At 47.6% G+C, this 273,934-nt stretch overlaps 5 protein-coding genes and 2 pseudogenes across 33 annotated transcripts; 3 read left to right on the top strand and 4 right to left on the bottom strand.

The window, feature by feature from the left end:
* Positions 1-5,482: 5,482 nt before the first annotated feature.
* SFTPB (surfactant protein B) lies at positions 5,483-15,551 on the bottom strand. Of its 5 annotated transcripts, none has more exons than XM_035272042.3 (11): positions 15,405-15,487; positions 14,968-15,095; positions 14,430-14,501; positions 13,940-14,065; positions 12,985-13,149; positions 12,669-12,758; positions 10,431-10,614; positions 10,114-10,259; positions 8,368-8,550; positions 7,898-7,979; positions 5,483-6,303 (listed from the first exon to the last, which is right to left on the bottom strand). In XM_035272042.3, the coding sequence occupies exons 1-10, from the start codon at positions 15,469-15,471 to the stop codon at positions 7,917-7,919; spliced, it is 1,224 nt and encodes a 407-aa protein (XP_035127933.3). In that variant the 5' UTR covers positions 15,472-15,487; the 3' UTR covers positions 5,483-6,303; positions 7,898-7,916. The 5 variants fall into 5 exon arrangements, with proteins under 5 accessions (XP_035127933.3, XP_008978644.3, XP_035127934.3 ...); XM_008980396.5 differs by having other exon boundaries at positions 8,470-8,550; XM_035272043.3 differs by lacking the exon at positions 14,968-15,095 and having other exon boundaries at positions 15,405-15,551.
* A 16,580-nt stretch (positions 15,552-32,131) lies between these two features.
* On the bottom strand, positions 32,132-32,640 carry LOC100401681 (mitochondrial import inner membrane translocase subunit TIM14 pseudogene; annotated as a pseudogene).
* A 3,660-nt stretch (positions 32,641-36,300) lies between these two features.
* LOC100401307 (putative G-protein coupled receptor 160) lies at positions 36,301-37,240 on the bottom strand (annotated as a pseudogene).
* A 9,882-nt stretch (positions 37,241-47,122) lies between these two features.
* On the top strand, positions 47,123-52,054 carry LOC100400940 (granulysin). The gene is made up of 5 exons (XM_008980394.4): positions 47,123-47,230; positions 48,076-48,179; positions 48,680-48,778; positions 50,188-50,362; positions 51,243-52,054. Exons 1-5 carry the CDS (start codon positions 47,179-47,181, stop codon positions 51,251-51,253), a joined length of 441 nt encoding a protein of 146 aa, XP_008978642.4. The 5' UTR covers positions 47,123-47,178; the 3' UTR covers positions 51,254-52,054.
* A 12,231-nt stretch (positions 52,055-64,285) lies between these two features.
* Positions 64,286-68,743, top strand: LOC118147254 (granulysin). 2 transcript variants are annotated; one of them, XM_054244754.2, is made up of 6 exons: positions 64,286-64,393; positions 64,839-64,919; positions 65,238-65,341; positions 65,842-65,940; positions 67,387-67,558; positions 68,456-68,598. In XM_054244754.2, the coding sequence occupies exons 1-6, from the start codon at positions 64,342-64,344 to the stop codon at positions 68,464-68,466; spliced, it is 519 nt and encodes a 172-aa protein (XP_054100729.1). In that variant the 5' UTR covers positions 64,286-64,341; the 3' UTR covers positions 68,467-68,598. The 2 variants fall into 2 exon arrangements, with proteins under 2 accessions (XP_054100729.1, XP_035127932.2); XM_035272041.3 differs by lacking the exon at positions 64,839-64,919 and having other exon boundaries at positions 68,456-68,743.
* A 57,226-nt stretch (positions 68,744-125,969) lies between these two features.
* ATOH8 (atonal bHLH transcription factor 8) lies at positions 125,970-228,838 on the top strand. 22 transcript variants are annotated; one of them, XR_013526407.1, is made up of 7 exons: positions 125,970-127,099; positions 136,411-136,602; positions 158,622-158,691; positions 172,575-172,698; positions 190,213-190,300; positions 227,977-228,157; positions 228,460-228,838. XR_013526407.1 is itself a non-coding variant. In XM_008980392.4 (4 exons), the coding sequence occupies exons 1-3, from the start codon at positions 126,323-126,325 to the stop codon at positions 152,606-152,608; spliced, it is 1,059 nt and encodes a 352-aa protein (XP_008978640.1). In that variant the 5' UTR covers positions 125,970-126,322; the 3' UTR covers positions 152,609-152,633; positions 158,622-159,772. The 22 variants fall into 22 exon arrangements, 4 of the variants coding, with proteins under 4 accessions (XP_008978640.1, XP_054100727.1, XP_017819681.1 ...); XR_013526408.1 differs by lacking the exons at positions 227,977-228,157; positions 228,460-228,838 and adding an exon at positions 165,463-165,585 and having other exon boundaries at positions 190,213-192,673; XR_008476241.2 differs by lacking the exons at positions 158,622-158,691; positions 172,575-172,698.
* On the bottom strand, positions 221,163-271,142 carry ST3GAL5 (ST3 beta-galactoside alpha-2,3-sialyltransferase 5). Of its 3 annotated transcripts, XM_078348965.1 has the most exons (8): positions 270,956-271,142; positions 243,738-243,861; positions 241,553-241,664; positions 231,552-231,633; positions 228,848-229,191; positions 227,347-227,533; positions 225,688-225,846; positions 221,163-222,428 (listed from the first exon to the last, which is right to left on the bottom strand). In XM_078348965.1, the coding sequence occupies exons 5-8, from the start codon at positions 229,123-229,125 to the stop codon at positions 222,180-222,182; spliced, it is 873 nt and encodes a 290-aa protein (XP_078205091.1). In that variant the 5' UTR covers positions 229,126-229,191; positions 231,552-231,633; positions 241,553-241,664; positions 243,738-243,861; positions 270,956-271,142; the 3' UTR covers positions 221,163-222,179. The 3 variants fall into 3 exon arrangements, with proteins under 3 accessions (XP_078205091.1, XP_002757573.1, XP_035127927.1); XM_002757527.7 differs by lacking the exon at positions 231,552-231,633; XM_035272036.3 differs by lacking the exons at positions 231,552-231,633; positions 241,553-241,664.
* Positions 271,143-273,934: the final 2,792 nt, after the last annotated feature.

Genomic DNA, 273,934 nt, shown 5'->3' with positions numbered 1-273,934 from the left:
GTAATCCCAGCTCTTTGGGAGGCTGAGACAGGAGAATCGCTTGAACCTACGAGGCAAAGGTTGCAGTGGGCTGAGATCATGCCATTGCACTCCAGCCTGGAGACAGAGCTAGAGTCTGTCTCAAAGAAAAAGAGAAATAAATGCAAATTAGAACAACCATCATGAGACATCATTGAAAAATATTTTTGGATTAGCAGAAAGAAAAAAAGGAACAAAACCAAAACAAAACAAATATTTTGGATAGGCTGGGCGAGGTGGCTCACACCTGTGATCCCAGCAATTTAGTGGGCCAACGCCGGTGGATCATCTGAGGTCAGGAGTTCGAGACCAGCTTGGCCAACATGGTGAAACCACATCTCTACTAAAAAACCAAAAATTAGCCAAGTGTGGTAGCGCATGCCTGTAGTCCCAGGTACTCTGGAGGCTGAGGTGGGAGAATTGTTTGAACCTGGGGGGCAGAGGTTGCAGTGAGCCGAGATATTGCCACTGCACTCCAGCCTAGGTGACAGAGTGAGACTCCCTCTCAAAAAACAAAAACAGATATATATATATATATCTTGGATTAGCAAAGATTGAAAGATTGTTAATACTCCAGTTTGGTGAGAATGGAGAGAGGCACTTATTTTCTGTTGGGATAGAAATTGGTACAGCTGGCACAGAGGACCAGATTGGTAATCCAGCCTCTGTTAAAAGTAAAGGTGTCCCCCAGATTTCATGTCTCGGAATTGATTCTAAGAAGATAGACAAACAAAGATGAAAGTGCAAAGATTTTTATTCTTCACAAATCATTGATAACAGTTGTTTAAAGAAAGTAAGGGCCAGCCATAGTATCTGATGCCTGCAGTCCTAGCAATTAAGGAGGCAGAGGCAGGAGGATTGCTTGAACCCCGGAGTTCCAGGCTACCGTAAGCCATGATCGCACTAACGCACTCTAGCCTGGGAGACAGCTGTCATGTGATGATTAGCAATGCTAGTACTTACCTTTGTTGACCCAAAAAGGTTATTGTTAAATGAACACTGCAGGTTACAAAGCAGGATGTATAGGATGTTTCTGTTTTTGGAGATCTGCTATGTCTGTTTTTGTATATGTGCACAGAAAGCTTTGGAATTATAGATAATATGTTAATATTGATTATGTCATAGATTTTAAAATTTCAGTTATTTATTAGGGAGACATAATGTAACTGTCTTTATTTCCCTATAACTGAACTCATTTTGGCTCAAAACATATTATTTCTCTTTCAGAGTAACTCATTCCCTTCTTAATACTCAGCCTCTTTTGGCTGACTAACCACTGACTCCTACTTCCCCTTTCCCTGGGAATATTTACAGATTGCCCTGTGGTGAGCAGAAGCATGGGGTACCAAGTGTTCCCTGGCCCTCCCGATCTCCCTGCGTGTCTTTCATCTTGCCTGATTGTCATCTTCTTGTGCCATCATTGCTACGTGTCTGATTTCTGCTCATCTCAAGATCCACTAAATCTGCCACAGATTCACCCCCAACCATGGGCTCCTATGGGTGCACCATCTTGTTCAGAGCCAATTCTGACTGCTTCTAAGTCCATGGGTTGCAGTTGCTCTTCTGCAGCCACATCACGCTGGGGACAAGCCGGCTGCCTAGCTCCATCCCTCAGGCTGGCATCCTCGCCCTTTCTGATGTCCTGTGAGAGGCAGGCTTCTCTTAGAAGCCCACACCCTGGAAAGTGAAGAATAAGTTCCCTCCTCTTGGGCTATAATCCCTCCTGGGACTTCTTTTCCCCTGCCTTCCTACGGGCAGGGGTGCAGAATGTTGGACACTTCTCAGGGACGCTTGGAGTCTCAAGTGTAGCCACTTCCTGCCAATTTTTATCCCCCTACCAGCCAGTCAACTCTTTTTAAAAATTAATTAATTAATTGAGATAAGATCTCTCTGTGTCACCCAGGGACAGTGGCATCATCATGGCTCACTGCAGACTTGACCTCCCGGATTCAAGTGATCCTCCCACCTCTGCCTCCTGAATAGCTAGGACCACAGACACACACCACCACGCCCAGCTAATTTTTGTATCCTTTTTTTTTCTTTGAGATAGAGTGTTGCTCTTGTTGCCCAGGCTGGAGTGCAGTGGTGCGATTTTGGCTCCCTGCAACCTCTGTCTTCTGTGTTCAAGTGATTCTCCTGCCTCAGCTGCCTGAGTGGCTGGGAATACAGGCGTGTGCCACCACATGTGGCTGATTTTGTATTTTTTTTTTTTTTTTTTTGAGATGAAATCTTGCTCTTGTCACCCAGGCTGGATTGCAGTGGCACACTCTTGGCTCACTGCAGCCTCCGCCTCCTGGGTTGAAGTGATTCTCCTGCCTCAGCATCCTGAGTAGCTGGGATTACAGGCACCTGCCACCACTCCTGGCTAATGCTTGTATTTTTAGTAGAGACAGGGTTTTATCATGTTGGCTACGCTGGTCTCAAATTCTTGACTTTGCGATCTGCCTGCCTCGGCCTCCCAAAATGCTGGGATTACAGGCATAAACCATCATGCCCAGCCCTAATTTTGTATATATATATGTTTTTTAGTAGATACAGGGTTTCACCATGTTGGTCAGGCTGATCTCAGCTCTCTGCAACCTCCACCTCCCGGGTTCAAGTGATTCTCCTGGCTCGGCCTCCCAAGTAGCTGGGATTACAGGTGCCCACCACCATGCCCAGGTAATTTTTGTATTTTTAGTAGAGATGGGGTGTCACCATGTTAGTCAGGATGGTCTTGATTTGCTGACCTTGTGATCTGCCCACCTCGGCCTCCCAAAGTGCTGGGATTACAGGTGTGAGCTATTGTGCCCAGCCAAGTTTTTTTTATTTTTTATAGAGATAGGGTTTTGCCATGTTACCCAGGCTGGTCTTGAACTCCTGGGCTCAAGTGATCCACCCACCTCAGCCTCCCAAAGTCTGTCAACTCTTGACCTCCTTTTGAGTAAAGCCTCCTTTTTCATTCTCAGGCACTCATTACTACTCTTATTTTGAGGATAAACTATTAATGCCTCCCCTTCTTCAAATATTGGCTTTCCATTGTCCCAATCAAGCTTTTTAATTTATTATTTATTTATTATTATTTTTTTAGACAGGGTCTCTCACTCTCTCCCCAGCTGGGGTGCAGTGGTGCGATCTCGGCTCACTGCAACCTCCACCTCCTGGGTTCAAGCGAGAATCCTGCCTCAGCCTCCTGAATAGCTGGGATTACAGGTGCCTGCCACCATGCCCAGTTAATTTTTTGAATTTTTAGTAGAGACGGGGTTTTGTCATTTTTTGCCTGCCTCGGCTTCCCAAAGTGCTGGGATTACAGGCTTGAGCCACCACACCGGCCTTTTATTTTTATTTTTTAAAATTTAAAACACCCTTTTCCTCAGAGAGTTGCATTTTGTAATTGAAACAATGGCTTTAAAGACAGTAGTTAGCAGGCTGGGTGCGGTGGTTCAAGCCTGTAATCCCAGCACTTTGGGAGGCCGAGGTGGGCAGATCATGAGGTCAGGAGTTTGAGATCAGCCTGACTAACATGGTGAAACCCTATCTCTACTAAAAACACAAAAATTAGCCAGGTGTGGTGGCACACCCTTGAATTCCCAGCTACTCGGGAAGCTGAGGCAGGAGAATTGTTTGAACCAGGGACACGGAGGTTGCAGTGAGCTGAGATCGTGCCACTGCACTGCATGCACTCCAGCCTAGGAGACAAAGCAAGACTCCATCTCAAAAGCAAAGAAACAAAAAAGACAGGTGTATGATAGAATATTTTAGGAATAATAATTATAATAATAAAAAAAGACAGTAGTTAGTTAGCTATAGTTTACAAACATCTACTTAAAAGTTAAAATCCAGGAGCCAATGACTTGTGTATCTCATCTGTAGCCCAAGAGCAGAATGCATAGACAGCTCTTCTTGGCGCTTGAATGGTGGAGGTGTGGAGCCAGAGGGTGCGGGGAGAGGACTGAAAAAGCCCCAATCTCAGTGTCAAAATACACATCCAGCAATAGCTCTCTCCTGGGCTTGAGGGGGGGAAGAGAGAGAGAGAGAGAGAGAGAGAGAGAGAAAGAAGGAAGGAAGGAAAAGAAAGAGAAAGAAAAGAAAAAGGAAGAAAGGAAAGGAAAGAAAGAAGCTACAGAAAAAAAGAGAGTGGAAATCTTTCTTTCCTCTCTTTCTTTCTCTTCTTTCTTTTCTTTCCTCCTCCCCTCCCTTCTTCTCCCTTCGATACAGTTTTACTCTTGTTGCTGAGGCTAAACTGCAATGGCGCAATCTCAGCTCAATGCCACCCCTACCTCTCCAGTTCAAGCCTCTTGCCTCAGCCTCCCGAGTAGCTGGGATTACAGGCATGTACCACCACACCCTGCTAATTTTGTATTTGTAATAGATACAGGGTTGCTCCATGTTGGTCAGGCTGATCTGGAACTCCTGGCCTCAGATGATTCAGCTCCCAAAGTGCTGGGATTACAAGCGTGAGCCACTGCGCCCCGATGTACTTCTTTTATAATAAGAAATATGACAAAAGTTCTTCTACAAATAAAGGGACACTTGCAGGCATTGCAGTCCTTAAGGCCAAGGCTTATTTGGCTTTTTGTTTATTTTTAGGTTTTTGGTGTCCTTGCGACCTCACCTCATCCCAGTGAGTAGAGACTGAGAGGGGAGAGCAGTAGCCGGAGGGCAGGTGGGGAGCACTTGTGAGGGAGAGGAGCTGTGGACACCCACTTCTCTGCCAAGGGAGACAGTGAGGTGGGCTGTGGCCCGCTGACTTCAGGGTGAGGCCACAGCTACTGCAGCACTTCTTTTTTTTTTTTTTAAGGAAGAGTCTTGCTGTGTCACCCAGGCTGGAGTGCAGTAGCACGATCTTGGCTCACTGCAACCTCCACCCCTCCCAGGTTCAAGTGATTCTCTTGCCTAAGCCTCCCAAGTAGCTGGGACTACAGTCACCTACCACTATTCCTGGCTAATTTTTGTATTTTTAGTAGAGATGGGCCAGGCTGGTCTTGAACTGCTGACCTTGTGATCCCCCTGCCTTGGCCTCCCAAAGTGCTAGGATTACAGGCATGAGCCACTGTGCCTGGCCGGCACTTCATTCATTCATTCACTGAGATAGAGTTTTGCTCTATTGCCCAGGCTGGAGTGCAGTGGTGTGATTTCAGAACTTCTTATTTATTTATTTATTTAATTATTTACTGAGATAAAGTCTTGCTCTGTTGCCCAGGCTGGAGTGCAGTGGTGTGATCTCGGTTCACTGCAACCTCCCTCCTGGGCTCAAGCAATTCTCCGACCTCAGCCTTCTGAGTAGCTGGGATTACAGGCATGCACAACCATGGTTGGCTAATTTTTTGTGTTTTTAGCAGAGACAGGGTTTCACCATGTTGTCCAGGCTGGTCTCAAATTCCTGACCTCAAGTGATCCTCTTGCCTTGGCCTCCCAAAGTACTGGGATTCCAGGCGTGAGCCCCGGTGCCTGGCCATACTGCAGCACTTTAAAGGACGGTGTCTTTTTCTTTTTCGTACAAGAGAATAGGACTTTATTAGCATTGGTGCAGGTTTGCATTACACAGGAATGGGTTCTTAGCATGCACAAGCCCAGCTGGGCTTCAAGCAGATAAATCATAGCAGAAACAGAATTGCCCTTGGACTTTCAATCAAAAGCTGGAAGTCCACCTTACAGAAAGACAAAAAGAACCCCCCTTTTTATATCTTAACAAAGGGACAGCTCTCAAGCAACAGAGCATCTTGAGGGAAGAAGCTTGCCCGGTCGCCATCCATCATGCTAGAGTGTGCCGTGTCCACCCTGGACCACGCCAGGGAGTTCCTGATTTTTTGAAAAAGCTCAACCGAAGGATTTCTGATGTCTATCTTGTAGAGTTCTGTATGTTCCCATTTTTTATTCTTCTGAATTTAGAATGGCAAATAACTGTAAAAACCAGCCTTTGCGTGCATGGGGGTGGGTGTGAGGCGGGTGGCGGGGCAGTGTTTCCTGTGGAGCGGTGGCTGGCTTCTCCTGAGCCCAGCCCTGGGAGGCCATGGTAGGCGTGGAGACTGCAGAGCTCCTCCAGATGCTGCCCTCACCGCGCCTCGCACCAGAGACGACAGAAGTGGCTCTGGCGTCTGGCTGTGGTTGAGCTGAAACAGACAAGGCTGACACAGGGCTGGGGGCCCGTGGTTCACCAGTGGAAGTGACTCCAGAGGAAGAGCAATGGGGAGGATGATGTGGGAGCTGAGGCTTTTTTTCAGTGTGGCAGCTGGCCAGGAAGCAGCGGGAAGAGCCTTGTCACCATGGTCCCAGAGCCCCTCTCACTAGGCTCCTCCTTTGCAGCTGAGGAGGATAAGGGTGTGAGAGGGGTTGTGTGTGTCCTGCCTGGGGACCCACAGCCAGGTGATAGCAGAGTTCAGTTTGAAGCCCAGGCCTCCCTTGCCAACCCACTGGTCTTGCTGTTTCAGCAGGGAAGGCTGGGACCCCTGGGAGCTGGGGAAAGGTGACTGCCCTGGTTCTGGGTGACTCCCTACCCCCGGGACCCCAGCTGTCATCAGTGGGGCAAGGAGACATTAAACGTCCCTGTGGGACAGACAGGTCTGAGTTGGAGAGGACCTCCCCTCCCCACTGCCTCCCACAGGGGCTCGTGATTCAAGGTTTCAGGAGCAGGGCTGGCTCTCCCGCCTCAGATGGAAGAAGTGGACTTGGCTGTGAGCTCCAGGAGGGCAGAGCTCCCAGCCTTCCATCTGCAGCCATAGCCCTGGCCCCTAGGTTGTGGTCTGGCTACAGACACTAATTTTTTTTTTTCTTTGCCTCAGCTTCCCTAGTAGCTGGGATTATAGGCATGTGCCACCATGCCCCGCTAATTTTGTATTTTTAATAAAGACAGTGTTTCTCCATGTTGGTCAGGCTGGTCTCAAACTCCGACCTCATGATTCACCCACCTTGGCCTCCTAAAGGGCTGGGATTACAGGCATGAGCCACTAGGGAGGCCTAGGCTTCAAAAAAAGATGGAGTTTTGCTCTTGTTGCCCAGGCTGGAGTACAGTGGCGAGATCTTGGCTCACTGCAACCTCTGCCTCCTGGGTTCAAGCTATTCTCCAGCCTCCCAAGCAGCTGAGATTACAGGCGTGCGCCATCATGCACCGCTAATTTTGCATTTTTAGTAGAGATGGGGTTTCTCCATGTTGATTAGGCTGGTCTCGAACTCCGGACTTTAGGTGATCTGCTTGCCTTGGTTTCCCAAAGTGCTGGGATTATAGGCGTGAGCTACCGCGCCCAGCCCTGGCCTTATGTTTTTCAAAGTGAGGGAACAAATGAATAAGTGACCACCATGTTAGGAGCTGGCTTTAAGCAGAATTGTAAAGTGGACCAAGCTTGCTCTCAAGTTCATCTTGAGCCCTGGTTGCTGTGTCCTGCCCTCTCAGGGTCATTTCCCAGCTCCCAGGCACCTGCTCACAGAGGCTACATCTGGGCCCCCTCCATCCTAAGATTCTCCTCCGACTTAGAACCCAGCAGTAGGGAGAGAATGTGTCTCAAGAGGGTGGAGTTAGGTGATCTGGGCCTTCCTGGCATCTGAGGGGAGACAGCTTTGCGTAGCAAAGTCTGATTTCCTCTGAGCCCCAGAAAAGCTTGGCCTTGGCCAGAATATATTGAACCATGGGGGTCAGTGAGTCCTGGGGGCAAGCTCTGATGGGGAGGCCTGGGACAGGGGCTGGGGAGCTGGGGTTGGGTGCTCAGCGACTGGGGTCCTGGAGAGGGCATTTTCCTGATGTTGGGCCAGAAGCCCTCAGGAGCCTCCAGCTGTGTGGTGAGAGGGAGGACGGAGCAGCCGGCAGGAGTGGCCGCCTCTTCCTGCTTGTCGAGCAGACAGGCCCACCCCCATGCCCTGATGGTCAGGCCCCCTTCCCTCCCCACAGCTGGGAGCCTGGACTCACCTGGACAGCTGAGTTCTCATCAGAGGTCGGGGCTGTGGATACACTGGAGAGGACTGGACAGGGTCCCACACACCCCTAGGGCCTGTCACAGGGACAGTGTCAGGGCTGAGACCTTGGCCCCCTCAGCTTCCCACGCCCAGCTCCTCTGGGAAAGAACAGCACTCACTCCACCTGCCACCTAGCGGGTGCTCCCTGTGTGACTCCGCAGACCCCTTGGGCCACTCCCTGAGCCACAGGCATTAGGGCTTAGAGCCTGAGGAGGTGAGGTGTTCACTCCAGAACACCCACTTTGTACCCTACCCCACCAGCACACACTGGCCAGGGAACACAGCCCATCCCATAATGGACATCCAGCCACACTCCTCGGGCCGTCCCTCCCTTTCCAACCCCCTTTTTATGCTATAGTAACTTTTCTACATGGAAACAGTGAGGGGTGCCTCCCATACCCTGGCCCGTGCACGTGGGGCTACCTTGGACCCAGGAGAGTGGGGCCTCTGAGGATCACAGACCCAGCAGTCGGGGTCTCTGGAAGCTGAGGGAAGTCCTAGGACCAACCAGGAGGGTGGGTGTACCTGGCAGGTGGTGTGGGCATCCCAGCCCCTGGATGCCAGGGTCAGCAGCTGGGGTGTGTGCTGCTCCACAAATTGGTTGCACTGAAGAAGGAGAGACACAGCAGTGGAGGCGATCCGGGCCCTTTGCAGGACATCCCTATTATGTGGTCCTGGCCTCTCCACTTCTCTGGGTCACTCTAGGGCTCCCTCCTGACTCTTCCATCAGCCCTCACTGAACAGCTCTGGCTGCAGTTAAAACCCTTAACAAACCGGAGCCAGCTGAAATGGAGGGCTTCCATCAGAAAAGCAAGCGACACTGGAGACAGAGGGTCTTCAAACTAAGGCAGAGGCTGGGCCAGGTGGCCCACGCCTGTAACCCCAGCACTTTGGGAGGCTGAGGTGGGCAGATCACGAGGTCAAAAGTTCGAGACCAGCCTGACCAACATGGTGAAACCCCGTCTCTACTAAAAATACAAAAATTAGCCGGGCGTGATGGTGCATGCCTGTAATCCTGGCTAGTCTGGAGGCTGAGGCAGGAGAATCACTTGAACCTGGGAGGTGGGGGTTGCAGTGAGCCAAGATTGTGCCATTGCACTCCAGCCTGGTGACAGAACAAGACTCTGCCTCAAAAACAAAAACAAAAACAAAAACAGAACTCAGGCAGAGAGATGGAATCTCAGCCACTACCCTTCCCTCTACCTCCATTTCAGTTCTAGGAGGAACCTTAATATTCATCTGGTCCTTGAGACTAGATGTGATGGGCAGTGGGGAGGCTTGGGAGTTGCTGAGCAGGGAGTACTGTGCGGACAGCCACCTCCTTGGGAAGAGCATCAGCTGGCTTGCCTCAGGACAGCATCTCCATTTAAGAAGGGAAGTTCCTGGCTGGGTGTGGTGGCTCACACTTCTAATTCCAGCTCTTTGGGAGGCTGAGGCGAGCTGATCACCTGAGGTTAGGAGTTCGAGACCAGTCTGACCAACATGGTCAAACCTTCTCGCTACTAAAAATACAAAAATTAGCCAGGCGGGGTGGCGCATGCCTGTAATCCCAGCTACTCAAGAGGCTGAGGCAAGAGAATCGCTGAGAGGCTGAGGCAAGAGAACCCAGGAGGCAGAGGCTGCAGTGAACCAAGATCATGCCATTATACTCCAGCCTGGGGGACAAGAGCGAAATGCCTTCTCAAAAAAAAAAGAAGGGAATTTCCTGTCATTGGGTATTGGCAGGGGCCCTAGGACCTTCAAGCCCAGCCCTCTCCTTTTGCGGATGGGTTTGTCCTGAGTGAGTCATATCTTGAGGAGGGCAGGGGCATAATGAGATCAGGACTCTGGAGAGAAGGCCAGTCGCTTTCCTGGCTCCAGCTGACCCTGGCATTATTCATCTCCTGGTAGATAACTGGGCCTCTGAAGGCTGCCTGTCGCTTACTCAGCCTGTGAAGGGGGCCTGCTAGTCTTCTGGAGCCCATAGCCCTTTGTCCAGAAGCGACTCCTGACACTTAGCAGACTCTGCCCTAAGTTACAGTCCTACCGTTGTCTGCCCCACATCCTGTCTGCCTGTCTGTGCTCCAGTCCGGCCCATCCTATGTGTCTCTGGCTGCAAAGTCCTTCTTGGGCTCAGCCTTCCACCTTGAACAGGCCCTGACCACAAGTCCCCGTGTGCCTGCCCCGTACCTTTTCCCTGTCCAGCCAGGAGCCGAGGCAGGTCTGGAGCATTGCCTGTGGCATGGCCTGCTCGCTGCTGTTCCCAGCCTGGGTGGTCATGGACATGCAGAGCCGGCACTCGAAGTCTTGTGGCAGCCATTCTCCTGTCGGCAACCCTAGAGAGGCAAGAGTTAGGGGGAAGCAGGCAAGACCACCCTACAGAGGTGTTCAGTTTCTGTCCTCCTTGGTGCATTGCAGTGGGACCACATAGGGAGAGGGTCATGCAGGGGCAGGGGAGGAGGAGGAGGAGAGTGGGCATTGGGCTAAGGATCAGGCGGTGGGCTCACCTGGGGCAGCGCTGTCATTCAGGGAGCACCGGAGGACGAGGCCGCACACCAGCTGGGGCAGCATGCGGCCCAGCAGCGTGTCAAGCAGGATGACGGTGTAGCGCTCTGCCAGGCACTGGCAGATGCCTCCCGCCACCAGGGGTACCACGCGGCACACCTGGGCCACTGCCACAGCTAGCACACCCTGGGGGCGGGGGCGGAGAGAGGCCAGCATGGCGCCTTCACTTGGCAGCTTCCACTCTGCCCAGCACTCAGCTAGGCACTTCCTACGCATTCCCTCATTCTCTTCTAGAAGGGAGGGCAAGGCTGTAAACAAATGACACTGGGGGTTGAAGAGTCCAGGGGATGCAGGGGACTGGCCCAGAGTGACTGAATGTAGGAGCCATCTTCGGACCTATGCCTGGCTCCAAAGGCTCTGGCTCACAGCTAGTGACTCTCAAACTGATCCGCTGGACCTGACCTTCCCCCAAGGCTTGCGATTCAGCTGCCTGCCTGACTCTCCTCTCCTGCGCTTCCCACAGGCATCTCAAACTCAGCATGGCCAGGAGGGAGCTCTCTGTTTTTCTGCTCAAACCTGTTTCTTCTTGAGTCTCTCCATCTCAGCTGCTGGCATTACAGAAGGCTGATTGCTCTGGCTGGTCTGTAAAAGTCACTGTGGAGTTCCCCCTGGTCCTCATGCTCCAGGCCCATCCATGCCCAAGTGTAGTAAGCCCACCTCCCAAACTCGTCCCCAGGCCAGCCTTCAGCTCTGTTCCTGTCACATCGCCTCTTACTGTGATCTCTGCAGTGATCTTCCTTCCTTTCCTCCCTCCCTCCCTTCCTGCTTTCCTTCTTTCCTTCCTTTGTCCTGCTCTATCACCCAGGCTGGAGTGCAGTGGCTCAATCTCGGCTCACTGCAACCTCCCAGGTTCAAGTGATTCTCCTGCCTCAGCCCCCTGAGTAGCTGGGACAGGCATGTGTTACCACACCCAGCTAATTTTTGTATTTTTTATTAATTTTTTTTTTGAGACGGAATTTCGCTGTTGTTGCCCAGGCTGGAGTGCAATGGTGCGATCTCGGCTCACTGCAACCTCCACCTCCCAGGTTCAAGCGATTCTCCTGCCTTGACCTCCAGAGTAGCTGGGATTATAAGCATGAGTCATCACGTTGAGCTAATTTTGTATTTTTAGTAGAGATGGGGTTTCTCCATGTCAGGTTGGTCTCGAACTCCTGACCTCAGGTGGTCCGCCTGCCTCCGCCTCCCAAAGTGTTGGGATTATAGACGTGAGCCACCTTGCCTGGCTGATTTTTGTATTTTTAGTAAAGACAGGGTTTCACCATGTTGTCCAGGCTGGTCTTGAACTCCTGGGTTCAAGTGATCCACCTGCCTCAACCTTCTAAAGTGCTGGGATTACAGATGTGAACCACTGTGCTTGGCCTTGATGTTGCTTAACGTGGCTTGGAAAGGTCTCCCTGGCCTGGCCGTGCCTGCCTCCTGCGCCACTGCACCAGTCTCCGTTCCTTAGCCTTGCCCAGCTTGCTCCTTCGGGAGGCCCTCTGCCTAATAGGGCCTCTAGGTCATCCTCTAGGTTTCAGCTTGATTGTCACCCCTCAGAGACTCTTCCTGACATGCCAGCATCATCCCCACACTGGCCATCCCTCATCCTGCTTGAATCCTCCGCATTCTGAAAACTCCCCCACCACAGCACAAGCTCTGGGAAATCAGGAACCTCACCTGCTGCTGTGAGCCACCCGTGGCTCATGCCACCCTATCTGGGGAAGGCTGAGGGGGCAGGGCCTTTCCTCATTTGGGCCCCATTGTGGGGCAAGGTAGCCCGGCTGGTGGGGCCACTGGGCAACAGCCACTACAGGTCTGGAAGACTCCAAGTAGGACTGAGGCAGGGATGGGGAATCTATCTGTGGAAATTCTTCTTGAAAAATCAAAGCAACTTTTCTACAGAGACCTCTGGGGATGCTTCTCCATCAGTTGGTGAGCTGCTGGAAGACAAGGCTGCATCTTGTCCGTTTTCGCACTTTGGCACCTGGAGTGGCACCTCCATGCAGTGGGGGCTTAATGTTTGTTGCATGAACTGTAGGCCTGACACCTACCAGGCCTGGGTCCCCTGGGTGGGGGAAATGCACAAGCGGCTCTCTCCCCTCTTAACTTCTGGCAGCCAGCTGGGCCCTGAAGGGGGTGTGAATTGGGAGGGGGCGCTGCAGGGAACCCTCCTGGGCTCTGGGCTGCCCTGGATGCCTCACCTTGGGAATCATGCCTTGGACCCGCTTGATCAGAATCCTGCAGAGCCAGCAGTAAGGGAGAGGGATGGGGAATTGCTGCTCAGAGAGATCCTGGGGAGAGAATTGGGTGGAGGCCAGGCTGGGTGCTGGGAGAAGAGTCCTCCAGGCTCTCCTCCCCTCCCTTTTCCTCCCTTTCTCTCCCTCCTCCCTTAGGCCCTGCCTGGAACTTCCCATCCCCTTCCCAGCCCTGCCTCTCCCAGGGCCCAGTGCCATGGGCTTCAGAGGTGGCCCTAGACCTCTGGATCCCCACTCAACTGGCTGTGGGGGCCTCCCTCACCTGTGTGTAAGGCCCAGGCCTCGGCTGGAGGGCCCCCGGCAGCACAGGGAGGACCAGCTTGTCCAGTAGAGGGTTGGGCAAAGGGTCTGACATCCCTGGCTCCTGCTCTGGCTCTGGCTGCCAGGATTTGCACAGGCCCAGGTGCATACAGATGCCCTTTGAGTTCTGGGGCACAGCACAGAGGGAGAGTGTTAGGGTCTGGGAGGGAAGCCCACCCCTGTTCAGGCTGGCCCAAAGGCTCAGGGACCAGGACCACTGGAATGGGAGGAAGCAGGCCTAGTGGGGGTGCTGTGGTTTAGAGCTCTATGTGGGGACAAAAGGCAGAGACGGGGCTGTGTGGGGACTTTAGGGCAGGTGGCTGGGACTGTGTGTGAATGAGCATGAGCATATGTGTGAGAATGAATACGTGTGTAAGCATGTGTGTGAGTGAGGGTGTGAGGATGTGCAAGCACGCAGGCTCACCATATGTACCTTAACCTGGGGCTATGGTTGGGTGCATGGCTGAAGGGCACTTAGTTTCCTGGGCCCTTTGTGGCAGGGTGTGTGTGTGTCTGTGTGTGTGGCCAGCTGGGGTGCTCTGTGTGTGTCCGGTGGGGGTGCTGTATGTGTGTCTGGCTGTCTGGTGGGGGTGCTCTGTGTGTGTGTGTGTGTGTGTGTCTGGCTGGGGTGCTATGTGTGTGTTGTGTGTGTGTCCGTGTGTGTGTGTGCCCGCTGGAGTTGCTGTGTGTGTGTGTGTGTGTGTGTGTGTGTCTGGTGGGGGTGTTGTGTGTGTGTGTGTCTGGCTGGGGTGCTGTGTGTGTGTGTGCTGTATGTGTGTCTGTGTGTGTGTCCGGTGGGGGTGCTGTGTATGTGTGTGTGCGTTCGGAGACGGTTGGGGTGACGTGTGTGTAATTCCCATGGTGGGCACAGGGGCCTGCGTGGGGAGGCAGGAGAAAGGCGAGCTTGCAGCCCTCACAATCTGCTTCTGGAAGTAGTCGATGACCAGGGGGAAGTAGTCGTCGAGCACTTGGTTGCACTGGGGCATGAGCAGCTTCAAGGGGAGGGTGCTGCACTCCTGCTCCAGGAACTTCCGCATCCTGTCCTGAAAGGTTGGAGGGGCCGTCAGCTGGGCATCTTTGAGGTCTGCCCTGCCCAAGTCCCTGGACATAGGGCCCCATCAGGGGAGACCAACCCCTAGTCCCTCAGGGCACTGGAGTTCTAGAGTGTCAAGGAGGTATGTAGTTGGGCACAGGTAGGGCCCCTTCCCCTCAGGAAAGACCATCTCTGGCTGTGCTGTTGAGCTCATGGCCAAGACTTGCTCCCAGCTAGGAGGAGCTGGGAGTTCCCAGGTACACCCAGGCCTCCCACTCAGCCTGGAAATGGCCCCTTTAGGGGGCTCACCCCTTCCCTGCTTTGTCCCTCATCTCTTGGGTCCCAGCCTTCATCCAGGATCTGTGCCTCATTACCTGGAAAATGGCCTCCTTGGCCATCTTGGTAAGGATGTGGATGATGTCCTCACACTCTTGGCATAGGTCATCCTGGGGAGGGAGGGGGCCCCACGGCGGAGGACACATGAGTGGAGGGCATGCTCCCAGCTCCAGTCGGGAGGTTCGCTCCGGCAGAGGCCAACAGAGCACTCTAAGGCATAAACAGCTGCCCACCAGCCCATCTTGTCCCATCTTATCCACTCCATTCTGTCCACCCCATCCCATCCCATCCCATCCCATCCCATCCCATCCCATCCCATCCCATCCCATCCCATCCCATTCCATCCCATTCCATCCCATTCCATCCCATCCCATCTCATTCATCCGACTCCATCTATTCTGTCATCCTATCCCATTGAATCCATCCCATTCCATTTCATCCTATCTCATTTCATCTCACTCCATTCCATCTCTTCCATCCCCAGTGGGGGCTTCACTCCCCTCCTGCCCATCCAGAGCCCACCCGGCACCCTTCATCTCAGACCCACAGTTGCTGTGCATCCTTGGTGGTACTCACGGCTCCCACATGTCCCCAGACTTTCTGTAGGCAATGCCCTAGGGCTCTACATTGCAATGCTTGCTCTAGGCTTTGGCACCAGAACTCAGGGCCCTGGGCACAGGCCACGGATGAGGTGGTCCCGGCATCTGTGGTTCAGGGCCAGAGCAACCTTAGTCAGGATCTAGGTTACACACCTGGCCTCCTGATTTCACCCAACCTCTAAACCCAGTTTAGCTGGGAGTGAGAGGCCATTAAACATGTGGGAGGCAGACAGCTCTGGGTTCCACCTGCTCCAGGACCCACAAGCTGTGTGACCTTGGATAAGCTCTGAACTCTCTCCGAGCCCCAGCTGGTTTGTCTTTAAAATGAAGACACACTTGGGATGATGCCTGGCACAGAGCAGTGCTCAGTGAGTGGTGGAGCTGACTAGGAGAGGGAGGCTGAGGGAGACTCACCAGTGCCCGAGCCACAGAGTGTAGGCAGCAGCAGCAGCAGCCACTGCAGCAGGTGTAACTCACCCATGGCACCTCTGCAGCCTGGTACCCTGCTTGGGGCATGGCCTCTTATAGCTGGGCGGGGCGTGGGGGTGCTATGGGAATGGCAGTCACCTCAATGGCAGTGTTTGCCTTTGTCCTGGAGAGCCCTCCAGGTGCTTGATCCCACCTCTTCCCAGCAGGGACACTCCTGCCTGCCTTACCACCTGTCCTGGCTGATGTCCCCTTCCTGCTTTCTTTGCCCCCTGCCCAGATTCCCATGTGCCTGGACTTGCGGCTTCCTCCAACCAGGGATCTTTCAAGCATCCACACCTGGTCCCACCTCTCCAGGCCATGGGAGGGAAGCTGAGGAGGGTGGGGGGCATCTGGCTGGGGGCAGACAGGGTGATCCCATCCCACCCCTTCCTGGGCCTCCCAGCCCGCGCCCCCCCCCCCCACCGCCACTCTTGAGCAATGTTCTCAAGAGCTTCCTGCCTGGCTCTTAACCCAGGGCAAGCCCTGGAAGGGCAGACCCAGGACGCTCCCACATCTTCCTTACCTTTTCCCCTGAAAAAAACTGATTCTATGGACACATGGTTGGCATTAGTCAGGAGAGTATTTACATGGAACAGAAAAACACCCCGAGAGTCTGAGACAAGATTTCTGTGGCCCTGGAGCAGCTCGCAGACAGCCCTATTGGGTAGCTGCTGCCCATGGCCTCTGGGGAGCCCCTTCAGCGTAGGGGCTGGGGCATAGCTGCGATGGTTCAGCAGAAAGAAACTGTCGTCTGCAGCTGCAGGGGCTCTCAGGCAGGACCCCCACTGCAGAGTGCACTGGAGAAAAAGCTCACAGGCTGAGGGGGCAGAGGATATCTCATGTGGAAGAAGGAGAGCATTAGCTCATTGCCACCACCTTGACCATTGTGATCAATTTATCTATCTCTGCGGGAGCCCTCTCCCTAGTGAAAGCTCACAGGCCTCTAAACTCAGGAAGCACTACAGTGCTCTTGGGGTGGACAGGGCAGGAATTACTGCCGTGATAAAAAGAGTTGGGGCTGGGTGTGGTGGCTCACTCCTGTAATCCTAGCACTTTGGGAGACTGAGGGAGGAGGACTCCTTGAGCCCAGGAATTTGAGACCATCCTGGCCAATATAGTGAGACTCCATCATTACAACAAAATTTAAACATTATACAGGTGTGGTGGTGCATGCCTCTGGTCCCAGCTACTCAGGAGGCTGAAGCAGGAGGATTGCTGGAACCCAGCAGATCGCAGCTGTAGTGAGCTGTGATTGTGCCGCTGCACTCTGGACTGGGTAACAGAGATCCTGTACCAAAATTTTAAAAAAACGTTGAAAAAAAGGAAAAAAAGAAATGGACACAAGATGGCTAATGACACCCTCATGGTGACCCAAGGATTTATGTAGCTTCTGTTGGTTTCAAGCCCTTATCAGTACAACAAATACAGCTGCCATCATGGGAGTTCACCAAGACTGTGAAAATATGTAACCGAAGAGTAGGAACCCAGCGACCTTCATAGAACCTCAGGAAGGTGGAACTGGTGCATGTTTGTTATTTAGCATGTGTTAAACAAATGAGCCAGCGGGACCTGGTTTGAATACAATTAGGACAGGCTGCCAAGAGAGTAGGTATATGTGGCTGCCTGCCTTTAGGGGCATACTGGTCAAGGTGGTCTCGCTACCATAATGAAGAGCCCTCCAGTCTAAGGGCTTCATGCATCTTTTTTTGGTTTTGTTTTTTTTTGTTTCTTGAGATGGGGTCTTACTCTGGCACCCAGGCTGGAGTGCAGTGGCATTATCTTGGCTCACTGCAACCTCCACCTCCCAGGCTCAAGCGATCCTCCCATCTCAGTCTCCAGAGTAGCTGAGCTCACAAGTGCATGCTACCACACCTAGCTAATCTTTTTTCTATGATATTTTTGGTAGAGACATATTGCCCAGGCTGGTCTCGAACTCCTGAGCTAAGGCAATACACCCGCCTCAGCTTCCCAAAGTGCTGGGATTACAAACATAAGCCACTGTGCCTGGCCACATGTTTCCTTCTTTTTTTTTTTTTTTTTTTAGTTGGAGTCTCACTCTGTCGCCCAGGCTGGAGTGCAGTGGTGCCATCTTGGTTCTCTACAACTTCTGCCTTCCAGGTTCAAGCGATTCTCCTGCCTCAGCCTCTTGAGTAGCTGGGATTACAGGTGCCACTATCCTGCCTGGCTAATTTTTGTATTTTTTTTTTTAGTAGAGACAGGGTTTCACCATATTGGCCAGGTTGGTCTTGAACTCCTGACCTCAGGTGATCTGCCTGTCTCAGCCTCCCAAAGTGCTGAGATAATGGATGTGAACCACCGTGCCTGGTCCACAACTTTCCTTCTTACTCGGTCACAGTGCAGCACAGGTTGGCTCTGGGTGGGAGCCTAGGGTCCATACTGTAATTCAGGTGCTTGGACTCATCCCTCTGCTTGCTGGGAGGGCTTAGAGTCCTCCCCTGGGTCCTCTGCATCTGGCTGACAGGGAGAAGAGAGAAAGAGTGGAAGACAGTGGGGAAGGTTTTAGTGATCAGGTCTGGGAGTGGTGTCCATCATTTCTCCCCTCTCAGTTCAATCTCATGCCCTCACTAACCCCAGGGAAGGTTGGGAAATGCGATGTGCCTGCATGCCCAGGAGGAAAGGGAAATGTTGGTGGACACATAGCATTGTCTAAAAGCCATAACACTGAATGCAAAACCAGGTGCTTATGTGGGGTTTTAGTGAGTCCATGGATTTTATCAGAATCTCAAAGAGGGGTTGGTATCTGACTGTCGAGAGCTGCCATCCAAGAGCACCAATAAAGGAGACACAAAAAGCCAGCTGTTGACTGAGCTGAGGGTGTCCTGGCTCCTGGTCCCTAGGATGGGCAGTCCCCTGGCACTCCTTGCTCTGATGCCACCCTCACCACAGTCTCTGATTAAAATTGAGCTTCCTGTGAGGCAGGACTGTGGGGGAACCTGCACAGATCTGCCTCTACTGACGACTCTCCTCCTGGCCCACCTGCTTCTCACTGGAAACGAATAAACATTCTGGGCAGGCCACGGTTGCTCACACCTGTAATCCCAGCACTTTGGGAGACCAAGGTAGGTGGATCACCTGAGGTCAGGAGCTCAAGACCAGCCTGATCAACATAGAGAAACCCTGTCTCTACTGATAAAAAAAAAAAAAAAAATTAGCCAGGTATGGTGGCATATACCTGTAATCTCAGCTACTCCGGAGGCTGAGGCAGGAGAATCGCTTGAACCTGGGAGGCGGAGGTTGCAGTGAGCCAAGATGGTGCCATTGCACTCCAGCCTGGGCAATAAGAGCAAAATTCCATCAAGAAAGAGAGAAAGAAAGAAAGAAAAGAAAGAAAAAAAAAGAAAGAAAGAAATAAAGAAGAAAGAAAGAGAGAGAAAGAAAAGAAAGAAAGAAGAACACTCTGATAGCTATTCTAGGGATGGAGAACTTGATTAACTCAAGTTTATGGGAGATGCCTTCCCTCTTGGTGTATGGACAAACTCATTTCTGATGGCCAGTTCCTGGTCATCAAACTACAGAAAACATGTGTCCCACCCAGCATTGTGTCCATGGGTCTACACTACACAAGTCTGCCCTTGCCTGCCCCAGTAATCCTGTCTAGAAAGCCACTCACCACATCCCTGGAAAGGGAAGCCTCAGGGACTACCTCCCTTCATCCCCTTGGCCAGAGCCAATTGGACCAGAGGTAGACACCAGACCCCAAACGAGTTCACCTGCATGCTTGGCTAAGCCAACTGGATTTTCACATCGTGAGATGAGAGCCAAGTCAGCTGGTTGTGGGGTGAAGAGTCAAAGTCAAGTTAATGGTGCATTGCCAAGAAGGTCCTTGACCACTTAATGCAAAATAGCCTGGAGCAAATCAAAACCATAACTCACACTGCCTGGGACAGCTATTATGAAAAAGCACACAATAATATGTGTTGAGAGGATGTGGAGAAATTGGAACCCTAGGTGCTTTGCTGCTGAGAATGTAAAATGGTGCAGTCACTGTGGAAAGCCCTGTGGAAAATAATTTCTACAAAACAGTTTCTGAGAAGTTTGAATATTGAATTACCTTCAGACCCAACAATTCTACTCCTACATATGTATCCAAGAGAATGGAAAACAGGGACTGGAACAGATATTTGTATGTCAGTTTTCTTTCTTTCTTTTTTTTGAGATGGAATTTCACTCTTGATGCCCAGGCTGGAGTGCAGTGGCGCTATCTTGGCTCACAGCAACCTTTGCCTCCTGGGTTCAAGCGATTCTCCTGCCTCAGCCTCCCAAGTGGGATTACAGGCATGCGCCACCACACCTGGCTAAGTTTTTGTATTTTTAGTAGAGATGGGGTTTCTCCATGTTGGTCAGGCTAGTCTCTAACTCCCAACCTCAACTGATCTGCCCCCCTCCACCTCCCAAAGTGCTGGGATTACAGGCGTAAGCCACCACGCCTGGCCTGTGTGTCAATTTTTATAGCAGCATTATTCATAATAGCCAAAAGGTAGAAACAACTCAACCTCTGCCTCCTGGGTTCAAGTGAGTCTCCTGCCTCAGCCTCCCGAGCAGCTGGGATTATAGGCATGTGCCACCATCCCTGCTAATTTTTGTATTTTTAGTAGAGACAGTATTTCACCATGTGGGCCAGACTGGTCTCAAACTCCTGACCTTGTGACCCACCAGCCTCGGGCCTCCCAAAGTGCTAGGATTATAGGCATGAGCCACCATGCCTGGATGAATTTCCTTCCCTTAAGTCTCAGTAATATTTCTTTGTGTGTGTACACCACATTTGTTTGCCCATTCATCTGTCTGCTCCCTCTGTCTCCCCAGGGTCAGCTGGATTCTATCAAGGACAGCCATGTTGGCATTGACCTTCCTCGAATCTCCGTTTCTTTTTTTTTTTTTTGAGACGGAGTTTCGCTCTTGTTGCCCAGGCTGGAGTGCAATGGTGCTATCTCGGCTCACTGCAACCTCCGCCTCCTGGGTTCAGGCAATTCTCCTGCCTCAGCCTCCTGAGCAGCTGGGATTACAGGCATGCGCCACCATGCCCAGCTAATTTTTTGTATTTTTAGTAGAGACGGGGTTTCACCTTGTTGACCAGGATGGTCTCGATCTCTTGACCTCGTGATCCACCCGCCTCGGCCTCCCAAAGTGCTGGGATTACAGGCTTGAGCCACCGTGCCCGGCCAAATCTTCGTTTCTTTACGTTGCTGTTGTGGGCTGAATTGTGTCCCCTAAAAGATATGTTGATGTCCTAACCCCTGGTGTTTGTGACTGTGAACTTATTTGAAATAGAGCCTTTGCAGATTGCTTTGAGTTGAGATTGCGCCATTGCATTCCAGCCTGGGAGACTGAGCAAGATTCCGTCTCGGGCACGGGGGCGGGGGGGAAGAAAAAAAAGGAAAGAAATTCGGACACATGCTACAACATGGATGAATCTTGAAAACATGAAGTTCAGTGAAACAATCCAGTCACAAAAGGACAAATATTGTGTGATTCCACTTATAGGAAGTACCCAGAATAGTCAGAGCCCTGACATGGCCGAGATACTGATTTAACCAATCCTGAGCCTTTATTGTCCTGTTTATACAATTTCTACTTGGATATTCTATGACCAGAAAGTGTGATCACAGCGGAGGCCTTGGGGAAGATCTGGGTGTTGAATCTCAGAGCAGAATATTCCCTGAGTAAGTGTCCAAGGTGGGTGACATTTGGCTTCTGCGTCAGGACTGTCCTCTTTCACCATCTGTCAGATGTCCCTTCCCTCAGGGCCCTGATGAAAGCTCATCTGCTCATCCTCCCTGCCAGGAATGTCCTTTCCCTCCGTCCTTAACTGGACACTACCTGCAGGAAGGAAATGTACTTGTCTGCCCATGGCTGATTCAGGACCCAGCGTGGTGCTGGGAATACAATGTGCCTAACCAACCAACTGCCATTCCCTCTTTCTTCCTTGTTAATGGAACCCAAGTTTTGTTCTGGTTCAGAGAGCTGATTCGGTGCCCTTGCCCTGGGGACACACCATGATCAGGGTGAGCCATCTCTCTTTGGCAGTAATTACTTCGGGTAATCATGTGTTTGGGTTCTGGTCAACCAGAACTGACGCAAGTTGGTTGGGGGCCATGTGGTTGGGGGATACTTCCGGGGAATGTTTTCATCTTGGTTAAAGCAGACAGATGAGAAGAAATGCCTCTTTCTCCTTTTGGACATTCCTATGCAAGGCTGAGATGTCGAAACCATGGCAGCCATCCTGCCCCAAGAAGTGGGAGACAGCAGAAGACTGAGAAGGAGCTCAGAGCCCTGACACAGCAAGATGCTGATTTAACCAGAGCCCTTGTTGTCCTGTTTATACAATTTCTACTTGGATATTATGTTATGTGCAGCCCAAATCACCTCAATCAAAGGCAGGAGGAAGGAAAGGCAGGCAGAAAGAAAGAAGGAAAAAAGAAAAGCGGGAGGGAGGGAAGGAAGGAAAGTAGTTTGTACTTTGCATCCTTTTTGCGCAGGTTAAATTTCACATCCTCCAAGGAGGTCTCCCAGTTTCCCCCAACATAGAACCCAATCCCTGTCCTCTTGCCATTGTCCTATCTGTCCTTTGTGACAGCTCTTAACATTGCCAGACTTTGGCTTGGGTGTCCATTTGGCCTGGAGACGACAACTTGAGCCTTTCCTGTGCCCCCTCCTGGGTGCACACACATTTGGTTCCGGCCAGTTTCCTCCTGCCACATAGTAGCCTGCTGGGCAGGAGCATGGGGGTCTGGGAGCCTCTTGGGAGAACCTGCTTCCTGAGGGACGAGGGAGTCAGACTGACCAATTCCACTCTCTGACAAAAACCCAGTTATCAGAAGAGAGGAAGGGTTTTGAGATGGAGTTTCACTCTTGTTGGCCAGGCTGAGTACAATGGTGCGATCTCAGCTCACTGCAACCCCTGCCTTCCAGGTTCAAGTGATTCTCCTGCCTCAGCCTCCCAAGTAGCTGGGATTAAAGTGAGCACCACAGCGCCTGGCTAATTTTTGTGTTTTTTAGTAGAGATGGGGCTTTGCCATGTTTTTTTTTTTTTTTTGTACTTTAGGTTCTGGGGTACATGTGCAGATCATGCAGAGTTTTTGCATAAGTGCATACATAATCAGGTGGTTTGCTGCCTCCATTCCCCCTTCATCTATATCCAGCATTTCTCCCCACGTTATCCCTCCCCACCCTCCCCACCCCCTGCTGTCTCAACTGACCCCAGTGTGTGATGCTCCTCTCCTCATTGTTCAACACCTGCCTATGAGTGAGAACATGCAGTGTTTGGTTTTCTGTTCTTGTGTCAGTTTGCTGAGAATGATGGCTTCCAGATTCATCCAAGTCCCTACCAAGGACATGATCTCATCATTTTTTGTGGCTGCGTAGTATTCCATGGTGTATATGTGCCACATTTTCTTTGTCCAGGGGCTTTGCCATGTTGACCAGGCTGGTCTCAAACTCCTGACCTCAGGTGATCTGCCACTTCGGCTTCCCAAAGTGCTGGGATTACAAGTGTGAGCCAGCATGCCCAGCCCAGGAGCTGAGCTTCTTATGGCATTTGTCATCTACCAGCCCAGCCCAGCCCAGCCCAGCCCAGCCCTGCTCCTTCAAGTAGAGCTTGGGTTCCAGGAAAAGAGAGAACAAAGAGCTGTTCCACTAACAACTTCAAGGGCACCCTTTTGAAGTTCAAGTTGTTTGACTCTGGCACATTGACTCCATTTTTTAAGTCCATACTGGTATAACCGGAAGAAGTAATGGTTCCATTCATTTATTCATTTCTATTATTTTTATTCAATTATAAAAATATATACTTGGCAACATGCCAGGTACTAATCTAGGCACCGGAGATACAGCAGTAAACCGGATAACGTGTTTGGTGTCAGGGAGCTTTCCTCCTACTGGATGCTGTTCATGAAGGCAGGTTGTTTCTCATTGAACCCTGGGGCAGAACTTGCATCTAATGATATCTTGGGCTCTCACCCAACGCCCTTGATAGGGCTTTGTCCACAGTGGCGGCTCAAAAATATTTTCCGAATTCAAGTAGTCCTGATCTGTTAACCCCATTCAGGACAGTAAAAGCTTCATCAATGCAGCACTTTCATATTTTATTCAAAAGCCAGAAATATCTGAGGACAAAGGAAGAACTAAAAATAACTTGCAGGCTTTCTTAAAGCTGGTAAGAGAAGGTATGACCTTTGGGGAATGTATTTATTGTTTTTGTGTTAATTAGTTAAATTCTGATTGCAAAAATAAGTGTATCAGGCATTTTTATGTTACAAAGAAGAGAGAACTGGATGCAAACTGACCTGTAAGAAAGGGAGTTTTCGCGTGAGCCCAGGAGATCGAGGTCAGCCTGGGCAATATAGTGAGACTCTGTCTGGAGGAGAAAAGCGGGGGCGGGATTTTTGGTTCATGTAATAGAAAAACCTGGAAGTCGATGAAGTAGTTGCTGGCAAATTTTATCCATGGGTGCAAATCATGTCACCAATATGTGGCTTCTCCCTGTGCTCTGCCTCGGCTGTCTGGAGCCTCCAGGTCTTCCCCTATTGCAGTGAAAAGGCTATAGCTGTTCCAGATGTCACAGTTTCATCTACATTGTCCAAGTAGACAGTGGGGCTTCTCTGGTAGCCCTAGTGCTAGTCTTGCTCCATTGCCCAGGCTGGAGTGCAATGGCGTAGAAATCTTGGCTCACCGCAAACTCTGCCTCCCGGGTTCAAGCGATTCTCCTGCCTCAGCCTGCTGAGTAGCTGAGATTACAGGCACGTGCCATCATGCCTGGCTTATTTTTTGCATTTTTATTAGAGACGGAGTTTCACCATGTTGGCCAGGCTGATCTCAAGCCCCTGACCTCAGGTGATCCACCTACCTTGGCTTCCCAAAGTACTGGGATTACAAGTGTGAGCCACCGCGCCTGGCAGGAAGCCTCTCTTTTCTGAAGCAACAGTAAATGTCTTCTTTGGCTCAGATGAAGTTATTTACCCATTCCCAAACCAATCACTGTGCCAGGGCAAAAGGACACACCGATTAACACCAGACATCTCTGCCGCCTACAGAGTTAGTCCTGTAGAGGACAGAGATGGCATCTCTGTAGATGGCAGAGATGTCTGGTGTTAGTTAATCAGGAGGGAGGGACACTGCCCTCAACACAAAGTCCTGGCACTGACATAGAAGGAAGGGTGTAGATACTGAAGGAAACACTAATAACCATCTACTGCAGTCATTGTAAGAAATTCACATATGAAAGTGGGTGGCTGAGAAAGGCAAGTCCCCTGCAATTCTAAATTCAAGGAGAGCCTCTGGTGACTTTTTCTGTATTATCTTCCTGGCTTTTTCCTGTGCATATTTTATCCTATAGATTACATATGTGTACACCATTTATATGTGCATCAGGCACCATGCCCCCCCAGAGATGATGCCCTCCAATCCCCAGGATTTCTGACTATGGTGAACTATCACTGCTGTGATTCGGTTAGATTATATGTCTGCGTTGATGTTACAGAGATGATCCAGTTGGGTCTAATATAATTACATGTGTCCCCAAACCACAGAATTTCTCCCAACAGGTAGCAGAAGAGAAAATCAGAGACTGAAATGTGCTGCGCCATTGCTGAATTTGAAGATGGAGTGGGCCAGGAACCAAGAAATGCAGGCAGCCATCAGACCCCAAGATGCCAGCTGACAGCCAGCAAGGAAATTGTGACCCCAGTCCTATGGCGGCATGGGACTGATTCTGCCAGCAACCTGAATGACATTGGAAGTGGCTGCTTCCCCGGCTTTCAGAGAAGAGACCAGGTCGGCCCACACCTTGATTTTGGCGTTGTGGTCCACCCCAACTTCTGACCTACAGAACTGCAGATAATAAATGGGTGCTGTTTTAAGTCACTAAGTTTTGGTGACCTCTTATGTAGCAATAGAAAGCTAATAAAATACGTAACCATTATTTTACTAAGAAGGGATTACACTATGCCTAACGCAACTTACTTTTTCTCCACTTAATTAATCTTGAATACTTTTTTTTTTTTTTGAGACAGCATCTTACTCTGTCATCCAGGCTAAAGTGCAGTAGCACAATCTTGGCTTATTGCAACCTCTGCCTCCTGGGCCCAGGGGATCCTTCTGCCTCAGCCTCCTGAGTGGCTGGGACTACAGGTGCACATTACTGCTTCTGGTTAATGTTTGTATTTTTAATTTTTTTGTAGAGATGGGGTTTCACCATGTGGCCCAGGCTGGTCTTGAACTCCTGAACTCAGGTGATTTGCCCACCTCGGCCTTCCAAAGTGCTGGGATTACAGGTGTGAGCCACTGTGCCTGGCCTTATCATGAATACTTTCTAAGTTAGAACATATAGCTTTAACTCCTTTTTATGCCTGCATAATATTTCATTTTCTGAGCTGTACCCTAATCTACTTAATTATTCCTCTATTGATGGATTATTTTTAAGTGTTCAGTAGGAGGCACAATGCCTCAAAGAAAACCATTCATAGGTATGTTTGTGAACTTCTGTGAGTATTTTTAGGTAGGCTCAATCCAAGAATTACTGAAAGGGTCAGCATACCCAAATTTTAACGCACACTGCCAATAGGTCTTCCAAGATATCATGCTGACTTCATCTCCTCTGAGCTGTGTAGAAGAGTGTGCCTTTCTCCTGACTGGAATTGTGAGTTTTTTTTTCTTTTTTTCAATTGTGGTAAAATACAGATAATATAAAATTCGCATCCTAGGCCAGGCACGGGGGTTCTTGCCTGTAATCCCTGCACTTTGGGAGGCCAAGGTGGGTGGATCACCTGTGGTCAGGAGTTCAAGATCAGCCTGGTCAACAAGGTGAAACAATGTCTCTACTAAAAATACAAAAATTAGCTGGGTGTGCTGGTAGGCGCCTATAATCCCAGCTACTCAGAAGGCTGAGGCAGGAGAATCGCTTGAACCTGGGAGACAGAGGTTGCAGTGAGCCGAGATCTTAACATTGTACTCCAGCCTGGGCAACAGAGAGCGAGACTCCATCTCAAAAAAAAAAAAAAAAAAGTTGCATCCTAACCATTCCATTTCCGAGTGTAATTCCGTGGCTTTTGGTACCTTCATAGTGATATGCAACCATCACCACCGTTCATCTCCAGGATGCTTTTCCCCTTCTGGGGAAAGCAGAAACTCTGTCCATGAAACACTAACTCTCCTTCCCCCCATCCCCTGACAGTTGTTCTACTTCCCGTCTCTATGATTTTCACTATTCTATGTCCCTCTTAGAAGTGGACTCATATAGTATTTGTCTTTTTGTGACTGTTTTATTTCACTTAGTAGAGTGTCTTCTGGGTTCATCCATGTTATGTATCTCTTATAATTTCCTTCCTTATAAGGCTGTGTGCGCACACCACATTTTGTTTATGGAATTGTGACCCTTTTAAATGACCCTAAAATTGCACCTGTTGGCTGTAGCTGTGTGTATAGGTTGTAGCTGGAGGACTTTCCTGCCCATTGTTGGTTTCTGCTTCTTTCTGCCTTTCTGGCCCAGCCTCCAACTCCTCCGGTCTAAGGAGATAAGAGGCCCTGCCTCTGGCAGGGGCGGGGTCTCCTTTATGCAGGAAGTGCTTCAGGCCCCTCTTCTTGGTCTCTCCCTGCAGTAAGAGGCTTCAAGTGGAGTCCCGAGGGAGATGATGAGGGCTGTGCCCTGAACAGGTGCAAAGTGTGGAGGGAAAATGTGGAGCCCGAGGAAGGCGTGGACACCTCCTTAGTTGAGCTGCTTCAGGACGCAGGAGGAGTGATGGTGGCTTCAACAGGAAAAGAGAAGCTGATTCTAACTGGAAGGGTGCCCGCTGCCATTCCTACAGGAACACGTTGTTTTCCCAGGAAGATGGGGTCAGGTCGCTGAATCTGATAGGCCCTGGCTCTATGCCCAAGTGCTGTTCCAGGCATGGGGTGGGGGTGACAGAAGGGGCAGCAGCCCTGCTCTCACCACGTCAGCTGTCTGAGAAAACACAACAAAGGCGTTCCTTTAGCCACCAGGAGCCTCTGTCTCCAGGAAATTAAAACGAAAACCCTAAGTTTAGTGGCTCAGGGCCACAGAGCTTCGTCGCCTGCCCAGGCTCTGGCCCATCATGTGTGCCCAGGACTCTGCTCATCACAGTCACCCCCCGGCACACTGCAGCCGAAGTCTGGAACACCATGCGAGGAGAAAAGAGAATTCTGGGGTTTCTCCCTGGCTATTAAATGTTCCAGCTGGGAAGGAACACGCTTAACTTCTGCTCAGGAAGCTACCTGGCAGGGCCCACCCCCGCCTTCCCAACCCTCACCCCCAAACACAGGGCGGCCGGGGTGCAATTCCGACCAATTCCGGCAGGTGGCGCCCGGGAGCCAGGTGGAGATGCACCGCCCTGGGCAGCGGGATCCCCACACCTTGCCCTTCACGGATTTTGCTGCAGCCCAACTTTCTTGGGGCAGCTTTTTCTGCTGAACTAAAGGAGCATCAGAAGGTCCAGTCTCTCCACACCCCAGGGCCCACGCACCTGTTGAAAAAGGTGCTCCTTCATTGCAGGCAGATAAAATAAAGCCTCCTGCTGTTTCTAGAAGCACCAAGTACCTGAGCTTTACAACATTTTAAGCTGTTTTGTTTCCTTTCTTTTTTTTTTTTGAGACGGAGTCTCACACTGTAGCTCAGGCTGGAGTGCAATGACATGATCTCAGCTTACTACAACCTCTGCCTCCTGGGTTCAAGCGATTCTTCTGTCTCAGCCTCCCGAGTAGCTGGGATTACAGGCATGAGCTACCACGCTCAGCTAATTTTTGTATTTTTAGTAGAGACAGGGTTTCGCCTTGTTGGCCAGGCTGGTCTTGAACTCCTGACCTTAGGTGATCTGCCTGATTCAGCCTACTGAAGTGCTAGGATTACAGGTGTGAGCCACCGTGCCCGGCCAAGCTGTTCTATCTTACTCTTTACATTTATTTGTAATTTTTTTTTTTTTTTTTTGAGCCAGAGTCTCACTTTGTCACCCAGGCTGGAGTACAGTAGCGCTATCTTAGCTCACTGCAACCTCTGCCTCCGAAGTTCAAGTGATTCTCCTGCCTCTGCCTCCCAAGTAGCTGGGATTACAGGTACACATCACCATGCCTAACTAATTTTTATATTTTTAGTAGACATGGGGTTTCACCATGTTGGTCAGGTAGTCTCAAACTCCTGACCGCAAGTGATCAGCTGTCCTGAGCCTCCCAAAGTGCTGGGATTACAGGCGTTGTCAAGGCGCTGGGCCCACTTATTTGTAATTTGATCATTGCCTTCTCTCCTACTAGAAAGTAAGTTCCATGAGGGCAGGCCCCATGTTTGTGTTTACTCATCTTTGTGTTCTCAGTGCTTGGCGCAGCACCTGGCACAGAGTAGGATTCAATTAGTATTTGCTGAATCAATGAATGTGACCGAGGGCTGTGCTCTGAGGTCTGGATTGGCTTTGCAGACTGGCTGGGGGCACTATCCTGAAGGCTATCAGAGCAACTGCTGAGAGAGACTCCAACCAGGCTGGAGCTGCACTTGTAACAGAGCCCCAGTGTTCTGGCTGGGCAGGGGGTATGGCAGCTCTGAAAACTCACAGGGAGGTCTGCACCCAGCCCGGCCCCCAAGGGCTTTTGTCCAAGTCCCAGTGACAGGATGTCTGCAAGTAAATGCTGAAGGAGATGCTTCAGCTAAAAGCTCCAGGACATGTAGATTCAAATGGGTTAACAGACAGGAAAGCCAGGGTGGAGAGAGGGCTTTTCATTTCAAGGTGGGACCCTGGCTGCCTTGAGGCCTTCAGGGTGCCAGGGGACACAGCCCAGCTCTGCCTCCCTGGCAGAGATGGCCACATCCAGCAGGTCCTGGTGGCAGTGCAGAGAGAACAGCACCCTGGGGACCAATTATCCTGGGAAAGAGGCTGATGCCTATCTAGATGGTGGGGTTGGGCACTGCCACAGTATCACCGGCCTGATTTGGCTGATCAGTTGCCGACATAACTGAAGGGAGGTTTGTTGGGGATGTACAGTACTGCAACGGCCCACAAAGTAAGAGACGGTAAAATAAGGGTAAATGTCACTACTTGGAATTGATGCACAGGTCGGTATGCCTCAGGAAACTTAGGTTAATAATGAAAAAGAGAAAAAAAACCATAAAAGTGAAACACTGGAGAAAGACTGGTAGAATGTATATCACCTTGTTGATAATGGTATTTCTTGGTAGAATTACATGTGGTCATTACTCATTGTCTCTGAAAAAAATTAAGCCAAAGGAAAAAAAAATCTTCCTTTCCCAGTCAAATATACTAGCAAACAAGAAGTTGTTAGAAAACAATTCATGTTAGTGTAGATTTTCTCCTGTTTTGGTTGTGAGGAGGAGGGGCTGGTGTGGATCAGCAGGAACCCCAGAAGATGGAGGGTCAGGCTGGAGAATGGAATTCTGGATCTGAGAGCAGGGTGCCCCCTCCTTTCACATCAGATATGAGTCAAACACCAGGACAGGGGTGTGGTAAAGGTCAGACACTAGGATAGCCAGTGACAGAAGCCAGCAGCCAAGCGAGGCTGCAGGGGAGGCCAGAGCATGTGAGTCATTATGGGATGGAAGCTGATAGGTGGGAGGGTGGGGAAAGTAGGTGGGTAGGGCTCGAAGCCAGGTGAGGGTTCAGAGTGGGCTTATATGAACCCTGGTTCCAAGGCCTCTGGTTCCAAGCTGTCATCAACTGTGAAAATCAGATGTGGAAGTTGCCAGTGACTTTGGAGCTTCCCCAAAAAAGGGACCCATGTAGGGGAGGTGCTGGGGTGGGAGAGTTTTGAGAAGTTACGTGGTAGAGAGCTGTACATGAGGGAGAAAGGGTGATGTAAAGGGTTAACTTCTGAGAACAGAGGCCTGGTGAAGACTGAGCCTCTCTTGCAGCCTAGGAACTTGAGAAATGAGTTCTGGACAGTTCAGATGAGCTCTGCTGACCTCCCTGGGAAACTACTAACATTTCCTTTGTGTCATAGTCTGTCCATGTGGTCAGAAGTGTTTTTTTTTGTTTTTTTGTTTTTTGAGACAGAGTCTGGTTATGTCGGCCAGGGAGTGCAGTGGCGCCATCTTGGCTCACTGCAATCTCTGCTTCCCTGGTTCAGGTGATTCTTCTGCCTCAGCCTCCTGAATAGCTGGGATTACATGTGTGTGCCACCACGCCAGGCTAATTTTTGTATTTTTAGTAGAGACAGTGTTTCACTATGTTGGTCAGGCTGTACTCGAACTCCTGACCTTGTGATCCAACTGCCTCAGCTTCTCAAAGTCCTGGGGTTACAGGCATGAGCCACTACGCCTGGCGTAGGAGAGTTTTTTTTTTTTGTTTGTTTTTTTGGTAGAGATGGGGGTCTTGCTATGTTGTCCAGGCTGGTCTTGAACTCCTGGCCTCAAGTGATCCTCCTGCTCTGGTCTCCCAAAATGCTGGGATTACAGATGTGAGCTGCTGTGCTCAGCCTCAATTCTTTTGAATACTTAGAAGAGGGATTGCTGGATCCTATGGTAATTATACTTTTAATTTGTTGAGGATCCTTTATACTGTTGTCTGTAATGGCTGTATATATTTCCACTAATACTTCACTATGTATATGTTTGTCAAAATGTCACATTGTATGCCTGAAATATATTCAATTTTTACTTTAACAAGTCAATCCTCACACTTTGATCTATTTTTAGTTTGCCATAGTGCTGCGTTCAGAAGCTTCTCTCCAAGACACAAAGCCTGGCTGACCTGTCATTTCTTAATAATCCAGCAAGCTTCCATGGTGAATAGGGTGCCTGTGCCCAGAATGGGCCCTTAGAGTCAGCTGATACATGAACTGTCTCTGTAACATCCATTTTAAAGGGCATCCAGGTCAGACACGGTGGCTTATGCCTTTTTTTTTTTTTAAACATCATTTAAGTTTATTAGTGTATAAATTCTTGAGTATTTTGATATTGAGAACATTTCAGTTTTGCTAACAGTGTTTAAGCTTAATCATAACAATTATAGAAGTTTGATTGTCAAGAAATAGCCAACTGAAGGAATAATTTATAAATGGTCAGTACCTTTAAGGGGCTAGCTGAATACAAAGTAGATACTTCTCATGCCTGTAATCCAAGCACTTTGGAAGGCTGAGGTGGTAGGATTGCTTGAGCCCAGGAGGTTGAGGCTGCAACGAGCTGTGCCTATGCCAGAACTGCACTCTGATCTTTATCGTACTTTTTTTAATGTATGAAATAAATATTCTGTTTGTAAATATATGTATGTAAATAGAATACATACACACCCACCCACACCCCTAGGTCAGTTTCTTAGGTCTAAGTTGTGGCTAAATTCACTTTTAAATACAAGGTTCTAAGTGTCCAAGTTGCTGGGCCCGTTACCTGTACCTGGAACAGCCATTTTTACCTCTTAAGACTCCATACTTGAACAGCTTGAGCGAATTTCTATCATGCTGTTTATCACACAGACCAATGACCAGTTTATCAGTCTCCATTAAAGTGGGAGCTCCCTGAGAGCAAGGACTGTCATCTTCACTTTGCCTTGAAGAGTAGACATAGGTCCCAAATCATCTGCTAAATGAGGAATGAACAATATTCCTCTTCAAATGGTATGTGTTTGTCCATAATTAATATGCAAATATTCTAAACTACAGTCTAATTTAAAAGTCCCATGTTTAAACAACACAATCAGACCAAGGCCTTGAGATTTAGCTTGTGCTAAATCATTTTTTAAAACTGTAACTCTGAGGCATTTTATTATAAAAAGTTAATACTCATATACATAAAGTAATATGTACTTAAAATTCATGATACATTTACTTTATTTTTTAGCTTGACCTTCTAGTAGATCTTTAGCTTCACTGATTTTGGCTGCAATATAAGGAGATCCTCCTTTGTCAGGATGATTTAAAAACATAATTCATTGATGAGCATCTCTTATTTTCCCTTTATTGTCAGTAGGGCTTACACCTAGTATTAATGCTGCTTCCCGTTTTGTCATTTTGAATTCAAACCCACATCTGTAATAGTCACCACTGAAGGCAGATTTTGGTAGACTTTGAAAAACTTGCTTTACTTGAGGTTCCATGTGCTTCATGGCTTGCAAAACATAACGGCCTGCAAATCCTGCAGCTGCAATGGTCAGTCCAGCTGCTACCATTGTACTGGCCATGGCTGCTGCGCCTGGGTTCCCTTGCTTCCACTGGGGGCCCGGCTCATCCCAGCGCAGAGGTCGCCGCCGACACCTGCATGTCTGGAGCAGAGCGGCTCATGCCTTTAATCCCAGCACTTTAGGAGGCTGAGGCGGGCAGATCACTTGAAGTCAGGAGTTCAAGACCAGCCTGGCCAACATGGTGAAATCCCGTCTCTACTAAAAATACAAAAATTAGCTGGGTGTGGTGGCACATGCCTGTAATCCCATTACTTAGGAAGCTGAGGCAGAAGATTTGCTTGAACTAGGGAGGTGGAGGTTGCAGTGCGCTGAGATCATGTCACTGCACTCCACCCTGGGTGACAGAGCGAGAATCTGTCTCAAAAAAAAAAAAAAGATTAAATAAATAAAATAAAGGGCATCCAGGAGGGTGTATTCAAAATTATGAACAATAGCTATGGCATGTGGGGGCTGTTTCCAGTCATCCATCCCTTCACTCATCATCTAGATTTTCTTTCCTGGTTCTTCCTTGCAGACTGACTTTGTCTATCTGTCCATTCAATTATCCATCCATCCACTTATTAATCCATCTATTCAAACAGGCACAAGGACACTTTTAGGGCCGTTGGATGTGTTCATTGTCTTGACTGCTATGATGGCTTTATGGGTGTGTACTTGTGTCAGAACTGGTAAAGTGGTACACTTTAAATATGTGCATGTGAGTGTAGCTTAATTATATCTCAATAAAGTTGGAAACAAGGAAGGTGAATAACAGATTGTCAAAACTGATAACCTACATATCCATGGCAAGACAATGGAATAGCCATACAATGGAATACTGCTTAGCAGTATAAAGGAAAAACATTGCTCAAAGATATGACAACATGAATCATCTCACATATGCATGCTGATCAAAAGACCTCAGATGTGACAATCATTCTGTATGGTTCCATTTATATGCACTGCAAAAACAGAGAAAACAGGCCAGGCATGGTGGCTCACGCCTGTAATCTCAGCACTTTGAGGCGGGTGGATCACCTGAGGTCAGGAGTTCAAGACCAGCCAGACCAACATGGTGAAACTCTTAACTCTACTAAAAATACAAAAATTAGGTGGGCATGATGGTGGGCACCTGTAATCCCAGTTACTCAGGAGTCTGAGGCAAGAGAATTGCTTGAACCTGGGAGGTGGAGGTTGCAATGAGCTGAGATCGAGCCATTGTACTCCAGCCTGGGCAACAAGAGAAAAACTCCAGCTTAAACAAACAGAGCTATAGTGTTTAAGAGTATGTGCTCAGATGGTAAAACTATAAAGAAAAACAAGAACACAACTATCATGAAGTCCTCCCTATGGGAGGAGGAAGGGGTGGTCTCTGGGAGGGAGGACGATGGGACTTCCGGGCAGCTGGCAGAGTTCTTGACCTGGGTGGTTAACATGGAAGTGTGCTGGATAATAAACTGTTGAGCTGTGAATTTTGTTTTTGTTTTGTGCATATTTCTTTTTTTTTCTTTTTGAGATAAAGTCTTGCTCTGTCGCCCAGGCTGGAGTGCAGAGGTTGCTCACTGCAACCTCCACCTCCTGGGTTCAAGAGATTCTCCTACCTCAGCCTCCTGAGTAGCTGGGACTACATGTGTGCACCACCACACCTGGCTAATTTTTGTCTTTTGAGTAGAGACAGGGTTTCACCATGTTAACCAGGCTGGTTTCGAACTCCTGACTTCGTGATCTGTCCATCTCAGCCTCCCAAAGTGCTGGGATTATAGGCGTGAGCCACCGAGCCTGGCCTTGTGCCCATTTCTGAATATGTTTTACACTGTGCAGTTTAAAATGGAGCAACATACATACACATGCTTGTGTGGAAAGATACAAAAAAAGAAAATTTTAACAGTTTTTCTTTCCTCTGAGGAGAGAGGCTATGAACTAGTGGGGGCTTATATTCTTTTTCTTTACGTTTTTCACAAGTACATAAAAATGTCAAAAGTTCATGAAATATTTCCTTACACTGTTGATAAATAAAATCCACAAATTTTCATCGTAAATGCATGGATGAGAAAGCAAAGAAGGGGCTCTCTGGCTGCAGGTGCTGAAGGACTGGGAATCCAAGCAGAAGACAGGAGGTGATGGCTTGTGTGTCTATATGAATGAGAGCGTGTGTGTGTCTACGTGAGAGAGTGTGTATATGAATGTCTATGTGAGTGTGTGTGTTTAAATGTGTGTGTGCCCATGTGAGTATGTGTGTGTCTGTGTGCCTGTGTGTGTGTTAGTGTGTGTGTGTGTGTGTGTGTGTGTAGTGGAATGGGGGACAGGAAGATGAGGCAGAGGGGGTTTCAGAGAGACTGGAAACCTGAGAAGGATTTACCTCACCATCACTGACTTCGAAGGGATGGACAGGGTCATGAACCAGGAGACAGCAGCAGCCTTTAGAGCTGAGAATGATCCTCCAATGACAGCCAGCATGGAAGGGGGGATCTCAGTCCTGCATCCACATGGCACTGAGCTCTGCCAACAATGTGGCATGAGCCTAGACACAGATTCTTCCCAGATACTCCAGGTTAGGGCCCGGCCAGCCCGTGCCTTGACTTTGGCCTTATGAGCACCAGTTGAGCACACCCAGTCTTCTGACTGACAGAGCTGTCAGATATGCACGGATGTTATTTTAACCATTAGGTTTGTGGTAATTGCTATGACAATAGTAGAAAATTAATACAGTTAAGGGCAGTGGAAGTGATTTCTCAGCCTAAGGGAGTCCGGCTGGAAGGCAGGTAAAATGGAGGGTCAGAGAGCCGCCCAAGGTGTTTTTCTTTGTGTTGCTTTTCTCACTCATGTTTATATTTTGGGTGGCAAGCTGCTTCTGAGGAGTTGTTTTTGTTTTTCAATTTGATTAAAATGTTCATTTAGGTTTATATCTTAAAGCTGGCAGTAAATCTTATATTTACATAGCAAATGAATATTTATGATATACAATGTTCTTAAACAGGCATAACAAATGTTCTTAAGTTATTTTATTTTATTTTTTGAAATGGAGTTTTGCTCTTGTTGCCCAGGCTGGAGTGCAATGGCATGATCTCGGATCACTGAAACCTCTGCCTCCTGGGTTCAGGCAATTCTCCTGCCTCAGCTTCCTGTGGAGCTGGGATTACAGGCATGTGCCACCACACCTGGCTAATTTTGTATTTTTAGTAAAGACAGGGTTTCACCATGTTGGTCAGGCTGGTCTCGAACTCCTGACCTCAAGTGATGGAGGTGCTGGGCTTACAGGTGTGAGCCACTGCACCCAGCCCAAGTTATTCTTTAGATTTAAAATTTTTTTGATATGGGGTCTCACTATATTGTGCAGACTGATCTCAAACTTCAGGGTTTGAGTGATCCTCCCACTTCAGGCTCCCTAAGTGCTGGAATTAAAGGGATGAGTCACAATGACTGGCTGGAGTTATTTTGTTTTCAAAATAAAATACTATTTAATAAATGATAACATAGTCTCAAAAGATACATTCTGAAGAGGTGTGAAAGTTAGAGGGGAAAGGCTTTAGACCATTTCATTCTTTTTTTTGGAGATTGGGTCTCATTACGTTGCCCAGGCTGCTCTTAAACTCAGGGCTTCCCAAGAAGCTGGGACTACGGGTGCGTGCCACTGCCTCAGGCTTCAGCTTGTTTTTTTATATATCCCAAGTCATTCTTTTCCTATCATAAAATTATGATTCTTATTGTAGTTGTAAATTTTAATTAACTTTAATATGGCAACATATTAACAGAGTCTTATTGAGAAAATTTCCAAGATTATAAATTGTATGTGGAAGGAAACAGCATTTCCAGTTGACAAATTGATCCACAGATAATTCGATGTCTCCTAAATTAAGCTTGTGGTGATGAAGCCAATAAACTGTACTGATGAGAAAACTATTGACAAAGTACAGCCAGGGAATTCATCTCAATGCTGAAATCTGTACCTTAAGAAAACAGTGAATTTGGGCAAGGGTCATTTTTTAGAGCTCATGGTATATCTAGAATGGGATGAAAAAGGAAGGCGATATAGGATAGTGTCATTCATATAGAAAGTTACCCTAAAATCATGTAACAAAGAGGTTAGAAATCCATAAATAAAATCATCATGAAAAATGACAGCCACTAACTCTGAATGCTGATGTAGAAAGGACATTAATGAGAATAAACATTCTGTGCCTTCAGGCTTTGGCAAATAGCTGGGTCTCCCAAAATGTAAGCCAGGACTGAAATCTAAATTGAAATTACTGCAAAGAAATAAAAATAATTTTGGCGCTTAAGGGAAGCTTGGTGGTTTTTGAGAAAATCAGGCAATCATCTATACAAACTATCAGGAAAACTGGATAATACAAAAAGCTGTTAAGTAAAGGAAATAATCCGAGTAAATAGGCAGATGTGTAGTTAGTAAACCTCGTGCCTGAAAGTACAGAATTCCTGAAATCAGAGATAATGGAAATATTTATCAAAAGTGAAAGATGAATGGATGCTGGTGAAATATAAAAATATTCCATGAAATTTGATAGGTGTATTTTCTTCTCATTTTTAGGGCAAAGCTATTCAATAATATTTTCCCAAGTGCAATCAGACAGTTAACATCTAGGGACTGCTTGTTTGCTGTGACCGGTGCTGAGAAGACCAGTTCTCTAAAGAAAGGGCCATGATGTTTTTTAATTTCAGAAAGTCTGGTGGAAAACATACCATAAAGTGCTGCTTCGCTTTATATTCCATCATCTGCTTTCTCCCATGTCTTTCTTGGCTGATTGTCTCCGTATTTTATTTCTCTTTTGCTGCCTTTAATTGTCTCATTTTGAGTCCCCGGCATTTTGTTTTGTTATATCAAAATGTCACTTGAATAAGCTCTGAGTCATTTGCACAAGTTGGGGAGAAAGCAGGAGAGGAATCTGCTCCTGGCTGAGCATCCCTCTGCAGTCTTGTTCCCCAGCAACCCTGCCACCTCCAGTGAGGAGATAGGCCCCCTGCATCTCCTTCCTGGCCACCCAAGAGCACCACAGTCGGGGTCCCAGGTTGGCTGATGCTCAGCTCCCCTGCACTGGAGAATTCTTCCTAAAACTCTATCGAGAGAGAAAAAAGATGACTTGGAAAAAAAAAATAGAAAGTCATACTATGATCTGCTGGACGCAGTGGCTCACTCCTGGAATCCCAGCATTTTGGGAGGCAGAGGCAGGTGGATCACTTGAGGTCAGGAGTTAAAGATCAGCCTAGCCAACATGGTGAAAACTCATCTCTACTAAAGACACAAAAATTAGCCAGGTGTGGTGGTGGGTGCTTGTAATCCTAGTCACTCAGGAAGCTGAGGCAGGTGAATCACTTGAACCCAGGAGGTGGAAGTTGCAGTGAGCCGAGATCGAACTACTCACACCACTGCACTCTGGCCTGGGCAGCACAGCCAGACCTGCCAATAAAACAAAAAACAAAAAACCCCAAAAAGTATATTATGATCATGGCTGAAAGAGTGACTATAAAGAAGTGAATTTTTTCCATAGTAATTTCTAGTTATAACAAAATTTAAAGTGATAATTACAATCTGATATATTATTGGTCAAAATAATTTCTAAAATATATTTAGCATGTAGTATATATTTAATATTTAGTATGTAAGTATTATACCTTATATATGCTTTTAGAATATAAAGTATTATAGTATATACAATATTACCCAAAGTACAATTTAAAAGTAAAGTAATTTCAAAGGAAAATATGAAAAAGAAAACTGCAGGATTAAATAATGTGGTGTTAATAGAACACTAGATATTCAGGTCAGTTAGATAGAATTGTACCTGGTGTGGTGGCACATGCCTGTAATTCCAGTTACTCAGGAGGCTGAGGCAGGAGAACCACTTGAACCCAGGAGGCAGAGGTTGCAGTGAGCTGAGATCAGGCCATTGCACTCCAGCCTGGGCAACAAGAGTGCAACTCCATCTAAAAAAATATAAAGAATTTTTTGGATCATTTAAAAATCGAGATATAATTTACATATAGTGAAATGCTTATATCTTAAGTGTCCAGTTTGAGGAGTTTTGATAGATGTATACACTCATGCAATTCACAAGCTAATTAAGATATAGAACATTTTCACTACCTAAGAAAATCCCCCTTGTGCAATTCCAATAATCCTCACATCCTCCTCCTACCTCCTACCATTTCTCTGATTTCTTTTACCATACATGAATTTTGCTTGTTCAAAAACTTCATACACATGGAATCATACAGAATGTCATCTTTCATGTCTGGCTTATTTTTCCTCCATTTTTTTAAAAGATTTATTCATTTTGTTGCATGTATTAGTAGTTCATTCCTTTTTATTGCCAAGTAGTATTATACTGTATGGCTCTACCTTAATTTCTTCACCCTGTTGATGAACATTTGGGTTATGTCTAATTTTTGGCACTTATGAAGAAGCTTCTGTGAACAATCTTTTATTTATTTATTTGTTCTTACTTTTTTCATCTTCTTTTAACAATCTTTTATTTTTATATATATATTTATTTTGCTTTAGGTGCATACACCTAACAATACATGAACAATCTTTTAAAACAATTTTTTTCTATTGTGGTAAAATACATATAATATAAAATGTGTACCACAAAAAATGATAAGGGAGGTGATAGATATGTTAATTACCTTATTTAATAATTCCAAATGGTATATGTATATCAAAACATCACATTGTACTCCATAAATAAAATTATGATTTGTCAATTAAAAATGATATTAATTTAGAAATAACAAAATGAGCCATTATAACCATGTTGTGTACAATCTAGTGGCACTAATTACACTCACACAGTTGTGTAGCCATCTATTTGGAACCATCTATTTCCAAAACCAATCTCATCATGCCCAATGGAACGTTGGTAACTGTTAGGCACTAAGTCCCTCATTTCCCACTCCTTCCAGCCCCTGGCAACCTCTAATCTACTTTCTGTCCCTGTGGATTTGCTGATCCTGGAAATTTTATGTGGACTCACACAATGTTTATACTTTTGTGTTTGACTTTCATTTGGCATAATTATTTGCAGGTCATTCATGTTGTAGAATGTACCAGAACTGTGTCCCTTTTTTGGCTGAATCATATTCCATTGCATATGTACAGTACATTTTGTTTAGTCATTTTTAAAGTTTTTAATTTTTATTTTTCTGAGAGACAGGCTCTCACTCTGTCACCCAGGCTGGAGTGCAGTGGCATGATCTTGGTTCACTGCAGCCTTGACCTCCTGGGCTCAAGCAATCCTCTCATTTCAGCCTCCCGAGTAGCTGAGACTACAGGCACATGCCACCACGCCCAGTTAATTCTAAATTTTTCTGTAGAGCTGTGGTCTACTATGTTACTCAGGCTGGCCTCAAACTCCTAGCCTCAAGCCATCTTCCCTCCTTGGCCTCCCAAAGTGCTAGGATTATAGATGTGAGCCACTGTGCCCGGCTTGTTTATCTATTTATTTGTCAATGGACACCTGGGTGCTTTCCGTCTTTTGGCTATTGTGAATAATGCTTATATGAACATTGATGTACAAGTATCTATTTCAATCTGCTTTTATATCTTTTGGGTGTATACCTAGGAGTAGGATTGCTGGGTGACATGTCTGCGAACATTCTTGTATAAGTCTGTGCATGTAGAGGTGTTTGCATTTAGTTTTGGGTAAATACGTAGAAGGGCAGTTGTATGCTCAACTTTCTGAAAAACTGTCAATCTAGTTTTCTGTTATTGTAGTTTTTTTTTTGAGTTAGAGTCTCCCTCTGTCCCCCAGGCTAGAGTGCAATGGCGTGATCTCAGCTCACTGCAACCTCTGCCTCCCGGGTTCAAGGGATTCTCCTGTTTCAGCTTCCTGAGTAGCTGGGACTACAGGTGCCCACCACCATACCTGGCTAATTTTTGTATTTTTAGTAGAGATGAGGTTTTGCCATGTTGGCCAGGCTGGTCCGAACTCCTGACCTTGTGATCCACCTGCCTCGACCACCCTAAGTTCTGGGATTACAAGCATGAGCCACCGTGCCTGGCTTATTATAGTGCTTTATATTCCCATCAACAATGGTTAAGAGTACCAATTGTTCCACATACACATCAGCATTTGGGTTTTCTGTCTTTTTAATTTTAGTCATGTTGATGCCACCATCTCAGTATAGTTTTAATATAGAATTTCTTGGCTGGGTGAAGTGGCTCATGCCTGTAATCAGGCGTGATGATGAGCAGGTTTTCAAATGTTTTGGTCATTCTTATCTTCTTTTGTGAATTACCCATTCAAATATTTTGCCCATTTAAAAAATTGGATTGCTTTATTATTATTATTATATTCTTGCAGTAGTCAACAAACAGACTCACAGTCAATTGATATTCAATCAAGTTGCCAAACCAATTCAATGGGAAAGGAAAAATATTTTCAAGAAATTGATATGAAAAAATAGAACTTCAACCCAGCTCACACTATCATTAACTTGAGATGAGTCATAGACCTAAATGTAAACATTAAAATTATAGTTTGGGTCTATTAGTTATAGACCTAAATGTAAAAGTGAAAATACCCTCCTGTGTTTTAAGTAAAGATTTTCTAAAGAAGATACAGAAGGTGGCCAGGCACGATGACTCATGCCTGTAATCCCAGCACTTCGGGAGGCTGAGGCAGGAAGATCATTTGAGGTCAGGAGTTCAAGACCAGCTTGGGCAACGTGGTGAAACCCATCTCTACTAAAAATACGAAAAAAAATTAGCTGGGCGTGGTGACCCATGCCTGTAGTCCCAGCTACTCGGGAGGCTGAGGCAGGAGAATTGCTTGGATCCAAGAGGCGGAGGTTGCAGTGAACCAAGATTGTGCCACTGCACTCCAGGCTGGGCGACAGAGCCAGACTCTGCCTCAAAACAAACAAACAAAAAGAAGATGATATAGAAGGCAATATTTTACTCAGGAATTCTTTGGAGGCTTGGGCTTGACTTGCAATGGGCTAGTTCCTGGGGTATGGTGGGTGGGAACTGGGTAAGATCTACCCCAGCTGCTTTTCACATGGGACCCCAGAGGCCTGGTGGAGGCTTGGGACTAACTACATGAGCTTTGTCACGTACCCCTCAACACCCAGACAAACACTCACTGTAATATTTGGTCTCACCAAGTTTCCCACAATAAAGACGGACATGAGTCATCTTTCAAGATCTTTTCCATCAGTGTGGTCTTCACCCATGAGACCAAGGTCTACAGTGGTTAGGAGGGAGGGGGCCTGCTGAGACGGGGGAGTAGTGCCTGACCTGGCCCCGAGACAGGTAGGTGGCCCTGCACTGAGAACCTGGAGACTGAGTTAGGGTAGGACTGGGAGGAAACCTGGGTTTTGGAGTCATGGGGTCTGGGTTCAAATCCTCACACTGTTCCCTTCCTAGCTGTGTTGGCAAGTAATTCACTGGACCTCTCTGAGTCCTGGTTTCTTCATCTGAGGTGAAATGAGTTTGCCGGTTGTTCTGAGAGTTGTTCTAGGCATGATGGGAGACCCGGACAGGCAGAGGCAGCCCTGCCCTCAAGCAGTTGGGGAAACAAGCTAGCCACAAATACAGTACCTCAAACTCAGCTTTTCACCAACAAGCTCCTTGTCCTAACTTTCACAACTTGTCCCTCAACCTCCCGGGCCCCAAATACTAGTAAACCCTTTGCCTCCTCTCTCTTCTTTCTTTCTTGTAATCAAATAGCTACAAAGTCCTATCAGTTCTTCCTGAAATCTGCCTCCTTTATCACAAAGTCCTGCCTGCAAAGCCAGGAGTGGTTGCTCATGCCTATAATCCCAGCACTTTGGAGGCCAAGGCGGGAGAATCGTTTGAGTCCAGGAGTTCAAGACCATCCTGGGCAACATATAGAGACCCATCTCTACCAAAAATTTTAAAATCAGCAGCGGTGGTAGTGGCAAGCACCTGTGGTCTCATCTACTTGAGAGGCTGAGGTGGGGGGATTTCTGGAGACCGAGCTGCAGTGATCTGTGATTGCACCACTGCACTCTAGCCTGAGGGACAGAGCAAGACTGTGTGTGTGTGTGTGTGTTCTACAGTAGCTAACGCTGCCATTGCCTATGCGATTCCCATTCCCTCTCATCCTCCCTAGCAGAATACCAATTTTGTTCAAAGTGTCAATGAAGTCCAGGCAGAAGGGCTGACGCCTGTAATTCCAGCACTTTGGGAAGCTGAGGCGGTTGACTCTCCTGAGGTGAGGAATTGGAGTCTAGACTGGCCAACATGGTGAAACCCTGTCTCTACTGAAAATACAAAATTTAGCGTGGTATGGTCGGCACCTAGAATCCCAGCTACTTAGGGGGCTGAGACAGAAGAATTACTTGAACCCGAGAGGAGGAGATTGCAGTGAGCTGAGAACACGCCATTGCAATCTAGCCTGTGTGACAAGAGTGAAACTCTGTCTCAAAAAGCAAAAACACCGAGGCGGTGGATCACGAGGTCAAGAGATCGAGACCATCCTGGTCAACATGGTGAAACCCCATCTCTACTAAAAATACAAAAAATTAGCTGGGCACGGTGGTGTGTGCCTGTAATCCCAGCTACTCAGGAGGCTGAGGCAGGAGAATTGCCTGGACCCAGGAGGCGGAGGTTGCAGTGAGCCGAAATCGCGCCATTGCATTCCAGCCTGGGTGACAAGAGCAAAACTCCGTCTCAAAAAGAAAAAAAAAAAAAAGAAAAAACGAAAACAAAAACCAGAAAACAACAAAAAACAAACTGTCAGTGAAGGTCCAGCAGAAGACTCCCTTCCTATTGCCCTTTGCAGCCCGGGTCATCATTGACACAGTTCAGATCACTGAGGTGGAGGCTGAGAGTCCCTGGAAAGATCTGCTTTTCCTATACAGGTACCACGTCTTTCTGCTTCACTCTTTCCATTTTCCCCGTGATCAAAGCCATGTAGCCTGGGATGACTCACACCTGCAATCTCGGCACTTTGGGAGTCTGAGGCAGGAGGATCACTCGTTACCCAAGAGTTTGAGACCAGCCTGGGCAACAATAGTAAGGCCCCAACTCTACAAAAAAATAAAGAAAAATTAGCAGGGTGTGGTGGTGTTTGCCTGTATTCCCAGCTACTTGGGAAGCTGATGCGGGAAGATTCCTTGAGCCCAGGAGTTCAACGCTGAAGTGAGCTATGATCATGTCATTGCACTCCAGCCTGGGTGACACACTGAGACCCTGTTTCAAAAATAAATAAATAAAAGTGAATTTAAAAAATAAAATAAAACAAAAATATCTGTATCTGTTAGTCTTAAAATAAAAATTTTATTTTATTTTTTTCTAAAAGGAAAAACAAAAAGCAAAAATAGTTTGGCTGGGCATGGTGGCTCATGCCTGTAATCCCAGTACTTTGGGAGGTCAAGGCAGGAGGATCATCTGAGGCCCAGATTAGAGACAAGCCTGGACAATATAGCCAGGCTCCAACTATACAAAAATAAAAATAAAATAAAATAAAGATTTAAAAATAGTTGTTATCATATATAATCACCTATTGTATGTGTATATATACATATAGTATATGTCTACATAACTTATATTATTTACAAACCTATGCATTTAAAAGTATAAATGTGTATGTAAATCTTAATAGGCTTGTATTTGTTTGGTGAGCTTATAAGTGGTTTTTTTTTTTCTTATCCTGATTACATTTTTTTCCAGTAAAAATAAAAGGAGACAAAAAGTGCTTAAAATGCTTCATGTCCATGTTTCTTAATCCAACACTCAGTGGCTTTCACATGGGCAGGAATAACGGTGTGGAGTGTGTGTGTGGTGTGTGTGTGAGAGTGTGTGACTTTAAGTTAGTTTGTCATTGTATGTAAGTGTATGGGTGTTTGGGAGTGTGTCTGAGTCTGTGAGTGTGTGTGAATGTGTGTATTTTGGAGAGAGGGTCAGTGTGTGTGTGTGTGTGTGTATTAGTGTGTGATGTGGATGTGTTTGGGAGTATACGTGCATGTGAGTGAGTGTGTCTGTCTTCCTGGGGGAGGGGTGAACAGCCAGAAAGGATTCAAGGATCTCCTTCTTCTCAGATTGGTCTGATCGCTCAGGGGGTGCCTTTTGCAAACCTACTTTTCTCATTCTCGATTCTGCCCCCCGCCCCGTTTTCTGAGCTGGAGAGGAAGTGACCATGAGAAGGAGCTCAGGCTGCATCTCTGGGGTGGGGCCCGACTGTCTGTTTCCTGCTCCCACGACAGCTGCTACCAAGGCTCCAGAGGTTGTTAGGCGAGTAGCACCCCTGGTCACTCCAGCCTGAGAGGGTGACCAGGTCAGCTACTTGTCATTAATCCATCAAGAATCACACCACAAAGGGCAGGTGCGGTGGCTCACGCCTGTAATCCCAGCAGTTTGAGAGGTGGAGGGAGGATTGCTGGAGCCCAAGAGCAGGAGACCCTGTCACTACAAAAAAAAAAAAGTTTTAAAATTATCTTGGCATGGTGGTATGCACCTGTAGTCCCAGTTGCTCAGGAGGCTGAGGTGGAAGGATCCCTTGAACCCGGGAGGCAGAGGTCGCAGTGAGCTGAGATCCCACCACTGCACTCCAGCCTGGGCAATAGAGCAAGACTCTCTCTCTGTCTCTCTCTCTCTCTCTCACACACACACACACACACACACACACACACACACACACAAAGAATCACATCCCAAAACCAAAGGATGTGGGGAAAGGCTGTGGATTCCAACACGGGCATGCTAAATGGACCCAGAAGCCCCGAGAAACAGGCCTGCGAACCATGTGAGCCCAGCATTTCCACTTGAGGGCAGGCCCCCCTGCTCTCCTCAACAGCACTTTCAGCCTCCCACAGAGCCAGTTTTTCCAGAGCCCACTTTGGGAATGCTGACCTGTGACAATAGCCTATTTTGCACAGCACATCACAAGCTACGTAGCTTCCTCACACCCAGGAACACACCATCCTGGAGCCCTGCGAGCAGGCAAGGTGGGGCCCATTTTACAGATGGGCAAGTGGAGTCCTTGCTCAAGGTGCACCCAGCTTGTGAGAGGCCTTCCTGTGCTGGAACTCTGCCATCTTTTTTCTTCTCAGCAGAAGCAGAGTGGAGGCCGGGCACGGTGGCCCACGCCTGTAATCTTAGCACTTTGGGAGGCTGACATGGGCAGACTACTTGAGGTCAGGAGCTCGAGACCAGCCTGGCCAATATGGTGAAACCCCATCTCTACTAAAAAAGATGCAGAAATTAGCTCATCCTGGTGGTGCGCACCTGTATTCCCAGCTGCTTGGGAGGCTGAAGCAGGAGAATTGCTTGAACTTGGAGGCAGAGGTTGCAGTGAACTGAGATTGCACCACTGCACTGCAGCCTCCCCCCACCACAAAAAAAAAAAAGAGCAGAGTGGAGAGCAGGACCCTGAATGAGACCAGGAGAGATACAATTTGTAGAAGAAAAGACTGGGCTAACGTTTGGGACTCAGTGGGTGAAGGGATTCCTTGGGAGGTAAAATAATGAGATAATATTTAAGAGGGATCTGAGGGCAGGAGGTGCTGAAGAGTGGGTGTCAACTGGTGCTGGCTGGGTCCCTAAGTCATCTGATCAGCCTGAGATAAAGGACCCTCTAAAGGAGAGTGAGGCCAGTTTCTGGTCCCAGCTATGTCCCCAGCAGGCCATATGGCTTAAGTCAGTACTTCCTGTTCTCCAGGCCTCAGTTTTCTTATCTGAGCCAGGAAAGGCCTGGGCTAGGTATGCCAGAGAAAATATAAGATGTTCAATTTAATTTGAAATTTCAGGAAAACAATTTTTTTTTTTTCTTTGAGACGCGGTCTCACTGTGTCACCCAGTCTGGAGAGCAGTGGTGCAATCACAGCTCACTGCAGCCTTGACCTTCTGGGCTCAAGCAATCCTCCTGCCTCAGCCTCCTGAGTTGCTGAGACCATAGGCATGTGCCACCATGCGTAGCTTTTTTCCACCACTCCAAACCCCCACTGGCTGATTTTAAAAGATATTTTGTAGCGATGGCGGTCTCTATGTCGCCAGCCTGGTTGGTCTCAAACTCCTGAGCTCAAGCGATCCACTCAGCTTGGTTTCTCAAAGTGCTGGAGTTACAGGCTTGAGCCGCCACACCAGGCAATAATTTTTAGTATATGTATGTCCCATGCAATATTTGGAACATACTTGTACTAAATTATTTATTCTTCATCATATCATTGTATTCAAATTTAACTGGGAATCAGGAATTTTTGTGTGCTAAATCTGGTAGCTGGGAGAATGGGTGAATGAGGATGCAGCCAAGAACAGCATCAGCCTGGACACCCAGGGACGGGAGGAGGGAGAAGTGGAGAGAAGAGGCAGAGGGATGGGGATGCTTACAAGCAAGGGCCCTGCCTGACCCCCCACGGCTGGGGATTCTCCCTCCATTAGCACACCCCAGGTATCCCACATTCTAGTTGTGTGGGGATGGGGTGTAGACCACAGGACATGGATCCTCTGGGCTCCCACCACCCTGCCCTGCTTCTTCACAAACTGGTATTGGTATTTGTGGTAAACCTAGCGACATGAGAAGATGACATACAAAAAGAGCAAGACCTGAGAAAGGTTAGGCTGCAGTCTCCCTGCCCATAACACAGGGTGTGGAAGACATCTCAGCAGCCTCTCCACCATGGCTACCTGGGCTCTCCTGCTTCTTGCTGCCATGCTCCTGGGCAACCCAGGTAAGGCCTTCCCCTTGGGATTGATCCTAATGGCCCACCTAGCAATGCACTCTCTGGCTGGCTGAACCCGGAGCACGGGCTCTGTGGGCACCCAGGTACCCCTGACTCTCCCCAGTTTTCTCCCCCTTCTTGGAGGCCCAGCAATCCCTTCAGAGCAAGGCTTAGCCCAGTGTGCTGCCTAGCCTGTCAGTGGCCTGGCTGAGGAGGAGAGACACAGGCTGGGGATTCTGGTCCTAAATCTACTGGCCACACTTGTGGCCTGGGACCCCCTTTTGCCTCCCAAGTCCCGGTCCGCACATCTGTGTGGTAAAGGCCATTGGCCCTCAACAGTGGGTCTGCTTTTCCTTGGGCCCACATTGGCTAAAATGTGAGGGCTGGTGAGAGAAGAGGGTCTCTTCCCTGTTCAAGGCAGACTTCCTGCCCCCTGCAGCCTGCTCTCTCCCAGGCCTTGGGGTCAGCGTGAGCCCCAAGGGCAAGGACACTCCTGGAAGGGAGAGTGGATTTGGCTGGGCCATCTGGATGGAAGGTAAAAAAAGAAAATCTCTTGAAAGGAGCTGGGGGAAGTTTCTAGACAAACTGACCCCCATACCTTTGTTGCTGGGGAAACAGAGGAGAAGGGAGAGTCTTCCCCTCCTGGCTTTCTAGGAGCATGAGAATATGTGTTTGTGCTGAGAGTGGGTCAGAGCGGCTCGAGGGCAGAGCGTGTGGACAGGTCTCCTGGCCGCCTACAAGGCCCAGCTCCTGTCCTGGGCCCTGGCCACCTCCTGGGCTCCCACCAGACAGGAGAATGGGCTTTTCCTCTCCTTCCACCTGTGGAGGGGAAGCTGAAGTGCCGTCTTCCTCAGGTCTGGTCGTCTCTCGTCAGAGCCCTGAGTACTATGACCTGGCGACAGCCCACCTGGGTGACAAGGAGCGATCCTGTCCATGCCTGGCCCAGGAGGGCCCCCAGGTACACGTTGGCTCTCTGCTCACCTCCCACAGTCCCTCTACTTTCCTTCCTCCCTGGGTGGCTCCTGGGGTGAGGGCTGGAACTCTCTAACGGGGAGGAGATGGGGGTGGAAGCTGGGCTGTTTCTGAAGATGCTGGTTTTGTTGAATTCACTTCTGGCCAGGAGAGTACAGACACCTGGTAGACTCCCCCAAGGGGATCCTCTGGGGTCTCACCCTTCAAGGAGCCTAGGGCTGCAGAATCCAAATAGGCAGACTCCCTTGGGAGTTCCTCAACAGGAGAGGGGCAGGGGCAGGGCTGGGAAAGTCCTAGGGGTGTGGGAGGCAGGTTCTGTGTGCCTCTAAGACAAGCAGAAAGGTGGGCAGGGGCCAGGCTGCCAGTTCAGGCCTTCGGTGTATCCATGCTCCGGGCCTCAGAAACACCAAGGGCCCTTCCTTGGGCACTTTCCCAGGCTCCTAGAGAGTCTGAGAGACCACCATAAGGGGCGTTTTTTCCTGTCAGGATGATCTGTTCACCAAAACACAGAAGCTGGGCTTCCGCTGCAAGACTTGTCTGAGGATGATCCAGACACTGAAGGACATGGTGAAGGAGCCCACCAAGGTGAGGCCAGGGGGCCACGGAGCCTCCTGTCTGCTACTCAATGGAGGGACCAGCCTGTGACTAGGATGGGGGTATGGGAGCCCAGGGCACCCTGCACAGTGGCCCCGGAGGAGGGCTTCCTAGAAGGGAAGCTGTGAGCCCCCATGTGTCTGTGCATGAATTTCAGAGAACTTGTGAAATTGTTCGTGACTCTCTGGAATTGTGTGAGTCAGAGGGCAGAGTATACATGGTCTTCATCATGTATCCTCAAAGAGGGCTTGTCCCAGAGAAGTTAGGAATCTTCCCCTAAAGCCCTAACATTTGTGTGCAAGGCAGAGCTTTGGGAAGCTGGTTCCCCAAGAGGCCTGGGTCAGGATTGATAAATCCCAGATCTGCTACTTCTAAGCCACATGGCCGTGGGCAAGTCACTTCCACTTTCTGAGCCTCATCTTATCTTTGAAATGGAAGGATAATAGTCCCTATCTTGCAAGTTGCCAAAGCTTTGTTTTTTGAGATAGGATGTTGTCTGTGAACGTGGCTGGAGGGCAGTGGTGCGATCTCGGCTCACTGCAGCCTCTGCCTCCCTGGCCCAGGCCATTCTCCTCCTTGAGCCCCTTGAGTAGCTGGGACTCCAGGTGTGCGCCACCATGCCCAGCTAATTTTCGTACTTTTGTAGAGATGAGGTCTCACTGTGTTGCTCAGGCTGGTCTCCAACTTCTGAGCTGAAGCCATCCACCTGCCTCAGCCTCCCAAAGTGCTGGGATTATAGGCTGAGCCAATGGGCCTGCTGCCAAAGTTTTTTAGAAGAGCTGAAGGCGGAATGTACTTCACTCCACGTCCAGCACTGAGTAATGCTTAACAAATGACTGAGCTACTACCAAGAATGATTGTTTCACTGTCCCTCCTTCCCTGTCCGCTGCTCCCCCAAACTACTCAGCATCCTGGCACTTGCAGGCTCACAGTCAGCCCTGGATACCCAGATTCATCCTCCTCCCCCGGGATGGCGTAGAAGAGACTTCAAAACCAAATGAGCCAAGACCCCCCCCACCACCAGTCTTCCCTATGCACCCCCTCTAGCTGGAGTCTCCAGCCAGGTCCTGGACCCAGTTGGCTACATGGCAGAGCATTTAATGTGTGCCTGGTAGCCACAGGCACCATTCTCCACACAGAAGGCAGGGGACAGGTGGACAGGGGGCTGCGGCCCCAGCAGGGTAACTGTCCTTGTGTCAGGAGCCCTATGTGGCCAGGCTTGGGCCAGGCCTTGGGATCTGGGAGTGTGGGCTGAGCCCTGTCTCTACAGTTTCTGGCCCCGTGGGTACCAAGCGCCTGCTCCTTGTACCCAGTACTCCCATTGCCAGCACTGCTGGAACCTGCAGGGTGCTAGACCTGGGCAGAACTCACCCTATAATCTTGTGGCACTACTGCTGCAGGAAGCCATTTCCGATGCTGCTGAGACCCAACTGTGCAGGAGGATGAAGCCACGATGGCGTGACTTCTGCCAAAAGGCCATAAGTAGGTACCTGCCTTGTATTACCAAGGGCATCATGGCCAGAGAAAACACCAAGGAGATCTGTGTGGACATCAGGATGTGCAAATCTTCTATGGGTGAGTGCAGAGGTGAGAGCAGAGGTGCCTCCCGAGGGTTGGAGACAGCTTCCCCCAGGATACATCAGAGCTGCCTTCTTAGGACACATTACTCCCCCATCTCCCAGGACAGGAAAATGTGGAGAATTAAGCAGATGGATTTTAGCTAGAAATGTTTGAGAAATACTGATTAGAGCTTTGACTTCAGACACAAGCTAGTCTCTCTCTCCCCCTGGCTGTGTGTCCTTAAGCAAATAACTTGACCTCTCTGAGCTTCAGTGTCTTCATCTGTGAAGGGCAGACAGTAATCCTGACTTCTGAGATTGGAATGAGAATCGAAGGAGGTCACCGTGTGTATGGATCTGACCCTGAGGAAATGTCCTCAGACTGGAGCTATGCAAGGTCATCAGACCCCCCACTCAAACACCAATCCCCAGCCCAGCACAGGCCCTTGGGGTCAGGCGCTGGGGCCACATCCTCCCCCACAACCCTGGGCCCCGAGAGCTGGGCTAGGGAATGCCTTCAGGCCAGGGAGCTCCAGGACTCTCCCTCCATGGCTGCCCAGGCTTGCCCCGAGACGACAGGCCTCGGCTGAAGGAAAGGGGCCAGAAAGGGGCCTCGGTGATTGGCTCTGGCAGCTCAGCTGGCACTTGCTGATGCTCTGGAACTTTATGCTAGCAGATCGGGGGTCCCCACCATTTCCTGTCATTGGCGCTTGTGGCTTTTCTCTTCAAGGCCTTACAACCTGCTCAGGCTCCCGACCGGCTTCCTGGATGTGCCGCTGGGTGTCCTCAGCAGCGGCAGGTGGCTGTGGGACCTTAAGCAAATAACATTCTGAGTGCCTGCTTTTCCTTGGGGATCCACCACACCTGCCCACAGCTGGCTCTTCTCTCTGCTCCAGGTCCTCTCTGAGCCCTCTCACCGTGTCCTGTGGAAGAAGCACAGGCTCCTGTCCTCAGATCCCAGGAACCTCAGCAGACTCTGCTGGCTCCTCCCTTCCTCGGTTCAGAATCCCCTCTCCAGTCTCCCTCTCCCGACTCCCTCTGCTGCCCTCCCCTCTCAGGAGAATAAAATGTTAAGCAAGATTTTAGCTGAAGCTTGCTTTTCTTTGGTGGATTCGAGGTGGGTGTCAGCGGCATGCTGGGGTGAGCTGTGCAGTTCTTCAATAAATGTCTGTTGTGTGTCTCATACACTGTTGTAGATGCTATGGATTTTGTGGTGAACCAGGCAACCTTAACAGCCCTCATACAGTTAGTCATGAAATGCCTAGTGACCACTCACCACAGCGATGCGTTACTCCTAGAGGCCGGGACACACAGTGGCTGTGTCTCCAGAAGCTCTCAGACTGGAGAGGGAGACCAGCAGGGTTAGAGGTGTTTTATTTTGTTTTGGTGGAAAGGAATATAACCCATCCTCTTGCTTCTTGCCTGCCACAGGCAGCCTTCCTTTGCTGTTTCGGGGGAGTGTATCACTTAGGGTCCTTTGGTGGCAAGCAACAGAAGTCTCCGCCCATTCTGAAAAGGCAATTTACTGGTTCAAATAATTAACCAGTCCACAGATACGTTCAGGCACAGAATGATCCAGAAATGTGTGGCATCACCAGAGCCCCAGTCCTGTTTTATTGCAATTTTTCGTTCTCCCGACCTCTGTATATTGAAATTGTCTTCAGATTCACTTCTCTCTTGGCAGCAGAAATGGCTTCAACAGGCCCACACCTCACATCTTTACAGTGCATCCACCAGAGGGAGAGAGCTCCCTTGGAAAGAGATAGGAAGCTTCTTTCCCAGAAGTCCTATCAGATATCTCCTCAGTTCTCACTGGTCAGTTCTCGCAGGTTATTTACCCACTCTCGGACCAATCACTGTGTTCTGGAGAATAATGGCATACACTGATTGGCTTAAGCTAAGCAGGGCATGCCCCTGGGGCTGAGGTGGGGTCCATCCCAACCGAATCACGTGGTTGACAATAAACATGAAAATCTGGGCTGTTGCTGGTGGGAAAAGGAAAAAATGGACGCTGGTCCCTCTAAGAGAATGGTGTGTTATTCTGGGTTCAATCAAAGAAGTTGTTCAAGGGGACTACCGAGGCCAAATCTGGGGCTATTTGAGTCCCAGAATAGATGACAAGAACAGATTGTAATCCATTGAATAAAGTAGAATCCATGAGTTCATATAAATACAAATAATACAGGAATAAATAAACAAGGGAAATGAAAAAATGCTACCTTACAATACAATGACAGTTAATAAATGTAGACCTAGATGCAAAGCATACCCTACTAACATATTTGTTATAGTGAGTATATCAAATACTTACTAACTTGATTTTTAAAAACTATTTTTCTTTTTTTTCCTGATCAAAAACCCTATTATTAATTTTTAAAATAGGGAAGAAAAACTTTTACTGGTAACCGTATTTATTTATTTTTGAGACAGAGTCTCACTCTGTTGCCCGGGCTGGAGTGCAGTGGCATGATCTCGGCTCACTGCAACCTCTGCCTCGTGGGTTCAAGGGATTCTCCTTCCTCAGCCTCTTGAGTAGCTGGGATTATAGGCGTGTACCACCACACCTGGCTAATTTTGATTTTTTAGTAGAGATGGGGTTTCTTCATGTTGGTCAGGCTGATCTTGAACTCCTGACCTCAGGTGATCTGCCCACCTCTGCCTCCCAAAGTGCTGGTATTACAGATGTGAGCCGCTGCGCTTCGACATGTTTATGCTTTTAGAGACAGAGTCTCACTTTATCTCCCAGGCTGGAGTGCTGTGGCTCTTCTCATGTGCTAAGGTATGATCTTAGCACTCTGCATCCTCAAACTCCTGGCCTTAAGGGATCCTCTCACCTCAGCCTCCAGAGTAGCTGGGAGTATAGGTGTACAGGTGTGTAGCACTGCGCCTGGCTCAATAATATGATATCATTTAATACATTTCATTAGTAGTTAACCTGTCAGTGGAGAAAGCTGTCAGCTGATGAAAGTGAATGCCACCTCTCATGGGGCAAGTCAATATCATGGGCCTCATAATATATAATGCTCTGAGAGAAATATAATACGACTTTTCTATTGTTCTTGCTGGAAACGCAAAAATCATGAGGAAACATCAGAGCAAACCCAAACTGACATTTTACGAAGTACTTAGCCTGTCCTCTTTTCCTTTTCCTCCTTTTCTTTCTTTCCTTCTTTTTTTTTTTTTTCTGAGCCGGAGTCTCACTACCTCACCCAGGCTCCCAGAGTGGAGGTTCATTTGCGTGATCTGGGCTCACTGCAACCTCTGCCTCCTGGGTTCAAGTGATTCTCCTGCCTCAGTCTCCTGAGTAGCTTGGGCTTACAGGAATGTACCACCATACCTGACTAGTTTTGTATTTTTTGTAGAGAGGGGGTTTCACTGTGTTGGCCAGGTTGGTCTCAAACTTCTGACTTCAATTCATCTGCCTGCCTTGGCCTCTCAAAGTGCTGGGATTACAGGTGTGAGCCACTGCACTCTAGCCTGTCCTCTTCAAAAATGCCAAGGTAACAAAAGACAAATAAAGATGGAAGAACTGTTCCAGATAGAAGGAAGCATGACAACTGATTGCAACACATGATTCTAGTTTGGATCCAGACCTATAAAGAACATAATGGGGGAACTGATAAAATGGGACTGGAATCTGTGAGGGGAACATTCTGTCAATGTTAATTTCTGATTTTGGTGGTTGTCCTATGGTTACGTACGGCAGTGTCCTTGTTAGAAAATATAAAGTATTTACAGAGTAATAGGTCATCACATCTGCAATTACAGTGAAATGATTTAGAAAAAAAGGCAATACGTACGCAAAGAATGAGTGTGATAAGGCATACACCATATCCCTGTGGTAAAGTATTAACAGTGGGGAATGCTATTTAAGGGTAAATAGGTGCTCCTGTTTACACTGGGAAGTTTGGAAGGTGAAATCTCCGAACTCTATAGCAAGCTGCAGGAATGCAACTTCCAAACTTCATGCTGAAATGTGACCCCCAATATTGGAGGTGGGACCTAGTGGGAGGTGTTGGAGTCATGGAGGTGGATCCCTTAATTCTTGTGGTAATGAGTGAGTTCTTGCTCTGTTAGTTTCTGTGAGAGCTGCTTGTTAAATTAGTTTCTGTGAGAGTTGTTTGTTAAATCTCCCCTCTCTTCTTTTCTCACTATGTGACCTCTGCACACACTTTCTTCTCCCTTTCCCTTCTGCCATTAGTGGAAACACCCTTTTTCGTTTTGAGACGGAGTCTTGCTCTGTCACCTAGGCTGGAGTGCATTGGTTGGTGTAACCTATGGCTCCCAGGTTCCTGGGTCCAAGGGATGCCCTGCCTCAACCTCTGCAGTAGCTGGGACTATAGGCCCCTACTACCATGCTTGGTGAATTTTTATACTTTTAGTAGAGTTGGTGTTTCTCTATGTTGGCCAGGCTGGTCTTGAACTCCTGACTTCAAGTGATCCATCTGGCTTGTTCTCCCAAAGTGCTGGGATTCCAGGCGTGAGCCCCTGCGCATGGCCCAACGTGGAGGCAGCCTGAGCCAGTCACCAGATGCACATGCTGGAGCTATGCCTCTGGTATAGCTTAAGGAACTGTGAGCCAAGCAAACCTCTTTCCTTATAAATTACCCAGCCTCAGGTGTTCCTTTATAGCAACACAAATAGACGAAGACACAACTTTTCTCTAGATGTGAAATTGTTTCAAAATCAAAGTAAGTGACTTGTAGCGTTTTGACTTAGCAAATTGGTGGATGGTGGTGCCCTTTACTGAGATGGAGGAGACATGTGGATGGGTAGATTTGGAGGGAATAATGGAGAGCTCTGCTTCGGCCATGTGAAGGTTAGGTGTTAAATTTCCAAGGTGAGATATCAAATAGGGGAGTTGGGCCCTAAATACACAATTGAAGCCTGGACGAGGCCATCTAGGAGTGAGTGAGAGGCCACTCCAGCCACTGATTAGTTTTGATCAGTGAACTCTAGTGGTGGGCAGTCTGAGTCATCATTGAGAAGAAAAGTCTATGGCATTGAGACACATCTCGGTTTTTATTCTTTTTTTTCTTTTTCTTTTTGATTCATTATTTGCTGATTATATAAATAAATCCCTTACGTGTATGGGATTATGTTATCCGCAAATAGAGATCATAGTACTTCTCTCTTTCCAATGTGAATTTCACTTCATCTTCTTGCCTAATTTTCCTGGCTAGAATCTTCAGTACAATGTTGAATAGAAGTTATCAGAGCGGCAGTCCTTGTCTTGCTCTTATCTCAGGGAAAGCATTTGGTCTTTCAGCATTAAGTAAGAAGTCAGTTCTGGGTTTTTCACAGATGCACTTTATCGCGTTGAGGAAGATCCCGTCTATTCCTAGTTTGTTGAGAGTATTATCATGAAGAGACGTTAAATTTTGTCAAGTGACGTCATGTATTTGTCACTTTTTATTATGATGAATTTCCTGAATTGATTTTTGGTTACTGATTTGCCTTGCATGTCTGGATAAATCTTACTTAGTCGTGGTATAGAATTGTTTTTTATACCATGACCAAGTAAGATGCAACGATTATATACCATGGTATATAATGGTATATAACCAGGATTCAGCTGGCTAGGATTTTTTATGCATACATTTTTTTGAAGCAGAGTCTAGCTCTGTTGCCAGGCTGGAGTGCAGTGGCATGATCTCGGCTCACACAACCTTTACCTTCTGGGTTTAAGTGATTCTCCTGCCTCAGCCTCCCGAGTAGCTGAGACTACTGGGTGCACCACCAGGCCCAGCTAATTTCTGTATTTTTGGTAGAGATAGGGTTTTACCATGTTGGACAGGATGGTCTCGATCTCCTGACCTCGTGATTTGCCAGCCTCAGCCTCCCAAAGTGCTGGGATTACAGGCATGAGCCAGCACACCCGGTGCTAGAATTGTTTTTGAAAATTTTTGCATCAGTATTCAAAAGAGATATTGGTCTGCAGCTTTTTTCTTTTGGTGTCTTCATCTGGTTTCAGCTGGCTTTGGCATCAGGGCATCCTCTTCCATTTTTTGGGAGAGTTTTTGAAGACTTGGTATTAATTGTTTAAATATTTGGTAGAATTCACCAGTGAAGACGTCTGGCTTGGTATTTTCTTTGTGGGTCATTGTTTTGTCAACTAATTCATCTATTTATTATAGATCTACTCAGATTTTCTGTTATTCTTGCATCCACTTCAGTCAGTTGTGTCTTTGTAGGATTGTGCCTATTTCACGCTAAGTTGTCTAAGGTATTAGCATAATTAATTAGCATAGTAGTATATCCTTTTTCTCTCCGTCAGGTCAGCTGTAATTTATCCTCCTTCATTTCTGATTCTAGTAATTTGCAGCTTCTCTCTTTTTATTGTGGTCAATCTGGCTAAAGACTTGCGTTTTCAAAGAGCCCACTTTTGGTTTCATTTCTTATTCTCAAATATTGCTTCTAGTCTCCATTTCAATAATTTCCACACTTCCACTATGATTTTTTGATTTCCCTTTTCTCCTGCTTGCTTCAGGTTTAATTTGTTCTGTTTCATGTCTTTTTTTTTTTTCCATTGTAACCTTGAACTCCTGGGCTCAAGAAATCTTCCTGCCTCAGACTCCCAAGTAGCTAGGATTACAGGCACAGGCCACCATGCTGCCCAATTTACTTTTTTTTTTTTTTAAAGAGCTAGGTCTTGCTATGTTGCCCAGCTTGGATCGGAACTCCTGGCCTCAAATCATCTTCCTGCATTGGCCTTCCAAAGTGCCGAGACTACGGACGTGAGCCTACTGTACCCAGTCTTTTTCCAGTGTCTTAAAGTGGGATTTGTAAGAGGAAGATTTGAAATCTTCTTTTTCAATAAAGGCCTTTACAGCTACAGATTTCCCTTTTGACACTGCTTAAGCTACATCCTGTAAGTTTTGGTGTGTTGTGTTGTGTCTTCATTTTTCTTGCCTCATGGTATTTTCTAATTTTCCTCTTGATCTTTCCTGTAATCCATTGGTTATTTAGGAGTGTGTCGTTTAATTTCCACATATTTGTGAGTTTCTCAAATTTGTCTCTGTTACTAATTACTAGTTTTATTCCATTGTGGTCAGAGAACATATTTTGTATTATTTCTATCCTTTTTAACTTATTGAGGTTTGTTTTATGGGCCAGCACACAGTCTATCCTGGAGGTGTGTTTTCCCACTGCTATCAGGACTCATCTGGACTTTACTGTCAGTGATGAGAAGGCACCTGTTAATAATTGGGCCTTCCCTTGTAACTGATGAGTTGTTTTGCTGCTGTCAAGATTTTCTCCCTGTATTTGGCTTTCTTTCCCTTCCTCCCTTCCTCCCTCCCTCCCTCCCTTCCTCTCTCTCTTTTCCTTCCTTCCTTCCCTCCTTCCTTCCCTCCCTCCCTCCCTCCCTCTTTCTTTCTTTCTTTATTTATTTCTTCTTCTCTCTCTCTCCTTTTCTTTCTTTCACAGAGTGTTGCTCTGTCATCCAGGCTGGAGTGCAGTGGCATGACTTCGGCTCTCTGCAGTCTCCACTTCCTGGGTTCAAGCGACTCTCCTGCCTGCCTTAGTCTCCCGAGTAGATGGGATTCCAGGCACCCACGACCATGCCCCACTAATTACTTTTTGTACTTTTAGTAGAGATGGGGCTTCAACATGTTAGTCAGGCTGGTCTCGAACACCTGACCTTAGTTGATCCACCTGCCTCGGCCTCCCAAATTGCTGAGATTGCAGGTGTGAGCCACTGGGCCTGGTGACTTTCAGCATTTCTAATGAGATGTATTTATTTGTGGATCTCTCTGCATGTATCCTATTTGGAGTTTATTGAGCTTCCTGGGTATGTAAATTGTCTTTCAATAAATTTGTGACATGTTCAGCTATTATTTCTTCAAATACTTTTTTCTGTTGTGTTCTCTGTCTCCTCTTCTGTATGCTGCTATACATATGTTGGCATTCTCATGTTGTACCAGTCCTCTGAGGCTCTGTTTATTTTTCTTCATTCTATTTTCTCTATTTTCTTTGGATTGTATAATCTCTATTGATTTATTAATATCTTCAAGTTGGCTAATTCTTTCTTCTGATTGTTCAAATTTACTGTTGAGCTCCACTAGGGAATTTTCCATTTTAGTTGTCCTCCTCCTCCTGCTCCTCCTCCTCCTGCTCCTCCTCCTCCTTGTCCTCCTCCTCCTCCTCCTCCTCTTTCTCCTCCTCCTCCTTCTCCTCCTCCTCTTTCTCCTCTTCCTCCTCCTCCTCCTCCTCCTCTTCCTCTTCCTCCTCCTCCTCCTCCTCCTTTTTCTTCCTTTGAGATGGAGTTTTGTTCTTGTCTCCCAGGCTGGAGTGTAGTGGTGCGATTTTAGCTCACTGCAGCCTTTGCCTCCTTGGTTCAGGCAATTTTCCTGCCTCAGCCTCCCGAGTAGCTGGGATTACAGGTGTGCACCATCACTCCTAATTTTTGTATTTTTAGTGGAGATGGGGTTTCAGCCTCTTGGCCAGGCTGGTCTCCAACTCTTGACCTCATGTGATCCGCCCAGCTTGACCTACCAAAGTGCTGGGATTACAGACATGAGCCACCACGCCCAGCTAGTTATTGTACTTTTCAACTCCAGACTTTTCATTTGATTCTTTTATAAAATAGAATTGTATGTCTGTATTAGTATTTCTAATTGATGAGACATTATCAGCATGTCTTTCTTTACTTCTTTAATCACAGTTTTCTTTAGCTTTTTCTGAGCGTATTTATAATGGCAGCTAGGAAATCTTTGTTAAATCTGCTACCTGGTTGCTTTCACAGGCAGTTTCTCTTTCTGGTTTTCTTTCTTTCTTTCTTTCTTTTTCTGTGTATGGATCACTCTTTCTTATTTCTTTTTATATATCGTAAGTTTCTTTTGGAAACTGGGCATTTTAGATAATCTATTGTCACACATCCGGCTGCTGGGCATCCCCTGCCGCTACTCCGAGCTTGATACTGTTATTTACTTGTTTAGTTGTTTAGTGACTGGTTGGATTATTCTAGTGAATTCCTCCCAGCCGCAGAGTGTGAAGCCTCTGATGTTGCACCTTTAGGAGTGTTGCTTTGAGTGTACCGCAGCCATCCTGTGATGACAGTGGTTTTGGCAGGGCTCTCTTACCTGGTTTTTTCTCTGACCACATCTAACTGTTAAACTACGCTAATTCCTGGCTGATTGCTCTGTTGTTTTTGAGAATGTCTTTTATGGAAGAACACATCACGTTTTTCCTCTGCTTTTACACCAACACAACAACAATCAAGTCAGAAGACTTCGGTGACTTCCAAATATGTGGGGATTTTTCCCTGCCAGCAAGGAAGCAGTCAGTTCCGCTGTGGAACTGACTAGCTAGGTGTCCTCCACCTCAATTCTGGCACTATTTATCTGGAGACAGTGTCACATCCCACAGGTTGGGGGCTCGGTCCCCAAATTTGCTGGTCCCTTCAGACACCAGTCACAAGTTCAGGCATGGTTGCTCATGCTTATAATCCCAGCTTTGAAGGCCAAGGCAGGAGGATCGCTTGAGTCTGGGAGTTCAAGACCATCCTGGGCAACATATGGAGACCCATCTCTACCAAAAATTTTAAAATCAGCAGCGGTGGTAGTGGCAAGCACCTGTGGTCTCATCTACTTGAGAGGCTGAGGTGGGGGGATTTCTGGAGACCGAGCTGCAGTGATCTGTGATTGCACCACTGCACTCTAGCCTGAGGGACAGAGCAAGATCTTGTGTGTGTGTGTGTGTGTGTGTGTGTGTGTGTGTGTGTGTGTATGTCCTGCAGTAGCTGACGCTGCCATTGCCTATGCGATTCCCATTCCCTCTCATCCTCTCTAGCAAAATACCAATTTTGTTTAAAGTGTCAATGAAGGCTGGGCAGGAGGGCCGACGCCTGTAATTCCAGCACTTTGGGAAGCTGAGGCGGTTGAATCACCTGAGGTCAGGAGTTGAAGACTAGCCTGGCCAACATGGTGAAACCCTGTCTCTACTGAAAATACAAAATTTAGCTGGGCATGGTGGGCACCTATAATTCCAGCTACTCAGGGGGCTGAGACAGAAGAATCACTTGAACCCGAGAGGAGGAGGTTGCAGTGAGCTGAGATCACATCATTGCAATCTAGCCTGGGTGAAAAGAGTGAAACTCTGTCTTAAAAAGCAAAAACGAAAACGAAAACCAGAAAACAACAAAAAACAAACTGTCAGTGAAGGTCCAGCAGAAGACTCCCTTCCTATTGCCCTTTGCAGCCCAGGTCATCATTGACACAGTTCAGATCACTGAGGTGGAGGCTGAGAGTTCCTGGAAAGATCTGCTTTTCCTATACAGGTACCACGTCTTTCTGCTTCACTCTTTCCATTTTCCCCGTGATCAAAGCCATGTAGCCTGGGATGACTCACACCTGCAATCTCGGCAGTTTGGCAGTCTGAGGCAGGAGGATCACTCATTACCCAAGAGTTTGAGACCAGCCTGGGCAACAATAGTAAGGCCCCAACTCTACAAAAAAAAAAAAAAAAAAAAAAAATTAGATGAGTGTGGTCACATGTGCCTGTATTCCCAACTACATTCCCAGTGGGAAGCTGATGTGGGAGGATTCCTTGAGCCCAGGAGTTCAACGCTGCAGTGAGCTATGATCATGTCATTGCACTCCAGCCTGGGTGACACACTGAGACCCTGTTTCAAAAATAAATAAATAAAAATGAATTTAAAAAATAAAATAAAACAAAAATAGTTTTTGGCTGAGCATGGTGGCTTACGCCTGTAATCCCAGCACTTTGGGAGGTCAAGGCAGGAGGATCAAATGAGGCCTGGAGTTAGAGTCCAGCCTGGGCAATATAGCCAGGCCCCATCTATACAAAAAATAAAAATAAATTAAAATAAATAAGATTAAAAAATAGTTGTTATCGTAATCACCTGTTTATGTGTATATGTATGTAAATATAGTGTATGTCTACATAACGTATAATTATTTACAAACCTATGCATTTAAAAGTATAAATGCGTATGTAAATCTTAATAGGCTTGTATCTGTTTGGTGAGCTTATAAGTGGTTTTATTCTTTCTCTTACTTACCCTGACTACATTGTTTTCAATAAAAATAAAAATAAGAGACCAAAAGTGCTTAAAATGCTTAATGTCCATGTTTCTTAGTCCAACACTCAGTGGCTTTCACATGGGCAGGAATAACGGTGTGGAGTGTGTGAGAAAGTGTGACCTTAAGTTAGTTTGTCATTGTATGTAAGTGTATGGGTGTTTGGGAGTGTGTCTGAGTCTGTGAGTGTGTGTGAATGTGTGTATTTTTGAGAGAGGGTCAGTGTGTGTGTGTGTGTGTGTGTGTGTATTAGTGTGTGATGTGGATGTGTTTGGGAGTATACGTGCATGTGAGTGAGTGTGTCTGTCTTCCTGGGGGAGGGGTGAACAGCCAGAAAGGATTCAAGGATCTCCTTCTTCTCAGATTGGTCTGATCGCTCAGGGGGTGCCTTTTGCAAACCTGCTTTTCTCATTCTCAATTCTGCCCCCGCCCCGTTTTCTGAGCTGGAGAGGAAGTGACCATGAGAAGGAGCTCAGGCTGCATCTCTGGGGTGGGGCCCGACTGTCTGTTTCCTGCTCCCACGACAGCTGCTACCAAGGCTCCAGAGGTTGTTAGGCGAGTAGCACCCCTGGTCACTCCAGCCTGAGAGGGTGACCAGGTCAGCTACTTGTCATGAATCCATCAAGAATCATACCACAAAGGGCAGGTGCGGTGGCTCACGCCTGTAATCCCAGCAGTTTGAGAGGTGGAGGGAGGATTGCTGGAGCCCAAGAGCAGGAGACCCTGTCACTACAAAAAAAAAAAAAGTTTTAAAATTATCTGGGCATGGTGGTATGCACCTGTAGTCCCAGTTGCTCAGGAGGCTGAGGTGGAAGGATCCCTTGAACCCGGGAGGCAGAGGTCGCAGTGAGCTGAGATCCCACCACTGCACTCCAGCCTGGGCAATAGAGCAAGACTCTCTCTCTGTCTCTCTCTCTCTCTCTCACACATACACACACACATACACACAAAGAATCACATCCCAAAATCAAAGGATGTGGGGAAAGGCTGTGGATTCCAACACGGGCATGCTAAATGGACCCAGGATCCCCGAGAAACAGGCCTGCGAACCATGTGAGCCCAGCATTTCCACTTGAGGTCAGGCCCCCCTGCTCTCCTCAACAGCACTTTCAGCCTCCCACAGAGCCAGTTTTTCCAGAGCCCACTTTGGGAATGCTGACCTGTGACAATAGCCTATTTTGCACAGCACATCACAGGCTTCGTAGCTTCCTCACACCCAGGAACACACCATCCTGGAGCCCTGCGAGCAGGCAAGGTGGGGCCCATTTTACAGATGGGCAAGTGGAGTCCTTGCTCAAGGTGCACCCAGCTTGTGAGAGGCCTTCCTGTGCTGGAACTCTGCCATCTTTTTCCTTCTCAGCAGAAGCAGAGTGGAGGCCGGGCACAGTGGCCCACGCCTGTAATCTTAGCACTTTGGGAGGCTGACATGGGCAGACTACTTGAGGTCAGGAGCTCGAGACCAGCCTGGCCAATATGGTGAAACCCCATCTCTACTAAAAAAGATGCAGAAATTAGCTCATCCTGGTGATGCGCACCTGTATTCCCAGCTGCTTGGGAGGCTGAAGCAGGAGAATTGCATGAACTCGGGAGGCAGAGGTTGCAGTGAACTGAGATTGCGCCACTGCACTGCACTCCAGCCTCAAAAAAAAAAAAAAGGAGCAGAGTGGAGAGCAGGGTCCTGAATGAGCCCAAGAGGGATACAATTTGTAGAAGAAAAGACTGGGCTAACGTTTGGGACTCAGTGGGTGAAGGGATTCCTTGGGAGGTAAAATAATGAGATAATATTTAAGAGGGATCTGAGGGCAGGAGGTGCTGAAGAGTGGGTGTCAACTGGTGCTGGCTGGGTCCCTAAGTCATCTGATCAGCCTGAGATAAAGGACCCTCTAAAGGAGAGTGAGGCCAGTTTCTGGTCCCAGCTATGTCCCCAGCAGGCCATATGGCTTAAGTCAGTACTTCCTGTTCTCCAGGCCTCAGTTTCCTTATCTGAGCGAGGAAAGGCCTGGGCTAGGGTTGCCAGAGAAAATATGAGATGTTCAATTTAATTTGAATTTCAGGAAAACAACAATTTTTTGTTTTTCTTTGAGAAACGGTCTCACTGTGTCACCCAGTCCGGAGAGCAGTGATGCAATCATGGCTCACTGCAGCCTTGACTTTCTGGGCTCAAGCAATCCTCCTGCCTCAGCCTCCTGAGTAGATGGGACTATAGGCATGTGCCACCATGCCTGGCTTTTTTCCACTAATCCAAACCCCCACTGGCTGATTTTAAAAGGTATTTTGTAGAGATGGCGGTCTCTATGTCGCCAGCCTGGTTGGTCTCAAACTCCTGAGCTCAAGCGATCCACTCAGCTTGGTTTCTCAAAGTGCTGGAGTTACAGGCTTGAGCCGCCACACCAGGCAATAATTTTTAGTATATGTATGTCCCATGCAATATTTGGAACATACTTGTACTAAATTATTTATTCTTCATCGTATCATTGTATTCAAATTTAACTGGGAATCAGGAATTTTTGTGTGCTAAATCTGGTAGCTGGGAGAATGGGTGAATGAGGATGCAGCCAAGAACAGCATCAGCCTGGACACCCAGGGAGGGGAGGAGGGAGAAGTGGAGAGAAGAGGCAGAGGGATGGGGATGCTTACAAGCAAGGGCCCTGCCTGACCCCCCACGGCTGGGGATTCTCCCTCCATTAGCACACCCCGGGCACCCCTGCAGCTGCCTGGCCTCCAGCAACCTCACATTCTAGTTGTGTGGGGATGGGGTGTAGACCACAGGACATGGATCCTCTGGGCTCCCACCACCCTGCCCTGCTTCTTCACAAACTGGTATTGGTATTTGTGGTAAACCTAGTGACATGAGAAGATGACATACAAAAAGAGCAAGACCTGAGAAAGGTTAGGCTGCAGTCTCCCTGCCCATAACACAGGGTGTGGAAGACATCTCAGCAGCCTCTCCACCATGGCTACCTGGGCTCTCCTGCTTCTTGCTGCCATGCTCCTGGGCAACCCAGGTAAGGCCTTCCCCTTTGGATTGATCCTAATGGCCCTCCTAGCCCCGCACTCCCTGGCTGGCTGAACCCGGAGCACCGGCTCTGTGGGCACCCAGGTACCCCTGACTCTTCCCAGTTTTCTCCCCCTTCTTGGAGGCCCAGCCATCCCTTCAGAGCCAGGCTTAGCCCAGTGTGCTCCTTAGCCTGTCAGTGGCCTGGCTGAGGAGGAGAGACACAGGCTGGGGATTCTGGTCCTAAATCTACTGGCCACGCTTGTGGCCTGGGACCCCCTTTTGCCTCCCAAGTCCTGGCCCCCACATCTGTGTGGTGAAAGCCATTGGCCCTCATCGGTGGGTCTGCTTTTCCTTGGGCCCACACTGGCTAAAATGTGAGGGCTGGTGAGAGAAGAGGGTCTCTTCCCTGTTCAAGGCAGACTTCCTGCCCCCTGCAGCCTGCTCTCTCCCAGGCCTTGGGGTCAGCGTGAGTCCCAAGGGCAAGGACACTCCTGGAAGGGAGAGTGGATTTGGCTGGGCCATCTGGATGGAAGGTAAAAAAAGAAAATCTCTTGAAAGGAGATGGGGGAAGTTTCTAGACAAACTGACCCCCATACCTTTGTTGCTGGGGAAACAGAGGAGAAGGGAGAGTCTTCCCCTCCTGGCTTTCTAGGAGCATGAGAATATGTGTTTGTGCTGAGAGTGGGTCAGAGCGGCTCCAGGGCAGAGCATGTGGACAGGTCTCCTGGCCCCTACAAGGCCCAGTTCCTGTCCTGGGCCCTGGCCACCTCCTGGGCTCCCACCAGACAGGAGAATGGGCTTTTCCTCTCCTTCCACCTGTGGAGGGGAAGCTGAAGTGCCGTCTTCCTCAGGTCTGGTCGTCTCTCGTCAGAGCCCTGAGTACTATGACCTGGCGACAGCCCACCTGGGTGACAAGGAGCGATCCTGTCCATGCCTGGCCCAGGAAGGCCCCCAGGTACACGTTGGCTCTCTGCTCACCTCCCACAGTCCCTCTACTTTCCTTCCTCCCTGGGTGGCTCCTGGGGTGAGGGCTGGAACTCTCTAATGGGGAGGAGATGGGGGTGGAAGCTGGGCTGTTTCTGAAGATGCTGGTTTTGTTGAATTCACTTCTGGCCAGGAGAGTACAGACACCTGGTAGACTCCCCCAAGGGGATCCTCTGGGGTCTCACCCTTCAAGGAGCCTAGGGCTGCAGAATCCAAATAGGCAGACTCCCTTGGGAGTTCCTCAACAGGAGAGGGGCAGGGGCAGGGCTGGGAAAGTCCTAGGGGTGTGGGAGGCAGGTTCTGTGTGCCTCTAAGACAAGCAGAAAGGTGGGCAGGGGCCAGGCTGCCAGTTCAGGCCTTCGGTGTATCCATGCTCCGGGCCTCAGAAACACCAAGGGCCCTTCCTTGGGCACTTTCACATGCTCCTAGAGATTCTGAGAGACCACCATAAAGGGCGTTTTTTCCTGTCAGGATGATCTGTTCACCAAAACAGAGAAGCTGGGCTTCCGCTGCAAGACTTGTCTGAGGATGATCCAGGCACTGAAGGACATGGTGAAGGAGCCCACCAAGGTGAGGCCGGGGGGCCACGGAGCCTCCTGTCTGCTACTCAATGGAGGGACCAGCCTGTGACTAGGATGGGGGTATGGGAGCCCAGGGCACCCTGCACAGTGGCCCCGGAGGAGGGCTTCCTAGAAGGGAAGCTGTGAGCCCCCATGTGTCTGTGCATGAATTTCAGAGAACTTGTGAAATTGTTCGTGACTCTCTGGAATTGTCTGTCAGAGGGCAGAGTATACATGGTCTTCATCATGTATCCTCAAAGAGGGCTTGTCCCAGAGAAGTTAGGAATCTTCCCCTAAAGCCCTAACATTTGTGTGCAAGGCAGAGCTTTGAGAAGCTGGTTCCCCAAGAGGCCTGGGTCAGGATTGATAAATCCCAGATCTGCTACTTCTAAGCCACATGGCCGTGGGCAAGTCACTTCCACTTTCTGAGCCTCGGTCATCTTATCTTTGAAATGGAAGGATAATAGTCCCTATCTTGCAAGTTGCCAAAGCTTTGTTTTTTGAGATAGGATGTTGTCTGTGAACGTGGCTGGAGGGCAGTGGTGCGATCTCGGCTCACTGCAGCCTCTGCCTCCCTGGCCCAGGCCATTCTCCTCCTTGAGCTCCTGGAGTAGCTGGGACTCCAGGTGTGCACCACCATGCCCAGCTAATTTTCGTACTTTTGTAGAGATGAGGTCTCACTGTGTTGCTCAGGCTGGTCTCCAACTTCTGAGCTGAAGCCATCCACCTGCCTCAGCCTCCCAAAGTGCTGGGATTATAGGCTGAGACAATGGGCCTGCTGCCAAAATTTTTTACAAGAGCTGAAGGCGGAATGTACTTCACTCCACGTCCAGCACTGAGTAATGCTTAACAAATGACTGAGCTACTACCAAGAATGATTGTTTCACTGTCCCTCCTTCCCTGTCCTCTGCTCCCCCAAACTACTCAGCATCCTGGCACTTGCAGGCTCACAGTCAGCCCTGGATACCCAGATTCATCCTCCTCCCCTGGGATGGCATAGAAGAGACTTCAAAACCAAATGAGCCAAGACTCCACGCTCTGACCATCCCCCCACTCCCCACCAGTCTTCCCTATGCACCCCCTCTAGCTGGAGTCCCCAGCCAGGTCCTGGACCCAGCTGGCTACATGGCAGAGCATTTAATGTGTGCCTGGTAGCCACAGGCACCATTCTCCACACAGAAGGCAGGGGACAGGTGGACAGGGGGCTGCGGCCCCAGCAGGGTAACTGTCCTTGTCTCAGGAGCCCTATGTGGCCAGGCTTGGGCCAGGCCTTGGGATCTGGGAGTGTGGGCTGAGCCCTGTCTCTACAGTTTCTGGCCCCATGGGCACCAGGCACTGTCTCCCTGTGTCCAGGGAATTGTGTGAGTCAGACTCCCATTGCCAGGGCTGCTGGAACCTGCAGGGTGCCAGATCTGGGCAGGACTCACCCTATAACCATGTGGCATTACTGCTGCAGGAAAACATTTCCGATGCTTCGACCAGGCTGTGCAGGAAGGTGAAGTCACTATGGCGTGACTTCTGCCTAAAGACCATAAGGAGGTACATGCCTAGACTTATCCAGGACATCATGGGCAGAAAAACTGCCCAGGAGATCTGTGTGGACATCAGGATGTGCAAACCTTCTATGGGTGAGTGCAGAGGTGAGAGCAGGGGTGCCTCCCGAGGGTTGGAGACAGCTTCCTCCAGGATACATCAGAGCTGCCTTCTTAGAACACATTACTCCCCCACCTCCCAGGACGGGAAAATGTGGAGAATTAAGCAGATGGATTTTAGCTAGAAATGTTTGAGAAACATTGATTAGAGCTTGGGCTTCAGACACAGGTGGTCGTGGAGTAAAATCTGGTCTCTCTCTTCCCTTGGCTGTGTGTCCTTAAGCAAATAACTTGACCTCTCTGAGCTTCAGTGTCTTCATCTGTGAAGGGCAGACAGTAATCCTGACTTCTGAGATTGGAATGAGAATCGAAGGAGGTCACCCTGTGTATGGATCTGACCCTGAGGAAATGTCCTCAGACTGGAGCTATGCAAGGTCATCAGACCCCCCACTCAAACACCAATCCCCAGCCCAGCACAGGCCCTTGGGGTCAGGCGCTGGGGCCACATCCTCCCCCACAACCCTGGGCCCCGAGAGCTGGGCTAGGGAATGCCTTCAGGCCAGGGAGCTCCAGGACTCTCCCTCCATGGCTGCCCAGGCTTGCCCCGAGACGACAGGCCTCGGCTGAAGGAAAGGGGCCAGAAAGGGGCCTCGGTGATTGGCTCTGGCAGCTCAGCTGGCACTTGCTGATGCTCTGGAACTTTATGCTAGCAGATCGGGGGTCCCCACCATTTCCTGTCATTGGCGCTTGTGGCTTTTCTCTTCAAGGCCTTACAACCTGCTCAGGCTCCCGACCGGCTTCCTGGATGTGCCGCTGGGTGTCCTCAGCAGCGGCAGGTGGCTGTGGGACCTTAAGCAAATAACATTCTGAGTGCCTGCTTTTCCTTGGGGATCCACCACACCTGCCCACAGCTGGCTCTTCTCTCTGCTCCAGGTCCTCTCTGAGCCCTCTCACCGTGTCCTGTGGAAGAAGCACAGGCTCCTGTCCTCAGATCCCAGGAACCTCAGCAGACTCTGCTGGCTCCTCCCTTCCTCGGTTCAGAATCCCCTCTCCAGTCTCCCTCTCCCGACTCCCTCTGCTGCCCTCCCCTCTCAGGAGAATAAAATGTCAAGCAAGATTTTAGCTGAAGCTTGCTTTTCTTTGGTGGATTCGAGGTGGGTGTCAGCGGCATGCTGGGGTGAGCTGTGCAGTTCTTCAATAAATGTCTGTTGTGTGTCTCATACACTGTTGTAGATGCTATGGATTTTGTGGTGAACCAGACAACCTTAACAGCCCTCATACAGTTAGTCATGAAATGCCTAGTGACCACTCACCACAGCGATGCGTTACTCCTAGAGGCCGGGACACACAGTGGCTGTGTCTCCAGAAGCTCTCAGACTGGAGAGGGAGACCAGCAGGGTTAGAGGTGTTTTATTTTGTTTTGGTGGAAAGGAATATAACCCATCCTCTTGCTTCTTGCCTGCCACAGGCAGCCTTCCTTTGCTGTTTCGGGGGAGTGTATCACTTAGGGTCCTTTGGTGGCAAGCAACAGAAGTCTCCGCCCATTCTGAAAAGGTAATTTACTGGTTCAAATAATTAACCAGTCCACAGATACGTTCAGGCACAGAATGATCCAGAAATGTGTGGCATCACCAGAGCCCCAGTCCTGTTTTATTGCAATTTTTCGTTCTCCCGACCTCTGTATATTGAAATTGTCTTCAGATTCACTTCTCTCTTGGCAGCAGAAATGGCTTCAACAGGTCCACACCTCACATCTTTACAGTGCATCCACCAGAGGGAGAGAGCTCCCTTGGAAAGAGATAGGAAGCTTCTTTCCCAGAAGTCCTATCAGATATCTCCTCAGTTCTCACTGGTCAGTTCTCGCAAGTTATTTACCCACTCTCGGACCAATCACTGTGTTCTGGAGAATAATGGCATACACTGATTGGCTTAAGCTAAGCAGGGCATGCCCCTGGGGCTGAGGTGGGGTCCATCCCAACCGAATCACTTGGTTGACAATAAACATGAAAATCTGGGCTGCTGCTGGTGGGAAAAGGAAAAAATGGACGCTGGTCCCTCTAAGAGAATGGTGTGTTATTCTGGGTTCAATCAAAGAAGTTGTTCAAGGGGACTACCGAGGCCAAATCTGGGGCTATTTGAGTCTCAGAATAGATGACAAGAACAGATTGTAATCCATTGAATAAAGTAGAATCCATGAGTTTATATAAATACAAATAATACAGGAATAAATAAACAAGGGAAATGAAAAAATGCTACCTTACAATACAATGACAGTTAATAAATGTAGACCTAGATGCAAAGCATACCCTACTAACATATTTGTTATAGTGAGTATATCAAATACTTACTAACTTGATTTTTAAAAACTGTTTATTTATTTATTTTTCTTTTTTTCCTGATCAAAACCCTGATTATTAATTTTTAAAATAGGGAAGAAAAACTTTTACTGGTAACCATATTTATTTATTTTTGAGACAGAGTCTCACTCTGTTGCCCGGGCTGGAGTGCAGTGGCATGATCTTGGCTCACTGCAACCTCTGCCTCCTGGGTTCAAGGGATTCTCCTGCCTCAGCTTCTTGAGTAGCTGGGATTATAGGCGTGTACCACCACACCTGGCTAATTTTGATTTTTTAGTAGAGATGGGATATCTTCATGTTGGTCAGGCTGATCTTGAACTCCTGACCTCAGGTGATCTGCCCACCTCTGCCTCCCAAAGTGCTGGTATTACAGATGTGAGCCGCTGCGCTTCGACATGTTTATGCTTTTAGAGACAGAGTCTCACTTTATCTCCCAGGCTGGAGTGCTGTGGCTCTTCTCATGTGCTAAGGTATGATCTTAGCACTCTGCATCCTCAAACTCCTGGCCTTAAGGGATCCTCTCACCTCAGCCTCCAGAGTAGCTGGGAGTACAGGTGTACAGGTGTGTAGCACTGCGCCTGGCTCAATAATATGATATCAATTAATACATTTCATTAGTAGTTAACCTGTCAGTGGAGAAAGCTGTCAGCTGATGAAAGTGAATGCCACCTCTCATGGGGCAAGTCAATATCATGGGCCTCATAATATATAATGCTCTGAGAGAAATATAATACGACTTTTCTATTGTTCTTGCTGAAAACGCAAAAATCATGAGGAAACATCAGAGCAAACCCAAACTGACATTTTACGAAGTACTTAGCCTGTCCTCTTTTCCTTTTCCTCTTTTTCTTTCTTTCTTTCTTTTTTTTTTTTTTCTGAGCCAGAGTCTCACTATCTCACCCAGGCTCCCAGAGTGGAGGTTCATTTGCGTGATCTGGGCTCACTGCAACCTCTGCCTCCTGGGTTCAAGTGATTCTCCTGCCTCAGTCTCCTGAGTAGCTTGGGCTTACAGGAATGTACCACCATACCTGACTAGTTTTGTATTTTTTGTAGAGAGGGGGTTTCACTGTGTTGGCCAGGTTGGTCTCAAACTTCTGACTTCAATTCATCTGCCTGCCTTGGCCTCTCAAAGTGCTGGGATTACAGGTGTGAGCCACTGCACTCTAGCCTGTCCTCTTCAAAAATGCCAAGGTAACAAAAGACAAATAAAGATGGAAGAACTGTTCCAGATAGAAGGAAGCATGACAACTGATTGCAACACATGATTCTAGTTTGGATCCAGACCTATAAAGAACATAATGGGGGAACTGATAAAATGGGACTGGAATCTGTGAGGGGAACATTCTGTCAATGTTAATTTCTGATTTTGGTGGTTGTCCTATGGTTACGTACGGCAGTGTCCTTGTTAGAAAATATAAAGTATTTACAGAGTAATAGGTCATCACATCTGCAATTACAGTGAAATGATTTAGAAAAAAAGGCAATACGTACGCAAAGAATGAGTGTGATAAGGCATACACCATATCCCTGTGGTAAAGTATTAACAGTGGGGAATGCTATTTAAGGGTAAATAGGTGCTCCTGTTTACACTGGGAAGTTTGGAAGGTGAAATCTCCGAACTCTATAGCAAGCTGCAGGAATGCAACTTCCAAACTTCATGCTGAAATGTGACCCCCAATATTGGAGGTGGGACCTAGTGGGAGGTGTTGGAGTCATGGAGGTGGATCCCTTAATTCTTGTGGTAATGAGTGAGTTCTTGCTCTGTTAGTTTCTGTGAGAGCTGCTTGTTAAATTAGTTTCTGTGAGAGTTGTTTGTTAAATCTCCCCTCTCTTCTTTTCTCACTATGTGACCTCTGCACACACTTTCTTCTCCCTTTCCCTTCTGCCATTAGTGGAAACACCCTTTTTCGTTTTGAGACGGAGTCTTGCTCTGTCACCTAGGCTGGAGTGCATTGGTTGGTGTAACCTATGGCTCCCAGGTTCCTGGGTCCAAGGGATGCCCTGCCTCAACCTCTGCAGTAGCTGGGACTATAGGCCCCTACTACCATGCTTGGTGAATTTTTATACTTTTAGTAGAGTTGGTGTTTCTCTATGTTGGCCAGGCTGGTCTTGAACTCCTGACTTCAAGTGATCCATCTGGCTTGTTCTCCCAAAGTGCTGGGATTCCAGGCGTGAGCCCCTGCGCATGGCCCAACGTGGAGGCAGCCTGAGCCAGTCACCAGATGCACATGCTGGAGCTATGCCTCTGGTATAGCTTAAGGAACTGTGAGCCAAGCAAACCTCTTTCCTTATAAATTACCCAGCCTCAGGTGTTCCTTTATAGCAACACAAATAGACGAAGACACAACTTTTCTCTAGATGTGAAATTGTTTCAAAATCAAAGTAAGTGACTTGTAGCGTTTTGACTTAGCAAATTGGTGGATGGTGGTGCCCTTTACTGAGATGGAGGAGACATGTGGATGGGTAGATTTGGAGGGAATAATGGAGAGCTCTGCTTCGGCCATGTGAAGGTTAGGTGTTAAATTTCCAAGGTGAGATATCAAATAGGGGAGTTGGGCCCTAAATACACAATTGAAGCCTGGACGAGGCCATCTAGGAGTGAGTGAGAGGCCACTCCAGCCACTGATTAGTTTTGATCAGTGAACTCTAGTGGTGGGCAGTCTGAGTCATCATTGAGAAGAAAAGTCTATGGCATTGAGACACATCTCGGTTTTTATTCTTTTTTTTCTTTTTCTTTTTGATTCATTATTTGCTGATTATATAAATAAATCCCTTACGTGTATGGGATTATGTTATCCGCAAATAGAGATCATAGTACTTCTCTCTTTCCAATGTGAATTTCACTTCATCTTCTTGCCTAATTTTCCTGGCTAGAATCTTCAGTACAATGTTGAATAGAAGTTATCAGAGCGGCAGTCCTTGTCTTGCTCTTATCTCAGGGAAAGCATTTGGTCTTTCAGCATTAAGTAAGAAGTCAGTTCTGGGTTTTTCACAGATGCACTTTATCGCGTTGAGGAAGATCCCGTCTATTCCTAGTTTGTTGAGAGTATTATCATGAAGAGACGTTAAATTTTGTCAAGTGACGTCATGTATTTGTCACTTTTTATTATGATGAATTTCCTGAATTGATTTTTGGTTACTGATTTGCCTTGCATGTCTGGATAAATCTTACTTAGTCGTGGTATAGAATTGTTTTTTATACCATGACCAAGTAAGATGCAACGATTATATACCATGGTATATAATGGTATATAACCAGGATTCAGCTGGCTAGGATTTTTTATGCATACATTTTTTTGAAGCAGAGTCTAGCTCTGTTGCCAGGCTGGAGTGCAGTGGCATGATCTCGGCTCACACAACCTTTACCTTCTGGGTTTAAGTGATTCTCCTGCCTCAGCCTCCCGAGTAGCTGAGACTACTGGGTGCACCACCAGGCCCAGCTAATTTCTGTATTTTTGGTAGAGATAGGGTTTTACCATGTTGGACAGGATGGTCTCGATCTCCTGACCTCGTGATTTGCCAGCCTCAGCCTCCCAAAGTGCTGGGATTACAGGCATGAGCCAGCACACCCGGTGCTAGAATTGTTTTTGAAAATTTTTGCATCAGTATTCAAAAGAGATATTGGTCTGCAGCTTTTTTCTTTTGGTGTCTTCATCTGGTTTCAGCTGGCTTTGGCATCAGGGCATCCTCTTCCATTTTTTGGGAGAGTTTTTGAAGACTTGGTATTAATTGTTTAAATATTTGGTAGAATTCACCAGTGAAGACGTCTGGCTTGGTATTTTCTTTGTGGGTCATTGTTTTGTCAACTAATTCATCTATTTATTATAGATCTACTCAGATTTTCTGTTATTCTTGCATCCACTTCAGTCAGTTGTGTCTTTGTAGGATTGTGCCTATTTCACGCTAAGTTGTCTAAGGTATTAGCATAATTAATTAGCATAGTAGTATATCCTTTTTCTCTCCGTCAGGTCAGCTGTAATTTATCCTCCTTCATTTCTGATTCTAGTAATTTGCAGCTTCTCTCTTTTTATTGTGGTCAATCTGGCTAAAGACTTGCGTTTTCAAAGAGCCCACTTTTGGTTTCATTTCTTATTCTCAAATATTGCTTCTAGTCTCCATTTCAATAATTTCCACACTTCCACTATGATTTTTTGATTTCCCTTTTCTCCTGCTTGCTTCAGGTTTAATTTGTTCTGTTTCATGTCTTTTTTTTTTTCCATTGTAACCCTGAACTCCTGGGCTCAAGAAATCTTCCTGCCTCAGACTCCCAAGTAGCTAGGATTACAGGCACAGGCCACCATGCTGCCCAATTTACTTTTTTTTTTTTAAAGAGCTAGGTCTTGCTATGTTGCCCAGCTTGGATCGGAACTCCTGGCCTCAAATCATCTTCCTGCATTGGCCTTCCAAAGTGCCGAGACTACGGACGTGAGCCTACTGTACCCAGTCTTTTTCCAGTGTCTTAAAGTGGGATTTGTAAGAGGAAGATTTGAAATCTTCTTTTTCAATAAAGGCCTTTACAGCTACAGATTTCCCTTTTGACACTGCTTAAGCTACATCCTGTAGGTTTTGGTGTGTTGTGTTGTGTCTTCATTTTTCTTGCCTCATGGTATTTTCTAATTTTCCTCTTGATCTTTCCTGTAATCCATTGGTTATTTAGGAGTGTGTCGTTTAATTTCCACATATTTGTGAGTTTCTCAAATTTGTCTCTGTTACTAATTACTAGTTTTATTCCATTGTGGTCAGAGAACATATTTTGTATTATTTCTATCCTTTTTAACTTATTGAGGTTTGTTTTATGGGCCAGCACACAGTCTATCCTGGAGGTGTGTTTTCCCACTGCTATCAGGACTCATCTGGACTTTACTGTCAGTGATGAGAAGGCACCTGTTAATAATTGGGCCTTCCCTTGTAACTGATGAGTTGTTTTGCTGCTGTCAAGATTTTCTCCCTGTATTTGGCTTTCTTTCCCTCCCTCCCTTCCTCCCTCCCTCCCTCCCTCTCTCTCTGTTTTTCTTCCTTCCTTCCCTCCTTCCTTCCTTCCCTCCCTCCCTCCCTCCCTCCCTCCCTCCCTCCCTCCCTCCCTCCCTCCTTCCTTCCTTCCTTCCTTCCTTCCTTCCTTCCTTCCTTCCTTCCTTCCTTCCTTCCTTCTCTCTCTCTCCTCTTCTTTCTTTCATGGATTGTTGCTCTGTCATCCAGGCTGGAGTGCAGTGGCATGACTTCGGCTCTCTGCAGTCTCCACTTCCTGGGTTCAAGCGATTCTCCTGCCTGCCTTAGTCTCCCGAGTAGATGGGATTCCAGGCACCCATGACCATGCTCCGCTAATTACTTTTTGTACTTTTAGTAGAGATGGGGCTTCAACATGTTAGTCAGGCTGGTCTCGAACTCCTGACCTCAGTTGATCCATCTGCCTCGGCCTCACAAATTGCTGAGATTGCAGGTGTGAGCCACTGGGCCTGGTGACTTTCAGCATTTCTAATGAGATGTATTTATTTGTGGATCTCTCTGCATGTATCCTATTTGGAGTTTATTGAGCTTCCTGGGTATGTAAATTGTCTTTCAATAAATTTGTGACATGTTCAGCTATTATTTCTTCAAATACTTTTTTCTGTTGTGTTCTCTGTCTCCTCTTCTGTATGCTGCTATACATATGTTGGCATTCTCATGTTGTACCAGTCCTCTGAGGCTCTGTTTATTTTTCTTCATTCTATTTTCTCTATTTTCTTTGGATTGTATAATCTCTATTGATTTATTAATATCTTCAAGTTGGCTAATTCTTTCTTCTGATTGTTCAAATTTACTGTTGAGCTCCACTAGGGAATTTTCCATTTTAGTTGTCCTCCTCCTCCTGCTCCTCCTCCTCCTTCTCCTCCTCCTCCTCTTTCTCCTCCTCCTCCTTCTCCTCCTCCTCCTCCTCCTCTTTCTCCTCCTCCTCCTTCTCCTCCTCCTCCTCCTCCTCCTCCTCCTCCTCTTCCTCTTCCTCTTCCTCCTCCTCCTCCTCCTCCTCCTTTTTCTTCATTTGAGATGGAGTTTTGTTCTTGTCTCCCAGGCTGGAGTGTAGTGGTGCGATTTTAGCTCACTGCAGCCTTTGCCTCCTTGGTTCAGGCAATTTTCCTGCCTCAGCCTCCCGAGTAGCTGGGATTACAGGTGTGCACCATCACTCCTAATTTTTGTATTTTTAGTGGAGATGGGGTTTCAGCCTCTTGGCCAGGCTGGTCTCCAACTCTTGACCTCATGTGATCCGCCCAGCTTGACCTACCAAAGTGCTGGGATTACAGACATGAGCCACCACGCCCTGCTAGTTATTGTACTTTTCAACTCCAGACTTTTCATTTGATTATTTTATAAAATAGAATTGTATCTCTGTATTAGTATTTCTAATTGATGAGACATTATCAGCATGTCTTTCTTTACTTCTTTAATCACAGTTTTCTTTAGCTTTTTCTGAGCGTATTTATAATGGCAGCTAGGAAATCTTTGTTAAATCTGCTACCTGGTTGCTTTCACAGGCAGTTTCTCTTTCTGGTTTTCTTTCTTTCTTTCTTTCTTTTTCTGTGTATGGATCACTCTTTCTTATTTCTTTTTATATATCGTAAGTTTCTTTTGGAAACTGGGCATTTTAGATAATCTATTGTCACACATCCGGCTGCTGGGCATCCCCTGCCGCTACTCCGAGCTTGATACTGTTATTTACTTGTTTAGTTGTTTAGTGACTGGTTGGATTATTCTAGTGAATTCCTCCCAGCCGCAGAGTGTGAAGCCTCTGATGTTGCACCTTTAGGAGTGTTGCTTTGAGTGTACCGCAGCCATCCTGTGATGACAGTGGTTTTGGCAGGGCTCTCTTACCTGGTTTTTTCTCTGACCACATCTAACTGTTAAACTACGCTAATTCCTGGCTGATTGCTCTGTTGTTTTTGAGAATGTCTTTTATGGAAGAACACATCACGTTTTTCCTCTGCTTTTACACCAACACAACAACAATCAAGTCAGAAGACTTCGGTGACTTCCAAATATGTGGGGATTTTTCCCTGCCAGCAAGGAAGCAGTCAGTTCCGCTGTAGAACTGACTAGCTAGGTGTCCTCCACCTCAATTCTGGCACTATTTATCTGGAGACAGTGTCAGATCCCACAGGTGGAGGCTCAGTCCCCAAATTTGCTGCTCCCTTCAGACACCAGTCACAAGTCCAGGCCTCTGGAAATTCTGACCAACCAGCTTCAAGTTGAAGTTCCCACAGCCCCCAATTTGCTGGAGCAGCTCCCGGAACTCAGGGAAAGATGTTTAGTGATTTATTAGAAGAGATAATACCAAGGATACAGACAAAGAAATGCATAGGGCAAGGTATAGGAGAAGGGGCACAGAGCTTCCTTGTTCTCCCTGGGCATGCCAGTTTCTGGAAACCTTCACACGTTTACCTCTCTGGAAGCTCTCTGAATTCTATTGTTTTCAGTTATTATGGCGGCTTTAATACATAGGCATGAAGGATTAAACCACTGGCCATTGGTGAGCAACTTGACCCTCAGTTACTCTTCCCTCCCAGGAGGTTGGGGATATGGCTGTAAGTCCTAACCCTCTCATTATGTCTGTGTCTTTCCAGTGACCTGTCCCATCCTGAAGCTATCAGTCATATGAGCATACAAAAAACCCCAAGCATTTTGGAGATTCCAGTGATTTTCAGGAGTTGTATGCCAGGAAACAAGATGAAGACCAAAAACATATTTCATAATATCACCAAGCCCCAGGGCATAAGTTGCTTCACAGTGGAATTCAATGAAATTTAGGCTCCTTTATGGGGATAGTACCCGAGGTCAGTGTTTGAGATGTGTTCTGACTGAGGAGGCCTCTTTACAGCTGTCTTTCTGTTTCTCTCCAGCAAAGCAGCCAGGCTGCAGTTTAGCCTGTGTTTCCAATGATTCTACCAATCTCCTCCCAAATGTCTTTCACCGCAACTTTCACTGTGTTTCAGATCACACTTGAGCTTGAACCTGTCTACGTTCTCTTTTGCAAATGAAGCCAGTTCTTTTGAGGGGGATCTGGAGTTCCCCGTTTATAGTCTACTTCTCTCTTCTGGGGGATATCTCAGAGCCAAGGCTCTGGTGCTGGCAATGGGGACAATGGTGCACTTCTGTTTGAGAGATAACCCATTTCCAGGAGCACAAGGCTCTTTGGATGAGGAGGCAGCAGTTCCTGGTCTCCTCTCTTACCTCTCCTGTTGGGAATTCCCCACCTCACTGGTACAGTCTCACCAAAGTTCTTTGTCTCATGAACAAGAGAATTAAGGAGCATGGACACAAAGGGTGAGGTTGGAGTGAAAGTTTACTAAGTGAAAGAAAAAAGTTCTCCTCCACAAACAGGGGGCCTGGAAGAGTTGCCATTTTGGCAGTTGGATGTGAGAGCTTTTATAAGGAACCAATGTGGGCTTGATGTCTTAGCTGCATAAAGTATGAATTTCTGTTAGGTCCACCCCATCCTCTGAAAGCACACATGGGCCCTTAGCTTGAGTTACTTCATATTGTTTTGTTCCCCTTACTGCGCATATGTCAGGGGACAGAATTTTCCATTGTAGGCATGTCTGGGCAAGTCATTTGTGTAGCCTTCTGTATTTGTGCGGCTGTGGGCATGTCATAGGCAAGTCCCCCTGTGCAAGTTCCCTAATCTGTACCCGCAGGCTATTCTGTCATTTGAAAGAATTCAACTGAGGACCCACCCTAACTGCCCGCCTAATGAATTTCTTCCTTTCTCCTCTCTCATCATGAACTGGGACAAGGGGCAATCATGGGACCAGCATTCTCAAAGGTGTGGGGAGGGGGTGGAGGAAAAAGGCAGCCGCCATTTCTTGGCCTTACTCACCCAGAACTTCACCTCAGCAACAGAGAGCTGGGGGCAAGATGAAGAATGCTTTCGCTCCTGGGAAGACAGCCCTCTGGGAGCTGGGAAGAGACAGAGCCCTGTGTTCTTGGCTGTGCCCGTCTGGGCTGCAGTTTCCACCTGGCTGAGCTGGGAGAGGGAGAAGGCACATCTTTATTTAAATATCACAGACTCTTGCAGTTCTTACTGAGTTTTAACAGATTTTCTTGAATAAATATTTGTTTGATTGCTCTATGTACTTAAATAAAAATAAAGAATTTATATAGTTGTTTTAAAAATAATTTTCAGTAGTTTCTCAGGTTCACAGAGCTCCGCATGCTGTGTGCTGAAAGTAGAGCTCCCTCGGATGTTTTCTTTCAACAACTGTAACTACAGGTGAAGGAGAGAAGGCAGATCACACAACACCAGCTGGCTGCTTAGTGTCTAGTCGCTTGTTCAGTGGTCTGGTGTCATGGCAGAGTTGGGAAGACAGCCATGTGGGGTAACTGTGTTTACAATTTGAAATCCTTCACATGCACTGACTCTGATGTCCGCTTTTACAAACGTGGAGGCTGAGGCATAGAGAGATTAATAGATAAGTCAAAGGTCCCATGCCTTGGCAGATTTGGGATTTGAATCCAGGCAGTCTTAGCTGTGAACCACCACACAAAGCCACCATTCTCCCAAGAATGGAGGCTTGGGTTCCCTTGTAACTTGGGGTAAATAATCTGGGCACATATCTTTGAGGAACAGCAGGACCAGAACGCTCTGCACAGGACTGGAGATGGTTCGGGGTAGGAAAACCAAGTCCCTGACCATGTTGACCATGTCCTTCATCCTGTGAGGCAATGGGCTTGACCCTGCAATGTTCCCAGCACAAGTCTGAGGAGCGATGCAATAGAGAGTAGGTGACTTGAGTAACCACTTGAAATTCCACTCATCCCTTCCCTTTTCATAACAGGTGCCCTGAAAGCCAAGCACACTCAGGTTTCCATGTTCTGCTCAGAAGTTACCAACTGGCTACTAGTTAGGGCTAGCAAATTTCATAGATTTCTTTTTGGCTTAGAATCTTAGCAAGTTTATTCCCTCAGGGTAGGAAGGTTGTGTTTGTTATTTGGGCTCCACGTTGCACTTCCCTTGGTAGGGGAACTAGGAATTCTGTCTTCGTCAGGATGAGCTGGTGTAAAGCCAGGTTCATTGATGATAAGAAGCAGAAATGGACTCAGACTAAATTAAGACAAGGGAAGTGACAGGGCAGCCTTGGCTGCCACAGGATGGAAGGGAAGGACTAGAACAGAGCTTAAACAGATGGGGGCCAGGGAGCATCTGTGAATGGTCTTGCCCAGGTGCCATCACTGGGATGAATGAGCTTCCACCACTCCTTCTGTCCTTGTGTTTCTTACTCTGTAGCCAAATTCCCAGGAAAGCAAATCTGAGCTTAGTTCTCGTGCCTGCCTTTGGTTGCTGTGCAATGGCGAGAGAAAAGTCAGGCAGCAGCAGGGCACCTGGAAGACCCTTTTGTCTTAGGGATGGGATGGCGGACGCTGGGTTTACTCTCCACCCAGACCGTACACAGCAGGTGCCAGATTTACCTGTAGAAAAACGGTGACCTAAATGAGATATGTTTTCCCCTTACTCAGGCCTCAAATTTTGGAGTTCTTGCAACAGACTTCCCGCATGCCCTCTGTGGGTGCCTCTTGCCCACTCCTGTCATGCGCGGGAGCAGGACTGGTAGCACTCGGACACTGACAGGAGAGGTGGCTGCCACCACCTTGATTTCCTGTGTGTGAGCCTCATTCTGTCTGAGCCTCATTCTGAGGTTAGATGGACACAAGGTCCCACGGTGGGGCCCTATCACTCCCCTCTAATCCCCCTTTTTAGCCATGTCGAGTGGGCTTCTGTCTCTTGTTTCAAATGGAGCCTCTTGTTTCTCTAGCCCCAGACAACAAGCCTGCACACATGGGTTCCTGTGTCTTTGTAAGCCCCACCCAGGCCCTGGGCCAGGGAGAGTCCCAGAGGGTGAAGAAGCAGAGCCCGAAAACCTGCCCAGCTCCTTGCCTGGCTTGGGACCTCCAATAAGGTCTGTCCACCCCCACCCCAGGGATGACATTCCAATGCCTGGGGGACGTGAGACCCACCCACCAGGAGCAGGTGTCCTGTGGCCTGGGCCAGCTTTGGGCAGATTTGCTTGAATTCACTGTGGGTACTTCTTAAGTGTGCTTAGGGGTGGGGCATTTCTTTTTTTTTTAAAGTTGTGGATTATTTCTCACATTTTGTATGAGGATCCCAATTCCGAAGTTTTCCTTCCCCAACATGCTTGGGTCCTCTCACAAGGAACCAGCCTCAAAGCAATTGCACATGTGCTGCCACCTAGTGGAGGAAAATGATCTGTTTCTACAACGGCATAAAGTCATGAGTCATAACCACAGAAACACAGTTAACGTTCTGAGAAATGCATCTTTAGGTAATTTTATCATTGTGCGAACATCATAGAGTGTACTCACACAAACCTAGATGGCATAGTCTACTATACACCTAGGCTATATGGTATAGCCTATTGCATTGAGGCTACAACCCCATACAGGGTGTAACTGTACTGATACTGTAGGCAATTGTAACATGCTAAATATTTGTGTCTAAACAGCTCTAAACATAGATAAGGTACAGTAAAAACATGGTATCATAATCTTATGAAACCATTGTCCTATATGAAGTCCATCGTTGACTGAAACGTCATTGTGTGGCACATAACTACGTGAAAAGAGAAACTGTATGAAAAGCTTCAGAGCTTCCAACCACTTTCTTGTTTCCCTCACATCAACTGATATATGGGTCAACATTTTATTAAAACAATTGTGTACTCATAGAAAATTTCGCTTTATTTCCTAATTAATAGCTCATAAAAATGTGTACCGTTTATCTAGGGTTTCCTACGTGCTAAACACTTTACATGCATTCCCTCAATTCTCACTCACTCCTATGAGCTAGACATTGTTATTATTCCTATTTTGCAGATAAAGAAGGTGAGATCAGAAAGATTAAATAATTTTTCACTTGCAGAGCTCACACACTTAACCACTAGTCTGTCTTGCTTCACCTTTAACCTTAACAACATTTATTGACTAAAATCACACAAATACAAAAAAGACATTCAAGATCCTGAAACTATCTCAAGCGCATTCCACAATTAATCAAATAAGTAAATATATGGCAGATAGTGAGAACCAGGTTTTTCACTGTTGAAAAAGCATAACAGATATAGAAAGGGGGAAGGTTAGAATATACCCTTTGGGGCTGCATTAGAATCAGAGGAATTGGTGTGAATGGATGGTTTATATAGATCGACATAGAAACTGTTATAGGTACATGTAACTATATATAAAATACATATACATATGTAATTATAACAGTTTATTTATCATATGTAGATGTTACAGGTATATATATCAGCCATTAATTTCAGTATTAATAGATGGTTCTTGTCAGCCATAGTTATTACTGTGATGCTAGCCAAATGGTGATTTTCCACTTCCATCCTCCCCTCTACATTTATTAATTGAAATAAATGTGTTCCATACACACACACACACACACACACACACGCACACACAGCTATATATACCTATAACTTCTATATCTATGTTTATGTATGTATACATATGTATGTGTATATATATTACATGTACGTGTGTGTGTGTATTTATATTTCCTGGTTTTGTCCTCTAAGAAAGACTAGAAGTAATGACACCCTCGTAGCTTTGAGCCCCATGGATCTTGATCTGTAAGTACTATTCTTTAATAAAAGGAATCAGCGCTCCTTGGAGAAATGTCTGATTTTAGGGCTTTCACAGAGAAAGAATAAATGCACTTGGAAGATTTTGTGGTGCTAGAATAACTGCTTGAAAGGACACAGGAGCAACACGGAAGGAGCTCCCTGATGGTCAAATTTGAGACAATTTGAGTAACCAAGTAAATAATGATAGTAATAGATTATAACCCATAGAATAAACAATAGATTATAAGCAATAGATTATAACCCATAGAGTGACTCCACATTGATATAAATAAATAATTGAATAAATGACAAAGAAAGGAAAAGTAATAACTGTGGCCAGAAAGAACCATCAATGAACACTAAAGTTAATGGCTGGAAATGTGATGAGATACAAAACATTTACATAGTCTCAAAGCGTCTTCACAAGAGACTTATTAATTGAAAAGGAAACAATAGCATTATAACTGTGCAGTGGACCAATCTGGTAGGTATCACCTTCTCCAAGTGATCAAAGTTAAGATCACCAGGAACAAGATGTATCAGCATCCTGTGCCGCCTGCTGTGATGTACTGAGAAGGACTCGCTGTCCCTTCTGTGGTGTTCTTGCCAAAAATGCATAACTACAATCTAATCACAAGTAAACACCATACACACCCAAAGTGAGGAAGATTCTACAAAATAATTGGCCACCACTCTTCAAAAGTCCCATAATCATGAAAGGCAAAGACGGAGGGAGCTGTCCCAGATTGAATGAGACAATTCAGTACAATGTGGGATCCTGAACGGAAAAAGAACATTTGTGAGACAGTTGACAAGGTTTGAATAAAGTCTGGAGATCAGTTCACAGTATTGTATCAGTGCTCCTATCCTGGTTTGGAGAATTATGATAATTATGCTATGGTCATATAGATGTTAACATTTGGGAAAGCTGGGTGAAGGGTATATAGTATTCTTTTGTGCCACTTTTGCAATGTTTTTGAAGTCTAATATTATTTCAAAGCTAAAAACTAAAACAAGTTTACAATAAAAAATATATAAGTAAAAATGCTTTAAAAAGACATGACAAAATAGGTCAGATATTTGATTATCAAAAGCTAGGAACTCCCTGGGGCCAGAGCTCAGATTCTCTGGTTTTCAGTCTCTTTATCAAATGAAAACTTCTGTCTGCCTTCTACATTTATCGTGACACAGAAGTAGAAAGATGGGAAGTACTTGGGCAAATGTTGAGCAATGCACACCCAGCAAATGCTCATTTGATGTTTTAGCTAAATCACAGAACACAGTAGACTGTCTAAACCCCCCATTCCTGTTCTGGAATGTTCTGATCACAGCTGCTGGCTTATGTCTACCTTACAGAGATCCCCAAAGCTGCACCCGGCGGGTCCTGAGGATCACAGGACTTAGCATTTCCTGCTTCCACACTGCTGGCCCTTGAGGGATGTACTTAAGGGGCCCAGAGGAAGCAGATTGTATCTGCTGAGTGCTTGAAAGAACAATATGATGATGATGATGATGATGATGATGATGATGATGACATCTAAGCTATCACATGCCAGGCACTGTTCCAAATGCTTTAATGCTTAAACTATCCCTGGGAGGAAGGGTCTGTTATTGCACACATTTACAAGGTGGGTGCATTGCTCAGGCTGTCTCGCTTCTCTACATGGCCCGTGAGTGGCGGAGCTGGGCTCTGACCCTACGCAGACTGCCTCTGGAGTCCACCCTCTGAAGAGTGAGAATGCACATGGGCAGTGGGCTGGGTTGTGGGGCACAAATGCAAGGCTAGTTGGGGATTAGCCTCAACCCATTTTGTCTTTGGTAGAAATCCTTCTCAGAGACTCTCAGAACAGATGGTAAATTAATAAAAGACTCTTAATTTGGAACTCAGAGCATGGTGCATTCCTTCTAACTCTCTCAGTTACAACTGTAAAGCACCATTAGGGCCTGTGGGAGGTCATTTTAAACCCGGTCCTCAGTTTCCAGGGCTGTAGATGTCCCTGGACGGGGCCAGCGCCTGGGCTCCCCCCACCCACTGCCCCACACCATGCCAACTCTTGTTATTAGCCATTTGTCTAGCCACTTAGTGCTTTCTCGAGGAAGTGCCATGCTTTGGGACACTAGGAGTTCTGGGGGGTTCCTGATAGTCTCCCTTCCAGGGAAAGTCAATCTGATGCCCGGGGTGCCTGAAACCCCTCCTGCTACTGAGCTGGGCCCCAGTGCTGAGCCCTGAGGTAGGACAAACACCCCTCTGGGCAAGTATAGAACGGAAACTTAAATAGAAATTAACTCCAACAAAAGTAAACTTCCAGGGGTTTTCCTCTGGCCTCCTCATGTCCTCTGAAAGGTGTGTGTCTCAGAAGCACTGGCCTGGACCAAGAGTCCTGACCTTGTTGTGTGACTTCGGACAAGGCTGGGCCCTCTCTAGACTTTGGTGAACTCAGCTGTGAGTGAAGGGTAGGATTTGATGATCTCCAGGGTCTCTGCTTCCAATGCCTTCAGGTTCTGGCACCCAGGGCTTGTGACAAGAGCAGAAGGAAGCCAGGCCCATTCCTGGTGGACTTGAAGGTGTTAGCTCTTTGTTCCCTGGAAGAGTGTGGCCGCAGCATTAGGGAGGGCTCGCCGCTCCTCTGTTCACACACAATTAGGTCTGGGGTGACTCAGAAGCGAACACGCCATGTGTTAAAATAAGAGGTGGTGTTTCTGAGAAGGGAAGTCCAGGAGCTGACCAGGATGGGATTAGCTGTTGATAAGGGGCCTGGCATTGTTCTAGCTCTCCCTTGAGGCCCACACACATCCTAGAAGAGAAGCCAGGTCCCTCGGCCCTACCAGGGCTGGGACAGTCGGGGCACAGCTGTGGGAGACGCCCTGAGAGGCCGCCTGCGCTGCGGCAGGCGGAGGCAGGGCGGTGCAGTGGTTGGGAGGTGGCTGCTCTGCCTCTGTTGGGTTTTCTGGCTTTGTCACTTGACTTTGATTCTCCCCTCAGGGCCAGAGTGGGGTCAACTGGGGACCATGGAGGAGGACATGAGAGCCTGACAGGCGACCTCAAACTGCTGTACAAGCCCAGCAATCCTGAATGCTCCCCTGCCCGTAGCCCGCAGAGGTCAAGGCCAGAGCCTAGGAGTGTGGGGAGGGCGGTGTGGGGGACGCCCCAGTTTAGACTCTTCAGTCTTGAAAAACAAAGGCTGACAGGAATGTGAGGAAACCTCTGTTTACTCTGTTTTCAAGGGTGTTCCACTGAAGTGTGTCTCGAGATGTTTCCAGGAGGAGGATGACGGGGGCGGTGCTGAAGAGGCTCAGCCATGGGAACCGGAGCCGGAGGTGCCGGAGATGCCGGCCAGAACTCTGGGTTCTCTGGAAGTGGTGGGAGGAAGCATGCGGGAGGGAAGAGGCCATCTCTCCTTTAACCCCTGGGGGAACAGACCGCAGGGGCCATGGGTGCCAGCCCTCTGAAGCTGAGAGGGAGCAGGAAAGGAAGGGACTCAGGGGATCTCACGGAACCCAGGGCAGGATTCAGAGTCCAGCCTCCAGGAGAGCAAGAAGGGGACATTCCCTGGGCACAAAGTTGGGCTCTCAGTCAGACTCAGGCCTCCTCACCAACCTGTCTTGTTGCCTGTCTCTGCCGCGTGTCTGCAGACCCTGTCTGATCATTGCTGCTCTTGGTTTCAAAATGTATTTCCCCAGATGGTGGCCCCAGGCCCTGAGCCCTGTGATATTCTGAATATACAACTCATGCAGCCAGCTAACCAGAGACCCTGTATCTCAGCCCCAGACCCTAGAAAAAGAACGCAATTGTTCCAGACTGGCTGGGGTTTCAACCCTTAGTTCAGGGGGCTTGGCTGGGCAGCAGGCTGACAGGAACAACGCAGGAGCCCTCCACTTCCTCTCCAGCTGTTCTTGCATCCTAAAGATGGAACCTAAAGAAACAAGGGAAATATGGGAGGCAGGAGATTGAAACCAGAAGTGGAGGATGGGTCCTTGGAGACCTCCTGAAGCTGGGTTTGCAAGGAATCCAGGGGAGAGCTGGAGGGAGGGGGATCGGATTAGGACCCACTCATGGACCCACACTCACGAGCTGCACAGTTCATTCCTAGATTATGATGAGTGTTTTGGGCTTTTATACATTAAAATTTCCCATGAAGATAATCTATAACCCTACTGCCACTGACAGAGTGAAAAAGTCTGGCTTCTCTCGGAAGCCATTTAATTCAAGATAACTTCAAGGAGAGAAATAGAGAACTTTAGGAGTGACAAAGTTTTCATGGCCAGGATGGAAATTTCCTGCCTGGAAAATCTCTAGATTTTCCTTATAAAAGGTTACAAGGAAAATCTCTAGAAGTGCATATGTGTGTGAACCTGGACCCCACTGCACTCCAGTAAAATCAAAATCTCTGGGGGTGGGACTGGCCAGGTGTTTCCCACGTGCACCCAGAATTTCAAATCACTGGCCTAGAAACAGATGACAGGCCATTCCCCTTTTCTCCATGACAGGAGCTCAGGTATTTGGAGATTGCCAGTACAAGTAAATGTGGCAAAGCTTGCTCCAATTCCTGGGCTGTGGGCTCTGGGAACTGGTATCTCAGAGCCCATAGCCCAGAGGAGCTGTGTAGCTACCCCTGTTCCTATTGGTATAGCTACTCAGCACCCTTAGTAGGGCAGCTCTGTCCTATCCCCACTAGGTGTTCAGGCAGTAAAGATGTGGGTGATGCTCACAGAGCCAAAACCGCCCTGGTTTTCTGGAACTTTCCGTTTCAGCACTGAATGTCCTGTGTCCCAGGAAACCCTATCATCTGGGTAAACTGGGGCATTGGTCACACAGTGGCTTACTGATGTGGTACACGTGTGGGGAAAGGCACTCAGCTGAGGGTCAGGAGAACCCAGCTGACGTCTTTCAGCCCTGACACAGGCCCCACACCCACGCCCATGCTCGGCAGCGGCTCCTGGCCTGGGAGCTCCAAGCCCAGCATCATTCCCGGCACTCAGTTCTCCCCTGTCCTGGAGAATGTTAACTTTTCTCACACCCACACATACACATGCACAAGCAAGAATGGAAAAAATGCAGGCATTGTTCAGACTTATAGCAGGTTATATTCTAGGAAAAGGTGGTGTAAGTAAAAAAGATAAAAATTGAATTGATTTTCCCACGGACACAATACCTTGATGAGAAATCCTCAGCCAGGGAGAGAAGTCTATAAAAAGCCCTGTCCTGGTCACAAAAAATTTCCCCAACCCCCTCTAAATATCGCTCTTAGGTCAATACTACACAAAATGGTCTCCTAGAGAAATCAGCCCCCAAACATAATTAACTGTAAATTAAAACCTCTACCCTCTGCAGTGTGAGTTCTCTCAAAGTGCATATACATCAAAGGGTAAGAGCAAATCAGTACTGAGCCACAGGCAGTGCGAGTTTATCTGTTGAAAAGATTCCGCATGCGAAGGGCCACTCAAGCAAGAGTGGTGGCTCTCGGCCTTGGCTGGGCACTGGAGTCACGGGAGCTGTCGCACCTGCTGCTGCTTGGTCCCAACCCTGGAGAAGCTGATGAACTGCAGTGTGGCTTGAACGCAGGGAGTTTTCAGAGCTCCACAAGTGATCCCAAGATGCTGCCAGGGCAGAGCACCACTGGGTGAGAAGAGGCTACAAAGCCTGAAAGAAGCATCTGGAGGAGCTGATGGGTGGTGGCTACACCTGTGGCTGAGAGCCAGCGAGATCTGCCGGGAAGGAGTGGGAGTGGAGGAAAAGCTGCCTGAGGTCTGGGATCTAGGCCTAGGGTCTTGAGTTCTGGAACACTGACACACATACTAATTGAAAACAAACCCTGGCTGGGCGCGGTGGCTCACGCCTGTAATCCCAGCACTTCGGGAGGCTGAGGCAGGGCGGATCACTGGAGGTCAGGAGTTCGATACCAGCCTGACCAACATGGTGAAACCCCGTATCTACTAAAAACACAAAAATTAGCTGGGCATGGTGGCGTGCACCTGTAACCCCAGCTTCTTGGGAGGTTTAGACAGGAAAATTGCTTGAACCTGGGAGGCAGAGGTTGCAGTGAGCAGAAATTGCACCATTGCATTCCAGCCTGGGTGACGAAAACAAAACTCCCTCTAAATAAATAAATAAATAAATAAATAAAAGAAAATGAACCCTTAGCAGTCATCCAAGTCAATCCTGCTGTTTTGCAGATGGGGAAACAGATCTAGAGAGGTGAAGGGATATGCCATGTTCCCGAGTGTTTAGAAGGAAAATTAAAACATAGGTAGGCTGAGTGTGGTGGCTCACACCTGTAATCCCAGCACTTTGGGAAGCTGAGGCAGGTGGATCCCTTGAGCCCCAGAGTTCAAGACCAGCCTGGCCAAGATGGTGAAACTGTCTCTACAAAAACAATACAAAATTAGCTGGGCGTGGTGGCGTATACCTGTAGTTCCAGCTACTCAGGAGGCTGAGGTGGGAGGTCGTGATTGCAGTGAACCTTGATCGCGCCACTGCACCCCGGCCTGGTGACAAAGGGAGACCCTGTCTTGATAAACAAAACCAAAAGAAAAAAAAATTGGCATTTGGATTTGTCCTGTACGGTGAGTCCTTATTTAATGTTGTCCAGAGGCTCTTGGAAATGGCAGCTTCAAGTGAAGCAACATATAGCAGGTCCTCAGATAGTGTCATTTCATTCACTGCCGTTTTGTCACAACGTTGATAAGAGAACAAATTAGTTTCACTGCACCTTCTTTTGCTTCAAGTTGCAGATTCCGAGAACCTGTGGACAACATTAAGAACTTCCTGTACTGTTCCGCATTGTGGTGGTTTTAAACTATGCCTAAAAATTCTTTGATACTCCTCCTTCCAAAGATGAAGCTTAATTCTTCTCCCTTTGAGTTTGTTCTGGAATTAGTGACTCACTTATTTTTAAATTTTTATTTATTTATTTGTTTTAGAGTCAGGGTCTTGGTCTGTCACCTGGGCTGGAGTGCAGTGGTGCAATCATAGCTCACTACCGTTTTGACCTCCTAGGTTTAAGTGATCCTCTTGCCTCAGCCTCCTGAGCAGCTGGGACTACAGGTACGCACCACCATGCCTGGCTAATTTTATAAGTTTTTATAGAGATGAAATCTTGCTATGCTGCCCAAACTGATCTTGAACTCCTGACGTCAAGCAGTTCTCTTGCCTCAGCCTCCCAGGTTGCTTGGGTTACAGGGGTGAGCCACTGTGCCTGTCCAGTGACTCACTTCTAATGATGAGAATACAAGGAAAGTGACGGTATGTGACTTCAGAGATTAGATCATAAATGCCATTGTAGCTTCTGCCTTGTTTTCTCTCTTGTGCCATTCACTCTGGGGAAAGTCAGCTGACACTCATGAGGATGCTCAAGTGGCCTTGTGGAGACACCCATGTGGTGATGGGCTAAGGCCTGTCACCAACAGCCTCAAGTGGGCACCATCTTGGAAGCAGACCCTTTCAACCCAGGCAAGCATCTGGTGGACTGTAGTTCTGGCTGACATCTTGACTACCACCTTATAAAAATCCCTGAGCCAGAATCATTCAACTAAAGTCACTCTTAATTATAATTCTTGACCCACAGAAACAGAAAAATATAAAATTTATTGTTGTAGGCAGCTAAGTTAGAGGACAGTTTATTACACAGCAATTGATAATGAATATACATACCACCCTAAAACATAATCTTTCAGAGTCAGTGATATCCACAGACTTGAGAATGGTGGGAAAATATGAATGAAAAGGACAGAAGGTTTAGCAACATTTTCCTTCCAAGAAAATTACTCCCTATGAATCCTTTCTGTTATGGAGACTAGTGGGGAATGGAGAACGGAAAGATACAAACTTCAAGGCGCCTGGCAGTTCTTCACTCTGCTGATGCTTCCAACCTAGAGTAGATGCCTTTTGTTTTAGCAGAGCTCATGAAGCAGGCCTGATACTGAGTAATGGTGGAAAAACAAGACTGAGCAACTTTTAAGAATCATTGTCTAATGTGTAATCAATCATATCATTTGTGTCGGTGTGTGACAAAACTCTTCTGGTAACTTCTAAGACTCCTGTGAAGTCCACTGCAAACACAAAGGCCCTGAGGATCTTTAAAAAACAGGTCAGGTTTCCAGCACGGGTCTGTGCTGAGCAAGGGGTGGGAATTGAGTAAAGAGAGGCCCATGTGAGGCTGGGGGCTGAGTGGAAGGCAGAGCTCGGAGCCAGAGAGAGCAGAGAGAGCAGAGAGAGCAGAGAGATCCTCTGCAGTGGCATGGGTCAGGGTAGGTCAGGGCACAGAATCCATTCTGCATCTTGATGGCCGCAGCCTGAAGCCTGGCGTTCGAGGGAAGAAATGACAGGCATGGGAGTTCTTAGAAGTCGGTGATGCACCTGCATCTGATGAAGCACCACATCCATTCTCATGAACCGCTGAGAACAATGGTTTCTGCTTCCCTTCTGCCTTCCAAGTCCCATACAAGATCCTCTCATTGGCAGACTCTAACCTGGGAGCATGAGGAAGAGGACTGGGGGTATCAGTTTCCAGCCCTAGGTAGACATGGTAGTGGTTATGTGTTGACATATGGGGGCTCCGCTATGAACTTCCCAATGAATAATGCCAGGAACTGCAGCTGACGGCTGGGTCATCCAAGACATGGTCAGTTCTTACTTCCTGTAAAGACAGAGCAAACCACCTTATTTGCTATTTGCTTTCCAGATGGTATCTTCTGGAAACCTCTGGAAATAGGTCTTTGTGTCAACCAGAAACTGCTGGTCAGAGGATAAGTTCTGGAGTTTTCTTGTACAGCACGGAGACTGCTGTTAATAAAAACATATCATATACTTGAAAATTACTGAGAGTAGATTCTAAACATTATTTTTTATTTATTTTCTTAGGTTTTTTTTTTTTACCCCACTTCAATAAGCTAGTCAAAGACAGTAGATTTTTATTTATTTTGCTTATTTTTTTGGGACAGAGTTTTGCTCTTGTTGCCCAGGCTGGAGTGCCGTCAATCTTGGCTCACCACAACCTCCACCTCCCGGGTTCAAGCGATTCTCTTGCACCTCCCGAGTAGCTGGGATTGCAGGCATGTACCACCATACCTGGCTAATTTTGTATTTTTAGTAGAGATGGGGTTTCTCCACGTTGGTCAGGCTGGTTTCGCCTGACCAGCCTGATTCCCAACATCAGGTAATCTGCCCGCCTTGGCCTCCCAAAGTGCTGGTATTACAGGCATGAGCCACGGCGCCCAGCCAAAGACAGTAGATTTTTAAAATTCTCACCACAAAAAACGGTAAGTATGTGAATGATAGATATGTTTTATTTACTTATTCTACAGCATATACATATATCAAAGTATCATGTTGTAAACCATAAATATATGTCATTTCTTATTTGTCAATTAAAAATATAACACACACTGTATATATAAATATATACTTTAAAACTGCTGGTCAGTAATCAGACAGTCCCCATGGGTGATATTATCGGGGTCCCCCAGGCAGCCTGCCACATGTTTCTGAGCCCTCCTCAGTCCCTCCTTTGTTTAATGCTCTAATCTCTGGTCTATGTAGAAATCGTCCCTTCAGCTCATGGGAGGCCTTTATCTTACCAGTGGTCACATAGATATGGGAAACATGGCATGCTCGGCTTTTGGTGATTCTCGGCACACATGAGTATATTAAAGACTCCAAAAGCACATTTTTCCGGGCATGTCTGTTACAGCCTGCAGGGCTGGATGTGAATGGCTTCTTCAGTGCCCATGTGCAGTTAAATGCGAGGAGCAGAGATGCTGTCTTGGGAGTATAGAGGCAGGGAGAAAAGAGTCATGAGGCTGGCTTGTGAAGAAAACAACTCAGGAAGACTATGTGTACACTTTCCATGTTACATCATGCAAGAGAAGGGTTGTCAGTAATTTCCAAATTAATACATTGCACAAAATAAGGCCTTGGAGGTAGCATTGCTGTTGACAGCACAGTTTACAGTGTTGGTGAGTGCCCCTCCCCAGCATGTGAGATAACATCTGTCTTGGCCTCTGTAATTAAGAACAGATTCGAATCCATTTCAACCTTTCCATGCTCTAGGAAGAAAGGGCTGCCATGCAAATGAGTCAAGCAGGCAAGTGCACACTAGAGATCTCTTCACTTCGGAAGAGTGAAAGTTGATTTCAAACTTCCTAGAAGTACCTGTTTGAAGCTCTGTCACTAGCCCAACAGATTCGGAAAAGATACCCTTCCCCCTTTTAGACACCTAACCACCAGTTACCAGAGAGCAGTCACAGATGTTCATATTCCCATCACTACCACGTGAAGGGGCCGCTAGAGCTTGCAGTGCACTTGCGACGCCTATGGGCATGGAATCTCTGTATTTTCAAGTTGTACTCTGGGTGGTTTGTGTTCTGAGGGTTTTCTGATGGAGGACATACTATCAGCTTTTACTTGGATCTATTGAATGTCCTTTAACGACAAACACTCTTCTCCAAGAACATTCCACTTTTTATTCTCTCTGAATTCCTACGTCTCCTCTGTCTGCCGTCATCCAATTGGTAGAAACGCTACTAGCTGCCTGCCCTGTCCTGTCCTATTTACAGGGAAAGCCACCTATCTTCTCCCTCTCCCAGCTGCCTGCCCTGCCCTGTCCTATTTACAGGGAAAGCCACCTGTCTTCTCCCTCTCCCAGCTGCCTGCCCTGTCCAGGTCCCTCGAGGTGGCTTTCCTCCCCGAATCTGCTCCTGGACAGTCCTTGTAGTTCCCTGATCTGCATCTCTGCTCCTTCCTCCCCAGGCTGTGGGAACCCTCAAGAGAAGGGAGATGGAGAGTCCTGCTCAGAGCAAGTGGCCCATGAAGCTTATGGCTGTGTCCCAAGGGTCCTCGGCCTTCCTTGTTCGTGGAGGGAGTGTTCTGTGGGTGCGGGGACAGTGGACTCAGGTGGCCGGGCCAGCAGTGAGGCCTGGCAAGTGAGCTGGTCAAGCAACAGAGTAACCAGAGGTGAAGTTGAAAGCCATGGATTTGGGCACACGAGAGCTGGCTCCTGGGGAAATTAGCCAGGCTTGGTAGCTTAAGAGACTAAAAGAGTCTCCTAAGTCCAGGGAAGGGGGTCAAAGTCCACAAAGTGAGAGAATGCTCCCATCCTCCCATCAAGTGACATAGATTAGGTCACTTCTATGTGACTGTGTCTATGAGACTTAGGCACATGCTACGTGTGGCATTCTGACGGGGTAAGACACTGAACCTGGATGGGGCTCTCCATTTGAATTCCAGTTCAGCAGTGAACTCACCACATGACTTTGGAAGAGACCCTGCAGCCCCGTGACCCACGGAGCCCTTTATTGCAAGCTGAGGATAACACCCATCCTCTGCAACCCAGAAGCGTGTTAGGAGGGGAAAGGTGAGAGGCCCGGGGGGTTCCTTGTGAGCAGTGATGAATGGAGGGCTCTGTGGAGGGGTGGCTGGAAATTGGGGTGCTCCAGGCCAGGGGCAGGGATCCTTGCAGTGGAGTGGGAGAGAGATTTGAGAAGAGTGTCCCCAGATTTTACCATCTGTAGGGGTCAGAAGCACCCCACCTTGACCTTGGGCTATTTCTAGAGAGTTGGCCAGATGTCTCTCATGATGGCAGCAGCTGGAAGCCTCTCCTCTGGGGCCAACTGTCTGCTCCTTGGCTCAGCTGGACCTGCTCCAGGCTGAGCTGTCACCAGGTAAGCTGTCAGAGCCGAGGCAGGACAGAACCCAGGCTGAGCCCTCTGGAGAACCTGTAGTATCTCAGAGACACTTTAGCTTCTGAAAGGAGAAAGCCTTGCAAGGAGTTTAGTCCACAGTAACCTGGAAGAAGTCGTCCCACAGGGGAGTCTGAACTAGTTGGTGTTTCCCAGCCCTATCACCACCACAACTTGAAAATTCCTTCAGGCATTAATCATCCTTTCAACTGCCTTCTCATCAAGTCACTTCTCCATTCAACAAATACTTATTAAGTAAGGGCCACTGTGGTCCCCATAGCACTTACAGCTTAGTGGATCAACAAGTAAATAAACATGAAAAAAATATAGTTCTGACTTGTGGTAAGAGCTCATAAGGAAATGAACTGGGTGCAGTGTGGTCAGGTGGTCAGAGAAGGGGCTCTCTGGAGAGATGTCATTTAAGCAGAAGCTTGAAGAATGAGAAAGGGCCAGCTAAGTGAGCAATGCGGGGATGGGAAGGTGCTCCAGGCAGAGGGAACAACACATGCTTAAAGGCAGGAGAGGGCTCAGGGCCCTGGAGATACCAAGGAGTTGAGGGGGACTGGACATAATGAGTGAGGAAGACAGAGTGGGAGGCCAGTCAGAGAGAGAGGCAGAAGCCAGATTGGGCAGGGCCTGTTAGGCCAGGGGAAGGAGTTGGGATTGTCTTCCAAGTACAATGGGAAATGCTAAAGGGTTTTAAGGAGAGAGTGATGGCATCTAATTTGCATTGTGAAAGGTTCTTTGCTCTGTGGAGAGACAGGTTAGAAGTAGGAAGGCCCTGTGGTAGTTTGGGTGACTTAGGCTAGGATAGTGTAGCAGACAGGATAGACCAGGTGTGGGCAGTAACAGACAGCCCCCACTTAATGGCTTCACATAACAAAGGTTTATTTCTCTGGGCTGTTTATCTTAATCATGCAGGGATCCAGGTTTGGGTCTCATCTGGACATGAAGTCCATTTCCCCATGACAGGAGGCAGGAAGTATATTAGTTCTTTAAATTCCCACCAGAAAGGACAGATGTCTCTTCACATGTCATTGGCCAAACAAGTCACAGAGGCAAGCATAACTTCGGATGAAGTGGGAGAGTGTCATCATGCCACAAACCCAGAAAAACTGTATCACACTAATGACCACCACAGGGCAGGAGAGTGAAGACAGAGAGAAGCAAATGAATCCAAGGTACATTTTGGAAGTGTCAGCTGAAGAATTACAAGGTTCATATATTTAGACAGAAGAACTTTAGCTCTCCTAAAGAATTGCAGCTTGCAGGGTGGCCATTCTGATAAGCTGGGAAGCGTAGCTTCAGGTCAGAAGCCAAGAACTGGCACTTTGAGGGTGGGAATACTAAGACAGGGATTTATGCTGAAAGGGGTGGCCAAATAGAAGCAGGCACAGGTGCAATTGAGCATCACGCCTCTCTGTGGGTCCCATGTTAAAAAAAATGGAAGCATTAGCATGATCCCAGGGTAGAGTTTTTGGCCCTCTGGTGTCAAAATGTGAAGCAGAGGACATGAAAACCCTCACTGTGCATCCTCACAGGTTGGTTTCAACCTGGCTGGTTGAATTCAGGGGCATGGCAAGTCTTTTGAAAGGGCTGGTTACTGTTTAGCCCCTAGGGAGAAAGCCTCATGGTGATTAATGAAGAAGGGCCTATAAGGAAGGATGTCTCACCTCTGGCTGCACTGTGGCTGGGAACTCAGTTTCCAAGGTTTCTCTGAGGTCCTTTAGACCAAGAGGGGATCTATTCAGTTAGTTTGGGGACTGGATTTCATTTTCGTTTCTCAGAAGGAAAAGTGACAGGCCTTTCTGGTGAATTGTATGTAGAGCAAGGGGAGGAGACAGGAGAGTCTGATGATTCCCAGGTTCCCGAGCACCTGGTGCTTGGTGGTCCCATTTCTTCGAGCAGGGGCTGGAATGAAAGGCCTGGAGCTGGGCATGCTCCACTGTAGCAACTGGATTATGCAGATCTGGAGTTTGGGAAAGGGAGTTTGGGCTGGAGGTACAAATTTGGGTGTCATCAAATATAGATAGTGAGTGCTTCAAGAATGGATGGGTCTTGGGCCTTAGGATCCAGACTGAAACTTACACCACTGGCTTCCCTGGCTGTCCATCCTTTGAACCCGAACTGACCGCTGACTTTCCTGGTTCTCCAGCTTATGGACTGCAGATAGTGGGACTCTTTGGTCTCCATAATCACATGAGCCTCTTCCTATAATAAATTCCTTATATATATGTAATACATGTGTGTGTCTGTTGATTCTCTTTCTCTGGGGAACCCTGACTACTGAGAAATATTTCCTCCCAAAACTTTTTTCTTTTAAACCAGTTTATATTTCCACCAACGATATATGAGTCCTCTTGGTCAGGCGCAGTGGCTTATACCTGTAATCCCAGCACTTTGGGGGGCCGAGGCAGGCGGATCACAAGGCCAAGAGATAGAAACCATCCTGGCCAACACAGTGAAACCCCGTCTCTACTAAAAATACAAAAAAATTAACTGGGCATGGTGGCACACGCCTGTAGACCCAGCTACTCGGGAGGCTGAGGTAGGAGAATCACTTGAGCCCAGGAGAAAAGGGGAGGCTTGCACTGAGCCGAGATTGCGCCATTGCACTCCAGCCTGGGCCACAGACCAAGACTCCGTCTCGGGAAAAAAAAAAAAAAAAAAAAAAAGTCCTCTAAGTCCTCTTTTCCCATCCTTCACTAATATTGAAAAATCTTTTTAGCTGGGCACAGTGGCTCATGCCTATAATCCCAGCACTGTGGGAGGCCGAGACAAGTGGATCATCTGAAGTCAGGCATTCAAGACTAGACTGGTTAACATAGTAAAACCACTCCTCTACTAGAAATACAAAAATTAATGGGGCATGGTGGCTCATGCCTGTAATCTCAGCTACTTGGGAGGCGGAGGCAGGAGAATTGCTTGAACCCAGAAGGCGGAGGTTGTGGTGAGCCGGGATTGTGCCACTGCACTCCAGCCTGGGTGACAGAACAAGACTCTGTCTAAACAAACAAAATAAAATAAAAATATTTCTTAATCCTTGTGGTTGTTGCTTTAAGTGCAGCACAGTGAAAGGGCAGAGACTCGGAAGGAGGCTGACTTTGGCTGCAATCCTGGTTTCTGCTTGTTTCTAGTTTTGGGCCTTTTAGTGGGCAAGTTACTTAACCTCAGTGAGCCTTATTTTTCATAGCTGCAGAGTGGCATAATGATTGTATTAATTAAAATCCTTTTAGTGGCAATTACTAGAATGACCTCTGGCTAGCTTACTGGGCCTTTATTGGAAGGGCCTGGGGGTGGCTTATGGTTTCTGAGGCAGGGCGGGACCACCTAACTTCAGTAGGGCCGGAAAGGCCAGATCCAGGCAGTCAGCAGCAGATTCATGGACCTCCCCTGCAGAGCCGGGCTGCTCAAATTCTGTGGTTGAAGGACCAAGTCTTTAAAAACTCCAAATGTTATATTCTAGTGCTTTTGGAGATGCAGTAAAATTCAATTACCAGAAACATGGAATCAAAAAACATACACAAAACAATCTCTATTTTTTTTTTTTTTTTGAGATGGAGTCTTGCTCTGTCACCCAGGCTAGAGTGCAGTGGCGTGATCTTGGCTCAATGCAACCTCTGCCTCCTGGGTTCAAATGATTCTCCTGCCTCAGCCTCCCGAGTAGCTGGAATTACAGGTGCCTGCCACCGCACCTGGCTAATTTTTTGTATTTTTAGTAGAGACGGGGTTTCACCATCTTGGCCAGGCTGGTCTCGAACTCCTGACCTTGTGATCCACCCGCCTTGGCCTCCCAAGGTGCTGGGATTACAGGCATGAGCCACCATGGCCAGCCAACAAACCCCATTTTAAATTATTGGGTCTAATAGTCGTAAAGTTACTTTTGTCAAATTGCTGTGAGAGTTTCTAAGAGCTTACTCAATTTCTGTGCTTACCTGGTTGAGGACCGATGACAAGCATTTCAGCATCTTCCTTAGTGGAGACATCACTTGGAGCAGCACTGTCTGCCCTAGACCGTTGCTAAAAGCAAGCTCACTTCCAAGTCTTCCCTCTCAGGTCAATATTCCACATTCTTGGAGGGAGAATCTGATTGTCGCAGACTGTGTCAGATCTCAAAGGAGACAGAGCTGTAGGATATGTATGCACCGATTTGGGAAGGCAGTTTCGTCTGTGGCCAGCCAAACCTGTTGAATACCATGTGTAATTTCCCACATTGTGACTGTTGCCTTCTCTATATAGAATCTAGAAATCTACATTTCCCAGGTTCTTTGGCTACTCACAGGGTTTAGGTTTATGTTTATTCATGTTTGAGATTTTGACTTAAGAGTGAGCATGAAACAGATGGGGCTTGGGGTAGTGATTTTGCTAACATGGGAAAGACAAGGTAACTGGGATTTGAGGGGCAGCAGGACCAGCTCCATATCAGGCCAGTTCAGTGGGGTCATAAGAGGCTTCTGGAAGCCCACCTAAAGCCTGTTTCTCCAGCTGTCTAATGATTTTTGAGTTTTCTTTCTTTGTTTGCTGTGATGAGAGACAATCTGCTCTGCTGCCCAGGCTGGAGTGCAGTGCTGTGATCATACTTCACTGCAGCCTCAAATACCTGAGCTCAAGCAATTCTCCCACCTCCCTCCTGACTGGCTGAGATAACAGGTATGCACAACCACACCTGGCTACTTTTCAAAGTTTTTGTGGAGATGGGGTGGGGGGGTCTCACTGTGTTGCCCAGGCTGGTCTCCAACTCTTGGCCTCAAGTGATCTTCCTGCTTCAGCCTCCTGGATTCCTGAGTTTTCTATAATTTTAACTATATCCCTTTCTCTTTTGGATTCTGTTATCTTCAGCCATAACCTAGAACCATACTGGGCCACACCCTTGCTCCCCATTCCTCTCAATGGCATTTCACAATGATGTGCCTTGCTGTGGGTCCATTTTCATCCATTTTTCTGCACATGTGCAGTCCCTTTCAGTCTGGAAATGCATATCTTTCAGTTCTGAGTAATTTTCTTAGATTGTTTCTTTATTAGTTCCTTTCTTTTTCTTTTTCTGATGTCTTTGGAATCGCTCTTCAGAAAGAGGAATTTGGATGTTGGACTTCCTGTTCTGGCTTCTCTGATTTTCCACTTTTTGTCTTTTTGTTGTTTACTTTCAGGGAAATATTTCCTCAATTTTACCTTTCACACTTCCTATTGAGTTTTTCATTGCTGCTGTCATTTTTTTTTTTCAATTTTAGAAGCTTTAAGACATTCTCTCAGGGAGCCTGTAAGAAGAGCATCTTGCTCCTCTTTGATGGAGGCAATAGCTTTTCTCCTAACTCTGAAGATAGTAAATAAATGTTATGAACATAGATAACTGTCCTCTCGTCTCTCATACACATTGTCTGTTCCTGGTTTGTTTCTTATTTTGTTGGTCGCTGTCTCTGGCCCCAGTGAGAGAGGTGTTCCAGTGGTGCTAGAAGGCCCTCAGCCATCTGCTTGCAATTAGAGTGGGGACCAGCCTCTGAGCCTGAAGAGGGGGCTTGTTAGTTTCAAGTCCAAGGCAGGGCAATGCTAGGCCACTGAGCCTCTTACTGCAAGAATGCCAGATGTCAAGGGCTTCTTGACATCTTTCCTCTTGGGCTTCTCAGGTTCCCCAGAGCATCCTCATCTCCTGCCTAAAGGCAAGGACCTGGCTGCTGTTATCCTGGGTGGCTCAGCAGGCAGCAAAACCCCTTGCTTCTCTTCTGCAGCTCACACCTGTGCTAGCTGACCTCCAGCCACGGAGACCCTCAGTTTCCCCATTTCAGAAAAAGACAGGTTGGGTCTCAGCTGGGTGGGGAGGACAGCTGCCAGGTGTTGCAGAGGAAGGGAGAGTATCTGGGGAGCTGGCGGCCTCCCACATGGCTTTCCCCTCACCCTCCTCCATTCAGGACTCCTTTGTCTCTATCTTAGAAGTTCCAGGGGCTGCCAGTTCCTGAGCTCCTGATGATTCTGCAATGCAGATCCGGATGCTTCTCAGCTTTCCCCACCGCAGCATCTGCTTTTCCCCCCGGCCTCTGTTAAATGAGTCCCCACGCATCCATCTGCCTTCCAGCTTCCAAAGTTTGGTTGCAATGGCCTCTTTCATGTTTTCCCATTCCTTTGGTTTATAGATGCATTTTCTTAATCTCTTTACTATAATGTTGGTGGGGTTTCAGGAGGGAGAAAAGTTGAATGTGTGGGCTCAACCTGACATCTTGACCTGGAAGCTTCCAATCAGCTTATTAGTATCGTCCTCTTAAATAGAAGATAACAGCCAAAGTTCAGCAAATGATTGAGGAAAGCCTGTATGTGAATATCAAGAGAAAAAGCCAAGCCAAACAAAAGCAGAACAAGCTCCAGGGAAATAAAGACAAAGCAGGGAACTAGAGGAACGCTTCAAAAATCTATAATACCAACAACTTATTTATGGGATGGGCAATATATATGGTTTTAGTCTGGAAATGGATAACCAGAGAACTCAAGGGACAAATAATTTTTTAAAAAAGAAAGGCACATAAAGATGCACATACAAGAATGTTTATTACAACATGGTTTCTAATAGCAGAAGATGTATATAACTTAAATGTCTAAGAATAAAAGAATACTTTAATACATGATAGTATATAGTTACAGTGGAATATCCATACAGCCATTCAAAACGAGGGGGTAGAAGCTGGGTGTGGTGGTGTTCTCCTGTAGCTGGCCTGTAGTGCCAGCTACTCCGGAGGCTAAGGCAGGAGGATTGGTTGAGCCCAGAGTTTGAGACCATCCTGGGCAACATAGCTGGACTCTATTGCTTAAAAAATATGTGATAGAAAGGAATTTATACAAATGGGGCTGAGTGTGGTGGATCACGCCTATAGTTACAGCACTTTGGGAGGCTGGGGTGGGAGGATTGCTTGAGCCCAGGAGTTTGGGACCAGCCTGGGCAACACAGTGAGACCTTGTCTCTATTAAAAAAAAAAAAATTAGCCAGGCATGGTGGCATACACCTGTAGTTCCATCTACTCAGGAAGCTGAGGCTGGAGAATCACTTGAGCCTGGGAGATTGAGGTTACAGTGAGCCACGATTGCACCACTGCACTCCAACCTGGGTGACAGAGTGACACCTTGTCTCAAAATAATAATAATAAGGGGAAATTATTCACAGTATATCATCAAGAATTAGAATACAGAATCAAAATATTTACAGTAAAATCTCATTTTGGAAAAAATATGCACAGAGAAATGTACAACTCCAATTAAAATACAAAGACTGTTAGATTGGATTTTATTTTATTGTATTTTTTGAGACAGAATTTTGCTCTTGTCACCCAGGCTGGAATGCAGTGGCGTGATCTTGGTTCACTGCAACCTCTGCCTCCGAGGTTCAAACTATTCTCCTGCCTTAGCCTCCCTAATAGCTGGGATTACAGGCCCCCTGGCTAATTTTTTTGGTGGTGTGCACTTGTAGTCCCAGCTGCTCGGGAGGCTGAGGCAGAAGAATCACTTGAACTGAAAGTGGAGGTTGCAGTGAGATTTCACCACTGCACTCTAGCCTGGTTACAGAGTAAGACTTCATCTCATAAAAATAAATAAATGAAAGAATCTGCACTGAAGGAAATAATTGTGAGGCCTATGGTGGCCTTGACACCCCCAAGATCAAAGCCTGTGACAAGTGCAATGCCCTAAGCCTGTCCCAGGGAACCAGAATGGAACGGCCACAGGCCCCCACCAACCCAGATCCACCAGCTCCAGGAAACTGCCTAGGTGCCAGGGCTTTGCGCAGGGGGTGGTCTAACATTTACGCCCGAACTTGGGCCAATTTAAGAAGGTGGAGGGTGAGGTGTTTGGGGAAGGAGCATGTTCCTGGTGCTCGTCGCCACCACCACCTGGAGGAGGAGAATGAAGTCGATCCAATGGAGGACAAACTTGTCTTTCTTTTTTTTTTTTCATTTGGGGAAAACAGGTGCTGCGCCTCTGGAGTGCAATGGTGAGCTTCACCCTGGGAGAACCACATTCATGATCATGGCGTCTCCCCTGCCAGGCAAGTATGAGGATAAACTTTCTGTACCCCTCCCATTTCCCCTTTTCTTTACACATTTCCTCAACGTTTTAAAATTTATTGTGATTATAAAAATAAACATGTTTATTGTAGAAATTTTAGAATATACAGGAAAGAAGAAAGTCAAAAGCACCGGTAATACAGTCACTCATTCAGCAGATACTTAGGAGCAGCCCCCAGGTCCTGGGAAGAGAAAGGTGGAAGACAGGGTCACCGAGATTCTTCTCGTTATAATAATAGCGATAGCTACCCCTTTGTGTCCTTGTGTGCCAGGTCTTTACTATGTGTTAAGCAGTTTTCATTTCTTCTTTCCCTTAATCTGTACAAAACTCAGAAGAGGGAGGATTCATATTAAAATGTCTATTTTGCAGATGAGCAAACTGAGGCTTAGAACGGTGAAGGAGGTCACTGAAAGTCACACTGTGAGTTCAACTGCAAAGCTGTGAATGGAAAACCCCCGAAGGCCCTGATCTTACCTCTTCCTGTTGCAAGAGGTGGAAATCTCTGTCTTCAGTCTTGCAGTTGAGAAGTTTCTGAGAGAACAGAAGCTGGAGCCCTTGGAGACCCCACTCGGCTGAGTCCCCGGGACCACGAGGGGGCAGCAGAGACCTGTGCTGGCGGGAGGCTCTGTCCCCGGCTGACTGTGAGCTCCAGGCAGCTGTCCTGAGTTAAAACCTGAACCTCTGGTGGCCGAGAATAGCAAGGGGCTGTCATTCACTTGGGCACCTTCCTTCCCAGGGTTTCGAAAACCCCTCACGTCATCCCTGTCATTTCATAATCCTGCTCACTGAGCACTTTTTCCGTCTTCCTCAAACAGGTCCGATGTTGGCCAGGGAGAAGGGTTCAGGGACATGGTCTTCCTGCATATAGTGTGTTAGACGCTGGGCCACGGAGATTAAAAACAAAAACAGCTGCTAGAAAATCCAGGACTTGCCCCCAAAGGAGACTGGAACCTAAATAAATAACCAAGTTACACGGTGCGAAGTGCAACAATAGACGAACATCTAAGATTTGAAGGCCAAGAAGTGGGTGAAAGGGGCAGAATTAGAAGCCAGGGATTTGGCTTAGAGGTGGCCCGAGCTGTGCAGCTGTCTGCAAATGCCATCCTTCATGTGAGGCACAGGAAGAGGCTGAGGAGTCCGGTCTAGAGGGTTGTTGGGTAAATGGTCCCAGGTTTAAAAATATTACACGCTGAAGCAATGTCAAATGTTCTCGAAATTGTGAGGTTTGCCTCTCCGAGTCCCGGGCAGGGCATGGGCTGGGATAGCTGAGGCAGGCCCAACCTGGGTCCAGGAAGACTGTGAAAGATGGTAAAGGAGGGGGTGGGGTTAGGAGGACGTTATGAGGTCCAAGGTCAGGGTCAGTGGGCTTTAGGACCTGGCAAAGCCAGAGGGCATGAGAGCCAGCCTTGCTTACCCACTCTGGGCTGGGCGCACAGCTGCCACGACCCTTTGTCCCCAAGTGTGATAGAAGAGCTTTCACCAGCCCAGATACTTCCTTCTCTAAAGACATGGACTGAGGCTCTCGGGCTTAACCCAGCTAGAATTATTCCAGTGGGATTCCAGCTCTCTTCCTAGCCATGTCCTTCCTGCAAAAGTTTGTAGTGGGTCTGGCTGGGCAAGGTAACTCCTTGACAAACCAGACTCATTCTTGGCTGACGACTTGCATGATTCCTGAAGCTCTGTCCTCACCCAAGATTGGCTCAGAGGGGAGTGGAGTTAGAAGGGGAAGGTGAGGCACGGCTGCCGCACTCCATTTGCCCCCTGCAGCGTGCCGGGCGGTCTTCACTTGTGCTTGCCCCACAGGCATTATGGACATGGGTGTGTCACCAAAGGGCCATGAGGCTCCTGTGTCATGCGGGACACCCCTTCCTTGCCAATCTTTATTTATTTATTTGAGATGGAGTTTCACTCTTGTCACCCAGGCTGGAGTGCAATGGCGCAATCTTGACTCACTGCAACCTCTGCCTCCTGGGTTCAAGCGATTCTCCTGCCTCGGCTTCTTGAGTAGCTGGGATTACAGGTGCATGCCACTGCACCTAGCTAATTTTTGTATTTTTAGTAGAGATGGGGTTTCACCATGTTGGCCAGGGGTTTCACCTGGTCTCAAACTCTTGACCTCAGGTGATCCACCTGTCTTGGCCTCCCAAAGTGCTGGGATTACAGGCATAAGCCACTGCGCCCGGCTATTAATTTTTTCCCAGGCAATCTCTCTCCGGGCAGGTGAGTCCCAGGTGGCAGAGTCAGGCAGCCATCCTTGGACTTCTTCCCCGCAGCACGGCCAAGGGCAAGGGAGAGGGAAGGGAAGTGACCTGCAGTGGCCCATCACAGGAAAACATTTTTTTTTTGGACCACTCATTCATTTTCTTAAAAGTTCACCTGCCTTTCACCTTCTACTTTTGAGTGCCCCCTGGCAAGTTTTATCATTAAAAATAATCTTTTTAATGACTTGCATTTTCATTGAAAGTGGTTTCTGTGGCTGGTTTATTTGCTTAGTCCTAAGGTGCTATCACTGCAAGAGGCACCGCCGATTTAATTTTTTCCTTTTTTGAGATGCGAAAGACATGGGCACATATGTTAGAAATGTTCAAATATAGAGAAAATGCAGACCTTAGAATGAGGGAAATTCTTGTTGGTAATTTTCATCCTCCCAAAAAACTTTGGAATAAAATTGTTCTCCCTGAAGACGTGTGACATTTGTCCTTGGCTTCATGTCCCTGACCTGCAATGTTGGGAGCACAGGGTGAAGTCATGCTTGTTGTGAGCTGGCCCTGGGTTTTCCCAGAGAGAATTTTTCTGGTCACCCAGAATGTTCAGGGGCTGGAGTTCCAGTTTCACTGAAGCATTCTGGGTCAACAGCCGCTCTTGACAGATTTGGATTTTCAACATTTGAAATTAGAACTCTTTCTTAAAAATGTAATCTCATCAACAAGCATTTAGTGAGTACTGGATATGGATCTGTTTCTCTACCTTTATGTTGTCTCCAGAACATTCATTCAATTGTCAACAATTGACAATTTCGTGGAGTTCCTCAAGGCCTTTGTAACTGACGCCAGTTTTCTAGAACTGGAAATGAGAGAAGTGAGGGATGGGGTTGCATGAGACGATTCTGTGGGTGTGCTGTACTTTTTTGCCAAGCACTTTGTCACCTGTCATCTCATTCATTTCTTACAACAACGCTGTGAATATTATTACCAGGCTCTGATGGGTGAAGCAGCTTGCACCTTTCCTGACACCATGTGTCTGGGTGGGTGCAGAAGGGAATTTCCTCCAGTCTCCCAGGCCTCCCTCTTCCTCATTTGGCTTCTTGGGTGGGGGAAGCATCTGGGCAACTTTGGTTTCATTAATTTGTTCCAACAAAACTTGATTGCTTTTTTTTTTTTTTGCAACTTTTCCCCCACACTGAAGACCAACCCCTGAATAACTCCAAGACACAGAAGAGAGAGCAGGAAAGACATCTCTGTGGCTGGGGGTTGCATACGAGCCTATGATAAAGGCCTATGTAAGTACATTCAATCAATAACAATCAAACAGTTATTATTTGGTCCTAGCCAAATAGTTATAACTAATATTTGTTTGAGCCCTAGCTGTGTGCTCAGCACTGAGCAAAGAAGTGACCATGTGTCTAGAGTGGACAAAGTCAGGCCTGCTCAGCCTGACTCTGCCAGGCCTCCTCCTCGGCCTGTCCTGAGGCCCTCCTGGTCAGGCCGCTGGATGCATGGGCTGTGAGGCCATCTGCTAGCACAGTAGTGTGAGCTGGGTGAGGCAGCAGGACTGCTGGAACCCCAGGAGGGCACCGATGAATCTGCTTGGGGAGAGGGGAAGAAGGTGGGGCCTCTGGGGAGGACGTTTCACAGAGGAGGTGACATTTGAGTGGCCGTGTGAAGAGTGAAAGGAATTCCCCAGGTGGACCGAGGGTGGTCCTGGCAGAGCAAAACTCACAGCCTTGGAAGTGCATGGGACATAGAGGATGGCATGGGGTATGAAAGTACACGTGTGTGCGTGTGCGCCTGAGAGAAAGAGAGACAGAGACTCCTGTCTGCATTCATCTCTCTCCATGGTCTCTGACCTCCCCCTCGACACCATTCTCTGGCACTCCTGGCCTAGCCCTGGGCTTGGCAGGCCTCTCCCTGCTCCCTATGGGCTCAGAGTTTCTGCCCTTCCACCCCACAAACGCTTCTCTGCTTCCTCAGCCGCTACGGGCTTTCAGTTTGTCCTTTGGAAAAAGGCCGCCTTTTAATTTGTTCTTCCGAAGCCTGCCCTAAGCTCAGCCTCCAGAAGGACGGACACTCGATCCCATCGTGGCTGGCCACAGGGCGCGGCCTTCGGAGCAGCTGCAAGGATAGTGTTGACTCCAGATGGAAAGCGTCTGGAGAATTCTGACCTGACATCACACCACTGCGAACTGCACAGGCAGTCAGTGATCTGGATGTGCCCAGATGAAGCTGATCCCAGCCTGGCTTCCTGTCAAAAGCTGGCTTTGAGTTGGAGTCCAGAGCAAAAGGGTGGCCCAGGGAGAGACCACCTTCTCTGAGAGCAGCCTGAGGGCAAACAGGCATCCTTGATGCATTCCCTGTGACCTGAGCCCAGCAGAGGCCCTGCATTCATGGTACTGGCTGCAAGTGGGCCCAGTATTGGCCTCTATGAATTCTCCTTCTCACGCTGGGGCCTTGGCCATCTCTCCTCTCTCCGCTGGGCCTCCACACCCAAAGGGCCTAAATCCCTGCATGTGGCCTCCTGCAGCTCAGCCCTTCTGCCTTGCTGAGCCCTACTTAGCCAGGTGGAGAGCTTGGGTTACCTCAGCCACATGCTGGAGGATGAAAGGGGAGTGTCTAGCCACAGCTGACACTGGCACCCTGGGCCCCATCCCAGGACTCGTCTTCAAGGCACCATCTGTCGCCTGTGTGGGCTAAGCAGGGACAGAAGGCTGGCATGGGGGCCCAGAGGGCAGGGCTGGGAGGGGAAGGCACGGGGCCTGCACATTGGTTTTCACGAAGTCTCTGTGGCGAGTGAATCCTCTTTGGCTTCTCTTCTCCTGCCACCATCACCCACCCAGGCAAAGTCTGGACCTGAGGCTGAAGAATAAAGAGGTAGACATGGCCAGCTCCTAGCAGGCTGGTGTCAGCTTCCTGACATCTAAGAGCATCCCCTTCTGGGGAAGCCAGAGGGCACAGCCAGATGGTCTATAGCCCAGGCGAGGGTCCAGTTCCAGGCATCACAGCGGTCACTGCAGAATCATGAGACAGGAGCTGGACACTGGGCATTGGGCCACAGGACAGGCTGCCTGGGGTTGGTGCCCCGCTGGCTCTCTGCCTCCTCCCTGGGTGCAGGCTATCCTCAGAGCACAGAGCTGGACACAGCAGGAGGCTGTGTGCTCCCTGGGTGGGAGCAAATCCCCAGCATGTCAGGGACTTTGAGACAGGGATACATTCACAGGGACCAAGGAGCAGGAAGGCTCTCTGCACCCTCGGTGTCTATGCCTATCACCTGCCACTTTGGAAGAGGCTAGTGGTTTGGAGAGAGGAGAGAAAGAAGGTGAGGGGCTTTGGGGACTGGAAGGAAAAAGAGTGGGAGGGAGAAGGAGACAAGAGAACAATATGGAGAAGAAAGAAAAGGAGGAAGGGGAGAGAAAGGGCTGAGCTACAGGTAACAGACCCCAAAATAACAGTGGCTCAAACAAACATGATGGAAGTTTCACTTACATAACAGTCATAAGCAGGAGGTCCAGGGCTGCTGTGGGAGCCCAGGAGCCTTCTCTTTCATTATTTTCAGGCTGTCATTCTCATCCTCATGACCAAAGATGCCCACCCCCAAACACAACAGTCTATTTCAAGCAGCAGGGTAGAGGAGGGGCAGTGTACCCCACTTCATGGCCCAGCCCAGAAGCTGACACACACCTTCCTCTACCCCTCAATGGCCGGAATACACTCCCCATAGCTGCCACCAACGACAGGGGGGGCTGGGAAATGCAGCCTTGGTTTTGAGCATCTTTGTGTCCAGAATAAAAATCTCAGTGAGAAAGGAGACGATACTGGCGCTGAGGAAAGTAAAGAGGAAGAGAAGCTCTGGGAACGAGAAGAGGGTACAGGAAGGGAAGGGGCTAGGCTCCCTGGAGCAGTTTGTGCCCTTGCCAGACCTGATCCCCAGCATCCTTGACCCCCACTCCTGGGTGACTGGGCCTGAGGGGTCTATCATAGACAAGTTCCTTGGGAGGCAGGAGACCTTCCTTTTCCCCAGAGATCAGTGAACCTGCCACTGGGTCCCAGACCTGAAGTGGGCTCTGGGTTCCTTGGTGGAGGTCTCTGGAAGATGATCTGCATCTAACAGAAGGAAAGAAAACAAAGTGCAGAGTTCTACTTTCCCACTCAGCCAAGAAGAGGCTCCAGACAGCCTTGTTGTCATGAAGAAGGACATATAAGTCATATCGAGTCATATTCTCCCAGGATGCCAGGAAGGAACTCGTCTGGTTTTCTTCAAGGTATATGAAGGAACATAAAACTATCTTGAGATGTGGGATGATCTCACATATCAATTAGTTTGTACTGGGCCGCCCATAACAGAAAACCCAATTAGAACATTCGATAAGAGCATTTGTTGTCACTCAAAACAAGAAGTCCAGAGAAAGGCAGTTCCAGGACCTGTTAATCCAACAGCTCCATGATGTCTGGACTCTGGCTCCATCTCCCAGAAATTTTCATGGTTTTTCTTTTGGGTTTTCGTGTGGCCGCCTGACCTCCAAGCATCATATCCTTCTAAAATTGTTTTCAAAGGAAGTATTCTCCCCTTCTCCCTCCCACCCACTGTCATTTAATCTGCAAGCAAAACCTTTTCCAGAACCTCTTCACCAGAATTCCCCTTATCATGGCCAAACTGTGTCACAATTGCTGGCAAGAGCAAATGAGATTGCCCCTTCCCATGGGAGGGATAATTTAGGACAATCCTGATTCATCATTGGGAAGCCACCTCCTCACTGCAGCTGGATCCTGAACAAAGACAGATTCTGTTATCAAAATCACAGGCAGCAATGAGTGCTGGTTTGGCCAAGGCCCTATATTAACAATCAATCTTAACTCTCTCAGTCATTACCAATCAAACAAAGTTGGCACATGAGATTAAGCATATGTATTATCTCAGTCTTAGAAATGGGAAGTAAGGAAGCCATAATGCAGGGTCCTATGAAAAGACCACATAGGGAGGAACTGACACCCTAGTTCCAGGCAACAGCCACGTGAAGGAGCCATTTGGAAGTGGACTGCCAGCCCAGGCAAGCCTTCTGATGACTGCAGCACTGGCTGACATCTTGACTGCAACCTCATGAGACATCCCACGCCAGAACCCCCAGCTAAACCACTTGCACATTTCCTTCCCGCAGAACTGTAAGATGATTAATGTTTGCTGCTTGGAGCCACCAAGTTTTAGGGTAATTTGTTGTGCAGCCAGGGATCACACTGTCACTAGGGTGAGGCAAATGGCATGTCCAAATGAGCACAACATTTAAGGAGATGCTCCCTCTCAGGGCTATGACAGTTCAGGGTCCACACATGACCCCGAGAGGGAATATCCTCTTGAATTCTGTGCCCTAGGCTCCTCAGTTGCCTCACCCCACCCCAACCCTGTGTCTAGCAGCAGATATACCTCCATGCCCCTTTTCCCTCTTCCCAACATTCTCCAGCTTGTACTGGGAATCCATGCAGTTCTTTTTTTTCCCTCTCTCTCCTCTTGAGACAGAGTCTTGCTCTGTTGCCCAGCCTGGAGGGCAGTGCTACAATTATGGCTTAGTGCATCCTTGACCTCCTGGGCTCAAGCGATCCTCCCACCTCAGTCTCCTGAGTAGCTGGGACTACAGGTGTGTGCCACCATGCCCAGCTAATTTATTTTACTTTATTTTTTGTAGAGACAGCATCTTTTGCTATGTTGCCCAGGCTGGTTTTGAACCCCTGGGCTGGAGCAATCCTCCTGCCTCCCAAAGTGCTGGAATTACAGGCATGAGCCACCGCACCTGGCTTTCATGGAGTTCTGAAGAAATTGGCTTCGGAACTGCGTGGTTCTGGTTCCAAGGTGGAGCCTGTGACTAGGCCAGTCAACACATTCCATTACCCTTTGGTCACAGTGATTGGATCAGTGTGGCATGTGGCCCAGTCCTGTCCAATCAGAGCAGGTAGTGTCAGGCTTTATTGCTGGCAACATGGGGACAAATATGAACCCACTTTTCTGATGTTAGCAAGATAAGTGTAACTGTGCAGACTTCTGGCAGCCTTTTGAGGACCTCCAAGGGGAGACAGTTTGAAGATAAAACTGATATCAGGAAACAGAGAAACTGGGTCCTTGCTAACAATGCCCAGCTGTTAGATTAACGCCTACTTGAAGCCAGCCTCATCTCTGGACTTTTCAGCCCAGCAAGCTAAAAATTCCCTTTTAAAATTTAAACCAGTATGAGTCTGGTTTTCTGTTACAGGCAAAGGAAAGCACAAATGTGATTTTAAACATGCGGAGGAGACCCCACATCAGTCACTCCTGCAGATGCTGCCAAGGATCCAGCTGCTCCACTGTGCAGAGCGCATATCCAGATGTTCCGTCAAAGTGCTCTTGTTTCAGCCAGATGTTTAGTATCTTGTAGATGGAAGGTTAACTTGATTTAGTGCCTAAATGCAAACATCCATTCCTCTCTCTCACCCACTCTCTAGGCCTGCTACCTGCCCCTGCCATGTGGCTGTGCCCTATCCACCTCCTGGGGCAGGTGCTCTGTTTTGTATCTTGTAATAGCACGGCCTCGCTTGTCCTCATCCTTCATAGCCATTTGGGCCAGGGATTGGGATGGAGCCCAGAGAGCCAGTCTAGAAGCTGGGCAACAACTGGTATGTAGCTTGGCGTGAAGAGATGAGCTGGGGCAGTCAGAATCTTTCTTTGTCTCTCTGAATTAAAAGATCCTGAAGAATGGGGCAGTTACAGGTAAAGCCACAAAGCAAAGATAGGCCCTAGAAAAACATCAGGCAAGTGGAAGTGATGGGGAAATGGACATGAGGAGCCAGTGATGGCTACAAGGAAAGAAGAGCTTTCCTAGAGTCAGGGGAAAGAATGAGAGGAGGATGGAGCAGATTCACAAAAGTGAGCAGACTCCCTGAGAGAGGGAATGAACCACTGAGAAAGAGATGGAGAGCAGTCAGACAGGGCAGGCTAGGTTCTGCTGTGGAAACAATCCTGAATCTCAGGGGCTAAGCCCAACAAGAGTTTCTTCTTGACCACACATGACCTGTCCATCGGAGGTCACCAGGGAAGGCTCTGTGCACCATAGAAACATGGGAACATAGGCTGATAGAGGCTGATGTGTGCTTCCACAGTTGCAGAGAAAGGGAAAGGACGTTTGGCCAATTGTACATTGGCCCTTACAGCTTCTATCTAGAGTGACACATGGCCCCTTCTGCATACAATTCATTGACTAAAGCAAATCTCATAGCTGTGCCTAATTTTAAAGATGGAAGAGTCGTGCAGTGCTACTGTCTGTGTGGAAAGAGGAGAAACAGGAGTATCTTTGACCAGCTTTATTGATTGCCACAGAGCGGGGAACTGGTCCCTACAGCTGCCTCAGACCCCGCAAACTAAAATTTCACAAGGCCCTGCCATCCTGTGATCCTGGATGATCCTCACACAAAGTCCATCTTACCCCATATGTGCTTTGCAATGCCCACCATCCTCCACACACATTTCTGTATTTCTTGCAGCTTAAGACATCCCTCCACAGACTTCTGACTTCTTTTGAATGCTCCTTTCCCAACCTGGGGCTCCCTCCTTCAAAATGTCTAATGCAGCACAATTCCTTTGTGTCTCTGTTTTACAGCAAGGTGGGAGGATCTACAGACCCTCTTACTGGGGAATATTGGAGAAGACTGCCAGAAATTCTATTTGTACACATAAGGACCTTATAGGTTCCCCTGGCAGACACTATGAATAATACAAATCTATGTGGTATTCTAGTGCTCACTATTTGCTAAGCACTGTGCTAAGAACTTTGAATTATTTAAAATATTTCTGGCTGGGTGCAGTGGCTTATACCTGTAATCCTAGCACTTTGGGATGCAGAGGTAGGAGGATCACTTAAGACCAGGAGTTTGAGACCAGCTTGGGCAACATAGCAAGACCCCTATCTCTAAAAAAAATTAAAATCAGCCAGGCATGGTGGTGTGCACCTGTAGTCCCAGCTACTTGGGAGGCTGTGGTGTGAGGATCACTTGAGCTCAAGAGTTGGAGGTTGCAGTGAGCTATGATTGTGCCACTGCACTACAGCCTGAGTGACAGAATGAGACCCTAACTTTAAAAGAAGAAAAATATAATAACATCCTTAAAACCTCACCTTGGAGATGAAGAACCTATGGCATAGAGAGGCGAGCAACTGTCTTGGTGCACCTCACATGCCAGTATACTCCCAAGGGAGATGGTGGGGCGGGTTTGGGGCTGATAGGCCAGCTCTGGAGACGGAGGTTAATCTCTGGGGAGGGAAGGAAAAGGAATAAGGCTGCTCCAGGTGGGCAGAGCTTACCTCCAAGGAAGAGACAGCCTGGGATCCAGGGGAAACACACTTAATGGGGCAGAGCATGGTGTCCTTCAGATGCGCTTGGGCCCAGAATCGAGTTATTCGAGAAGATCGAGAAACAAAAAGAAAATAAGCTGTCTCTGGTTGAGCACGTATAGTGCCCAAACTGTGATCTCTAAGTATCTTTTCTCACTGAAGGGAACCAAGGCTTCTTGGAGAACTGCCTGTTTCTAGGTATGGAGCAACAAATATACAAGATGAGCCCAGAACATCCTGAACCAGAAAGCAAGAAAGCGACGAAACACAAGAGGCATGTCAGAAGGACTCAGGTGCCGAGGGGAAGGAGCTCCCACTGGATACAGTGGGATAATTTGTGCATCCAAAACAAAATAGAAGTAAACAAACATAAGAATCCTGCATTCTGATCTTATGATCCACCCACCTTGCTCTCCCTAAGTGCTGAGATTACCGGCGTGAGCCGCTGCGCCCAGCCAGAGACTCATTTCTTTGGGTTTACAAAGGTTCTGAATCAGTCAAAATACCCTTGGGAAAGGTGTTTTGGCTATTCTCCTTGAGGTTTGTGATGAAGGAAAAGTGGAAAATTCTGTGGTTCCCAGGATCTAGATGGATAGTGGTACAGCCAGAGAAGAGGAGCAAGGAAAGTCAAAGGATTTGGCAACATCAGCTAGCGCAGGGATTCTTCAACTTGAATGTGCAGGAGAGTCCCATGGCTGGCCATCTAAAGTTCATCTCCTCAGTAGCCCAATCACATGGGTTCTGATCCAGCAGGTAGGATGATGGCAGAAAGGTACATATGATTACATCTCCCAGGTGATTAGGACACAGCGGTCCTGCCATCACCCTCTGGGGGACACTGGATCTCTCTCTTGGGCTGTGTACCTTCCAGCTCCGGAGCCCTTGACCATCCAGATGAGCACCTATAGCCACTGCGATGCCATCAGGCCCCCACTCTGGGATCTCTTCAGTACTGCCAGGTCACTTAAAGGTGCCAGGCTCTTCCCTGTATGGAGAAGCTGGCACCATGGAGAAGCAATCCAGCCACACGGGTCCTGGTGCCAGCTCTGAGCTGCTTGCTCTCACCCTGTCTCACAGCTTCCCACACTGCTGGACCTGCCCAGCTTCTTGTGTGACTGTCCACTCACTCCTGGCCTGATGCTTGACAACACCTGTGGGACTCTGCTGGGCCGAGGACCCTACATGTCAGCCCAGGTCCCACATGCTCTCAGTCCTGGGATCCCTCTCTGCTTCCCCGTGCCACCTCCCAGCACTTTTGGTCCTGGCCAGGAGGTTCTTTGCAGCCCTACTCCTCAACTCTGCGACCTAGCCAGATGGGTGTCTATCAATCCTCACTCTGGGGTCAGCTAGCCACCTCCCTGTCCTCCTCCCCACCCTGCCACCTCACCTAGTCCCTTCTATCTCCATGGACCTCCCCTGGGGCCTCCCTCGCCACATCTTGACCCTCCCCTTCTGAGATGAGCCCCACATCCCATGAGCTCATCCTTTCTTAGCAATGCTTCTCAGACCTTCTCTTCCCCATAGACTGAGCCCCAGCTGGGGGCTGACCTTCAGAGTCACATGCCTGGCCCTTGACTCAAAGCTCCCCTGTTCTGACACCCGGCCTTTGCCTGACCCCATGAGCAGGCCTGGGCGCCAGCCTCGGCCCTCCCTGGCTGGCCCGTCCCCCCGCCGCCTGAGCCTGGGTTATGACATCTTTCCACTGAGCAGCTCTTATTTTGAGAAGGCAAACACGGCGGCGCCCACAGGCATGTGCACACGCCAGCACACGCACACACATACTCTGTCCATCCCCGGATGCCTCGCGCACTGGGGTTAAAATCTGGCTGGCCATGTTTATTTTTCTTCTTCTAATTTCCCCTTTGGAACAAACAACAGTCCTGTAACCCCGACCACCCTCCCCTTTCAGATCTGTGGTCTCCCGCCACCCTTCTCCTGGGTCCTCCCCTCACAGCTGTGAATGAGAACAGAGTAAGTCTTTTAGCGGGAGGCGTCGGCCTGAATGAATTGATCACAGCCTCAAAGCCAGCAGGACCAGCAGGACGGCGGCGGGGGGGTGGGGGGGGGGTGGGGTGGTGGTGGGGGGTGGTGAGCATGTGTGTTTGCTTCTTAAAGCTCTTTGCACACCCTGGAGCTTATATTTTTCCATGTGACTTGGAGCAAATGCCTTCCCCCAGACCCCCATCCTTTTAAACTTTGTTTTAGTTCATTTTTGGTCCCATGCATTTTGTTTTCTGTTTTCTATGAGGGAGCCCGAATCAGGGCCTCAGACAAACAAGGCCTAGCTGCCAACTGGAAATGTTTGCTCTGGGGGTGAGTTCGGAGGCTGGCGTCAGGCGGGGCAAGATCCGTGCCAGTGGAATGTGATTTGGGGAGGAAGCTGCAGGTCACTCAGTCGCTGGCAGCCGGCCCAGGAGCAACTGGATGCTTTCTGGGCTGCGTGTGTGTGTGTGTGTGTGTGTGTGTGTGTGTGCGTGCGCACGCACGCGTGTGTGTAGACATTTTTCCCTCATGCAAACAGAGCTCTGGAGATGTGGAGACAGAAGCATTAGGAACAAATGAGACAGGGGGTTGGAAAATCAGGGGAACTGGGAGAATAAGGTGGGCCAGGTCGGGGGGTGTGCAGCCATGTTACTCAGCACGTGCAGTGTCTTCAGCGCTGAGCTGGGAGTTTGCAGGAGTGAGGAAGGCTGAAACCACATCAGCCCTCGTGATCTGTGGGTTCTTTGGAGAAACAAGGCATTCAGTATAGAATACAGGCAGGTCAGCCTGGAAGTTCCCCAGGGCTGAGTGTGTTCCCTGGGCTGAGTGTATTTAGGGAAGGCCTCCTGAAGGAGGTGTGGTAGGGTCAGATCCCCGAAGCATGGACAGTACTGCACTGAGAGGAGAGGAGAGATGTTCAGGGTGCAGTTATTAGCTCCCATATGCCAAGCCCTGTGCTCAGCCGTTTGCACTGATGATCTCCTTTAATCCTCACAGCAACCCTATGCGGCCAGTAATCTTTCTATCCTGGCTTTGCAGACAAGGAAACTGAGCCCCGGTGAGATTGCGGAACTGAGCCAAGCCCCTAGCTTGTAAGTGGTGAGCCAGGGGTCAACTCAGGGCTAACCCTGTTCAAAGCCTGGGCTCCGTCCACCACGATGAGGGCCACTTTTCACTTAGCTGAGTTCCTTGAGGAAGGGCTTGTTTTCCCTGCCCCACCCAAAAGAGAATTGTTGAATTCAAGGTGGGGGATGTTGAGGACCTAAGATGGCGGGGTAGACTTCAAGGGGGCAGTGTGACAAGTGCTCAGATACCAGAGAGATAAACTGCCTTGTTTCCTTGTTCCCAGGAAGTAGTATCTGGGCCCCTTGGCAGTCCCACCAGGGTTCATACCCAGTCAGTCTTCTCCTGCAGCCTACCCCCCTTTGCCAATGACCCACGTTCCCCCTCACACTCCCCAGCATACCCCATCACATGCCAAGATCTTTGCCACCCCAGAGCGAAGGTCTGCCCATTTCTGGGGGTTGTCATAAGTTATCTGTGTTGCTCTGAGTCATGCATGAAACCCAGTGAACCAGACAGAATGGATTTTCCTCGTGCAACCACCACAACCCTGGAGTTGGAATCAGGGGACCTGAGCCCATTGAGTTGGGGGGTATTGGGTTAAAGTCAACAGTCTACCTCCTGTGTGATGTCAAGTGAGCCATTTCCATTCTCGAGCCTCAGTTTCCTCAGTTTTAAAATGAGGAGTGGCCTGGATGGTCTTTGAGCTGTCACAGAGGGAAGGAGAAGCAGTGGAACTATCTACAGTGTTGGGAGCCAATCAGGAAGGCTTTCTCGAGGTGTTCAGCCCACCGAAGAAGGATTCTCTGCCAGAGGAAGCAGGGTCTGTCATGAGTTCAAGAGGGGAAAGGAAAGAAGCCAGGCTGGAAGGGCAGGAGGAGATGAGGGTGAGGGAGGTGGAGTCCTGGCCAGGATGGCTAGAACAGCTTGGCTCAAGCTTGGCTGGTAGTAATCAGACGGACAGTGGTCCATCTGATCAGAATAACTTTGCTGACCACTTGGGAGTTCTATTGTCCTGAGCCCAGACAGTTTGTGAGCCTCCCCCATGAACTCTTTTGGCCAAGCTGATCACTAATGTTAGGTAGACACTGGCTTGGGGCTTACCTGGGTCTGATACATCACCTACATTGGTTGAACTGACTAGTCGATTCCACGAGACAACAAATTTTACAATTATTTCTAGGAAACAGGCAGTTTACGGCATTAAGTAAAACCAGTTGTTTGGGCTTTTTGGAGACAGTCTTTAGATCTGACATCTTCAGTCCTCAGAGACTGACCAACAGTAGTCAGATTCCTGAGAAGACTGGGAAAAACCCTACCAACAACGGGCGTCGGGACTCAGTCTCTCCCATCAAAAAAAAAAAAAAAAAAAAAAGACAGGATTGAACTAGACCAGGAGTGGCAAACACCTGGTGTGAATCCTGCCACTCCTCTTCTTTCATCCACGGCAGACATTGCTCATCAGTTACAGCACTCATTCCCAAAGGGACCCAGATGGAGCCTCAGGATCCTTTTCAACACAGAGCTTCGGGCAGTCTCTACCAATCAATTAGATTTGGCATGCGTGATAAAAAGCATTTGGCTTCTGAACTAGATGATCTCCAAGCCTCCCTCCAGCTGTGCTGATCTAGAATTGCAGCTGATTAGGCATCTTGAGGACTCAGCCTGGGGACCACCAGGTCTACAGCTGTCCCTGGGGCATCCAGGTCTGTGGGGCTGCCCTCGAGCTGGTGCCTTATTAATTTTCCTCACTGCTAATAAATGTTCATTGCGTCAGCTCTGTTCTGCCCCCTCATGTTCTCTCGCTGCTGCTATCAGTGGGGACTTTTTCAGAGAGCTGCAAAAATAGTTTTTTGTTGTTGTTTGAGGAGCCTACACAGAAGCAGCAGCCAAGGCTCTTTTTGCTTCCTTTCTTTTCTGAGGGAATGGGGAAACGCAGAGGGAAGACTTCACAGTGAAGGAATGTGCTCCTTGGGGAATTGAAAGTTGTTTTCCTTAAAGAAGAAGAAGATGAAGAAGTCAGCACACTCTAACTTCATATCTAGCCGCAAAGCGCATCTGCGGGGATTGCTAACAGCTACCAGGAGATCGCTGGCTCAAGCCAAGCCTCATTAGGCTGTTGACAACTAGGTCTTGATGAGCAGAGTCCTAGCGAGCAGCTCGCTCACCGCCTGCCCTCCTGGCCGGTCCCTTGTTGGTGTTTGTTGGACTCATCGAGGCCCTAGGAGACAGCTTTTCTTGCCTGCCATGGATGTTAGGCATGCAGGGGAGCTTGCTTTCTCACAGGTGAATGTTTCACTTTTCCCCACAGCTGTGATCTGGGGTTTTGAGGAGGCTTAAGACAAATCCTAAGACACTAGGGATGGGAAGAACTTGAGATCTGCGGGTTCTACTTCCCTGTCACTTCTCCATTTATGGCTGAAGCTGAGGCTTGCAGGGTGGGGGTGGGTGGGTAGGGAACAGGGGAGGCAGATGCCGAAGGGTACCGAGCTGGTTCTGGGAAGAGAATGCATCTCTCTACTTCCAGACCAGCAAGTCAGAGCTACAGAAAACTCAGATAGTATCCAGCTCAGAGCTTCTTGAGCTTGAGAACATATGCCTTTGTCCTAAAAGGAAACACATTGCCCCAGAACCCTAAGATCTGAATTATGCTCTTATGCTTTATGCTTTTAATTCTTATATAACTATAAACCTAAAACAAATTAATAAATGAATACAAGCAAAACTACAAAGGCAATCAAAATTCACATTAACAAACAGGTTGATATGATGACTATATTGTTTTGCAGAAACAGAATCTCATAGGGCACAGGAGAGGAGCAGAGCACCAGCAGGGGACCCTAGCCGTCTTCCTGCATCCATCAGAACTTTAGCCTGAGGAATCTTGGGGGCAGGAGGATGTCAGGGGGAGGGAAGAAGAACAAGAGAGGGCAGGCCGAGTCAGATGCCAGGCAGAGGAAGCCAAGAGCCTGGAAACGTATCTGCTCCAGGGCAGCATGCTTATCCTCTTGGGGCCGACCATGCTTCTTCTTTAGGCAGGGCTCCTTGAGGCTGAAATCTTCCCTAGCAGACCCTTGATGGTCAGGACAGCATGATGTGACCTGCCAGTGGGAACCTCACTGGTCTCTGCCCACACCCAAGTATTGATCCTACCTGCCCCTTCCTGTGTCCTTCAAGTGGAGACATAAAACAAACATGAGGCACAAATAAAGCAGAAAGCGTGTCATAAGGTGAAATGACTGGTGGCTCCAGCTGGAAACGGGGGTGAGGGGAGGCCTCAGTGACCAAGTGACATAATGGCAAAGGTTTGGAGGAGGAGGAGAAGAAAGCCATAGGCATTTCTCAGGGAGATGGTCTGCTTAGCCAAATCCCACCATCTGTTTCCAGCCTAGTTCAAATGCCTCTTCTTTCAGGAAGTCCCCCAGAGCTGTTTGGTTACACTTCAGATTCCCACAGCATTTTCCTTAGTGTCTACCACTTTGTCCTGGTTCAGACTTGGATTATCTTTCCTCCTGCACTTGGAGCTCGTTAAGGTGGGCACTGTGTCTCCTCTTACTAGAATGTCAGCTCCACAGGGGTAAGGGTTTTCCTCTATTCCCTGCCACCTAATCCCAGCCTTAGCAGGTACTTTACGGAGGATAGTGAAGGATTTTATGTGGATAAAGGAAGGGATGGGGATGGTCTTTTTGCATGATGTGAGCTCTTGATGGCAGAAAACTCACAAAACTTCTTTTCCTTTTCTTTTTTCTTTTTCTTTCTTTTCTTTTTTTTTGAGACGGACTGTTTCTGTTGCCCAGGCTGGAGTGCAATGATGCAATCTCGGCTCACTGCAACCACTGCCTCCCAGGTTCAAGTGATTCTCCTGCTTCAGACTTCCAAGGAGTTGGGATTATAGGCATGTGCCACCACACCTGGCTAATTTTTTTGTATTTTTGGTAGAGATGGGGTTTTGCCATGTTGGCCAGGCTAGTCTCGAACTCCTGGCCTCAAGTGATCCACCCACCTCAGCCTGGGATTACAGGAGTGAGCCACCGCACCTGGCCACCAAACTTAACTTTCTTTTCTTCTTTTTGTTACATTCAGATTCAGGAAATATCAAACTTATCTTTCAATCAGCCCCATCACAGTGCCTGGCTCAGCTCAAGATTTGTCCAATGTAAGAATGACTGTTGACTTGAATCCATTGCTCCCCAAATCAATTGATCAGGTGGGGGAACCCAGTGCCTGAGAAAAGAGAGTGGATTCAAGACAACCACTAGTTCTTGGTGGTCAGGGCAGCTGTGCCTTTGACATGACCAACTCTATCTCTGGATCCACTGTTGTTTTTTCTGGTCAAAGCAGCTGACTGAATAGCTGAGCAGGTCTTGGTCCAAACAGAAGTATGGGCCTTCATTCACTCGGCAAGTACTTATTGGGTGTCTACTGTGTCCCAGAGATTGTTCTGGCAGCTGGGATATAGCATAAATAAGGCAGGCAAAAATCCCTGCCCTTGTGGAACTGACATTCTAGTGTGTGAGACACAGAAACCAAGCAACCAGTGATATGTATAGTATAGCAGATAATGGCACATGCCATTGCAAAGTAAAGCAAGGCAGAGGTAGAAAACACTGAAGGGGAAGGGTACAAACTTCACAGAGGATGGTCAGGGACAGCTTCACTGAGAAGGTGACATAGGAACACCAGAAAGGGGTGAGGGAGTGAACCCTGAGGCTACTTGAGCTAAGGGAATTCCAGGCACAGTAAACAGCCAGTGCAAAGGCCCTGAGGTGGGAGCCTGCTGGGTAGATTCAAGGAATCGCAGGGAGCCCTGTGTGTAGAGAGCAGAGTGCATGGGAAATGGGAGAGGAAATGGGAAACCAGATGTCAACTTTTGCTCCTACTCAAATGTTCCAGTTCTTAATTTCTTTATAAGAAACCTCCCCAAACTGTAGTGGTTTAACACAACCATTTAATATTCTTTCTCATGGTTCCGCGAGTTGACTGGGCTCAGCCGGGTGGTTCTTGAGTGGGTTCTCCCATGGAGTTGCAGCCAGCTGAGTGCCTTCTTCACTCACATGTCTGGCACTGTGTTGCTTTCTATTTGGCCTCTCTCTCCAGCAGAGCCCACCTGGACTTCTCACTTAGCAACTAAGGGCTTCCAACTGGCAGGAAGCTGAAACAGCCAGTCTTGGTAAAGCACAGCACCACTGCTGCACAGCTCCATTAGCCAGAGCAGCCACAGTTAGCCCAGGTTCACGGCAATGGTGGGACAGACGCCACCTCTCCATGCAGGCAGGGAGGGAGGAATCCATAGCGGTCCCCAACATATCCAAGAAAAGAATTCAAGGGAGGTTTTAAGCAGAGAAATGACATGACATTCTCTGTTTTAGCAGAATATCTGGCCAGTGGTGTGGAGAGCTGTCATGCCAGGCTTCTCCTGTTGTTTGTTGACCACCCTCCTGGCCTTTCCCCTCCCCACTCTCCCCTTTGACTCTAACCAAGAGTCAGGACCAAGCCCCGCCCCTCAGGCACTGCCCTCTGCACATGTGCTAAGAAGGTACACAGAGCATGTGCTGAGATGGTGCACACAGCAGGTGCGGGGAGGAAGTGCCCTTATCTGGCATCTGCCCAGTCCCAAAGACTCAGTTTTCTATAATTGGGATGGCCACTTGAATAGAGAAAGGTAGAAGGAAGATTGCAGAAGAGTCTGGAAGAGTTTGCTGCCTGGATGTCTCTTCACTGTCCTCTGGATCCCATGTCCCGCTGGTTAATGGTGGCAGTGCTAGCACTGTGAATTAAAGGTGAGGAGGAGCTCTGGGTTCTTCTTACTCCCTGCATGGCCCTTTCTGGTGAGGCTGTGAGTACCATTCCAGGGGTCACCATTCATACTGTGTCTGTCTCCACCAGGAGAGTTTCCTCTTGGCAGTCTAATTTCTACTCTTCCTCCCTTTCTCTAATGGGTGCCACACCTACTTTGGAACAATCTGAACAGCCATAAATAGGGACTACAGATTCAGGAATGCAGAGGCTTCATGTAGCAAGCATCCAAGGTTCCATCCCATCCAGCCAAGAAGATGCTAACCACTAGCTGCCACTCTGCAGAGCTGTCCTGTCCTCACTCTCTTGGTGTGTGCACCAAGGAATTACTGGGCAGCTTCCACTGGCAATGAGGGAGGGCCCCAGTGCCTGGATACCAAGATCTGGGCTCTGTATGCCCTTGCCATCTTACCCTGACTAGAAGGAGCTAGAAGGGTATTGTGCTGGACCAAGGGAGGCCAGTGGCTCCAGCTGAGAGGTGGACAGCAAGAAGCCCACCAGGCCGGCAGCACAGCAAGGAGATCTGGCTGACACAGACCAGCCCCATAGGTGGGCCAGTTATCACCTCCCAGATGCTAGTCACTGAGCTCTCAGGAGGCAGCAGACACAGTGGTTCAGAGCTTGGGTTTTGGAGTCAGTTGGCTTGGGTTCAAATCCCACTACTGTTCTTTCTGTTGGCAAGGTTTCCCCTTCCCCCACTAGGAGCCTCAGTCTTCTTATCTGTAGAGTGGGTTTACTTCCCTGGGTGATGATAAGGATTAGGGAGATAGAGTTTGTATGTGCTCCTTCCATGGCTGTATTAAAGAATTATGATTGCCTGGCTTTCTAGCAACTGCTCCCAGTGGCCTGACCCCTAAGCTCTTGCCTTTCCTTCCCTTTTTATCTTTATTCCTTTTCCCTGGGCCAGCCACCCCCACCCAAGGGGGTATGGAATCTTCCAGTGACAACATCACTCCCTCCCAGGGTCACCCCAAACGGTTAATTCAGTGGGCGATGTTTTTAATGAAGGGCATAGAGTGTTGTCTGTATTGTCCCATCCAAAGTTGTGGGTAGAGCCTTAGGAGCCTTTTTATCCTGGAAAGTCTATGAATTCGTGAAATCCACATTTCTGTCATTACAGGGCCACCACAATGGGCAAGAAGTTCCTCACGGAGAGACCGCAGTGTTGTGTGCAGTCCTGAGTGTGATACCACCAGGGGGCGCTGCCCAGTTGGTCTCTGCCCCAATTCTCAGCAAGGCTGAGGAAGGCAGAAGTGAGAGCCCTTGGAAGGGAGACAGGTTTGACCCTTCGGCTGGTGAGGTGTGGACAGCCAGCCTGGACCTGGAAGGTCTGCAACCTGGTAGACTGACAATGGCAATGGCGGGGACTCCAAGACAATTGGCCTCTTTACAGTTTGCTGCCTGTATCCCCACACACCGTTCCATCTCATGAGATGAGATGATGCCCAGATAGTAAACAGAGGCTCAGAGAGGTCAGGGAGCTGCCTAAGGTCACACAGCTGGTACGTGGCAAGGTGAAGGTCCCTCTGAACTTGCCTTTTTCCAAATCTGGGGCCCTGGCATTTGGCCAACAGAGAGGCAGCATGGTGAGGGGAAGGAGCCCGTCTGGCCTGCAGCCTGGCTTGCAGCCTGGCTCTACCTACACCCTGCGTGGCTGGTCATTCCTATCCAATCCCTTCCCCTCCTTCTGCCTCATGGGATCTCAGTGACCTTCTCCTCTATTTGGGGGAAGTTGGCACAGGGCTCAGGGTCAGTACGAGTGGATCCCTTGGTATTCAACCAAGATGTGATTTTCCCAGACACAGCTTGGCCTCTTTATGGACAAAATTCAATCCTGCTAGAGAAACATCCACTAACTGGCCACGGGCACCCCAGTTTTCAACTACACCCAAGTCTGGGATGCAAGGGGGCCTGGGCAGCTGGCTAACCCAGGATGCCCCAGGTCACCATTCCCTAGACTCTAGGCATCATGCCAAATGCTGCACATGCAGCCTGTGAGTCCTCACAGCCCTGTGAGGCATGATGTAATTCACTCCATTTTACAGAGGAAGATACTGAAGCTCAGAGAGTGCCTGAGCAGCTCTGTAGAAGGGGCATCGCTTTTCCTCCATCTCTGCCACTGACTAGCTGGATGCATAGGAGGATTGAGTCTGCAGACAGGACTGTAAAGGGCACAAGGGCTGTTAGTCTTTATCAGAGGCTTCCTGAGCACCAGGCTTTAGAGACAGGGAGGAAGACAAGAGTGTGCCTTTGAGGAATGCACAAGCCCAGGAGTTCCAACAGGGCTGCAGCAGAGGTTAAGCTGCAGCAGGACTTACGAGCAAGCATGCGCAGAGGCCAGCAAGAACAACTGGAGGCTGTGGTAAGCAGGGAAGGTTCACAGGAGGAGCAGGGCTGGAGCTGGTCATCAAAGGGTGAGGAAGAGTGTGCTTTGCAAAGGGGAGCAAAGGGCAGGACTTTAGGGTTCGAGGTTGAGCAGGGAAATGACAGGAGAATGAAGGCTCCTCTCTGGGGACACACCCTTGGCCTCCAGGACAGAGATAAGATGCAGGAAAACGCAGGTGTCCTGGGAAGGGGGTCTCTGGGAACACATGCTTTATGATGCTGGCACTCACCTTGGTGGGAAAATGAGATTTTGCATTTACTATAGTCAGAAAACTATGTGCCTTAGTGTGTGTGTGTGTGTGTGTGTGTGTGTTTAAATCCTTATGTCAAAGTCCTTTGACATTCATGATCTCTTTGTCGTTTCTCAGCTACCCTGAGAAGTTGGCTGGACAGAAATATCCTCAAAGACAGAAAAGTAGAGCCCTGGTGGGAGGAAATGTCTTGCTCATGGTCATGGGGCTCCAGAGTTGAAAAGCCAAGGCCCAACCAGGGCTCCTGGCCCAGCTCCCTGCTGCCGCCTCTGAAGCTTTGTTTAGACTCCCATCCCACCTCCCAGCACCTCGCGTGCTTCAGGCCACCCTGCCATCTGCCTCCTCCACCCCTAGACATTCTGCCTTGGAGGAGAGAGGCACTCCAGTGTGAGCCCTTGTGTTTTCATCAGAGTTCGAGGCCAGGGTCAAGGGTCCATCTTCTCCCAAACCACCTTGCTGGCTTTTAGTGCCCACCTGTCTTAAGAAGCAACAGCCACAGAAAAGGGACCAGCAAAGAGTAAAGCCCTGTTCTGAGCCTCGGAAGGGAGCAGCCAGGAGGTGGTCCTCTGGTGAGGACACGTGAGGGCCTACTACTTGGATCCCTTCTTTCCAGAATCTCCAGTGGAGTGGCACAGAGGACTGAGGGTCTGGGGGGTAGATCTCTGCCCCTTGTCAATAAACGTGGGCATCTGCCAAGCTCTTGCCTGGTGCCAGGCACTGCTATGAGTACCCTGTGCATACATGCACACAGGAGGCTGTTCACAGCCTCCTGGCGGGGGGAAGGTATGCTTATGACCCTTGTTTTACAGGCGAGGAAAGGGAGGCACAGAGAGGTTAAGTGTCTTTCCAAATGTCACACAGTGAGTGGCAGAGCTGGGGTTTGAGCCCAGGAAGTCTGCCTCAAGGAGCTATTTTGCCTCGATAAATAATAATAATAATAGTAACAACCACAGCTCCCATTTGACGACCCCTTCCTATGTGCCTGGTGCTTTACTTCCTCAGAGCAATGCTGTGACTTAGAAGTTGGTGTTTTCCGAATTTCTAATTTCATAGATGAGTAAATCCGGGCTTAGCAGGGCGCCTGGTGTGAGGTGACTGTAGAGGCTCACAGACGTTAGGTCTGCCTAAATCCGAAGCTTCCACCCTCCTCTGCCTCTGTGACTTGCTGTGTGACTTTGGAGCTTTCGGAGACTCAGTTTCCCTGTCTTAAGCCCTCTGCTCCTCTTGCTTTCCCTCTCCAGCAAGTGATAGTGGACTGGGCTGCCGTGCCACGCGGCTGAGGGTCGGGCAACTCTGGAGTTCCCCCTTCCCCATCGGTCCCTCGCAGAAGTCCCCGCTTCCCCGGTTTTCTGTTGCTTGGCGAGTTGGGGCGGAGGGACCGGCGGGAAGGTACTGGGTGGGCCAGGTCGGAGCTGTGTCACTGAGAGGCCGACGAGGCCTGGGAGAGAAGGCCCCGCTGTGATTTGGGGAAAGGCCAAGGGGCCTCTAAATCACTTGCTCGGGGAGGCTGTGCAGGAGCTGATGGTCCTCTGGGAACCCAGAAGCGTCCCACACTTGAGTAGGGGAGGGGAGGGAGAGCCGATGGAGGCAGGTTCTGGGCCGAGGGGATGGGGGTGGGGGGAGGCAGGGAGCACGCGGACAAAGGAGGCGGCCGGCGGCCCAGCTGTTTTGAAAAATGCTTCCTGTTTCTTTAAAGGCTCTCGCGGCTCGGGCGGCCGGGGCTGGGGAGGCGGTGGCGGCGGGAGCTGCCTCCTCTCCGGACGGCGGCGCTGACTGATCTCGCGAACTGGGCTTCTGTGTAAACTGAGGCTAAACAAACACAGATGGAGCGCAGCGGGCGTTCTCCAGAAATGCTGGCAAGGCGGCAGCGACTTCAGATGACACTCTGAGCGCTCCGGGAACGGACAGCCCGGCGGCTTCGCGGAGCCGGCAGCGCAGCTGCCCCGGGCAAGGGGGAGAAAGGGAGAGAGGGAGGGGGAGGCGGGCGAAGGGGGAGAGCCGAGACTCCTCGGCGCTGAGCGCGGCGGCGGCCCGGGCAGCCCCACGCCCCTGCCTCGCGCGCCGCCCGCGCCATGAAGCACATCCCGGTCCTCGAGGACGGACCGTGGAAGACCGTGTGCGTGAAAGAGCTGAACGGCCTCAAGAAGCTCAAGCGGAAAGGCAAGGAGCCGGCGCGGCGCGCGAACGGCTATAAAACTTTCCGATTGGACTTGGAAGCTCCCGAGCCCCGCGCCGTCGCCACCAACGGGCTGCGGGACAGGACCCATCGGCTGCAGCCGGTCCCGGTCCCGGTGCCGGTGCCAGCCCCAGTGGCGCCGGCCGCTCCTCCAAGAGGGGGCGCGGACACAGCCGGGGAGCACGGGGGCTCCCGGGTGCCTGAGGTCTCCGACGCGCGGAAACGCGGCTTTGCCCTGGGCGCAGTGGGGCCAGGACTCCCCACGACGACGACGCCACCTCCCCCTGTGCCCCAGAGCCTGGCACCTGGGGGCGCAGAGACACAGCCTTTCCGAGAGCCGGGTCTGCGTCCCCGCATCTTGCTGTGCGCACCGCCAGCGCGCCCCAAGCCGTCCGCGCCCCCAGCGCCGCCAGCGCCGCCAGCGCCCCCGGAGTCCACAGTGCGCCCCCCGCCCCCCGCGCGCCCCGGGGAAAGTTCCTACTCGTCAATTTCACACGTAATTTACAATAACCACCCGGATTCCTCTGCGTCGCCTAGGAAACGACCAGGCGAAGCGACTGCCGCCTCCTCGGAGATCAAAGCCCTGCAGCAGACCCGGAGGCTCCTGGCGAACGCCAGGGAGCGGACGCGGGTGCACACCATCAGCGCAGCCTTCGAGGCGCTCAGGAAGCAGGTACCCGCTCCCCGCCGCAAGCCCTCACTGCGCTCGGGGACCACTGCCGGAATGGGTAGGCGAGTGGCCGGGCCGGGATAGAGGTGTGTTTAAGGGGCAACTTGCCCAGCCCGGTCCGACCCTGGGGAGCCCAGACAGATGTGGACAGCCCTGGGGCAGTGACTTTGCCACAACGTTGGTATGGATCATAGTTTTCGAAGTGGAGAAAAAGGTTGGAGATCTCTGGCCCGAGCACCGCACCCCCCAAGTCCTCCCTCCACCCCCGCCTTGGGGGTAACGCTGTCTGCGCGTCTGACTTCAGCCTTCATAGTTCACTTTTATGGCAGCGAGTATTTGCCTGCTAGAGTCCCCTGGGCGCCATGCGGAGTGGAGAGGGGAAATGTGGGAATCTGGTCTTGGTTGCGGGAGAAAGGGGGCAACCCTTCTCCAGGCATTTGGCATGGTCGGGGTCTTGGCTCCTGTTGTTGGCGGTGAGGCCGGGAACGCTGCGGCGGGGCAGTCTAGGGGAGCTGGTCAACCCCTCTTCAGCCCCCAGCTCCCAGCAGTGATGCTCCAAACATTCAGGTTTCTAACGGGCTATGCACCCCTTGCCCTGGCATCCTCAAGAACCCGCGCTACAAGCCTGTGCTCTCTCCCCAGGGGTGGCCTCAGGAATGAGCTGGTGGGAGTCTTTCCCTGAGATCCCTTCCTTTCATCCTGTGGTGAAGCAGGCAACCGTGCTGAGGGGACCGTCTAGTTGGGGGATTTTCTCTGGAGCATCTTCAGAGTCTAGTTCTGGGGTGAGTTGGGGACTTTTTAGTTTGGGGCTGGTGAGGACTGCCCTCACCAAACAGTGCCCCTGAGCAGGTAGAAGAAGAATGCTTAACCCAAGAATTACCCGTGGTGGGGCGGGGCAGTTTACAATTCCACTTTAGACAAGGTTGGTACTGGCTTGGGCTTCTAGGCTTCTTATTTTCTTAGTGAGAAGGGGCTCTAGGAAGGAGGTGGTGAGTTCTATCCCACCCGACACAGGGCTCAGAGAAGGGTTAGGGTAGATGTGGCTAATTCGAAGTGTGTGTGTTTTTCTGTTTTATTTTTTTGCATGCTCTACAGCTGACTTGCAGTGTGACTCCAGGAATTTTGCTCAACTTCTCTGGGTTTTATCCAGCAAGAAAACATTTCAGAAACCATGATCTTGTTTTTGGATCACTCTCCTCTTCCTCCTGTTGGCTGGGGTGGGGCGGGGCAGTAGTGCCTGTGTCTACTCATGGAAAGGAAATGGAATCCCTGGGGAAAGAGGCCCTATGACTTTTGAGCAAAAGTGTCTTGCTTGGGCTTGGGGAAAGTGGTGAGTGAGGTGGGGTGGGGGCGGGGGCAAGTGGCTGTCACAGATCAGGCTGGGCCTCTGCCCTCAGCCACACCAGCTGGAACCCTGGGCAGTGGGCCCAGTGGAGCAGTCAGTCCTACCCTGAGCCAGCAGCTCTGTGCCTGCATTGCTGGGTAGGGGTAGCAGTGCTTGGGGGATCCTGCCACACACTCTCCAGGACAGAAGGATAACAGAAGGGCAGAGATGCCTGTCCACTTGCCCACCTTGCCACTAGGGAAGCCCCTCCTAGACGGGGGAGGCATGTACCCAGAGCCTCACGGTTGGTGAATAACAGGTCGGGGCTGGCACCTATGGCCTTTGACTGCTGGTTCTGGGCCCTTCTGCCCCCCTGCTGCCTCTCTGTGTGCTGAGAGAATACTCATCTGAGTGTTCTGTTACATCTCATGTGCCCACTGGCTTTTACTTCATTCAACAATCAATTCTGTCTCATTTGATCTAAACAACATCCCTGTGAAAACTGGATTAACTCATTTTGTAGTATGAAACCCTGAGCCTCAGAGATGGAAGGAGACTTGTCCCAGATCACCTAGTGGGTTAGGAAAGATGACAGCAGTTTCTGGAATGCCCTCTGGCCAAATGCTTCCCTCAGTGCCATCTGTATCAGCATCATGTGCTCCCCCCAGCCCCCAGCAGGGTGTACACTTTGAAATGAGATTGTTCATCCTGGTCTCCTTTTACTTCCCCCATTCCCTCAGGAAGTTCTCTATAAAAAGGGCAAGTTCAGCGTGTCTAAGCAGAAGGCGAACCCATGCCCTCTCGGACAGAGTATGTATGCAATGCAAACCCTCATGCAAGCACACACACACGCGCTCCTTGAACGTGCTCAAAAGCACACACAAATGCACGGTCACAGAAGCGCCTGTTCCTGTTGGTTTACTCCTTGCCCCAGCCATTCTGTCCCTTCCCTAGAAAGGTTGCCAGGCCATAGTGGGCACCTCTCTGTTAGCTGGGAAAGAAAGAAATATGGCCACGACGTTTCTGGTCATACAGCCAGCGGCCAAGGCCACACTCACCATGTTCCCCTCACCACCATGGCACCCATTCAATGGAGGAAGTCCCATGTTCTGGAGGAGCCCCTTCCTCCTCTGGGCCTCAGTCTTCTCCATAAAATGTACTCCCCACCCCCACCCCCAATCCAGATGAGCTGTAGCTCTGGAGCTAGCCTCGGGCCTGACTGTTTGAAATGGGCCCTTGGAAAGGCCCATTTCAGCTCTGCCTGAAATGGGGCCTTGGCCAGTGTGGCACTGAGTTGGGTTCTGGGATCGTCTCTCTGGCCTGGGGCTTCGTTCTTCTGAGCAGCTTCCTGGAACCATGAAAGATGCACTGACCTGGGAACCTGGAGGCCTGGCATTGAGTTGTGTCTCCTCTGCATGCCTTCTGTGTGGCCGTGGACAAGTCACTGGCCCTCTCTGGGCCTCAGTTGCTGAAGCTGTAAAATGGTATCATTGATCTCATCCATAGTGTTGAGAAGAGCAAATGAGGAAAGAAGGAGGCCTATAAAAGCAGTGAACATTTCTTTCCTTCCTTCCTTCCTTCCTTCCTCTCCTTTTCTTTATTCCTTTCCTTCTCTCCTTCCTTCCCTTCTTCCTTCCTTCTCTCTCTCTTTCTTTTTCTCTTTCTCCCTTCCTTCTCTCTCTCTCTCTCTTTCTTTCTTTCTTTCCTTCCTTCAAGACAGAGTCTCTCTCTGTCACCCAGGCTGGAGTGCAGTGGTGTGATCTGAGCTCACTGCAATCTACACCTCCTGGGTTCAAGCGATTCTCACACCTCAGCCTCCTGAGTAGCTGGGATTACAGGTGCACGCCACCATGCCTGGCTAATTTTTTGTATTTTAGTAGAGACGGGATTTCACCATGTTGCCCAGGCTGGTCTCTAACTCATGAGCTAAGGTGATCCACCTGCCTCAGCCTCCCAAAGTGGTAGAATTAAAGGCATGAGCCACCACGCACAGCCAGAGCAGTGACCATTTCTTACGCAGCTCCAAGGTCCTCAGGGCTGGGCAAAGCTCTCGACAGATGAAGCAATAAGAATTCTTTAATTGGCCGAGTGCAGTGGCTCACACCTATAATCCCAGCACTTTGGGAGGCCGAGGCAGGTGGATCATGAGGTCAAGGGATCGAGACCATCCTGGTCAACAAGGTGAAACCCCGTCTCTACTAAAATTACAAAAATTAGCTGGGCATGGTGTGCGCGCCTGTAGTCCCAGCTACTCGGGAGGCTGAGGCAGGAGAATTGCTTGAACCCAGGAGACGGAGGTTACGGTGAGCCGAGATCGCGCCGTTGCACTCCAGTCTGGGTAACAACAGTGAAATTCCGTCTCAAAAAAAAAAAAAAAGAATTCTTTAATCATTTTAATAACTATCAGAGAAACTAGCATTTAGCACATACTTACTTTGTGCCAGGCATGGTTCTAAGCCTGTTATGTATATTAGTTCATTTAATGAAATAGATATTGTCACAATCACACCCCCTGCCCTGTTTCTCGAATGGTGACCCTGAGGTTCAGAGAGCTTATGTAAGTTGTCCCAGTCTCTTGTCACTGCACGTGGCCTTGGGGGTTTTGTGCTACACCCTACCTTGGCCAGACTCCAGGGTGGCGGTGCCTCACAGCAGTGTACATTTGTCGGCTATGGAGCTATGTGCCGCTGCTGCTGCTGTGGAGCTTGGGTTGGACTCTCAGGGCCTTGACTCCTAACAGCTCTGCTCCTCAGCCTGTCTAATGTCCTGGCGCCATCCACCCTCAGCATGAGGAAGCCAGACAGGCTCCCACTGTGTCATAATCCACTGTCCTCTCAACCAGGAAGGGAGCAGGGATGGTAGCTGCATGGCTGCAGGTGGGGAGGTGCAGGTGGGAGAGAGGCCCTCCAGTCTGGGCTGGATGGTGTGGGGCAGATGGTCAGGCCGCAGCACATGCCACCAGTGCAGCTGCACCAGAGCCCTCACTGCCACCTCATGTGAAGGCCATGTGTGCACAGCTGGCCTGACCCGGGAGTGGGGCTGCTCCCTGCCAGGTGGGAGGGGTCAAAGGGAAAGGCTGGACTTGTGGGGTGGTGAGGGAAGGGGCCAGAGTGGCAGGACCTTCTGTCTCACAAGCTGTGCCCTCCCTTGGGGCATGTGGTGTGCATGTGGATTTCCTCTCTCCCTCTAAGCCTCTCAGCACTGATGGAGGATGGCTGTAATGGAAGGCAGTGTGGGGCCCCAGGTTCTGCCGCGGTCCTCTCCACTGACGATGTGCCAAGCAGTTGGGGCCCAGGCCACCTCCCCTGCTGCCCCTGGAGCCTCCCAGGGGGTCCTCATCGAGTGAACTCAGGGTGTCCCTGGAGGGGGTGTGGGAATGGTACCCCAGCACATTCCTCACTCTTAAACTCCACAGAGTGCAAGGGGGATGTGGAGGGCACAGAGAAGCCTGCACACCATTCCCTCAGCCAATGAGGCACAGGCCTGCTTGCACTAGGGGCTCCATGCAGATAGGTAAGGATGACAAAGGTCTTCCTCGTGTTCCATTGTGTCCACGGTCACCAGGGCGGCTGCTCCTGCACTGAGTGAGGCCTGACCTGAGCCTGCTGTGAGAGGTTTGAAGTGTTGTCTTCCCATGTTGCAGATGAGGATGCTTATGGAGAGGTGAAGTGATTGCTCAAGGCCACAGAGTGACCAGGATCTGTACTCAAGCCTGTCTGGCCCTGGAGCCGTAGCTCTTAACCACCCAGACCCAGGTTCTCAGGGTCCAGCCTGCTGGCTGTGCAGGAGGTTGGGAGTTTTTTTTTTTTGAGTCAGAGTCTCACACTCTTGCCCAGGCTGGAGTGTAGTGGCACTATCTCAGCTCACTGCAACCTCCACCTTCCAGGTTTACGTGATTCGTAAATCACGGCCTCCCAAGTAGTTGGGATTACAGGCACCCGCCACCACGCCAGGCTAATTTTTTGTGTTTTTAGTAAAGACGGGGTTTCACTATGTTGGCCAGGCTGGTCTCAAACTCCTGATCTCATGATCTACCTGCCTCGGCCTCCCAAAGTGCTGGGATTACAGGGGTGAGCCACTGTGCCCGGCGAGGTTGGGATTTTAAAGGACCTGTTTAGATAGACTTTGGGAAGGACACCGGACAGCTCTGGGTAGAGTGGCTTCACATCGGGGATCCGGTGCTCACCGACACAAGACGATCAGACGATCATTTCAGTGGAATCTGATGCTCTTCTGTGTGTAGTGGGCGTAGTGCTGTTGGAGCCCTATGGGCTTCCAGGAGGGCATCTTGGGCTGGGTCTGAAGGGTGGGCCGGAGTTGGCACAGAAGCGAGAGTGTGGAGGGCTTTGAGACCTTTTCTGCATTCACTGGTAGGTTCTCAGCATTGTTTCTTTGGGAAGCTTTCCCACATTTGCACCTGTGATCTCATTCTGAGGTAGTAGGTGTTCTAATGCCCATTTCACTAGTGAGGAAACTGAGGTCTTGTCAGCTTATGGACCTGCCTAACTAAGGTCATGTGGATGGCCAGGGGTGGAGCCAGGCCTGCGGTCTCCCAGGCCAGTGCTCTTCATGTTTTTTTTTTTGCTTGCTGGAACTGGGTCCAGCTTAGGGTGGGTTGGGTGGAAGGTTTTGGGGGCATATGGGACCTTGTGAAAATGCCAAAGTCTATTCCTTCAAAGTTGAAAAATCCTTTTGGGATGAGTGCAAGACAGATCCTTTTACTTTCCTGGAAGTTGGGCAGTCTGTCGGGAGTGGGAGCCAGGTAACTCTGCCTCCTCCTTTGGCCTGTGTCCCCTGACCAGGGTGAGCAGACAACTGCTATGGGGGCCTCTGTAGGCAATGGTGGTGGGTGGGCTCTGGGCCTTGCTGTGGATGCTCTAAGAGGGATCTCATGGCATCATCAGCCCAGGACTCTCCATCCCCAGCTCAGGAGGGTGGGCTGCCTACCTCCTCACCTTAAGCTATTGACACTTACTCAGATCCCCAGGCAGTTCCTGATGGCTAACTGGAAAGAGCCCAGCTAGGTCACCAGTTCAAAACCCAGCTCATCACTCACCAGCTGAGAGATCCAGGAAATGCCTACATGCCTGAGAGTCACATGCTTTGTTGTGAAGTGGAAGTGATCATTTCTACCCCATTGGGCTGCTTAAAAGATGAATACGACATCGTATTTGAAATGCTTACCCTCTGCCCAGCCTTAATAGATCATAATAACCACAAGGTGGCCTGGGCCCAGCATCACGGGGAATCTGTGCTGCTCAGACTCTGGCGGGAGTTACTTGATGTAGTCCTCGAAGCCCTGTGAGCTGCCCAGGCATTGCTACCCCAACTTTCCAGATGAGGAAACGGGTGCTCTAAGGAGTGAAGTTACTTCCCAAAGTCATACTGCTTGTAAGTGCCTGGAATTCAGAGCAGCTCTTTCCACCATATCTTGACATTCCAGAGCCAGAATGGGTGGTAGCTTCTCACTTTGTGGTGACAGCCCAGGCTGGGGTGCCTCTGAGCTGGGCTGTTGGGAGCTGAGGAGCTGCATCCTGGGGCATGGGTGCCGGGAGGATCTGGAATTGGCCAGGTGGTGGGGAGTTGCCTATGGGGGTGGGGGAAGAGGAGAGGTGAACAACCTGAAAGAGGCTTTCGGCATCCCGGATATGGCTACCTGTGGTGTGGTGGGAGCTGAGAGAGCCTACTGGCCGTGTGCCTGGTGTCAGTCAGATGAGTGATCTGGGGCCCAATGTGTCACCTCTCTGGTTTTGTGTGTACAGATGGTGGGGAAGGTTTTAAGTGCGCTAACACTACCTGTAAATAGCTACTGCAGTGTCAGATATACAAGAGCTCAATGCATGCATTTCTTCTTAGACCTGGAACTTGACAGAAACAATAGGCAAGAAACGTATCTAGGACAGAACTGGCCCAGAACCTGGCATGGGAGCCCCTAGGTTGGCCTTGGCCTTAGCCGTTGCTCTGTGGTCCCACAGTGACCCTGGATCACGGTGTATAGATCCCTTCCAAAATCCCTGCTCCCTCCTGCAAGCCCAGCTGTTACAGGCCAAGGGCTCAAAGAGCTGGGCCGTTAACAGAAACTCCTAGCATGGCCTCCGTGTGAAAGCAGTGCTAAGGGCTGTGTACAGAGCTGCACCCAGTTCCCAGGACCTCCACCAGGCTGCCACACCCTCTCTGGGGTGAAGAGGAGGCAGCAGTGCTGGCCAGCCCCTGAGACCCCCTTCCCTGCCCCAGGACTGCCAGACCTTGTTTATTTGTTCAGGCTGATAAAGCAGGATTCCCTGGACTCTGGCTGGGAATGAGCAAAGTGCATTGTTCTGCCAGCATTTCTGGGATGGGTTTGGAGCTGCGGCCAGGGCTGGGAGTGGGAGATGGGGTGAGGGGTGCAAAGCATGGGAGTTGGCTTTCTCTGTCGCCTTCCTCTTCCTCTCCTGGGTTTCCGTGTCTCAGAACCCCCAGAGGGTGGAGGGTGGTACAGGGATGTGTCCTGGCTCTTCACCCGCTCTGGAGCCCGACTTTGGGGACTTACTGCAAAACCAACCATAATACTTTCACAGACCTCTATCAGGCCTTACTTTATGCAATGCATACATCATCTCATTTAATCCTTACCACCTTGTGAGGTCAGTCCTGTTCCCGATATGATAAGGAAACGAGGCTCAGAAAGATTCTGTCCCTTGCCCAGAGTCTTACAGCTAGACAAAGCTAGAGCCAGAAGTTGAACCCAACTAACAAAAACGTACATGTGCTTAGCTTTATGCAAAATAGCTACATCTTCATCAGCAGCGAGAGGAAAGGTGTTTGAGCCTAGTTCAAAATATTCTGGAATGAAGATCCAGAGGGAGATCATTCATTTGTTCACTCACTGCCTCAATCAACAAACCCTTTCGAGGACCTGTTATGGGCAAGTCTTGTGCTGGGCTCTGCAGACATGGGCCTTCCACCCACAGTTCATAGGGAGACTGACCACTAAAGTGCCAGAGTGTGAGCAGTTATGGCCAGATGGGGTGCTGTTAGGGCCCTATGAAGGGCAAGCTGTCCTTCCTGGTGTAGGACCCTTGCTGGGTTTTTAGCCCTTTAGGTGAACAGTGCATTGTAGGAACATAGGGTCTGTTAGTTAGTATCTATCAGATTGATTTCATGGAGCTATTTCCAGGTTTCAAGACAGAACTCTGTTTACGTATGCTGCAGTCTTTGGAGCTTTTTGCTCATGCAGCATGAATATTGATGAATATTGATGGAGCGGGATTTTAAAAAATCAGAGGCTCCATCTTTCACCCCATATAAATCCCTGTGCAATTAGTGAGGAGCTAGTTGGTGATGAACCATTGACAAACATGTCAAGTTTGTTCAGTGCCATGAGTATGTATTACGCCACTGTTGTCTGCCCAGCAGCACCCCAAGTCCTGAGGGGAGAGAGAAAAAGATTTTTAAAAAATGAAACCCAACCATGTTTGTGTCTTTCCAGCTGAGCACTGACGCTTTCCTTCCTGCATGTCCCCAGAGTCCCAAGCATGACATTATAATCTCACTCAAGCGAAAGTTTTCTGAAGCAGGAATCAAGTCATTTATTGTCGCACTACCCAAGTGCTCAGCAAAACAAGTGTTACTGAATGAATGAATGGAACATCAGAGCTGAAAAAACAAAATGCTTGTTCTCTCAGAGAGATTCCTGCTCAGGAGGGTGGAGGGCAGAGCTCTGTGGTGGTCGTGGAAATTCACTGAGCTTCCATTCAGACTGACTGGCAGGTGGGCATGAGCTGAACCTGTTTCTTCCCCTGCAAAATGGGAATGTGGGTATATCTCAGAGCAGATGAGCTGAGGGGTGTGTGTGTGTGTGTGTGTGTGTGTGTGTGTAAACAGCAGGTGTGTAGAGCAGATCATAAGATCAGGGTAGAGGGCCCAGATACACCATAGACAGGCCACCTCCCATGCCTGCCAGGCTGGGCGCTGCGACCCTGCAGTCCTTCCTGACGCCTTCTCCCCTCAGGTGCCGTGCTACTCGTATGGGCAGAAGCTGTCCAAACTGGCCATCTTGAGGATCGCCTGTAACTACATCCTGTCTCTGGCACGGCTGGCTGACCTTGACTACAGTGCCGACCACAGCAACCTCAGCTTCTCCGAGTGTGTGCAGCGCTGCACCCGCACCCTGCAGGCCGAGGGACGTGCCAAAAAGCGCAAGGTATGCGCCAGCCTTGTGGGGGTGGCCTCTAGAGAGCATGGGGGAGGCAGAGACAGGAACTTGGGGGTGCCCTGCATGTGCCCAGAATTCTGAAGGGGCCAGAGAGATCAGCTCGTGGAGATTTGCTGGGAGTTACTTCAGCTTCAGGGCTCCTCAAATCCCTGGAATGATAGGCGTGTCCCTACTCCTGGTAACTGGCTGCTGGGTAACCTCAGACAATCACCCAGGGTCTCTGGGCCCAGGTTTGCTCCTCACTTAAATGAAGAGGACCACTGATCTATAAAGCTCCTTCCTGACCTTAGGTGATCTGGTGCAGAATTCCCTGGTTGGCCCCCGATAAATGTCATACCAGGACAAGATTCCCCTGAGCAGGGTGACAGCCCAGGAGAGTCCTTTGGCAGGTTTTGGGAGGGTGACTTGGCCTGTGGGTTATCTGAGGCTATGCATTAAGGGGGGTGATGGTCATTCATTCATTCAACCTGGAGAGATTGACGGAGCCCCAACCACGTGCCGAGCACACTGGGCAGGGGTATAAAGATGGCAGACATATGGTCCCAGTCCCCATGTAGCTCATAAGATGGTCAGAGAGACCCTCCTGTAAGTAGAAGAGGGCAGAACCCCTGGGGAAGACCAGGTAGAAGGGAGACAGAGTCACCCTCCTGCCCACAGGAGTTTGAAAGGGCATCTCAGTGTAAGTGGTGTTTGAGCTGGGACCAGCAAGACTGCCAGGTTACCAGACAGATGAAAGAGGGAACAGCATCCGAGGCAGAGGGAACAGCTTGTACAAAGCCTGATCTGGTTGGGGAAATGTGTGCAGGAGGAAAGATGTTGGGCGTAGATATAGGTCCCCAGATGGCCAAAGCTCTGGGCATTCCCAGTCAAGGGTCACTGCTGAGCAAGGCTTAGTGCAGCCCTCCGGATCTCTGTTCCCACATGGCTTGGGGGAGGGGAGCAACAGAGTGGGACCCAGTCTACATCTGTGAGCCAAGAAGCCTGGCCTGCCTAGAGGGCGAGGGTGAGGGTGGGACCCTGTCATCCTCCATCCATTCTTTACACTGCCTCCTTCCTTCCTGGCCCGCCCCTCCCCCGATCCCTGACATTCCTCTCCAGACCCCTTTTCAGTAGGCCCCTTGGTGGGTTCTCCGGGTTTCCCAGAGGTCCCCCACAGACTCCAGGCTTATGCCCGGGAGGGTCATGGCACCTCCTCAGGGATCCCCGCCGCTGCTGCCACGGTAACTGCACGTTGCATTCCTGGGAGTGCTTTAACTCGGACTAATTAGACAAAATCCTCATCAAGTGGGTGAGAGAGGAAGTGCCACTGGCAGCTCTGGGCGGCTTTCCTCTGGAAAGTGACACTAGTAAATTAGGGCGTGATTGATGGCTCCCGCAGCTCGGTGACAAAGGAGGTTTGTAAACTCTTGGTGAACTTCCCCTGGCATTCAGGCGGTCTGGAGATGTGGATGGGCAGAGTGGGCAGGCGCCCTGTCTCCATCTCAGCCCCTCACTGCCCTTCCCAGACGCCCTCCTCTTCACCCAGGGAAGGCAGAAGTGCAGCGTGGAGGCCCTTCCTTCCTGCCTTCCCAGGTTCCCTGATCGGAGCGGGGTCCTGGGCTGGGAGAAGGCTAGAAGCCTGGCTGGCGAGGAAAGAGGGACAAGTCAAGTGGAGAGGCCCGACAGAGCCAGCTGAGCTTCTGGCTTCCCCTGAAATCACCTCAAATCTAACACATACTAGACACCCTCTGGGCCTGGTCTAGCCTCCCCATTGTGGAGAGTCGGGGTCTACCTGAGGCTACAGGTTGTGGTTATAGAGCATCCCACAGCCCTGGGTTCAAGTCCTGGCTCACCACCCACTAGGTACGCTATCCTGCACCCTTTGCTTAGCCTCTTCCGCCTCAGTTTTCTTGTTGATAAGTGGGGACAGTGGAAATACTCCCTCATGGGCCACTGTGAAGATGAGAGTCACTGCAGGAGAGTGAGAGTGGGGTCTGCATGGTTGCCACCCTCAGGGTAATGAGTCCTCAAAATGCTTGAGCTCTGAACTTGAGGCTCATCCTATGGGGTTGACTTATGGGGTGAAATTGCCCTGGAGGGGGATTTTGGGGGTCAAGATGGAAGTTCCAGGGAAGGAATGTGTCTCTTTCCTCTCTATCCTCTGTACCCTCTCTACCCTCCCTCCCTCCCAGCCTGGCCCTGAGGGCACTTCCTGCCTCCTGCCCTTGTCTTTCCCAGCTGGTGACCTCCTCCCCGAGCTGGGACTCTGGGAGATGGGGTCTGTATGTCTTTGCCCTAATGACCTTCATGGTCTCACAGACTCACATGATACTTGTGGTGACATATTTCTCATATGAAACCACTCAGGAAGCCCTGGCTGGCCCTCCATCTCCCCATGGGGGCCGGTGTTCATAATTCCAGCCATTTCCCAACCAACCCCTTCCATAGTTTTATCTGAACAACCAGGATTTGACCCGGCAGGCTTTGCAAGTGTAGGCATCTCAAGCAGCCAGATTCCTCCCCAGCTTGGGACCCCTGGAGTGACTGGAGCCCTCGAGCTCCCAGGTGCCCCTTTCAGGTGGGCCCCTGCGTCCCACCTCTGGGCACAGATGCTTTTGCTGCCATAATCGCTAGCTGTTACCCTTCCTCTGTCTGTCTGCCTGTCTGTCTCGCTCTGAAGTCTGGCTCATGCTGTAGCCCTCTTTCTCCGCTCCCATGGTGGTGATGTGTGGCCTCACACTGAAGCCCAGCATAGCTGGCCTTAGGTGGTCTCCTCAGCAGCTGTCCTGAGGAGAGGATTCATGCACGCTGACACAGCGGGGCCTGGAGCCCCCGGGGGGGGGGGCCTTTCCCTGCCTCCCAGGGCCCCTTGTCCTTCCCTTTTGTCTGGGGGCTTGAGATGGCCTGAATGATGAGCACATCTTTAGACATGTCCTGACTTTTGAGTTGCTTTTGGAACCTCACCAGTTTTATTTTCTTCCTTTTGTGGTCTCCCAGCCTGGGCCTCTGAGGCCCCACCTCCATTTACAGATATTCTGTTTGGGGAACCAACCCCCAGGACAATTGAACCAACAAATATTCTTTCCTCATGTGTGGGACTGTTTCTATGAGAAGACTTGCAAAGCTCTAATAGCAGATTGCACCTGGTTAAGAGTTTTTGGGAAGAGGTGACTGACAGCACTGACTGCTCACAGCACTCAGTCCGGCCACACCACAGCCTGGCAGCCAGGCAGGGTCCAGGGGAAGCCCAGGAACTTACAGTAGGTGCTGGGAGGAAGAGCCCCTCTTCCCCACCCTCCACCCTCTTCAGCAGGTGTCTACCCTCCCCCCATAGGACATGTGACCACTACAGGGGTCCCCAAGCAAGAGATGGGAATCTCAAAGCACTCCTTGGTATTCCCATCCCCCTCCCCTCCCCTTTCCTCCCTCCCCTTCACCTCTCTTCCCTCCCTTCCCTCCCTCCCCTCTCTCCCTTTTTTTCCCTTCCTTCCTTCCTTCCTTCCTTCCTTCCTTCCTTCCTTCCTTCCTTCCTTCCTTCCTTCCTTCCATACATTCATGAACAGCTGTTGAGTACCCTCTATGCACCAGGCACAGTGCAGGTACAAAATAATTTACCACATAGTCACCACCATCAAGCAGAACTGAACACTCCTTGGTCTAGAGGATTTGGGAACCAGGTGTGGCTAGGGTGAGAAAAAGGAAAAGCAAACCAAAGAATTTTTGCTCCTAACGTAAGTCTCCAGCCATCAGGGGCCATTAGGAAGCTGTGGACTGTGGAGGGGACCCAGGAGGGCCGGGGAGATTGCTCAGAGTCCTGCAGGAGGGTGGGAGAGGGGTGAGAACTTGAGCCTTCCATTCACACCTGCTCTGCTTTGTCTGGGTCGGGGGTGGGTTCATGGGTTGGAGTCCCTACCACACAGGGTCTGGATTAGCACACAGTGCCTGGGCCACCACCCTGGGGCTTGCCTCTTGGCATCACCTTGGAGATGGCTCTGGGACAGGAGTGTGGGCCCAGTTTGTGTCTGAATGATATCACGAGCGCAGTTTCTCTGTGAGGCCCTTCTACCTGACTTCAGGCCACTGTCCCTCTCACGGCCACTCAGGGCTGCTGGAGTACCTTGCTGTTCCTCTCTGGAAAATGGGATGACTACCTCAGGCCTACCTGCTTCCCAGACCTTTCTACACAAAATGAGCCATGCTTGCCGCCCCGCGTGTCTGTGGCTGTGGAAGCCTGCCTGGTAAAGGAGTTCCTGACGAGATGCATGCTGGCCCATAGCCTCAAAGTCGCCCTCCTGGAAACTCAGTTGCGTGTTAACTGGGGTTTCAAGACTTAGGACAGAGGAGCACCTGCTGATGGGCCAGTCAGGCAGGGCTGCAGGAGGCTGGGAGCAAACTTTGGATCAAGGCTGTGAGGCCGCCGGCAGATGCCTGCCCTAGCAGCTGTGATGGCGGTGGTCATCGCTGGTGTGATTGGAGGCCATTTGAACTGTCCCATGCAGGGACTGCTTCCTCAGAGCTAATGTGTCCAAAAGAGGCTGGGCAACCCTCCTTCAAGATGCTCACTTGGGAGGTTGAGCTCAGTGTCCTCCGGAGGTCCCTCACACCCCAGTGAGCTGCCCTGTAGGTCCAGGTCAGCATTACAAAGGAGATTTAAAGGGCGCTTGGCTCCCCCTCCGAGCCCAGGTTTATCCTTCCACCCATCTCAGCCCTTCTCGGCAGGAGGTGGGGGACCTACATTCCTTGACCAGTGAATCCTCACCTTCTGGACCCCAGAGATCATGACTTGGAGGATTTGGAGCCACATTTGGAAGCCCCAGTAGTGCAGAGGCCCATGTCTGAGGCCACCCAGCAGAGAGAGGGGCAGGAGGCATGGAAGTGCTCTGGGGAGTTCAGTTCTGACTCAGCTGCAGCCGGAGATAATGCACGTTAAGCACCTGGCTCCGGGCCATGTTTCCGCAGCTCCTGTTTTTAAAGCAGCAATTCCTAGGAGCTTCTGCAAAGGAGGAGGGGCAAGAGGAAGAACTGTTCTTCTGCACCTGGGCTGGGTGGGCCATCTCAGAGCTATGGAATAGGAAAGCACTGACTCTGTACAAACCAGGGCATCCTCTTCTAATGATTTTAAGCCACCAAGTAGTATATTAGTAACCACAACAACAGCCACTCAAATTGATACCATATTTTGAGCCCTGGCAATAAATGGGCAGTAAGTTACTGCCCTTGAGTTGCTCAAAGGCCCCGGTTTGGCATGGGAGATAAGACGAACCACAATATGCTGTGCCAGAGGCCTGGCCAGCAAGTGAGACCCCCGGGCAGTGTGCCTGCAGCTGTACGTGCCAGTGCCAGGAAGGCTGGGTCTCCAGGGCTGGGAAGTTTGCTTTTAGCCCTTTGGGTGATCTAAAACCAGAGTTGTCAATTGCACCAGCGCAGCTTCGCCAGGTCAGTGTCATCCCTCTTTTCCTTGATGCTTTCTGGGAATGGGAGGCGGGTCCTAGTATGGCCTGGCTCTTCTTTGAAAGAACACTTGGTTGCAGACCTCTGTAGCTTTGGTGCCAGGGACAAGATGACAGGCATACTGGATTTTGTCGGGGGAAGGGGGTTTGGTGTAAGCTGAGGGTGTGTAGGAGGGGCCCCATTCTGTCTGGACAGCTGAGCCAGGCTTGGGTCAGGATCCCCTGGCGCCAGCCCCTTCTGCGGACTGTGGGAGGCGGAGTCTGCAGAGCTGCACACTGCCTGGATTCAGTCCCACCTGTGGCTCCAGGGTACCCACCAAGGGGCACTGTCCCAGCTTTGTTCCCACTTGCCATGTATATTGTCAGCCCTGCTGAGGCCCCATCTCCACTGAAAAGTGAGGAGCTGTCTTAAATGATTTATCAGGCCCTTGACAAGCCCACCTCAGCCATCTTTCTGCTTTAATGATGACCCCTGTGTTACTTCTCTTCTGCCATCATGGACATGTCACAAAGATTTGAAAGTCACTCCTAGAGACTGTTGGGGCCCCAGTGCAGCTCGCCTAAGAATACTGGCAACACCTGATGTTCAGAGAGTGGGGATTGTGTGCTGGGCATGCACTTGGTGCTTCCTGGGTATCACTTCTTGGGCTCCTCTCACCAACCCTGGAGGTGGGGGATGGGTGTTGCTCTGATGTGCAGATGATCAGTCTGGGGCTCCCTGAGCCTGAGGATTGCCGAGGTCACCTAACCACTAAGAGAGGTGCACCCCAGCTCCTACTGCTCCCTGTCCTGCCTCTCACATGGAGGTGGGGTTGGGGGAAGGTTGGTAGTCTCACATCTTCAATTCCCCCCGGCCCAGTTATTAAGTTAAATACCATCTGCTTTCAAAGCCCACGGAGGCCATCGATGCTGGGGAAAGGGGGGTGGGTGGGAAACCACCATCAAATTCCCAACTAGTCATAAAAATGGATGCAATTTATTTTTTCTGGCATTCCAATTACATAGACGTTTGTCACCAGCTGTTTGTTCTAACACAGAGTGTTCGCTCAGCTGCCGTTTCTCTTCTCCCATTTGACACTGTTAGGCCACAAGTCTGGCAGGGCCTGGGCTGGAGGGGTCATTGGCTGGGGAGCCTCCCAGGTGAGCTGAGCTGGCTTTCCCAGAACCTGAATCCTGCCTCTGATGTTCCCCGGGTGGTCCCAAGGCAGGCGAGGCAGGGGTGCTGCTTCCTCCCTCTTTTCACACTCTCTGCCCCTTTCCTCCTTCTCTCTCCTTTTCCAAATTGCTCCCCACCCTCAACATGCGCTCCCAGGCCCCACCCCTCTCCCCAACACACTGGGAATGAAAACTCAAGTCTTTGAGTTGGGGGAAGTCCCCTCTGATGCCCTAACTGACCACTGTAGGGAATGCAGAGAACCCCCCGGAGCACCTCTGAGCCAGGATTCCCCTCTGGAAGCCCCTTGGAGGCTTAGTGGCCTTGGGGAAGCTGGAGAAGGGGTGTCTGTGTAGGGTGGGGGCTAACCTCAGAGAATTCTATAGTTCTTTCTGTAGTGCTATCATCATTTCTGTGCATTCTGAAGGCACAGAAATGATGCCCCTCAGCAAAACTGCGAAGTAGGCAAAGTGCAGAGCTTTGGGGCCAGAGACCTGGATTTGAGTCCTGGCACTGTCACTTCTCACTCTGTGACCTTGGACATGTTACTTGACCTCCCTGATCCCCAATCCTCTCATCTGTAAAGTGAGAGCACACAAATCTGCCTTGCTGAAAGGATTAAACAAGACCCCATATGAGAAAGGGCTGGTGTGTTCTCAGTGAGTGCCAGAGGGGAAATCTCATTAATTTATAGCTACAAGGTAACAACTTAATTGGAACCCCAGGAAGGAACATCTCAGAAAAGGGCAGTGCCAGGGGTGGATGAATGACTGACCAGCCAAAAGACAGATGGGGAAGGACCAACCGTTCCGAGTGAGAGATTCCTCCCTCTCTAGCACGTCAGCCCAGACCCCTGGTCCTGCAGCCTTAGCGTGGGGTGCAGACTGCAGCCCATCCAGAAGTCTTGATTTCAAAGTACATGGATCCACACCAAGAAACGTGCATAACATGTGGTTGTACAGTCATGCTAATCAGCAGTCCAGCAGACACCGCCACTGAACGCATCAACCGTGTGTAAGAGCATTCATTGCGTGCTCCTATGGGCACCTCACTCACATTATCTCTACCCTGTGTTATACTAACCCCAAAGTTGGGACCACTTTCCTCATTGCACAGATGGAAGACTGAGGCCAGGAGAAGGGTATAAGTTGCCTGGGGCCATGTGGCCAGAAGTGGCGGAGCTCAGTTTCCAACATGTTTTATCTCTTTAGTTCTGAGGTCTTCAGTTCCTGAGGCCAGGCTGCTGCCTGACGCTCGCACACTGCCCAGCACGGTGGCCTATGCCCAGGAGGCCCCCAGCAAGTGCTGGGTACTGTGCCTTGCCCAGAGCAACAGCTCTTACGTAAGCAGCCTGGTTGCAGTGCATGGAGGCTCCACTTAGCTGCAGGGAGCCAAGGGCCCAGTGGTGGTGGCCCTGGGGGTGGTGAGGGGTGGGGTGGGCAGGGAGGTATCATCAGCTCAGAGCACCCCAGCTCTGCGCCACCGGCGAGGCCTGACACCAGGTTAAGTCGCCTGGCGGCCTCTGGCTGCAGCTGGGAGCCCGCCTGGTTCCCATTCTGGCGCTGTGGTTTTGATTAGCTGTTCTGCGAGGCGGGCCTGCTGGTGAGTCCATGGGAGCTCCGCTGGAACAGAGGGTCCCCCGCCCGGCCGCCACGGCCCCCCCTCCTGGCAGCCCCAGACTCCAGATGTTCCGAGCACTCGCTGGGAAGGCCTGCTGGCGCCACGGAGGGCAGAGGGCAGGGAAAGCACGCGAGCTGGAAGCCCAAGCACTCAGTCACCGCAGGCCTTGGCAGCCCGCCCGGCCTTCTGCTGGCACATTCCCCAGCTCTCCCCTGGCCATCTGTTCCCAAAAAACCCTTTCAGAGCCTCATCATCACTCAGGATACAACAGCGCGAGCAGCTGGTTTGGAGGCAGCAGGGAAAACCGTGCAAAAGGTTCTTTGTGAGAGAGGAAACGCGCTTATGAATAACAGGACTGGACGCCGTAAAAGTTGGAGGCTGGAATTCTTGTTTCTCAGGAGCCGCTGTTTGCTCTTGACTTTTTATCTCTGGTTTTTATTTTGTCCCCGTTTTCTTTTAATGTTGTTTCTTCCTCTTCTCACATCAGTTGTGACTTTTCTTCCTCCTCTGTGAGCCTGAAGGCCACCTCATTGGTGCTCCTGGACACTGACGAACTTTTCTTTCTCAGGGCTGTTGTCAGTGGGGAGGGTTGGAAGTGACTGTTTTCCTAAGAAAACAGCTGGAGGGGACATGGGAGCAAGAAGGTGCCTGAGAGGGCACGTCAGTGTTGAGACTCAAAACAGGCAGCACCGTGGCAGAGTCACTCCACCGTCACCCTGAATAAACCCCAGGCACACAGATTCGAACAAGGTCTGCTCAGAGAGAGGGTGTGGGAGACCAGACGCCATGCAGAGACCCTCCTCAGCTCATCGGAGAGCTTCTCAGAGATGCTCTGGTAGACAGTCACATTCATAAATACCCCAGTGCCCAGGCCCCGAGGCTGACTACAGCATGACATGAAGACTTTTTAAAGAACTGGCTTCTGCTGCCAAAGCCTTCTGGGAGATGTCTGCCTGGAACCTGGGCAGCTCCTGAGAGCAGACGCTGGGTGGCCTGTCAGGGGCTGTGGGGTCCTGGGGTAGGGCCGGCAGTTGGAAGGCCAGCCCTGGGGAAAGGGCAAGTCTGGGCTGCTTTCCCCACACTCCCTGGACCTGGAGGGAGGAGCTGAGTCGGGCGGAGGGAGGGGCTGCCATGTGTCAGATGGTGGTGATAGATGGGGGGGAGACAGGTCAGGGGCAGGTACTGGGAGTTTCCCCTTTCCTTTCTCAGTTCTTTGCACCCATTTTCCAAGGGCTGCTTCCCCAGATCCAGAAGCCCTGGCAGCCCCTCATCCCAGCAGTGGAAAAAGCCCATCGTCGATGCTGCTGTGGGTGGCCAGCTTTGCAAAAGCCTCACATTTGGGGCTTTGGGGGCATTTTGCCTTTCATCTGTACTCAGGCTCCTGCACCTCATTCCTCTTGCCCTCCTCTCGGCTTTCCTCCCACTTCCAGTTAGAGAGATGGCAGCTCTGGCAGGACCGAATATTGATATTTAGGGCAGCTTTATGGCTGTCCCTCTCACCATCTGAAGGGTTCAGCGCAGGCCCACGGATTCTCTCTCCTGGAGTGACCTCTGGGGGCAGGTGTCTGGTCTGGATGCTGGAGCTCGTCCCTACTCTGCCCTTGCGGGCTGTGCAGCCGGGTGCTCAAGTGTTTTAACCTCAGGACCCTCAGCTTCTGGGTCTGTTCATGGATCAGTGGCATAAAGGACATAACATTGTTTTGCAAAATCTGCTCTCCCTCCCATGTCTCCTGCCCAAGAAATTGGTCTTCCATGGGGCCAAAGGCAAGGAGAACCTAAGGAGAGAAGAGGAACCACTGTCCCCAGCCCCTGATGATGACGTGGAGTCAGCCTAGTGACCAGAAATTGCTTTTGAACTCTGTGGCTGCCAGAGGACAAGAGGAAGAGGTCAGGGCTGCCTTGCTCACTGCTCAGCCTTGAGCCCTGCACCTGGCACAGTGCGAGGCCTCAGACAGAGGGTGCTAGCAGGTAGAAAGGGCACCCCATCCTTAAACAGGCCATGCCCTTTCTACCTGCCCAGCAGACCAGAAAACAGTTTCCATAGGAAACAATAAACCTTCCTGTGCTCCCAGGATAAGTGTTTCTAGAGGGCAAAGTCCGGAGCCATTCTCTCCTTTAAGACCTTGCCACCTCTGCCCAGGATTCACAGCCACTGGGGCCTGTCTCAGCTGCCCTGGCTGCCAGTCCCATCAGAACCCCTCCTGGCAGCTCTGCTGAAAGTGGGTGGGACTGCCTTGCTCCATCCCCTGCTCAGCTCCCTGAAAGCCTAGGAGCCTCCCTATGGGCCAGGGGATGAGGCCAGACTCAACAGGACACCTGATGGGCCCCCCCAAGTGACCTAGCCCTGGCCAGTCACTCCCTATGTCCCAAGTTACACCTCAACAGCACTGAACTCCTTGCCCAAGGGGCTATTTTCGGCCTCTGTGCTCATGCCATCCCTTCTGCCAGGAATATCCTTCTCTGCTGTCTGTCTGGCTAACTCCTGCTCATTCTGGAAGGCTCAGCTCCTCCTGAAAGCCCTCCCTGACCCCTACCCCAGCTTCCTCCTCAGGGCGTCGTAGCACAGGATGCGCATGGTCTAATTCAGGAGAGTATCATGTGATATGCTTTAAAGTAATGACTTAAAATGTTATACAATATGAAATTATTGTGTGAGATATTCAATTTTATGTGATTATATTGCATTATATTTGTAGGCGGTATGCTGTGTGACATAAGATGTAATGTGATATTAATCCCATGACACCATGTTACACAGTGTTGGATTAGTGCCTGTGTCTCTAGCTAGACTGTGAGCCCCTTTCTCTTTGTATCCCATCTCCTGGCACATACTAGGGCCCCAAATAACGAACACCATTCCTTCCACCAAAATCCACACTGCTAGGGCTGACTGTCCCTATGCTGAAGGCAAGGACTCTAGGGAAGGATTAACTAGGGGCATTAGACACAACTAGGGAAATGCCCCTGGGCTGTCCTGTGCCCCAGCTGGGCTTATACCCTTGTTCCCTTGAATCTGCAAGGAAAGCATTGTGTTTTAATAACAGAAACCCCTCAAGCAGTAGCCTAAACTAACGGGGGCTGGCATTTTTCATAGTTCAGAAGTCAGCTGCTCCCTGGAATCCAAGAGTCCAGGCTTCTTTTGATCTTTGCCTCATGGTTGCAGAGTGGTTGCCACAGCACCAAGCTTTTCATCCTCAAACTGCAGCTACAGTCAGGGTAGGGGGCCATGCCAGGAAGAATGTTTCTCCTCAGCAGGGCAGTCAGTCTTGCCCAGACAGCCCTTCCCTTCCCCCAAAGGAAGATGCTCCCCTCGAACCCAAGAAAAACATCGAGCTCTGTCAGCTGGGAGGGCAGCAGAGAAAACAGCCACGTTACTCATGCCTGCAGGGTTGGTCCTGATTTGTGACAAGGTGGTTTTCTTCCCAGGGGAGCAAACCAGTGTCATTACCTTAACCATGATCTCAGAGCCCCACTTCGAGTTTGCCCAGTCCTCACCACAGCCCCACAAAGCGGCTGTCACTAGCTCCATTTTCAGGTGACAGTGCCGAGGTTCACAGAACCGAAATGACCTAACTAGGCCCCCAGTGACCTCATTCCTGTTCACAGCACTTTCCAGTTTGCAGGGCCCTCTCACACCCATCACTTTCTCAAATCCTAGAACAAGCTCCTGGGATCCACATTATTAAACATGGGAGTGAGATGAGGTGAAGTCACCCAGACTCAAGCAGACTCAGGCAGGGCTGGGCAGGGCTTGGACAGGCTGAATCCCGGCGACTGCTGTCCTCTGTCCTTTGTTCTCTCAAAGGGAAGGGTATGAGCTTCGAGGGTTGCCAGCAGTGTGGGACCTGGGGCTGGGGGCACAGGTCTGAGTCTCAGCCCAACCACTCAGGAGCTCTGTAACCTCAGGCACTTGCCTTCAACAAGCTTCATTTTCCTCATCAAATGTGGATAAAACCAGGTGAGGAGTGTTTGAGGAAATTAGGGCTGTCAAAGCATTTTTTCAACTGAAGGAACAGCAGTCAGAGAGGGTCACTGGAGGACTGTCAGGAAAGTGGACAGAAGGATCTAAGTGTCCCCTCCTTACCTGGTGACCTAGAGAACGTGCATGCATGCACACACACAGGTGTGCTGGCGCATCTGTAGGCACCGTCTGTTGGGGTCAGGTGGAGGCCCCCCCGCATGGTGGCCTGATTTCCCATGCACATGGGAAGGGAGTACCCCCTAGAAGGCAGCTGGTGGTCTTCAAGGGTTTCCAAACTGCCTTCCCTGCACCGAGCCCTGGAGCCATTAAACATGGCCCCTCTGTGGCAGGGCAGGGTGGGGCAGAGCCAGGCAGCTGGGCACATGGAGGGCAGCTCCGGGAGTGAGCTGTGTGGAGCCCACCTGGAATCTGGGGAGCTGTGACTGGCATTGCTAAGAGCCACCCCTCCCCGTCCCAGCAGCTGTGCCTCCCGCCTTGCTTTCCTGCCAGCCCTGTTGCTACCACCACGTACACTCGAGTCCCTACCACCACAGCCCACCCACCCCCTCCACACGCACATGCAGGGACTCTTCATGTGTTCAGTCTTTTTAGGTACATGAGTTTTGAAAGATGAGTAAAACCTGAAGGGCCCTGCCCTGCACATCTACTTCAGAATAAATCTTCCTGCGTGTTTACTCTGTCAGTTGCTGTTCTAGTGCTGGAGGCATTTGGGAGAATAAAACAGGCCCCACTCTTTGGAACTCAGAGCTAAACTACAAAAAGGCTATGCGTAAAAATTGAGAGAAGGGCACCTTGGGACGGTCTTTGGAGCCTACTACACTTAGTCTGCATACAGTTCTTTTGAGCCTGACTCTCAGGCCCCTCAGATCTGAACCTCAGAACAAAAAACAGCCTGCGACAGCAGGGGCTAGGGGATCAGGTCCTGGAGCAGCTACAGAGATAGCACCCAGAATCAGCCAGTGGCTTCATCGAGTAAGAAGAAACAGACACACAATAAAGAACAAGGTCAGAGGCTCAGAAGGACAGAGGGGCTGCGGGCCCCCTTAGTGTCAGGGCAGAGGGGCTGCGGGCCCCCTTAGTGTCAGGGCAGAGAGCCCGCAGCCTCAGGGACCTTGGAATTGTGTGTGCACTGATGTTCATGGGCTTGACCTTGAGCTGTCCAGAGGAAGCTAAAGTACATCCAGTAACGTCGGGCTGAGAATGCAGGGAAGTGCATCAGTTATTGGGAAAGGGCCCATCCACGCTGTTTTGGCACAGAAAACATGTGGCTTCCTTTCTCCAGGGAAGTCTGCTTCTGTGCAGGAGCCTGTCTCCTAGGATGGCGGAGCTGGGAAGGCTGGGCTTCTCATCTGTTTTGTTCACTGTGGGATCCCCAGAGCCTCCAGTGGAGCTTGGTGTGGCCTAAATGCTTGGTAAACATTTGCTAGATGAATGGAGCAATGGAAGCATGAGGCAAGGAGATGTTTTCAGTTGTTTTCCACAAATATCGAATGGGTAGCTCTTCTGTGCCTGTACAGAGGGAGGCCCTGGGGATCCAAAGTGGAGATGAAGTTCCTGCCTTGAGTTGGTGGTGGGTAAATGGGGTGGTTGGGGTGGCTGGGGACTCTTCCTACCCCACCCCCGTGGAGCCTACGTGCTCCAACACCGAGTGCCTGGCTTTGCAGCCATTGTGTTCTTTAATCTTCCTGGCAAGCTCATGCAGTAGATACTACTATTACCATTTTATAAGTTATGAAACATATGTGGTCTCTTCTTTCAAGGCCATGCAGCTGGTAGAATGGGGAAGTCAGGCTTCAAACAGAGGCAGTCTGGTGCCATAGCTGGCACATTTAACCACCAGTGGGTGTGCACATGTACACGTGTGTGTGTGTGTGTGTGTGTGTGTGTGAGAGTAAAGACCTCTGATCAAAGATGTCCTCACCCCCACCTGGATCCCTTGGTGGTGCCTGCATCTAGCTAGGGGAGGGGCTTAGAGACAATGGAAGAGGCTAGGGGAAGTGTTCCTCATCTTAAAACTGCATCTGCATGGAACGCACACTGTTTTTGCTGAAATCGTTGGATTATTTGGGCTTTCCAAAGGGCTCATGGCCTCTCCAAGCCACAGGTGGCCCAGTGGTCCTGAAATATCCACAGCTGGGCTCCCTCCTGGGAGTCTCCCGGAGAAGCACTGTGGTCTCTTCGAAGGCTTGCTGGCCAACGCTTTGGTGTGACTTGGCTTGTCTGGTTGGTGCCCATCAGTCCCTGCTGTCACTTTGCGTAAGGACTGGGGAGGGGAGGCTCTGTGAGAGGCAGCAGGGTGATGGGAGCAGTTCCTAGTCCAGGAGGAGGCAGGCCTGATGGGGACCCTCCACTGTGGTCGGGGAATATGAACTTACGTGTTGTGTTTGGGTGTCTGTATGAGGATCATAAGTCAGACCCACAGGACAGGTGAAGAGCAAGGTTTTCCTTGCATGGCTGGGCCACCAGTCTGCTCTCCTCCAGCCAGGTAGGCTGCCCTCTCCAGCCTGGGTGCCTCCTCCAGCCTGGGTGCCCCTTCCAGCCTGGGTGCCTCCTCCAGCCTGGGTGCCTCCTCCAGCCTGGGTGCCCCTTTCAGCCTGGGTAACTCCTCCAGCCTGGGTGCCCCTTTCAGCCTGGGTACCTCCTCCAGGCTGGGTGCACCCTCCAGCCTGAGTATCTCTTCCAGTCTTGGTGCCCCTCCAGCCTGGGTACCCCCTCCAGCCTGGGTACTTCTTCCAGCCTGGGTGCCTCCTCTGGCTGTGCAGCATGGCTATGGGCCCTTTGAGCTGCTGGCATCTGAAAGAACAGTGAAGCCAAGTGTGATGCCCGGACAGCTTCACAGGACAGAAGCAGATGGGAAGCCGCAGCAGCTGCCTGAAGCTTTGCCTGGCCAGCTCGACCCTCACAGTGCCCCACTCTGGGGGTGAGCTGGAGTAGGGGCCCAGAAAGACAGATAGACTGATGGACGTGAAGAGACAAATGAAGAAGAGGCCAAGGAAGAGTTGGCAGAGACACACAGGCAGAGCACGAAGAAGGAAACAGCTTGGCAGCCAGAGAGAGTGGCCTGCAGCCCGAGAAGGCATCGGCACAGCATGGCTGCCCCTGCAGGCCCAGCGGGCTCCTCTGAGCTCGGGTCCTGGGGGGTTGAGCTTCTCACTGCCAGTTACCTCCCCTTAGACTCCAGAAGTCAAAGGCCAAGATGTTCTTAGAACCAGGGAGGTGACAGCTGGGTGGATGGCTTGGGGACCTGCCATTACTGTTTGTCAGTGAGGAAACTAAGGTCTGTAGGGGTTCAGGGTTTACCTCGCTCTGCTGCATTCTGGCAGAGTGGCCTACGGCAAGTGAGGTCACCACTCAGGCCTTCATTTTCTCATCTGCAACATGGGTGCACCTCCCAGGAACTGCAAATGACAGTGCATGCAAATGAGTGTGGCACAGTGCCTGGCAAGTGGCCACGCTCCGCAAATGGTGGCACTGGGCACTGGAGCACTTGCTTCTGTTCCCAGGTCCTGGGAGGATGGGGTGCTAATGGTGGAGGTGTAGCTGAGGGGACTGTGGCAGTCACACCAACAACCATTCGTGGTGTGAGAGGATGTAGGAGGAGTTGGGATAAAGAGCTTCGGGAGTTCAGAGGAGGCATCTGTTGTCCCCAGCTTGCAGTAGGCATGGGGCCGATGGGGGTAAGAGGTTGGACATGAGCAGGCTCTCATTGTCCCTAACTAGGGAGGCAGCAAGGACTCAACTGACAATCCACCGCCCCAGCCCTGCACGTGTGGAACCTACATTCTAATGGGTGGAAGTAACTCCAAGTAGGCCCTGCAGCATCGTGGCGTGCATGGTAGGTGCTCAATAAATGCCAGCCTAGAATACCTGGGACCCAGCACCACCTCTAGCATCTCAGCACAGGAAGGGCTCCCCCAGGCTACTTGCTCTCATCCTCAACATTGTCTGATGCAACAATTGTTTCTTACTGATAGGAAAGTTCTGTACCGCCTTGACTGACTCTGAGGTTTGAACACGTCTATTGGCCTCAGTGAAGGAGGAGCTGGACCGCTAGTTCTACCTTGCTCCTGACTTGGGGAGCTGGGACCTGTGGGGCAGCTGTCTGCCCAGCACAGCTGAGGCCTGTGCCAATCCTCACCTCTCTGATGGGAAGCCTTGAGAAATATAGAAAGGACAGGGTGGAATCCACAGTAGTGGCCAGGAATGGTGGTCCTCAGCTTTCCCCTAGAATTAGAATATAAGCTACCCCAGGGCAGGGCCTCTAACTCCAGTGCCTGGTGCAGAGCTAGCCCCTCTTAGGAACTAATACATCTTTGCTGAATAGATGACTTTTTCCTCCCCATTCTTGGCCCCTAGGCCAACTGTCCTGGCTCACTAAAGGGTCTGGCCATAATTGAACTCTTAGAAAGTCGGGACCTTGAAGGGCCCTCCCAGCCTGGACACAACACTATCCTAAATTCATGCCATGTTCCCACCCTCAGCAAATAGCAGCCAACTACAACTGCTCATAAATTTCCTGCCTGTCACCCATGGCACCCAGGCCATACCTGCTTCTGGGTCCCTGGGGAGCATGGAGGCCAGAAGCCCAAGTCTTGTGCCTGTGCCCAGAATAACCTCTGCAAAGCCTAGCCCTTGGAGAAGATGTGAAAACAGATCTTTCAAACGCAAGGATGTCCAGGCTTGAGCGTTAAAGAAAACACCAACGCAGCTTACGGTGCGGCTTGTACAGCGTAATTCCACTTTTCATAAAATACCGTATTTGAGTGCACACGCATGGGAATAGCATATAGGACAGCAGTCACCCAACTGTTGTGAGTGTTTGCTCTCAGTGGAAAGATTAAGGTGACTGAAGTGATTTTCTTTCTGTTCACTTTTCTGTACTTTCTTTCTTTCCTTGTTTTTTGAAGCAGAGCATTTTAGGGGGCTGAGGCAGGTGGACCATTTGAAGTCAGGAGTTCAGGACCAGCCTGGCCAACATGGTGAAACCCCATCTGTACTAAACATGCAAAAATTAACCAAGTGTGATTACACATGCTTGTAATTTCACCTATTTGGGGGGCTGAGAATCGAGAATTGCTTGAACCTAGGAGGTGAAGGTTACTTGTGAGCCAAGGTCACGCCACTGCACTCCAGCCTGGGCAACAGAGCAAGACTCTGATAATAAGTAAATAAATAAATAAAGGTGAGGAAACTGACCAGGCACTGGGGCTCACATCTCTAATTCTAGCATTTCAGGAGGCTGAGGTGGGAGGATCCCCGAAGTTTGAGACCAGCCTGGGCAACAAAGTGAGACTCCGTCTCTACAAAAGATAAAAAAAGATAAAAAAAAAAAAAAAAAACTAACCAGGTGTGGTGGCATGAGCCTGTGGTGGCTGATACAGGAAGCTGATTGGGGAGAATCACCTGAGCAGTGAGCCTTGTTTACACCACTGCATTCCAACCTGGGCAACAGAGCAAGACCCTGTATCAAAAAAAGAAAAAAAAGAGGAAGCTGAGGCTTGGAGAATTTAAGCATCCTGCTCCGGGACCCCCAGCTGACTTTAGGGCCAAGATGAGCCCCAGTAAAAATCAAGAGCAGCATTCAGAGGCAAACATGAAACCGCCCTTCCAGCCCACATACTGGTATACTTAAAAGTGAAAGGCAAACTATCCTTTTAGTTTCAAAATAACATTTGAACTCTGACTGCCCTTTTTAGGAAAGACCAATTTAAAAAACAGGCAGAATTTCAACCCCGTTGGAGGCTTTTCCCCTTCTGTATGTAGAAGGCTGTATCCAAATTGCTTAAATTAAAAAAAAAAAAAGTGTATAATTTGAAATAGTGGAAAATGGTTAAGTAGGTAAAGTGAACAAGGCAGATAAAATTGTTTTTTTAAATGCTCCGAAGTGGTGAGAATTACCCTGCAGTGCACAGAAGTGATCAGGAGAGGAGAACAATGCGTTTAAAACCAGAGACAAGCTTAGCAAGCCCAGGAAGTATAATTAGAAAAATCTTTTAAAACTGGAAATGAACAAAAGCGTGAAGGATACTAAATTTTTCCAGGGTTTCATAACAATTACCACAACTTCACCTAAAGTATAGATAGACATATTTACATAAACGGTCAATGTTACATTTAAAACGGGAGAAATATCTTGCACTATATAAAAGCCACAGTGAGTAAAATGCCTGTGACAGGAAGTAGCTATGATTGAGTCAGCCAGTATTTATTTGTTGTTGTCGTTTTGAAACGGAGTCTCACTCTGACACCCAGGTTGGAGTGCAGTGGCATCTCAACTCACTGCAACTTCTGCCTCCTGAGTTCAAGAGCTCCTCCTACCTCAGCCTCCCAAGTAGCTGGGATTACAAGCGTCCACCACCAAACCAGGCTAATTTTTGTATTTTTAGTACAAATGGGATTTTGCCATGTTGGCCAGGCTGGTCTCGAACTCCTGACCTCAAGAGATCTTCCCACCTCAGCCTCCCAAAGTGCTGGAATTACAGGTGTGAGCCACCACGCTTGGCCCAATATTTACTGAGATACTGCTGTGTGTTAGACACTGTTCTGGGCATTGGAGCCACAATGCTGGGCATTGGAGCCAGCAAACAAAACAGGCCACGTCCCTGCCCTCGTGGAGCTGGCATTCTGACCCCAAACAAGTGAACAGATAAAAAGATGATTTCTGCTTGTGATGAATGGTCCCACTTGGCCATCTGACCAAATCACCTTGCTCTGACTTAGCATGTTGGACCAGCTAAGAGGGACCTGTGAGACTATCTCATCTAGTCATTCTCAGGGTTAATTTTAGCAGCAGAACCTGTTGTTTAAAGGACATCCTCTGTGGTGGCAAGGGCTCTGAGGACAGTGAGCCAGGGAGTAAGCTGGACCTAGAGCCTTGGCTGGCAGCAGAAACACAAAAACCCACAAAGGGCCAGAGCTGGGGGAATGCAAGCTCCCGCACTGTGACCCTCACACGGGACACAGGATGTTGCCAGGCGTTCCATGAAAAGGGGTTCTGTGGTGTGGTGGTCATAGTGGGGATGCTTGCTGTTCTCCATATTTGCAACTATACACCCCACATGCACGCTCCTACACACATAGCCCCTTATGAAGAGGTATCATTGATATATCCGTCAGCCACAGCCGATTGGTCCAGGGGAAGGAATCGGACCTAGGCTGGACCAATGGGTGTCCTCTGCTGGGTGTTGGGGATTGGCGTGCTGGGAGACCAGGCTAGTCAGCACCCAGTGCGGAAGGCAGACACCTGCAAGTGGCTGTTATTAGCAGGCATCTAGAGGGAAGCCACAGACTGCCCTTTGCTGTCTTTCCTGAGACCTTTCCCCTGGTCTCTGTGAAATGCCCTTTTGAGCTTTTAATGACCTTCCCTTTCCTGGAGGGTTGAAGCGACTTTCTGCTCCTCACCATGCAGTAGCAATTACATGGTCAAATCAGTTGGGGAGGCTGGCTACAGTGACCCATGCCTGTAACTTTGGGAGGCCACGGCAGGGGGATTGCGTCCCGGAGTTCAAGAGCAGCCTGGGCAACGTAGTGAGACCTTGTCTCTATAAAAAATAAAATAAAAAATTAGCTGGGTGTGGTGGTGCATGCCTATAGTCCCAGCTCCTTGGGAGGCTGAGGCAGGAAAATCACTTGAGCCCAGAAGGTCAAGGCTGTGGTGAGCCGTGATCACACCACTGCACTCAGCTTAAGTGATAAAGTGAGACCCTGTTTCAAAAAAAGCACAGAGCAGAAGAGTGAACTACCCAAGGTCACACAGCTGCTTAACTGCAGAGAAAGTCCTGGCACCTGAGGCCTCCCAGTCTTCTTCCCATTACATCCCTCTGAACATAAGACTTCCTAGGATGGATGACGTATGTGTTGGGATTCCTGGGCAGAGGTGGTGATGGTCCAGTGTAGACACCAGGAAAAGTCTGGGGTCATGAATTGAAGGTCAGGCCTTGCTGAGAGAAACCCCTGTCTCCTTTCATCTTCGATGGCAGCCATGGCTTCAGCAGGGACTGACAGCCAGCAGACGGCTTGGGACTAGCCCCAGGCTGCCCCAATTGCTTTTAGAGCATGCCCAGGAGGACGGCTTCAGCCAACCCAGCCTCTGCTCCTTCCTCAGGCCACAGGCAGGCTGAATAGAGAAAAACTTTTTCTGCCCATGGCAGGGCTGGCCCAGGCAGCCCGCGCTGGGATGACGGGGGCTGTAAATCACCCCATGGACCACAGACTCAGTGCCATCCCCACGGGTTTCCTTTCCGCTTCTTAATCCTCCTCCTCAGACTCCATAACACAAAGCAGATTCCTGCTGGGGCCAGCCATGCACAGTGGGCTTGAAGAATGTGAGCCTGGGATTTACCACATCAAGATGCTCCCGCCTCTCACTTTTCCTTTTCTCCCTCCTGAGCCACTATTAGCTGGAGAGCACTCCCTCCCTCTGGCCCGGCTCCCTTGCCCTCCTTGGACCCCACTTCAGCCTTGCCCCAGCCTTGTGTCTTGGCCGGCAGCCCCGGCCCACAGGGCTGACCAGGGCCTGTGGTTAGCAGGCCCTCCAACATCGTGGTTTGGCTCCATCCTGGCTCCTCAAGCCTCCGTCTCAGCGAGAGCAGCCTCTGTGGCAGGATGAACACTGCCGATCTGGATTCAAATCCTGGTGCTGGCAACTTCTAGCACTTCCTTCTCGGAGCCTGGGATTGCTCACTCGTGAGACGGGGGAATAGGAATGCTCCCTGGCAGGTTAGAAGTGCCTGACAGATGTTTGCTTTAAAAATAACTACTTATTAATAGCTGTTGGTTGAGGGTTGGAGCACGAATCCAAAGGGTGTTGGGAGTTGCTTTAAGAGGAGTGTGCCCTACCAGGGTCAGGGATTTTGTTATTTTTCATTCTGGGTGGATCTGGAGATCTCACAGAGCCTCCCCACCAGCTCTTAACTCCCCAGAGAGCTAGAACTCCCAGCCTACATGACCTTTCCCCCTCTCCCATCCCTTCCTGGTAGCCAGTTCCACCCTCTGCTCAGAGCACCAAGTTCAGCTGCCAGAATGAGGATTGCACAGATGAGGGTTTCAGGGAACTTAAAGGTGGTCTAACCCAGCAGTTTTCCAACTGTGCTCCTCAGCACCCAGATTCTCATACATGTCCCAGGCTCTGTTGGGAAGAATGCAACAGGTTTCTGGGTCCCCCTCCCTGTGTGTCCCCTGACTCCACTGCAGCAAATCGACTGAACCATGTTTTCTGTGTTAACGCTTCATGTACTTCATTCTCCTGCTTAAAAGGAGCTTGAAAATCATTGATCTGCTGCAGCCATGCCATTTTACATCTGAGGGCACTGAGGCCTAGTGAAGTCAAGTGACTAGTTTCTAGTCACTCAGCTGGCAGGTGAATGTGCTACAACTAGAGCGGGCCTTCTGACTCCCAGGGCAGTGCAAGGAAGCCACGGATGGCCATTCCAGTCGGACTGAGCCTACAGAGGAGCCTGCCACCCCAGGGTGGGAATGGGCCTGACTCTGAGACCCCTTAGAGGGGCGGCCCTGTGGATTGTGGTGTCAGCCCCAGGTGTCCCCGAGCTTCCAGTGGCCCCGGCTCCTGATACCCACTGTGGTCCTCTTCTTTCCCCAGACTCTGGGGAAAGGGGCTCTGAAATGCAGCACTGAGGAGGAGGCAGGAGTGTGGGCTCTGGAGGCAGCCAGGCCTGGGTTTGAACCCTGGCTCTTCCACTTATCGAACCCTTCAAGGTAGAGGCCCCTGCCGGGAGGATTCAGTGAGGGGACATTCTGCAACTGTCTGGAAATAGGAACCAGGTGGAGTAAGGGCAGCTTTCTTATGGCTGCTCATGTCTTTCAGGAGTGACTGGCTACAGGAGAGACCGAGGCCACAGCTGTGAGCCCTCCTACCCATCAGGCCTGAGGACAAGGTGAGCTTGCACAGTCCAGCCTGGTGGTGTTCTCCAAGATGCCACCAGACACCCAGACCACAGCCTCTCAGGGTCGGCCTGGAGCACGCCTGCCTCCCTCTCTCCTCTGCCCCCACCTAGCCACTCCGAGGCTGCTTTGCACTTTGCCCTCTGCCTGGTGGGGAAGGGAGAGATCAGCCCCTACTCACTCAGAGCCCAAGGCCCACTGTCCAGCTGCGGAAGTTCAATGCCAAAGATTCAACAGAGACACCGAAGGAAATGGGGTGATAAAGCCCCACAGTGGAAAGCCACACCGTTGCTCTGTGACATTTGCTCCACCTGTTGCCTGCACCCCATCTCAAGCCAAAGATGAGTCAGCGGTTCTGCTAGGAACTCATGGAAGGGATGGGCATTTGGTGACCCGCCCCCAGGGCACTCTCTCCACAGGGCCTTGCTCTGGCTGAGTGCAAGACAAGCCTTGGGGGCTGTGAGAGGGAGGCTGGGGTGCCTGAGCAGGGCCAGGAGTGGGGCCTGAGATCCCTGCCTGCTCTCTGCCCTTCATTGGCTACCCAGGCTGCTGGCCCCAGTTGCCAGTGTCCCCTGGGTCCAGGCTCCTTGGGCCCTGAGCATCACCAGAAGGGAGTAAGTAGGAGAGAAGCAATATTACCCGCTCCCCCATGCCAGGGCTTGCCCCAGGGCAGGTGCCTACGGGTCTCTGCTCCTCCAGCCAGCCTCTCCTCACTGTGCCATGGGTGCCCATCCCAGGCAGCCAGCACCATGGGCGGCCCCTGCTATGGACAGAAAGAGAGTTTTTCTCTTGTTTAGCCTGCCCGTGGCCTGAGGATGGAGTGGGGGCTGGGCTAGCTGGAGCCATCCTACTGGGTGAGGTGGCTCCCCACTTGGAGGCTGGCAGTCTGTCTGTTACAGGGTGTGCAGGGGCAGAGGAGGAAGGGACCAGGGACTGGGCCAGTATGTGGGGGTCAGTGGGCATGTTCAAAGCCAAGGCTCGCTCCTTCCTTGTGCTCCAAAAGCCAAAGCTGTTCACGTCTGTGCTCAACCATCTGCTTCAAATTGAAGTAAAAGCCCCAAAATGTCAAGAAAATACTTGTGTGGAGTGGACTCTGTGGGTGACCAGGACTCTGGCCGGTCGTCGGCTGGGGTGTGTGAGGGAGGAGGTTGGTCTCTGCCTCCAGGTTGAGAGCCTTTCGGGAGCAGACACTGTACAGGTGAGAGTGTGTATGTCTGTGTGAGTGTGTGTGTCTGTGTGGAAGTGGGTAGAGGGCGGCTCCCACAGTAGTCTCAGCCTGGACTAGTGACCAGGAGGCCTGGTCAGGAACACATGAGGAGCCCTCTCTGTCAGCACTGCACTTAATCTGTACCGTGGATTCATGAGATGAGGGCCCCTATTATTCGCTCCATTTCACGGATGAGGAAACCGAGGCCTCAAGAAGACAGGGCCAGTTGGTGACAGAACCAGTTGTCGAGTCAGGATGGCCTCACTCGGAATCCTGTGCTCTCAAACCCTTTCCAGCACCACCACACCCCGTCCCAGCCCAAAGTCTCTTTGTGTCCTTGTCACACGGCTTCATCTCAGTGGGCCTAAGATAGGAACAATAAAGGCCCATTGGGACCAGGAGAAGGGGTGATAAGAAATAGGAGAGCACTGTCAAGGCCGAAGGGACAGGGCTGCCCAAGAAAAGGGGGAAAGGAGGGAATTGGAGGCTGCAGCCATGCAGGGCACAGTTTGTGTCTTGGTTTCACCTGTGTCACTTTCTCGTCTCTGCTGCTCAGATTCCTGGGCTGGGGTGGGATTGGCTGCAGGAAGCCCCCCTTGCACTAGTGTTTCCCAGGCTGCCCCTTTACCGAGGACCACAGTATGTGGGCTGTCCTGGATCCCTGGGCTGGCGCAGAAACAGGGGACCCAGGTGGCCCTGAGCACTCTGCAGAGCAAAAGTTCTCTGGAAGCCAACTGGACACAGTGGGTGTGAAATGGGGTCACAAGGGTCCTTTAGGAAAGTTCAGCCACCCTGTGACCCCGGCACAGATAACAGCATTGCTCTCTTGTCCTAAGGAAGCAGGACATGTGGACCAGCCAGCATCAAATTGTTGACATAAAGGACCATTTCTGTTACTAAAGGGTATGGAGTGTACCCCCATTCTGCTGCCAAGGGAGCAGACCCATGGCCTTACCACCCAGAGACGGCCCATCCCCTACCTCCCATCTCGCTTCTGCATATGGTCTTCATTACATTCCTTTCATTCTGAAGCATCACTGATGGCCAGCTGTCTGTCAGACACTAAGATAGGCATGCCATCATGGAGCTCCAGGTTCTGTACGGGGTGGGCGGCGGGGTGGGACAGACAGGTAGACAAGCAAATAATTATAATTGCAGTCAGACAACTAAGGTATTGTCAGGAGCTTCAGGAAAGAAAGAACTCCCGGGGCGGCTCTCAGGAAGGATTTTCCTGGAAAATAGCCATGGGACTTGGGTTTTAAAAGGTGAATAGAAGCTTTCTGAGAAGGGGAATAGAAGGGCTTTCTATGCAGAGGAGCATTCAGCTCTGGCAGGACATTGGAATCACCCGAGGAGATTATTAAATATTTGTATTGATGGGCCAAATTTCATCTTCAGAAATTCTGATGTATTGGTCTGGGGTGTGGCCTGGTCTTTCACAAGCTCCTCAGTGATCTTAACTTGCAGGCAAGGTTGAAGCCTTGGGCTCTAATCTACAAGAAAGTGACTTAGAGCCACCGATTTGGGAGACAGGCTGTGGATAGATGCGTGTGTGTACACATATGTATATATGTGGATGACTAAAAGTCCATGCTCTCCTTTCCTTTCCCAGCTTCCTCTCCAGCACAGCAACCTGCGTATGCAAACACATGCACACTCCCTCTCCTGTGCACATGCACACCCACACATACACTCGTGTACATTTCCAGAAAATGGAATTCCATTTCAGATAGATTCAGCTTCCACTGGCAGTCTTCTAAACAGTTTTATGCAAGCACCATGCAAGAAGACCCTCAGCAAAATATAAACTGTGAGGAGCTACCCTCACGGGGCCCCGTGAAAGCCCTTTGCAGTCCGGTCTTGGGTTTGTGGTCAGAGTCACCTGTGAATCTGTTTGTAGCACACTCTCCTTGCCCTGTTGTCTGCTCTGGGTCACCAGGCACAGGCCATAAAGGGATGAGGGGACCCTCTCCAGGGGCCCACAAGATCGTCCTAGGTGAGTCTGCCTGAAGCCCCACGCATGCACACGCATCTCTATGTGTGTGTGCCAGGCTCCTGCGCTCTGCAGGACAAAACCAGAAAGAACGGCTCTGGGAGTTGGAGATCTCAGCTCACAGACCAAGCTTTGCAAGACTCTCCAAAGACTCTGTCTACAGACTGTGTGCTGCTTCCTGGGTCTTGCCTGAGGCTATCCCAGAAGAGAGGGTTAAGTTCTGGAGATGAGGTTCTGAGCAAGTGTCCATCTCTCCACGCTACACTCCTTCCTGTCTCCATGGCCACACCCTTCATGGCCCTGTGCTGTCCTCTTTTATTCCGGATTTCTTGACCTCCACCAAACTCCCCTTTCTCACAGCCAGTGGAGGCATGAGTAAGCAGGTCCCAGGGGCCAGGCACTGGGTAGCATTGCCATGTGCAGGGACCGTGTTGGAAGCTGCAGGTACAAGCAGAGCCCCTCTCCTCAAGAGCTTACCAGTGAGTCTGGACAGAGGCACAGGGACAGCTAATTAGGGTAAGACAGGGACCACACTGTGGTCAGCCATCGGAAGCCGGCTAGTGGGGTGAGTTGGAGCTACATTTTCCTCCCTCCTATGCTGCTTCCTGAGACACGAACTGGTCATTGCCAGCAGCCTCGGAAACAAACATCAAGACTCAGACATCTCCAAGGACACCCTTTGAGTGGATCTGTACCATTGTTCTTGTCTTGCCCTCTTGCTGCCCCCCATACCTTCACAGCTTCTTTCTGTTTCCTGGTTCCAGGAAGATAGCGGTGCACAGGGTCCCTGGTTTGTGGGGAGGGGCTGGCTTCACCTTTACCCCTGGGATTTTTGCCCTTACACGTGTCTCCCTTCTGGTGACCTGGACCCCAGACAAACTATGCCTGCCTCCCTGAAGCCAGGCACCCTGAGTAACTCAGATTGACAAACAGTGACAGCATTTTACAGAACTGTGGGCACGTGTCTAATGTCAGATGGTACTATGAACTCCTGGAGAGCAAAGTTTGGATCTATTTCAACCCCCAATCCTTGAAAGGGCCTTGCAAAGTGTATATATTGGTTTCTTTGTTGAATGAATGAATAAAACATGGAAAATGAGGTAATTCACTCATTTTTGTTTTCTTCCTACCACAAATAACTCCCAAGCATCTAATTTGTTCAAGACCGGGAGGAAACAGGCCCCAGACCAGGTAATCTTCTATAAGGCTTCAGAGAGGCTTGAAGGGAGAGGGGCTTAGAGCTGAGAGAAGCCTGGCCTTGGACCTTTTCCCTCTTTATGTGGCCAAGCCTTTGTGAACTGAGCTAAGAGGGCAGCATCATTGCAGACATGCTGGCACACGGGCACTGAATGAACAGTTGATGAATGTGTGGATGAATGAACGAAGGCCGCCAAGCCTCCTTACAGCCCCACCTCAGACATCACTAATCAACAGTGGCTCTGTTTCTCCAGGGGTTCCCACACTGCCTGAACTCTGCTCCAGACAATGTTCCAAGCAGTTACTACTAATCAATCGGAGAGATGAGCTGTCTCTGCCACCCTGGTCCTGTGGTCTCCCTGGAGTGGGCCAGCCTCCTTGGGCCACCCCAGCATGGCGTGTTTGAGATTATAGCAGGAGTTCACCTTTGCTCCTGCTCACAGACCATGTGGCTGCCTCCTTACTGGCTTCCTTGTCAATGGTCCATCCCTTCCAACCCTGCCTCTGCCATGGCTGATACAGGTTTATTTCCAAAGTTCTTGCCCATGCCCATTGCCTCCTAACTACAGCCCAGGCTCCTGTTGCCCAGGCTGGAGTACAGTGTTGTGATCTTGGCTCACCACCACCTCCGTCTCCTGGGTTCAAGAGATTCTCCTGCCTCAGCCTCCTGAGTAGCTGGGATTACAGGCATGCACCACCACTCCCAGCTAATTTTTTTTTTTTTTTTTGTACTTTTAGTAGAGACGGAGTTTCACCATGTTGATCAGCCTGCCTCCGCCTCATAAAGTGCTGGGATTACAGGCGTGAGCCACAGTGCCTGGCCAGCCCGGGCTCTTAGCTGGTTATCACAATGGTCTTCTGCGCCCTCCAGGTCTACAACATCTCCCTCTCACCACGGTGTCTGGGCATGCCCCCAGCTTAGCCATCTGAGGGTGGTGGCCCAGTCCCATCCCAAGGTATCATTAGCAGCCCCTCTCTCTCAGTCCTGACCCTGTTTCCTTTTCTCTGGCTGCCCATGAAATAGGATTCTTTCTGAACTTAATGTTTGCTGCAATGGAAACAGTTCCTTTTTGTCCTAATGTTCCCCAGCATTGCATCCCGCCTGGCGCCTGGGTCCCCAGGGAACTAGTTCTTTCAATCCCAGAATCTGGGCAGAGAGGCCCTACTTAACCCGACAGCAATGACCTAGGTTGCCACCCTCCTGCTCTCGGGGCTCATCTTTCCTTTTCACATATAAATAAAAACATCACTCCTGTGCCATGTTCAGTGGGAAGCCACCCCAGCATTGCCCATGTCTCTGAGGATTCTCGGGGGACTTACATCCCTGGCTTTGATCTTTGGGGCCCGCTGAATTCATCTCTCACTCAGTGGCTCCTGTAGCTGCTTCCTTCTCTCTACCTTGGGGCCCTCAAGGGAACACAGACACCTTTCCTCGATTTCTCCAAAACATCCCTCACCCAAGGCAGTGGTGTGGAGAGGAATGATTTTTTTCTTTCCTGATGAATTTTTTAAAATGCTTACACTCATGAAAAAACTAACAGGACCTTGCCACTTACTTCCTAACGTATGCAGCTAATTTCATGTATTTTTGACAGGTTCATCATGTTTCTGGCAGTTATAAGTTTTTTCCCCCTCTGGCTTCACTCCCTGGTGCTACATTTCTGGACTGTGACTCACCGACCTTGTCCCACATCTGGCACTTAAATCTTGTCTTCTTTCTTCATTCTAACGTCCTCCCTGCCCCTCTCCATGCCCATCACCACCAATGTGGTGGCTGATGGATAAACCATGAGCAAATTCAGCAGCTGGTGAGGGCACTCACCCGCCCTTGGCTGAGCAAGTATCCAGGATCTCACCTCTGGGAGAAAAGATGCACCACCCTGGACCAGCCAGCCTCTCCCAGGGCTCTCCTGTCACCAAGTCTTGTCCAAAGGCAGCAGATGGGCCACACAGCGGGGAGCAAGGCTAGGACAGAGCCTGCCCCCTCTCCAAGAAACCGGCAGAGCCAAGCCCGTACCCCCAACCACCTCCAAAGCCATCTGGCTCACAGACAACATGCTTTCATCCTCTGGGATTTCATTCCCAGCACCACAACCAGAAGTTTCTAGAGAATTCCACTCTGGCAGGCACACACATGCACACACACACACATTTTATTTTTTTTAATAAGGAACTCAAAAATGTTTCCAAATCCCAGGAAAGGAATCTCCATTTTTGGAGAAGAAAATAGAACAAAAACAGCACGTTTATTTATTTATTTATTTATTTATTTTTGGTATGCTTTGAGATGGCTACACTGACCTTCATTTTTTAAATAAAAATCAGGACAAGAGGTTTGAGGAAGATTTAAGTGCTTTTTCTGCACAGGTCCTGGTGTGAGAGGCCGCCTGGAAAGCCAAATGTTGTGATCAGGGGAGCAGCCCTAAGATGACTAAGATTAGGCTGTGTAAGAACCACTGACTCAATGATCCTGTCCACTGAAGACCACAGGTAATATACCCTTTTCCTAAAGGCACTGAAAAGTCCTGCAGTAGAAACGCTCATTTAACTTTTTGAACTCAGTGCCTCTCAAACTTATATGAACACTTATCCTTTAAAAAGAATTTTATTATGGTAAAATATACATAGCATAATACTGAGCATTTTAACCATTAAGTGGACAGTTCAGTGGCATTAAATACACTCATAATGTGTGCAACCATCACCGTTATCCATATCCCAAATGTTTTCATCCTTGCCAACAAAAACTCTGCGCCCATTAAACAATAACTCTACCTCCTCCTCTCCCTCACCCTGATAACCTCTATTCTACTTCCTGTCTCTATGAACTTGCCTATTCTAGGTACTTCATATAAGTGGAATCACACAAAATTTGTCCTTCTCTGTTGGCTTATTTCATGATGCATAATGTTTTCAAGGTCCATCCTCGTGTTGGCATGTATCAGAGTTTCATTGCTTTTCGTGGCTGAACAATGCTCCATTGTATGGAGAGACCACATCTGTGTTGATGGAGAATGCTTATCCTTTATTTCAGGGACCTATCTCTCATGGAACATCAAGAAAGCTCCCCAGAACACAGTTTGGGCACTGTTGTCTTTAGGAGCCACTAGAATGTTGGGATTTGGAATGGGCCAGGGTGTTCAATTTCTTACCCACACGTTTGCCCCAGGCACTGAAAGAGGACTTCGGTTAGCTCAGTCTCCAATCCTAGGGCAAAGACTGAAGCCCAGAGTGGGGAAGCTGTCTGGGAGGTACCCAGGGAGTGGTGGTCAGTGGTCAGCCCTGGGGGCAAAGCAGGGGCCAGCCTTGTTCTCTAAACCCACAGGATGCTTGGTCCTGCTGGGAAGGCTGACAGCTCGGTGTCGGTGCCATCTGTCAGGGCTGCCTTCCCTGGTTTTGAGAACAGGGCTGGACAGGAGCCAAGTTTGAAGGGAGCAGTTGCCTGGAGGCCCTGGCCCCTTTTTGGCAGCCTACAGGTCCTGTTCCTACAAGGAGCTGGACACGCTGTTCTGAACAACTGCCCCTGCCCCCCCCATCAGCACCTCCCACGGAGACCCCTTTCTAGCAGGCAGACATGCTGGGAATTAATGAATTAGGAGGCCCAGAACCCCAGTTCAGGCAAGTGAGGAGACACCCAGAGTTGAGCCTCCAGTGACACGGGGACAACATGGACCTCTCTGAGAACCCGAAGGTCTGGGCCCCAGCTTGGCCTGATCCTCCACTCCGTGCCCGTAACCTCTGAGGTCACTCCTGGCTCGGCAGTCTCCCATGTGGGCCTCACACTGCCTTGTCCTCCCCCAGTGCTGGCATTCAGGGTCAGATGAAAACTCCCCTCGCTGGCTCTACTGCCCCACCTGGAGACCAAGGGCCACCCTGTTCTTGCTGGAACAGTTGTACTTCTCCCCCGAGAGATTTTCTTTTGAGCCAGAGAATTATTTGAAAGAGCAAAGACCTTCCAGAATTGTTAAACAAAACAGCACAACATAGCATCTCTAGACAAATTACAAATAAACGAAGTTCACCCTTCAAATCTGGATAAAGTTCCCCTCCCCAGACCTCAAACCTGTTGCTCAAGTAAAGCTCCTTTGACCTTGGACCAGACCTCCCTGTGCGGGGGCCCTCCCAGGTCATCTCTCACTGCTGTGGCCAGGTTCCTTGCATCTCCATCTGTCTTCCTGGCTCTGTTGTGCACTCCTGGAAGGTGGTGAGTGTGTCTGGTCATCTTCCCAGGGCAGAACACAGGTGCTGCCAGCCTGGCTAGAAAAGCTTTTCACGATTCTCTGCCCTGGTGAGGGGCTGCAGGGTCCTCCTGCCCACCCCAGCGCAGCCCGGCCCAGCCCAGCCCTCAGGTTATCCAGCAGAACCCAACTGAGATTCAGGTGTGGAGGGAAGTCTGAAGTAGGATGAATGCTCTTGAACTCAGTACACGAAATGACTAAGAAGCTGGAGCCAAACGGAGCAGACAGTGAGGGGAAGCCCAAGAGAAGTACCGCGCGTCTCCAGCCCAAAGCCATTCAGAGGGACTGAAGTGAATGTCTCATGCACAGGGCAAGGTGGCAGTGCCTGTTCCTCCCAGGGCCTGTCCGCAGCCTCCAGCCCCAGGTCCTGAGCCTCCCCGCAGAGCTTTGTTGCTCTCTCCCACTGAGCCAGGCCTGTCATCAGGACCCCCTTTCCTCTCCACAGAGGCCAGCACTCTCCAGGCTCCAAAGCTCTATCCCGCCCCATTCTGCCTCCACTGCTTTCCTCAGTGCGTGGGTTCAGCGGCAGCAACATCTGCGGGGCACCCTCTGGCCTGCGGGTGGTCACAGAGTGCCAAGGGCCCTGGTGCTGGTTCTTGGCCCTGCCACTCACTGGCTGCATGACCCAGGGCAAGTAGCTCCCCTCCCTAAGCCATAGTTTCTCCCTTTGTAAAAAGTGGTTGGAAGAGATGATGACTAAAGCCTCTTCTAGATACATAACTATCTCGCTGGGTATCAGTTGCTCATTCAACACAAGACTAAGTTAAACATCTAAGGAATTTCTACTCGAAATCCAGCATTTAGAGCCAGCCCTACCCGCTGGGCATCATCCACGACAGGCAGGCAGAGGTATTGTATTCCTTCTGCTTTCTCCCTCAGCAGTGGCCTCGGCTGGCCTGTCCTTGCCCAGGTCCTCCAGGCCCCTCCCAGGGCTGTGGCCTTCCTCTGGCCAGGTCCTTAGGCAGGGCTTGTTTCCTCCCCGGCCTGAGTACCTTCCCGAGGAGCCAGCGCCTGTCCCTGCTGCCCAGTGCTTCCTCAGAGGCAGGGCCTTGGCAAGTGCTGCCTTGCTACTGATGAGACTTAATTAACGGAGGGATCTGTTTTCCTCCTGGCCCTGGGAGAGAGGCCGCCGCCTCGGAGCTCAAGGACACAGGGTCCCTCATTGTTCTTCAGAGAAACGCAGCTGCCCCTGCGCAGCTGCTGCCCCAGGCCTGTCAGCTGCTGCCCCTATTCTCTGAGGGCCTTTCCACTCTCCTCCCTGAGAAGCTTATTCAAGTGCCCACCAGCAGCGATCCTCGTCCTTTCCCTGAGCTGGTCTCTTCAGGGTGTCCATGGTGCTGACTCTTGGCCACTGCAACCTCTGTCTCCCCGGTTCAAGTGATTCTCCTGCCTCAGCCCCCAAATAGCTGGGATTAAAGTGTGCACCACCATGCCTGGCTAATTTTTTTTTTTTTTTTTTGAGATGGAGTTTTGCTCTGTTGCCCAGGCTGGAGTGCAGTGGTGAGATCTTGGCTCACTGCAACCTCCACCTCCTGTGTTCAAGCGATTCTCCTGCCTCAGCCTCTGGAGTAGCTGGGACTACAGGGGTCGAGCTTTTGACCTCACTGGACTGGACCTATCAGGTATCAGAGGCAGCCCTTTCCCCTGCTGAGTTGCTGTCTTCAGTGGCTCTGCAGCTCCATCTCCCTGGTTTGGTTCGTGCTTCCCTGACGGCTCCTTCCAGGCCCCTTTTGCCTGTTGTCACACTTTGGGGCTCAGCCCTCGGTACTCCCTACTCACTCAGGGCTATACCCTACATCGGCTGCTGACTTCCAATTCCTGTCTGTATCCCAGAGATGGATAGGAATAGATTTTGCTCTGTCTTTTACAATAGGCATTCCTATCTGTATCACCCAGAGCGAAGCTGAGTCCTTGCCTTCAAGGCCCTGTGCTACCTGTCCTGACAGCTCCCTGGCCTCACCTACTCAGCTGTCCTCTGTGTAGTTCTTTGACACACCAAACCCAGCCACCCTTTGCATTAGGCCCTTGCACTAGCTGCTCCCTCTTCCTGGAATTCTCTTCCCCCAGTATCCACTTGGCTGGTTCCCTCACCATCTTCAGTTCTCTGATCTAACACCACCTTCTTAGTGAGGACTTCCATGATGGCTCTATTTTATTTATTTATTTATTGCTTTGAGAAGGAATCTCACTCTGCTGCCCAGGGTGGACTGCAATGGCACGATCTTGGATCACTGCAACCTCGCCTCCCAAGTTCAAGTGATTCTCCTGCCTCAGCCTCTGAGTAGCTTGGATTACAGGTGTGCACCACCACGCCTGGCTAATTTGTATATATATGTATTTTTGAGACAGAATTTTGTTCTGTTGCCCGGGCTGGAGTGCAGTGGTACAATCTCAGCTCACTACAACGTCCACCTGCTGGATTAAAGTGATTCTCCTGCCTCAGCTTCCGGAGTAGCTGAGATTACAGGCACATGCCACCACGCCCAGCTAATTTTTTTTGTATTTGTAGTAGAGACAGGATTTTACTGTATTACCAGGATGGTCTCCATCTCTTGGCCTTGTAATCTACCCACCTTGGCCTCCCAAAGTGCTGGGATTACAGGCATGAGCCACCGTGCCCGGCCAATTTTTGTATTTTTAGTAAGACGGGGTTTCACCATGTTGGCCAGGCTGGTCTTGAACTCCTGACCTCAAGTGATCTACCCACCTTGGCCTCCCAAAGTGCTGGGATTACAGGCATGAGCCACCGTGCCCAGTCAATGGCTCTACTTTAAATTGCAACTCCCCTTTACTTCCCCTAGCACCGTCTTTCTCTCTCCTCTGCTTTATTTTCTCCATATTGCTCATCACCCACTGCCACGCTATGTCAGTTTGAAAACCCTATCACCTCCCTCTAGACCATAAAGTTCCTGGGAGCAGGGGTTTCTGTTTTGCTGACTATCCCCAGTGTCTAAACAGTGCCTCCTTGGGGCTTGTTGGAACTAGGAATGCTGTCCTCAGCCCACAGTAGCTGATTAACAAGTATTTGTTGTACCTATGGATACGAGCTTCATTAAATGTACTTGTACATGTATCTTTATGTCCTGGTGTTTGACTTCTGTACACTAGGTCCTGGAAGTGGGGTTATTCTGTCCAGTGTATGTATATTTCTAATTTTAATAAACTACTCCAGACAGCTGTCCCAAGAGGCTCTAGCAATTCATGCCCATTTCCCTGCCTGTGCTGGATGTTATCACACTTGAGTTCCTGCCAGTCTTCTGGGGAAGCAGGGAAGGCATCTCATTGTTTAAATTTTCATTTTCCTGCCTAATAGAGAAGAACATTTTTCATGTTTATTGACCACTTGAATTTCTGTTTCTGTGAATTGTCTTATTCATTATAGCCTTTACCCATTTTTGTTTTTACAGGGGAGGTGGGTAGGGGAGGACTGACTTTTTCTAACGCGTGTGTAGGAAGGAATCTGTTTTGTTTTTTCTAAAATCATTTCAGGTAATTCTGATACTTATGGCCATTCTCCGTGCTTTTGCTCTAGTATGAAGACCCTCCTGGTCGCACCGCCTGGCAGGCTCTGGGGTCCTCTATGGGTTTTAGAATGAAAGGTTTTAAGGTTTTTTTCTTGTTGGTACTCTGTACTTTCTACAATGATCTTGTGTTACTTTTTTTAAAAGGATATTAAAAAAATCATAGAAAAATTCTTGTGCTGTAATACCAAGTGGAAAAGCATATGCAATTAGGATGTGATATACTTTCTGATGAGAACGACATAAAAAGGCTCTCTGTATGCAGAAAACTCTCGCTGTGAATGGCCAGGATGAAAACATAGGATTGTGGGTAATTATCTTTACAATAGGAAGCAGACAAGTGGGGGAAGAAGAGGTGAGGGTGAACCCCTAGTGGAAAAAGAGTGCCTGCTGGAATGGTGGCACTAGGGCTAAAATAACCTCCTTTTGTGCCTTGGCAGACATCACTAATTAATCACTTCAGCAGTTTCTACTTAGCTCCAGCTTGGCCTTAGAATCTTTCTCAGCACTGTAGTTCAGGGAGTGCTGCTCACAGATCAGAGCTGGCAGGCGACATTAAACCCAGTCACCAACCTTGCCTGAGCAGGGGGCAGCGCAGTCAGCCATGGCAGCTAACTCTCTTGCTGGGGCAGCAACAGGCTCCCTGGCAGCCCATGTGGCTGTGCTGGAGCTGCAGTCCAATTGGCGGCTCCTGCCCAGCTGTGCCCTGGGGGTGGGGGAGGCACCTGGGATCTTTTCAACCTGCACTGGCTCTCATCTCTGATACAGAGCATAGCTTCCTGGCATCCTTTTGCCTCCTAGCCCCTGGGGCTTGCTGGAACTGGGAACACTGTCCTCAGCCTGATGCTTGGCCTGTGCCTTTGCCTGGACATCCCCTCCAGCACCACACCTTGGCCACTCTCACTGTTTGGTCTGACTCTCCAGCCTCTGACCTCTGCTCTCATGATTTCTGGCATTACTTCTCTCCACTCACAGGGCATGGTCCCAGCTGTGACTTCATGCCCTGATGCTGTGTTCACTGGCACATCCTGACTGTCTACCCAGGCCCCCGGCTCTGCCCCACCTGCCTGCCGTGTAGGTGGCATGCCTCAGAGCTGACAGGTTCACCAGCCAGACTCACTGCACAATGCAGGAATTCCTCATCCATCTTCCACTAGACCAGCTTGGGGAGGGGGGTGGATTAGAAAGAATAGGAAAAAATATTTTTATAGCTTTTTCTGTTTTTGAAGAAACAGCAAATGATACAGAAAGGTGACATAGAAATATATGGGGAAATCGCCACTAATCTAATCCCCTGGAGGTAATCACGGTGACTGTGCTGGTGAATATCCTTCCCATCACCTCTCTGCCTCCACACTCTTTGAGATACACATATGCCTCCATACTCTTTGAGATACACATATTATCCTTACAATAGGAAGCAGACAAGTGGGGGAAGAAGAGGTGAGGGTGAACCCCTAGTGGAAAAAGAGTGCCTGCTGGAATGCTGGCACTGTCATAAGTGGCAACCTGCTCGTATTCAACCTGCATTTTCACTCAACTGTATGTTATGAGCATTTTCAAGAATGAAATGATCAAGGTCAATGATGAAAAAACGTGTTTTCCACCCCTAGAAGGTAAATTATATTCCACAGGATTCTTGTCTTTTCCTCCTAGCATATCAGTGTTTTTGCTTCTTCCGAAGCAGAAATGTCATTCATTTCTTGTTTCTCTCTTGTAGTAATAGACCACCAATTTCTAGTTGTGTGGACGGCCACTAGAATGAAGACAATGTATCTCAGCTTCCTGTGGAGCTCTGCAAGGCTGTGAGACTGAGTTCTAGCCAATGGGTGTGAACAGAAGAGGTATGCGTACCACTGCCTGGATGTGCCCTGTGCTAGGTATTTTTATATATGGCCATAAATTATTTGACAGTCCTTGTGCCATTAAGGTAGAGGCTTAATTCCCATCCTTTAAGCCTAGCCTATACTTTGTGACTTGCTTCTAATGCACAGAATGTGGTAGAAGCGATGAACACCTGAGGTTGAACTGAAGAGGGAGTTGGCTTCCTTCTTACTTTCTATCTCTTGTATTATCCACTCTGGAAAAAGCCAGCTGCCATGTCATGAGGCCAAGGTAGCAGCCCTGTGGAAAGACCCATGTGGCAAAGAACTGAGGCTTCCTACCAACAGTCACGTGAGAAAGCAATTTTGAAAGCAAGTCCTTAACCCCTGAACCAGCCTTCAGGTGACTGTGGTGCTGGATGACATCTTGACTATAACCTCTGAATTCCTGACTTACAGAAACTGAGATAATAAACATTTATTGTTTTAAATAACCAAGTTTTGGGTTGTTTTGCAACAGTAGACAATTGGTACATGCCCTTAAAAGGATGGATGGGTCTTCCCCTTCCCCTTTACCCTCTCTCTGGATGGAAGGTGAATGTGCAGTGTGCCATCTGGGATCTTGCAAATAAGGGCAACATGCTAGGGATAAAGGAGCAACAATATAGAGGGGGTTTGGGACCTTGATGGCTTCATAGGACAGGGTTAGCATAAGACATCTATGTGAGAGGAACATGAACATCTATATTAATTAAGCCAGAGCTTCCTAACAAATGTTGGGCTTTCCTGGGATGCTGTAAATGGGTTGCAGGTGTATGAAGCTACTGATCCCCTCTGTCCCAGGACCACTTGCTTCTGCTCATAAGCAGCCTTATAGACTGAATGTTTGTGCCACTCCAACATTCACATGTTGAAATCTAATCCCCAATGTGATGATATTAGGAGGTGATTAGGTCATGATGGCGGAACGTTTATGAATAGGATTAGTGCCCTTATAAGGGGCTAGTGAGACCAGAGATTTTTCCCTTTCCACCATATGAGGACACAGCGAAAAGTCACCATCCATGAACTAAGAGCAGGCCTTCACCAGACACCACTCTACCAGTGCCTTGATCTTGGACTTCCCAGTCTCCTGAACTGTGAGAAATAAATTTCTGTGTATAAGCTATCCAATGTATGGTAATTTGTTTTAGCAGTCTGAAAGAACTAAGACACAGCCTTATTCTTTTACCCCCATGAGCTACACAATTGTTACAATTTTCTCTGCATGCTCTGATGGAAATAACATTTGGGAAGCCTTGGGTCTCTGTCATAACAGCCAAATTTTATCTCAATGAATACATTCTCCAAAGTGAGGTGTGGCTTAGTACTTTAACATATGCTGCTCTCCTTAATCAGGCCATGGGACCCTCGTGCTCTGAGGGGTATGTCAGGTCTTGGTAGGTGAGGTGGCAGGTACTACAAGTGGTCCAGCTTTCTCTAGATCCCAGCGGTCCCAGGGGCTGGCGATCACTCCCCTTGCCTGGGCAGGGGACTGATTCTGCAAACAACAGGAGCAAACCCTCCTCCCGGCCTTGGGGAACCGCTCACAGTTTGCCTCTGACTCTGGCTCTCTTTCCCCCTGAGCTATGTCTGCATTCCAACCTTCCCTCTCTTCTCAGGCTCCGACCACTCAGGAGCAGAGGTTGCAACAATGTCCACCTCAACAGAGCTGAGCTTAATAACATCATTACTCCCTGAGGATGGTCATGGGTCACACACCCACATCCAACCAAGCCTCCTGTGGACAGAATTCTATTAGGAGGTACAGGACTGGGGCTTTCCTGATGTCACCCACTTAGAAGAGCAAAATCTCTATTTTAATAGCTAGGTGTCATGCACAGAATGTTTGTGTCCCGCCTAATTCATATGTTGACATTCTAACACCGATGTGATGGTACTCAGAGGCGGGGCTGTTCAGAGGTGATGAGGTCATGAGGGTGGAGCCCTCATGAATGGGATTAGTGCCCTTATCACAGAAGTCCCTGGGACCTCTCACACCCTCTTCCACTGTGTGAACACACCACTCAAGAAGATGGTAGCCTGTAACCCAGAAGAGGCCTCAGCAGAACGTGACTGTGGTGGTACCCTGAGCTCAGCCTTCCAGACTCCAGAACTTCGAGAAATACATTTCTGTTGTTTAGAAGCCACACAGCCTATGGCACTGTGTCATAGCAGCGCAAACCGACTGAGATGGTGAGGTTCACCCAACCCAGGCAATCCACTGGATGTGTCCTCCTCTCTGCTTAAACTCAGGGCTATATGAAATCAGAAAAGAATCCATTTGAGCATGAGTGACATCACACTATAACATGCGAAGCATACACATTTTATGATGCTACTTATGCAAACTTAGATCTAGATGACCAGAAAGATTCCACAGTGGTGGCCGAGTGTGGTGGCTCACACCTATAATCCCAGCACTTTGGGAGGTCAAAACAGGCAGATCACTTGAGGTCAGGAGTTCGAGACCAGCCTGGGCAAGCTGGTGAAACCCAGTCTCTACTAAAAATACAAAAATTAGCCAGGCATAGTGGTGCATGTCTGTAATCCCAGCTACTTAGCAGGGGCTGAGGCAGGAGAATCGCTTGAAACCTGGAAGGCAGTGGTTGCAGTGAGCTGAGATTGTACCACTCCACTCTAGCCTGGGTGACACAGCGAGACTCCATCTCAAAAAAAAAAAAAAAAAAGAAAGATTCCACAGTGGCTTCTAGTCTTACTGCCCAGTGGCTCCTCATTAATAACTGATGGGAACCCCAAACAGCATGGCCAGGAGACCGTGTCAGCTCAGACCTGGTGGGTCCCTCTCCTCACAGGCCCTGCTGCTCCCTTCAGCTCTCCACATCGCTCCATGACCACAACTGTTGGTCTTGAAATTCAGTTTTTTCTTTTTTTGTTGTTGTTTTAATTTCACAGCTCTTATTTCCAAACTAGTTCAGTCTCTGCTAAGGTGATTGTTCAAATTTTGCTTTGAGCATGAATTTGGGGGACTATTTTCTTCTCATTTTGGAGGGGACAATTTTTTATTGTGGTAAAATATACATAAGAAAATTTAACGTTTTAAGCCTTTTTGAGTTTATCATTTGGTGGCATGAAATACTTTCACAGTGTTGTACAACCATCACTGCTATCCATCTCCAGAACTTTTCATCATCCCAAATTGAAACTCAGAAGGTATCAAACAATAATTCCCCATTTCCCTTCTGTAACCCCTGGCAACTCTATTCTACTTCTGGTAGCTATGACTTTGCTTATTCTAGACATCTCATCTATGTGGAATCATGCAGTCTTTGTCTTTCTGTGACTGGAGAAATATAGTCACACTCCATGTGTTATGCACGGAATGTTTGTGTCCCACCTAGTACTTAGCATAATGTCTTCAGGGCTCACCCATGCTGTAGCACGGGTCAGAGTTTTCTTCTTTTTAATGGCTGAGCTCGTAAGTTTTTGTTTGTTTGTTTGTTTGTTTGTTTGTTTTTGGAGACGACGTCTCTCTCTGTCACCCAGGCTTGAGTGCAGTGGCATGACCTTGGCTCGCTGCAACCTCTGCCTCCCAGGTTCAAGTGATTCTCCTGCCTCAGCCTACCGAGTAGCTGGATTACAGGTGCACACCACCACACCCGGCTAATTTTTTGTATTTTTAGTAGAGACAGCGTTTCACTGTGTTGCCCAGGCTGGTCTTGAACTCCTGAGCTCAGGCAATCCGCTTGCCTCGCCCTTCCAAAGTGCCAGGATTACAGGTGTGAGCCACCGAGCCCGGCCATGTAAGTTTTTTAATCCATGGATTTCACTAAAGGTTGATGTTTCCAATACATTCTGCAAAATTCCTGCGGACACTTTTTAAACATGGAACTGACTTCTCTTTTTCCTGCATCATTGTTCTCTTCATTTCCTACACAGTGACTGTGTGACATCTGGTAGTGTCTGATCAGGTGTTTTATTCATTCTCTCGGATGAGAGGAGGTCCCCCCGGGCTGGAGGTCTATGCTGGCAGCAGGTGCCCCATGGAGTGGCACCGGTGGTGACACCAACAGATGCCCCTGTCTGATGACAGCTCTGGAGCACTGCCTGTTACTCTACTCTTATATTCTTTTTTTTTTGAGACCGAGTTTCACGCTTGTTACCCAGGCTGGAGTTCAATGGCGCGATCTCGGCTCATGGCAACCTCTGCCTCCTGGGTTCAGGCAATTCTCCTGCCTCAGCCTCCTGAGTAGCTGGGATTACAGGCATGCGCCACCATGCCCAGCTAATATTTTGTATATTTTTTAGCAGAGACGGGGTTTCACCATGTTGACCAGGATGGTCTCGATCTCTTGACCTTGTGATCCACCCGCCTCGGCCTCCCAAGGTGCTGGGATTACAGGCTTGAGCCACCGCGCCCGGCCTACTCTTATATTCTTGAAGGCTCATCAACATCATGCTTTGGTATCTTTCAGTGTGGCTGTACATTTCTTAGTTCATTTAATTCAAAAGCCCTGATGGGGGCTATGTGTCAGTAACCCTTTTAAATCTGAGGAAACTGAGGCCCAGGGAGGTGATGGCTCTTGCTGTCACAGGAAGTCAGTGGCAAGTGGGAGCTGATGACCAGGTCACCCAAGTCCAGGCCTGTTTTCTGTTACCCCTCAGGGAGTCTTGAAGGTGGCAGAGGCTTCAGGCTCCCTCCTTTTTGCATTGGCCTTTCTCTTCCTACCTTGATGGGCAAGGATGGAGTTCTAGGTGCTGGAGAAGGTGGAGAGATGGGGGAGAATGAACACCAATCTTTCAATTCCCCAGCTTGTGCAAACCTGGTTTCTTTTGAGCTATCTTCAGGGCTAAGTCTGACACTCTCAAAAGGAAAGGGTGGGAAGGTGGCAAGAGGGGCTGTGGCCAACTCCTGGGGACTGGGGCTAAAGTCACGAGGTTGGAGCCTTCCTCTCCCCCTGCAGGAGGATACCAGGAACTACAGCCATTTGAGAATAAATGATTCATGCATATGGTTAAAAAATTATGAAATAAAGGAAATGCAGTGAAAAAAATCTCTTCACTCTTGTCACCAGCAACCATTTCCTTCCTTAGAGGCATCAAACAGTTTCTACTCTTGCATATGTTTCCTGAGGACTGTTATGTATGCATATCCACATAAGTACATACGTATTTGTATGTATGTATGGGTATGTGTGTATATATACATTCTTGCTTCACTTTTTCCCCACAGGTAGTAGAATATTATACATACTGTCCTGTGCTTTGTTCTTCCTTCACCTTCATTTAATGTGTAATAATAACAGCACTGAACATTTATTAAGTGCCTACTATGTTCTGGGGTTCTGTGTACTGTTCTAAGAACTTGGTTAGTCGTCTTAATGCCTTTGATCCTCACAACAACTCCATGAGGTAGCATGAAAAATGGTAGATTTTTTTCAATCTTATATATAGTAAAAAAAAAATGTAAGTTAAAACAACACTAAGATACTATTTTTCATCCATCATGCTGTTGAAGATCAAAAAGTTCGCTAATACACGGTGTGGAAGAGGGTGTGGAGACATTGATATTCCATAGATTTTTGGTAAGCAATTCAGCACAAGCTATTACCATCATAAAGGCACAAAACTTTGATTCAGCAATTCCACTTCTAGGAATTTTTCCTGCAGATCCACTTCACAGATGCTGAATGAGTTGGGCAGCAATTATTCATGCCCCATTGCATAACAGCAAAAGACTGAAGATAGTTAAACATGCATCAGTAGGGACTGGCTACATGTGATATATTAACATCCATTTATTGAAATATTAGGCTGTGAGGTTTTTGTTTGTTTGTTTGTTTGGTTTTTGATGGAGTTGCCCAGGCTGGAGTGCAATGGTGCAGTCTCGGCTCACTGCAACCTCTGCCTCCCAGTTTCAAGCTATTCTCCTGTCTCAGCCTCCTGAGTAGCTGGGATTACAGGTGTCTGCCATCACACCCAGCTAATTTTTTGTATTTTTAGTAGAGATAGGGTTTCACTATGTTAGCCAGGCTGGTCTCGAACTCCTGACCTCATGATCCACCCATCTCGACCTCCCAAAGTTCTAGGATTACAAGTGTGAGCCACCGCACCTGGCCTAGGCTGTGAGTTTTTAAAAAATGAGTAAATTCTTGATGCACAGAAGTGGTATTAGTCTGTTCTCATGCTGCTAATAAGGACATACCAGACTGGGTAATTTATTTTTATATTTTAATTTTAAATCATTTTCTTATTTCTCTAAGGTATTTTGTTAAGAAACTGGGTAATTTATAAAGAAAAAGGTTTAACGGACTCACAGTTTCACATGGCTAGGGAGACCTCACAATCATGGCAGAAGGCAAAGTAAGAACAAAGCCACATCTTACATGGAGGCAGGCAAGAGTGTGTGTAGGGGAACTGCCCTTTTATAAAACCATCAGTTCTGATGAGATGGCTCACTATCACGAGAACAGCATGGGAAAAACTCGCCCTATGATTTACTTACCTCCCACAGGACCCTCCCACGACATGTAGGAATTATGGAGCTACAATTCAAGATGACATTTGGGTAGGCACATAGCCAAACCATATCAGACTGGCCAAATATGCCATATGATACTATATATTAACATTTATTTATTGAAATATTAGGCAGTGATTTTTTTTAAATTGAGTAAGTTATTCATGCCCAGAGATGGATGCTCTCCAAGGTGGAGAAGAAGTGCAACATAATGGTTCAGAATCCATCTCGAGTGCTCACTTCGGCAGCACACATACTAAAATTGGAACAGAATCCATCGCGAGCCCTGCTTCCTAGGTTTTAATTCTGGCTCTGCTGCTTATCAACTGTGCAAAACTGGACTGTTACTCTACCTCTCTGCACCTCCGGTTTCCTCATCTGAAAAGTGGGTCTTGTAATAATAACACCTTGTCATACCTCCAGCTAACCCTCTGACAAGGAAGAAATAAATGGTCGTGGTCATCTGCTACTGGGATTTTTTTAAAAACAGTTTTTACACAGCATGAATGCTGTCATAACTAACTGATACAAGTGCATAGTAGTTGTTCAATAAGTATTGCTTAATAGGAAACTGAGCAAGCCCTTTCTCTACAGTGGGGAGCTTCACAGGTTACCTGAAGAGCAACTCCATGTAGAGTCCAAAGAGGAAGCTCAAGGTTAATATTCAACACACAACCAAGGCACCTTTTATTTATTCAGCAGGCTGTTTTTTTTGTTTTGTTTTGCTCTGGTTTTTTTTCTTTTTTTTTTTTTTTTTTTGAGTACTGGCTGTGCTAGAAGCTGACACACATACAAATAGAGTAAGGATTGACCCCTGTCCTCAGAGTGCACAATCTCTGGAAGGAAAAGATTTATAAACAATTAATGATAAGTATTGTGCCACTTGCTGTACCAAAGGTATGCAGAAAGTGTGCAAAGGAAGGAGCAAGCATTTCAGCCCATGGTGGGTGTGGAGTGAAGGAGGTGAAGTCATGGGAGGGGTGGTGCCTGGTGACGGGTAGAGGGACAGAGAGCTGCAAAGGTCAGAGGAATCCAGTGTGGGAAGGGCCTTGAAAGCTTGGGAAGGAGTTTGAGTGATACAATTTTTTGGCAGAGGGGTGCCATGGTCAGGTTTCAGAAAGATCAATTTGGTGGCAATGTGGAAGGTGGGAAAGGTGGCGATTGCAGGGCCCAGGATGTGGGGCTGCTGACATCAGACCTCCCACCACAAGGGCAGAATTGACTGGGGACAATTTCTAGAGACAGGATTGATCTGGGGGCATGTGGCCCCACATGGGAAAAGAGAAGTCCAGGAGTTGGTAAAAGAAGTCCTTTCTTCTAACTCCCCTGCTAGGCACTGTACCAGTTAGGAAGGCACTTGGCTGCAGGCAACAGAAAACCTGGTTCTAGAAGTTTAATCACACGGGGTACCTTTTTCTCATAATAAGAAATTGGTAAATGGTGGTTGCTGACTTTGCTGACTTTGCCTCAACAACTCTAAGATTCTCATGGCCTCTCCTCATGGTCTTAATCTGGTTGGGACAACTCTAAGTATTGTCTCTACGTTCAAAAGAAAACAAAGAGGCAGAAAGGTTAAAAGAGAGGGCCACACCAGCTGCGTCTGTCCCCTTTTGTCAGGAAAGCAGAAGTTTTACTTGACACTAGCGTCCCACCCCCTGACTCCACCCGACTTCCACCTATACCTTATGGTCCAATCCTGGATGCAAGGGGGCTGGGGAACTGGGGAACAGACTTGTCATGCTTGATATAGACCAGCCATGGAGCCTCTATGTGGGACAGGCCCATTTCTATTCCAAATGAATTGGGTTTTTACGAGGAAGAAGGGGAAATGGATATTGTCAAGCAGAGGCATGTCCCCAAACATGACCAGAGTTGGCATTTCTTTCTTTCTTTTTTTTATTTTTTTTTTTGAGATGGAGTCTTGCGCTGTTGCCCAGGCTGGAGTACAATGGTGCAATCTCTGCTCACTGCAACCTCCACCTCCCGGGTTCAGACGATTCTCCCGCCTCAGCCTCCCAAGTAGCTGGGACTACAGGCGTGCACCACCAGACCTGGTTAATTTTTGTATTTTTGTAGAGATGGGGTTTCACCATGTTGGCCAGGATGGTCTCGAACTCCTGACCTCGCGATCCACCTGCCTCAGCCTCCGAAAGTGCTGGGATTACATGTGTGAACCAGCTCTCCCAGCAAGATGACATTTTTTCTGCCATAGGAACTCCTGGTACATGGCACAAATTCAGACATTCTGCCTTCTGGACCTGACACCGTGAAGCCCACTGTATTTCACTCCCATTCCAGGCCTATGCCTCAGTGGGTCCCAGTTCATCCCTGTCCATCCCAGAGGGGTCCTCTTAAATAGAGCCAGGCCCTAGGTGGAGGCAGTGGTCAGTGCTAAGCAGAGTGGGACGCAAGCACCATCACTGAGTTCCTGCTGACCCTTTCTGAGCTGAGCTGACACAGGGGCCCTGACACACATATAAGAGTGCATGTGTATCTGGTGAAATCTGGAACCATTCTAAGGGCTGTACCAAGTTTCCTGGTTTTGATATGGTCCTATGGTAACCTAACAAGACATTGGGAGTCTAGGTGAAGGATGCATGAGACCTCCCTGTACATTTCCTTGCACCTTTCTATGAATCTATAATTACTACACAATGAGACCAAAAGAATCCTGGCTGAGCACAGTGGCTTCCAGCACTTTGGAAGGCAGAGGTAGGTGGAACACTTGAGCTCAGGAGTTCAAGACCAGCCTGGGCAACATAGTGAGACCCCCTTCTCTACCAAAAAATACAAAAATTAGCTGAACATAGTGGTGTGTGCCCATACCAGCTCCTCAGGAGGCTGAAGTGGGAGGACTGCTTGAGCACAGGAACTTGAGGCTGCAGGGAGCCATAATTGTGCCACTACACTTTAGACTGGGCAATAGACTGAGATTGTGTCTCAAAAAAAAAAAAAAAATCTCTTCAGCCACCCATAAAAAAATGTGCTTTGTGGGTCATAGCATTCATATATTTGAACCCCTAAACTACTCTTAGTCATCTGACATGTCCCCGATGGGCTGAGGGACCAGCAGATCCCATCCCCCAGTGTCATTGCCTGGAATGCATGAAGAACCACCTGAGCCACTGCCACGGCCATTTCTCTGCCTCTTTCACTTTTACGGTTTTCACTGGGCCACAGCTTTTTATCAGAAACCCTTGGGGCCAGGAAGTTGTGCATTTTTTTAAGGGGGGTTAGAAAAGTTGTATCAGGCTATGGTATTTATTATGTAAATCCCCCTCCCCGAAAAGGAAGTGGGGCAGACCCTGTCATCAAACACATTCATATTACTGTAATTAATATTCACAAATGTAAGGTATAAATACTCCCAGGGAGTGAGATAAAGACAGACTAAAATTCTCTCATGTCACTTCAAGTCACCAAATGAGTTCTGTTCAGGTCAGATGTAGCCCTAGACACCACACCCGTGCTCACAGGCGCACACACACACAGCTGGTTTTCCGAGTTCTGGATCTGCAGAACAGAGCTGTGGAGCATGGCTGAGTGTGCCTACCTGACTCCTCAGGTGCCAGGCCTGGGCCCTGTCTGACCTATGGGTTGTGTGGACAAGAGGCCACTGTGCTCAGGGTTCCAGGGACCCCAGACTCCCGGGAGTGAGGGGCTCAGAGCTTTCCCAGCTGTTGCCCTCACACCCAGCCACTTGCCCCTAGAACTGCTGCACCCTGAAGCACACTCCTCCCCTTACTGGCTGGTTGTGGGTGTCATGATGTCACAGCACCTGGAGAAGAACCTCCCACCCCCAGCAAATTTTGTCCCCTCCGGAGAGCACAAGCACCTTATTTACAGCCCAGGGGGTTCCCAATCTTCTTAGACTCCAAGGTGCTGGGTCTGACAGGGGCCAGAGATGGAGCCCAAGCCCGCCCTGTTTTACAAATGAGGGAACTGAGACACAGAGAGGGTGAGTACCTAGACTCACACAGCAGGTCAGTCTGGGCACTGTTATGGGTGATTCCTGCCAGGGAGAGGGGTGCTGGGGGCATGTTTAAAAATCAGGGACTAGAAGAGCCTCTCAGCCTCAGAGAAGACATCTGGAGCAGCCTCCCAGCCACAGGGAGCTCCCCCGAGTCCCCACCCCAACGAAGTGGGAGAGGTTCCCAGGCACAGCGGGAGGAAGGGGGTCATGCAATCCACCCTTGCCTACCGCCTCGAGTGTATCCCGGGACTTCAGGTTTGCTCAGCGGCAGCGGGGCCAGACCCTGAGGCTGGAAGGCGGCCGGCTGGGCTTGGACGTGAGTGTGGGCGCCCCGGCCTCCCCCCGCCCCCGCAGGCGCCCCCCGCACCCCCAGAGCAGGCGCCCCCCGCCTCCCCCCACCAGCAGGCGCCCTGGTCCCTGTGTGGGCTGCTTTGACTCAGCGCCGGGAGCCAAGCTTAGGCAAACCACGCCGCACTGGACGCCATTCAAGCTTTTACAGGCCCTCAAATTGGGGCTGGAGCCGGAGAGGAAATACTAAAATCCTGTGTACACAACTTCTGTCTGGGCGCGCCGGGGCTCCGGGAGAATCAGGCGCGGCAAGGGACACATTTGGACGGTTTAAGGGCTCCTTTCCCCTGCTGTGCTTTTAACAGGCATCACGATGTGTCGCCTAAAACCAAGACTCCTGGGTGTGGGCGCCAGGAGGGTCTGTGGAGTGGGTGAGCTGGGGCGCGGCGTGAAGAACAGAGCTTTTCTCCTGCCCCCACGTGCCAGGCACACATGCACCCAAAGCTGGGTTCAGAAATCCAGTGGTCCATAAACCACACAGTCTGCATGGCCCAGACCCCTTCCCCTTCAGAAAGACGCAGCTGTCGGATGCTGGCTCCTCATAGCCTGGGCTTGGGAGTTAGGCAGGCCTGGGTGGGAACCCGGCTCTCCACTTGGGAACGCTGTGACTGTGGGCAAGGGCCTCTATTCCCTCATCTGTAAAATGGGCATGATTGTGGTAAGTTACCTCGGAGGTTAAAGACATGATATAGATGGGGAGCTAGCTCAAAGCCTGGCACATTGTAGGTGCTTCTTAAATGGTAGCTGTTAGTACTTACATATATTAATAGTGATAGCACCATGTTGAGCCTGGCACATGCTAAGTGCTGCCTAAAATCAATTCATTTAATCCCCACAGCAGCCCCATGGGGTAATGCTTTAACCCCGTTTTAACGGCAGAAATTAGGTCAGTTAATTACCTACCCAAGGTCACAGAGCTGTCGACTGGCTGGCCAGTCAACTGAACAAATGAGCAGTTGAACCCAGGTCATTTCACAGTGCAGGTGCTTTGCCACACTCTGAACTGTAACAGAGGAGGAGCTGGTGGCCAGAGCTGCTGGTGAGCTATGTGTCCATGGTATCCTCAGCCTGGCACCGAGTCCCCACACCTGGGCCTCATCCCATTGTCCAAGTTCCAGCCTTGCCAAGTGCCCTCAAGCACTTCCCACTCTGGCCCACCAAGAGCCCAAGCAGCCCCCTCCTACCTTCAGCCTTGGCTCAGCCCTTCCCCCACCCCAAGCTCGTTGAGGGCCTGCCTGTGCATCAGGCCACTCCCAGGCCACCCCTCCAGTGAGGCTGGCTCCTCTGAGCTGCAACACTTCCACCCCCAACCAGTGCCTTTAGTCTCCCTTCTCTTTGACTGGAGCCATGCTGGTCTGGGATGTGTTTCTCTCCCTCAGTCTTGTCCCTCATCAAAACCCTACAGATCTGAGGCCAGGCTCGGTGGCTCATGCCTATAATCCCAGCACTCTGGGAGGCCGAGGTGGGTGGATCACCTGAGGTCAGGAGTTTGAGACCAGTGTGGCCAACAGGGTGAAACCCTGTCTCTACTAAAAATACAAATTATCCAGGCATGGTGGCACGCACCTGTAGTCCCAGCTATTCAGGAGGCTGAGGCATAAGAATTGCTTCCCAGGAGGCAGAGGTTGCAGTGAGCTGAGATCGTGCCACTGCACTCCAGCCTGGGCAACAGAGCAAGACTCCATCTTAAAAAACAAAACCAAAAAACCCCAAAACCCTACAGGCCTGGTCCAGTCTCTTGTGCAGAGCAGGGTCTCCCATGTGTGGAAATGAATTTTCACTGGTGGTAAATGTTGGGTGATTGGTGACATTGTCCTCACTGGTGACTTGTATGTAGGAAAAAGAGAAGCCCCAGAAAATTTGTATAAGGAGGCAGGAGACGATGTGGGCGTCCCCCTGTGTTCCTGGCGTCTGCTGCCAAGCACACGGGGGTGTGGCTCCTCTGTCCACCCCTCCCCCTGCAGCCCTCTTAATTGTTTTGTCATCAGGGCCTGCCAGAAGCCCATGCTGTCTCAGGTAACGGCAGAGACCTCTCAGGTGTGTGAGCCTCTGGCTGGGCTGCCCTATAACAGCAGCCTGCAAACGGTTTCCATTCTGGGATCAGAGGGGCTGCAGGCCTGCCCATGAACTACATGACTCTAACCGCAGCATGGGCCATGCCAGGCCTGAGATCACATAGCAGATCTCCCACACCTCCGCTGGGCGGCAAGAGCTGCCATCCTGATTCCCGCAAACAGCCCAAACCCCCAATGCCCACACCCAAGAGGCACGACAGTGTCGTGAAAATAACATGGCCCTTGGAATCCAGAGATCTGGGTGTGGGTCCTGACACTGCAGTTCCCCGAGGTCTTGGGCAAGTCGCTTAACCTTCCTTCGAGCCTCAGTTTCCCCATGGAGGTGATTGCTTATATTTTACTTTGGGATTGAGAGACAAGAGAGGTATGAGAATGCCTGGCACTCTGTGGGAGCTGAAGCATTGGTTTAAGTGGGAGTCATAGTTGTGGGGAGCTAGGCTTGAGGGCTGACAGGATGACCCAGTGATCTGGTGCAGCAGTAAGAAGGGAGGAATTGATCATGGATAGGCTGGCTTCCCTGGGTCTGGCCTCTGCAGAACTTGTAGCTGAGTCTCCCCACCCCTTAGAATGGGGGGTATTCCTGGCCCCAACCACTTCACACCTTTAATACTTGGAGGAGGGATGCATGTACAGGCAGAGGCTGCTGGGAGTCTGGGGTGCCATGTGGGATAACCCAGATATCTGGCAGAGCTGCAGTGGTGCCATATGGGTGCAGACTGGTTTGGGGTCACGTGCGAGCCACTCAGGGGCTTCCAGAAGGGCACAGTGCCAACACAGCTGAGGATCTATGAGTAAAGAGCCCAAGGGAGCCAGAGGACCTGGGGGCATGTTATTTGTGCCTAAAAATTGGCAGACCGAGAGTCAGGGCATCTGGACTGCTCCAGTGAATAGGGGAGAATGCACACTGGCCACCACATGCTTGTGCTGCTGGGTACATCCCAGAAAGCTAGTGGACTTCGAGCAGGAACAGTCTGCATGGTGTGGCAGTGCCCTCTGCTGGCCAGGCTGGGCTAGCTTCGGCTGCTGCTTGGCACAGGAGGGTGATCCTCACACCCCGGCATGGGCAGCACCTCCACAGCCTCCATTCGCGGGGACCCTCAAAGCAGCCAGGACTCGGGAGCAGGAAGGATCCTGGCAGATGGGAAACTCATTCCCATTTTACAAATAAGAAAACAGGCTAGGAGGAGTGCCGAAAGTTGCTCAGGGTCCTGTAGCTATTGAATGATGGAGCCAGATCCATCCTGAAATGCTCTTTCTTCTAGCCCAGACCGAATCATTTTATGCAAAATATAACAGGACTCAGGGATGTTGGAAACAGTATCCTTCTTTATTTTATTAAAATCAAATTAGATCTGACTCCGCCTCTGCCTGGGCTGCAGAAAACTTCATTCTGACTTGCTTTTGGAGGTTGGAGTGGGTGCTCCTCCTCCCTAGGTCTGTGCAGGAGCCAGGGAGTCTAAGATGATGCCAGAAAATGGGTGTGAGGGAGGAGTGTTTAAATCTTCAGTGGGTCGGGGCCACTGTGAGAGCATCATGTCCAAGTCTCAGAGGGGCTGTGCTGCCTCCTTGCCCGATTGGCAGCCTGGGAACTGAGGCCTCCCACAGCTTGGCCATGCCACCTGAGGTCTTGCCGCCACCCCGCCACCGCCCCCACCCCCACATCTCAGTAGGCACTGCTGCTCACAGCCATGGAGCTCTCTCAAATCCCAAAACCTTCCTCAAACCTCTTCCTCCCCTCCCCAACCCCCAGCCTAATCCCCTTAAATTGCTCCAGATCCTGGAAAATAAAAGCAGGAAAGGTAGGCTGAACAGGGAAGGAAACTATGTCAAGAACAAAAAGCATCTGATTATCTCAGGAAAAGCTCCTGCCCCTCTAAACTCTGTGTTGGGCAGCCACAAGTACCTATGGGAAAGTGCTTTGTCCTTGGAGTGCCCTTCATGCTACAACGGAAAGCAACAGGACATGGTTCAGACAGGGAGTAGTTTGGTTGAATCCATTTGCAGAAACCTGGGGCAAGGGGTTGGCAATGAGGAATGTCACATGGCACTCCCCACCTAAAACAGTGAAAGTTAAAAGGAGGTTATGGAAAATTGAGGAAGGAGCTCAATGCCCAGGAGCCTGGGTTGCAAAGCCAATCCTATCTGAGAAGAATAAAAACTTGGGGATCCCTGTTGTCATCACAAATATAAAAAGAGTGGCCCTTTGGATTCTGCAGCAACCAGATCTCCAGTTGTCAATTTTGAATCTCTAAACAAGAAATTTGGTTAGAGATCTGCATTAGAGACCTAGTTGTCCTTAGCGTTTATGTTCAGTCTGTAAATCTTTTTACTCTGTTTATAAATAGGGCAAAATAAAAACAGCGACCTTCAATTTTCTCTGATTCATGAGCTATTAACTCAACTTGAAGACACTAAGCTTCAAAAAAAAAAAAAGCACTTGTGGCTACAAAAATGCCAGTCCAGTGTCACCAATTACCCAAGGGTGGCACCCTCATCCTGCTGGAGATGGTGCATTGATTGGCTGCTTCGAGAGCCCTTTTCCAACCTGGGAAACCTTCAGTTTAAGTTTAAACATGAAGATAGTGAAATAAGGTAAGCCTTTAGAAGCAAAGCTTTCCTTTCATGTTAAGTTTAGAAGTAATCTGCATATGTTTGTTTCCTTAAAATACTATAATAGTCTAAAGAATCTAACATATTCAAGACCGACAGATTAGCCTGTTGCCTCCAGTTTTAAATATGTAATAGAATTTAGACTTGTCATGGAACCAACCTAAGTGTCCACCAACTGTGGATTGGATAAAGAAAATGTGGTTTGTATACCCCATGAAATACTCTGCAGCCATAAAAAAAAGAATGAAATCATGTCCTTTGCAGCAACATGGATGGAGCTGGAGGCCATTATCCTAAGTGAACTAACTCAGGCACAGAAAATCAAAAACCTCATGTTGTCGCTTGTAAGTAGGAGCTAAACCATGGGTATACGTGGACGTAAAGATGGAGATAATAGACACTGGGGACCCCAGAAATGGGGAGGGGTCTGAATGGGAGGGGAGAAGGGGAGAAGGGTTGAAGAATTGCCTATTGCATATAATGTTCAGTATTTGGATGATGGGCACACTGGAAGCCCGGTCTCCACTATTACGCGTGTAGTACCCATGTAACGAACAAGTACATGTACTCCCTGAATCTAAAATTAAAACACTTTTTTAAAAGAATTTAGAATTGTGATTTTAAGTTGTAAAGGGAAAAAATTCACCCCTAATAATATTGTTGTAAATATTATTAGGATTTCAAAGAAAACTGATGCTTTGCCATTTTAATACCATTTTATTTCTTAGATTTATAAGAATTTGTTATTTGAAGATATTTTGCTTGTTAAAGCCATAAGTTTGTTTTGTTAGGTAACTGAAATGCTTACAAAAGAAATGTAATATATTACATTTATAAAGCAGTTCATGGTGTTTAAGAGAATATAATTAATTAAATGTACAAATGATTATTCAGGGAGCTGAGTATCTTCAAGTTGAATTAATAGCTCATTAATCAAAGAAAATTGAAGGTCAGTGTTTTTATTTTTCCCCTTTTATAAACAGAGTAACAAGATTTGTAGTCTGAATATAACAGCTAAGGATAACTAGGTAATTTCATTTTAATGAAAGAACATTAATTTAAAACCTAAGCAACTAGAAGTGGTCCTTTCTGGACTGCCCTCAGACATTAAAGTCAAAAGCAGAACAATTCACAGCGACAGATAGTAATACGAATAGCTAATGTTTGCATAGGGTTCTACATTAAGGTGTGATTTTATCTTCCATTACAGATGAGAAGCTCGGGGAGGTTAGTAACTTGCTCAAGGCCAAGTGTCTAGGAAGTGGTGCAGGTTGAACTTGAGCTTGGCTTTTGACTCCGGAGGCTGCACTCTTAACAGTGTTGGAGGATGTTTGGGTCTTGGTTTCTAGGGTCTGCAGCTGAGGTCCCTGGAGAAGGGCTGACACTTCCCTAACATACTCCAGTGAATGCTGTTTGGTCAGCACTTCCACCTGCTCAACCTCTCTGGTGCTCAACAGAAGACGTGGGCAGATCCTGGCTGCCTAGATTTGAACCCCAAAGTACCACTGCAGGTTTGTGTCCTTACAAAGTCTGATATCCACGTATGACCAGTTACAGATGTGAACTGTGAGAGCTACGCATTATTTTCTTCCTTGTGAAGTACATTCACCATTTCCCCTCACTGTCTTTCTCCCAATCATTTACATTTTAAAAGTTGGTGACATTTAGCATTACAATATAGTTTTTTGGTAACAGAGAGTTCAGGTGGGACTGAGGACTGAACTAGATGAGGAAATAATGTAGCCCAGAGATGGAAGCGGGGACTTGGTGTCTAATTTTTTGTGAAGAGGACAAGTGTGTCTTCATCTGTGTGGGTAATGGCTGTGTCCTGCTAAGCGGAAGCGTGGGTTGTAGTCAGTATTGTCATATGGAAGCTTAAACATGGTGGCATGGTCACTACTTGGTGGCCTGCACTGGGTCGTGTCTGTTGTCTCTGCCATCCTCTCTATTGCTGGGATTGGAAGCTTGAAAACTCTATTCCAACACTTTCTTGTCTGTCTACCTGTTAGGCTCTGCTAATAGTGGGGAGCGGACATCTGGCAGCACTTCTCCCAAGCAGTGAGATAGCAGTGGTGGCAGGAGCAGCAGCAGCAGCTGGTGAGTACTGCCCCTGGTAACACCGTTTTCCCTTTCGCTTCCTGTAGGTAGAAATTTGTAGGTAGTCTTACCTTCTTACAGCAATTCTAGCACCTCTGTCGCCAAGGCTTTGCGCTGGATTCCCTCTGTTTAACGTGTTTGCCATCGTTTCCACTCTGCTGATTGGGCGCTGCCTGATACAGATCTCATTCTCTTGTTTGCTTGTTGTGCTCAGCTCTTTGATTTCAAGACAGGTCCATCTCGCACTGTAGACACCAGGTCCGTTGCTTCTCACTGCTGCATATACCATGGAGCACGTGTCGGCCACATTTACCTCCCCTCCCCCAGGGATTGTTCATTCAGATTTCCGCCCAGTGATAAACAGTCTTAAACATGTTGTCTTTTTAGCCTTGTGTAAGAATTCCCCAGGAATAAAGTATGTACCCAGGAGTGACAGTGCTTGGTCATAGAGCATAGCTATGTCGTGTTCTAAGCACTGTAAGATTGCACTCCAAAGTAGCCATGTCCCCCACCCCCATGATGCTACATTTATTATTCTGTAACTGGATTTCCTTCACTTTATAAATGACAAAAATTTGAACAGTTCCAACTGGGGAAATTTAAGAAAAAAATTGAGATGCAACCTACAATAAAATATGGAAACAACTGAAACTGTGTTTCGGATAACAGCTTCTGGAGTCAGCCTACAAAGCCTGTCTACCATTAGCTGTGTGACCTTGGGGTAAGAGCCTAACCTCCCTGTGCCTGCCTCAATTTTCTCATTGGCAAAATGGATATAATAATAGTACCTGCCTTATTTTAGGATGTTATTAAATAATGTACATAAAGTGCTTAGAATATTCCCTGGCACACAGCAAGAACCCAATGACTGTTAGCTATTATTGCTGAACATTTAGGTAATTTTCAGTTTTTTTGCTATTTCTCAACAATGCTCCAATGACATTCAGGATTTTTTAAATAGTGGTAAAAGACACATAATGTTACATTTACCATGGAAGTTCAGAATTCTTAAGTGACCACCTGAGTACTCACACTGGAGCTCCGGCAGCAAACGCCAGCCTGGGTCTAACAACCTTCTGGCTTGGGACACTTGGATCTCTTTACAAGTAACAGGATCTCTAGATTGCCTGTTCCAATTGCTGCATGGTCAAGGCCTGTGACTGGATGTCCCCTTCCAGTGGTGTCTGGATTTCTGCATAGCCATGCCCTGACCAGGGCCTGCTTGAGCTTCTGGGGTGGGTCCTAATATATAGTCCTAATCTCAGGTCAGGTCAGGGAATGTCTGTGCACAGTTGCATGACATGAAAGGACAGCATTGATTCAAATCCCTGCTCCATGGCTTAGCATCTGTGTGATCTTCGGCAAGTGATCCAACTCTCTGAGCTCTGTTGCCTCACCTGTAAAGTGGAAATGATACCTATCTCACTGTGTTGCTGGGAAGATTTTGAGAACTGCAATGTGTCTTAGTCTGTTCAGGTTGCTCTAACAAAATACCATAGACAGCAGATACTTATTTCTCACAGTTCTGGAGGCTGTGAAATCCAAGATCAAGGCACTGCAGATTCAGTGTCTGGTGAAGGCCTTGCTGGCTGGTTCAGAGACAATGCCTTCTTGCCGTGTCCTCATTTGGTAGAAGGAACAAGCTAGCTGTCTGGGGGCGTCTTTTAAAAGGGCATGAACCCCAATCAGCAGAGCTCCACTAGTATGACCTAATCACCTCCCAAAGGGAGTGCAGTTACTCATATGCCCATTACCAAAGAACAGTCCTCTATCAGGGAGAGTTGTCCTCTTCAGCCAAGCCCACAGCTTCAGGAGGGACGCATGTGAAGTGGGGAGGGAGGAAGGGGACACTCACCTAGCCAGCCAGATCAGCTGAATCAACCCTGGTGATCAATGGCGCCACAGATGTCGCAGCCAGATCACCCTCACATCCTACCATGGTTTTGATTTCTATCATTTCTTTTTGATTCTTTCCTAGATTTCTCATCTCTCTGCTTATATTACCCATCTGTTCTTGTATGTTCTTTACTTTTTTTCCATTAGAGCCTGTAATGGCTAATTTTATATGTCGATTTTGAGGTTCCAAGATGCTTGTTGAAAGTGAGGTAAAATATTTAAAGTGTTGAAAGAAACAAACAACCATTAAATTTTGTAGCTAATGAAATTATTCTTCAAAAGTGAAGGAGAAATAAGGTTTGTTCTCATCAAAGGGTATTTGTAGCCATTAGACCCACCTCCAAAAATGTTAAAATAAAATTGTCAGAGAAAAGGAAAATGATATAGCTCAGAAATTTGGATCCAAAGAAATAAAGAATGTCAGAAAAGGGACAAGTATAGATTGGCTGACAGTAGACCAAAAAAAAAAAAAAGAAATGTGGTAAAATAAAATCTTTTAATTTTCTTATTCTTAATTACTTTGATAGATTATTACTTTGTGCAAAGTAATATTAGCAACAATGTGTTGGGTGCCTATAGAATGTGGTTAAGTGAAATGAATGCTGTTAGTCTAGGAGGGAGGAATTGGGAATAGTCTTGTTATACATGGACTTACATTACTTGTAAATGTACATGAAAAATTCTAGGACAACTTTTTAAAAAATGTAAAGAAAACATATAATTGATATGCTAGAAGAAGAAAGAAAATGGAATCATATAAAATGCTTAATTAAAGCCAGACAAGGCAGAAAAAGAGAGAATTTTTTAAAAAGAAATAACAATAAAAGAACAAAAAAAAATAAAGGAAATAAGAACAAGTGCAACAAATAAAAAACAGCTACAAACGTGGTAGAATATCAGTGTAACTACATCAACAATCACTAAACCTGAATAGTCTAAATATCAACTAAAAGAGACTGTCAGAGTGATAAAACAAAGCAAGACCCCAACTATATGTTAAGAGCAATCTTCTTTAAATAAAAAGACCCAGATAGATTCAAAGTAAAGGAATGGAGAAAGATAAACTATGCTGTCACTAATCAAAAGAGGCCTAGAGCCACTGTGTTAATTTCAGGGAAAGCAGATTCAGAACAAGGAAAGCTGTCAGAGATAAAGAATGCATAATGATAAAGGCATCGATTCTCTAAGAAAACACAGCAATCTTTAACATATAGGCACTTCACAGCAGTGTCAAACTATCTGAGGCAAAAACTGACAGAACTGCAAGAAGAAATAGACAATTCCGCTGATATATTTGGAGAGGCCAATACCCCTCTATCAGTAATTGACAGATTCAGAAAATGGAAAATCAGGAATTACATCATTTACCTGAACAGCCTCATGAATTGTCTGGATTAAATTGACATTTATAGAATACTTCATCTAACAACAGCAAGAATACACAGTCTACACAAGCTCACATGAAGCATTCAGCAAGTGTTTGATATTGAATGTTTGTGTCCCTCTAAAATTCATAGGTTGAAGCCCTAATCCCTATGTGACTGTATTTGGAGATGGGGCCTTGAAGGAAGCCATTAAAGTTAAATGAGGTCCTATGGGTGGTGCCCCCATCCAACAGGATTGGTGTCTTTTTTTTCTTTTCTTTTGAGACCGGATCTTACTATGTTGCCCAGGCTGGAGTACAGTGGTGCAAACTCAGCTTACTGCAACCTCAGCCTCCAGAGCTCAAGTGATTCTCCTATCTCACCCTCCCGAGAAGCTGGTACTATAGGTGCCCAGCTAATTTTTGTGGTTTTTGTAGAGACAGGGTTTCCCCATGTTGTGTAGGCTGATCTTGAACTCCTGGGATCAAATGATCCACCTGTATCGGCCTCCCAAAGTGCTGGGATTACAGGTATGAGCCACGGCTCTCAGCTGCTTTAATGTCCTTGTAAGAGGAGACACCAGAGCGCTTGCATTCTCCGGTGTTCTCTCTGTCCCTTCCTCCCTCCCTCTCCACGTCCTGAGCTGGTGCACAAAGAGGAGGTCATGTGACCACAAAGCAAGAAAGTGGCTGGCTGCAACCGGAAGGAAGATCCCTCACCAGACACCAGCGTGGCTGGAACCTTGATCTTGGACTCCAGAACTATGAGAAAATACATTTTTGTTTTTTAAGCCACCTGGAGTATGGTATTTTGTTTTAGCATCCTGAGCAGATGAAGACATCAAGAGAGAAGACATCTGGGCAATAAAACACATTTTAACAAATGTAAAAGAATAGAAACCATACAAAGTAGGACGTCATATCACAATGGAATTGAAACGGGCGCGTACCCGTAAGTGCCCTGGAGTTTAAGCTCCACTGGCTTCAGGCAAATCTGCTTCTGCTGGTGGTTCCATTTCAGGCAGGGCAGGTCAGCCTCTCTGTGCACAGCTGTCCATTGTCCATTGCAAACTTCTCTCTCTCTCTGTAGCTGGGCTCCACGACATGCAAAGAAGGAAATTCTAAAGTTACAAGGACTCAAGTCTCCAGGGCACAGCCAGCCATTCTTGGTGACCATTTGGAGACCTGGTGTATTAGTCAGCGTTCTCTTAGAGGGACAGAACTAATCAGATATATGTATGTTATTAGTTAAGATATATATCTTATATATGCATATAAGATATATGTATCTATAAAGGGGAGTTTATTAAGTATTAACTTACACGACCACAAGGTCCCACAATAGGCCATCTGCAAGCTGAAGAGCAAGGAGAGCCAGCCCAAGTCCCAAAACTGAAGAACTTGGAGTCCAATGTTTGAGGTTAGGAAGCATCCAGCACGGGAGGAAGATGTAGGCTGGGAGGCTAGGCCCGTCTCGACTTCCCACATTTCTCTGCCTGCTTTATATTCGATGGAAGCTGATTAGGTTGTGCCCACCAGATTAAGGGCGGGTCTGCCTTTCCCAGCCCACTGACTCAAATGTTAATCTCCTTTGGCAACACCATCACACACACATCCAGGATCAATACTTTACATCCCTCATTCCAATCAGGTTGACACTTAGTATTAATCCTCACACCTGGCAACAGAGGAGATTTCTGTAGCCAGGGAAGTGGGGAAGTGGAATGTGTCTCACAGGATGGTCTCGAAGAGACATCAGAGTCTTCCCTCTGGCCTTGCAGGGGCCCATGCAGGTAGCTGCATGGAGCCCTTCTTTAGGTCAAGGAGATGATGTCACCTTCACTGACTTTTGGACTTCCTTGAGTCTGCAGGGGAGTGTCCATCCAGCCTCACAGTGAGCAGCAGCAGCTGACCAGATTGGAAGACATTTCCAGTGTCTTCCCTGGCAGCTGTGTTGTGTTGTGAGGTGGCAGCTGAGGATTGCCTGCACGTAATCTTTGAGGTTCCAAGATGCTTGTTGGAAGTAGACAAGCAGCAGAAAGGCCAGCAAGATCCACGCTGGGTGGGGTGAAGTGGCGTGCGTGTCAGGGAAGTTGGCTTCGCAAACGAGGTTCAACATCACTGATTCCTGACCTGCAGCACCCAAATGGCCACAAAGAGATGTCCTGGGTTTTGAGGAGGCCACAGAGCCAACAGCTTTAGTGTCTTCAGAAGGATGAAGAAAACTTGAACAACATTCTTAAGTAGCTTTATTGAGATGTAATTCACATCCCAGAGAATGCATTCACTTAGAGGATACAATTCAATGGATTTTGTATATTCACAGAACTATGCATTCATCATTGCAATTAATTATAGAACATTTTCACTTACTGAAAAACCCCAACATCCCTTAGCTATTACTCTAATTTCCCTATCTCTCCCAGCCCTAGGTAACCATTAATCTTTTTTTTTGTATCCATAGATTTGCCTATCCTAGACATTTCATATAAATTGAATCATGCAGTATATGACCCTTCTTCACTTTGTGTAGCGCTGTCAAGGTACATCCATGTGATATCAGTTCCTCATTCCTTCTATGGACAAATAATACTCCATTGTATGGATCTACCACATTTTATTTATCTGTTCATCAGGTGGTGGACATTTGGGTTGGTTTCTATGTTTTTGGCTGTTATGAATGACGTCACCATGAACATTCATGTACAAGTGTTTGTGTGGACATGTGTTTTCATTTCTCTTGGGCATATGCCTAGGATTGGAATTGAGTCGTATGGTAATGCTATAACCATTTGAGGAACTTCCAGACCGTTTTTTAAAGTGGCTACACCATTGTACATTCACACCACTAATGTGCAAAGGTTCCAGTTTCTCCATATGTTTTTCAACTGTTTTTATTATCTGATTTTTAAATTAAAGCTATCCTAGTGGATGTGAAGCAATATCTCATTATGGTTTTGATTTGTATTTCTCTTATGGCTAATAATATTGAGGACCTCTTTATCTGCTTATTGGCCATTTGTATATATTTTGAAGGAATTATCTATTCAGATTCTTTGCTCATTTTTGAGTTGGGCTATTTGTCTTTTTATTCTTGAGTTGTAATTGTTCTTTATATATTCTAGATACAAGAACCTTATTATGTTTATGATTTGCAAAATACTTTTTCCCATTCTTTGGGTTGTCTTTTCACTGTTTTGATAGTGTCTTTCGAAGCCTCAAAGTTTTAAATTATGATGGTCAGTTTATCTATTTTTTCTTTTGTTGCTCAAGGTTTTGGTGTCATATCTAAGAAAACAGTGCCAAATCCAGAGTCATAAAGACTTATCCTTATGTTTTCTTCTGTGACTTTTATAGTTTTAGCTCTTGTTTATAGGTCATTGATGATTTTGAGTTCGTTTTTGTATACAGTGTGAGATATGGATCCAACTTCATTCTTTTGCATGTGAAAATTCAGTTGTCCCCACATCATTTGCTGAGGGGACTATTCTTTTTCCATTGAAAGAGGTTGGCACACTTGCTGAAAATCAACTGGCCAGATATATGGGTTAATTTCTGGGCTCTCAATTCCATTCTGTTGATGTATAGATCTGTTCTTAACCTCGTACCACATGGTTTTGATTACTGTCATTTTGTAGCAGATTTTAAAATTGAGAAGCATAAATTATCTAAGTTTTGGGTTTTCTTTCATTTCCATATGCATTTTAAAAGCAGCTTATCCATTGCTGTAGTTGAACTTTTGATAGGAATTGCATTGAATTTGTAATCTGGGAGTATTATTATCTTAATAATGTTAAGTTTTAAACAAGCCCATTCAAAAGTGGGCAAAGGATATGAACAGACACTTTACAAAAGAAGACATACATGAGGCCAACAAACATATGAAAAAATGCTCATCATTACTGGTCATTAGAGAAATGCAAATCAAAACCACATTGAGATACCATCTCACGCCAGTTAGAATGGCAATTGTTAAAAAATCTGGAGACAACAGATGCTGGAGAGGATGTGGAGAAATAGGAACACTTTTACACTGCTGGTGGGAGTGTGAATTAGTTCAACCATTGTGGAAGACAGTGTGGTGATTCCTCAAGGACCTAGAAATAGAAATTCCATTTGATCCAGCAATCCCATTACTGGGTATATATCCAAAGGACTATAATTCGTTCTACTATAAGGACACATGCACACGAATGTTCATTGCAGCACTGTTTACAATAGCAAAGACCTGGAACCAACCCAAATGCCCATTGATGATAGACTGGACTGGGAAAATGTGGCACATATACACCATGGAATATCTTGCAGCAATCAAAAATGATGAGTTCATGTCCTTTGTAAGGACATGTATGAACCTGGAGAACATCATTCTCAGCAAACTGACACAAGAACAGAAAATGAAATACCGCATGTTCTCACTCATAGGTGGGTGTTGAACAATAAGAACACATGGACACAGGGAAGGGAGTACTACACACTGGGGTCTGTTGGGGGAAAATAGGGGAGGGACAGTGGGGGGTGGGGAGTTGGGGAGAGATAGCATGGGGAGAAAAGCCAGATATAGGTGAAGGGGAGGAAGGCAGAAAATCACACTGCCGCGTGTGTACCTATGCAACTATCTTGCATGTTCTTCACATGTACCCCAAAACCTAAAATGCAATAAAAAAATAATAATGTTAAGTTTTTTGGTCTATGAACATGGGATGTCTTTCCATTCATTTAGATTCTTTAGTTTTCAACGGTATTTTGTAGCTTTCAGAGCATAAGTTTTGTACTTCTTTTGTCAAATATATTCATAAGTATCTGATGTAAATGGATTTTGTTTTTAAAGACAAAGTCTTGCTCTGTTGCCCAGGCTGGAGTGCAGTGGTGTGATCTTAGCTCACTGCAACCTCCCACTCCTGGGTTCAAGCAATTCCCCTGCCTCAGCCTTCTGAGTAGCTGGGATTGCAGGTGCCCACTACCATGCCTGGCAAATTTTTTGTATTTTTAGTAGAGAAGGGGTTTCACCACGTTGACCTGGCTGGTCTCAAACTCCTGACCTCAAGTGATCCACCCACCTCAGCCTCCCAAAGTGCTGAGATTACAGGCGTGAGCCACTGTGCCCAGACTGCAATTGTTTTCTTTTTTTTTTTATTGCATTTTAGGTTTTGGGGTACATGTGCAGAGCATGCAATACAGTTGCATAGGTACACACAGGGCAGTGTGTTTTGTTTGCTTTCTCCCCTTCACCCACATTTGGTATTTCTCCCCTGGCAATCCCTCCCCATCTCCCCCTCCCACTGGCCCTCCCCTTTTCCCCCTATAGACCCCAGTGTTTAGTACTCCCCTCTCTGTGTCCATGCGTTCTCATTTTTCATCACCCGCCTATGAGTGAGAATATGCGGTGTTTCATTTTCTGTTCTTGTGTCAGTTTGCTGAGAATGATGTTCTCCAGATTCATCCATGTCCCTATAAACGACACGAACTCATCATTTCTGATTGCTGCATAATATTCCATGGTGTATATGTGCCACATTTTCCCAATCCAGTCTATCATTGATGGGCATTTGGGTTGATTCCAGGTCTTTGCTATTGTAAACAGTGCTGCAATCAACATTCGTGTGCATGTGTCCTTGTAGTAGAACGATTTATAGTCCTTTGGATATATACCCAGCAATGGGATTGCTGGGTCAAATGGGATTTCTATTTCTAAGGCCTTGAGGAATCGCCACACCGTCTTCCACAATGGTTGGACTAATTTACACTCCCACCAACAGTGTAAAAGTGTTCCTTTTTCTCCACATCCTCTCCAGCATCTGTTGTCTCCAGATTTTTTAATGATCGCCATTCTAACTGGAGTGAGATGGTATCTCAATGTGGTTTTGATTTGCATCTCTCTGATGACCAGTGACGATGAGCATTTTTTCATATGATTGTTGGCCTCATATATGTCTTCTTTCGTAAAGTGTCTGTTCATATCCTTTGACCACTTTTGAATGGGCTTGTTTATTTTTTTCCTGTAAATCTGTTTGAGTTCTTTGTATATTCTGGATATCAGCCCTTTGTCAGATGGGTAAACTGCAAAAATTTTTTCCCATTCTGTTGGTTGCCGATTCACACTAGAGACTGTTTCTTTTGCTGTGCAGAAGCTGTGGAGTTTCATTAGGTCCCATTTGTCTATTTTGGCTTTTGTTGCCAATGCTTTTGGTGTTTTGTTCATGAAGTCCTTGCCTACTCCTATGTCCTGGATGGTTTTGCCTAGATTTCTTTCTAGGGTTTTTATGGTGCCGGGTCTTATGTTTAAGTCTTTAATCCATCTGGAGTTAATTTTGGTGTAAGGTGTCAGGAAGGGGTCCAGTTTCTGCTTTCTACACATGGCTAGCCAGTTTTCCCAACACCATTTGTTGAACAGGGAGTCCTTTCCCCATTGCTTGTTTTTGTCAGGTTTATCAAAGATTGTATGGTTGTAGCTATGTTGTGTTGCCTCTGATGCCTCTGTTCTGTTCCATTGATCTATATCTCTGTTTTGGTACCAGTACCATGCTGTTTTGATTACTGTAGCCTTATAGTATAGTTTGAAATCTGGTAGTGTGATGCCCCCCGCTGTGTTCTTTTTGCTTAGAATTGACTTGGCTATGCGGGCTCTCTTTTGGTTCCATATGAAGTTCAAGGTGGTTTTTTCCAGTTCTGTGAAGAAAGTCAATGGTAGCTTGATGGGGATAGTGTTGATTCTGTAAATTACTTTGGGCAGTATAGCCATTTTCATGATATTAATTCTTCCTAACCATGAACATGGAATGTTTCTCCATCTGTTTGTGTCCTCTCTGATTTCGTTGAGCAGTGGTTTGTAGTTTTCCCTGAAGAGGTCCCTTACGTTCCTTGTGAGTTGTATTCCAAGGTATTTTATTCTTTTTGTAGCAATTGTGAATGGCAGTTCATTCTTGATTTGGCTCTCTTTAAGTCTGTTATTGGTGTAGAGGAAGGCTTGTGATTTTTGCACATTGATTTTATATCCTGAGACTTTGCTGAAGTTGCTTATCAGTTTCAGGAGTTTTTGGGCTGAGGCGATGGGGTCTTCTAGGTATATTATCATGTCATCTGCAAATAGAGACAATTTGGCTTCCACCTTTCCTATTTGAATACCCTTTATTTCTTTTTCTTGCCTGATTGCTATGGCTAGAACTTCCAGTACTATATTGAATAGGAGTGGTGACAGAGGGCATCCTTGTATAGTGCCGGATTTCAAAGGGAATGCTTCCAGTTTTTGCCCATTCAGTATGATATTGGCTGTTGGTTTGTCATAAATAGCTTTTATTACTTTGAGATACGTTCCATTGATACCGAGTTTATTGAGGGTTTTTAGCATAAAGGGCTGTTGAATTTTGTCAAATGCCTTCTCTGCATCAATTGAGATAATCATGTGGTTTTTGTTTTTGGTTCTGTTTATGTGGTGAATTACGTTGATAGACTTGCGTATGTTGAACCAGCCTTGCATCCCCGGGATGAATCCTACTTGATCATGATGAATAAGTTTTTTGATTTGCTGTTGCAATCAGCTTGCCAATATTTTATTGAAGATTTTTGCATCTATGTTCATCATGGATATTGGCCTGAAGTTTTCTTTTCTTGTTGGGTCTCTGCCAGGTTTTGGTATCAGGATGATATTGGTCTCGTAGAATGATTTGGGTAGGATTCCTTCTTTTTGGATTATTTGGAATAGTTTCAGAAGAAATGGTACCAGCTCCTCTTTGTGTGTCTGGTAGAATTCGGCTGTGAACCCGTCTGGACCTGGGCTTTTTTTGTGTGGTAGGCTCTTAATTGCTGCCTCGACTTCTGCCCTTGTTATTGGTCTATTCATAGTTTCAGCTTCCTCCTGGTTTAGGCTTGGGAGGACACAGGAGTCCAGGAATTTATCCATTTCTTCCAGGTTTACTAGTTTATGTGCATAGAGTTGTTTGTAATATTCTCTGATGATGGTTTGAATTTCTGTGGAATCTGTGGTGATTTCCCCTTTATCATTTTTTATTGCATCTATTTGGTTGTTCTCTCTTTTCTTTTTAATCAGTCTGGCTAGTGGTCTGTCTATTTTGTTGATCTTTTCAAAAAACCAGCTCTTGGATTTATTGATTTTTTTGGAGGGTTTTTCGTGTCTCAATCTCCTTCAGTTCAGCTCTGATCTTAGTTATTTCTTGTCTTCTGCTGGGTTTTGAGATTTTTTGATCTTGCTCCTCTAGCTCTTTCAATTTTGACGATAGGGTGTCAATTTTGGATCTCTCCATTCTTCTCATATGGGCACTTATTGCTATATACTTTCCTCTAGAGACTGCTTTAAATGTGTCCCAGAGATTCTGGCATGTTGTGTCTTCGTTCTCATTGGTTTCGAAGAACTTCTTTATTTCTGCCTTCATTTCGTTGTTTATCCAGTCAACATTCAGGAGCCAGTTGTTCAGTTTCCATGAAGCTGTGTGGTTCTGGGTTGGTTTCTGAATTCTGAGTTCTAACTTGATTGCACTATGGTCTGAGAGGCTGTTTGTTATGATTTCAGTTGTTTTGCATTTGCTGAGCAGTGCTTTACTTCCAATTATGTGGTCAATTTTAGAGTAGGTATGAGGTGGTGCTGAGAAGAATGTATATTCTGTGGATTTGGGGTGGAGAGTTCTGTAAATGTCTATCAGGTTTGCTTGCTCCAGGTCTGAGTTCAAGCCCTGGATATCCTTGTTGATTTTCTGTCTGGTTGATCTGTCTAATATTGACAGTGGAGTGTTAAAGTCTCCCACTATTATTGTGTGGGAGTCTAAGTCTCTTTGTAAGTCGTTAAGAACTTGCCTTATGTATCTGGGTGCTCCTGCATTGGGTCCATATATGTTTAGGATCATTAGCTCTTCTTGTATCGATCCTTTTACCATTATGTAATGGCCTTCTTTGTCTCTTTTGATCTTTGTTGCTTTAAAGTCTATTTTATCAGAGATGAGGATTGCAACTCCTGCTTTCTTTTGCTCTCCATTTGCTTGGTAAATCTTCCTCCATCCCTTTATTTTGAGCCTTTGTGTATCCTTGCATGTGAGATGGGTTTCCTGGATACAGCACACTGCTGGGTTTTGGCTTTTTATCCAATTTGCCAGTCTGTGTCTTTTGATTGGTGCACTTAGTCCATTTACATTTAGGGTTAATATTGTTATGTGTGAGTTTGACACTGCCATTTTGATGCTAGCTGGCTGTTTTGCCCGTTAGTTGTTGTAGATTCTTCATTATGTTGATGCTCTTTAGCATTTAGTGTGATTTTGGAATGGCTGGTACTGGTTGTTCCTTTCTATGTGTAGTGCCTCTTTCAGGAGCTCTTGTAAAGCAGGGCTGGTGGTGACAAAATCTCTGAGTGCTTGCTTGTTTGCAAAGGATTTTATTTTTCCTTCACTTCTGAAGCTCAGTTTGGCTGGATATGAAATTCTGGGTTGAAAGTTCTTTTCTTTAAGGATGTTGAATATTGGCCCCCACTCTCTTCTGGCTTGTAGAGTTTCTGCCGAGAGATCTGCTGTGAGTCTGATGGGCTTCCCTTTGTGGGTGACCCGACCTTTCTCTCTGGCTGCCCTTAGTATTTTCTCCTTTATTTCAACCTTGTTGAATCTGACGATTATGTGCCTTGGGGTTGCTCTTCTTGCGGAATATCTCTGTGGTGTTCTCTGTATTTCCTGCATTTGAGTGTTGGCCTGTCTTGCTAGGTGGGGGAAATTTTCCTGGATAATGTCCTGCAGAGTATTTTCCAGCTTGGATTCATTCTCTTCATCACATTCTGGTACGCCTATCAAACGTAGGTTAGGTCTCTTCACATAGTCCCACATTTCTTGGAGACTTTGTTCATTCCTTTTTGCGCTTTTTTCTCTGATCTTGGTTTCTCATTTTATTTCATTGAGTTGATCCTCGACTTCTGATATTCTTTCTTCTGCTTGGTCAATTCGGCTATTGAAACTTGTGCATGTTTCGTGAAGTTCTCGTATTGTGTTTTTCAGCTCCTTTAATTCATTCATATTCCTCTCTAAGGTATCCATTCTTGTTATCATTTCCTCAAATCTTTTTTCAAATCTTTTTTCAAGGTTCTTAGTTTCTTTACGTTGATTTAAAACATGTTCTTTTAGCTCACAAAAGTTTCTCATTATCCACCTTCTGAAGTCTAATTCTGTCATTTCGTCACAGTCATTCTCCGTCCAGCTTTGTTCCCTTGCTGGTGAGGAGTTTTGGTCCTTTCTAGGTGGCGAGGTGTTCTGGTTTCGGGTGTTTTCCTCCTTTTTGCGCTGGTTTCTTCCCATCTTTGTGGATTTATCCACCTGTCGTCTGTGTAGTTACTGACTTTTTGATTGGATCTCTGAGTGGACACCCAGATTGTTGATGATGGAGTATTTCTGTTACTTGGTTTTCCTTCTACCAGTCTAGCCCCTTCGCTGTACAACCGCTGAGGTCCACACCAGGCCCTGCTTGTCTGGGGTGCACCTGTAGCGGCTGCGGAACAGCGAGGGATGCTACCAGTTTCTTTTTCTGCTATCTTTGTCCCAGGATGATGTCTGCCGAATGTCAGTCTTATGGATATAGAGGGGTCAGGGAGTTGCTTGAGGAGACAATCTGTAGGAGCTCAAGTGCTGAGCTGTGAGCTCTGTTGTTCATTCAGGGCTGCTAGGCTGCTATGTTTAGTTCTGCTGCAACCTAACTCATAAGAAAACCCCTTTTTTTTCCTCAGATGCTCTGTCTGGGGGGGGTGTTGGGGCTTTCCTTGTGAGTGTCCGCCTCACTGTCCTGCCCAGCTAGGAGGCAGTCTAGTCACTTTTTGCCTGCTGAGGCTCCGCCCTGCTGGTGTGAGGTTCGCCCTTTTCCTGCAGGCTCCGCCCTTCTGCTGTGGTCTCCGCCCTGTTGCCTCGGGCTATGCCCTGAGGCGGAGTCTCTCTGTTGTACCGGGTTGCCTCGGCAGCGGCAGGCTGCATCAGCAATGGGCGTGTACCTCAGTAGGGGCTGATTGCCTCGGTAATGGCTGACGCCCCTCCCCCGCGGAGCTGCACTTTAAAAAAAAACCTATTCACCGGGAGCGTTTGGAATCGCCGTTTTGTTTGTCGCACTGCGCTCCCCCAAACGCTGAGTCCCTGGGATTTCCTGGGCTGGGTCACAGTTCAAGACCCGTTCAGTCTCAAGTTCAGCCCTCTCGGGTCGTTCAACAGGGCACCCGTAACAGTGCGCTTTTGTATGGAGCGCTGTGGAGCGCCTCTGTGCTTCGGCGCGGGCCAGAGCCGCACCGGTTACCGGCTACGCCAGCGGAGACCTCTGCCTGGCGTCCCGCGTCTCTTTTATACCTGGGAATTTCCCCGTTCTGTGGGCAACTAAGATCCGTCTGGGAATGCTTCCCCGACTCACCCTCTCCGTGCGCCCAGCGAGAGCTTCAATCCTGGGTTGTTCTCTGCAATTGTTTTCTTAACTTCATTTTCTGTTTGCTCATAGCTACAGTATAAAAATACAACTGATTTTTGTACACTGATCACATATCCTTGTAAACTTGCTGAACTCATTTATTAGTTTAATCATTTTTAGTGAATTCCCTAGGATTTTCTTGAACCCCCAGCCTCAGGTGATCCACCTACCTTGGCCTCCAAAGTGCTTGGATTACAGGCATGAGCCACCACGCCCAGCCGAATTCCTTAGGATTTTCAATGTACAAGATCATGTTATCAGCAAATGAAGATAGTTGTACTTCTTCCTTTCCAATATGGATTGCTTTTGCTTCATTTCCTTGCCTCGTTGCCTGGCTGGCTTCTGTAGTATAATGTTGAACAGAAGTTGAGTGAACAGACATCCTTGTCTTGTTCCTGATCTTCTGGGGAAGGCATTTTGTGTTTCAGCATTGAGAGAAAACCCCTTAGCCATGGCCTTTTCTAGACGTCCTTTATCAGGTTGAGGAGACTGAGTTCCTTAGAGGAGAAGCTGTGTCAGCTCTGAGGTAAGGCACAGCATCATCAGCTTTCGGAGTCTGAAGTCCTGGCTGGCTGGGCAGTGATGTCCTGAAGGATGTGGACATGCTGGACTGGAGCTCTGGAGATTTGAGGGGAGGCCCCACTGCAGACCTGGGTATGGGAATAAAAAGGATTTACACACCAGTCAAACAAAGGCACATTGCCTAAATGAAACGTTAACTTTAATGCGTCCTAAGGTTCCATACCTCCAAGTTTTATGTAGTCTGCGTTTTTTGTTTTTTATTTGTTTTCTTGTTTTTTGAGATGGAGTCTCGCTCTTGTTATCCAGGCTGGAGGGCAATGGTGCGATCTCGGCTCACCGCAACCTCTGCCTCCTGGGTTCAGGCAATTCTCCCACCTCAGCCTCCTGAGTAGCTGGGATTACAGGCACGTGCCACCATGCCCAGCTAATTTTTTGTATTTTCAGTAGAGACGGGGTTTCACCTTGTTGACCAGGATGGTCTCGATCTCTTGACCTCGTGATCCACCTGCCTCGGCCTCCCAAAGTGCTGGGGTTACAGGCTTGAGCCACTGCGCCCAGCCCGCGTTTTTTTTTTTTTTTTTAATTGCCAAATCAGGTAAATTTAAATTCGTTCTGTCTTATTTTAGACAGGGTCTTGTTCCGTCGCCGAGGCTGAAGTGCAATGATACAATCTCAGCTCACTGCAACCTCTGCCCCCTGGGTTCAAGGGATTCTCCTGCCTCAGCCTCCCAAGTAGCTGGAATTACAGGCATCTGCCACCACGCCTGGCTAATTTTTGTATTTTTAGTATAGATGGGGATTCATTATGTTGGTCAGGCTGGTCTTGAACTCCTGACCTCAGGTGATCTGCCCGCCTCGGCCTTCCAAAGCACTAGAATTACAGGCGTGAGCCACCGTGGCTGGCCTTTCATTCTGTCCTTATATAACACAATACACCTACCTCCTATGCAACAGAAGCATCCAACCTGCTTATCAAATATGGCTATCTACTCAAAACTCTAAAGAATATAAGAAAAAGAAAGGTAACTAGCTCCAATAACAAAATATAGATATTAGTTACAATTTTTTTGGCTTAGAATAATCCCTTTGGAAAAACAAAGAAAAAACTCATTGGGATATTTCCTCTTTCTGTATAGAATGATAAGCCCTAAGAAATGTAGGTGTTTTATTTTGGCCTTAAAGCGATATCACTGACAAATGAAAACCTACTGCTGATGTCCTTTATCAGATTGAGGAGCCTGAGTTCTTCAGAAGAGGAGAGGTGTCCGCTCTGAGGTGATGCACAGCATTGTCAGCTTTCAGAGTCTGAGGTCCTGGCTGGCTGGGAGGAGGTGATGTCCTAAAGGATGTCCATGATGGGCTGGGGCTCTGGGGACTTGAGGGGAGGTCCCGCTGCAGTCCTGGGTATGGGAATAAAAAGGCAATATCAAAGCCAGTAATTGGACCATGGGAGTGAACCATCTCAGGAAGAGAAGAATGGGTGGAGAAAAGAGCATCAGGGCCAGAGACGTGGGAGAGGGGAGCCCGAGAACTGGTCAGAAGGAGGAGAAAATCCAGCTCGTGCGGGGAGGAGAGAAGTGCCCCAGCAGCTGAAGACGGCGCCAGAGCCCACTAGCTGGGGGCACCCTACAGGAGAATGGGCCAGACCCGCTAGGGGCCGCCGAGAGCTGTGCATGCGGCCTCACGACACCAGGTGGCGCAGTGGACCATTCTAACAGCCGCTCCTCTTAGCCCCGGTGGATTCTTTTCATTAAAGACGAATGAGGTCGGGCGCTGTGGCTCAAGCCTGTAATCCCAGCACTTTGGGAGGCCGAGGCGGGTGGATCACGAGCTCAAGAAATCGACACCATCCTGGTCAACCTGGTGAAACCCCGTCTCTACTAAAAACGCAAAAAATTAGCTGGGCATGGTGGCGCGTGCCTGTAATCCCAGCTGCTCAGGAGGCCGAGGCAGGAGAATTGTCTGAACCCAGGAGGCGGAGGTTGCGGTGAGCCGAGATCGCGCCATTGCACTCCAGCCTGGGTAACAAGAGCGAAACTCCATCTCAAAAAAAAAGACGAATGAATGAGCTGGGGCCTCGCCAAGCTCCTGTTTAACAGATGGAGCCTCTAAAGGGGGCTATGAGTTTCCTGAAAGCATTATGCGGATATTGCGGCAAAGGTGGGGCCACTTCTCACCTCCTGGTTCCTATCCGAGACTCTCTCTCCAGTCATCCCCCGACCTACCCCAAAGGGATCTGGAAAAGTGGCTGGCGGAATACCCAGTCAGGAGGCAGCCTGGAGGAACGTGAGGTCCACCAAGCCCACCCAGGTCCCTAGCACCAACCGCTTTTCAGTGTTGCCCGCGGTGAGATCATCTTCCTTGGCTTTCCCATGGATTCTCTGCCTCCGGTTCCCCACTTCCCCATTCTCCTTCCACCCACAGACACATGATTTTCAGTTTAAGCTGAATTGAGTCACTCCTGCCTGCCACGCCTACCCGGTAACATCCCCTAGGCACTCAAAAGTGTTCTTTCCCCCTCATTCATCTCCCTCATCGCAGCCACATCCTGAACCTACACTCACTTTGAGATTTGGTTGTTAAAGCATGGCCTGCTTTAACAATTCTTCATGAAAGCTGCTGGTTTTGTCTGTAATACTCCTCCTGCCCTCTTCCCTGCCCCCTAATTAGTGTTTGGTCTCAGTTAGGACTTCCCTGACTTCCCAGGTGGCTTCTGTGGTGCATCTCCCCTTTGCTTTGACCTCCCCGCCCTCTTTGTCATGTTGCTTGTTTAGCATCTTTTCCCTCTAGACTGAGGCTCCAGAGCAGTATGCAGGGTCCATGTTAGGTGCAGCCTGTCATCAGCGTCCAGCCATGGCTCTCTGCAGGTCATGGGAACTAAAGGTGGCCATGCTGGCAGGGCAAGATAGGAGCTGGTGCCAGGAGTTACAGGGCAGTATCTCGAGGACAGCCCTGCTGGGTTCTAAGATACAGCCAAGAGTGTCTGGAATGATGGGCGGAGCATCAACTGGTTTCAGAGTTTGAACAAATGGTGTTCAGAACAGCACGGTCTGCCTGAATGATCAGCCAGAGTGCCCGGACTGAGGGTCCTACAGAAGGACACCCACTGTCACTCTCACTTCCATATTCCAGAACCAGGGATATTTTAGTGTGTGGGAAAGTAAAGCAATCGTTGAGTTTGATTTCCATCCCAAGTATTGGAAAATGTGGGGGTGCATCTGCAGTAGATAAGTCTCAGCAGGGCCTTTGTTCTGACCCAGTCAGAGCTCAACCAGAATTGGGGCCAATAGATCCTTGAGCCAGACAATGAAAACATGGAGGGACCCATATAGCTGAGGGGTGACAAGCATCCAGCCACGCCATTACTGTGGATACGACGCTTGTTGGCCCATAGGACAAACTCTTCAAAACATCTCCCTCTCCCTCCCCGCTTGCAGCAGGTTGCATCAGTGGGTGGTAATAGAGGCCCTGAATCTTCCCAGTGCATGAGCAGGAAAGCTGAGGGGCTCCATGAATGCAAGTTTGCTACACAAAAGAAGTCACCTGTCTTTTTATGGACAGAGACTTCTGGAAGCTTCAAGAAATACAAAATGATCTAAATGAGCTTTACTCCTTTCTATTTGATATTTCAACATTACAAATATTTAAAATCTTTTTTGCAGGAGTATTCAAAATTGGACAATAAAAATTAGGCAGTCCAGGGGCCAGCCATGGTGGCTCATGCCTGTAATCCCAGCACTTTGGGAGGCCAAAGTGTGTGGATCACTTGAGGTCAGGAGTTCAAGACCAGCCTGGCCAACATGGTGAAACCCCGTCCCTACTAAAAAAATAAAAAATTAGCTGGGCGTGGTGGTGGACACTTGTAATCCCAGCTACTCAGAAGGCTGAGGCAGGAGAATCGCTTGAACCTGGGAGGCAGAGGTTGCAGTGAGCTGAGATCGTCCCATTGCACTGCAGCCTGGGCAACAGAGCAAGGCTTCGTCTCACACAAAAAAAAAAAAAAAAAGAAAAAGAGAAAATTAGGCAGTCCTTTGTTTCTGTGGGAAGCTTTGACTCTGACAAACAGGAACAAGACTGTGGTCTTCAAATCTGGCTCTTTGCCCTCAGCCAGAATCTCCTCAAAATCGTCAGCCCAAACTTGCCCACTTCCTGAAGACAGAGGATTCTTTCTAGTTGAGGGGAATGTAAAGCAATGTGCAGTGCAGGAAGTCACTGGTTCCTGCATGGGAGAGGAGCGGGCAGAGAGATGGGGGAGGGATAGAAAATCAGGACTGGCTCTCTATGGAGGGGGACTGAGGAAATTCTGGAGACACTTTGAAGTAGCTTCAGGCTGAGATAGATGTCATCAGGAAAGCCCCTTCTAAAAGTGACTCCAAACGTTTTGGGATAAAGGTGTTAAAAACATAAACTAGGTCGCCAGGAATAAGTCTATAAAGTAGTGAGTGTGGGGGTCCAAAGGCAATATCAGGACATTTGCCGTGCTCACTGGGCAGTGTAGGAACCGAGGTTGCACCTCCCGTGTGTGTGAACCCGAGAGGAGCTGCTCATCTGTGAAGCAGGAGGTTGAATGAGGTAGTTTCTCCATGCCTCGTCTGTCCTCTGTGGGACTAATAGTGGTCATGCCGGGAGAGCTGGAGAGTTTAGCAAGACAGGAGGCCTGTCCCTTCTGACATCACCTTAGCTCCCCACCTGGGATCACAGTGCATACTGTGTTCTTCAATTTAGGCCAAGTTTGCAGACGAAAGTGATAGAACCATCGGCAAAAGATGGAGAAGGGAAGGCCATTGATGTGATATTCTACTCAACCTTTTGTTCAAGGACAAGACGCTTGGTTTAGGCTGGAATCTATAGTTTGATTAGCTTGGAATCGGTGTGTGCTATGGTCTGAATGTTTGTGACCCCTAAAAGGTATATATTGAAATCTAATCCCCAATATGATGGCATTTTAAGGTGGTGGCTTTGGGAAGTGATTAAGTCATAAAGGTCGAACCTTCATGAGTGAGATTAACACCGTCACAAAAGAGGCCCCAGAGAGCTCCAATGCCCCTCTCACCATGGGAGGACGCAGCAGAAAGACGGCCATCTATGAACCAGGAAGTGGTACCTCACCAGACACTGCACCTTGATCTTGAACTTCCCAGACTCCAGAACAGGGAGAAATACATTTCTGTTGTGTATACACCACCCACTCTATGGTATTTTGTTGTACCAACTCGAACACTTGTAGACAGTGTGTGTGTGTGAAAGTTTTGAAGGTCACCCCCTTTTTCATTCTATCGCAATGGAAGCTTATGCAGCTCCAGAACAAAATCCCACAGTCAAAAGGTCTTTCGTCCATCACTATTTTAAAGACAGGGTTATACAATTCAAATGATCAGATCTGTAATAATTATCATCTTTTAAAAATAATCTTTATTGAGTATATAATGGACGGCCAAATTTTTTTAAAAAACAAATATGCAGCACAATAGAGGTATATTTTCTTGGTTTCCAAATTCCATGTAATAAACTCGTGACAACTGCCTTGAACACAAAATACAGAGCCTCTGACTCAGAGACTTCCCCATTAGAGTCTGAAACTCCAGCCCACACTTTGCTATACCTTGGCAAGTCTCTGAAAACGTAGGGTACACACCTATTTTGTAGATTTCAGCAGTAAGCTGTTTTTCCAAAATGTACAGATATGTACACAGACATGAAATGGGCTCGTCTGGCTTTTGAAACATTTTAAAATACCATTTAAATCACTAGGACAATTACATATATAAAAAAGCAACTGTTCACTTATTGCTTCAGTTACCTATATTCTATTCCTCTTAGCATAAGACTGCCTTACCCCAGATTCTAGGCCCAAGAGCTCTTCATTGTATTCAATCTTAGTCCATCCACTGCTCATCTTTAAGTTCCACCAAAGATACGAGATCAAATAAAATCAAAACGTATTTATTTAATGCCTACAACAGGCAACACCTTGAGATGGAATAATGAAATTCTTTCACTGAAGAGCTTATAACTTGGTTACAGATGTACACTTGAATTACTCATTGTTTTAGGGCTGATGGCCAAGATTCTTCCCACTTCAAATGAGCCAGCCTGATGGGACATCTTGATACATTATGAGTAACAGTCGATGCAAAACTACTTTTTTATTTAACTACTTACTGCTCTTGTTTTTTTTTTTTTTTTTTCTTGTGAGACAGAGTCTCACTGTTGCCCAGGCTGGAGCGCAGTGGCAGGATCTCCCCTCACTGCAACATCTGCCTCCTGGGTTCAAGCAATTCTCATGCCTTAGTCTCCTGAGTAGTGGGGATTACAGGCACACACCACCATACCCGGCTAATGCCCAGACAAATTTTTTTTTTTTTTTTTGAGAAGGAGTCTTGCTCTATCACCCCCAGGCTGGAGTGCAGGGGCGTGATCTCAGCTCACTGCAACCTCTGCCTCCCAAATTCAAGTGATTCTCCTGCCTCAGACTCCCAAGTAGCTGGGACTACAGGCACCCACTACCACGCCCGGCTAATTTTTATATTTTTAGTAGAGACAGGGTTTCCCCATGTTGGCCAGTCTGATCTCGAACTCCTGACCTCATGATCCGCCCACCTTGGCCTACCAAAGTTGGCCTCTGGGATTACAGGCATGAGCCACCGTGCCTGGCCTAATTTTCATATTTTTAGTAGAGACAGGGCTTTACCATGTTGGCCAGTCTGGTCTTGAAGTCCTGGCCTCAAGCAATCCGCCTGCTTCTGTCTCCCAAAGTGCTGGGATTACAGGTGTGAGCCACAGCACATGGCTTTGACTACTGTACTTAATCAGCCTTAACTGACCCTCAGTGCATATGCCCTTGTCTTAGTCATCGGTTGAGGTCATACCGATAATTTAAGGTAGGATTTCATACGAGGAACCTAACATTTTAAATGAACTCATTGTCATACATGTCAGTCTTTTACTGGAACTGATTTTCTTCAATAAGTCAAACATAAGCCACATAACAGAGGATGGAATGAAAACATACTGCTTCTCTAGAACTTCCAAATTCTTAGTGCACAGCTACGATGAGGTATCAATGGAATCGTTTTTTGTTTTCTGAAGGTACATTTTGTAACATTTCCAGCTACACAAAACTATAATGGCAGCATCTGCCCAGTCTTGGATGGCAGCCTAACACCAGTGCAAAGCTTCAGATCTCACATCTTCCAGACAGACAAAAATCTATTCTCTCTCTTCTTATATGTTTTATTGAACAGCTCTCTGGAAAAATCCAGTTTTTAAAAAATTGCAACCCAAAGTAAATTTCAGATTTGTCGCACCATATTATGCTAATATGTGATGCTTTTCTTCTCTGCTAAATGGGTTGAAATTTAACATTGGAAATTAGTCCAATCTAGTCATTCGCATAATGAAAGTTAAACTATATTCATCAGGCTGGGTGAAGTGGCTCACACCTGTAATCCCAGCACTTTGGGAGGCTGAGGCTGGTGTATCACTTGAGGTCAGGAGTTTGAGACCAGTCTGGCCAACACAGGGAAACCCTGTCTCTACTAAAAATACAAAAAATTAGCTGGGTGTGGTGGCATGCACCCGTAGTTCCAGCTACTCAGGGGGCTGAGGCAGGAGAATCACTCACTGAGGAGGCAAAGTTTGCAGTGAGCCAAGATCACACCACTGCACTCCAGCCTGGGTGACAGAGACCCTGTCTCAAAACAAAAACAAAAACAAAACAAACAAACAAACAAAAACTATGCGAGAAACATAATTTTTAGTCAATAGAACTTGTGTGTGTGGTGTAATGAATAGTCTTCCTTCCTAATTTAGTTTGGTTTTATATTGAGTGTTGGTTGTAGGCAAGGGTTACCCCAACCCAGATAAATACCCTGCTTCACAAATACAAATCCATGCATAAAATGATTTTGGAAAGTGGAAAAGGAGAAAATATAGAGCTGGAAGGTTGGACCAGGTGTTTCGCCTTCCAGGGGAAGGGGCAGGAAGTGAGATGTGTTTTCAGGTGCTCTCTGATGCACTAGAATCTGCTACCCACTATCTGAGAGCTGAGTGTGCATCATCTGGGTACCTTGTATGAAAAGTTGGTACCTGGAAAAAGGGCACTTGTCCCACCGGCAGCAAACATAGGGACCTTTGAGGGAAGTATTTTGTCACCATGTGTGTATGAAGGAAAGGGCCCATCGTCCCACAGTTCTTGCTTGGTATACACAAGTGTACTAGTGCACTAAAAAAGCTCACTTCATTCTAAGGGAAATTCTGTTGAATCATGGGATTATTCTTCTTTGTCAGTGGACTTACTAAAGTGTCCTAAAGAAAGGATGAAAAAATAACTCACACTTGAATGCTGTAAACCTGATGAGTCACCATTGCTTAATCTTCCTACAATGCTGGCCTAAAAGGTTCTCTTGAAACAGTAAAGGGCAAATTCTACAATCCCTTTTATATATAACGAGGTCCCAAAGTGATAGGGTTAGAATGTAGCCAAAACAAAGTGATCCTTGGTTTTAGAAATCTTTAACAGGCTGGACATTGTGGCTCACACCTGTAACCCCAGCACTTTGGGGGCTGAGCCAGGAGGATTACTTGAGTCTAGGAGTTCAAGACCAACCTGAGAAACATAGTGAGAACCTCATCTCTACAAAATATTAAAAACTAGCTGGGTGTGGTGGTGCACACCTGTAGCTTTAGCTACACAGGAGGCTGTGGTGGGAGGATCGCTTGAGCCCAGGAGGCAGAGGCTGCAGTGAGCCAAGATTGTACCACTGTACTCCAGCCTTGGGAATAGAGTGGGAGCCTATCTTTAAAAAACTAGTAATCTTTAATAACCTAGACTGCAGTGTGACCATCACTTTTTTTCTCTGTTATAACTAAGGCCTTATCTGCTATGCAAATCACTGGTAACCAAGAGGTCATCATTCACTAAAGAAGCAGTCCAGGCAATAGACAGGTTTGACAAGTGATTTCAATTACTGAGTCCAACAACTGATGAGCACCCCAGAGTTTATGGAAATAGTCACTGCCAGTGCCTTACAGACATGTTCTTAGAGGGATGAAGACAGCAAGGGAACACCTACAACACATGAAGTTGTTGATAAGATCTGGTTAGCTTTTTTCCTTAGAGAAGAAAAAAGAATGAAAAAGAAATGAACATTGACTACAAGACAGAAAATTACCTTAAAAGACCAAATCTAAGAATTACTCATGTTAAAGAAAAAGTTGAGCAAGAGCAAAGAGTAGAAAACTTATTAAAAGAAAAACAGTAATAGAAAAACTTTCCAAAACTTGAGAAAGAGATAAATATTCAGGTACAGGAAAGTCAGAGAACACCAAACAGATTCAAACCAAATAAGTCTACCCTGAGGCATATAATGATCAAACTGTCAAAGATCAAGAACGAAGAAAGCATCAAAAAGCAGCAAGAGAAAAGAATCACATATAAAGTAGCACCAGTTTCGTAAGATTTATCAACAGAAACCATACTTCTCAATAGCCATGGAAGAAAAGGAGACAGTTTCAAAATGCAGAAAAAAAGAAAATCTGCCATCCAAAAATATTGTATTCAGAAAAGCTACCCTGCTATCCCTCAAATATGAAGGAGAGATAAAAGCCTTTCCCAGACCAAAAAAAAAAAAAAAAAAAAAAAAAGTGGAGAGAATTCACCATCATCATATTCACCTTACAAGAAATGCCAAAGGGAGCTCTTCGATCTAAAAGAAAAATATTGGCTGTGAGTGGTGGTTCATGCCTATAATCCCAGCATTTTGGGAGGCCAAGGTGAGAGGATTGCTTGAGCTCAGGAGTTCAAGGCCAGCCTGTGCAGCATGGCAAGACCCTGTCTCCACAAAAAACAATTTGCTGGGCATGGCAGTGCCTGTAGTCCCAGCTACTTGGGAGGCTGAGGCAGGAGGATTGCTTGAGCCCAACCATTTGAGCCTGCAGTTAGCTATAATAGTGCACCACTGCACTCCAGCCTGGACAACAGAGCTAAACCCTTTCTCAAAAAAAAAAAAAAAGGAAAAGAAAAGAAAAAACCCACTAATGGGCAAAAAGAAAATATTTAAAGCTTTAAAACCCACTGGTAAAATTAAATACAGGGACAAGCCCAGTATTACTCTAATATTGCAATTATGGTATATAATCCACATCATAAGTATAGTATATAAATCTATCTAGTATAAAGCCCCAAAAACAAATCAATCAAAACCAATAATAGTTATAGCAATCTGTTAAGAGATAGGGAATATAAAGATATATAAATTGAGATAACATAAAGCCAAAATGTGGGGAGAATGAAGTTAAAATGTAGAGTTTTGTTTTTTTTTTAACTTTTTTTTCATTGTATAAGTCAGGGTTTCACCATGTTGGTCAGGCTGGTCTTGAACTCCCAACCTCAGGTGATCCTCCCACCTCGGCCTCCCAGGAGATTTTTTTGATTTTGTTTTTGTTTTTACATTTTTCTTTGTTTCTAGTATTTTCTGTGTGATCTAAGTTATTATTTCTTTAAAATAACTTATATCCATAAAATTTTTTTTGTAAGCCCTATGGTAACCACAATGCAAAAGCCTATAATAGATTTACTAAAAATAAAAAGCAATGCATTAACACATACTATCAGAGAAAATCACTTAACCACAAAGGAAGACAGTAAGAAAGGAAGAGAGGAGTTACAAAACGGCCAGAAAACAAGCAACAAAATGGCAGTAGTAAGTACTTACCTAAACAAAAACACTGAATTTAAATGGACTCAGTTCTCCAATTTAGACATAGAATGGCTAAATGGATAAAGAAATAAGACCTGACTATATGCTGCCTACAAGAAAACCATTTCACTTCTAATATGAAGGGATGGAAAAAGATATTCTATGTAATTGGAAACCAAAAAAAACCAGCAGGAGTCAGTAGCTTTACTTATATCAGATAAAACAGACTACAGATCAAAGACTGTAAAAAGAGCAAAGAGGTAATTCGGCAAGAGGAAACAAGTTTAAATATCTATGTACCCAAAGGAAATAAGTATAAATACCTTGTATCTGACAACAGAGCTCCCAAGTATATAATGCAAACATGAATAGATCTAAAGGGAAAGATAGACTGCAATACAATAATAGTAGGAGACTTCAACACTCTACTGCCAGTAATGGACAGGTCATCCAGACAGAAAATCAAGACACATTGGAGATAAACTACACGCTAGACCAAATTAGGCCTAACTGACACAGAACATTTCACCCAACTGCTGCAGAATACGTTTTCTTCATCAGCACATGGAACATTCTCCAAAACAGACTGCATGTTAGGTCACAAAACAAGTCTCAACAAATGCAAAAAAGTACAAATCATATCAAGTATATTTTCTGACCGCAATGGAATAAAACTAGAAATCAATAACAAGAGGAGCCTTGGGAAATACACAAACACATAGAAATTAACACACTCCTGAATGACTTACGGTCAATGAGGAAATTAAGAAAAATTTTTTAAATTTCTGGAAACAAATGAAAATGAAAAATGACATGCCAAAATGTGTCGCATACAACAAAAACAGTACTAAGAGGGAATTTTATAGCAATAAATGCCTGTACTGAAAAGGTAGAAGAAAGACTTCAAATAAACAACCTAATGATATACCTCAAGAAACTAGAAAAGCAAGAACAAACTAAACTCAAAATTAAAAAAAAATATAATAAAGTTCAGAGCAGAAATAAATGGAGACTAAAAAATATAGAAAATCAATGAAATGAAAAGATATTTTTTCAGATATTAACAAAATTGACAAACCTTTAGCTAAATTAACTAAGTAAAGAGAGAAGACTCAAATAAATAAAATTATAAATGAAACAGGAGACATAATAACTGACACCACAGACATACAAGAATCATTAGAGGCTATTATGAATAACTACATGCCAACAAGTGGCAAAACCTAGAAGAAATGGGTAAATTCCTGGACACATACAACCTACCAAGATTGAAACCATGAAGAAATAGAAAATTTCAACAAACTAATAATGAATAATGAGATTGAAGTCATAATAAAATGTCTTCTATTAAAGAAAAGTCTAGGACCTGATGGCTTTATTGCTGAATTCTGCCAAACATTTAAAGAAAAATGATGACCAATACAAATGCTTCATAAGAATTGAAGAGAAGGGAATATTTCCAAACTCATTCTGTAAGGCTTGCATTACCCTGATACCAAACCGAAGACACAACCAAAAAAGAAAACTATAGGCCCTAATCACTGATGAACATTGATGCAAAAATCCTCAACAAAATACTAGCAAATGGAATTCAACAACACATTAAAAAGATAATTCATCATGATCAAGTAGGATTCGTTCTAGGAACGCAAGGATGGTTCAACATACAAATCAATAAACACAATATATCACATTAAGAGAACCAAGAACAAGAACAAATTATTTCAATAGCTGCTGAAAAAGCATTCAATAAAATTAAACATGACTTTATGATAAAAAAAAAAGACCCTTCAACAAACTAGGTATAGAAGAAATGTACTTCGAAATAATAAAGACTATGTATGAAAAACTCAGCTAATATCATACTGATAGGGAAAAACTGAGAGCCTTTTCTTTAAAATCTGGAACCAGACAAAGATGGCCACTTTCACTACTTTTATTCAACATACTATTGGAAGTTTCAGGGCAATAAGGCAAGATGAAGAAATAAAGGGCATGTAAATTGGAAAGAAAGAAATTTAAATTAGCTTTGTTGGCAGAAGACATGATATTACACTTAGGAAAACCTAAAGACTCCACCAAACAACTGTTGAAACTGCTAAGTGAATTCAGTAAAGGTTCAGTATACAAAATCAACATACAAAAATCAATAGCATTTACATCTGCCAAGAGAAACAATCTGAAGTATCCATCTGATGAGGGATTAATAACCAAACTATATAAGGAGTTCAAACAACTCAAAAGCAAAAAAAAAATCTGATTTTAAAATGGGCAAACGATGTGAAAAGGCATTTCTCAAAAAAAAAAAAAAAAGACATAGAGGAACAAGAGGTATATGAAAAAAATGCTTAATATTACTAATAATCAGATAATACAAATCAACAATATAATCTCACCCCAGTTAAAATTGCTTTTATAATAAAGACAGGGAATAGTAAATGCTGGCAAGGATGTAGAGAAAGGGAACCCTTGTGCATTGTTGGTGGGAACATAAATTAGTACAACCACTACGGAGTATCATATAGAAGGTCCTCAAAAAACTAAAAATAGAATTACCATTTGATCCAGCCATTCCACTACTGGTTATATATCTGTATTAATCCGTTTTCATGCTGCTGATAGACATACCCATGACTGGGAACAAAGAGGTTTAATTGGTCTTGCAGTTTCACATGGCTGGGGAGGCCTCAGAATCATGGTGGGAGGCAAAAGGCACTTACATGGCTGTAACAAGACAAAATAAGGATGTAAAAGCGGAAACCCCTGATAAAACTATCAGATCTTGTGAGATTTATTCACTATCATCGGAATAGTATGAGGAAAACTGCCCCCATAATTCAAATTATCTCCCACAGGGCCCTCCCACAATACATGGGAATTATAGGAGTACAAGTTGAGATTTGGGTGGGGACACAGAGCCAAACCATATCAATACCCAAAATATAAGAATCAACATGTTGAAGAGATATCTACACTCCCATGTTTATTACAGCACTATTTACATAGCCAAAATATGAAATCAACCTAAGTGTCCATCAGTGGATGACTGGATAAAGAAAATGTGGTGTATATATGCAATGGAGTATTATTCCACCATGAAAAGTTGAAATCTTGTTATGTGCAGCAAGATAGATGGAACTGGAGGTGGTTAAGTGAAATAAACCAAACACAGAGAGACAAATATCACACATTCTCATTCCTATGTGGGAGCTAAGAAAGTGGATCTCATGAAGATGAAGAGTAGATTGGTGGTTACCAGGGGCCAAGAAGGGTAGGGAGAAATGAAGAGAGGTTGATTAATGGGTACAAATATACAGTTTGAGAGAAGAAATAAGACCTAGTATTTGATAGGTCAGTAGAATACCTATAGTTTACAATAATTTTTTTGTATTTCAAAATCACTAGAATTAAAATGTTTCTACCATAAAGACAAATATTTAATGTGATAGATATCCCAATTACACAGATTTGTTCCTTATTACCTGCATGTATTAAATTATCACATTGACCCTCAAAATATGTACATCATTATGTATCAATCAAAACTTAAAATGAAAAAAATCCCTAAAACTGAAACTATTTGCAGCTCAAAGTTCTACTAGTATGTTAAAATACAGAACATGTGTAAGTCTTCCTAAGTTGTCTCAGAACCAGTGACTTCATTTGTCGGAGGGTGTGCACGCAGGTCTAGCATGCCATACCAAGCTGTTAGGCATGACAGTGAATTCTCAGTTACTGGAGCTCTAACTTGGAACACCCAGAGGCATCTAGCGAAGGTCTGTTTTCAGAAGAGTGTGTGGGGGTTGGGGGGTAACGGGATGCAGCTCTGAAGTGAAAATGAACTTCCAACAAATGAATGCCCAGTGTTAAAAGTTCTTGAGAATGACCTACAGCCAACTCTTGTTGGCTTGTGGACTTCACAAAAGGTCTACAAAAATATGCCTTTTTAGGATTCCTACTTACCGCCTGAGTAAGTAAAAGTTGAGAGCCACGAGCAAAACAACCTAAAGATGCAAGAAGGGTCTTGAGGGAAGGAGGGGTGGGGCCGGGAGCGGGTCTGAGTTGCTACAAGCTGACCAAGTGCAAGCTTTGAGCGCTACACATCCTAGCAGCCTTGAGAAGCAGGTGAGCAAGTCTCCTCACACCAGCAAGGCGTTGCTCACAGCATTAAGAATGTTGCCTGAGGAAGTTGGGGCTTCTACAATTAGACCCTGAGGGATGTCGGGGTGGGGCTGTGTGGTGTAAGCCCAGCCCCACCTGAGCCACAAGGGAGCTGTGGGCCATCTTCCAGTCTCAATTTTCGAAACTGTCATTTGATGGGTGATAATGTTAAAACATTTTGTCTTAAAGAAGCCGTAGCTTATAGAGTAGAAAGTAAAATTCATACAAAAATATTTGTAAAGACACAAAACCAGAAAAATACAACTTTTGCTCTGCTGGCCACTCTGAGCAGGATCCCAGATCCCTGGAGATTGAAGGGACTCTGCTTTGAATGCTGTGACCTGAGTCCTGGCCCTGCATATGCCGAGGAGGAGGGAGATGGGAACATGCTGGGATGGGCTGGGGGTCCATGTTGCACTGGGGCTGCACAAGCAGTTGCAGGAAGGGAGAGTGGAGGGAGGTGGCATTAGTGACAACAGCCACAGAGTGGAGAACAGCGATGAAGGCAGCCGAGTCTGGGGCACACTGGGAACAGAGTAGCAGCAGATCTTCTGATATCAGAGGCTAGAGCTGTTAAGAGACAGAAGCTAGGGCCAGCCTTTCCTTGGGGAGGAAGCCACCAACACCTAGCATCTCTCCAGAAGGGTTCACAGTTGTCTGGGCTGAAGCAGCTTGCAGGACAAGGGACCTTAATTCTCTGTCCCTCACTACTGGGATCCACAGAGAGACCTCCACCTAGCAGCAGCATCCAAGAAGGACATTTTGGGTAGACTCATAGACATAAGCACTCAAATTAACCAGACGAGAGCTCCTCAAAGTTTTTATTCTTTTTTCTTTTTAAACTGGCACATTGCCTGGTATACACTGCCAGGTAGGCTTTCAAAATGTGTTCTTTTTTTAAAAATACACAATTTATAATACTGGGAGGATTTTATTTCAGTGTTTCCCAAAACATGATTATTCCTGGAAAGGGTGTACTCTCCCATGACACAGAATAACAAAGGTTTTGTTCTGCTTTTTAAAGCCACCTCAGACAGACACTGGAACACGTTAGATCTAACACTTAAGTGCTTTGAAAGGGCAGTAAAAAAAAAAAACAACCCAAGAAATTCAAGAGTTGTCATAATTTTGGGGAAGACTGTGGTTTTTACAGCCCAGGGCGGCTTCACAGTTGTCAGGGGACACGGATTCCATGTGCCTCCCCCACCAGGGACTTCCAGGACAGCTTCCATGGTTGGTTCTTGAGTCTTTTGGCAGAGGGCAGACCAACAGAGAGGGCTGTGACCTCCTCCGACCAGCCCAGGCCTCGCACTGCTGCGTCGCGGACCCTGTATCAGCAGCACAGCTATGGAACATGTCATCCTGAAAGTGGATCCTCCGTGGGTCACACCAAGCAGTGCAGCCGCAGCAGGGAACTAGAATGAGGCTCAAGGCCATCATCAAAAGAGTGACCTACCCTCTCCTTCCAATTAGTTACCTGCATGCAATGTGCAGTATAAACAAACAGAATTTTTACAAATTAAATTACTTCCTTAAAAATCAGCACATTGTTACAAACAATTCTCTTTGAGAAGTCTTTCCAACTCAATTCTCAAAATTTCACATACAAAATGCTGTGCAAAAACAAACACTGACCTGAAATAAATAGAAAAAAAAAGTGGGAATAGCTAAAATATTTTTGTGTTTTTAAATTAAAAGTTAAAAACACCAGCTGCACTTCCAAGTATTTGCAGGATGAAGTACATCAAGAAGGCTGTTAAAAACAGCCCTCAGAGTTCAGAGTTGCATTTTCAGCTGAGGTTTTGTGTGTTCAGAATTCACAATGGATGCCTCCGCTGAGATCTTTCACCACTCCCTCTTTGACCAGCTTTAACAGGAACTTGGTTTCCGTTGTCACATTATGCATGGTCTGAAAGTTCATGGCAGCCATACACTGATTGTCAAAGTAGTGCAAAGGTGTTCTGGGTTGACTGAGGTCATATCCAAAACCTGCCAAACTGACTTCATCGCACAGATGCGTGGCTAAGACGACAGCAATGACACCAATTGTGGGGACGTTCTGAGAAAGGGAAAAGACCAAAAAGCAAAAAAAAAAAACAAAAAGTTTTAGCACAATTCACCATTTCGCCAATATTACAGATGCTATCAGAGTCATGAAAGCTACACTGGGGGCTGCAATGTCTACATCACATAATTTTATACATCAGCAACTTCAGAGTCCAAGTCCCCATTTAAGTCAGGAATCTCGCCTCTAAAACATGGTCTGTGATATTCACACACATTCAAGGGCAGTCTAACAATTCTTACACCAAGTTAAAAGGTTACTTTCTAAAATGTCTACCCCACTGGTCCTATATGTGATGCCCAGAATCATTAAAAAAAAAAAAAGCCTACTACCCACTTCCCAGTGCCAAATGTCTATGAGGTCTGCTCTGGGACAGGCGGCCACAGGACCTTTTACCTTCCCAGGGCATGGTTTTTGGAGCCCATCCCTTCCTGAGAACAGAGGATTCTCAGTTCTCACTGCAGAAGACTGCTTTCACACCACCTGCAGCTACAGCCCACCTTAAGGGCTCCATTAGCTTTGCTGGCAAATAGCACTTCCAGGCCATTTCCCCATGTAGAGCTGCTAAGCCAGTTTCTTCCCACCCTCTGTTTGGGCAAGTAAATTGTTTTGTTTTTGAGACAGGGTCGGTCTTGCTCTGTCACCCAGGTTGGCATGCAGTGGTCACGGCTCACTGCAGCCTCGACCCTTCCAGGCTCAAGTGATCCTCCTGCCTCAACCTCCTGAGTAGTTGGGACTACAGGCATGCACCACCATGGCCTGGCTAATTTTTGTATTTTTTTGTAGAGATAAGGTTTCACCATGTTGCCCAGGCTGGTGTCAAACTAGATTATAGGCATGAGCCACCATGCCTAGCTGCAAGTAAATTTTTGTCCCGAATAAAAGACTTTCACATTTGTTCCTTTAAAAATGTATCCTACTGACTTTGGCCTAGAATGCTCATTGTCTAAACCTTTCTAGAGTCTGATGTGTCCCCACTCCCTCCTTGTGTCTGGCATCTTGTCATGCCTCCTGGAACGTGCAAATCTGGCACTGTGCTTTCTGGACCTCCATGCCAGTCTTGGGTAAAGACAGTACACAGGACAGGGAGGAATACAGGAGGCCCTGCAGCTCACTAGGCCTCCTTGACAGCTGACACCAATCTACTAATACTCCATATTAGCATCCTTTTGCTTTTCATGTGCAAACGTGGCTCCCTTCTCATTCATCTTAGCTGAGCTTGTAACTGCCATAAATGTAACTCTCCTTTTTTGTAAATGGGAACAACAGTGGAACCTCAGAATTCACCAATTCAGGTGGGATTAGGAACACCTACTGAAGCCATCATTTGTTAAAATCTGCCTCCTGCTCCTTGGTACCTCTCAAAGCCAACCTCATTTGTTAAAAAGAAACTCAACAGCCATTCTGCAAGCTTGGAAATAGAAACTAAGAGAAATTAACACAAAGGACACTTTACTCCTGTTTAGCCAGGGCTCCAGGCATTATTGTCTTCTCCAACCCTGTATCCTCAGTGACCCGTTTGGCACACAGGGAATACTCAATGTTTGTGGAAGGAGTTTGTTAATTCAACTGTCCATTGGAGTGATATATGAAGAGAACTAAAAAACGATGAAAAACTCCCCAAAGCATGTTATCTCTATAGCATGCCCTCTGAGAGCACACCTCCTATTGCTCGACAGGCTTCTTCATCGGCTGAAAGGACATATACACGAGCTCTGACAGTGCAATTTTAGATCAGAAGTCCGCTTTTAAGTTACTGCTTTTATCCAAAAGAAAAACGCCATTTTATCAATTATAAAAATAGGCAAACATTGAGTTCAACTAATAGATTATAAAACGGAAAGCAGAAGCTTTCTACAGACTTCCCCTTGAAGAAAGGCATTCTTCACAGGTTGGTATCTCTTTCCAGGCTTTTATACTAAACACGTACGTTTATTTTTCAAGTGTTCTATATCTTGATTTTCTCCTTAATATACAGTGGAGGTGTTTTCCTATCACAATACTGAATTGACTTTATAATAATTTGTTTAAACAATCCTATAATCATGAACACTTGGCTGTTTTTAGTCTTCTGCTGCTAATGCTATAGTATATATCCTAGAATATCCACCTTTGCAAATTCCCCTAATTTCCTTATAATAACATTTTTAGTGGAAAACTGGTGGGTCAGAGGTTATTCATATTTAAAATGGTTTAATATTGCCAAAATAGCCTCCAGGAAAAGTGCCAACTGATCATTCTACCCACATTCCTGCCAAACAAGGATATTATCAAACTTTTAAGTCTTTGCTAAGAAAGTGGGCAAAAATGCTACTGTGGCTCTAATTTGCTTTTATTTGATTATTGGTAAAGCTGAACATTTTCCATGTATTCTTTGGCTATTTTAATTCTTTTGTGAAATATCTATTCCTATTCTTTGCCCATTTTCTACTGGTTCATATTTTTCTTTTTGACTTAATAAGAGCTCTTTGTATTCTGAGAGTGTTTACTCTCGTTGTATATGTGATAATTTCCACACAGGTCTTAAGTTTTAAAGACACAGGTCAAGTTATTCAGATCAAGAAGCCGCAAGTAATAAAGGTATGCGCACCCCCGCTCCCCCTAGTGGCAGCACTTGCTAATTGCAGGTAAAGAATCTCTGCTGCAATAAATAGCTTAGAGCACAAAGTTCCCAAATTAGGCTGCAAAATAAAAATCGTCCAGGGAATTTAGAAAATCTTAAAATACAAACCAATTAAATCAGAATGCCTAAGATGAAACCCAGGCATTAACTGAGAAACACTGTTCTTGAGGATTGACTTTTATAACTATCACCTACAAAGTGATGATAAAAATCAATTTTCACCAGAGTGGCCCACAGAGTGAAAATGTAAATATGACTTTTCTCTGAGACACAAACTTTTTTAATTAAAAAAAAATTTAAAAATTAAATGTAAATAACTTTTCAGATAGTGCCTTTCAGTGTCCTGCAGTTATATGGAGTCTTGGAGTAAGAATACCTTAAATAGTATCTCAGTGATGTAAGTGTTAATGCGGTGCCTATGCTAAAAGAAGAGTCACTGGAGAGAAGGCCAATTAAACACGGAGGAGCCCTGCAGCCAAGTGCACAGTGGTAAACACGCACGGAGCGTCTCATCAAAGGCTGGGTTTCTCCACTGGACATGCTTTTGGGTATACAGTTGAGCCAAAGTGAAATTTGTAAACATCTCCCCTCAAACAGAGAACAATTAACTTTGAGTAGCAACAAAAATACCTTATCTCGGCCCCAGAACCTTGACTGAGGCTCTGAGTACTGAAGGATGTCAAAGGCAGTCTCTTTGATGATAACCGGATTCAAAATCCTGAAATGTTTTGGCTGTAGTGGGATTTTTTCTGCCACCTGCTTCCAAAAGAAAAGTCGCACCCAAAATGGCTAAAGAAAGCAAGCAAGTAGTCGTTAGTTACCCTTCCGGGGTAGGGGAGAAAGCATTCCCATTCATCAGGCCAAAGCCATGGGCATGACCCCATGTGGCCCTGTGCACTGCCTTCTGCAGCAACCTACTCCTGTAGATCGCAAAATCTATGCAAATCCAGCACTTCAACTCAAAAAAGTAACTCTAAAATAGCCACTTCCCAAAGGCGGCACTGGACAAAGAGAGGAACAGTAGAATCAGCTCATATTTGTTTGAGGTAGACATTCCTCAATGGCTCTAAAGCTACCATTTTGTCCGGGAAAGCCCAAGCAAATAGGTCCTTTAAGACTATTAAGTGCTGGGACAGCCCTCACCTTGCATCCTCTTCCACTTACTCTATTTCCTAGTCCCATGAAGTCTCTTGGCAACTGACTGAAGTCATTTCATATATGATTCATCTTCCGATTGGAACTCTACCCAATAGAAAAATCCAGAAGACCATGATGACTGATATAGAATCAGTTTTGGAAATACAAATTCTTCATCACATGGAGTTTATGTGAAAAGTCTAATACGTCCATTAGTTTCACAGACAGCTAGTTTGTGTATATGTCTATAAATGAGCACACATTCCTCAACAGTTGACCTCTGAGATGTATTTGAATATAATGGGTGGGACTATAAAGCAATGTGATCAATAAAGACAAAAGGAATATGACCACGTGAGGGCCGTCTCCTCCACAGCTGCCTTTCCGGAATGCTATGAATTTATTTCAACAAGGAAACCACTGACTAAAGCACTTTTGGAGAGGCTCTTTAGGAGTATTCCTTAACAATCTTATATTCTTTTCAATATCCCCAAAACGGCTTATATTCATCTAAGTAAATCTAATACCTAGAACTAGCCAAAAGCTATGCAAGTTCATGTCTGGAGAACCAGGTAAGTGAACAACCTCAGTAATAGCAATTTTGGTCACAATCTGGATATTCCCATTAAGCAATGATCATCATTTTCATGTGACTCTTAATTAGGTTCTAAAAGCAATTTGTAGCAAATTTGCTGAGGGGTGGCTGGGCAGTGGCTCACGCCTGTAATCCCAGCACTTTGTGAGGCCGAGGCAGGTGGATCTCCTGAGGTCAGGCATTCGAGATCAGCCTGGTCAACATGGTGAAACCCCATCTCTACTAAAAATATAAAAATTAGCCAGGCATGGTGACAGGTGCCTGTAATTCCAACTACTTGGGAGGTTGAGGTGGGAGAATCGCTTGAACCTGGGATGTGGAGGTTGCAGTGAGCCAAGATTGCACCACTGCACTCCAGCCTGGGCAACAGAGTGAAACTCCCTCTCAAAAAAAGGAAGAATTGCTGAGGGGTTTCTGCAAAGAGAGTGATGATCATTTGAAAGACAACATGAAAGTATGCACTCCACTGTGCATGTGTAAAAATAAAAGGCCATAATTACAACTGAGTCTCCTTCACTTTTTACTAAGGAACGTTTAATAGAAGTTCTAGTGCTTACCAGGGTTTCATTTTTTACCATTGCTTGAAGCCAGTTGAAATCAACACTCTTAAATAAAACAGCAACAAATAAGTCATTGGAATAATATTCAAGGTCAGACAGTGGTGCGCCCTCTGGATAAGTCATCCTTATAGTAGTTTTATTTCCAACGTGTTCTGAATATCCCTCAACTGGTGCACTGTTTAACCTATTTAAGTAAAAAGGACAAAGACACACTGACAAAACAAGCCATCAACCATCTTTGCATACCAGGCATTATCCATGTCATGTCCTCCACATTTTCTTTAGACTAGGAATGAGTAGATGGCTTGGTGGGTGGGGTAGGCCACCCTTCCCAGCAGCCTCATCGCCCCTCCCAGCTCCGTCTTTCTAGGAGTTCAAGGAATGCAGCTTTTAGTCCCTGACTGAACACTTGCATCTAATTCCTGAATGTCAAGCAATTTCATCTAGCTCTACTATTTTTACTCAATCTAAGCATATTACATTTGGGACTTTCTCTGGGTACCAGTAAAATTTCCTTGGAAATTTCCTATTGTGCTCAGATATTAGTTCTTGCCAGAATTTCAAAAAAGGAATCGGGAGGGAAAATCTAGTCCACTACGCCCGGCTGACTTTTTGATTTTTTTGTAGAGACAAGTTGTCTCTATGTTGCCCAGGCCGGACTTGAAATCCTGAGTTCAAGCGATCCTCCTGCCTCGGCCTCCCAAAGTGCTGGGATTATAAGCATGAGCCACTGCACCTGGCCGGAAATCAATTTTTAAACAGTGAAACCAAAAAAAGAATCCAGGATGACTGCCTACTGGCTATCATGGTAAGTCTGAACTTCTCTGTGTGCCTTCCTTGTCTCAGCCAGCACTGCCTTCCAAGACTCACTGGCTCAAGCCCCTTCTCTAGAAACCAGGTCCCTCACCGACTCAAGTCTCCCACTGTGTCCTCTCCTTGCCCCTGCCTGGCAGTCATGGTCCTTTACTGGTTTACTTGAATCTACCCACCTTCCAAACCTCACTTTCTCTGACAAGGTTCTGCCACTGACTACAGCCTGCAGTACGCTCCTTCAACTTAGGGTCAGTATGACTGCTTGGGGCATCCAACCATTTTGTGTTTTTGTTTCAGCTTCTCAAACAGTAAGTCCCTTCATGGCAGGGACTGTGAAGACCTTCCTGCAACCCTCACTGTTCCTGGTGCTGCACTGACCAAGAGCAGTGCACTGAGTTCTAGGAGAGAAAAGTTGGTTTTAAAAGCAATGTACCCCAGTCTGGGCAACTCAGAGAAACCCCATCTCTACTAAAAGTATAAAAAATTAGCTGCAATATGTGTGCCTGTGGTCCTAGCTACTGGAGGGGCTGTGGTGGGGGAATCTCCTGAGCCTGGGAAGTTGAGGCTGCAGTGAGCCGAGATCAAACCACTGTACTCCAGCCTGGATGACAGGAGTGAGACCCTGCCTCAAAAAATAAAATAAAAACAATAAAAATAAGTAAACAAAAAAATAAAAGCAATGTACCTTATCACAACATCGAACTGGTTCAGGGTGTGGCCCAGTTCTAATCCGTGTAGTATTCCTCCGCTTCCAATAACCACACAGCGCCGACAGGTCTTGGCTTTCAAGTGTTCAGGGAGGTCGTGCTCTGGCAACAGTTCCAACAGGGTCTGGACTTTACTGGAGAACTTCCGGAACCCAAAAGGAGGATCGTACTTGGACTCAGCTTCACTCGCTTTGGGGGCCTTCCACACAAAAGGGAGTAAGTCCATGCTATACCTGTGCTCAAATAACAGTGCCATTGACGTCTTGGCAAACTTGGGTCGACATTCCTTCTGCAAGACTTGCTGGGCATATTTCTGTGCTCTCTGGAATGAAATCACAGCAATCTGGGTTATAAAAACTCTCCTGCATTTAAAATGTACTCTTCTAGATGACAATCTGTCCTATGATATCTGAGTAGCTCCCGTGTTGATTACTGTCTTTTAACAAAGAACATTTGCATTTTAGAGTTAAGTTAGGCTTAGAAACTTGAAGAAACAGCCTTGGAGAATCACATGACAAGGAGATAAACACAGCAGGGTATTCATTTCATTGCACAGGCAAAGCAAGAAGGACTCCCACCTGCCACCCCGGCCTAACACAACACTGCTCAAATACATTTGGGGTAAAAAGTGTACTTTGGGGTGTTTAAGACTTCATGTTTCCTAACATTCTGATACATGCTACAACATGGTTACACTTTGAGGACACTGTGCTAAGCAAAGGCAGTCACAAAGAGACAAATATGATATGACCTGACCTATATGAGGTATCTAAAGTAGTCATACTCATAAAAACAGGAAAGAATAGTGGTTCCCAGGGTCGAGGAGAGAGGGAAAGGGAAGCTATTTAATGAGTACAGAGTTTTGGTTTTACAAGATGAAAGTGTTCTAGAAATTTGTTTCATAAGAGTGTAAATATGCTTAGCACTGCCAAATTGTACATTTAAAAATAATTATGATGGTAAATTTTATGTTTGTTTGTTTTTTTTTTTACCATGATTAAAAAAAAGGTTTCACATATCAGGTTCTCATTTAGCAGGATGACGAACAGGCTTATTTATCAGTTGAGGTACAGAGCTTCACACAGCCTAGAACGCAAATCACCTTAAATACAATCAGGGAACAATGTCCCCTTAATATAGAAATTGCATTGGTTTCAAAGCATTTTCCCAGTCTGCATTTTCATATACATTTTAATGTTTTGTCTCAGCCAGGAGCTGCTGCTAAATCCCAAGTTCATTAGCCCAGCTGAAAGCAACAAACCTCAGAGGAAAGGCAGGTGTGGTGGTTTACACCTATAATCTCAGGACTTTGGGAGGTCAAGGTGAGAGGATCACTTGAGCCCAGGGGTTCGAGGCCAGCCTAGGCAACAGAGTGAGATCCCATCTCTACCAAAAAATTTTTAAAAATAGGCCAGGTGCGGTGGTATGCACCTGTGGCCCCAGCTACATGGGAGTCTGAGGCATGAGTATCAAGTGATCCTCGACCTGGGATGTTGAGGCTTCAGTGAGTCATGATTGTGCCACTGTACTCCAGCCTGGGTGACAGACGGAGATGCTGTCTCAGAAAAAAAGAAGAAAAAAAAAAACCCAAACACAACTTTGGGGGAATATGGTACATGTGTCCATTCACCCCAGTCTTCCTCTTGGCTCAGCTGGACAAATGCTTCTCAGAACCCCTGTCAGGTAGTTCTCCCTAACCTTTGTGCTTTTTTGTCCTTGTCTCCATATTTAGCAGCCTTGGCCCTGAGTTACCACTCCTATTCACTACCTTCTTGCAGGCAGAAGGTGTGTGTGTGAGATCCTATATTTACTGGGATATTTATTATTAGGAATTTAACATATCTTTTCAACTTTGTCAGTATCATTATGAGGATTATTACTGTGGTATAGGTTTAAATGTTTGCCCCCACCTCTGTTTTTCCTCAAGGCCTTGTTATTTTTATTTTGTAATTTTTGCTTAATACATTTTTTTAAGGAATGCATCCATCCTATTATGGCAGAAACATTTAATATATTATAGCTTTGCCAAGTTGTTGGCACCCATGATATCACTGTCTACATCCCAAGGATCTGGCCCAATTTCTGAAAAAGGAACTGATATTTTTGGAGCCTGGGACATTCAGAAATGCTGCTACAGACACCACGCATAACCACTGCCTCCGTTTACCCTCATGACACTATGGCACCTTAAAAGACAGTCATTAGTATTTTCACTTTATAAGAGGTCTGAGCTAGCACAGCAATCTGGGCTGAGTCCTTCCCTGGCTCCTAAAACAGCTTCTTCCGAAAGAAATCAGCATACACAAACACCACAACTGAGAAGAAACGTTTAAATACGAATTGGCATCTTCACGAGGAATCCATGGGAAAGCCAAGCAAGGAATCTGCCATGACCCTGAGCCCCTGAGCCAGCAAATGGAGGGGCTCATTTCTGACCAGTCCTCCAGCAGGCGATGCTCTGGTGCTTAATGCCAAGCTGGTGGAGGCAGGACACACAGAGCAGCTATCCACACTGCACATTCATCTCTAAACCTTAGGCCTGAAGGTCATGAATGGCAATTTTTAGAGACCTAAAGGTCTAATCCTCCACTGAGAATCATATCCTAAGCGTATGGTTTTACAAATCTCCTAGGACAGAAAGTAACATCTGAGAAGTGGCAAGAGGGACCTGGAGAAGCTCACCGATAGTCACAGGATTAGAAAGAGGTGCGTGAGCGAGCTGCACGCTGGCGGGGCCGCCAGGTCTCCTCTTCAGAAGCTTCATCTAGAAAGGAGTAAAATTTCATTCCATTTCCATTCTCACCAAGAGGTCAATTTCAGGCTTCGAACTTAATTTTCTATACTGTGGGCAGGGCACATTTCTCGTAGTCACATTCTGACTGTGACCCCTCCTTGCGCCTAACTCACAGCGGATGCGGCAAGTAAATCCTGAGTGGGTGTTTTACATGCCGCCGGCAACAGCTTAAAGCCACAGCAGTTCCTCATCCTCTTGTGTTTCAGCTCATTTAACGACTCTCCACTGCCTGCCTGGAGACAGGGCTTTCTTTGTAGAGAGCTCAACTGAACTCCATCTCATAGCCACTCAGAACACAAGGACCACACAGGCCATGTCCTCCACTCTGTATGGTTTCTGTTCTTGCTTCAATGGCACACAACCATATATCATTGTCTTGGGAGCTTCCTCAGAGCTTGTCCCACATCTTTAAATGAGTTGAACCGACACTTGTCTCAGCTGCTCTCCTCCCTCTCCACTGCTTGCCTGTGGCTTACAGCTCGGGAAGAAAATGCCTCAAGGGGAGTGCCCCACCTTCAGGAGCTTCGAGGAAGAGGAGGCAGTATGACTAGGCCGTCTCCCCTGCAGGCGGCGCCAGTGCTCCCAGGAAGGCCTCAGGCAGCTGAGGCCCAGATGGCATTCATCCAGATGAGGCTCCCTGGGAAACCAGGAGCTGGTGACTTTCTCGTAAAATACACGAACTCCCACTCTTCTCAAATCCAGGGACAAAAACAAAGGTTTCAGTTTTTAACATCTTCTGGGCTGAGCTTGCAGGTTGCCCACGATTAAGACTAAGTAGATAATATGGTAGTGCCAATTGTTAATGCTGTGGCAATGTGTCAGGAAAAACATCATGTGAAATTCACAGAAGGGTATTAAAAAGAGCAATTTTCCTCAGCAAAATCCCCACTTTCATTTCCACTCTGAAATTTTGAGGAAAACCCTTCTCAGAAATACAAGCAGCATAATTCACAGTAAAAGTTAATGTTCTGTCGCGCTTATTATTTTTTTTAAAAAAAATCCAGAACAGGGTAGACGACTCGGATTGAAAGAAAACTCATGTCTGGAGTTAAGGAGATGTGGGATCATGTGATCTGGAGGCATCAGTTAGTTCCCTGTAGAGCTTTCATTTCCCACACCTGTAAACTCTGGTGCTGGTCTCTTCCTCCCAGGTTGCTCTGATGCCCAAAGCATTTTGCCCAGAGCATGGCATGTGTGGAGACTTGTATATCACACGAGGACAGTAACTGAGGTTCAAGTTATTGGTATATTTTACTCACATTTAAGTTATAACTTTTACCCAGTTAAAAGCAGAAAAAAAATTAAATAAAGTCACAGAAAGAACACTACAGTATAAACTCAACCAGGTGGTGGTAGCCTGGGGCTGAGGGATGAGGGTGGGGACTGACTGCAGAGGGGCTCCAGGGAACTCGCGTGGGCCATGGGAATGTGCTAAAGCGAGACTGTGGTAACAGAGGTGTGGCTGCATACATTTATTAATACTTATCAAACAATAGTCTTCAAAGGAGTGAATCTTACGTAGATTTCATCCTATCAAGTGTTAGAAAAAAAATAATCAGGAGATCTGGAGGCTGGACTCGGTTCTAAATTGATTTAACTAGCAGTATCATCTTGGCTAAAGCTTTTCTTCCTAGGTAGAGGCTTCAGTTTTCTTACCTCTAAGACATCCCAGGAAGGCCTGGAAAGGGGGAAACAGCACTAAGGAGAGAAAGGACTCGGTTTGGAGGTGCTGGTGCCTGGGCTCACTGCATGCCTCAGCAGGGAGGGCCCTGCTTCCTTTAAAGGTACGGTGTAGGTCTGCAGAGTCTAAGAGAAGACGATGAGGAAGTGGCTGAGTCCATTTGGCCGTAATTAACTGCACGCAATGCCGTCCACAGGGTGATAAGTGGCCTTTAGCTCTCAGTGAGGAGAGAGGGCCAAGTTCAAAATGCTGCTACACACAGCCCAAACTGAAAGGGACATCAACATGCCCTCATCTCTCCTCAAACTCCTTTTAAGTGCAATTTCACATCTGAACCACACTGCTTAACAACGGGCACATTAAGGGACATATTTAAATAGAAAATACAAAACCCACAACTGCCACGGCCACACTTCCTCTGCTGCAGTAATGCAGGCCGGGACCAGTGCCACCAGACAATGCTAACGTCTAGCAGGGCTGGCAGGGTCCCACTCATGCTGTGAGTTGCTAAGTGGAACCAAGAGAGCTAATGGGGCCCCACCCTTACAGCTCTGAGACCTTCTTCTGCCAATCTACATCCATGAGAATTCAAATTTGTCCAGATCAAATCTCCATTGACTGCCTGGTTTTCTTCGTAGAGAGCTCACACCAAACTCCATCTCACAGCCACTCAGAACACGAGGGCCACATTGGCCACGTCCTCCACTCTGTTCTTGCTTCAACAGCACACAACCAGATATATTAAGGAGCTGCTTTGTGCTTAGTGTAGCATTCAAGGCCTTCCACTAGCTAGCCCTGTCTCATTTTCCGTCCCATATCCTGTGATCCCTCCACCCCAAATCCTCCGTGATAGGCAACTCTTGCTGTTCCTCTCATGTGCAAAGCCTTCTGAGAGCTGCACTTCTGCACAAACCACCTTTTCTGCATGGAAGGAAGCAGGACATCCTGTCAGGACCATTTTGAAAAGTGGAGCATTTTAACAAGGTCAGAAATGTTAAAAGCTACTTTAAAAAAAATTCTCTAGCAACGGAATAAGACACCCTCAGTTCCACCATAGTTATAGCAGGCTTTCACTTTGTATTTTACTAATTTCAAACTCATGGAGTTTTACAAACATGTTTGACTACATAACTGGCCCCATTTCTTCCTCTTTCCCTATGAAAAATTATAAGGGAGTTTCCCCTTTGTTTCTGTATTACTTGAATTTTTGGTGTTTTTTAAATAATTGAAAAAAGTAACCTTTTAGAAATCACTCAGCACTGGGGTGACATGGTAGATGGATACTGTGGGCTGCTGCTAGGTTTTGCTTAGGTGGCTTTGGCTCCTTCTCCAGGCAGGTGTGGGACCAGGGAGGACGACTTCCCCATTAGAGGTCCTCCCACCCCCCTTGTCAGTGATTGGTCAGGAATCCTCACTGAAGTCCATCAAGGCAGGGCACTGGCATCTGTGAAGGCTGCTATTGGTCCAGCCATGAACTGAGGTCTAAAAATTGGCCCAGTAGCCTAATGAAAGGACTTACATGCCATGGTTCAGGGAGAAGAAGCAGGGAGTGGGTGCTGGTGTTTTCCCTGTCTACCAGTGGATGTTTAGGGTTGAACGGAATTATCGGCCCCGTTCGCTGCTCACATTAAAACCGAGGTGCATTCTTGAATATACTCAAAGAATTACATGTTAGAGCTGGATTTTCTGTACAGTCTAGAGTTCATAGATAATGGAAGATTGCTCTGTGATTCAAGTGCTATCTCTCCCTCCCCCCGAAGTCTAATATACATAAGTGCCTATCAACTAATGTAAAACGTTAAGCATGCAACCCCTGTCTCCCAAGAGCTGGCCTAGAAGACAAGTGGGGAGGATGAACAGCTGAAATCCTACAACGATAAACATCAGGGGCTCGAAGGGGCTCTTCTCACACACAGAGAGGGATGATCAGGGTTAGCCTCTTAGAAGGGGCAACCCCAAGCTGAGATTTGACTTAAAATATGAGTAACAGAAAGGTGAAGGGCAGGGAAAGGCTCAAGACAGCAAAGAAAGGAAGAATGCAGCAAACAGAGGAAAGTTCTTTTCAACAAATGGTGCTGGAATGATTGGAGAACGACATGCAAAAGAATGACCCTGGACCCTGACCTTACACTGATAAGGTTTGGCTCTGTGTCCCCGCCCGAATCTCATCTTGTAATTCCCACGTGTTGTGGGAGAGACCCAGTGGTAGATGACTGAACCATGGGGCGGGTCTTTCCCATGCTCTTCGTGTGATAGTGAATGGGTCTCATGAGATCTGATGGTTTTAAAAATGGGAGTTTCCCCACACAGTTTCTCTCTTTTACTGGCTGCTATTTATGTAAGACGTGACTTGCTCCTCCTTGCCTTCCACTATGATTGTGAGGCTTCCCCTGCCATGTGGAGTTGTAAGTGCAATTAAACCTCTTTTGTAAATTGCCTAGTCTCAGGTATGTCTTTATAGGTAGCGAAAATGGATTAATACACCATATGCAAAAGTTAATGCAAAATGAATCAAAGACCTAAATGTAAGAGGGAATACGTTATAAACATTTGAGAAGAAAACTTAGGACTAAGCAATGGTTTCTTAGATATGACACCAAAAGCACAAATGACCAAAGGAAAAATAGGTAAATTGGGTTTCATCAACATTAAAGACTTTTGTGCTAAAATGTTAATATCAAGAAAGTGAAAAGACAACTTAGAGGGTGGAGAAAATACTTGAAAATCACATACCAGACATAGGGGACTGGTATCCAGAAAACAGAACTCTTACAATTCAAGAATAAAGAGTCAAATAACCCAATTAAAAATGGGAAAGGGATCTGAACAGACATTCCTCCAAAGAAGACATACAGATGCTCAATGAGCACATGGAAAAGATGCTCAGCATCATTCGCTATCAATGATAGGGAACAACAAATCAAAAACACAATGAGATATTACATAACATCTTTCAGGACAGCAGTAGTAAAAAAGGAAAGACAATAACAAATGTTGATGAAGATGTGGAGAAACTGAAACTCTGGTACATTACTCACAAGAATGTAAAATGATGCATCCATTTCAAAAAAAGCTTGGCAGATCCTCAAAAAGCAAAACACAGTTACCATCTGGCCCAGAACTGTATTCCTAGTATATACATAAAAGAACTGAAAACAGGTACACAAACATATACACACATTCACAGCAACATTATTCATAATAAGCAAAAGTGGAGACAACCCAAATGTCCTGATGAATGGATAAATAAAATGCAATATCCATACAATGAGATATCCAGAAATAATAAAGTACTGATACATGCTACAACATGGGTGTACACTGAAACTTTATTCTAAGTGAAAGAATCCAGTCACAAGAGACCATGAAATGGATGACTCCATTTATATGAAATGTCCATAACAGGCTAATCTATAGAGAAAGAAAGTAGATTCGTGGTTGCCTAGAACTCATGGGAGGGGGAAATAGGGAGTGACTGCTAATGGATATGGAGTTTCTTTTAAAAACCTTCTAAACTTGCATCATGGTGATGGTTGCACAATTCTGTAAACCACTAAAACCATAGTGTATTGCACAAAACCACTGCCCTGTATCCCTTTCTCTTTCTTAGTGTCTTATTCTGTTCTGTTGTATGGGCTGGAGTGCAGTGGCATGATAATAGCTCACTGTAACCTCAAACTCCCGGCTCAAGCAATCCTTCCATCTTAGTCTCTGGAGTAGCTAGGACTACAGTTGAGAATCACCATACAAAGCTAATGTTTTTATTTTTAGTAGAGATGTTGTCTTGGTATGTTGCCCAGGCTTGTCTCAAACTCCTGGCCTCAAGTGATCCTCCCACTTCAGCCTCCAAAAATCTGGGATTACAGACAGGAGCCACCATGACTGGCTGAACTGTATGCTTTAAATGGGTGAACTATATGGTGTGTTAATTATACCTCAATAAAAATGTTTTGAGGGCAGAGCATGGTGGCTCATGCCTATAATCCCAGCAATTTGGGAGGCCAAGACAGGAGGATCACTTGAGTCACTTGAGTCCAGGTGTTTGAGACCAGCCTGGGAAACAGAGTAAGACCCTGTCTCTACCAAAAAAAAAAAATATATATATATATGGCAGGTATGGTGGTGCATGCTATAGTCCTAGCTACTCAGGAGGCTGAGGAGGGAGGACTGCTTGAGACTGGTTGAGGCTGCAGTGAGCAATGATTAGGCCACTGCACTTCAGCCTGGATGACAGTGAGGCCCTATTGAAAAGAAAAGAGAAGAAAAGGAAAAGGGTGTGGTGGCTCACACCTGTAATCCAAGCACTTTGAGAGGCTGAGGTGGGCAGATCACCTGAGGTCAGAGGTTCGAGACCAGCCTGAGCAACATGGCGAAACCCCATCTCCACTAAAAATGCAAAAATTAGCTATGCATGATGGCGCATGCCTGTAATCCCAGCTACTTGGGAGGCTAAGGAAGGAGAATTGCTTGAACCAAGGAGGCGAAGGTTGCAGTGAGCTGAGATTGTGCCACTGCACTCCAGCCTGGGTGACAGAGTGAGACTCTGTCTCAAAAAAAAAAAAAAAAATTGAGAGAGAAAAGGAAAGAAGAGTTTCACCCAAGGACCTGTGAGGGGCTGAGTATGCCTAAAGTATATAGTGCTGGGACAATGAGGTGAGACAAAGAGGCTGGAGAGATCAGTAGGAACCAAGTCATGAATGGTCTCATGGGCAGACTAAGGAGTCTGGATATTTTCCTGAAGGTAATGGAGAGGCACCAAAGAGTTTTAAGGAGGGAAGCAACACATTAGATTCAAATTGTAGAATACAACTACTCCAGCCACAGTGGGGCAAGCCTGGATGCAGGAAGGCAGGTGGGAGACATACAACCAGGGCAGTGGGAAGAGCAGGGGACTCTAAAGGCAGCCCTGGCTCACTATGCCTTTCCTTGGAATGCCAGGAACCATATATTTTTACAGACACAGTCCCTACTCTCAAGTTACTTATACTTTAGATGGCAGGAAGAGAGGCTCACATGAATTAGGATAATACCGATGGAATCCGGCAAGCTTCAGAGGAGCTTGGAAATACCGGTGAGGTTCAGTCTGAAAGTCACTGAGCTGGGGACTGGCAGGGCTGCATGCAGGTGTTCTTTGAGAGTCTTCCTGTCGAGACAACTCTACCCAGAATTCAGAACAGGCAAAGCCCCAGGTTATGAAACCAGCCTCCATTTTTCCAGTCAGACACTGGCAAATTGCAGAGAACCACAGTATCTCAGACCTGGTAGGGATCAGAAAGACCCCTGAGCCCCTCCCTGTCTGATGTCTGAATTCTACCTACAGGACCTCTGGCTTTTGTTTTGTTTTGTTTTTTTTGAGAAGGAGTTTCACTCTTGTCGCTTAGGCTGGAGTGCAGTGGTGCCATAGCAGCTCACCGCAACCTCCCCCTCCCAGGTTCAAGTGATTCTCCTGCCTTAGCCTCCTGAAGAGCTGAGATTACAGGCGCCTGCCACCACACCTGGCTAAGTTTTGTATTTTTAGTAGAGATGGGGTTTCACCATGTTGGCCAGGCTGGTCTCGAACTCCTGATCTCAGGTGATCTGCCCACCTCGGCCTCCCAAAGTGCTGAGATTACAGGCATGAGCCACCACGCCCGGCCAGACCCCTGGCTTTCTTAAAGACCTCCAGAGTCACCACAAAGGTGGTCCATTCATCCCATCTTTGGATGCCTAGGGCTGTCAAACCTTTCTCCTTTGAGCTTGGCTGCCATCCCCTGATACAGAGCTCTGCCATTAAGGCCACCTGGACAGGCCCATCCTTCCACAGCCTGAACCTTTGGCTCACTGACACTGGCCACCACATGCCCTGCACCAGGTCTTCTCTACTTAAAGCTACACCGATGTTTCTATCCCTTCCATGATTCCTCTGGGAGGTGATCTTGAGTTTCTACTCTGGTCATTCTCAGAAATCACTAAGATTTCTTGGGGAAGACGTAACAAGTAACAGCCTAACAACCAGAGCACTTGACTGACCACAGCAGAGACAAGCAGACCATGTGGCTTAAATTCAAAATGATCACAGACAGCCGGGACACAGGTTGACACAGATGACCCTGGCTGGACAATATAACTACTAAGTTGACTTCCCCCAAGATATTACTAAAATACACTTTCTCCACCCTGTGCTTGTGGAATAGTATGTTTGGCTCTTGTACAGGAGAGCTCACCTCTCTCCTCAACTGCCTCAGACTTTAGAACAATCACTTTACAGTTGGTCAGATGGTAATGGACAGGAAAAAGAGGATGCAAGAGAAAGTGGAGAAGGGCAGCAAAGAAACAAAGGGAAGAGTTCCCAGCCCAGCAGTAAGCCATACCAAGTGTCATCATGTAAAGACTTTCTCGGGAGACAAAAACAGAGACAGGATGTCTAAAACCTTTATCCAAGAAAGCCAAGAGAGCTGTGAAGGGCCTTGGAATTGTAAAGGACTGGGAGGTTGGTGGGGAGAGAGGCGGGTATGTTTGCAAGGCCAGACAGACCAGGAGGAGAGGGAAACCTGAGCAGAGGGTACTGGAGACATCCCTCTCAACCAAAGCAGATATGTTAAGCTGATGAAATGACATGAGCCAGCAGACACCTGAGGACACCTATGTCAGGAAGGCTGGCCCTGCAACCAGCAAGACCTCCAAGACTCAATAGTTTTGCAGAAGTCAAGCTAAACCTTTACTAATTGAGCTCCTCATTTACTTGTTTATACCTGTCTACACCACGAAAAAATGGGAGGCATTTCAAAGGATGTACAAATTAAAGCAGAAACCTGAATAAAAATTAGGAGCAAGAAAGGAATTTTGTGTATATTATCTTACTCAACTTCTACTTTTCACAGCTGAGAAAACTGGGACTCAAAACAAGTCTCCTGCCTAGGGTTTCACCATTACTAATTGACAGTTAGATTTGAATCGAGGTAAAACATTCCTTTCTGCACCATGATGCTTTTAACTTTGGTCTTCTCTGTGGACACTCCTTACCCAGGCAGAGGGCAGAGTGGTCAGGAGCTCAGACTCTGAAACCACAACACTGACTGCAAGCCCTGGCTTCACCATGCACTGCTGCAGGTGACCCTACATCTTCCTGATCCTCAGTTTCCACAGCTGTGAGATGGGTATGATTGTAAGCACTTAAATCCCCAGAAATGTGATGAGAGTTAAATGAGCTAATATTGCTAATACACTTTTAAAACAGTTCCTGGCACATACAAGCACTAAACTACATTAACTAAACTAGCGAGCTAAACTAGACATGAACTTGGGTGAGCAGCTCAACCCTCCAAGCCATCATCTGTAAGATGGAGATGATCCTATAATATCTCCCAGGCATAATGACTAAATGAGATAATACATAAAAAACATCCATACATGTCAGTTATCATTCCTCTCATGCTACCTTATTTAAAGTTATCTCTTCTTCCATCCTGGGCTAAACGTTATTTGATAATCTAGCCACTCAAATCATTACTGAAATTAGCATTTGATATGTCACTTGATTTGGAAACATAAATGTAAGCTGGAAGAAAAATCTTGCAATGCAATGTGAATTCATTAAAATTAAAAATAAAACACAGGAAGGACAGGTGATATTAATAGAATTTCTGGCCAGGCATGGTGGCTCATGTCTGTAATCCCAGCACTTTGGGAGGCCGAGGTGGGAGGATAGCTTGGGCCTAGTTCAAGATCAGCCTGGGCAGCATGGTAAGACCCCATTTCCACACAAAAAATTAAAAATTAGCCAGGCATGGTGGTGCATGCCTGTGGTCCCAGCCACTGGGGAGGCTAAGACGGCTGTGTTCTTGCCACTGCACTCAACCCTGGGTGCAGAGTGAGACCCTGACTCAAAAAAAAAAAAAAGAGGGAGAAAAGAAAAGAGAATTTCTTTGTTGTTTACTTTAAGAATATGTACGTAGATGGCATCAGGGCAAATGAATTCCACAACAGGAGCCCTAGAGCCTGTTGGGTTGAGCCCACCTCACCCTGCACCCCAGCTGCAGTAAATGGGAGGAGGATACTGTGGAGTAGTTAGTGATATGTTTGGTTTTAGAGTGCTCAGATTAAGTGCCTCCCCCTCGGTGTTCAAACTTTTATTAACGTATATTTGTAACACAGTAGACCAATGATAGTATAGTTTAAGCATATGCTTGGCAATGTTTTCATTTAAACCACACCAGTGGGATATCTAACCTTTACACGGTCAGGGTCCACATAATGCATTTTTTTCATGTCACATTCTTCAGTAGTATAATTTAACTTGAGGATATAAAGGATCCACACTCCAAACACAAGCAATGTACATCTGGAAAAAAATCAATTAGGTATTATGATTTGTCATGTGAGAATCATGAGACATAATGTGAAACTGAAAATGGAATCCTAAATGGGTTTGCCTGCTATGTAGCATAAAACTACAATCTTTAAGTTGATGATGGGGTAAAAGAGAGGGGCCATTTCCTATTTTCCTGACAAGATAAACTGGTCATTTATGAGTCTTTGTTATAAGCAACACAGAAAAAAAATTCTTTGCATGAGCACTGTAACAAAATCTGAATCACAATTTTAAACTTAAAATCAAGTAATAGATTTGAACTATAATTCTTGGTTTCAATCTTTTGTGATTTTAAAATTCCGTCAGTCCTTAAAAAGAAACAGAAACAGTCTATTCATAGTACTTCTAAAGAATTCTACTCAGAAGTGAAGCTGACTGTGAAGTGAGAGAGAACCATTAGTTACCTTTAAGATTACCTAAAAAATATTTGCAAAGATCTGATAAATTCACACTATTGTATAGTTTAATACACACACACACACACACACGACTTGGAGAAAAGAGCTGAGTCTAGTCTTAGTTTTAGAAATCTCGTTTTTAGTGAGCTCTCCAGTGACACAAACTACAAGCTAAAAAGTTTCAACCAAAGTTTAAGAACCACTGCTTTAAACAATTCTGTTCTTGAAAGAACAAATATAAGGAATAATTTAGGAGAAAACAATCCATTTTCTAAAGGAAGGGAAGTTTTTTTGTTTTTTCAAAAAAAAGCATCTAGTGTAACATACTATATGTAATAGATGCAAAATATTTCTTAATATTTGAGGATGAGAATACAATGAAGTGTTGCTGGGAGTGTTTCTAAGACTTTAAAATTCTCATTTAAACAGGCTTCCCACAACAACTTGGACAAGCATCTTAATTCTTCCCTGGGGTTGTGTATAATGATAAGTGAACAGGATGCTATCAGTTTGAATACGAAAGTGGGTTTGGGCAGGGGGCACGGCAGAGTACACACGTACACACACACACACACACACACACATAAACACACACACATATATACACAAGAAACTGGTGACACTGGTTATCTTTAAGTATGGAGGGGAAATGAAGAGTAGGGATGATATGTTTCACTGAGACTCTAATTTAATCTTTGAATTTTCAATCTTGTACACCTAGTATTACCTATTCTCTCCAGCCCCAGAAAAGGTGTTACATTCAGTGCATATACTTCTCTTGTTTTGATTTTTTAAAAAAAAAAGAAAGAAAAGGGTGTGAAGGTGAGCCCAGTGTCTGTGGCACATATCAGACTGTACCTTAATTCCCGGCACAAGTCCACCTCACCCACAGCCTAAGCAGCACAGGGTGCGGGTCTATCCCACCTGCTGCCTTGTGGCCAACGCCCAGCACAATGTCAGGCACATGGTGGACCTCAAAAAATATTGGCTGGTGACTAAAGGGAGGCTGAATGTGATATAAGCCTTATTCTTAGAAATTTCCTTTGCTCCTACACCTCCTAAGTTAGTAAAGTAAGACAGAAGACTAGATTGCAAGGTTGGATTTCTATCTTTAGACATGAAAAAAGGGCAATTTTCAACTGAATTTCACTGGTATATATGTAGGAAAAAACCCTGCCAAGTTCCTCCTTGATTAATTCTACCACTTATTAGGATATAAGGGTGACCTGGGCCAAACACCTGTCATCGTTTTTAGTATTCAATATTTAATAGTATTCAAGTGCCTTCAGGGAAATTTAATTAAGTATATTTTAGATTAACTTACAATAGCTAAGGGAAAAGCCCTCTTTTGTTAAATAAGGGCATGAAGAGCAGTGCACGGTGAGAGTTGCTCTCCTAGGCATCCAGGCCAAGGTATAGAGCCCAAGCAGCTACCGGGCACTATGTGCTTACGGAATCCAGCCAGCTGTACAGGCCCACGCCAGCTGTGCACTCACTCTTTACTCAGATGTGCCTTTGAACGATCCTTTGACCAAGCATGGCTCTCCAACATAAGCCATCTTTAGGGCTGTCACTGAATTTTTCTGCTAGTTCTACACAGATGACCCAAAGCAGGGAGATCTACAGTCCCAGGGGCAGTACTTACTTGAGGATGTCTTTTAACAACAAGCTGGGCCTTCTCATCTTGCTTTGAGCTCGGGTGTACCATTGCAGGGAAGGCCTCGAGCAATCACTTCTCAGTTTCACATAGGTGTACTCACTTGGCATTGCTGTGAAGAGAGGGGAAAGGGCAGTGGGGGCAAAGAGAGGGGAGAGTTAGGAAGATTATGGTTTTCAAAGAGCCTTTAGGTGTTGCATCCATACCATGGAATACTATCCGGCAATTAAGAAGAATGAACTATTGTTACATGCAACTAAGTGGATGAATCTAGAGGGAACCATGCTGAGCTGATACAATATTACATACTGTATGATTCCTAATATTCTTCAAATGACAAAATTATAGAAATGGAGAACAGATTAGTGAGTGTCAGGGGTTGTGGAGGGGGAGGTAGGTGTAGCTATAAAAGGGCAACATGAGGTTGTGGGGATGGAGACGCTCTGCATCTTGACTATCCATGTCAGATTCCAGCTGTGATAGGTACTATAGTTTTGCAGGATGCCCCCAATGGGAGAAAATGAGTAAAGGGTACACAAGATCTCTCTAGATTATGTTTTACAACTGCATGTGAATACAATTACCCTAAACGTTAAAGTTGATTTTTAAAAAAGGGTCATTTTACCTTTTAGAGCTATATACAGAAATATCTACAGATCAAATAGCGACAATGAGATCTGCTTCAAAAACTCAGGAAGGGGATAAGTGGAGGGCAGGGGAGAATAGACAAGACTAACTTTAAGCTGATAATCTATTAAACTAGGAGATGGGTACTAGGGCTCACTACAGAATTCTTCCCACTTCTGTGTATGGTTAAAATATTCTATAATAAAAAAAGTTTAAAAAGAAAGCTACATTAAAAGCAGAAGTGCTACATCAAGAAAAAAGAAAAAGAGAGAATATGGCAATTTTGTAAAACTTTTCTTTAAAACTATGCTCTTAAGTATGCCTGCCTACTTACTCTTTTGAATTAATTTTATTTGTAATTTTTCAAGTTCTAAATAATATTCCAAGGGGTACTGTAGTAGAAATTGGTCTGTCTCCCCCATATTCATTTTCCACAGACTCTCAATAGAGCTCTGGATTTTTAGTGGGGTGTAGCACCTCCCAGAATGAAGATTACATTTCCCAGCCTCCCGTGGAGCTAGGACTCAAGACTAAGCGTTAGCCAATGGGATATGAGCAGAAGCAGCTTATGCAATTCTCAACGTGCATCCCTTGGCATACTCTGGCTTCTCCTTTATCCCTTCTTCCTCCTGACTGAAATATGGACACATGATGTACCACTCTGGACCACACAGAGAGGACATTACTCAAGGATGGTGGAACAACAAGAGGAGCTGCGGTCCTTGGGACAACTCCATAGGGCTGAGAGCTGCCACTCTACTTCTGGACTGGTCTATAACAGAGAAATAAAATTCTGTCTTGTTTAAGGAATTGTTAATTAATAACAAAGTTGGCTGGGCGCAGTGGCTCCTGCCTGTAATCCCAGCACTTTGAAAGGCCGAGGCATGCAGATTACCTGAGGTCAGGAGTTTGAGACCAGCCTGGCCAACATGGTAAAACCCTGTCTCTACTAAAAATACAAAAAATTAGCTGGGCATGGTGGTGGGCGCCTGTAATCCCAGCTACTTAGGAGGCTGAGGCAGGAGAATCATTTGAACCTAGAGGTTGCAGTGAGCCAAGATTATGACATTGCACTCCAGCCTGGGTGACAGGGTGAGACTCTGTCTCAAAAAACAGAAGAAAAAAAAAAAGAAAGAAAAGTTATATCTTAACTAATATAGGCACAGGTTACTATTATAATAAATGCATATATTTAAGAAATAATGTCTTCCCTATATTTAGTTTTTAGTCGGATGGAAGAAGTCATATCTTATTATTCACTTTATTTTTCCCATTAGGATTCTGCCATCTTCTTTGAAAAAAAATCTGTTTATCTTAAACTAAATGGGAATTCAAGTATTTTTTTCTGCTACTGTAAACAATCTCTTCCTTAACTCCAATTCTGTGTAGCAATAATTTTTATCATTACGTATAATTCTATCTAAATGGTTTTAATAAGTGTTGAGGGCCTTATTAATAAACCTTTGCTGAAGAATCTGCTGAATTATTAAATGAGAAGTTAGAACAACTGAGATCCTGCAAGGTTTTCAAATACCACAACTCTGTGGTTACTTCACGTATGGTCAAGCCAAGTGGAACCAGCAGGCCACCTGGGCCTGTGTATATTTAAAATGGAAGTTTCTGAGATGACCAGAAAGGTACTCAGTTCACAGCTAAGTGAACCTCCAGAGAACAAAGAAGTCTGTGGCGAGAGTATGAGAAAGACTCGGGGCCTCCGCCCCCAGGTTGCTCTGTGGCTGAGCCAGACAGTGCTCTGGCTCTTGTTCTATTCTGCCCGTCAGACTACAAGCCCGTAAATACTTCCCAAACTCTCTCTTACCAGTTGGCTTCTCGTAAAGTTGTGATCCTAGGATATGCCGGAGAAACAGTGGGAGACAAGGGGAAAGAAATCATCTTTCTTTTCCCCTGACTTGGTGAAGCTTCAGACAGCAGTAGGAGCAGGTAAGGGAAGGTATCTACATGTGACTCCTGCAGCAGTCATGGGCATGCAGGTTCTTGGGTTTTCAGGCAGGAGAAGTCATGGCATTTCCAGCAACTTTGTAACAAGTACAAGCTTCAGACTAGGGGTGACAATGGCTCTCTAAACACCAAATCCATCTCTCTAACATGGACCTCTTACCTAAGCCCAGAACTGTATACCTAATGACTTGTTTGCTATCTTGAAGTGATTCAAGCAACATTCCTAAACCGAACCTGTATGGGCATTTTCTTCTATTCCTTTCATTATTTGGTTCAGCCATAAGATGAAAACCTGCAGGTCAACCAGACTTTCATTCTCAGTCAATCCCTAGGGCCTGCCAATAATACCTCCTGAATTTCTCTTCTTCACTACACTCCTTTAATAGAAATCACTTACCTGGAACACCCTTATCTCAATTTTGTCCCCTCAAAGCCATCTTTCAAAAATATGTATCTGCCTACTGGCACCCAGCTTATCTCAGATTCTGTGACTCCATGTGACAAACTCGTCTATCACAATGCACGAAGAAGTACTGTTAGAAACCTGGAGGTGCCAAATTGTTGCTTCAGTGCCTTTGCACATGATGTGCCCATCCAACAATGTGCCTGGTGAATTACTTTTCATCCTTAAACCCAGCACCAGCATCAAGCATTTCTTTCTCTCTGAGGTCGTTTTTCAACACCACACCCATCTCTGGGCACGTTCCTATCTCTGTTTGCCACAATGAACTGAATTTTCTTTTGCAGATTCCTGGAGGAATATGCTGCAGCCCGAATTCTGTTCACCTTTGTATCCCTAACACCTAGGACAGAGATTGGCCCACAGCAGCCCCTTAAGAAACATCTCGAATGGAATGAAATGTGCATTACGTGTCTGTAGCCTGTTATCAAACGAGATAAACTTCCAAGAAAAGCATTTTCTCAATATTGGTTAAGGGTAAAACCAAAACTGAATGTTAACAGAAATTATGACGGTAAGAATAAAGCATACAGTCTATTGAAACATCTAAAATGGCCAGGCGTGACAGCTCACGCCTGTAATCCTAGCACTTTGGGAGATTGGGATGGGAGGATCACTTGAGGTCAGGAGTTTGAGACTTGCCTGGGCAACAGAGTGAGACCCTGCCTCTACAAAAAAATAATAATAAATGAAACATCTAAAATGTCGAACAGCAGGAAATTTGTTGGTAAATTACAGCACAAACTATGTAAACACTCTACAGTACTTAAAATCTTGCTACACAGCAGGTCTCTGACCCGCAGCATCAGTGTAACCTGGAAGCAGGTTAGAAATGCAGAGTCTCAGGCCCCACCCCAGCCTTGCTGACTCAGAATCTGCATTTTAATGAGACCCCGGGACATTCTTATGAACACTAAAGTTTGAGAAGCCCTAAGTACTCAGTACTTAAATTTATTGACACTGAAAAACATAGGGAAAAGGCAGTTTTATAAAAATCTAGGCATCTACAGATGTAGTCACCTCTTGGGATATATTTATTTAAGGTATGTGCTCTGTAGTGGGCAGGCATTTGCAAACGTACCCCCAAAGGCCAAGGATGAGGCCGACAAATTCAGTTTCTCAGAAAGAAATGTGATGAACAGAAGCCACGTTCTGGGTGGCTTCGAGACAGGATGATGGCTGCCTGTGCCATTACTCCCCAGACTGAGGGCTTATCCATCCAGGTCTTATATACCACACTGAAGGAATGTGTAGGACATTGACATCCAACCCTCAGGGAAATGCAAGAATCTGACTAAGGGCAGGACTTATGGTATAACGCCAAGATTGTTCTGACCCAAGGGCAAGAATTACAGTAAGTATATGAAAGTAGAAACCTTAGAAGCATTCCTGGGACTGAGGTTAGCCAGAAGTCAGCATGGCTGATTAGCATCCAAGATGGGGTTGCTTTAGCCTCCACAGTATAAGGGTTTGATTTCCCAAGAGTTTCATCAAATCCCTCTACTTCAGCTCAGCAAAGTATTACTTCTTCTGATGTAAAAGGGACCACGTGGATTCCACGTCCCACAGCATCACAAGAGGAGGGCCAAGCTGGGTGAACTGACGTACAACAGACGAACAGCGGAGTGGCCTCTCCATGCTCCCTTGGAGAAGCCAGGGCTTATCAGTTGAAAGTCATGATCACCTTGACACCATCTGCACTGTTTTCATTCATTTATTTTGTTTGCAATGTTCTGTTTGGTGAAAAGGTTGAAATTGAAGGCTGGATTATATGAACGTTGAATCAGGGGCATACTTGGTTAATTGCTGAATAACTGTGTCATAAACTTCAATAGCAATTATACTTTTCTTTTTTGGTTTGAAATGGGGTCTTGCTGTCACACTGGCTGGAGTGTAGTGTGATCACAGCTCACTGTGGCCTCGACCTCCTAGGCTCAGACCATCCTCCCACCTCAGCCTCCTGAGCAGCTGGGACGACAGGCACATACCACCATGCCCAGCTAATTTTTGTAATTTTTTTTTGTATAGACAGGGTTTTGCCATGTTGTCCAGGCTGGTCTCTAACCCCTGGACTCAAGTGATCCACCAGCCCTGGCCTCCTAAAGTGCTGGGATTACAGGTGTGAGCCATTGTGCCCCACTGGCCATTACACTTTTAATCAACAAAAAACAATCAGACTGCAAGGGAAGAGTGTTCATGTAGCCATAGGTAATTTCAGCTGTAGAGGCATCTGGAAGGAAGTACACCTGTCTTCAACACATGTTACAATTGTTTTGTTTTTGTTTTTTTTAGAGATAGGATCTTGCTCTGTCACCAAGGCTACAGTGCAGTGGTATGATAATAACTCACTGCATCCTCAAACTCCTGAGCTCAGGCAATCCTTCCACTTTGGTCTTCTGAGTAGCTGTAGCTATGGGCATGTACCACTGCACCCAGCTATCTCTTTATTTGTAGAGATGGGGTCTATGTTGCCCAAGCCAGTCCCAAACTTCTCGCCTCAAGTGATCCTCCCGCCTCACCTCCCAAACTGCTGGGGTTATGGGCGTGAGCCACCATGCATGGCCTGGTGGTGCAATTCAGTTCATTTCTTTTTTGCATTCCTTTTTTTACTATCTGAATTCCATACATTACCAGTTCCATTTCCGAAAGACTGAAACTATTTTCACTTGGGGGGAAATTTTTAAGCTACGATTGAAATTTCAGCTATGAAAAGATATTTGAAAATCACCCAAACAAAATACTTTTAGGATTCCTTGATCATTTCTTTAGTATGGGATAAAAATGTCCTAAAAATTAAGCATTTAAGACTTAAGAAGAAACGAATCATGATAAACTTCACTAAGAAAGGACCACGTTTGCTGAGCTGGAAAAAGACAGATTTATGGAGATGCAAAATAAAGGTATCCGAACTCAGCAAGTCCAGTTTGCCTCAGGGTTGCTCCCTTTCTGCGGAACCCTCACCGGGCTTCCAAAGAGCTGGTGAGTGAATCTCCGATGGACAAAGCATGATGGAGGCCCCTGCCTTCAGAAGGCTCGCACTCTCACCTGATCTGTTCTGGTACTGCAGCTTCAGCTAGAGATGCAGGGTGTCACAAACACTTCCCCACACTAAAGCCACCCAGCCAATGGTGCACGCTCACACACACGCACACACGGCCTCTGTTCAGTTTAGCAAACGAGACCCTCTCCTTAATTCGATTAACTTACATAATGTGAAGAATGCTTTGGTTAGAATAATAAAACTACAGACATGCCCTACTTAGCAAAATGGCTTATAAGGATATTCCTGTATGCATGCTTTCTTTTCTAACACTAATCGTGAAACACATGGTTCTACATGTTTTTTACTTTTGAATTACACATTTGTCTTGTCTTCCCAACTAGAATGCAGATTCCATGCAAGCAGGAGTCTCTGCTTTGCACACCACTGTCTTCATGGTGCCCAGAATGGGAAGAGGCACATAAAGGCCATCTGTATCTGCTTATTTAATAAATTATGAAGTTATTATGAGGGTTTCGGAGGCGATGGTGGTTACAGGCATTCCTCCAAGGCTTTTTTTGGCAGGTCATCACAAGGCTGGCCTGTCGTCTTTTGTCCTGTGGCTCCCTCCTCGTTCTCTTTTTTCATCTCCTAAGTGTTAGGATCCCCAGGGCTTAACAATTTGATCCTCTTCTCCCTCAGGCTGTTACTGGCAGCCTCCGAATCATGGCTTCACTAACCACCTTTATGCAGAAAAGGCCTGACTTTCAAAATCATATTTTTCTACTCACATGCTAAAATGTAACAGAGTCTTCTTAAAGAGCCTGTATGAAGAAATAATTCTTTTTTCTGCTTTGTAAAATGATAAATAATCGTACACCTTCCTTCTTTGAGATGAGGTTTCGCTCTTGTCGCCCAGGCTGGAGTGCAATGGCACCATCTTGGCTCACTGCAACCTCTGCCTCCCAAGTTCAAGTGATTCTCCTGCCTAAACCACCCAAGTAGCTGGGATTACAGGCACCTGCCGCCATGCCTGGCTAAGTTTTGTATTTTTATTAGAGACAGGGTTTCACCACATTGGCCAGGCTGGTTTGAAACCCCTGACCTCAGGTGTTCCACGCGCCCTGGCCTCCCAACGTGCTGGAATTGTATGCACATGTTTATGGAATACATGTAATATTTGGATACATGAATACAATTTACAATGATCAAATCAGGGTAATTAGGATATCCATCACCTCAACCATTTATCTTTTTTGTTTGTTTGTTTTTGTTTTGAGACAGGGTCTCACTCTTTTGTCCAGGCTAGAGTTCAGTGGGGCAATTATGGCTCATTGCAGCCTTGACCTCCTGGCTCAAGCAATTTTCCCACCGCAGCCTTCCAAGTAGCTAGAATTATAGGTGTGCACCACCATACCCAGCTAATTTAAAAATTTTTAGTAGAGATGAGGTCTCGCTATGCTGCCAAGGCTCATTTATCACTTCTTTGTGTTAGGAATATTTCAACTCTTCTCTTCTAGTTACTCTGAATTACACAATAATTACTGCTAACTATAGGCACCCTACTACACCATCGAACACCAGAACTTATTTCTGTATTTTCAGTAATTCTTAAGGTCCAAAGGGCAAATTTGGGCTTTCAGTCAATTTGTAAGACATTTAACTTATTCAAAATTAAGCATTAACCATTTAAGATAAGAATAGAATAAATGCCACTAAGTAGTACATGATGAATTACCAAACTAACTATAGAGACAATTACTGGTGCATGAGTAAGGCAATGATATTTATTGAGAGGGATAAGCCTACATGTGATCTCACTACATCCTAAAAACACATATATCACTGGATTGCTATCTGCATTTAACCTGCCAGAGGATGCACATGGGTAGACATAGAGCTGAGAACTCTAGCCCACATCTACCCACCTCCATGCTTTTTCAGTAGCAAGGTGGACAGGATGGGGAGGACCTGGAACAACAGGAGGGTATTTGTAATGTCGGGAGGGGGCTGCTCCTTGAAACAGTGAAGTCACACCAGGGCACCAACGGTTATAAACAAAAATCTGAAGTTGGGAAAGCAGTGAATAAACTGACATGGCTGAAGTGGACTGTGTAGGAAGGTAAGCAGACTTCCCAGTTGATCTGGGAAACTATTCTTGAGAATAGCTTATAGGCTAATATGGCCAGCAGAGCGCACCCTGTGGGGTGGGAGGATTCCAAGAGCAGGACTTCCAGCACAGCAGGAGACAAGGAAGCCTAGTCTGCTATATGCTGGGTCACCTGGGGTGACAAGGCAGGATCCTAGGCCCTCCCTGCTGTAGTGTTCAGTCCAGGTACGACGGGAGCCTGAGGCCTACCCTGGTGAGGGGGAAGGAGACAGAGGTCTCCGAGCCAGGACAAAAGCAAGACTGGTGATGAACAGAAGCATGCAGAGACAAACCTTGGTCCCAATCAGAGAAAGAAAGGAGTGGAAGTCAATTTTTGCCCTTGAGTGGAGATGATGAATTTGAAATGATAAATTATCACATGAAAATGTCCAGGAGGCAAGGCAGGCGGATCACCTGAGGTCAGGAGTTCGAGACCAGGCTGGCCAACATGGTGAAATCTCATCTCCACTAAAAATAGAAAACTTAGCCGGGCGTGGTGGCGCATGCTTGTAATCCCAGCTACTTGGGAGGCTGAGGCAGGAGAATCGCTTGAACCTGGGAGGTGGAGGTTGCAGTGAGCTGAGATCATGCCATTGCACTGCAGCCTGGGTGACAGAGTGAAAAGCTCCATCTAAAGAAACAAAAAAAAGTCCAGGAGGCACTTGGGAACACGGACGGGGCCGGCCGGCCTTCCGCAGCAGTTCCAACTGAAGTAGACCCCAAGTCGCCCCTGTGTAGAACATATGAACTGCCCTCTCCCGTGCACCTAGACTGGTACCAGTGACCTACCATCCATGGGGAAGGGAGAAAAGAGCAATTCTAGTCGCCATTGGAGTTTGGTGTTTCAGATGAAGAATTCCACTTGGCAAAGGAGAACAGAAGACAAGGCAGGAAGCCTTACCTCTTAAAGCTGCCTAGGGACCACATGCAACAGCTTCAACTACAGCAGGGCCACAGGGAGCAGCGGAGAGGAGGGAAGACAGAATGAAGGGGCCAAGCAAGTTACACTCCAAGGTGGGGCTGAGGGCTGCAGGCAGGACGAGAGCAGTGTTATGGCCCTGCTGTGGCCACTGAGTGTTGGCTGCTACTAGGACACAGCTGTCTCCTTCTCTGCATATCTGCCTTCCATCCTCAGCCACTGAATGACTGATGTTTAAAGGCTGGCCCCCTCACCTAGAGGTGGGATCACCGTGAGAGCAATTTAAGCCCCCAAGGTCTGGGCTGAGACTGTAGCTTTGCTCAGCTCCTCCTCCTTTCTTCATCCCAGGAGCTCCCTCAGCAAATCAGGAGTCCCTGAACCCTTGTCCCAGGCTCTGCTTCTAGGACAGGCAGCTGGGTCAATGAGGTCAAGGTACAGAAGATCGCGGATGATAAGGAGGGGCCCTGGAGGATTTTATTGAGGAGGAGGATATGAAATGTGGAGAAAATCACGGCGCAGCATCGGGGACAAGGGAGGAGGGAGGATGGTGAGGGGCTACCACCGCGTTCTGGGCAACCCAGGCTCAGCACAGACAGGGCCCTGGATGGATCAGATGAGGCGAGAGTCAAGGGAGAGGATGACTTAGGTCACAGGCAGGACACAGGAGCCCTCTATAGAGAGATGCCATGAAGAGGACAAAACACCATGGAGACACTAAGTTCAGCTTGGCTTTGCGGAGTCCCAAATGCCTGTGGGTCGCCAGGTCGGTAAATCCCAAAGGGAGCTGAGAACCAGGCCTGATGTCCAGAGAGGGACCTGGGCTGGAGCATCAGTCAGGGGTTGCACTTGGCTGTGGGTAACAGAAACCTGGCTGCTGTGGCCTTTAACCAAGAACAGGTTTGTTTTTCTTACACCATAGTAAGTCTGGGGACAAGCAGATCAGGGCTGGCCCAGAGGCTCTGTGACATCAGGATGTCCCCAGGTCCTGGCATCTTCTGCTCTTCCAGCATCAGCACGTGGCCAGCCTCCACCCCATTCAGGCCGGAGGAGTGGGAGACACAGGAAGAGAGGGGCGGCTCCTAGACCAGGCAAAGAGGGAGGGGCAGGAAGGGAGCAGCAGCTCCTAGATCAGTTTATGTGGGAAACTATTCCTGAGACTCCTGACTGGCTTCCATTCACATCTCCTTGAGCAGAACCCCATCACATGGCTGCCCCAGCTGCAGAGTGGGCTGGGAACTTTTTATAAGCTGGGCAGGCTGCTTGCCCAAACAAAGTTAGGGTTCTGACAATAAGAAAGAAGGAGAGAGAGCAGCTTTCATAGGCACTAGTAGGGTCTGCCACAGCCGGGGGAAAGAACCTGGGGCTGTTTGAATAAAGAAGACACTTAAGGTCTACTGGAATGAGGCAGGACCCCCAAGTGGAAGAACAAAGTGCAGGCCTATCTCCACTTCGGGAAAACTGACCTTGAAGGAGTAGAGAAGAAAGGAAAGGGAGCATTAAACAAAATATGGAATTCTCATGTGACAATTTCAAGCCTAGTTTCAGACTCTGAAATGACAATTATTGAAGAAATAAACATTCTAGTTCCTAAACAAAATGCATTTAAAATCACTTTAACCTAATTATAAGTAACATACGTACCCCCATCCTCCCTTGTCCTCCCAATCAGCTTATACGATCCGAGCATTCTTGTATAATCTAGGATGCTAATTTCAAACTAGTTTTAGCAGCAGAACTCTTTTGCACATTGAAACTCACTTAGACCCCAATCTATCATACTGCAGACATATGGTATTCAACTGATCTTTTTGTATGGTTTCTCAACCTCAGCACTAATGACATTGGGGCCAGGTAATCGTTTGTGCTAGGGGCTGTCCTGAGCATTACAGGAGGTTCAGCGGCAGCCCTGGCCTCTGCCCACTAGATGCTAGTATTATCTCTGGTTCTTTCTCTTCCTCTTCAGTTTTGTCAACCAAAAATGTCTCCAGACATTGCCAAGTGTCCCCCGGGAAGGGCAAAATCACCCCTGATTTTAACCACTGGGATTAAAGTCACTGCATACCTTAATATTTTCACATGGCCTTTTTCTTTGAGATGGAGTTTTGCTCTTGTTACCCAGGCTGGAGTGCAATGGCGTGATCTCGGCTCACCGCAACCTCCACCTCCTGGGTTCAGGCAATTCTCCTGTCTCAGCCTCCCGAGTTGCTGGGACTACAAGCACGCGCCGTGCCCAGCTAATTTTTGTATTTTTAGTAGAGACGGGGTTTCACCATGCGGACCAGGATGGTTTCGATCTCTCGACCTCGTGATCCACCTGTCTCAGCCTCCCAAAGTGCACATGGCCTTATTTTAAAAGTCAGTGAAGGTAATGAGACAATGCAATGCTGAAATCAAGGTCTGTGGGATAAATGTTGACACAAGTTTTAATATCTAATCTTTTTCTAGGTTAATTTGGATTGTACAATCTAAAAAATTCTTGACTCATTGGGATATGTGTTTGTGTCCTTACCTGTATAATAGTGAATGGGCCAACAGACACGCACAGACCTGAATCCACACACTGGCCCAGGCAGAACAGCCTGCCCACGCAGAGTGCACAGCTGCACACATACGTGGGAGGAATGCACCCACTCCTGGATTGACACAACCGCAGCAGGACCTCTTCATAACCATCTCACTCCACTCCCACTACCAAAAGGAAAAATACCCCCACTCTATGGTGCTTTCCGATTTCAATTGGGTGGGCAGTGTCTCATTTGTCTCTTAGGAGTGTGAAATTTCACCCATGAAATCAAAACCACAGAGAAAGTGCTGGTGCTGAGACCACACACAACTATCTCCCACTAACTTCTAGTATTCGTTCAGTTTAAATTACAAACACCCTCACCACTATCTCCACCAGGAATTCTCCAACCTGCCCATGTACAAGAACTACTGGAAGAGGGCTGGGTGCAATGGCTCATGCCTGTAAATCCCAGCACTTTTGGAGGCTGAGGTGGGCAGATCACCTGAAGTCAGGAGTTTGAGACCAGCCTGGCCAACATAGAGAAACCTCGTCTCTACTAAAAATACAAAAATTAGCCAGCGCGGGCACTTGTAATCCCAGATACTTGAGAGGCTGAGGCAGGACAATCGCTTGAACCTGAGAGGCGGAGGTTGCAGTGAGCAAAGATCACATCACTGTACTTCTCCAGCCTGGGCAACAGAGCAAGACTCCATCTCAAAAAAAAAAAAAGAACCACTGGAAGAGGCTGCAAAGCATGTAGATTCCCAGACTTCATCCCCAGAATGTCCCGCTTGGTGGTAGGACCAGGTGAGGACAACCACTGTGCATGTTAACCAAGTTCCCCCTAGTTATGTGGGTGCAGCACTTTGAGAACTGCTCACCAGCAAGTTTCTCACAGCTGGAGGAAAGCATGTGTAACAACAGACTGTTAGCCTAAAGATTTTCTGATTCTCCTACAAACTGAGCAGAGTTAAGAGGACCTACCTCCTGCAATGAAAAAAATTAAAATGTTGCTCTGTGAATGCACAGTCAACACAGTACTAATTTTGACCATCAACCAAGATGCAAGCACTTCAATGATTACTTTTTAATCTATTTCTAATCTACTAGTATTCCTCTAGTGAACACATCATTACTGTCATTCAATTGCCTGCTTTCTACAAGCGTAAAAATGTTAAGGCAATTAATTAATTATGAGCCCTTGGAATATTATGAACATTCTCTAAAACTGCAATGTACCTGGCAATTACAGATGAGATTTCTCCAAGACTTTACCGAAGTGGTAAATGTATCAGGAGGGCAGTTACTCTCAGGGCCCAGAGCCTAGTTCCACTTCCACCTCTCTCACACTCTCCTCCTCACTCCATGTCAACCAAGGGGGCCTTGTGCTCTACTTGCTCTTCCTGTGCTGCCCTTCTAGATGGCTCCCTCCCTACCATCTCTGTCCTGGTTTTCATTTAAAAGTTGCCTTCCTTGACACCTTGTGTAAAACACCACTTTCACCCCCTCACTTTCCTGCTTTACTTCATAGCATTCATTGCCACTGATACATATTTGCCTGTTCTCTGCTATCCCTACTAAAATATAAGACTCCTAGCATAGGGACTGTGTCCATTTTGTTCACTGCTGTAATCCAGGTGCCTAAAAAGTACCTAGTATGTAAAAGGCATTTAACAAGCACCTTCAGAATGAATGAACCCAGATGAATGAATGATCAGTGACCTGCAATTAGATCCCTACACAAAGTTAACCCAAATTTATCATGGTCCTAACAAGAGACCAGTGTGAAGACCAGATCTTCCAGGTGTCAAAGTATCATAATCATTGGGTGTTTATCAAACGTCCAGATGGCACCAGGCACATGGAAAATAGGGATTGAGATCCTTTTTCAAACAAGACCCACCGTATGTGTTTGTTGAGGGGAGGTGAGGGGAACAATATAAAATGACTGTCACACCCCTACCACGGAAGAAAATGGCAACTGGATCGCTTTTTTTTTTTTTTTTTTTTTTTTGAGAAAGGGTCTCACTCTGTCACCCAGGCTAGAGTGCAGTGGCATGATCATAGCTCACTGTAACCTCGAACTCCTAGGCTCAAGTGATCTTCCCGCCTCAGCCTCCATAGCTAGGACGATAGGTGTGCACCACCACACTCAGCTACATTTTTTATTTTTTTGTAGCGATAGGGTCTCACTTTATTGCCCAGGCTGGTCTCAAACCCCTGGCCCCAAGCAATCCTCCCACCTCAGCCTCTCAAAGTGCTGGGATTTTCAGATATGAGCTATCACACTTGCCTGATTTTTTTTTTTTAAAGAAAAAGTAGGCCGGCTCATGCCTGTAATCCCAGCACTTTGGGAGGCCAAGGCAGGCGGATCATGAGGTCAAGAGATCGAGACCTTCCTGGCCAACATGGTGAAACCCCCATCTCCACTAAAAATACAAAAATTAGCAGGGTGTGGTGGCATGTGTCTGTAGTCTCAGCTACTGGGGAGGCTGAGGCAGGAGAATCACTTGAACCCAGGAGGTGAAGGCTACAGTGAGCTGAGATCACACCACTGCACTTGGGCATGGTGACAGAGTGAAACTCTAGTTCAAAAAAAAAAAAAAAAGGGCAAAGAAATGAAATACTCAACTGGTTGGTTATTTAATAACAACCAAATGACTCAATCTTTTTGAGGAGGTTTGGTAATCTGTAAAAAGCAGGGTTAGGTGACAACATTTCTATGGCCCCTTCCTCCACTAAAACGTGTTACGATTCTCACTCATCTACGTTTCAAAGATGAAAAAGGAGCATGAAGCTTAGCTTACTCAATGGATGCTAATATGTTATAGCCATCTAGTGGAGAAAACCAGAAAGCTGGAATAAGTGGGAGAACACGGATTTAAGACAACAAAAATCAAAGAGAGTAGGGGAAACACCAGGGCAGAGAGAACAGGGTGGAGGTTGAGACATAGGACATTCTGGGAAGGGAGAACTGGAAGGAAAAGACAGGAACAGGAAGAGAAGCCCTAGCATTGTTCTTCCTTCTGGTGCCTGGGGGTGGGGAGTTTCAGAGGAACTCCTCTTTGCAAATTTTTATAAGCAGACCTACCCGAAAATGATTACAGGCAGCACCGCAGAGATACTCCTCGGATTCCAAGACCTGCCCCTGAGACCCGCTCCCCTCCCCACAGGAGAGGTTCCATCCAGAAGCGTAGAATTTTGCCCTAAACTGGGTTTTAAAAGTGGGGCTGCAAAAGGACCCTCTTCATCATGCTGAGCATAGTAAATTCGTGATTTCTGCCAAAACATACAACCTGAGGTCTGTCAAGGTAGCGGAGACACCCATCTTTAACTGGCAAATGCTGAGGATTTTGGTAAAACGGACCCTCCAAGGGCTCCACCAGCTACCTTGGTGAAGTGCACTGATCTCTGTGCATGAACACCCTCAAATGTGTTTAAATATATTTTAAAACTTACATTCTGCCTGACAAGCCTCTTTCAGGGGCAGCTGTAGGGCTAGCCTAAACCAGGTAAATGTGTGGGTCAGAGACGGTTGACCAGAAGCCCAAGGACACCTATAAGGACTGCAGTCCCTAGAAAAGTAGCAACAATGGGTGGCTGGGGCTGGAAGGAAACTTCTGGTCCAGCAAAGCCACACTGTTAGTGTAGCTAACAGTTTTTTTGTTGCTGTTTTGTTTTTTTGAGTTGCAGTCTCACTCTGTCGCCCAGGCTGGAGTGCAGTGGTGTGATCTCAGCTCACTGCAATCTTCGCCTCCCAGGTTCAAGCGATTTTCCTGCCTCAGCCTCCTGAATAGCTGGGATTACAGGCAGGCGCCACCACACCTGGCTAATTTTTGTATTTTTAGTAGAGATAGGGTTTCACCATGTTGGCCAGGCTGGTCTCAAACTCCTGACCTCAGGTGATCTGTCTGCCTTGGCCTCCCAAAGTGCTGGGATTACAGGCATGAGCCACTGTGCCCAGCCCTCCACCCTGTTTTCTGATGGCGCCAGAGGAGACAAAGCAAATTCTGCAAGGAAGCTCAGTGTTATGGGGATGACTTCAGTAATTACCATGGAAAGGGCAGACACTGAGAAGCTCCACGGTGGCTTCTGATGCTAGACTGGCCACAGCACCCATGACTTGGAGGCTGCAGTTTTTAAACTTTATCTTGAAATAATTTCAAACTTGAAGTTACAAAAATAGTACAAAGAATTTCCATCTGCCCATTAAGCAGACTCCCTAGTTGTTACCATGTTACCACACTTGTGCTGCCATTCCATTAGTATTATACCGTGTGCATATTATTTATTTGACCATTTGAAAGTTGAAGACATGATGACACCTACCCCTAAATATCTGAATATTTCCTAAAAACAAAGACATAACTTTTATACAACCACAACATAATATTTAGGAAATTAGCATCGATTCCATACTGTTATCCAATCTAAAGACCTTATACAAATTTCTCCCCTAGTCCCAGTGATGGCCTTAGAACAAAAACAGCAAGAATATATGTTATTTTCTGTTCCAGGGTCCAGTCTAGGATCATTTGGCATTCACTGTCATGTTCCTTTAGCCTTCTTTAATCTGAAACAGTTCCTTTATCTTTCATGACCTTGGCATTTTTGAAAAGTACAGGCCAATTATTTGGTAGAATGTCCCTCAAATGGAGTTTGTCTAATGTTTCTTCATGATCAGATTCAAGTTATGCATTCTTGGCTGGAATATCACAGAAGTGATCCTGTGCCCTTCTCAAAGCATTTCTCAGGAGACATGTGATGTTGATTTGATTAAGGGTTAAGGTGGTAGAAGCCAGGTTTTTCCACTGTCAAGTTAACTACTTTCCCTTCATGATTAATAAGTGACTTGATGGGAGATACTTAGAGACTAAGGAGATACCCTGTTTATCATCAAATCACCTGTTTTGGTACCCACGGGTGGGTTCTTGCAGGAGAAGGATATGATTGTGTGGAGACAACAAATTCAAACCTCAGGAATGAAACTAGGACTGGATAAAGCAGTAGTAGGTGATGAACAAAAATTAACATGGAATTCTTCTATCAGACTTAATTTGAGTAACCCCCATTTATGTTCACTCTTAGGTATTAAGAAAAAAAACCCTCTAGATTTGCTTTTGAGAATACAGTATATATGAGGTGGGAGTATGGTAATTTATCTATTGGCGCTTCCATGTCTGCTAGAAACTTAGCCCATCAATTCAGTGTCTAGTGGCAGCAAGAAGAGATATCCAAGTCCAGAAAGCTAACCGCTGCAGCCATTCTCATACCAATGCTTAATTTTCCAAGGGCAATGCTGTGTGGCTCAGCTTGGTGATTCCCAGCTTACTGTGACACAATGTTGGGAGGAGCTACATTTAAAAGCAAAAACTCTCCTCTCAACTGATGACCAGGTGTAGAAACAGGTATAGAAACTCTAATTTGCCGTATCCAAGAAATATTTTTAAAACCCTGTTAGCACACAAGTAGAAATTTCAGAAAATAATATAAAAACACAAAGAACATTTAAAAATCACTGTTATCTTGCAACCCAGTGACACCCACTGCTAACATTCTGGTCTGTGTTCTATCAGCCTCTGCTCTTTGCATAGATACATTATCATGACGGTGATGACAATTCTCCCAGGAATGATCTATAACTAGAATCATTCCAGAAGCAAGGAGTGAAGTTAATTCATAACATACAATGGTTTCCTGAGAGTACTGGGCACAAGTCTCTTGGAGAACACTGAGAAGGGCTGGTCTGTTTTGTTGTATAATTTCCTTTGTTTACCTAACAATCCTTTAAATAAAAATTTCATAAGCATCTTCCATACACCAGGCACTGGGAATATAAAAATAAGTAAGACACAACTCCTTTCCTCTGTAAATGAATAATCCAGCAAGGACAACTGAAAATGCCTAAATACTCAAAATACCAAATAATGCTGTCATAGAGGAGCTACAGTACGCCTTTCGCATCCTGGTCAGGAAAGCACAGGCTCCATCAGAGGAAATCAGGAAGGCTTCCCTGAGGAAGTGATGTATGAATGGGTCCTTGAAGAATGACTAAGACTTCAGAGACAGGACAGAGAGAGACGGCAGCATTCCAGACAGAAGGAAGGTAACGCCAGACACAAAGATAGGTGTGTGCTGGGGAAAGATTACAGGGGACCTGGGGAAGAGTGGGTAGAAGATGCAGCTAGGAATAAACCAGGCCCTCTTAAGTTATACAAAGGAGGATGGCCCTAAGTGGTTCTTAAGTGGGGGAGTGGTGAGCTCATACTGGGAATAAAGAGGCCAAGGAATGGGGTGGTCAAAAGGCCACTGAGATCAGTGCAGTGAGGGGTGATGGAGGAGCTGGGCTACAGCCAGAAAGGTCAGAAGGTGGCCAACCAAGAGATATGGAGGAGGAAGGTGCCACAGAACTTGGTGACCAAGCCAGGAGGGGCTATTATTACAGCACTGGGCCAGCCAAGATCCATCCTGTGTAAAAATTCAGGTAGCTAAAGATGGAAGGCGGAGGGGAGAAGGTATTCAAGAAGGCTCCAAATGTTACTGTTTCTCAAGGTGATTTAATGGCAAAGGTAGAGGTGTCCCTCAAAGAGAAAGAGGCCAAAGGGAGCAAGACATGACACTAGGGGTAAACTGAAGAAACTGCCCCTAGAATTCCCCCTCCCCTCGGGGTCCCACCAAGCTTTTACAGAGTAGCTCTCCTGCGATGGGCCTGTGTGACAGCACATTATATACGCAGAGTGTGCTAGAGAGAACAGCTCCGTGACAACCCCATAAATGGCACAAATAAAGCAAATCTAGAAGCTAAATGTTTAATGGAATATTTCCCTCTTAACCCAAAGGAAATACAAGTAGTTGGGCTGAATAATAATAGGAGAAAGCGAAAGCAGAACTGACAGTTAACAAAAAGCAATTCTGGGATCCAGTACCCACAGGCTCCAATGTGTGGGCTCTTCCCTAAACTTGAGTAGAATGGGAAACACAGGGTATCAGATGATGGGAAAGCTTCTGGGCAAATCCTAAAATCATCAAGATCCCACTGCCCCAGAAAGCGTAAGGGTAAAAGTTCTTAAGGTTTTGGAGCATAAAAGTGATGTCACCAAGCAGGACCTTAGAAATATTCCTCAGGGAACAGGTGGCCAGGTGGGTGGGGAAGGGAAGGTAGGGAATTTGCCAGGCAGTTTTTCCAACAACCCACGGTATTCGGTAATCATATATGTCTTATAGAAATGGAAGAACAGGACTAGTCATAGAAAGCCCCAAAGCAGAAAACAGTAATGACCCTAGAAAAGGAACTGGTGGGACAGTGACTGGGACAGTGAAAACCCAGAGTCTGGCAGGACCTGGCAATTTAGGGTTGGCAGGAGAGGGAGGAACTGTGCAGGAGACAAAGGGAGATTTTGTTTGGGCTGCTTAAAACTCAGAACAAGTTATGTTTCCATTTCTAAAACCAACAACATATATTTAGGTCTAACTAAAACACATGAAGGATTTTACACCCCAATCACATCTCTTTTCATCTTGGTTCCAAAACTCTGGGAAACCAGCATTTGGGCAGGCTCCCCAACAGACATAATTATACAACCCATTTTTGATCAAATAGGAGTATGTGCCTGGGAAGGCAGCAATAAGAAACACACACACCGTCCCTTCTTCAAAAAGCTCTCATAGGCTGGGCATGGTGGCTCATGCCTGTAATTCCAGCACTTTGGGAAGCCAAGATGGGTGGATCACCTCAGGTCAGGAGTTCAAGACCAGCCTGACCAACATGGCAAAACCCTGTCTCTACTAAAAATTAGCTGGGCTTGGTGGCGTGTACCTGTAGTCCCCACTACTCAGGAGGCTGAGGTTGCAGTGAACTGAGACAGTGCCACTGCACTCCAGCCTGGGTGACAGAGCAAGACTCTGTCTCAAAAAACAAAACAAAATGAAAAAACTCTCATAATCTTATTTTAAAAAACAGACAAGTAGGTCTATTTTAACTTATCTATGTTGGACAGGAGGGCAGAGTGTCAGATGATGTTTCAGAAGATCTGGGGTGTATGTGTGATATGGTTTGGCTGTGTCCCCACCCAAATCTAAACTTGAATTGTATCTCCCAGAATTCCCATGTGTTGTGGGAGGGACCCAGGGGGAGGTAATTGAATCTTGGGGGCTGGTTTTTCCTGTGCTATTCTCGTGATACTGAATACATCTCACGAGATCTGATGGGTTTATCAGGGGTTTCTGCTTGTGCTTCTTCTGCATTCTCTCTTGCCAATGCTAGTAAGAAGTGCCTTTTGTCCTCCACCATGATTGTGAGACATTCCCCAGCCCTGTGGAACTGTAAGTCCAATTAAACCTCTTTCTTTTGTAAATTTCCCAGTCTCTAATATGTCTTTATCAGCAGCATGAAAATGGACTAATACAGTAAATTGGTATCAATAGAGTGGGAAATTGCTGAAAAGATACCTGAAAATGTGGAAGATACTTTAGAACTGGGAAACAGGCAGAAAGTTTGAAGGGCCCAGAAAAAGACAGGAAAACGTGGGAAAGACTGGAATTTCCTAGAGACTTGTTGAATGGCTTTGCCCAAAATGCTGAGAGCAACATGGACAATAAAAATCCAGTTTGAGGTGGTCTCAGATAGAGATGACAAACTTGTTGAGAACTGGAGCAAAGTAACTCTTGTTATGTTTTAGCAAAGAGACTGGAGGCATCTCGCCCCTGACGTAGAAATGTGTGGAACTGTGAACTTGTTATAGATGATTTAGGGTATCTGGTGGAAGATTTCCAAGCAACAAAACAGTCAAGAGGTGACTTGGGTGCTGTTAAAGGCATTCAATTTTAAAAGGGGAACAGAGCATAAAAGTTCAGAAAATTTGCAGCCTGACTGTGCTACAGAAAAGAAAACCCTATTTTCTGGGAGAAATTCAAGCCGGCTGCATAAATTTGCATAAGTAGCAAGGAGCCTAATATTAATCCCCAAGACCATGGGGAAAAATGTCTCCAGGCCACAACAGAGACCTTCATGGCAGCCCCTCCCATCACAGGCCTGGATAGCTAGGAGGAAAAAGTGGTTTCATGGGCCAGGCCCAGGGTCCTCATGCTGTGTGCAGCCTAGGGACTTTGTGCCCAGTGTCCCAGCCACTCCAGCCGTGACTGAAAAGGGCCAACAGATAGCTTAGGCTGTGGCTTCAGAGGGTGGAAGCCCCAAGTCTTGGCAGCTTCCTTGTGGTATTGATTATTCAGGTGCACAGAAGTCAAGAACTCAGGATTGGGAACCTCCACCTAGATTTCAGAAGATGTATGGAAATGCCTGGATGCCCAGGCAAAAGTTTGCTGCAGGGCAGAGGCCCTCATGGAGAACCTCTGCTAGGGCACTGTGGAAGGGAAATGTGGAGTCTGAGCCCCCACACAGAGTCCCTACTGGGGCACTGCCTAGTGGAGCTGTGAGAAGAGGGTCACCATCCTCCAGACCCCAGAATGGTAGATCTACTGACAGATTGCACCATGCGCCTGGAAAAGTCACAGACACTCAACACGAGCCCATGAAAGCAGCTAGAAGGGAGGCTGTGCCCTGCAAAGCCACAGAGGCAGAGTTGCCCAAAACCATGGGAAGTCACCTCTTGCATCAGTGTGACCTGAATGCAAGACACGGAGTCAAAGGAGGTCATTTTGGAACTTTAAGATTTGGGCCAGGCATGGTAAGCTCACACCTATATCCTAGCATTTTAGGAGGCTGAGGTAGGTGGATCACTTGAGGTCAGGAGTTCAAGACTAGCCTGGTCAACATGCTGAAACCCTATCTCTATTAAAAATATTTTTTTAAAAATTAGCTGGGCATGGTGGCAGGCACCTGTAATCCCAGCTACTCAGGAGGCTCAGGCAGGAGAATCACTTGAACCCAGGAGGCAGAGGCTAAAGTGAGCTGAGATTGCAAGCCACTGCACTCCAGCCTGGGCAACAGAGACTCTGTCCAAAAAAAATTAAAAAAAAAGATTTGACTGCTTCGCTGGATTTCGAACTTGCATGGGGCCTATAGTCCCTTTGTTTGGGCTAATTTCTCCCATTCGGAATGGCTGCCCCAATGCCAGTACCCCTATTGTATCTAGGAAGTAACTAACTTGCTTTTGATTTTACAGGCTCATAGGCAGAAGGGACTTGGCTTGTCTCAGGCAAGACTTTGGACTGTGGATTTCTGGGTTAATGCTGAAATGAGTTAAGCCTTTAGGGGAGTGTTGGGAAGGCATGATTAGTTTTGAAATGTGAGGACATGAGATTTGGAGAGGCCAGGGGTGGAATGATAGGTTTGGCTGTGTCCCAAGCCAAATCTCAACTTTAATTGTAACTCCCAGCAGTCTCACATGTTGTGGGAGGGACCCAGGGGGAGGTAACTGAATCATGAGGGTCGGTCTTTCCCATCTATTCTGGTGATAGTGAATAAATCTCATGAGATACGATGGGTTTATCAGGGGTTTGCACTTTTGCTTCTTCCTCCTTCTCTCTTGCCACTGTGATGTAAGAAGTACTTTTCACCCTCCGCCATGATTGTGAGACCTTCCCCATGACTGTCAGACCTTCCCCAGCCATGTGGACCAGTAAGTCCAATTAAACCTCTTTCTTTTGTTAATTGCCCAGTCTGGGGTATGTGTTTATCAGAAGGGTGAAAACGGACTAATACAATGTGTGCCTTAGGAAAGGCTTCCCAAAGGAAAGAATGTTTCTGCCCAGGCCTGAATAGGAACTGGCGTGTGATGAGAGAGGCAAGTGCCTTGGGAGCAGGGCCAGACAGTAGGGAAGGATGGCAGAATGCCAAGTGCAGTGTGCCTAAAGGGTCTACCCAGGAGAGCACAGCACCCTGAGACGCTAGAAAAGCAAGTAGTTCATGCCACAGGAGGCTGCAATTTTACTCTAGGAATAAAAGGGAGCAACTGGTGGTGGGGTAGTTTAAAGTGGAATTTTGAAGACCTCTCTTGAGGCTGGACTGGAGACGGAGAAATCCTCTCACGAGGCAATACCAGTTAGGAGGCTGCGATGGAGCTCCAAGCAAGTGATGACAGCACTGCTGGGAGCACACTCACCTGACAGGATGGAGCCATCTTAGGCCCTTGAGATCATCCTCACCAATTTCGCCAGTAGCTGTTACAGACTACAAAGACATGGTTATGACAGCCTCATTTACCACCTCCAGGCCAGACTGCCAGAGTCTGAACCCAGCTCAGACCCCTATGGCTTCTTAACCTCTGTTCCTCAATACCCTCCTTTATAAAATGGGGATTATAATGGCACCAAACACATAGCGCTGTGGTGAAATTACATTGTTTACTATATATAACATGTCTACAATAGATGAGAATAAAGTGAGTAGGAAAGCATTGATTTCTTTCTGTCCTATCTACGTTCTGTAGCTTGTGGGTTCATTTGTGGGGGCAGGCAGGGGGCAGACTTAGTGTGAAAAGCAGAATGTAAAGGAGCTCATTAATAATTTACTTTACATAGTGTGTAGCTGTGTTATTAGGTGCATAAGAGTTTAGAAACGGAAACTTTTTGGGAAACGGAAACTTTGATCCACCTGTTTCTTTCCCATTTTTAAAATGTAGTTACTAGAAAATATAAAATTAGACATGTGGCTCAGGTTGTATTTCCACTGGATAGTGCTGGTCTAGAGGAAGGATGAGCAAGAAGCCCACACCAATCCCCCAGTCCTGGGTGGCAACAACTGGACTGCAGAAAGTGATAAGCAAACAGAGGAGAGTATCAGAGGCTGCACATGTCCTCTCTTCTGCTAGGGTATGGATTAGAGATATGAATAAGATGTTTATGAAAAGCAAAAAGTGGGTGAAGAATAGGGCAGAAGAGGATGAAAACGCAGAGGCTGAGGAGAAGAGAGGAAGGCCAAGGAAGAAATGGCACATGTAACAGAAAAACTACCTCTGCTCAGAACTCAATACACATAAGCCCTGAATTATGAAGAAGACATGGTCTTAAAAACAGCCTTCATAGTCAAAAGACAGAAGTACTATTCTACCAAAGTAGACCTTTCTAATCTGTTGTTTCTATCAAACTGATCCCATCCTATCACATGATATTTAACTGTTACAATTCCAGCTGTTAAAAATTAAAGGAAAAAAGGAACGAATTCATGGGTATAAGAGTTGGTGAGCCATTCAATAACTTAATCCTGAATATTTTTCCATGCTGTAATAATGGGACAACAAAAATGTTTTACATGGCCTCAAAAACCCAAATAAGAAGTGGACTTTTCCTCTAGGTCATGGATAATTTTTAGCAGAAATGCAGAGAAAGCAGGCCAGAGAAGTAGACATAAAGTATAGAAAGTACAGTATTAAGAGAGCTCAGAGAAGAGGGGTTTGTTTGCAGCAAGAAGAGTGGGAGCTGAGACCAAGCCAGGCTGTTTCACCAGAGAAACTCTTCCCTTAGGTTAGAGGCTCCTAGGGAGCTAACGGTTCCCACAGCCCAGCTTGCCCTGCTGCCTGGCCCACTGGGAGACTGCAGCCTAGAGGTAACTGCACTTACTGACACCATACACAGCCAGGTAGAAACTGATCCTGACTGCCAGAAGGACTCCTGATTCCTGCCCCAGTCTCCTTAGAACTGTCACCCTCATCAGCTAACAGTGAGGAACTACCAATGTGGTCATTCCAAAACTGAAATAAAATAGCTGTGTCCAAGGCTCCCAAAACAGCAGTACCACTCCTTAGGTACAGACCTATCAGAAACACACACACATATGTATCAAAGCCAGACACTAGAGTGGTCACAGCAGCACCATCTGTAACAGACAAATGCTCACAGACAATACGTGACAGAAACTGTCCAAATGTTCACAGACAATACGTGACAATATACCATACATGAATATGGTATATTCTCCCAATGGCCCAATCAGCAATGAGAGTGAATATCCTTCAACTACGGGCAGCATCATGAGTGACTCTCAGAAACTCAATGCTTAAGGAAAGAAGACATACACTAGCCGGGCATAGTTGCCCTGCCTGCAATCTCAGCGCTTTGGAAGGCCAATGTGGGAGAACGGCTTGAGGCCAGGAGTTGGAGACCAGCCTGGATAAACATGGTGGGAGCCATCTCTACAAAAATCAAATAAACAAATTAGCTGGGTCTGGTGGTGTTTGTCTTTAGTCTCAGCTACTGAGGAGGCTAAGGAAGGAGGATTGCTTGAGTCCAGGAGTTCAAGGCTGATCCTGGGGGAGGCTGCGACCAGAGTACAACACATGGGGAGCTCCCAGGGTCCCGGACAGGTCTGTTTCTTGATCTAAGTGCAAGTGTATGGGCGTGTTCAGTTTGGAAAATTCATTGAACAGGACACTTATGGTATGTCTACTTTCCTAGTATCTATGTTATTTTTAAAATAATAATAATAAAGCTTTGTCTGTCTGGTGTCCAGGTAAGACAAGCCTGGTAGTGTCCTTGAAGCCTCAAAACTGATTTTTCTCCTGCTCTTATGCATTTCACTTGCTTCTCCTCTGCACATGTGCTTAAGCTGGCTCTCTCCTGGGCCAGCCTGCGTGTCACCATCATATTTATGGTTTCCTCCCATACCAGGCCTGTGATTCACCTCTTTGCATGCCTTGGCTAACTTATGCCACCCACACTGATCCAGCCCTTGCTTTTCCTTCCTCAGCAGTTAGGGAGCTCCCATCATCATTAACGTATGTATATTCCCAATTGTTTTACCTTTGCCAAAGCTTCCCAGCTAGACTAAAAATGGGGAGCATGCCCTCTGGCACTGTGTCCACAGGCAGTGCGGATTAAATCGATCCTCAGGAACCAGGAGGGTGTGGAAGGCAAGCCTTATCCCTTCTCCCAGAAACTGCTGGCTCCAACACAGCCATCTCAGCCTCCCAGGACCTGGAATGGACTCCCACAGAGGACTCCCCAACCTCTTTTCATTCATTGCCTCCCAAGAGCCAACCTGCTAGATAAATTTCCCTCACCGCTGCAGATAGTCCCACTAGGCAAGCAGGGAAGAACTAGAGGAGGCAAACCAAAGAACAGAGTGTGTCCTTATTCTGCCATGGATATATCCTTAACAATCATCACCAATCTATTTTGATGACATGCAACAATCTACAATTTATGCCAAAATTGTAAGAATTTTCCAAATAGTCGCAAATGTGAGGTTTCAGGATTTATGCCTGCCAGCCTTCTCTCTCTTCCATGAGCCCCTTCATGCCTTCCCATCGCACCTATTTCTCTTCTTGCCTGATGAAGAAACGCTAACCAACTAAGAATATCTAAGCGCCATTTCATTTTACAAAAACAGCAGCACCCATGTAACGGGCACACCAGTGAAAGACTCAGGACATGCTGGTTACATGCTCTGGCAGTTAGTATGAATCTCTCCTTCTTGAAGTGACAGCTGGAACTCAGGTGCTTCCAGGCTGTGACTAGCAGCAATGTTAGACACTCCTCGAAGCTGTCAAGCTCTCAGGGTTACACAAGTGAAACCACACCGTGTTCTGATTGTATTCAAGTCTGTGCCCCTTCATGTAGCAGAAACCGACTTCTCTTCCACAGTTTCAGCAGCTGCATCCTTCCATAGAAAAGGATTAGCAGCCATAAGCCCAGGGGAGGGCAGCTAAAGGAGATGAGTCTCCTTCCTCTCTGTGACACCCAGCACGGCCCTGGCACGAACAGCAGGCAACCACCGGTGCCAGATGAAGCGCAGCACATAAAACCATTTTCCCCTTTAAATGAACAATGCCTAATTAAGCAAAGGCTGCATACATGAATTAAGACATGAGGATATCAAATTTGTCTTCTGAGTCAGCTAGTAATTCTGCAGGACGTCTACCCTCGTACACGTATTTTTTATGATTAGAAAAACCCAGGGCCTGGAAGGGACCTCGATCATCTGTAGAGTAAGCCTCCCAGGAGTGACCAAGAGCCCGAGCCGCACAGGGGGATCAGTGTCTGCCAAGGTCACCCAGCTGGTGTGGGGCAGAGCTCCTCCGGGATGCTCTTGGAAAACCCTGCGTTACTTACACACGCAGGGCTAACAGTGAATGCATGCCCGCGTCAAGCCACGGCTACAATTCAGAAGAAACCAAAAGGTCGCCAAAACCTGTCTTCTCCGCAGGGCTGGCTGCAGAGAGGGTGCAGAGAAGGTCACCGGCAAATTTCTACCAGCGGCCCCACATCACGCCTCCCTGATGGATGCAGAAAGCGGTTTCGGGAGCTGGTAGTAACCATGCAGGGGGTCCCCTAAGCCCATCCCAGGAAAATGCGTTAAGTCGCCTCTGCCGGCTCCGAAGCTTCCAGCAATGAATTAAATCCAGAGCTGCTGCGGAAAGCAGCGGGGACAGGGTCAATGCGGCGGGACCCGACACCCAGCTGTCCGCCCCGCCCTCCACCGCGTCCACACCTGCGAGGGCCGCGGCGCCCCCCGCCCGGTCCACACGGCCAGGGACCACGACCATCTGCCCGCGCCCCGGCCGGGCTCGCCTGGGGGCGCCGTGCTCTGGAAGCTGCCCGCGGCGTTTAGGCGGAAACGCATCGCCTAGCGAGGCCGGGCGAGACAGGTCGCCGCCGCAGACCCCAGCCCAGAAGCCCCCGTGACGCCGAGGAGGGGGCTGCGCCATGTACCTCGGCCTGCAGGTGCCGCCGCTGTCTCGGTCCGCGGCTGCAGGGGACGCAGCTCCGCGCCGCCCGCCGCCTTCGTCCGCATACTAGGGAGGGGGCTCCGGCCAGCCGCCAACCGCGGACCCCGCGCCCCCGCCCGCCCCCGGCGCCGCGCTCGCGCCCATTCAGCCCAAGGCCGCCGCTCCCCGGCGCGGATGCGGAGGAGGGGCGGGGGGCGGGACCTGTCGTCACGAGGAGCGGACAGCCAATTGGAGAATACAATGCCTCCTCTACGCCCCGCCCCCGGGCGCGCGGGCCCCTCCGCCCTGCGAAGCCGTAGGAGCTGCGGGGGCAGGACGCCCCCTACGGGTACGCACCCGGGGCGGAGGTCGTGCCGGGGCAAGCCCCTCTAGGTTCTGGAGAGGAAATGATTGACAAACAGTTTGTAAAAGCATAAATATTCGTGGAAATTAAAAAAAAAATCAGATAGGAAACAAAGCTTAAGACAGTGATCAATAGGTTATTTCTTGAACACAGCTGAGCATATACTGTGTGCCTGTAACTTTCCGGTGCTTTCGACCCGACCCCGGTGAAACCAATTAAGTCGGTCGGCTTGCAGAACTTCCTTTCAGACGGGCAGACACAGCACCGCGGCCGTGTTTCTGTGATCCCCTTCTGGGTTTAAAAAAGATCCTAGACACCGAGCCAAATATGTTTGCATAAACCGGGAGCTCGTCGCTCTATTTTGTAACAGCTTGGCGCAAGGCAGCTGGTTTGGAGATGTCTCTGTTCTTCCCTTGGTTGGGGGCGGGGTGTCGGAAAAAATGTGCTGCCTGGGTGATCGAGGTCGGGGCCAAAGCGTTGCAAAGGAAACGGTGGGAGGACTCTACTTTCACAAATCCCAAAAGGGTTTAACCATAAGACTATATCTGGATTGTTCTAACGTGAAGACATTGGGAGCATTTCGAAAATATTGGAGGAAAAGCTGTCACTAGGCGATTTAAATCCAGTAAGTTGGTCAAGACTAGCCAGGCGAAGCAGCTGCCCGGGTCAGCGACAGCTGCAAGAATGCTCCGTACCTTGCCCTCTTACTCTTGGAGACCAGCCCAAGGCCCATGTGTTACAGCAAAGGGGTCCCGTAGACCCCAAGAGAGGGTTCTTGGATCTCATGCAAGAAAGAATTCAGGGCAAGTACACAGTACAAAGTAAAAGCAAGTTTATTAAGAAAGTAAAGTGCCATGTGATGCTGGGACAGGAGGCAGCTTCAAGCTCCTTTTCTTACGGGCCCAGCGGCTCGCGCCTGTAATCCCAGCACTTTGGGAGACTGAGATGGGCTAATCACCTGAAGTCAGGAGTTCAAGACCAGCTGGCCAACATGTCGAAATCCCGTCTCTGCTAAAAATACAAAAATTAGCTGGGCAAGGTGGCTCTTACCTGTAGTTCCAGCTACTCCGGAAGCTGAGGCAGGAGAATCCGTTGAACCTGGAAGGCAGAGGTTGCAGTGAGCTGAGATTGCCACTGCACTCCAGCAGGGTGTTCCTGAAAATGAGAAGAGGAACATATCCAACCTAGGTACAATGCTTGTAATGCTTGTATATATGGAGAGATGTGCTCTACTACAAGGGTTTGTGACAAAGGATTAATTTTCTTAATACATTTGCAAGAATCAATATTATTATCTTTAAAGCAAAAGTAGGAATGCCTTTGTTCTCCAGATATCAGGATATCTGGACACTCTCAAGTCTGGGTCTGTTCAGTAAACATTATTAATTTGTTCCCTTAACCATAAACATCTAGAGCTAGGAATGAATGCCTAGCTTTCAGCGAATGCAGACTAGCAAGTCCAAGCCTCATTTTCCTAGCCCTCATTCAAAATGGAGGCACTCTGGTTCAAACGCCTCTGACACATGTGCTTGATACAACACTCTTTACCTCTCTGTCTCCCTTGCTCTTTCCCTTCTCTTCCAGATTCCCCTTGTCTGCAAAGCCAGGCCCTGATAGCATCATGGCTGCTATGAAAGTCAGCAGTATTCCAGCTTCCAAGGATGGATGTAAGGTGGGGGTAAGAAAGAAAAGGAGCTTGAAGCTGCCTCCTGTCCCAGCATCACATGGCATCTGTTAAGCCCTTACTCTACTCACATTAGGTTGACCCACTTGGGCAGCAAGACAAGCGGGCCTCCAAACTTCCTTTTCACCGGCCACAGAGACATCCTTAGCTACTATTCTGGATTAAGACAAAGATCTCCAAACAGCAGACTCAGATCACCCTCTAGATTTCAAAGCCTTACTGGTATCTCTCCAAGTCATTGGCTGATCTCAGAGAAGCTTCTGAATAGTGACTAGCAAAGAGTCACTCAGGATACTCAGAAATCAAGGCGGAAGTGCAATGGCGTGATCTCAGCTCACTGCAACCTCTGCCTCCCGGGTTCAAGTGATTCTTGTGCCTCAGCCTCATGAATAGCTGGAATTACAGGTGCGGACCACCACACCCAGCTAATTTTCATATTTTTAGTAGAGGTGGGGTTTTGCCATATTGGCTAGGCTGGTCTTGAACTCCTGACCTCAAGTGATCCACCCACCTCTGCTTCCCAAAGTGCTGGGATTACAGGCATGAGCCACCGCGCCTGGCCTAATTTTTTACTTATGCTGATTGCTTTGGTCATTCTCATAGCAGGCTTTTGGTTGCCTCCAACATCCATCCACCCTCATCCTTTGTGATGCAACATACCTTTTAAGTGAGTTTGCCACACTCTATGAGAGGGTTCTGATTGGTCTAAGCCAGGGGTTTTCAAAATGTGGTCCAAAGACTTCTGGGAGTCCCTGAGGACCTTTCAGGGGGAACTCTGAAGTCAAAACTGTCTCATAATAATCTAATACATCAGTTACCTTCTTCACTGACAGCAAAAAAACAAAAGTGGGCCAAACAACTGGGACCTTCACAAATCAAAGCAATGACCCCAAAATGATTAAAATCTCAAATCTTGAGTCATGGCCCTTTTTTAT

This window comes from Callithrix jacchus, chromosome 14 (genome assembly GCF_049354715.1).
Source record: "Callithrix jacchus isolate 240 chromosome 14, calJac240_pri, whole genome shotgun sequence".
NCBI lineage: Eukaryota > Metazoa > Chordata > Mammalia > Primates > Cebidae > Callithrix > Callithrix jacchus.
The sequence above is the reverse complement of the archived record's forward strand: the minus strand, read 5'-3'. Positions and strand labels throughout refer to the sequence as shown.

Bases quoted from the DNA above. Each gene is read 5' to 3' on its own strand.
- LOC100400940 (XM_008980394.4), top strand. From the start codon at position 47,179: ATGGCTACCTGGGCTCTCCTGCTTCTTGCTGCCATGCTCCTGGGCAAC. The intron at 47,231-48,075 runs GTAAGGCCTTCC...CGTCTTCCTCAG, and splicing joins CATGCTCCTGGGCAACCCAG to GTCTGGTCGTCTCTCGTCAG. The intron at 48,779-50,187 runs GTGAGGCCAGGG...CTACTGCTGCAG, and splicing joins TGGTGAAGGAGCCCACCAAG to GAAGCCATTTCCGATGCTGC.
- ATOH8 (XM_054244752.2), top strand. From the start codon at position 126,323: ATGAAGCACATCCCGGTCCTCGAGGACGGACCGTGGAAGACCGTGTGC. The intron at 127,100-136,410 runs GTACCCGCTCCC...TTCTCCCCTCAG, and splicing joins TCGAGGCGCTCAGGAAGCAG to GTGCCGTGCTACTCGTATGG. The intron at 136,603-190,212 runs GTATGCGCCAGC...TCTACCTGTTAG, and splicing joins GACGTGCCAAAAAGCGCAAG to GCTCTGCTAATAGTGGGGAG.
- SFTPB (XM_035272042.3), bottom strand. From the start codon at position 15,471: ATGGGTGAGTTACACCTGCTGCAGTGGCTGCTGCTGCTGCTGCCTACA. The intron at 15,096-15,404 runs GTGAGTCTCCCT...CCTGAACCACAG, and splicing joins ACTCTGTGGCTCGGGCACTG to ATGCCGGGACCACCTCATCC. The intron at 10,260-10,430 runs GTGAGCCCACCG...TTGCCTCTCTAG, and splicing joins GAATGACAGCGCTGCCCCAG to GGTTGCCGACAGGAGAATGG.
- ST3GAL5 (XM_002757527.7), bottom strand. From the start codon at position 271,037: ATGCGGACGAAGGCGGCGGGCGGCGCGGAGCTGCGTCCCCTGCAGCCG. The intron at 227,534-228,847 runs GTACATTGCTTT...TTACTTAAATAG, and splicing joins CAGTTCGATGTTGTGATAAG to GTTAAACAGTGCACCAGTTG. The intron at 222,429-225,687 runs GTATTTTTGTTG...TCCCTTTCTCAG, and splicing joins GGTTCTGGGGCCGAGATAAG to AACGTCCCCACAATTGGTGT.
- LOC118147254 (XM_054244754.2), top strand. From the start codon at position 64,342: ATGGCTACCTGGGCTCTCCTGCTTCTTGCTGCCATGCTCCTGGGCAAC. The intron at 64,920-65,237 runs GTAAAAAAAGAA...CGTCTTCCTCAG, and splicing joins CTGGGCCATCTGGATGGAAG to GTCTGGTCGTCTCTCGTCAG. The intron at 65,941-67,386 runs GTGAGGCCGGGG...TTACTGCTGCAG, and splicing joins TGGTGAAGGAGCCCACCAAG to GAAAACATTTCCGATGCTTC.